General features: G+C 45.1%; 22 protein-coding genes, 5 long non-coding RNA genes and 6 other non-coding genes across 67 annotated transcripts in view; 11 read left to right on the top strand and 22 right to left on the bottom strand.

The window, feature by feature from the left end:
* Positions 1–40168, top strand: part of LOC147055142 (uncharacterized) — a 52192-nt gene extending 12024 nt beyond the window's left edge. The window contains exons 4-6 of the long non-coding RNA XR_015066360.1: positions 38594–38680; positions 39786–39893; positions 40051–40168. This is a non-coding gene — a long non-coding RNA (uncharacterized LOC147055142). The remainder of the gene's footprint in view (positions 1–38593; positions 38681–39785; positions 39894–40050) is intronic.
* LOC147055144 (uncharacterized) lies at positions 16813–23812 on the top strand. Its single transcript, XR_015066364.1, has 2 exons — positions 16813–20975; positions 21649–23812. It is a non-coding gene; the product is annotated as an uncharacterized LOC147055144 (long non-coding RNA).
* Positions 19908–40037, bottom strand: fbln1 (fibulin 1). 4 transcript variants are annotated; one of them, XM_085913725.1, is made up of 17 exons: positions 39836–40037; positions 36814–36922; positions 35545–35674; positions 34353–34512; positions 33928–33990; positions 33761–33847; positions 33430–33567; positions 33231–33368; positions 33000–33143; positions 32796–32921; positions 32610–32735; positions 32380–32499; positions 32189–32320; positions 31981–32104; positions 27702–27847; positions 26993–27133; positions 19908–20478 (listed from the first exon to the last, which is right to left on the bottom strand). In XM_085913725.1, exons 1-17 carry the CDS (start codon positions 39888–39890, stop codon positions 20339–20341), a joined length of 2079 nt encoding a protein of 692 aa, XP_085769851.1. In that variant the 5' UTR covers positions 39891–40037; the 3' UTR covers positions 19908–20338. The 4 variants fall into 4 exon arrangements, with proteins under 4 accessions (XP_085769851.1, XP_085769849.1, XP_085769850.1 ...); XM_085913723.1 differs by having other exon boundaries at positions 32610–32921; XM_085913726.1 differs by lacking the exons at positions 19908–20478; positions 26993–27133; positions 27702–27847 and adding an exon at positions 29191–31320.
* A 2725-nt stretch (positions 40169–42893) lies between the features above and the next one.
* Positions 42894–45055, top strand: LOC147055141 (aldo-keto reductase family 1 member D1-like). Its single transcript, XM_085913858.1, has 9 exons — positions 42894–43388; positions 43465–43632; positions 43714–43830; positions 43937–44014; positions 44102–44224; positions 44336–44445; positions 44555–44720; positions 44826–44908; positions 44978–45055. Exons 1-9 carry the CDS (start codon positions 43296–43298, stop codon positions 45018–45020), a joined length of 981 nt encoding a protein of 326 aa, XP_085769984.1. The 5' UTR covers positions 42894–43295; the 3' UTR covers positions 45021–45055.
* A 325-nt stretch (positions 45056–45380) lies between these two features.
* Positions 45381–62713, top strand: mon2 (MON2 homolog, regulator of endosome-to-Golgi trafficking). Of its 3 annotated transcripts, XM_085913857.1 has the most exons (36): positions 45381–45962; positions 48079–48142; positions 48730–48857; positions 49387–49518; positions 49612–49659; positions 49699–49741; positions 49872–49969; positions 50120–50245; positions 50384–50578; positions 50805–50929; positions 51192–51331; positions 51448–51601; positions 51665–51855; positions 51953–52034; positions 52108–52289; positions 52738–52850; positions 53031–53135; positions 53581–53661; positions 53741–53814; positions 53902–53992; positions 54350–54451; positions 55442–55552; positions 55732–55907; positions 55989–56151; positions 56238–56531; positions 56616–56814; positions 56909–57552; positions 57729–57872; positions 58356–58373; positions 59221–59349; positions 60065–60255; positions 61500–61560; positions 61656–61779; positions 61857–62064; positions 62124–62206; positions 62537–62713. In XM_085913857.1, exons 1-36 carry the CDS (start codon positions 45855–45857, stop codon positions 62698–62700), a joined length of 5091 nt encoding a protein of 1696 aa, XP_085769983.1. In that variant the 5' UTR covers positions 45381–45854; the 3' UTR covers positions 62701–62713. The 3 variants fall into 3 exon arrangements, with proteins under 3 accessions (XP_085769983.1, XP_085769981.1, XP_085769982.1); XM_085913855.1 differs by having other exon boundaries at positions 49612–49741; XM_085913856.1 differs by lacking the exon at positions 58356–58373 and having other exon boundaries at positions 49612–49741.
* A 4134-nt stretch (positions 62714–66847) lies between these two features.
* Positions 66848–73935, bottom strand: ppm1h (protein phosphatase, Mg2+/Mn2+ dependent, 1H). The gene is made up of 10 exons (XM_085914814.1): positions 73427–73935; positions 71309–71477; positions 70018–70377; positions 69088–69200; positions 68843–68927; positions 68548–68666; positions 68017–68080; positions 67576–67683; positions 67342–67493; positions 66848–67116 (listed from the first exon to the last, which is right to left on the bottom strand). Exons 1-10 carry the CDS (start codon positions 73654–73656, stop codon positions 66969–66971), a joined length of 1548 nt encoding a protein of 515 aa, XP_085770940.1. The 5' UTR covers positions 73657–73935; the 3' UTR covers positions 66848–66968.
* A 6143-nt stretch (positions 73936–80078) lies between these two features.
* Positions 80079–83533, bottom strand: avpr1aa (arginine vasopressin receptor 1Aa). Its single transcript, XM_085914716.1, has 2 exons — positions 82512–83533; positions 80079–81747 (listed from the first exon to the last, which is right to left on the bottom strand). The coding sequence occupies exons 1-2, from the start codon at positions 83374–83376 to the stop codon at positions 81464–81466; spliced, it is 1149 nt and encodes a 382-aa protein (XP_085770842.1). The 5' UTR covers positions 83377–83533; the 3' UTR covers positions 80079–81463.
* LOC147055137 (uncharacterized) lies at positions 82438–87301 on the top strand. Its single transcript, XR_015066453.1, has 3 exons — positions 82438–82801; positions 82885–84476; positions 85060–87301. It is a non-coding gene; the product is annotated as an uncharacterized LOC147055137 (long non-coding RNA).
* Positions 87302–91127: 3826 nt separating this feature from the next.
* LOC147055136 (uncharacterized) lies at positions 91128–92891 on the bottom strand. The gene has a single exon (XM_085914614.1). It carries the CDS (start codon positions 92614–92616, stop codon positions 91360–91362), a length of 1257 nt encoding a protein of 418 aa, XP_085770740.1. The 5' UTR covers positions 92617–92891; the 3' UTR covers positions 91128–91359.
* A 9588-nt stretch (positions 92892–102479) lies between these two features.
* On the bottom strand, positions 102480–106228 carry LOC147055135 (uncharacterized). 3 transcript variants are annotated; one of them, XM_085914712.1, is made up of 14 exons: positions 105972–106228; positions 105692–105829; positions 105432–105611; positions 105300–105330; positions 105159–105228; positions 104742–104841; positions 104592–104661; positions 104394–104516; positions 104191–104328; positions 103842–104124; positions 103490–103730; positions 103342–103426; positions 103209–103275; positions 102480–103140 (listed from the first exon to the last, which is right to left on the bottom strand). In XM_085914712.1, exons 1-14 carry the CDS (start codon positions 105995–105997, stop codon positions 102752–102754), a joined length of 1941 nt encoding a protein of 646 aa, XP_085770838.1. In that variant the 5' UTR covers positions 105998–106228; the 3' UTR covers positions 102480–102751. The 3 variants fall into 3 exon arrangements, with proteins under 3 accessions (XP_085770838.1, XP_085770835.1, XP_085770837.1); XM_085914709.1 differs by having other exon boundaries at positions 103209–103426; XM_085914711.1 differs by having other exon boundaries at positions 103209–103426; positions 106001–106228.
* Positions 106229–107155: 927 nt separating this feature from the next.
* Positions 107156–116968, top strand: LOC147055133 (uncharacterized). 10 transcript variants are annotated; one of them, XM_085914267.1, is made up of 32 exons: positions 107162–107719; positions 107916–108157; positions 108227–108341; positions 108412–108585; positions 108651–108757; positions 108828–108965; positions 109136–109287; positions 109418–109488; positions 109593–109650; positions 109732–109770; positions 109848–110084; positions 110170–110256; positions 110305–110375; positions 110743–111228; positions 111376–111491; positions 111573–111755; positions 111847–111865; positions 112076–112178; positions 112245–112401; positions 112496–112553; positions 112629–112769; positions 112857–113208; positions 113268–113773; positions 113858–114010; positions 114454–114629; positions 114701–114794; positions 114887–114964; positions 115066–115171; positions 115281–115531; positions 115594–115830; positions 116083–116128; positions 116239–116967. In XM_085914267.1, the coding sequence occupies exons 2-32, from the start codon at positions 107946–107948 to the stop codon at positions 116334–116336; spliced, it is 4821 nt and encodes a 1606-aa protein (XP_085770393.1). In that variant the 5' UTR covers positions 107162–107719; positions 107916–107945; the 3' UTR covers positions 116337–116967. The 10 variants fall into 10 exon arrangements, 9 of the variants coding, with proteins under 9 accessions (XP_085770393.1, XP_085770390.1, XP_085770394.1 ...); XM_085914268.1 differs by having other exon boundaries at positions 107163–107719; positions 110323–110375; XM_085914266.1 differs by having other exon boundaries at positions 107164–107719; positions 110170–110375; positions 115037–115171; ... (1 more) ...; positions 115459–115531; positions 116239–116966.
* On the bottom strand, positions 108195–112065 carry LOC147055134 (uncharacterized). Of its 3 annotated transcripts, XR_015066417.1 has the most exons (6): positions 111638–112065; positions 111092–111196; positions 110895–111012; positions 110736–110778; positions 110312–110380; positions 108195–108710 (listed from the first exon to the last, which is right to left on the bottom strand). It is a non-coding gene; the product is annotated as an uncharacterized LOC147055134 (long non-coding RNA). The 3 variants fall into 3 exon arrangements; XR_015066416.1 differs by lacking the exon at positions 110736–110778 and having other exon boundaries at positions 110312–110397; XR_015066415.1 differs by lacking the exon at positions 110736–110778.
* Positions 116969–117118: 150 nt separating the features above from the next.
* Positions 117119–127077, top strand: LOC147055132 (ankyrin repeat domain-containing protein 26-like). 8 transcript variants are annotated; one of them, XM_085914276.1, is made up of 31 exons: positions 117119–117198; positions 117970–118239; positions 118316–118430; positions 118516–118689; positions 118797–118903; positions 118986–119123; positions 119204–119316; positions 119383–119444; positions 119515–119578; positions 119661–119681; positions 119792–119940; positions 120510–120715; positions 121129–121251; positions 121430–121615; positions 121687–121720; positions 121803–121875; positions 121981–122197; positions 122266–122335; positions 122419–122559; positions 122664–123027; positions 123109–123614; positions 123694–123846; positions 123999–124174; positions 124290–124362; positions 124444–124662; positions 124736–124959; positions 125128–125323; positions 125394–125434; positions 125888–125934; positions 126023–126080; positions 126166–127077. In XM_085914276.1, exons 2-31 carry the CDS (start codon positions 118043–118045, stop codon positions 126176–126178), a joined length of 4260 nt encoding a protein of 1419 aa, XP_085770402.1. In that variant the 5' UTR covers positions 117119–117198; positions 117970–118042; the 3' UTR covers positions 126179–127077. The 8 variants fall into 8 exon arrangements, 7 of the variants coding, with proteins under 7 accessions (XP_085770402.1, XP_085770401.1, XP_085770403.1 ...); XM_085914275.1 differs by having other exon boundaries at positions 117119–117260; XM_085914277.1 differs by lacking the exon at positions 117119–117198 and adding an exon at positions 117288–117641 and having other exon boundaries at positions 121690–121720.
* A 266-nt stretch (positions 127078–127343) lies between these two features.
* On the top strand, positions 127344–134612 carry ptdss2 (phosphatidylserine synthase 2). The gene is made up of 13 exons (XM_085914414.1): positions 127344–127538; positions 128885–129179; positions 129887–129988; positions 130084–130166; positions 131249–131316; positions 131402–131536; positions 131622–131672; positions 131769–131882; positions 131958–132076; positions 132161–132275; positions 132344–132489; positions 132574–132759; positions 132852–134612. Exons 2-13 carry the CDS (start codon positions 128983–128985, stop codon positions 132994–132996), a joined length of 1461 nt encoding a protein of 486 aa, XP_085770540.1. The 5' UTR covers positions 127344–127538; positions 128885–128982; the 3' UTR covers positions 132997–134612.
* A 454-nt stretch (positions 134613–135066) lies between these two features.
* On the bottom strand, positions 135067–139115 carry tmem168b (transmembrane protein 168b). The gene is made up of 4 exons (XM_085914412.1): positions 137560–139115; positions 137324–137466; positions 136952–137226; positions 135067–136846 (listed from the first exon to the last, which is right to left on the bottom strand). Exons 1-4 carry the CDS (start codon positions 138691–138693, stop codon positions 136323–136325), a joined length of 2076 nt encoding a protein of 691 aa, XP_085770538.1. The 5' UTR covers positions 138694–139115; the 3' UTR covers positions 135067–136322.
* A 4242-nt stretch (positions 139116–143357) lies between these two features.
* samtor (S-adenosylmethionine sensor upstream of mTORC1) lies at positions 143358–147413 on the bottom strand. 2 transcript variants are annotated; one of them, XM_085915333.1, is made up of 6 exons: positions 147089–147413; positions 146214–146355; positions 145974–146099; positions 145752–145869; positions 145336–145664; positions 143358–145226 (listed from the first exon to the last, which is right to left on the bottom strand). In XM_085915333.1, exons 1-6 carry the CDS (start codon positions 147246–147248, stop codon positions 144977–144979), a joined length of 1125 nt encoding a protein of 374 aa, XP_085771459.1. In that variant the 5' UTR covers positions 147249–147413; the 3' UTR covers positions 143358–144976. The 2 variants fall into 2 exon arrangements, with proteins under 2 accessions (XP_085771459.1, XP_085771458.1); XM_085915332.1 differs by having other exon boundaries at positions 143358–145664.
* A 596-nt stretch (positions 147414–148009) lies between these two features.
* Positions 148010–151773, bottom strand: LOC147055128 (uncharacterized). Its single transcript, XM_085913423.1, has 5 exons — positions 151752–151773; positions 150717–151548; positions 150593–150642; positions 150447–150517; positions 148010–150125 (listed from the first exon to the last, which is right to left on the bottom strand). Exons 2-5 carry the CDS (start codon positions 151493–151495, stop codon positions 148524–148526), a joined length of 2502 nt encoding a protein of 833 aa, XP_085769549.1. The 5' UTR covers positions 151496–151548; positions 151752–151773; the 3' UTR covers positions 148010–148523.
* Positions 151774–152697: 924 nt separating this feature from the next.
* On the top strand, positions 152698–157138 carry LOC147055127 (forkhead box protein P4-like). Of its 3 annotated transcripts, none has more exons than XM_085913424.1 (13): positions 152698–152761; positions 153908–154006; positions 154080–154163; positions 154240–154312; positions 154614–154776; positions 154867–154971; positions 155055–155142; positions 155361–155462; positions 155879–156005; positions 156218–156288; positions 156399–156500; positions 156625–156738; positions 156845–157138. In XM_085913424.1, the coding sequence occupies exons 2-13, from the start codon at positions 153920–153922 to the stop codon at positions 156956–156958; spliced, it is 1230 nt and encodes a 409-aa protein (XP_085769550.1). In that variant the 5' UTR covers positions 152698–152761; positions 153908–153919; the 3' UTR covers positions 156959–157138. The 3 variants fall into 3 exon arrangements, with proteins under 3 accessions (XP_085769550.1, XP_085769552.1, XP_085769551.1); XM_085913426.1 differs by having other exon boundaries at positions 156625–156746; XM_085913425.1 differs by having other exon boundaries at positions 156625–156746; positions 156842–157138.
* On the bottom strand, positions 153873–175944 carry aard (alanine and arginine rich domain containing protein). 4 transcript variants are annotated; one of them, XM_085913418.1, is made up of 46 exons: positions 175438–175943; positions 175183–175297; positions 174935–175108; positions 174770–174876; positions 174544–174681; positions 174307–174467; positions 174152–174188; positions 174008–174080; positions 173843–173894; positions 173606–173766; positions 172026–172233; positions 171499–171560; positions 171366–171423; positions 170629–170714; positions 170492–170555; positions 170370–170414; positions 170075–170302; positions 169914–170015; positions 169765–169832; positions 168919–169524; positions 168530–168717; positions 168313–168462; positions 168189–168219; positions 167967–168108; positions 167656–167869; positions 167393–167576; positions 167175–167321; positions 166317–166779; positions 165582–166087; positions 165236–165388; positions 164971–165146; positions 164801–164894; positions 164663–164689; positions 164273–164350; positions 164065–164199; positions 163872–163984; positions 163563–163713; positions 163275–163472; positions 162967–163190; positions 162687–162891; positions 162511–162556; positions 159529–162430; positions 158689–158789; positions 155811–155999; positions 155403–155477; positions 153873–154020 (listed from the first exon to the last, which is right to left on the bottom strand). In XM_085913418.1, exons 1-42 carry the CDS (start codon positions 175635–175637, stop codon positions 162300–162302), a joined length of 6501 nt encoding a protein of 2166 aa, XP_085769544.1. In that variant the 5' UTR covers positions 175638–175943; the 3' UTR covers positions 153873–154020; positions 155403–155477; positions 155811–155999; positions 158689–158789; positions 159529–162299. The 4 variants fall into 4 exon arrangements, with proteins under 4 accessions (XP_085769544.1, XP_085769545.1, XP_085769546.1 ...); XM_085913421.1 differs by lacking the exon at positions 153873–154020 and adding an exon at positions 171167–171265 and having other exon boundaries at positions 154993–155477; positions 168530–168702; positions 175438–175944; XM_085913419.1 differs by lacking the exon at positions 164663–164689.
* Positions 175945–176080: 136 nt separating this feature from the next.
* On the bottom strand, positions 176081–218932 carry LOC147055123 (uncharacterized). The gene is made up of 3 exons (XR_015066335.1): positions 218784–218932; positions 202663–202792; positions 176081–177070 (listed from the first exon to the last, which is right to left on the bottom strand). It is a non-coding gene; the product is annotated as an uncharacterized LOC147055123 (long non-coding RNA).
* Positions 177144–180984, top strand: cdkn1cb (cyclin dependent kinase inhibitor 1Cb). 2 transcript variants are annotated; one of them, XM_085913428.1, is made up of 4 exons: positions 177144–177164; positions 178756–179221; positions 179305–179416; positions 180249–180983. In XM_085913428.1, the coding sequence occupies exons 2-3, from the start codon at positions 178771–178773 to the stop codon at positions 179412–179414; spliced, it is 561 nt and encodes a 186-aa protein (XP_085769554.1). In that variant the 5' UTR covers positions 177144–177164; positions 178756–178770; the 3' UTR covers positions 179415–179416; positions 180249–180983. The 2 variants fall into 2 exon arrangements, with proteins under 2 accessions (XP_085769554.1, XP_085769553.1); XM_085913427.1 differs by lacking the exon at positions 177144–177164 and having other exon boundaries at positions 178598–179221; positions 180249–180984.
* Positions 189303–189389, top strand: trnay-gua (transfer RNA tyrosine (anticodon GUA)). The gene is given in 2 exon segments: positions 189303–189339; positions 189354–189389. It is a non-coding gene; the product is annotated as a tRNA-Tyr (tRNA).
* A 253-nt stretch (positions 218933–219185) lies between the features above and the next one.
* LOC147055122 (uncharacterized) lies at positions 219186–225008 on the bottom strand. The gene is made up of 11 exons (XM_085915172.1): positions 224853–225008; positions 222030–222178; positions 221719–221907; positions 221561–221622; positions 221436–221489; positions 221262–221360; positions 221047–221182; positions 220676–220794; positions 220464–220559; positions 220191–220301; positions 219186–219751 (listed from the first exon to the last, which is right to left on the bottom strand). The coding sequence occupies exons 1-11, from the start codon at positions 224858–224860 to the stop codon at positions 219686–219688; spliced, it is 1089 nt and encodes a 362-aa protein (XP_085771298.1). The 5' UTR covers positions 224861–225008; the 3' UTR covers positions 219186–219685.
* A 2130-nt stretch (positions 225009–227138) lies between these two features.
* LOC147055121 (interferon-induced transmembrane protein 5-like) lies at positions 227139–229373 on the bottom strand. Its single transcript, XM_085914913.1, has 2 exons — positions 229155–229373; positions 227139–228316 (listed from the first exon to the last, which is right to left on the bottom strand). The coding sequence occupies exons 1-2, from the start codon at positions 229371–229373 to the stop codon at positions 228095–228097; spliced, it is 441 nt and encodes a 146-aa protein (XP_085771039.1). The 3' UTR covers positions 227139–228094.
* Positions 229374–229864: 491 nt separating this feature from the next.
* Positions 229865–231776, bottom strand: LOC147055120 (interferon-induced transmembrane protein 1-like). Its single transcript, XM_085914492.1, has 3 exons — positions 231625–231776; positions 230681–230948; positions 229865–230497 (listed from the first exon to the last, which is right to left on the bottom strand). Exons 2-3 carry the CDS (start codon positions 230888–230890, stop codon positions 230333–230335), a joined length of 375 nt encoding a protein of 124 aa, XP_085770618.1. The 5' UTR covers positions 230891–230948; positions 231625–231776; the 3' UTR covers positions 229865–230332.
* A 470-nt stretch (positions 231777–232246) lies between these two features.
* trnam-cau (transfer RNA methionine (anticodon CAU)) lies at positions 232247–232318 on the bottom strand. The gene has a single exon. It is a non-coding gene; the product is annotated as a tRNA-Met (tRNA).
* A 215-nt stretch (positions 232319–232533) lies between these two features.
* On the bottom strand, positions 232534–232605 carry trnam-cau (transfer RNA methionine (anticodon CAU)). Its single transcript has one exon. It is a non-coding gene; the product is annotated as a tRNA-Met (tRNA).
* A 215-nt stretch (positions 232606–232820) lies between these two features.
* Positions 232821–232892, bottom strand: trnam-cau (transfer RNA methionine (anticodon CAU)). Its single transcript has one exon. It is a non-coding gene; the product is annotated as a tRNA-Met (tRNA).
* A 218-nt stretch (positions 232893–233110) lies between these two features.
* trnam-cau (transfer RNA methionine (anticodon CAU)) lies at positions 233111–233182 on the bottom strand. Its single transcript has one exon. It is a non-coding gene; the product is annotated as a tRNA-Met (tRNA).
* A 218-nt stretch (positions 233183–233400) lies between these two features.
* Positions 233401–233472, bottom strand: trnam-cau (transfer RNA methionine (anticodon CAU)). The gene has a single exon. It is a non-coding gene; the product is annotated as a tRNA-Met (tRNA).
* Positions 233473–234053: 581 nt separating this feature from the next.
* Positions 234054–238318, bottom strand: cat (catalase). 2 transcript variants are annotated; one of them, XM_085913868.1, is made up of 13 exons: positions 238098–238318; positions 237487–237658; positions 237233–237343; positions 236871–237001; positions 236613–236717; positions 236367–236492; positions 236079–236270; positions 235864–236016; positions 235660–235798; positions 235461–235591; positions 235263–235370; positions 235104–235187; positions 234054–234995 (listed from the first exon to the last, which is right to left on the bottom strand). In XM_085913868.1, the coding sequence occupies exons 1-13, from the start codon at positions 238161–238163 to the stop codon at positions 234993–234995; spliced, it is 1521 nt and encodes a 506-aa protein (XP_085769994.1). In that variant the 5' UTR covers positions 238164–238318; the 3' UTR covers positions 234054–234992. The 2 variants fall into 2 exon arrangements, with proteins under 2 accessions (XP_085769994.1, XP_085769993.1); XM_085913867.1 differs by having other exon boundaries at positions 234054–234936; positions 238098–238316.
* Positions 238319–238377: 59 nt separating this feature from the next.
* syt12 (synaptotagmin XII) lies at positions 238378–244842 on the bottom strand. Of its 2 annotated transcripts, XM_085913866.1 has the most exons (7): positions 244782–244842; positions 244511–244704; positions 244050–244448; positions 240456–240671; positions 240089–240209; positions 239597–239730; positions 238378–239502 (listed from the first exon to the last, which is right to left on the bottom strand). In XM_085913866.1, exons 1-7 carry the CDS (start codon positions 244825–244827, stop codon positions 239329–239331), a joined length of 1284 nt encoding a protein of 427 aa, XP_085769992.1. In that variant the 5' UTR covers positions 244828–244842; the 3' UTR covers positions 238378–239328. The 2 variants fall into 2 exon arrangements, with proteins under 2 accessions (XP_085769992.1, XP_085769991.1); XM_085913865.1 differs by lacking the exons at positions 238378–239502; positions 239597–239730; positions 240089–240209; ... (1 more) ...; positions 244511–244704; positions 244782–244842 and adding an exon at positions 240800–243010 and having other exon boundaries at positions 240525–240671.
* A 3200-nt stretch (positions 244843–248042) lies between these two features.
* Positions 248043–273032, bottom strand: peak1 (pseudopodium-enriched atypical kinase 1). Its single transcript, XM_085914611.1, has 6 exons — positions 272756–273032; positions 260811–260887; positions 254871–258051; positions 253199–253428; positions 251195–251997; positions 248043–250953 (listed from the first exon to the last, which is right to left on the bottom strand). Exons 3-6 carry the CDS (start codon positions 257927–257929, stop codon positions 249691–249693), a joined length of 5355 nt encoding a protein of 1784 aa, XP_085770737.1. The 5' UTR covers positions 257930–258051; positions 260811–260887; positions 272756–273032; the 3' UTR covers positions 248043–249690.
* Positions 273033–273202: the final 170 nt, after the last annotated feature.

Raw genomic sequence — 273202 nt, 5'->3', positions numbered from 1 at the left:
TTACAGACTTTTGGAACCCGGGTTCACCTCTAAAACACAGGTATTTTTTCTCTCCGTCTCATAAAGGTGACAAAAATGAATGGAATCTTCTGCGTGAAGTAAGACAAAGGAGACAAATTCCAAAAGAGAACCACTTTCCCCCCCCCCCCTCCAACAAAACCTGTGGCGACATGAGCAGGAGAGTGTTTGTCCTGCTCCAAGTGATGAGAGAGGGATCTGGCGAGACTGGAGGTGGGCCTCCTCCACATCCAGCACACTGGATGCGCCCCCCCACATCCAAAAACACTCTCACTGACTGAGAGTAGCACACACACATACACACACGGACGCCGATGACGGACACGTCTTCGGGCGTACTCGCACTAGACAAACCGTCCCCCCCCAGCTTGAGAACTACTTGATGTCTCAAGTCCGGTACATTTGGTAAGTCTGAGTGTTAGCGGGCTAAAACCTCAAGACGCTTCCCTCTCCTGGGACGCTTGGAAGAAGCGCACCATTCTTCGTCACGATCCATCGTAGGCTTTACATGTTTTGTAAATCATAAATGGTATCGGTAGAAATCTGAGGTGGCCAGAGTGACACAACATCTCAGTACACGGGCGCGCACATATTATTTGCATTCTTGTACCACCTGCTAGAACTGACACGTTTATCTTACCATCCACTGTCAGGGTTTTATAAAATGCACACGTCTACAGAACCAACATACAAGCAGGAACCAGTCCAAGATACTAGATACTGAGAAAAAATAAAGCTAATAATACCGTACAGTACTTGAAGACCAGAAGACTATTGATGTCAGTATTTTGCAAGTACTACGTATTTTTCCGTGGCATTTTGTGTAGTGTTGCATCCCGGCAAACACGCCATTCCAAGTGACCACAGGCTCATTACACTGTGGCCCTCTAATCCACCTACCTCAACGGGCTGGGGTGGTCTAGGGTTTGCAGAAGCCAGCTGGCCTGGCAGGGAATTACGCATTGGAACTGGCCGGCCTTTAGCGGCCTGCTCATGTCAATGCTTCCATCTTGTCGGCTTAGCTGCGGACATTTAGTCGGAAGAGTGAGCCAACACTAAAGAGGCATCACAATGAAATCTTGGAGGCTAAACGTTGCCTCGCCGAGAAACCCAGGAGCTGCATTTGACTGACAGTGACTACTTTTTAATTCAGTTTGGGAACCTAATGTGCTTTGTCAACAGACTACTTTGCAGTCAACTATTTCTTTTATGTATGCCATTATTTGTATCAAAATAGAATGGTTACTGTTTTCAAGGCTTTCGATCTCAAGGGGCAAAACTTTAGTACGTGTGAGTAAATTTTTCGACCGCTGGCTTTGTGCAGATAGTTGAAAATACGACTTTCTTTTTCTAATCAGAGAGGTTAAGCTAAAACAACAGTGTAAGACTCCCCCCCCGCTGATGAAGAAAACGTCTTGTATGGTTAATCTCCATTAAACACAGGAATTTGCATTGTTAGTGAACCATAAACAGAGTACAGACTATTAAACAGATATCAAACACATTTGCACGCCTCATTTCATAAACCATATGTTTCTGTTCTAAAACGAATGTGCTTTATCTCACTCTCTTCAATAACATGCCTCTTTTATGCATCTCGGCAGCATTGAAAAAGCCACGGGAGCCTTAGCGCTCGTCTCCCAGCATGCAGCGAGCCAAAGGAGTGCGGGGCCAAACGGGGGTGAGTCATTCTGCGGGAGCACGCTACTGGATGCAAAACAGAACGGTTGCTTCCTGCTGAGTGGAAACCGCAACTCGCATTAAGTCATTAGGCGGTAATTAGCCCGTGTGTTAGCGGCGGATAGGTAGCATAGTGAGAACGCAATGGAATCGGTACAGCTGTGGTATGCGTACGTGCGTGTGAGGCTGATGTAAACACCATTTTTTTTTTTTTAATCAGTATGTAGCTGCAGAACTCGGCGTTTGGCTTGATGCTTTGAGTTGCTTGTAACAACAAACAATCGTTCTATGAATCAAACAATTGTTAATTGATTCGTTGTCAATTAATCGTTCCAACCCAAATTTCTCCCCAAATGCTCTGAACCGTATTTACAACCACAGCATCTCTTTACATGGTAAAGCTGACATAAATGCAGATGATAGGCCACTTGCTCCAAAATGAATACTTGCTTGACCTAAAGCATAATCTTTCAATTTCCTCAGTCAAGGCTCCAAAATATTCTTCTCGATACATAGGCGCACACCGACAACTCGGGGAGCGTATTTGCGATTTGTCAGATAAGACGTCGGCCCTCACCTGTAGGTGTTTATATGGGTCCGTTTTTTTAAAACCATGGCAACGACACCTCGATATTACTGCTTGTGGATGAACTGCGTGACCTCGCAGAGGCAAAAGGTACGCACGGCGGCAAGCTTCTTTTACGTGCTTTTACATGAATCGACAAGCCAAAAGCTACAAGCCATATTGAATGGAATCGTAATCATACTGAATCAAATCATTCCACTTGTAAAAACACAGTTTTTTTAATCGTACTCTACTCCATTTATTCAGATACCTATCGAACACTCGCAAGGTGCACGGAGCAGATTTGGAGAATGGCCGGGTCTTGTTCAAGACAAAGCGACACAAATGTTGTCGCAACAAAAGCTAAAGAAGAAGCAAAATACACCGTTACACCCTGGAGTCTCTGAGAATAAAGTGGGCGCAGTTGAGTTTAAAACCAAGTCGCGTCTCAGCTTTGATGAGGTCGGTGTGTAAATAAACGTCCGTCTTCCTTATTCCTGCTGGCGGGACCTCCTTATCACACACAGGCCTGTCATTAGACATCCCGACATGCCAGCTTCATCCATTCATTATGTAATGATTAACTTTTAACAGCACATTACCAAATGCACTGTCTCGTGGAGGTTGTCTTTTATGGAGCCTGAAAATGCAAAAGCACATTCTGGAAGGGACTTTCAACTGTGGGACCGCATTCTTTGGACATGTGGGCCTTTTTTATTGAGTGTTTCATTATCATTTCATTTTTTTCTTTTGTTGATTCAAAGCCAGATATTGGACAGACGGTGTTATGAATATTTGGGTTTTTATGTTATGAAGATTGTCTTTTTTTTTTCTTTTTGAAAAAGTACAAAAGTTCAATGGAAAGTAGACAGACCATCTGATGTTTATTTATCTTTTGAACCAGGTAGCCTGTAAAATCCTTTTGTGATTTTTACACCCTTTACGCAGAAGGACAGTCTTGGAGATACTGTCAGCAGTGTCTGCCTCCTAGTGGCAAATACTGTAATTACAACTCAAAGTTGCTCAGCCATAGTAAACGTGTTTATTTAATCGAGGACCACTCCGAGTTGCTCATCTCTGTGTTTAAATTCAAAATACATTTGTACTTTTTTTTACTTTTACCTTCTTTCAAGCGCATAGGCCATGTCAATTATGAATTTGATTTCAGACAGTAGCCAGTTCAAAACCGGCTCCCAGCCTGTAGTTTGGCGACAGAAGGGAATTACGCTCACTGACCTGGCCTGGGGGGGATAAAAGGCAGATGACAAAAATGGACAGCAGGGGTAGGACAACGGTCTTACATCATCCGCACGACAGACTTATCTGTCTGGACTCGGGACCGGGTGGCATTCGTCTGGGCGAGCCGTGAGTCACATTTTCTGTTTACCTCCATTCATGAGGGCCGGCAGCAGGGTGGCTTCCACCCGCGGGTTAGCGCACCATGCCAGGAATGTGCTGTGCCCACACCTTGCTAAACCGTGACCCCTTTCCTGTGGCGTAGGACCTGGTTCCTTTCTAAAACGCTCTCAGCTGGAACTGGTGCGGTATAAATAACCCTGCTGCTGTAGCCACTCTTCCTCTAGAGCAGACACTTAGGTCAAACAATGTTGAAAATATATCATATTTGTTTTTGCCCATGGAGGTGGCTGATTTGTGGCATCTGAGACAATAAATGAAAGCGTGGCTGTTTGGACAAGACGAGAAATGTTTATTACACTTTTCAATGACGACTTTGACGCACAGGATTGACAAAATGCTCGCCAACGGCTTGCTTAAATAAACACACGTCTTTGCCAATATTGAGCAGATTTACACAAAGCGGGAGCTGTAATGGACGAGGGAAGTTTAGTAATTTATTGTTTCTAGTGTAGGCTGCTGTAGAATATATATAATTTTTTTTGTCTCGTAGAATTCCAGACAAAGTGGATTGACATTGTCGCAGATTGCCAAACTGCTCAAGTCATTTGACTCACACAAAGAAGAATACCATCGTCTTCAAAAAATGAAATCAACGTCGTTACATCTGTTCCCGTTCACGCAAAAGATAAGCAGTCAGAATCTTGAAACCGAGCTACAAACCCAGTGATGATATTTAGCGTAACACACCAACTCGCATAGGAAGAAGAGACATGCTAATGACTCAAAGATATTGTAAGAAACCCAACAAAGACCCTGGACTGATTCCACGGGGACGAGGCCACACTTGAAGTGGACCGAGACTGATGCTGAATGCAAATAAGCCCAATGAAAGCAACAAGTGGGCTAGAGATGCTGCGAGGTCCTTTTGCTCAACTTCTGGGAACCGGCACTTGGCACATCTCTCGAGGTTTATTTATGTCAGAACGACAATGATGCGTTCCCACCCGGCAAGGATTTGCTCTCATTACAAGCACAGCGTCCTTCATGATGAGGAAAGATGGCACAAAGCGTCGCTAGGATGCATCATATTTAAGTTGTGCAGTGGTATCACTACCACCACTCCGGCAGCGTGATGACTTCATCAGGGTTGACGCTCTGGGCATGCCATTCATCATTTCCGTCGGTGTATCGTACTTACATAAACGTACAGTGCAATGATGGTAAAAACAGAGACACTAAATCGTCTCCAAAAGTAGAGAAGTTGCCTAAGATGGCTCTACTGTCTGTGACTTAAACTGTAAATCAATCAGAGATTCCGAGGGGTCCACAGTGATCTCTTGGCACGGTGGGGATCCACTCAGAGGAGGAACACGGGCGAGCGCGCCAGTTCACACCGAAATATAAGCAAATACTTGACGAGCGAGCTTGTTTCCAGGAAAAGCCAGAGCCCGGAGGAGATAGCTGCTAATCTGAGCGTGAAGCAGAAAGCCAAACACGGGGCGACCGCAGGGCAGGCCACCCGAGCACGACAGCCAAATGCATCAGACACCTTTGGGTGATACCAAAACCGCAAGACGTGTAAGAGGCCCGGGGCGCCAAGGCAAGAGTAACGCAGCTGTGGCCCGCCGTTGAAAGGACGGACCTCGCTGAAAATGTCAGTGATGCACAACAGAAGATTCACCCACTACAACTGTTGGAGCATTTTACAACCCCGTGGTTTCCTGAAGGATATTAAACTAGTAGTTTTGCAGTACGTAAAAGGTAGCTTTGCCAAATTTTTACTGTGTATTTGAAAGGGGAACAAAAATTTCAAAGATTCCACTTTCGGGAGAAACAAACCAGGGAGTTTTTCAGACAACACTGAGAAAAGCGGATCGAAAGGATCTAAAGGATGATCTTCAATATTCAAGCAAGGACTAATCTAGGTTAGAAAGAGTTCAAAGATGCGGTATGACTGATGTGTCCTAGGTTGAAGGTAAAACAGTTCTTCCTCAACCGTTTTCAGATGCCACAAAACAACAGTCACCCTTGTAGCATCCGTCCAACTGTGTCTGGGGATTCCATTGAGCTATGCGGAAGACCAAAGCGTCTTTGCTCAAGACTGTAATTCACTTTGACAGCAGACAATAACAGAGTGACTCTTTCACAAACATGTTAAGGACACGAATGTGGGATTTCCCCATATTGTTGTTTGTGGAAAAGCCTGTTAGCCCTCAATATGTCACATTCCTCGCCGTCACAAGGCACGGCACACCACATGGCCTTGACTTGTGTTGTGGCTTTCCTCAAGAGTCGCCAACCATATTTCACAAACACACACTCGCCAGCGTTCGCTTAAACCTCAGTCGCGTTGAAGTTGCTCTGAGCATATTCGCATGTGTGTGTGTGTGTGTGTGTGTGTGTGTGTGTGTGTGTGTGTGTGTGTGTGTGTGTGTGTGTGTGTGTGTGAATACACGGCTCCTGGTTGGTGTCGAGATCAATTTCAAGCGAGGGCACATATGCTGGAACGCTCATGCACGCAAAAATGTATCTAAAGATATGAGTGCCCACCCATAAGGAAGTAAGCAGAAAATAATATAGTAAACAGGAAACGTGGGCGTCAGGAGGCCAAATGCGTTCTGCAGTTTCAGCTCCGGTCAGTGCATCAGCGTCTAATCCCAGGCAAAACCGTCAAACGTCTGAAAGACAAATGGAATATATGTTGTGTGATGTATTCAACATAGTCACAAATCAAATATTTGACAGTATATGTATGTAAATGAGACGCGTGCAACCGCGTTATTGCCTACAGCTGGCAAGCGGGCAATGTTCTTGGCGGACCTGGCCCGCTGCCACCCTTCGCTTCCTGTCATTATCTGTTCTTTGTGTCTTAGTGACGGTAATGAATAGGCATCTCTTTTCCATTAAAATAATACCCTCATCAAGCGCACTCCTGTCAGCGGAGATGCGTTTGCGGCTGAGCGAGTTCCAGCCGTGGCAGCTCAGCCCCGGCCAAAGGCTGGAATTTTAATTGGCCCGCGGCAATCGGATGAGCCGGCCGGTTTTGAAAGACGACTGCGAGCAGAGCCTCGCAGTTATTTGCACGACTTTACGAGTACAGTTTTGTCTCGATTTACGAGTGCCCCGACTTGAGATTACCGGGGGCTGCCAATCATTTCTCTTGGCAACCCAGTCTTGAAATCATTCAAAAATGCAATCCACCGATTTAGGACGGGGCTTAATTCACGGGGTACATGCGTAAATTGATTGTCGACAAACAGCAGCTTGTCGATGGACTACAAAGAGGAAGCGCTTCAAAAGAGGATAATGAAAGTGTGTTTGGGGGGGATGGCCATGTCCTTTTGAGTCTCAGGGAGATTAGACATTTCTTCGAGTGACAAAACACCTTATTAACCTCCGCCTAACCTCTGAGGATTGACCTCTGACTCATGACCCTGACACCACCGCGCTTTCCTCAGGGGAGTCGTCAGCGTGGCCCCTTTCATTAGGACTAAGGCAGCGTCGCCGCGCCAAAGAAAAGGGAGAATGCGGCCATTGAAAATGGAGGGATGTAAGGGGGAGTAGAGTTTAATTACAGATACAGCACCTCTGGTAATCCACTCTCGCTCCATTCATCCCAGGGGACGAGGGAGGGGCAGGGGGTTTGGGGGTGTCCACGGCGAGATGAGAAGTTTAGAACAAGAGGTCAGAGAAACTTTGGCTAAGAACAGGGGTCTTTATCAAATCCACCGACAAATCCCGCAGATTAGCCCGCGCCATTGTTTTCAGGAAGTCCACTCCCACCGACCCAGAATGCAGAAAGGCAGCGGATTTAGGAACTTTTTGCCTGTGCTCCAAGCCACTGAGCTTGGACGGCGGGATGACACAGGGAGGAAGGGGTTGTCAGGAAGACTTGGGCTCAAACACACAAAAAGCTCTGACCAGAAGATTCCAACGATTGTTCCCGACTTTGCAGACGGATGACGGGACCGCTTCCCCTTCCCGACTGTGATCTCTCCGCAGATCATATGTTCTTTGGAAACTCTTATCACTCTGAATGCTTTTCATATTTGCACGGCCCACCACGCTGCTGAATCTTGGTCAAAATGTCACATTCTTCCCTTTGAATAAACACTTTGCTTTCCCTCCCCGCAGTGTCACTTCACCGCAGCCGAAATCACTGACATGTGATATAAGGAACACATGTGAAGTGACCAAATATTGCATTGCTCCATTCTGACCGAGGCCGTTTGCTTTGTCTTCCCGTCCTCGTGTCTCTGACTGCGAGCTTTCCGCACCATTCAGTTTGTGCAAATGGGGCATCGGAGTGATGACAAGAAGAAGAGATCACGTGCAAAAAAAAAAGTGAAACCTGCACCTTATTTAGCCTTAAAACACGGCCAGACGAGGTGGATCACACACAAGCGCAGACACAAAAGACAAATGATTTATTATGGCTTTCAGTAGAAATACCTGAGGACGGAAGGAAGGCGCTCAGGTGTGTTCCTGGCAGAGTAGAGCGTGTTGGGAAGAGTGTCGGTGCTGAGAGACGAGCTGGAATGAAGAAGTCATTGGAAGTGGGTTGCAGACGTCAACAACATTTTGAAACTTTTTGACTTTTGCGCTAGTTGCTAGCGTCTCCATTCTCCACTGTCGATTGTGTCGTTAACAAGACAGGACATTGAAATTGTCACTGGATCAGACTAAAAACTTGGTGGTATACCAGCGCTGATTGCCCACCTTAAGATTTTGCTCCTGCTCCCTTGCGAGGATAAGCAATTAGTTTGACTTGCATTTTGTATGGCAGTGATTCTTTCTATGATTGTGACGTGATCTAGTAAGAGGTGGATTAAGTTGAGCAAGACCGTTATGAAGGCCCAGATACAAAAATGCATAGCTTGCCAGTTCTTCCGATTTCCACAGGTAGCCCGCATTGAGTCTTCTCACCTGGTCCGTAGCTTCGGGAACAAAATATATGACTTGTCAGCATCGCGGTTGAGGTGTGGTCAACTTGAAACACTTGAGAAAACAATGTGGCTTCAAAAATGACAACTTGATGAAAAAACAACATTTGCAGAAACTTAAATCGAGCTGCCGCAACTGCGCACATGAAAACACGGCCACTGGCGTGGATGCGAAATGACACAGCCAGCCTATTAAGTGTCAGCCGGCGACTGGCAGATTTTCCCACTGTGCCGTGGGGACGTTGGACAAAGTGAATGACACAGCAGTTTGTGTGCTTCTCTAACATGGTGACATCTGTCACATCTGCAAGCCATCGAGCAGGGCTGCGAATAAAAGCTTAGGGTCCTTTGAAGTCGCGCAACATCCAGAAGAAATTATGTGTCCGATTGTTTCACTGCACACATTGTTCTATTGTAGCAATAAATCTGCTCTCTGGCGACAACCATGTTGCTCCGAACATGTGGACGAAGAATGCGAACGGAGCCGCGTTTCATCCGACATATTACAAAAATGCTAGTGATGTTTGGGAATAGACGCCGGTTTGGAAATACAGTGTTCCCTCTCCTATTTGTGGTTCGCTTCTTACAAAGTCACCATGGGGGGGGTGTTATATCCCAATATATTTTCTGCTATTTCTAAAATGCACTCAAATGCAACAAGGGGGGGGGGGGGACACACCATAGTCCCTGCGGCATCATGGTGCCAGTCAGGTATGTCTCCACATTGTAATTATATTATCTCTCAGAGGGTCGTCATAACAAGGAAACCGTACTTATCATATCATTTTGGTTCAAACGCTAACAACGTGCTGCTTAGCCTAGAGCAGACCCAAGTGTCAGTACCACTGATTAGCTTTACTAGCGCGTTATCTTGGTTGATTATGGGTAAGAACATTTCCAATTCCTTTGCAAAATGTGTCACATATGCCCAAAGATCATAATTCACACAAAATCCGCTGTTACAGAATACATCCAGAACTTTAATGTAAAAAACAAACAAACAATTTATTGAAGCCATCGATGTTCTAGTGTTCCACATAAAGTAGACGACTTGATCTGACATAGCATAAGTTCCCATGTAATTCCATGCAAATATGCCCCCTAGTGGCTGTGCGTATTATAAAAATGAGATTTGATAACGCCGTGTAGTTGCTTTTGAGTGAACATCCCGTATCCGCTCCCACCCTGTGAGCATCACATCAGCGTAAAATCCAGCCTGCCTTCTAAAAACAGTCACTGGCAAATGGAAGGAAAAGACAATATTTAAGGAGAAGTCCTAAATAACCGGACCACACACACACGCACACTCACACACACACAATAATTTACACACAGACACGAACGTGAGCATGCATGCATGCTAAGTGCTTACACCTACACAGCAGCTCTGCTTCCTTTCCAAGCCTCATCCTGACATCCTGACACCGCGGTTAACCTTCAGGTACACCTTCACTACTCTTAAAAACCCAACAGTGTTTAGTTTGAAACGGATAGACTGGAACACTGGTGGGAAAAGAGCCTCGGTATGCGAGGCTATGAACTCGTCGTAGCTTCTGTTACTAATTTCTGTCTGGGACGAAGCGCATAAAACAAAAACGACATGGGGACAAGTTGATGCCTTCTCTTCAGTGTGACGTCCACAAGGCCGCGAAACTGGAAGAAGAGCAATGTGGCTTGAGTCAGCTATGTGGATTGCATAGAAAAAAAAATCACGGTCTGCGGCTTTGCATTGTACCCGAGCTCGACTTGACAATATCTGAGACCTCCAGCTAACCTCTCTCTGCGAAGCACAATTATTGAAATATGTCGACAATTTATCATGTTCTGGATAGTTTTGCGAGAGGGTGACTGAAGTTATTGTAAATGTGGCACCGGAACCCGCCGCAGATTATAACTCAAGGCAATCCCACTCGCTGTTGTTTCAGGACGGCCTGTGATTTGTTAGCCACATCACTACGGTAGCACTAAAAGGTTTGTCAAGACACCAAAATAGCCTCAACCCGTCATGTGTTTGTGCAAGTTGTGTTTGCGACTACACCGTAGAAAATGTATCATCTTAAATTTCGCAGTTCATAACGTCATCGTCATCATCCAGACCACCTCACTGGATCTCGCACTTATAAATCCATCCTGGCCATTTTTTGTCAATTCTTTCTGACACTGATGCAGTTAGATTGAGTATTTTGTCATGATTGGCTTGCATAAACACCAGCCATCGATCACAGGGGCCTCCGGGCTTCCATATATTTGAGTTTAGTGTCGTCTTACATCATCATCAACATTCCTGAGTCCCGCTTGGGTCTATTTCCGCTGGTGTAATAACGCAATTGTTCAAATGGGTGGTGTGAAATGTAAGATTTGAAAAGGAATTCCGACGCGGACTAACGTCGATGTTGATGGTGATGCGTTTGTGCGGTTTCCTCCGAGAAATAAACAGGTAGCAACCTGCCTCAAGGTTGAATCCTTCAATCTGCGCTCAGTGTTTACGTTGCCATGTCGTAAATCTAGGCACATTATGTTACCATAATACGTCTGTTTCATTGACCTTGCATAAATCCGAGTGTGTTTTTCATGCGTAATGTTAAGAGACTGCAATCGCATTGCTTACTGTCAATTCAGTTTGGATTACAAAACCTTACGGTATGCGCTCCGTGCCGCCGACTCTCCGAGACGGATGCTAATCAAAAATGACAAGATCAAACTCGCCAGTGGTCACCGAGAGTAAATAGTCAGCATGAAAATCTTGTGAAAATAAAGGCTTCCACATGTCATCCTTCGAGGAACTCGATCCATCACAAAAAAAAAAAAAAAAAAAAGGCCCGGACAAGTGCTTTTAGTCTGTGGTACTCTGCTGAGTGAGGTCGGATTGGCGGATAGCCGCACAACTTTAGAGTCGTGATGGATGTAATGTGCAGAAGGATGGCGAGCGATAGCTAAGAGGATGGAAGACTTTGATGGCGTAGCTCAGTTTCCCAAACGGTGAGCCAATATACACAAAACCGCACGGCACATTACCAAACAAAAATGTCACAAAAAGTTCACAGTCAAGTATTGATGGTCTAAATTTTCTCACAAATATGTTTATATTAGTTGAAACCAAAAAAATATGAGTCTGTTATCTATATAGCAACAGGTGGAAACAAAAAAAAATGTGACAGAATATTAATTTATTGTCGATCCTGTTGCTATACGCCGTTGACAATAGCTTTAGCAAATAATCTGTGATCTCTTGCGATAACTTGACATCATCCTTGCGCTGATCATGAAAATGTTATTGAAATGTTCATTTGAAAATCTCAAAACTTGCAGTCATTTGATTGCTACCTGCTATTTGCCAAATTGCTGCTTCCTGAAAAGTGCGTTTGGATTTTACCGCCACCACAGTTGGCTCGTGTCGCAAAGTCTCCTGTCATGAGTCAAGCAAAAAAAAAAAAAAAAATCTGCTCTAAAAACCAATCAGTTGAGTCACTCTTATCTCAAGGCACCACAATAGTGTCACACCCCTAGTAAATGACATTTGTTCCCCTCGTGGAATGCATCACGTAACCACAATAGAACATCCAAAAGCCATTTTCTTTCCATCCAAGCATCCGGCTTCCTGTCAAACAAGGTGGTCAGGGCTGGTGGCCGCACTGCACTTTGGCCATCCGATGTGTCTCGATTCTCCTTATGGTGGAACAGCGTGTGCAAGTGGAGCGAAAGGCATAACTTCCTGAGGTCAAGGCAGAATAAAGCGCTAGCAGGCTTTCAAATAAAAACGCCTTTGTTTGGCTTAAAAGGAGGTTGAGGTTTTGGGGTTTCGCTCCAACACTCCCACGCCACCTCCACTCCGCTCTGTTACAATAGTAGCCTTAAGGATCCAGTGCATGCATATGTGTGTGTGCTTTTGTTTTTAACACAAGGTGGTGATTGGCAGAAAGTGTGTTTCGCCAAGGCCCACATATTGTAAATGTCAGCTGTGTGTACATTAGGAGAAGCCTTACTGGGAATTATGGCGTTGGGACGTAGTTTCCCTTGACGTTGCCTAATAAACAAATCAGGCGTCAACATTCAGGGAAAGGAGCGTAACGCAAACCAAAAGGTTCGCTGGGATAGTCCGCTCCTTCCTTCCTTCCCCTCTACCAACTGATTTCCCAGCCCGGGTCTCTATATTTCAGGCTTTGAGGCTTATGTCTGAAACAAAAGCAAAATTATGGCTCTGGTTTGGCAGGGGGAGAGCGCGGTGACCCCGCCATGCGGTTTTCCTGGGCCAGACCGGGGAAAGAGCGAGGTGGGGAGAAGAATTTGTGTGAATGTACTTTGTGTATTTGACACAAAGCCCTACTAGCCACAGCTAATCTCAATATGGGATGAGTGTGTTTGGGGGGGGACACAAAAGGTAAACCGAAATGACTTTGATTAACCTTATCACTTGTACTCATATTCTTGTGGTCCAAAAACTTTGTGAGGGCTAACACTTGCTTAGTTGGATCGCAGCAAAATTTAAGAGGTAGCTCGGAAGAAATCCCCAAAAAAAGGATTCACACTGTTATTAAAAAGTAATATCCCAATACAGCCATTATCATTGCATGTTTGTCTCAATGTTATGCCAAAATGTTGCTGGGTCACTGTGACCTGCTGCCTGTTTAACCGCAAAGACAAACAAATAAAAAAAACATCTTTTTATGAATGCTGGAAAATTAATCAGTTTTACATAACTCTTTCCACCTTCAATTGTTTGGATTTTGACTCGTCCTCTCCCCAAAGGGTGATAAATAAAATGACATCACAAATGAATTTTACGTCTTTGTATTAAGATGGGATGAAATCAAATGTCACTCAAATGGTTTGGTCCCAAAATATATATAATACTGTAACTGCAACTCAACTTTTGTTCAAAATCAATAAGTCTCTCACTTTGATGCTGGGCATGTAAAAATATATTGGGAATCCATTTTGGACAGTATTTGGGATGATGCCTTAGAAACACGGCCCCCGACTGTCACTTCTCATTAACCCAGCCGCGGCAGAGACATGAAAATAAATGGAAGTGAGTGTATTTTAAGACCCTCGAGCAGATGGATCACCCCAAAGTAAAACAATCAGTTAAGAGAGCTCACAATTGGCCTTTTCCTGCATCGCAATGTGTGGTCTCGCACCCTATTTAGACTCAGCGGGTGACCACTGTACAATTAGCTACGCCGTGTTTCACAGCGGTGTCTGAAAGAAAGAATGAACGTGGGATTCCTGTGACTGGAGTGTCTTCTCATGTTTACGGCTTTCCTCCTACTATGCTCGCCAGCTTTTGCTTGATTGTCACATCAGATCAAACCATTTTCAAAACCACCATTTATGTCTTTTTTTTTTTTTAAGTCAAGTGCAGAAGTCAAAGTCCTTACCTCACGCTTTGGATGGTAATTCCACATCATCGACAATAGTTGATTACGCGTTATCGTTTTGTTTGGAGATTGGTGATGGGACATTTGTCCTTTGTCGAATTGGAATCTGTTAAAGGTCAAATGGAAGACTCAAAATCTACCATCGGTCTGAATGGTAGACTCTTGTGTGTCCTGTGGATGACTCGTGACCCATCCAAAGTCAGTTAGGATAGGCTCCAGCTCACCCATGACCTAAGCACTTCAGAAGATGAAGAGACGGATGATCGGCCAATATGCATTTTTGGTTGATATAAAAAATTGCCCTCCGACAGAGTCCCAACAAAGTGACTACGCATCTCGGGCCTCTGTATGGGGGGAATACGCCAAGTTCTTTTACACATCTACGACTTGCCAAAAGACAGCGCAGTGTTAAAGTGGGCCAGCCTTCAACTTTTGAGTGGAAGGTGTCAGCACCATTAAATTGATGGATTCTTCTCTACACTGGAGCGTATCGCCAAGCATCCAGCAAGGTCGCGCTGCAGATGTCAGTCAGCAACTTCTGATTGCTGTCTCACATCCCGAATAAAACAGTGAGAAGAGTTTTTGAAGCCTGAGGCGTATCATTTGGAAGGCTTGTGCAACAATACAGATAAATCAAATGATGGTTTTAATCCGTGTGGCCAAATGGAGCTTTTTATCCGCACTGGTGGAGCAGAGCCGTAAGGATATCAATGTGCCGAGAGAGGCCCGTGATAGTCTCGAGTGATAATTGTGTTTGGAAAAATAAAAATAAAGCCGCAAGTGCGGTGTAGTATGCTAAAGTCATCACACAGACATCGGTTAACTCTGCAAGTGTGTCTTAATCAAAGGCAGCAATCGTACTCGAGCAGAAGCACAGATACTTGCGTAAGTACTGATTCAAGTACAGAAATGAAATATTTGGACTTGATTACTTCCCACCACTGGTGTTAATGTGGAATATGTGTGCTGATGCTTTTCCAAGTGGTGCTACAGGGAGTCTCTGGGACATGAACCACATTTAGCCTCATCAACCCTTTGGCCATTCGGTGAGCATGAAAAGAATAACCCGTCGGCTGTATTGCATCCAATGCCCAGGCAGAAGTGATCAATTAAACGCACAACTTTTGACAGTCTGATAGGATGAGATCACGAGCGCATGTGGATCTCCTTGTGCAAATGAAACCACCCATAGCAAGGCATGTCAACGTCTGATTGGTTTTACGAGCTAGAAATGACGGACGACTGTTCCTATCACAATATGGCTGCCTTGCTAGCATAAATATGATGGCTACGTAGCCCTCGATTGTACAAGATGTCATATTTGAGGCGTATCCGAGGGTGAAATGTCTCCAATCCATTCCAGCTATGAATAAAATCAATGTATCCTGGAATTCAAGCTACTTTACAGCTAAGTGGCGATTTTAGCATAGTTGGATGATGGTGAATCCCCCCCCCCAAAAAAAAAGAACCTTTGGCATGGTTGAGTTCAGTGCAGTATGAGTTGTGGACAAATGGGGAAAGGGGGAACAGAGGTCAACTGGGTATAATGGATCTACTTTAATAAAGAAGGAATGTGTGTGTGATGGATGAGACAGAACAATATAGGCCATTAAGATGACATTTTCTGGGCTGGAATCTTCCGCCCTCATTGTCACGTCTCATAGGCGATGGCAGAGGCTGCTTCTCTCCGTCGTGCGTCTTCTCCAGCACTCAGCGGGTCTGCTCCTAATTGTGGCAGGGCGAACATCATCGGCGAGACTCCTTCTATTATTCTTCATTTTATCCCGCAGACACCCGAACGAAAACAGCTACGGTAGTTTTTCGACGAGCTACATTTTCCACGGGCGAACGGCCGCAAGCTCTAAAAAGCAAAGCGCCGTCATCAGTCAGGAATCCCAGAGACACCAAAAGGCCTGAGTTTTATTACAGTGCAAACAATTGCGGGAGGTGCAAATTTTCTAATCGGCAAAGAATGACAGCAGTTTGCAAGAATGAGTCGCGTGAGCGAGGGGAAAATATCTTCCACCTGGGGCAACATGGCGGATTAATAGTTGGCATCTCCGGCTCAAAATTTTAAGGTTCAGGGTTCAAATCTTGGCTTAGGATTTCCTGTGTGGACTTTGCACATTGTCCCTGTGCCTGTGTGGGTTTTGGCGCAGTACCCCCGACATCCTCCTGCAGGCGATAAATAATAACAGAATACAGTAAATCAGGGTTTTGGGTTCAGGCGGTGGTGGTAAGTAGTGGCTTAAGTCTAAATAAGTCTTAAATGAAGACGGTCCCCGTTAGCAAATACTCAGCACGGCACTATCTGGAATTGATCTGAAGAGCAATCATCAAGTTACAGCTAATTTTTTTCATAGTCTCAGCAGTGTTGCATGTGATTGGGACAATGTGTCTAAAGTCAATTTCCCCTATAGATGCCTTTCCCTCCACTCTCTGTAACTGGATCCTGCGTTTTGTAGCAAGGGACGAGGCTGTAACCAATTGTCCCAGCGACCACAACAAAGAGGGTTAAGGGAAAGAGCAAAAGCCCTGGCACAATATGGAGTCCAAAGATCAATGGCTTCCAGAGCCTCCTCTGGCTTAACTTTCTTATCGGAAGCATCTGCTTGCAGCTTTACCGCAACAAGCTGGTAAGACATGTACATGACAGGGGGGCTCTATGAATGTCGCACTCATGGGGCGAAGATTCGAGATGTCATAGTTAAATGCATTGGTTCTCAAACTAGGGAGTGTAGCTTGGGGGGGGGGGGGTCATTATGTAGCATGGACTCACTTGCGACAATTACAATCTCTGCTGTGGTTGTTAGGATAGATGTTCTTTTTTTTTAAATGGACAATGCAAGCCATGTGGTCCTAAAGTGGATCTCACAAGGTTTACTCTCAAAGGAGGCTGGCAAAGTCAACAGATGGAAGTGGCATCACTACAGTAACCATTAAATGACCTCCACTTTGTCTTAACCCAGCTAATACCAGGGCAACACTTTGATAGAGCGTGCCGCCAAAGGCAAATCAAATCTTTTTAGCAAGTCTTATTTTGTTCACAACATATGACACTTGAAGACAGCTCAAGGTGTCCACGCAGGTTAGTGATGGTGACGTTATGTGTACTTAGTCGCAAACAAAACAACACTTTGCAGACACAGCAAATGCCCGAGCAGTGAAAGCACAAATAGTGTGTTGGGCGTTACTTATGTCAGGAAAACAGTCATTGTGGGCTGTAGCGTTGATCCACGAAGTACCTACTGAGTCAACTGTAAGGTCACGAGTCGTTTAAAGAATTTGAGCGCCTCCATTTGTATCAGTGGTTATCTAGTGCAATTGCACTGTGCGGTTAGCTAGCTAGCTATAGCTGCCCTTTGTATGATTCGCTCGCATGGTTTATAGAGTGTCTTATTGCGCACAGAAAAAGAGAATACAAAAAAACATTTACAAGGAGTATAAGTTATGAATGTTGTTTGCCTCAAGCGAGCAAAAAAAAATCTGCTGTTGACCTCAGGTGTCCTGGCTGGTCCGCCAATATCATAGCCCAGTTGAAAAGGTGATCTGAGGTCACCATCAGCAATGACACACAATGTTCCTTATTACAAGCCAGTGAAGTGTCACATCATTTCAAGGCTGTTATTTTAAGGTCAAATAACCACACGTTGTTGCTTTAATGCCGTACATTTGAAATGCATTAAATGAGGAACATGTGGCAATAAAAAAGTCCAAACAAAATCATGATAAACATTCCAAAAAACGGCGAGCCACTCTTTTCCAGAAAACATTGCTTTTTATTGAAGTTTTATGCGCCCATATTTTAATCTGACTGTGACTCATTGCATGTGTGTTCCCCCCCTGAATAAACAATATGCTTCTCATCTTCACGAGGACGCAAATTGTGACAAGTGAATGGCCATAGAGCCATTTAGGTGTCCATCATGTTGTGTGTCATGTGGTTAGATGTGTTTCACCCTGGTATGCATCCACATGAGCATTTCTCACTGAGCCACTGCACACTGAATTTTCATGAGTACACCTCAGCTCCATGTTACCGAGTGGGACGGATCCACTGTGTACTCTGGCAACAAGTTGAGCTCAGTAATGACTGTAAATGGTTACTTTTCAAATGTATAAGTTATGGGAGGACACACTTGTGTGCCTTGTGTATGTGTTCCCCCCCCCCTCCTTCCCTCTCGAGTGTCTGACATCTTAAACATCAACAAGGCTTCTGCATCATACAGTCCTATAAGCCTCTTGGATCACTGCAACATTTGTCAAACTGTCAAATTCTCGAATGACCATCGTGCTATTTTGGTAAGACATCTTGATAAGTTCAGATTTTACTCTCTGGCAATGGTTGGAACATTTAGGGGGTGAGTTTTAGCCTCAGAAATGGAGTTGTACCCGTTTGGATGCTCTGGCAACCTTTTGTGTTCAGGAGGCCGCTGCGCAGTAAAAGGGCATTGTTGAAGGTGCTGCATTGTGCTGGAGAGGTCTGCCATCTGTTGGACTTGTGCAAAATCTCACTTTGTAAACACTCCCTGATACAGAGGAGAATTATTCTCGTGCAGTCGTGATTCATATGGAAATAAAGTGAAATTTGTACATCGGAAGTTAGTATTTTTAAACTCATTCAACTGTGATAAAGATTAAAACGATGGGAAGAAACTCGTTAGGTATGACAAGGAGTCTTTGTATTCTGTACGCCATCGTTGTGAAACGAGGAGAAGGATGCCTGGATAGAGGAGTCAGTAGTCTTGAGGCTCTGGCTGGGGTAGGACGACCCTCAGCCTTCAAATTCTCAGTACCAGGAGAACTGACCCACCATAGCAAAGCTCGGTCCTTCCTCCATTCGTACAGCGACTCATCAGACCCGATCGGAGTTGAGTTGGAGCAGACCGGCTCACTCTTGGCTCGGGATGGAATATCTGTCTGAAGATGTTTGCTCACTCGATATTGAACTCTCCTTCGGTCGAATCCGTCCAGAATCCGAGCTCGCTCTGTTTTACCCCACACGGACTGGATGATGATCAACCGCAGCCGCTAACTGTTTTCAATCGGTTTTACTGTCTATCTTAGGTCATATTATTTCCTTGTCTTTGGATTATCCCAGCATATCAAGCTTTTTGGACCCTCTTTTATGCAGACGCCGGGGATGACCCGCCGCCCTCCTATCATCTGCGAGGAGGCTAATGGAGCCCTAAAATCCATCACAGTTGATCGGGATGTAGGCGCCTCCCCTCTATTGTCTTTGAAGCATCGGCAAGCTTTGGCCGCAGGAATGATTAGAGCCTCGTTTCTGATGTTTTACGGGAAGAAGAGTACTTCACTGATGAACCCAATTAGAAATGTGCTTTCCTGCCACATCTGACCACACTGCCATGTTTCTCAAAGAAACACTTTCCCGGAAATCCTATCTCACCGCAAACGTGCCCGCACGCACGCAGCGACTATCTGGTACGGATGCTTCTTGCGTCCCCGGCGAGGGCGCTCGGAGGCCAAGCTGTTGAGCCACCTCTTGGCCGGTGGGCAGATATCATTTGGCGCCAAGACAAATAGAATGTTCCAAATGTCACCATGGAAACTGACGTTCCACAGACCGCTGGGAATAAAAAGTCCACTGGGCCCCAAGATAGCACTGTTTGCATCTTTCTGTTTGTTGGCTAATATTGACCCGTCTGAACGATCGTAATCAAGTTTCCTGTTGTTGTAATTCCGACTATTGCACAAGCTGTAAAGTTTTCAAATGTGAAGTCACCCTTAGGGCACCACGCACATTTGTTCCTATCATCCGTTTAAAGCTGGAATGGAAGTAATATTGGAGAACTTGAGAAACTTGATAGGTCCTGAAAACCCATAACATTTGCGTATGGAGAGTTTTGAGTCTTCAATTCTTCCAAACATGCATGTTTGTTGCAATTTGGTTAAAAACAGGTTTACACCGAAAGGCCACGGTTGAGTGAATAGAGGCAAAACTGTATGTAAAATAGTGTTTATTCTTTTGACCAAAAAAAAAAAAATACAAAAACGAAAAACAAACTCAACAAAGCAGAAAGTGAATGATATAAAAACAAAGTGTGTAATGTAACATTAACAGCCTTTCAAAGACATGTACTTTCTGTAAGTTTCTGGATGTCTCACTCGTGTAGACTCCTGTTTCATTTTGATAGCATAAACTTTCGTCTTCTATAGCTCAGTTTTGCCAGATGCAACACAGAAGTGCGACTCAGGCTGAGCGTGTCATCGAACCAAAGCGTGGCAGCTGGTAGTGTTTCAACACGGAAACTGTCACAAGTAATTAAAAGCTTGAAACTCGTCTCCTCCCCAACACTGACTTAAGCATTGATACGTTTAGCATTAGCCATGTATTCAGTGTTGACAGCAAATCAACTCCAGGAGAGGAACTCTCAGAACCAGAACTCCGACACAAATACGTAAACGTTGATGATGTTCTGACCCGAGTCACCCTGGGCTGTCAGGTTGCGCATAGACAGTTTGAGTATCGTCGTCAACGGGCCGACCAGCGACTTGATCTGCCGAACGACTCCTAGAACAAACAAAACCAAATGAAATTAAAATAGCCACAATGTTTCAAGAACAAAGTTTATGTTGTGCAAATAAGTTTGTAATATGATCAAAAAAATGTAAAGTTACGGAATGAAGTTAGCATTGCAACGCTTGAGGTGTTTTTACTAAGTAGATGGTACCAATGATTTCCATGGGCCTTCAAAGAGGCTGTGTTGTTGTTTATGTAGGGAAGAAGTTGCTTTGGAAGACTTGTGTAACGCACATTTCACACATTTTCAAGTGTCGACGAGAAGTGTCGGCTGGGGAAGCCATCTTGATTTATTTTATTGTTCCCTGGAATGGAGTTTGGAGAGCGAGTAAGCGCGGTCGAGACTGACGTGGTTTGGACCATCCGTGCTGAAAATGGAGCTCCCAGGCGAGGAGGAAAAGAGGAGGAAAGGCAACGTGGGTGGTGTTGCGACGAGAGACTTGGAGGGTTACTCTATCAAGACCAATCTTTGCTGTATGGAGCTCAAGGTTAGGGACCGAGCATTGTTGTGAATTGTAAAAAAATAATAATAATAATTGGCGACAAGAATTAGTAAGTATTCTTGCTTTCTTGAATTAAAACACACACATTTTGTCCAAAGAATAACAAATATATGCCCATGAGTATTGTTAATTCTGTCTACATTGTTTGACCTATAAAAGTTTTCGCAATTTTCCCATGCATTGAAAATTACATCAGAAAAAAATTCCATTGCTGAGCCTGACGCAAATATTACAAAATATATCCCTATATTACATATTATTTTTATTATATTATGATGAAAACGGAATGTGCTAGAAACAATTCATCGGCAGAAAAAAAAATCATTTGAAAAACTTCTCTTGCATCTCTAATTAATAATAAATAAATGATAGTTGGCTGGTGTTTTTACTACTTTTCACTTGACAAGGGGCTTTGGCATCATCTTGTGGCATCTTAGGTAGAGCACAAAACACCAGTTTTTTTTTTTTTACCCATAGCTTAGCATAGGATAGGTACCACAAGGGGAAAAAGTACAATTATGCAGGGCTTACTGTGAACATTGTAATATTATGTGAGTGGCGCAGCTTGACAGCAGAAGCCATCACACACTAATTCTCCTCCCTCTCCTGTTCCCCTCTCTTCTTTTCCCGAGGGGGCACCATCACTGCGGCCCACCAGGGTAAATGAGTCCCATGTGTGTATGACTGAGGGGAGCGGTCGCAGTCACGCGATACAGCTGTGGAGGCACTCCTCCGGGGATTCATCTTGAACTGGAAGAGCGAGGCAAAGCTGGCGGAATTGCTGTCTCTACCACTCTGTCACTTTGGGGGTTCTGGGGGTACTCAAAAGAATGCAGAAGATTCCTACGATAAGCAGTGTGAGCGGTGTGGATTGGGGCCAATGCCTACCAGGGTCGCCCCCCGTGTTTTTCTGTTTTGGGATGACGTTGCCGTGGTAACGGCGGCATGAGTGAGATTTTGTTGTTTCCAAAGTGTCAGAAGCGTTTATAAATTCAAATGAAAAAAATCCCAACCATGGAGTAAGATATCAAATTTTGATCCAGAAAATCGTTGGCCATATAAGTAGGTCGAGGCGTCCAATGTTATGGTCGGAAAGATTCCGCGTAGAAATCATGCAATTGGGGTTTGGGTTGATACGATGCCCCAAGGGGGGGACTCGAACCCGTAAGGAATCGGTGTTCAGGTTAGGATTTAGGGCTTAGGGTTAGCAAAAGTGAAAGTTTAGGGTTTAGTATTAGGGTGAATGAATAAATGGCGCCTTAAGGAATTCCCAATTAACACATTAATCACCAAAGCCAAATGGAAATTGGTCTACAAGTTTCCAGAATGCAAATATAGCAACGGAGAACATTCTTTGGACCAGCTAAAACCGGGATATATCTTGTACTTCTGTGCAGTGGTCAAGTTGTCAAAGTAATGTAAAGATCAACATAGTGGGCCCTTAGAGATGGATGGATGGATGAGTAGTGCAGTCACTACTACATGCATGGACTGACGGGAAGGTCAGGTTGTCCAAACACGACCACTCCAAAGAAGAAGTGGGATTATTATTATTTTTTTTTTTTTTCATTTTCTGGAGGGGGTAAAGGCTGGTGTATGCGGTGTGATATTTTCAGCTCAATTGAACGTGAGTCAGAGTTACAGATCTCTCAAACGGCCCGTATGTCACTTTTGGACAGCATTGCTCACTAGGGAGTGACGTCACCTAAACGTAAGCCGAGTGGGGGAATCGCTCGCTTCTTTTCTTGGCACTTGCGGGCCGCAGCAGCTGAGATGATAAAATAACCGCCGTTATGTTTGACCGCAACTGTAAGTGACCTTTGGAAAAGCAAAGACCTTCAAGTGAAGAGCAAAAAAAAAAAAAAGGACTGACGAGGTGAAAGCTTGACTTCACTACACGGTTCAAGCCTTATATCATCATCGCCTCAGAAATATTCACCGATTGCCCCGGCACCATCTGATTAGATCTAGTCGAAACTTGGTGCTGCATGCACAAAGAACATTCTAACATACTTGTGAGTAAAATGTGTCCAAATAAAAATAGTTTTGTAGAATTATGAGTCAACATCGTAGAAAACGTCATCATTTTGAGGAATGGCTTAACAAAACGTGTAAATCAAACGAGATAAATGATAAATGACCCGTGCCGCGCGGTGAGCGATACGTCTCGTAACATTGAATGCGAGTATCTGCGTCGTTATCACTTTATCTCAAGGGACCACCCAAGGGGAGGCCTTGTCTTGTTGTTAAAGGCTGCCTTGTTGGGAGGATAGGGCCCAGTGCTAATCTCCGTTTAGGCAGACAGGTTATTCCTTAAGAGATTGGCGCTCTCTGGCGGGCCGGCCGTTTCCTTGTCATGATTCACGGCCGAAAACGACACGCAAGGTGGGTCGAGTTACCGCGCCTTATCTTCGCGGCTGTCCTCGACTCCTCATCAGAGCGACCGCGAGTCTTCGCCGCAATTTCCAGCCGCTCTGAAGTAGTTATGTCTCACACAGGAGGCTCACATTCCACCGGACGCTGCCGACTACCTGCACAGAGACAAACTGTCCGCTAACCCCTTTCATTCACCTCGCCGTCCGTTTCGCCGGTTGCCAGCGCCGCCGCCGCACGGCGAGCCCCGTTTCATCTCCGCCTAGCTTCCGAAACCGCACGTGTACATTCCCACTTGCATTGCAAAAATGAAGGGAATTTTACTGTGGCTTGATAAATGTGCAGTGCCATTTTTTGCCTCAAAAGAGTACAAACGTTGCATTGTCCCTTCCAAGACTTGAAATATCCTGCATTGAGGGAAAAAAAAAAAAAAAAAAAAAAAATTAAAACGCAGCGGTTGAGTAATGATACATACAAGCCCTTCCATTACAAATAATTACTCATGAAGAGGAGTCATTCCAGGAATGACTAACCTCCCCTGTTTGGCTTTGCCTGGGTTCACTCATGATGAAGAGGATGAAAATGGACTCGTCTGGTGCAAATGACCCTCCGCACACATCTTTGATTGATGGATAAAATCTTGCTGAAAGAATACTTGGCCGGAACTTGAGAAGCGACGCTGATCCCCAAAATGTATGAAAGACATTCTGTGTAAGACACTAAACCATCAGACATGACAGCCGGGTGCTTGGGCTTTTCACTTAAGGAACCAATTCTCAGAGGGAAAGAGGTTCAGCGACCGGATCCAGACATGAAAAACCAACACCCGAGGTCTGATTTAGTAAGGTCCCAAATCCCCAAAGTTTCTACACCCGAGCCTTGTATTTCCACCGTTGATTGTTAAATACTGTACTTCTGAATCAGCATCACTGCCCTGACCATTGTTATGCTCAAATATGTGCTTATACGGTACAATATGTCGAAATACCGCTACGGGGATTCTATTTTTACTCGGCAATTTGGAGCGACCGGCCCTGACGAGAGGAGGATTAGTGGGAGCTCAGGTGTGTCTGTGTGGTTTACTGCCCTCTCTGTGAGCTACTAAGGCCCCTCACAGAGTTATTGTAGGGGGCCTCCCGGGGAGGTCAAGGGTGGCCAACCACTTACTGTCAATCATCCCATCATCAACTCTGTGCAAACATGCTCCTAATCCACTGTTAGTATGAATAATGCCTTCCTCCACTGTTTGTCTTTCCAAGTATGACTTGGCAGTGGGAATGATCTTACAGACCGGAATAGATGAGCGTAGAAACGAGGCAGTAGCGGAGAGTACGAGCAAAAGCTAACAAGTCAGACCTCTGCCAAGGCCAAATGCTTCGCAGAAGCGAAAAGCAAATATGTTTCTTTATAGTGCCGAGTTTTGGAGGTTGACTGTACTGCAAAACAGCCAACAATAAATTGAGCTGTAAAGATCCATGAGCCAGCTTTGGGAAATCTACTTTGAGCTGGATCAGCATTGTGTTCACCTGAACGCTTTTTGTGTGGTTGAGTCCTATTCCGCGGTTGTCATGGGTGTTCTTAAGTGTTTCTAAAAGCTTGAAGGGCCTTTTGTGTTTGTACAGATGTCAGGGTCATCATCCCAAAGCGACAGCCAGTGATGGATGACGGAGAGCTCCGAAAGAGCGCCGACGTCCAACGCGTGCGCGCAGCTGACTTGTTTTAAGCAAGCGAGCAGAACAGAAAAGACAGGCAGCCGATGGAAGCTGCGTTTTATGTTCACGATGAATCCTGGGAATTCCAAATCAGCTCCTTTGTCCCTTTTTAGAAACTAAGAAGGATCCAAAAATAACAGATAAAGTAAGCTTGATTTCATACACTTGTTCATTAGCGGAGCCTCAATGTCTGCAACGCTCCACCTCCCGACGAGACACTGGAGATACTGGAAACTCAGCTTCCTTAAGCGACACGTCAATGGAAGTGCTTACGTACCCGACCGGGTCCCAGCTCGCTAAATCAAAGCTACATCCGTTCGATCCTTGGCGATGGGCAACTGGTGTCAACATGCTCGAGCTGCATCCAATAAGCATCCGACGGGGGGCCCCGCACAAACGGGCCTTTTATGTGGTCGTCACTTTAAGTGCTCTAATGTTCGGCGAGACACCGAGGCCTCGCTCGGGGGAAACGGAACAATACATCCAACCACATCAAGCAAAGTGCGCAGGATTACTTCGTTTGCACATCCATTTTTTTCCCCCTCCTCAATTTCCCTTGTCTATTGAATCAAAACCTTTCGCGCTGTAGAGATTATCGCGTCCCTTAAAGACGATGCTGTCAAGAGAGTTGCAGCTCGTAAAAAATCGAAATGTTATCCAAATTTTAGGAAAAAATACAACTCGGTAGTAATAAAAGCCTTCTTGACCTGATTATAGCCTTGACATTAAAGACCCTGATAAGTGAAATCAGAGATTTATTTTCAAATACTTGTATGTTATACATGTGTGTGAGTGAGTTGTGGAGATTTTCTTTTTTTTTTGTGGCCGAGTAATGCACTTGGATCGGTGTGTACGTGTTGAATCACTTCTAATTACTTGACTCATTTCTACCACTGTAACGTACAGTTAGCTAGTTAGCTAGCTAGCTATACTTACACTCTACCATGACAACATTTATTGAACACATTCAACTTCAAGTACGGTGGCCCCAAAGAGTCAGAAAAGAGCTAAACTTAACCATTGTAAAAATTAACCGTAACGCCTGTAGAGGGAGCCATAAAACTAAAAGTCCTACTTCACTGCTGGTAATACAGAACTCTGTCTTGAGCCAGTTAGCGCACATCTGTTTCTTCACAAGTGTACAAGACACATACATAGTTGTGTGCAGCCACAATAGAGCCTGAACCAGTCACATTCTCTCAAGACAGATGTGCATGCTGACAGGCCGTCCCTCCATCCATCCATCCATCCATCCATCCATCCATCCATCCATCCATCCATCCATCCATCCATCCATCAAGGGGAGGAAGACCTTCCGCTACCCGGGGCGTGCAACTGAGCACACAAAGCAAAACAAACAATGTTCCTAGCAATGTGTCATCCTTGGCTTCATAGCAGCGCCGTCCTTAAGAGGCCGCGGCTCGCTTTAACAGATGGCAAAATAAAAGATGAGCGTGGCCTCCAACAACACAACAACCCTAAAGTGCATCTAAAATCAATCTTAAATGTGCGATTCATTATTCCAGTACATTTTTAGATGGTGAAAGAGCTACTTTGCTCCGTTTTAACCGCGAGGCTGTGAACGCCGATGCCAAATATTTAGTATAACACAAAAACGGGCCTTTGTTCCCCAGTCGCTACGAGGACACGTCCTTCATGGCCACGCGACCGTGATGACAGATACACGATGCCGCCACACTGCAGTGACCGTAACAACCTGTGTCACATGCACTTAAAGTCACATTTACTTTTGTCCCTTCTCAATTGGCACCAGGGTTGGATTTCAACAAAATACAGTGGAAAACATTCCAAAAGTGGTCCGAATTTCAAGCAATCAACTACGGCAGCTAAAGGACTAAAGCGTGCGTACAACCCGCACAATCTGTTGTGAATCCATACAAAAAACATGACACTCACCCACATAAAGTCCATTCTCCACCCGCTTGATAACGTCAAATGCGTTGTCCACGTTGCCCTCCAGGATGGTGAACTTGACATCGTAGCTGCCCAGGCGGTAGGAACCGTAAGCCGGCACGGTGGTTCTTAAGAAAACGATCTCTGTGGCCAGGGAGGGGGGGGGGGAGAAAAAAACATTTGGGTCTATTACTAAAAGGTCGCAGCAAGGCTCTAAGGGCCTCCAGCTCATCCCCACTTGTAGTTTATGAGCAATGACAAGTTTCCCTCTCATGTTAACACACTCATAAACAGAGTCCACATGCAGGCAGGCCAATTGCTGGCTGACGTGGTATGCCAGTGATTGCACTGGTTCCTTATTTCAAGCCAAGATAACATGTAACGCAAACATGCATGCCTAAGCATTATGGAACGATGACTTTGTAGCAAAGTGCTTCAATGATTGGCGGTCAGGGGGAAAAAAAACATCAATAATATTAGTCATGACAACAGTGACTCAAGCTTTTTGTCGGGTTCAAATTTCAAAATCGCTATGCTAAGCTAACAAAAACATGATTTGTTTGTTTCTTATTAGGGGTTGGCGTTTATTTTTGTTTTGAATCTACTTGGGAAAAGGAGATGCATTCTGCGCTACAGTTCATTCACTTTCAGATGTGTCGTTCAATTTATGGCGAGCCTTAAACCAACGATTAAAAGTTGGAGCGGTGCCTACCCTCGGGCCTGGTAAACTCTCGGAAGGTGGGCAGAGAGATGAAGGTGTGGGAGACGGAGTGCGTGTCATCCAGGATGCAGGCCACGTCTTTAGGCTGGCAGGACTTGATGCATCGTATCGGGTCAGAGCGTTCGAGTCGTGATGATCTGGAGGACAAAACAAACGTATGAACTGAAATGCACAAATACAGCCGAAGTCAAACATTTTGACCAAAATTTGGCTGAAATCATCTAAATGTAATCATTTCAATTTTTTAACAGGGGTTGACTTCTTTCTTTAGTCTTGTGGCTGTCAAAAAATCTTGGAATTTTTGTTATCCAACCATGTCAGTTCATATTAGTTTGGAACAAATTCCAATTTTATTTGGGAAGTAATATACTTGAAATACAAATCCCTCCATAATTTGCCAGAATATATTTTTTCACAATTCTAATACGGTTACTTGATGCAGCATCACATACGAAATAAAGCGCATTTAAGAGACTCGTGCTGCCATCGATGCACTCGAGCAGGAGATGAATGATGACACTCGCAAAGAATCATCCGCGAGAATATTTGGAATCTTGGGGGCATCCCCGGCTTCACATCCCTCTAATCTCTCTGGGAAGATTTATGGGCCAAGGGAATGTTTCGAAAGACTCCCAAATTGTGATAGACAACTCCCCGGCCTCTCTCCAAATGCGGCTCTCATCCTATTATTTAACGGTTTGTTTATTTCACAGCCTAATCAGTGACAGGTCGGATTGGGATAGAGTGCCTCAAAGCTAATGCCACCTGAAGTCTTTGTGAGAAAAAAAAAACCCATCTTGAAAAATGTTAAAATGGTATTTAATGGTCACTTAAAAAGGTAAATGTTTTGAATCATGTATGTGTATACGCTTTTCATATAAGGTAAATTATTTGAAGAGTCTACTTCGCAAGTGTAAATATGGTGTACTGCTAATGCTAACGCTTAACGAAGGAAGAAAGCGAGGTCTCTAATACATGACCTTAGAATCCAAAACATTTCCACTGCGTATTGGCTTATGAAAGCAACCGAGTTGCCTGTGTGAGGTGCAACATCGTGAGTTATGATGTGCCTTTCTCTTTAGGGAACTTATGGCCCGTAGGTTTAGACCGGTTCAGGTTGGTCTGAACTGGGTTGGGCTGGTTTTTCATGGAGAACTTGATGCGAAAGCCCCCGGACAAGACAGCCAGCCACCAGCGGGTAGGGGCTTGTAATTAGCAATTAGCGGCCGGTTCCAAGTTTTTCTACAGCCCGGGCCAAAGCCACAAAATGTTCTGCCTTTTACACCAACACGGGCTGAGACCCGAGCGGGGCTCTCTGGAGAACGCTGTGGAAGCTCTTTTGAGGTGGCGAGATGAATTGATGAGAAGATAATGACCGAGGATGAACCGCCCTTTTACGCATGCACGGTCAAATCCAGGCGAGCGGGCTAATTTCAGCGTCTTTTTAACGACTTTACGTCTGTTTGTCCACATGCGGACCCTAACGTGCTTTTGTACGAGTGTTCCCGATCTTTACGTGGAAAACCCCCCGATACTTGCAGACCAGAAAGAAAAACAAGACTTTCTTGGACGGAACTCCTCTGGTCAAGCCTCAGGCCTTTTTTATTATTTTTGGTAATTATTATTTATAGCTGCTAACTTGATAACGTCCCAACACAAACACGGCAGGGCATCATTCATTTGGAGCGCAGCGACGTTGCTGGACCGCAAATTGTCCAGATCCCAGAGTCCTATAACTCAAAAGTCAAAACGGAAGACATTAAATAAAAAAATATTAAAAAAATGTCCCGTGCACCACTAGCTTTTTATTTTAGGGATATCCCGCGCGGAAACAAGGACTTGATGCGTGACGGTATCTGAATTTACACTTTTTGTAAGCCACATTCACTGTATATGATCAAGTCCAGCACTTTCAAACTTCTTTGACTAAATCGGTTTTCAGTAAAAATATGCCTTAAATGGACACATTTCAGCCGGTGAACAATTTTTCAAAAAAAGACGCTTCAAACTGTTGTATAGCACTCCTGCTTTAATTTTACCGTGAAGCTAAATGTAAAGATAATTACGTGTTGTGCAACATCATTTTGTCTCGCAAAAGTCCAATAGCTTTAATGCTAACACACAAAGCAAAATGAAACTAGCATCAATGTCTCGGTAGCCAAGCAACGATTGTTACGGTTGAATACGAACAATACTCTGTTTACATCAATTAATTTCATGTTGAACTTCGGTTTCTGTTAAAAATGCGTCGTGTTTATTACCCATCCTCAATTTTAATGAGTGTTAACTTTGCTTTTTTTATGGTTAAATGACAGATAAGAATGTTAAAATTTTGCCTGGTCAGTTGATTAGGATTTTAGGATAGCATCTGAAAAATCAAAATAAATGCAGTCCCGTGTGACTGTTAATGTACTATATGTATTTTTACAATGTATTTTTACTTGATGAATTGTGTCTGTGTGATTTGGCCTAGTTGCTTTACTGTGTTTAATTTAATTCGACGTCATCACAAAGGAGCGCGTTTTACTTGCCTTATGTCTCTTTTATTACAAAACTGCTCAGCCAACACATAAAAAAAAAATCAAGTACTATAAATCATCAGACTTTTAACATGGGACCAATGGTCAAAGCACTCCATGTTGTAGACTAAACAGGCCAACTTGCTTTTAGGATTTACCCTAACTTAGTGCGCCACCTAGCTGCTATCGCTGTGCCCTGCCTCTGACATGATACATTCAATTGGACCCACTATTTAAAAAGTTTGTAGGCAGCAAAATATACAATTGTGGGCTATTGTTGTGCACATAAATGTTTTAATACTTTTTGGGAAAATGATTGCTTTGTTGTGTTATTTTTTCCTTTTCACGATTATCATTCCCTCTAACTGAACACAAAACAGGAATAAAACTTATGGCAAAATCACTTTTGGGCCAAAAGGGGGGGGGGGGGGAGAATTCAACCATATTCTCTGTTTTACCATTTTTCTCCCCTCATATTACATAAACTATTATTATTATTTTTCTACCATAAAATTAAAACTATGATTTTATTCTTGTAAAATAAATGGTTTCTCTGTAAACTATGACCTTTTTTCTTTTTTTAAAAGTCTTTTTGGGGTGGTAATTTACAAATCTATTCTTGTAAAATCAAGACTACCTAAACTTAGACTTCATTCTCTGACGACAGTTTAGTAAAGATAAGACCTCCCGAGCGAGCGAGCTGCCCTCTTTATTCGAGGTCCGGATTGTAAACAACGCGGGGCTCGTTCTCCGTCACGAAAACCAGCACTTTGGCCAAGTACGTGCTTAGCGTGCCGTAGCGACGCAGGCGCAGCTCCACAGACAGCTCAAAGTCCCGCGGGCCGTCAAAAAGCCTCCCCACGGACAAGATGCCGCCGCCGGCGACTTGCTCGGCCTTGAAGAAGCCGCCCTCGTCGCCCGAGGTGACGGCGATGCGGATGTCGTCGCCCGGCACCGTGTGGGAGGGGCCCATGCGGAAGATGTTGGTGAAGACGGGAATGTTGGTGGGGAAGGTGAGATGGTAGTAGGTTATTCTCAGCGGCATGGCCAGGCACTCGACAGACTCATTGCAAAGCAAGCGTTCACATCGACTGCGAAGAGAGAGAGAGAGAGAGGTGGGGGGCACAAGGAAGGAGAGACAGAACAAGCAGAGAGAGAAAAAGAAACAATGTGAATCAAATGTGCCGTGCATGGCATGCAGTGGTGGGCAGCCTAGCACCTGAGAACGGGTTCAAGGTGGGCTCATGCAGGTTCGTGACTCGTGGTGATCAGATTGCATTGACATTATGGGGAAATATGTCCAACGCAAATCATGCTCTGTAGACCGAATAATAAATCATTGAAATTGCAAATAAACCATGATTACTTATCTGGTGTAATGCTGGCTAAATGCTAAAAATGCTAATCTAGTTATTTTAGAAAAAAGTTTAAATACCAATGATAATAAAAATTGCAAGCATTTTTTTTTTTTAAGTGAAGACAATTTGTTATTTAAGTAATGACAAAATTTGTCTTCGTGGGCCACATAAAATGATGTGGCGGGCCGTATCTGGCCCCGGGGCCTTGAGTTTGATACGTATGGTATAGCAAGGTAATGGTATTTTGTTCACCATAAATTAACTGACTTGTAGTCAGGACTCTCAAACATATGAATATATAGGAAGTACATTCTAATGTCAAAACCTAGCAAGTTAAACCCGAAAGGCACAAAATGCCCTTTCAGAATAAAAATTGAAACTTTGTGCACTTACGTATCCCCGACTCGGCGGTAGTTGTTGGGACATTCGAAAGACAGGCAACGGAATCCCCCCTGCACGTTGAAGCAACTTTGGTTCTCTGCGCATGTGTGTGTCCCTGCCACACATTCATCAATATCTAGGAGGAAATGATACAAATCATTAAAAGCTGGATGGATAGTTACCCTGACCTCTTTTAATATTGTACGTTTGCTGGAATGACCTTGGCAGCTGCGCCCGTTGGCCGCTAAGGTGTAGCCGCTAACGGGGCAAGAGCAGTGGAAGCTTCCGGGTGTGTTGTGGCAGCTGTACGAGCAGATGTGACCTCCGGTGGGCAGGGCGCATTCGTCGATGTCTATATTTCAAGCAAAAGGTTTGAAATGCTCTGAATAGGGCGAGCGTAGGCATTTTTACCTTCGCACGTCACCCCGTCGGTGTCACTGAGCTGGTAACCACGGCGACAGTAACACTGGTATGAGCCGTACACGTTGGCGCATTCTTGACTGCACAGGTTACTCTCACATTCGTTCAAATCTACCCAGAAAAAAATGCAGATGTTAGGGAAACAAAACAAAGATACTAAATGTGTTATTTTGCATATTTGCAATTTAGAAAGTGGAGAATAAATCAATCGATTTCGCTACCATCGCAGTTCCTGCCATCCCTGGACAGTTTGAAGCCAGTGGTGCAGCTGCATTTGTAGGAGCCCGGTGTGTTCTCACACTTGTGCGCGCAGAGGCGTCCGGGGTAGTGCCTGCATTCGTTAAGATCTACAACAGAACCGACGCGTGTCACAGTTTGACCGGCGCCCGTCTTCTCTTCTCGCTTACCCTCACAGAGACGACTTATGCTATTAAAGTTGAAACCGCTGTCGCACTGGCAGTGGTAGGAGCCCATTGTGTTGATGCAGCCGTGACCCGAGCACACCGTTTCGGGACCTTTGCACTCGTCGATGTCTTCAACGTAAAAAAAGCAAATTGAATCCGCTAAAAGATAGCTCAGCAAACAAAACACAATTCCGGCGACGGTCGTACCGATGCAACGTGTGCCGTCATCGTTGAGGTGGTAGCCCCTCCCGCAATTGACGGAGTTCCTCTGGCAGATATACGAACCCAATGTGTTGACGCAAAGCTGCCCCCTTTGGCATGGGGCTGCCTGGCTGACACATTCATTGATATCTGCCACATACACACACTGTCATAAACCACCATTCTGTCTTATTATTATTACGGCATTCGTCTCATTTGGTAAAACAGAACACTCACCGATGCAGTTTCCCAGTGCATCCTGAATAAAACCAGCACCACATTTGACCTTGGGAAGACAACGGAATGAACCCTGGGTGTTTTGGCATTCAAACTCCGGGCCGCAGTTATGGATGCCCGCCTCGCACTCGTTAATATCTGCGGGGATAGATATTTAGTCGAAGCGTCCGAGCGCACAGACTGTGCTCGCACGACGGACCTTTGCAGTTGTTGTTATCGGTCAATTCGTAGCCGGTTCCGCAGCTGACTTCTCTCTGGCAGCGGAAGGAACCCTCGGTGTTGATGCAACGCTCGCCCACTCGGCAGTTGCTGGCGCCCAGCAAACACTCGTTGATATCTGTGTGATTCAAAGAGAGAGGAACTTTGAAACGCTGATTAGAAAAAAACTCTAGCGGCATTTTGGCACCTATGTTGAGCTCAGTGGAGGAGTTTTACTCAACTAATTCCCAAAAGAAAAATTAAAGTGTAACCCAGACCTTATGTTCATTTTTTAAAATTAAGTTTCATATATTAAAAAAAAAACTTCTTACCCTCACATGTCTTTCCATCTGGCTTCAGTTTGTAGCCTTTCAAACAGCCACAGGTATCATTACTCACACAATTCTGAGTGCATTTACCTAAAAATAATTAAACAGTTGATGATATTCCATTAGTCCATCCAGTTGTTTAAAGATATTGAAATGATTGTATACTTCACCATTGCACGGATCATTTGAGACTGGCTTGTCTCCGGTGTCCGTGGTTTCGTCTTTGTTCGGCACTGCGAGAGTTCAAGCATTTTTATTTAGTACCTAGAAAGCCTAGTCAAACTAAATGTGCAAACGTGACAACACAGATCATGTAAAAAAAAAAAAAAAAAAACATTTCCCCAAGCATATCTTTTTTTTTAATTAACTATATCAATAAAAGCAGGTTCTTTAGCATATAATTGAGATAAACTATTCCCAGACAAGAGTGAAGCTTCACTTCAGTACTTCACGGCAACGACCCTCCACGTCCACTAGAGGGCATTACGGTGTAATATTTGATCCATAGCATTTGTAACCTGGAGCTGATTCTTTTTCATCCACTTAGGTTGAATTTGTACTTCTTTAGTTGACATTTGCATTTTCTTGTACCCACATTCAGTCTGCACCGTGGGCGCCGTCTGATTGTTCGGTACCGCGTCCACGCAGCAGGCACGGTACACCAGGCCGCACTGGTAGCCTAAAGACAGGCTGTGGTCACATGGGAGTCCCTGCTCCTGGCCCGTCTTGCCCAGGAGGCAGCAGTCGCAACACATCTGACAGTAGCACATAACACATACAAGTATGCTCAAGACCAATAGAGTTGAAGTTCCTTTCATGACGTGACTTGTAGCTGGAGGATGTGCTTGCCAATGCATCTTCATTCGGACATTGTGCTGAATGTCATTGTGACCCAGATTTATTTTGTGGTGCCAGACAGACAACCATCAGGAACACAGACACCAAACTGACTGTCAGACCGAAAACTGCTATTAAATCTAGATGAGTTGAGATCATTCTTTCGAGTTGAAGGCTTAATCCATGAGTCATGAGGGGTGTTTTGTGGATTGCAGAGCCTCAATACTCAACATCACCGTTTTAGAAAATAGTGTACAAAACCGCAATTTAACAATGTGTGGTATTACGGAAAGAGATTGGCATTTTGTGTGTTTGGCATCATTTCTAAACCGAGACTCATTATTAACCCTTAATGCCTCTCTAAACAGCCCCAAGCCTCTAAACTACAATTTCTTTTGGAGCACTTTACAATCACTTTTCTATCTAGTCACATGACAAAAATAGAAAAACTTTTCATAAGATACATGGTACTAACCAGCCAGCAATGTTTTTCATCAAAGTCCGCTTGACAATGAATTTTTTTGACTACAGAACAGGCAAATAGAAATGGTCGATTTTCCAGGCTGTAAGTACGGTACAGTTAACAGGAGATTAGCAGAAACATATTTTCAGTTTCACTTTTGACTGTGCAGTCAATGACCACCAGCCATCCCAAATACAGGCAGGAAAAAAAACATGATTGAATGAAATCTAAAAACAGAACCTTCCTCCAGGGGCTGTTATGATTAAATTCCAAAAAGAAAATGCGCCGATTGTATCCACCTCATACAAATGCCCGGATTCGAGTTTATACGACTGTCAAAAAATGTCGAGGTTTCTTTGAAGCTGACTGAACATGTCTCGGGCGATATACTGACATCATGCATGACGGCAGGTCAGGCATTTCCCCCGCCTTATGCCATTGTCTCTTTTCATGTTGGCGCTCACTTTGAAACGCCAAATGCACAAACCTTGGTGGTCTTGGTCTCACAGGTGTTGGAGAACAAGGAATCGCATGCTCCTTGGTCTTTGGCGACAGTAATGCCGGTGGTGCACATGTTGTCTTCGAGCACTGCGACGCAGCACTGCTCCTGCACGATCCTGTTAGGATAGAGAACCGTCGTCTCAAAAATAGATCAACAATCAAGACGTCAACAAAATCCTTTCCTGAATCCACCTCTGCATGTTCCTTACTCAATTGCTATAACAGCGAGCCCGAGCCAAGCACTTCCACATAAACATTGTTTCTTCCTGCAAGTCGTTGGACGGGATGACTAACAGTTTCCAAAAGATTGGAGTCAGTTACATCACTTGAGGCAAAGTGGTGCCATGATTCGGGAAACTTTCCATGGAAATTAATGAAAAGACAATGAGGAAGTTAATGGAAGTTTTTGCGATCCCTTCATGTCCCATACGATGGTTCAATTCCAGCAGTTTTGGAATACCAAACTTATCCATAAACCGAGTCGAGCTGATCAGGGATGGACACTTCAGGACCGTATTCATCCAACTCGTAGATAAAAGGATTCTGGAAATGAAGATGCCAGGTCAGAAGCAAAGAGGAAGACCAAAGATATTTTGGAATGCGGTGAGGGACGATAAGCTGGCATTGTAGCAGAAGATGCGAAAGACAGGATGAGATGAAAAGCTGAAGCGAGCCGAAAAGGAAAGCGAGAGAATGTTTTTTTTTTATTTGGTGGAAAGATTTTCTCTTCCAACAATATCCATACAAACATTCGTTTGGGGAGATGACCAAGTGTCTTGTCTTCCTCCCTCGCAAACAGATTGTCTTGTGGTGAACTTTGCTTGTGGATCTCTGTGGGCTTTTACAAGAAAAGGAGCTTAACCGCCCACACGAACGCACCTCCACGTGAACAGCCTTTTAAGGGCACAACAGTGTGTCCCTCACCCTTTCTTCACCTCCGAGTTCCTGTTACTCCATCCTCCATCCACGCTGGGTTTCACCTCTGAGGTATTTCCTGAGGTTATAATCAACCCATTCTAGTGCCTCCTCCCCCCCTCACAAACCTCTGCCCCCTTTTTTCCTCTATAATTAAGACAAATTTTCAGATCACTTAAGGTGGCGTGTTAGCCTCAGGTTACTAGCACACGTTATTAACTCATCATTGTTAGCTTGCAGAAAGGAAGTCATGTGGCTGCACATTTAAGAGAGCAAGCCTGCAGGTATGTCTTCCGGGATCATAAAAAATAGATCCGGGTATATCGTATCGATCAGATACCTGCACGTCGGGGACTCTGAGATGAGCGGCAGAGTGGAACAGGCTTGGTTATCGTTGGCACGGTTCTGGCCATCTTTGCAGCAGTCCTCTATAGAGATCTGCGGAACTCCTGAACATGGAAACAGACAGATATATTGGTCTGGACGATCTGCTATTCATCCAATTTTAAGGGCATCCAAGAGCTTACGCAGCACATATGGACAAGAACGACGGAGCTGGACGGTGGTCTCCAAGTGGCCACTTCACGGTTTTGTCTATTGCCATGTTAAGGATGAACAGTGTGCTTCTCATGCACCACATTGAAACAAAATGAGAGGAATCAAGTCGGGTTGTGTTCACGCCCACAACGGCGCACATCTAAAATGTGGTTTTTCAACCACTATGGCCATCCTGCAGTTCAGTCGACAATCATCCATTGCAATCATTCTCTTGCCGGTGCTTTGCGTAATTGCGTAAGTGTGTCGAACTGCTCTGCCAAAAACTATTCCACATTTTGGCAGACAGACTCGACATACTCCTCCTGTCTGCTGCCTTAAACACTGACCAGTGCACCAAATTGTGAAACAATAAGCCCCCCAAGAGAGTTACTCTAATTCTAAAAAAGACCTGTCGTGAGACTGCTTGCACGTTTTGAAATACCGGGAATAGTGCTTGCGAAAGAGTTCATCTGTCGGGAGACACGTTGATGAGTGCTTTATGATGTCTGGTCACAGATAATAAGTCAGGTCAGGTAGGGAGGACGTCGAGTGTCTGGAAGAGCAGCACTCTCGTTGTCGTGGATTTAAAGCTTTGTCCCCAGGAGAGTGGAGGGGGCCTGGATTTATGGGTGTGCATTCATCAAAATGACAGCTTGGAGGAATATTTACTACTAAAACCTGGAGGAACATTTAGAATGAACGAATTAACGAACAATTAAAGACGGACGACTGTTGGAAACAAATGCCCGTACACGACTGGCAGCTCTCTCAGCTCTGACCATTCTCGCACCCAAGCAAATACGATAACCTCGTTAAGTTTTTATCTGCACACAACAGAATTTTCCAATTGATTTTGAAATTGGGATTATAACCCCAAAAATGTTGCAATATCTCATTGTTATTAAAAGGAAAGACGATTTTGAGTTTTAGTAATTTCACAAGAAACATTGAGTTGACACTTTTAATTTTGCGGGCCACAGAAAATGATGTGGCGGACCAAATCTATCCCCCGGGCCTTGAGTTTGACACCGTGGCTTAGTGGCAAACGTTTCAAAAAGATCATGCAAGATGAATAATGGTAACAGCTAGCTTCTCAACGAGCTAGCCACTAGCTAGCTACCTCAAGTGCCCCTCAAAAGATCTCAAATTTTTCTTTCCCAAGGCCCCAAAACATTTGTAGCGGTAGTGGGGGCCATCGTAAGTGTCACCTCTGCGGCCCTTTTTTGACCTCTCACTTTGTCATTCGGTGCTTAACGCGCAGCTTTTACTCAGACAACAGTGACTTTAACGTCCTATAAACATCGCGCAAAGCAGTAAAAGTCAACATAAAGCCAAACATTACATTAGGAGCTGTAACAAGCCTATAAAAGATCTTGAAATGCGCACTTTGCCAGGTAGTGAATCTTTTTCAATTTCTACCAAAAAAAAAAGAAAATAATGAAATGTTTTGTATTCATCTAATATGTTTTTTTTTTTATTTCTGTGTGGAAAACCCTGCAGCAGACAAAAAAGGTAGTGTAGTAGTTTTGTCGTCTGCCAAGCGAAAGCTATCAAACGGTAATTAAAATGATTTCCATTCGCAGTTGACATCCAAGGAGGAGGGCTGTTCATTATGCCGACTTGAAGAAGAAGAAAATCTAATCCAATTATCTTTCCCACCAGGGGCCACTGTAAGTGTTTTCCAAATTATAGTCATAGTTGGCATTCCAAGACCACCGCTGTCTCGGACGCTTAAACCCCGAAATTGAAAGAACAGAAGTAGCCCCCTTTTTTTTTTTTCTTTTTTTTTTTTATCAGAACGAGGCAAAGCAGACGCGCTGCTGTCGTAACGTATTGTCGGCTGATTTCCATCTCGGATCAGACGAGCCATGCGGGGCTGTTCTTTTTTTTCTTTTGGCAGGGTTGGACTTTGTCTAGACGCCTCGTGTAAACAAGACTTAATGAGACCACTGGAGCACCGACATCCAACATGTTGGCAGACATTGTAAGCCGTCCATCTATTAGCGGAGGAACTGCCGATACAATGCCGTTTGAAAATTTTGGAGCCATCAAAACTCCAATGTTGTAGATGTTCTATCAAGTATCTAAGGCATCCATTGCTGCTGCCAGACTACAAATACAATTTTCTGAAAAAAAATCCTTCTCAAAGCTCTAAATGCTCAAAGACAAGTTTCCCGAAAGGAGGATTTGGTGCCCCCTAAAGCCACATCTCATCTCACGTTTTCCCGATTGTTTGCAAGACGCTTCATGCCTTGATTGAGATCATTCTCTCATCCCTGTCTAGACCGCTGATTAAATTAACTTTTTGCCATCATAACACTTTACCCAAGATGCAAATAAAATGATGTTGACTTAATAGATGAATAAATTAAGTCAGTGCTGTAAATCACGTTCAGCGGCTTATTCCAGATGTAAGAAAATGTATTGCCTCAACAATAAAATTTGCACCTGCGTCAGACTTTTAAAAAAAATGTTCTGGCATCTTCATTACATTTTGATGATGAAAGTTGTTTTCATTTTTGAAAGTTTTTATTCATCAAATAAAGCTGTCTATAGGATATTGATGCTTTATATATATGCTTTATATATGGAGGAAGCATATATGTCCTCATATTGTCGTTTGAAACATTCTCTCTGTCAGATTTGACAGACAAACAAAAATGTGAAACAAATATCATTTGAAAATATCTATCTATAAGCCTTTTAGAAAAAGAACTCATGCAAGTTGCTGCCCACCCTTGAAAAATATTGATCAAAACTCTCATTGCATTTTAGAACCCAAAACAAAAGTGAAGCATCAGTTGGAAACTTTGAATGAAACTTACCTTGACCGAGGAGGACTCCCAGCAACGAAGTGAGCACAGCAATCCACAGCCCCATGAGGTGAGAAGCAGAAATCCACACAAGAAATATTCAGGTGGTTTTAAAAAAAAAAAAAAGGCAAAGTTCAAATTGAAACAATAAATGCTTATGCTTCTTTTACAATGAAAAATTAAAAAAAAGATGCAGGATGATGCCGAGCAGTCGTGTCTGTCTGCAGGAGTGAGCTTCTACTGAATGACTACATGCAAGCGGGCTGGACCCAAACACCCACTCCGCCGCTCCACCACTCCTCTCCACCACTCCTCTCCTCTCCTCTCTTCTCTTCTTCAAAGCCGGGAAACTGCAGTGTAACATTGCATTGCTATGACTGCATGAATGTCGTAATTGAATACCTGCTGTGATATCTTTCAAAGCAACATAACTAAAAATGCGAAAGTAGCTCATGATGAATGACCAAAAAGTCATCCCAAAAGATAAATACATAAATTAAATTAAATCTACTCAAGTCTTCTGCGGTTGGGAGTTAGTTAGGATAAAAAAAGAAATGACAGGCACTTTTTCTTCATTCAGGGCGCCCCCTACTGTTTTCAGACTTTTTTTTTTTTGCAAATTAGAGACACACTATTTAGTAATGATAATCACAAATTTAAGTACATATTTATTCATTGCGCAATTCAGTTTGCATTTGCAAATGTGGCCATTATTCATTAAGTTAGTAACAAACATCTACAACTAACAAATATCTCAAAGCCAAAGAAAAAAAACCTGGTACCATTTCTTGTATCATGTCTGCTCACTCATTGGTTGAGTAAATTCATCATCATTGTGTCACCTTTATGTTTACACAGCTTTAGCAAATGACCAAAAAAAAAACACATATCCTAACTAGAGCCCTAACTTTAATTGGCTGACAGTTGATTTTTTATTTTTTTTGCATTAACCCAACATAAGACAAATATAATAACATCCAAACGCTGCCGCCACAACCCCCTCGAAAAAAACATCGGCAAAAATAGGATGAATATTCTTTGTTCTGTAAAGTAGTAGCAGTTCAAAATAATAATAAAATAGTCATTTTTAAAACAATGTTATTTTATTGCTGCTGTGCTAGCTCTAGACACCAAACATGCCAGTTTCCACTTTGTTGCAGTGTTGCGTCCCCCCACCTTCTTTTTTCCCTCAACCTTCTCCTAAAAAAATAGTAATCGTGACACAACAAAAATAGTAGCGAGCCTGACCCTGCGCGCCAAAACGTAAGCTGTGCTCACTTTTCCTTCTTATTTATTGAAATCTGCAGCTGTAGCAAAGTAAATATAAATCAGGCCCAAAGATGGTGAAACCATGCGCACGTGCACTCGCACATGCACACCAGGATCTGGCAGTAGGGGGAAAATAGAATTACTCAGCCACATTTTAAATATTTTGTACCAACTACTGGCCCTCTGCAAATTCAATCAGCCTGCTCCACTGGCTCTGGGAACTGTGACAGCGAGAGGGCGGACGATGGGCTAATCGCAGCCACATGTCTCTCGACATCTCACTCAGGTTTTGATATCGGGACGCCGCAAATAGCAGCAAGTTTGACCATCTTGTTTTGCCTATGGTTGCCTGAAACAAAACAAGAAAAAGCAGTCCCAATAGTTGTGATGGACCTTATGTGACCTCAACAGCAAAGCCCATCCCGATTCCTAATCTTATCTTTTCCTCGAGAGGCTTCAGAGATTCGCATCGCTATTGTAAATGAGATGTGGCCCATGAATGAATGCCAGGCTTCCATCATTTGGAGCAGCTTTGCGTGCCTGTTAGCTCGCAATCTAACCAGAAAATCAGCAGGGGTGAGCTGACCTCCGAGCTCCTGGCCGGAGGAAATCGGCCGAGGTCACATTCAAACACTGTCGATCTGGCCGGCGTGGCTTTGAAGCTCAACATAGCTTGTCTTGCCACGTTTGTGTCAGTCGGCCAATAGCAAAGACCCCCCCCCCCCCGGTGGTGTTGCGCAAACACTTGATGGGGAACTTGTTAGAAAGGGAACGAGGCGTTAAGTTGCTGTTTACAAAGCAGACGTTGACGTCAAATCAACTTTTGCCAGATTTGCGGTGTTTGGATAGCTGGTGTTTTTGTCCTCAAGGGTCTGACGTGAAACTATGTGGGAGTATTATTACATTGCTTTTGATGATACTGCCATGTAATAATTGCAAATGCCAATTGTAATCTTTTTCACACGGAGAAACTGCAACATCAGCGTTTGCGTTTCACACAAAACTCAGTAAACCGAGTCCGCATCCTGCCTGAACATAATTGGTGTCATAAAAAAAAATATAGAGAAAGACGGGCCCGGACGGTTTGCCGATGACGATTTTTGTCGAAAAATAAACCGATGATGGATTAATTTGCCGATTATCCTGAGAAATATAAAACAACTGCATTTTAATGTATGTCATTATAATATGCATAATTAGGGGGACTACAAATATGGCTGACAACTATGTCACTCGTAATAATTGATAGTTTCCTGGTGTTTTAATTCCACCTTTGGCGCATATTGAGAGTGATAAACAGAAAATGTTACCATATTCAAACAAATTCTATTGTTCCTCAAGTAATGAAAAGTAGCGTGACATCATATTGCGCGTTTACCAAATATGAACCTGATGTGCGCATCTGTGGCAGCATACTACCGGTCCAGCCAAGTTTTTTTTTTTGTTTTTGTTTTTTTCAAATGAGGATTAGTTCGCTTCTCTTTATAGAAAACAGCCTCTTATTGTCACTTAGCTCCAGTATTTCGAAAGGGGGAGATAATACAAGTATGAAAATTCGCAGGCAGATGGTACCACTTGGATTTGTTTTCCGTCGTAGAACTGCAAATTGTGTCAGACAACAGAGAGGCCTCGTAAACTTTCCACTGGTTAAACATGACACAATTGCCATCCGATATACGATCCGGACCAAATTTACAAGCATACGTGTCTCAGTGAAATCAGATTAATCACTTTGTTGCTTGGTACGCTGAGAACAGCTTGGTCCCATCTTTATTTTTGGGTTTTTGTTTCCACGTCAGTGTTATTCTTTGAGTCGGAACAAAAACATACTCTGGACTAGACTAAACAACCTGACTGGCGAGATACGATCACATGGTTTTAGCAAGTGTTGGCTGAGTCTCCGCCGCTTTTATTTTCAGCTCCTCAACCCAGTGAAATGATCACCCAAGTCTTGAAAGACAAATTGTACAAAAAGGCGAATTCATTAGTCTACTCCTCATAGCCACTAGGGGGCGCATTTTCCAGCTATTTCTGCTATAACATGCTATCAGTATTTCTACTGCGTAAGCACTAATAAAGTTCAAGCTTATCGTGTGTGCAAATAAGGACACGGGAGTTCAAGGTAGGGTTCAAAGTTCGTTCGCCAAGCACTCAATCCACTTTTAGGGGCTAAAACAGCGCACATCTTAATGCAAGCAAGACAATGAACCTAACAGCAGAGAACCACAGGATTGCTCTCAGAGATGGCAACCAAATCCCCTTACTGGGATTGGGCACATACGGAGACCCTCGGACAGTGAGTCGAGTGTTTGGATTTTTTGCTAACAAGCCAGAAGCTCTCAAATGTTTCTTCTTTCTCCCTCTCCACCTAGACACCAAAGGGAATAGCTTTGGATTGTGTCAAGCAGGCCATCGATGTGGGCTACAGGCACTTTGATGGAGCTTTGGTGTATTTTAATGAGCATGAGGTGGGTCAAGCCATCAGGGAAAAGATTGCTGATGGAACTGTGAGAAGAGAGGACATCTTTTATTGCGGCAAGGTAATTTTAGTACATGCTGTTAATTTTTTTTTTTTTTTTTCTTGAATCAAAACATGTTATATATGTCATGTCATTTTCCAGCTCTGGAATACCTTCCATCCCCCAAAGCTAGTGAGACCAACTTTGGAGAAGACCCTGAAGGCACTAAAACTGGACTATGTGGATCTCTACATTATCGAACTTCCAATGGCCTTTAAGGTTGCAAGCACACTTACCCTTTGAATGCCAAAGTCACTACATTAGGTACACCTGCACAATCAATAAGAGCCAATACAATAATAAAAGGCCTTTGATTGCTTTTCAGCCCGGGAATGAATTCTATCCCAAAGACAGGAATGGAAAGTACATCTACCACCACACAGATCTTTGTGCAACTTGGGAGGTATTGAATGGATTTCATTTCATTTTTTTATATGCATGAATTCACGTTGGAAGTTCTATCGGTTGGTATTGACCATTTCCTGTTTAGGCTTTAGAGGCGTGTGTAGACGCAGGCCTTGTCAAATCTCTGGGAGTGTCCAACTTTAACCGCAGACAACTCCAATTGATTCTCAACAAACCCGGCCTGAAGCACAAGCCCGTATCAAACCAGGTGCTACAAAAAAAAAAAAAAAAGAAGTTTTTTTTTTTTTTTCTGTTTCACGTTATTGAAGTTGGACTTCTCTGCTCATTCAGAAAAACAAACCTGTGTCTCCTTGGCCAGGTGGAATGTCATCCTTACTTCACACAGCCCAAACTTCTGGACTATTGTCGTCGAAATGACATTGTTATCGTCGGCTACTGTCCGCTCGGTTCCTCCAGAGATGCATCCTGGTATGTGCGGAGATGTTTTATTGCCAGCTTATATAGTATTGTGGAGAAAAGTCGGTTGTCATCTCTCGCCCGATCATGCATTGTTTGTGAGCTGCATTTTCCGAAACAGGGTCAATCTGAAATGTCCTCCCATGTTGGAGGACGAGTTGCTCGTGTCCATCGGGAAGAAGTACAACAAGAGTAGCGCTCAGGTGGCTCTGCGCTTCAACGTCCAACGAGGAGTGGTGGTCATTCCCAAGAGCTTCAACCCACAGCGGATCAAACACAACTTCCAGGTCTGTGCAGCGATACTTAGAGCTAAACATGCAGTACTACTACTTTGGAAGGACCCACGACATTGAGGTCAGCTTTGAACAGGCAGTTCGTCGGTTTCATTCCAGATATTTGATTTTTCACTCACTGAAGAAGAAATGAAAGCAATTGAAGGGCTCAACAAGAACATTCGTTTTGTGGAGCTGCTCATGTAAGAAACATTGACTTTGTACTCTTTCATTGTCTAGAGTTACATGTGTGCGTTGTTGTCATGACACAGGTGGAGCGACCATCCGGAGTACCCGTTTCATGATGAATACTAAATATTGCTCGATTGGAATAAAACAATGGGCTACAACTTGTTGGCATTGTGATATGTGACTTTGATCAATCTTTGATCAAAAAATGAGACAAATTTGACAATGTCAGTTCTAAAGTAGACCAAGTACGCACACTAAGCAGCACCATGTCAAAGGTCATTTAAGCATAAAATTATAAAACAGTGTTTCATTCATTTTATTTTATTGACTGATTTTTATTTATTCATCATATTTTATTCATGCATGCATTTATGCATTACTGTTATTTTTGATTAAAAGGTATATTTTGTAATGTGTTGCTGAAAGATGTATATCAGCTTTATTCAGCAGGGGTCGCTGTGGCTATTTTGATGAATGGCTCAGTGTTTACGGAAGTGTGAGTGACGTGTCACCCACAGAGCACTGATGCATTGTGGGTAAAGAAGAAGCCAAGCTAACGGCGGCCGATGCCACTTACGTCGCCCCCGAACGCTATTTGACAAGTACAGTCGATGAATGAAGATACATTTAAAAGGGCGACATGTCATCTTAGTTTAACCCCCGCCCTTGCTTTGTGAAAGTGGACTTATGTCGGCGTCGTCGCCGCCGCTCTCCTGCGCACCGGCGCTCCAAGCAAACCAGACGGGGGCTCCCGTGCGGATCCACCGCGGCGTTTCCGTGCTCTTTTCCAGGGGAGACAAATAAAAATAAAAAATAAAGTCGCGGCGGATTATTAAACCGGGAGAAAGTGGATGGGTGGCGGCGGTGGTGATCACGTCCGCGCTGCCGTGCCCCGCGTCGCCTGACTGCTATTTCATTTCTTTTTTTGCGTCCGTCGAACACTCCTTGGGCTCAAAGATGTCGACCAGCAGTCCCGAGGCGGTGAAGAAACTGCTGGAGAACATGCAGACCGACCTGCGCTCGCTCTCCATGGAGTGCAAGAAGAAATTCCCCCCAGTTAAAGAGGTCAGTCTTAACATAGCCTCTATTTTAACTTCTTTTTTTTTTTCTCCCCTCCACAAGTGTAATCTAATCACCACCAGCGGGCCCTCCTGCTGGACGGGTCTGTGAAAAAGTTCGGCCCTAGTGCTTCATGAATAAGCTGCTTGTTCAAACGAGTAGGCTTCGTGCCACGTCAAACTGTGGACATGACTTAAGGATAGGGCCCGACCCTATCCTTGTATCATGTCCCCAGTCTATGTACCTTTTCTAATTTAATTTCCATCCATAATATAATCCGTGACCTAAAATGTCCCTGTGGTGATTGTGTATACCAAATAATTGTCAACAGATCTTTGCAAAATCAATTAATAGCTTGTCTGACAATAACTGGATGATTTATTATTTTTCTGGCTGCCAAAGTTTGAACTGTTTATAATTTAGTCATCCGCAAGAGGTGTGGGTTGTTTTGGCAAGCCACATTGGTTTCTGTCCAAAAAGCAGAGACAACGCGCTTACAAGTTTTCAGATTTATTTATATTTTTTTTCCCAGAGAAGGTAGGGCTGTCTCTCAGCTGTCTCGGTGACAAAAAACAACCCAAATTGATGAGAGGGTCTAATGACTCCATCATTGGCGTATTAAATAAAAGTGTGGGTTGGGTAATCATTTCTCAAACGATTCGATAGTGACAGCCTTAATTAAACGCTGCGTTGATGTTGACTTTCATGAGAGTGATGGCGCAGCGGCTCGCTCGTCTCCACTCCTTTTCAGGCAATTTATATGAAGGCGAGCGTGAACAGTAAGCCTCCCTGTGCTTTGAGAATGTTGGTTACTGTTGTAGTGTCGCTCAAGCTGACATTTTATTTTGAGAAAAATTTCCACGTACTTGTAAAGTTGTTCCATATTCTTTCATTCCCCTTCAATTATCTGTTCTGTTGTGCCATTCCTCCACTTGGTGTGTGTGTTCGTGTGTGTGTGTGTGTGTGTGTGTGTGTGTGTGTGTGTGTGTGTGTGTGTGTGTGTGTGTGTGTGTGTGTGTGTGTGTTTGTGGCTATTGTTGTGAGTCACAGAGGAGACAAGGCAGCCTTTATGACACCGCAAAGCTCCTCAACAAACACAAATCCTCTTTATCGTTCATTTGCTTGGCTTGTATCACTCCACAAGGCTGCTTAGAAAATCATTTCTACTCCGCCCAGCCTTAGTTGAGTCTGTTTCCTACTCATTATATCAACGACTGTATAAAAAAAAAAAATTTTCCCCCCTTCATTTTCCAAAAAACATAAACAAGTCAATTGATGGAACAGAATATATTTGATCGCAAAAGTCTTCAAATGGAAGAGAAGGCTCAAATTTGAGCAACATGTGGAAGAATTTGAAACACTGTTGACGTTGGTTAACGTGTAAAAAAATAACAAGGTTTGTCTTGGTTCCAGGAATTTGCTGAAGTTGGACTCTTTCATCGGTGTCTGTGTGCAGCTTCCTTGTCAAATAGATGAGCAGACGGGAATCACTTCTGCTTTCAAATTCTTCCCCAAATGCGCTCGTATTGTTATAAATAACCTGAGGGCTCTTGTGTGACGTCGGTAAAAGCCGTTCACAGGCAACTGGAAAGCTTCAAACGCCACTTTCTTTCTGAGCAAGTGGTGAGAGTCGAATCCCTGAGTTTTCCTTTGGGCTTCTGTGGAAAACAAAAAAGAAAAAAAAATCACTTCTTTAGAATTAGAACACCCTCAAGCTTGACTTAAATTCAAGCATCAGTTCAAATTACTCACTATTGCCCTCGTGCAAATGCCAAAACACAACTTGGGTTACCGTGACGACCCACTTTGTGACTTTTCTGACCCTTGTTGTAACAATGTCTCACCACCTTACAATGACATTTATAATCATTGTTTTGATATGTTACATAGGAATGCTCTCTGCAGAAGAGTCAACAGTGTGAGGAAATAACTCAACAAAATGTTGCCTCATTTAAAAAAACAAAAAGTAGTTTGTGGTTTTTCCTCCGAGGTTCATGTCCATCTTCAAATTATACCACGAAAAAAGGTTTACTATGGCAGCGTCTCTGTATGAAATGCTGCTGTGCTTTTTTTTTTTTATTGCACTTGAACCCAATTTCTTTCTTTCTTTTCTCCCCCTTAGGCGGCCGAGTCTGGCATTGTGAAGATTAAGACAATTGCAGCGAGGAATACCGACATACTCGCTGGTGAGTGAATCTGCTCACTCTTGCTTGCCGGGCGGGCCTCGATATCCTTTTTCAGCCTTAAGTAGGGTGCACACTACATTTTTTTTTATTTTTTTTTTAGGGCAGCTTAACCAAACTCGACACACATTCACTGGCGTCTGTTGTTTCCTATACTGTCAGCCATTTTGGAGCATTTTCCTGATACTTCAAGATCCACAGAATATAGTCTTTACCAGAAAAAAAAAAAGTTTTGACAGAATTTGTTCATCTTTTAAAAATCAACTGTTGAACTTTGTTGGTTTGGCGAAAAAATACGTGCGGAAATTTGGCCAAATGTCGTATCGACTGCTTGGGTGACTGCAAAAGGATCAAAGAGGATCTCGCAGAGTGGAGCAGAACACGTAGAGGGATCTTCTTTGTTGTGACATTTCAAGGACAAGGCTCTCCCTCAGATTTAAGATTTGAGGCGCTTTAAACAACACAGCTAATTCCGATCTCACTTAAAAGGAGAACTTTGAATCGAACAACAGGTCGTGGGTCCCCCTCTGTGTCTTGGAATTCCCAAAATACTGAATGACGTTGACTTTTTTTTTTTTCTTCCTCCGCAGCTCTGAAGGAGAATAGCTCCGAAGTGGTGCAGCCTTTCTTGATGGGCTGCGGCACCAAAGAGCCTAAAATCACCCAGCTGTGTCTGGCTGCCATCCAGAGGCTCATGTCCCACGAGGTGGTTTCTGAGGTGAGGTTGGTTGGACAGGCGACCTCCTTCATGCAAATGCAGACAGCACACCAAGGCTGATGGCTGAGGTTGTTGATCTGGCCCAAGGGCATTCTGTCATGACTTATTTGTGTCATCCTGATATACCCAAGGACACACACACACACATAGCTTTTGTTTTGAATCAGGTGTTCCTAATTTTGTGGACACCGAGTATATGAGTGCCCTTCCTGATAATTACTTACACTTGAATAGTTCAATCAAATCAATTTTAATGTGTCACATAGACAATCCAAATAAATGCTAAATATAATTAATTTGATTTATGAAGGCAAAAAAAAAAAAAAAAAGAATCTCACAGACACCAAAGTTAAAACTCACACCGGCAGCCATTAAAAAAACAACAACTGGCCACTCTTGAGGGACTGCATGAACAGCTGCGGCACCCATGAAAGCACAGATATGTCAGCATCACGTCAAATGAAGCGCACAGCATCATCTGCTCCTTTTTGCACACATGACAAACCTTTGGTGGCATTATTTGTCCCAGGCGGCGGCAGGCAACATCATCAACATGCTCTGGCAGCTGATGGAGAACGGTCTGGAGGAGCTGAAGCTTCTGCAAACGGTGCTGGTACTGCTTACCACCAACACGGTGGTCCACGACGAAGTACTTTCCAAGGTCGAGTCACGCCCGCACGCACACGCAATGCTCACATTGAACTTGTGTCACATGAAATCAACATTTGCATGCTGCTGTCGTGTGTTCTTGCAGGCCATTGTGCTTTGTTTCCGTCTCCACTTCACCAAGGACAACATCACCAACAACACGGCGGCCGCCACCGTCCGGCAGGTGGTCACCGTGGTCTTCGAGAGGATGGTGGCTGAGGACGAGCGTTTCAAAGGTTCCGACTCGAAGGCCGGGGAATGGGGCTTATGACTGTGTTGTTTTTCTTTTTGTTTGTTTATTTTTTATTTTTTTGTTGCATTCCAGTTATTGTCACAACTTTTCTATCAATTCTGTGTTTGTCTCAGGTATCGTGGAGCAGCCGCCTCCCGTCCAGGGCAATACCAACAGGCGGTCTGTCACCGCCTTGAGGCCGAGTGCCAAAGACGCATACATGCTCTTCCAGGTACGTCCACAAGGGGGCGGCAGCTACTTTCACAGCTGTATGCACTTTTGACATCTCTCTTGACTGCTCTTCATCTGTGTAGTTATGTATACAACTTGCAAATAGCATCGCTCGTCATCTTGCTAAACACACCGCCCCACCCTTTTTCAGGACCTGTGTCAGCTGGTGAACGCAGACGCCCCCTACTGGCTGGTGGGGATGACGGAGATGACGCGGACCTTTGGCCTGGAGCTGCTGGAGTCGGTCCTCAACGATTTCCCCGGGGTGTTCCTACAGGTGCTTCCGTTGAAGTGTTTTTATTGATCTGTTGCTACATCTGTCACAGCAGTAGAGAACATGGATCGCATGTATAAATATTGTTTGCTAAGGAAAGGAAAAAAAACAATCTCTCATGATCAGTTTCTTCTCTTTCAGCACCAAGAGTTCAGCTTCTTGTTGAAGGAGCGCGTGTGTCCGCTGGTCATCAAGCTCTTCTCCCCCAACATCAAGTTCCGACAGGGCAGCAGCAGCGCCGCCTCGCCGGCTCCCGTGGAGAAACCCTACTTCCCCATCTGCATGCGGCTGCTGCGCGTGGTCTCCGTGCTCATCAAGCACTTCTACAGTCTGCTGGTACGAGCGTGCCAGAGCTGCTCACTATGGCTGCCGTTCTGGATCAGAGGTTTCCTCAAGAGGGGAAGCTCATGTTCTTAGTTGAAATGGTGAAACGATTACTTCTCATCGAGGTTTTTCAAGAGAATGATTGAATATAATAATAATATTGTAGCTTGGTGTTATTTGATGGTGTGGGTGCCCCCCCCCCCCTCCCATCTTCCTGACTTGCATTTTCTTTCTCCAGGTAACAGAGTGTGAGATCTTCCTGTCTCTGCTTGTAAAGTTTCTGGATGGGGAAAAGCCGCAGTGGCTCAGAGCTGTGGCCGTGGAGTCGGTACATAGGCTGTGTGTGCAGCCACATTTATTACGGTAAGCGCAGGGTTTTGCTTAAAAAAAAAAAAGAAAAAGCATGAAGGGGTTTACAGACTAGTCAACTTTCCTACCAATTCCCGCTATGTTTTTTTATCGTGACTGAAAAAGATGCCGCAAGCTTTGACTTGACTTTTAATCACATTTAGTATCGTCTTAAAATCAGAAGTCAAGCCAACCCCTTAATGGTAATAAAGTGCGAATGAGTCACGGATGGGTAGTCCGTCCAAAAGTCATTTTTAAATCCCTCCTGTTGTTCTAGTTCCTTCTGCCAATCGTATGACATGAAGCAGCACTCCACCAAGGTGTTCCGAGACATTGTCAATGCCCTGGGCTCCTTTATCCAGTCCCTCTTCATCGTTCCTAATGTGGGCAATGCGTCAGCTGTCGGCGCACCAGCTGGTATGATGTTGGGCTCTTTTGAGACCTCGCCATTTACAAATGACTCTTGCCATGCTTGCCATGGATATTCATTTGTTTTCATTTTAATATATTAAGTCTGCTACAAACCTTTTCAGGTGGCTCGGGATCAGGTCCCCAGAGCACAGTTCAGGGCGGTCCAGGCCCAGGGGGCGTCAGCGGGACCCTGACTACTCAGGCTGCATTTGAATACCGCGGCACCTGGATCCCACTGATGACCGTCAGCACCCAGGGCAGCGCCAAGGCCACCTAGTGAGACACCACCGCTCTGTTCGTGCCGCACGTAACATTCCTTAACGTTCACATTTCCGCTAGCCTGGAGATGCTGGACAAAGTGGAGCCGCCGTCCATCCCCGAGGGTTACGCCATGTCGGTGGCCTTCAGCGCCTTGCTGGACCTGGTCCGAGGCATCACCACCATGATTGAAAAGGAGCTGGCAGCGGAAGAGGAGGCGGCGGCTGAGTCCAGGGAGGCTCAGCCCGACCACGACTGGCAACCACCACCTGGTGAGACGTGAAATGTTGTTGGGGATCATCTTCTGATGTCAGGCTGGTTTTTGGTATGATGGGCATTCATGATGGTCTTCTGCCTTGTGTGTCTCAGGAGCTCATCTGGTGTGGGAGGAGATGGTCAGTGCCTGCTGGTGCGGTCTGCTCGCCGCCTTGTCTTTGTTGCTGGATGCCAGGTAAATAAAAGAGCGCTACCTTCAATGAAGTCCTTATGCGTCAAGTACACCGAGCATGTCCGCTTGTTTGCAGCACCGACGAGACGGCCACCGAGAACATCCTGAAGGCCGAGCTGACCATGGCCTCGCTCTGCGGTCGCTTGGGCCTGGTGACTCCGCGCGACGCCTTCATCACGGCCATCTGCAAGGCTTCTCTCCCGCCGCACTACGCGCTAACCGTTCTCAGCAGCAACGCCGCCAACTTGTCCAGCAAAGGTAACGAAAGCGGATACCGAAAAATGACTTCATGTTTGATGAAATTTGCGCCTGCAGTCATGCGTATTGATGTTAAATTAATGAGTTTTTCGTATCCTCGTGGTTTGAAGTGTGCGCCATTCAGCCGAGTTCCTCGCGTAAACTCTCGGCACGCGGCGCTCCCCCGGTGCCCGTCTCTTATTGCGGTAATCCATAACGTTCTGCCGTGACTTCTAATGAAGTCGGCGCCTGGGGAGTGTTCAAACGTGCACACGCAGCTTCTTTCAAAAAAGCCCCCCTCAGACGTTTACTATTTGCATATTAGCTTGTATAGATAAAGCCGGCTAATTGGTCTGCGCATGTTGAGTTGATTAAAAGAGCTTCTCCTGCAGGCTTTCAGTGTTTGTTATAACACAACCCATCTTGTGTGTGTGTTTGCGTGTGTGTGTTTTTTTTTTTCTTTCTACAGCCTACTCAATTCAGGGCCAGAATGTGCAAATTATCAGCCCCTCTAGCGAGTCTCATCAGCAGGTGGTAGCCGTCGGGCAACCACTCAGCGCACAGCCCCAAGGAACCGTTGTGGTAGGGAAATACCGTGTCATCATTTTTGATCGACAGACGTAACCGAGGATATTTTTTTTATGTTAGGGATGCGTCGATGGCAATCATAATAAGAACAACTTAGGACAGTGACTTTGTTTGGGTCTTTGTTCCTACGTAACGGACGACGTGAACGTTTCTCACTGTGCGTTTGTGTCAAAGCTGACGGCCAAGAACATTCAGTGCATGCGGACGCTGTTGAACCTGGCCCACTGCCACGGCGCCGTGCTGGGCACCTCCTGGCAACTGGTTCTGGCCACACTGCAGGTACAGCCACCCACCGTGCTTTAAAAAAAAAAAGAGAGAGAGAGACCGGTTTCACTTATTTTGATGTTAATTTGAAGGTGTTTTCACACATAGTCAGGTTTATTTATATCGTCTTTAATCATAGGAACATTCATTAAAATGCATCGAGTAAAAGAAAAAAAAACTGATAATCACTAGTTTTCCTCGAAAAAACTGAAAAATGGTGAACACACACGGTGCAGCAATACACGTAGGCAGACAATATATGAATAGGCATCTATTTTGTCTCTACAAAAATTCAAATATTACTGCATCTTACATTGTGAAAAGGTTTTGTGTGTTTATTATACTGACCCCTGGTGGCCAGGGGTTGAAAACACAATACAAAGTCTTAAGGCCTTTCTACAGAAACACTTTGAATTTTAATTCAATAAATAATAGTTCCTTATTGTGGTTCTGCTTCTAGCACTTAGTGTGGATCCTGGGACTAAAGCCAAGCGTGGGTGGTGCCCTCAAACCGGGCAGAGCCGTGGAGGGACCCACTACGGTACGCTTGGCCTGCAACATTCTCTAAACGCCTGTGACGGTGCATTTTCTCAGCTTGATTTCATCTGTACCCCGTTAAGGTTCTGACCACGGCTGTGATGACCGATTTACCTGTCATCTCCAACATTCTGTCCAGGCTTTTTGAGAGCTCCCAGTGAGGACCCGTATTGTAGTACCTAATCCCAATGGTATCAAATAAGGCTATCGTAACCCAGATGTCTGTATGCGTTGTGTGTTCTAGGTACTTGGATGATGTTTCCCTTCATCATTTGATCAACGCTTTATGTTCTCTTTCGCTGGAAGCGATGGAAATGGCCTACGGGACCAACAAGGTATTGAGCATGCGTGTTTTGTCAAGAGTCAGATACGGCTCGCCGCAACATTTTACGTGGCTCTCAAAGACATTGTGCATCATATGTCTTTTTTTTTTTTTTTGTAATTACCATTAAAAAATTTTTAAATAATTTTTATTTTTAAATATTTGATTTGATCTCAGTATTTCATTTTTAAATATTTTAACAGTTTTTATTAGTCTCTGTAGCCTATACTATATATACACAATATGAGATGTTCATACATTGATTTGGGTTGACAATTTGAATGGCCTTTTCAAACAAACTATGACTGATGCGTCATACCTAAAAAAAAAAAAATGAATCAAGGTACAGCCAGTCTTGTCTCGCACGCAGGAGCCGTCGCTGTTCGCCGTGGCCAAGCTGCTGGAGACTGGCTTGGTGAACATGGATCGCATCGAGATTCTCTGGAGGCCTCTGACTGGACATTTACTGGAGGTAACATAAAACGCAATATTTGACCCCATCGCTGTTTTTCTGTTTGTGTCTGCGTGCTCAGCTGAAATAAGACAAATGTTTTGACCTTTCATATCAGGGAGTTGAGTCTCCCCTAGTGAGGAAAATCTTTGAACGTTTTTTTTTTTTTTTTTTTTCTTTATCTCCCCTCCTCTCTTTTGCATTCCTGTCTGTTTTGCAGAAGGTAAGTGACAACACACTCATCTAAACTTCCTTGGCCTTTCATTCTTTGTGCATTTTTTTTTGCTCTCTCCCCCGGTCCTTATCTTCTCCTTGTCATCATGCCGGGAGTGACATCGCTGCTATACTATGTGTCCACTGTGCTTAGTCCTCATTTTGCAATTTTTTTTTTTTTGCCGGCAAAGCAGGATCTGGCTCTATTTTTTTTTTTTTTTGTCTGCAGGCTTCACATTCATGTGCTCAAAAAACAGACAACAATTTTAAGAAACATCTCACCTATTTTATCTCTTTGACAATATTGATGAAGCCGTATCGTTCACATAATAGCATAATTGCCCTGTGCCATTTTTTCCCATTGCTATCAGATAGATGGATTATTAAAGAAAAGAAAGAAAAAAAACCTATTTGTAATTTTTGTTGCTATTGTGAGAGTAAGAATATCTTTTGGGCAATTATGTTATTAGTCCAACGATAGTCATCTTTAACACCTTTTTGTCTGTGTGGACACGGCGCCATTCTAATGTGCCTTGTGTGTCTATACAAACGTGATTTGATTACATTTGTATTTGGCAAGCAGCTCTATTTTATCATCATCCGTTTTGCTTCACACACACACACCACACACGCCTACGCTGAAATCTGCTGGGAAACGGATCGCTCCTTTCAACCTCCCCTGCAATCGGAGCCCATGCAGCGGCAAAACGCATACAAATCCACCTACGCGTCCACAAACACACACACACACACACAGGCGTGTTTGCATTTGTGCGTATGATGTGACGTGTCCCGCAGGTCTGCCAGCACCCCAACTCCAGGATGAGAGAGTGGGGGGCCGAGGCCTTGACGGCCCTCATTAAAGCCGGCCTGGACTACAAGCACGAGCCGCCGCTCGGACAGAATCAGGTAACCCAACCAACCCTCAGGTCCAACGCACAAAGCAGAGTATGCTCAGCTCTCTGCCCGATAGCAAGTGCCTTTGTTTAAATATGTATTTTTTTATTTAAATATTTACTACGTGACCAGAAAAAAAAAAAAAGAGATAAAACTAAACTATGCTACGGCTGGGCTGTGTTTCCTCCAAGCGACTGCAGCTTCTGCTGCTAAACCCGCTGAAGGAGTTGTCCAACGTGCTCCACGCCGACATCCGGCAAAAGCAGCTGGAAAGCGTGCTGCAAATCCTCCAGAGCCAGGGGGACAGCCTGGGCCCCGGATGGCCCCTCGTCTTGGGTGTCATAGGAGCTATTCGTAATGATCAAGGGTAAGCGCGCGCAGTCAGAGCCATTTGAATTTGAGCAAAACATTTTTTTGATATTGACCAACGTGTGGGATGGGTCCTCAGTGAGTCGTTGATCCGAACAGCCTTCCAGTGCCTGCAGTTGGTGGTGACAGACTTCCTCCCCACCATGCCTTGCACGTGCCTCCAGATTGTTGTGGATGTGGCCGGAAGTTTCGGCCTACAGAACCAGGAGCTCAACATCAGTCTCACCTCAATTGGCCTATTGGTGAGGCTTCCTAGGAAATACCCGAAATTGATGTCGCAATTGACTCCTCCCAATCTTCTAACTGCCGCTTCCTTTCCTGCCATCAGTGGAACATTTCAGATCACTTCTTCCAAAGGGGTGAAGCCATCACAAAAGATTTGGACAGGGAAGAGGAGGCCCAGCAGAAGCAGGCCCGGGAGAAAGGCGAGACCCTCAACAGGCCCTTCCATCCCGCCCCTCCCTTCGACTGCCTTTGGCTCTGCCTCTATGCCAAGTTAGGCGAGCTTTGCGTGGATCCGAGGCCCGCCGTGCGGAAAAGCGCCGGCCAGACGTTGTTTTCCACCATCGCTGCGCACGGCACCTTGCTGCATCAGCCGACGTGGCACATTGTGGTTTGGAAGGTAGACAGAAGAAGCAGCTTATGTTTATTTTTTAACAAGATTCTTGCTCCAATGTCCCAAATCTTTTTATTTTTTTGCCGCCAGGTGTTGTTTCACTTGCTGAACTGCGTCAGGACGTCGTCCACCACGGCGGACAAGGAGAAGATCGAATCCGGCGGCGGGAACATCCTCATTCACCACTCGCGTGACACAGCAGAGAAACAGTGGGCCGAGACTTGGGTGCTGACCTTGGCCGGGGTCGCTCGGATTTTCAACACCCGACGCTACCTGCTCCAAAAATTAGGTGAGTCCCGACAAAAATATAGCCAAGTAGTAGTCGCTGCGTTGGTCCTAATGGCCTGAGGAGGTGACAGAGTTTTGTTTCCATGTTACTACAGGTGACTTCTTTGAGGCATGGGAGGTCCTCCTGACCCACATCCAGTCAGCCGCACTTAGCAAGAACAATGAAGTGTCCCTCGCCGCCCTCAAGAGCTTTCAGGAGATCCTTCAGATCGTTACCCCTGCAAAAGACTCGGACAAAGCGGGCGACGCGTTTGCCGCTATGGGCGTCCCGCCGGTCCTAATCGATCCCCTCTCGGCGTCCGGTCCCGGCAGACCGCTGGTGCGTTCGGATTCGCTGGTGGAGCGGCTGACCTGCTACAACGGCGCCGAGCTGCAGGCCCCTCCGCCCGGGGAGGAGTCGGCCTTGGAGGACTTAACGTTGTGGTGGTCGGCGTGGAACACGTGGTACCGCACGGGAACGGATAGCACCAGGCCGCCTAGCGGCCAGACGGAGAAGCTCTCCTTCATCCCCAGCCAGCCCTTCCTCACGGCACTTATCCAAATTTTCCCGGCCCTGTACCAGCACATCAAGGCCAACTTCAGCATGGAGGATTTGAAGAAGCTCGGGGTCATCCTCCACGGCGCCGTGTCGGTTCCCATCAGCAGCGACGCCTCCCCGTTCATTCTGCCCTCCTACACCGAGGCCGTCCTCACCAGCCTGCAGGAAGCCGTGCTCACTGCTCTGGATGTTTTGCAGAAGGTGAAATGAAAAAAAAAAAAAAAAGTTTTCGCAATATATACACATGACAATCTATTTCTCTTTCAAATCCGCGCCGCAACGAAACAGCGCGTGGGCCCCGCTTAATGATGCTCGGTGTCGTCGTCTCCTCAGTGGATGTCAGCGGTGTTTGTTTATGGCTTCCTTCCCCGCCGCAGGCCATCTGTGTGGGCCCAGAGAACCTGCAGGTCATGTACCCGGCCATCTTTGAACAGCTGCTACTCTTCGTGGAATTCTCCTGCAAGCCTCCGCAGTACGGCAGGATGGAAACCAAACACGTGGCCAATGCCAAATACAACCAGGTAACATTGGTTCGACAGTCAAAAACGGACTGATAATCGTGTGCGCCCCCTCCCCCGCCCCATCAGCATTGTGTGTTCAACTTTGGAAGTTCCACTTCAGTTTTCAAATCCAGCATGCGCTTCCACGTCGTTCTCATAACGCCGGGTAGACTGAGAGAATGACGCCATTCAGCTTTTCCCAGTACTAACCCCAGACCCCTCCCTCCGCCCCGATTTCGATCCGTCTCGAAATTGTTTAATCGAAAGGGTCAAACTACATTCCTGTCCCAACCAAACCGATGTCGCGGGTGGTCTATATCGCTCTTGTCCAACATTGTCCGGTCGCCGGTCAGACTGAATGTTCTCCCCCACCCCCCTCCCATAAATCTTGTCTGGATGACGTAACCTCACTGAGACGACAAACTAAATTGAACGTGAAACTTTAATTCCAATCTTTTCTCATTTTGTTTCTGGGACTACTCACTGACCGGATAACCGTTTTAGATCCAGCTCTTTGCGCCGGTGAGTTCCATCCTCCGCCCCCCCCCCCCCCCCTTGTATTTGTAATCTGCCGTGCTTGCACGACTGCTCGTGTTTTCATTCCAGCTTTTCCTGGGTGGGCGGGATGAGCGATGGCACAGCATGAGAGCTTCTCGCTCACTCCACATTCTAACCTCCTCCCAATGCTTGTGGTTTGCTCAGTGTTTGTGTGGTTCTTAAAGGCACCCTCCCCCCCTTGTTACAATCGCCACTGAGATCATTTAAACCCATTTGGAGCTTTAAATTTGGTTTTTCTTGATTGCACTGGTAGGGAAAAAAAAATCTTTTGAATTTTAATATTTTAATGATTTTATTATTTAATAAATATTTTGATTTTTATAACCATTTGAAACTTTACATTTTATTTTTTTCTTGATTGCACTGATAGGAAAAAAAATCTCCTTTAGATTTTTTATTTTATTTTAGTTATTTAATAATTATTATGATTGATACCTATTTGGAGCTTTAAATATTTTTTCTCTTGATTGCATTAGTAGGAAAAGAATTCTCCTTTCAGTCGCAGTCTACCTGCACAACCTAAAATATGCAGCTCGGTTTTGAGTGACACCGTCGTAGAGGTACTCGTTCCACATGTGTGCTTCTTGTTTGTCTGCGCCACAATAATGAAACGTGTTAAACTACCTCCCCGACGGTGTCATTATCTCGTCGCATTAAATTCGACACGAGCGTGGCGGCGATAATTGCTTTTACAAATGTGTGTGGAACTTTAAAACGTGCCTTATTAACTACTCACGCTTTTATTAATATAACACAATACGTGTTGAATAATTTTCATTTAATTTTTTTGGTGTGTGTGTGTGAAATGCAGGCAGAGTGGGTTGCCTTAAACTACGTGCCCTTTGCCGAGCGCTCCCTGGAAGTGCTGGTGGAGCTGTACCACAAAACGGCGTGCCACAAGGCGGTCATCAACGAGAAGGTCCTGCAGGGCATCATTAAGGTGGGGGCACTGAGGAGCAGAACTTGTTTTATGTTCACTGTGGTTTGGATCATCTCTTAAAGTGGCCAGCAATTTTGTAACAGGGTACCAATATATCACGAGTGTACTTGAAGAAGTTTTTGGTGGATCTTTACTTATCTATCTGGCGCCTTTCAATTTGACTTCACGATCAAAAGTAAATTTTCATTCCAGTGTAGTTTTGTCAGAATAACGCAGAGTCTGCAAGCGTTTGGCGAGCGCGCTCGCGGTCTGGTGAAATGATCTCCGTCAAAGCAGGCGTTTTCCATCTGCTGACATCAGCAAAATCTACGTTGGCCTCGCCGCGTCAGGTTTCTCTTAAAGATGTTATAAAGAAATTTCATGCGCAGATGTTTTTTAGCTTTCCATTTTCAGCGGCAAATCGAAGCTGTTCGATATATTTTCTTCTGAACGTTCCCAGGCCTGCATTTTTCTTCAAGTGCTGTTTCTAGGCAACGTCAAACCCAAGAGAGTTGATTTGCAGAAAAGCATCTCTGCAGATGCACGTAAATGTCAAGCCCGCTCCTATTTATCTCCATAACAACACGGCCAGCTGTTGCCTGAAAAGAGGACCGCCAAGAAATACAATTTTTCCTTGTAATGAATGAAATTGCAGCGACTCACCAAAATGCTTTCTGGCAGCATTTTCAAAATGGAGGCAGTTTCTCAGTCTCATAACTTCTTCTCGTCTCTTTAGACGCTGAGGATGCCTCTGGGTTTGAAGTACGCCTGCCCGTCCGAGAGCACTTGGAAGTTGGCCGTCTCCTCCCTGCTTAAGGTTTTGTCCATCGGGCTGCCGGTGGCCCGTCAGCACTCCGCCTCTGGGAAGTTTGACACCATGTGGCCCGAACTGGCCAACGCCTTTGAAGACTTTCTTTTCACCAAAAGGTACGGGCAAAAGGATATTTTATTTTCACTTGTGCTCTCAGGCTGGGTATGAAGATTTTTTATTTATTTATATAGGTTAGAGCGGCGAGTTCTCAAATGTAATATGTGGGCTCCCTGTAGTGGTAACAAAAAAAAAAAATCACAGCCTAAGTACTGTTCGCTTGTATTTAACTTTGATATCAAAAGGCTGAGAACAAGAGATTTACTGGAAATCCGCTATGGGATTCCTTCACTTATTTTTACCCGAAAGGCATCCGAGGGAGGGACACTTTGTGCCTTTCACTCTTTAAGTAGTATGTAGGTCAAATTGTCATTTAGATAAAACTGCAAAGCCGCTCCAAATCAATATTTTAGTGGCTTGCGGCAAAAGGCTTTTATGTAAAGCTTTTTCACTTCAGACATTTCTTTTTTTGTGTTTTCCTTTTGCCCATGAGATAGGGACTACTTTTTTCTATTAGCAACATTTCACACCTTTTACTGGTTTTGAGGCTTACATGTCTTAATATATATTTATATTTTGTTTTACTACCTGGCATCCCAAGTTACTGGCCTTCCCCAGCCCTGAACGTGACCGCTTTTCCACAAAAGCCATTGATGCCATTTCTTATTTTCCATCATTTAACCATCTAGCGTTTTGTGTCATGGCCGTGTGGCTTGGTTTCAAATTTCCATGTCTGCAAAAACAATCATGTACAACCGGCATAAAAGAGGAAGACCATCAAGTCAGGCTCTGCTGCAGCAGCAGCAAAGTGCATCTGTATTCCAAGAGGTTTTTATTTTTTATTTTTTTTACAGCAACGCTCTCAGCAGTGAAACACGAAACGACGCTCGTAAAGAAAGCCGAGGCTCCAAACCAAATAAATACACGTGCCAACTGTAACAAAGTAGTAAAGTGGTTCATTGCCGTGCAATCCGGCATGTGAAAGCACCTTTAAAGCCCCGTCGCCATCAACTGCTACATTCAGCAGGAATTCACTAATTAAATGAACCGAGAAGATTAAGACGAGACACTACACTTCCAACTAAACGAGCAATTCTTCGGTCTCTAAATTTCTTTTTATTTATTTATATATAAGATTGCATTAAAGCAGTACTTTGGTCTAATTGAAGCTCCTCAACTGACTTCAACAGTTTCTTGGCAGCACGGCGCCACTAGATGGCGATAAAATTCAGCTTTTGCCTTAATCGATCAATATTCCAGCTCATCCATGGCCAATCACACTCATTGTTAATGTGCTTTGCAGCTCGCCTCCTGATAACTTGTCCATTCAGGAATTCCAGAAGAACGAAGCCATCGATGTGGAGGTCGGTCCGTCAATACAAATCGAAATGCACAATATTCGACTTGTGAAAGACCCCGCCGTCTTTGTTTGTGACGCCATCCTTTGTTCTTCAATTAGGTGGTCCAGCTGATCAGCACGGAGATTTTACCTTTTGCCAATTTCATCCCCAAAGACTTTGTGGGTCAGATCATGGCGATGCTCAACAAAGGCTCCATCCACTCACAGTCGCCTTCGTTCACAGGTGAGATCTTTTTATTATCTCGGAAGAGGTGGATATTGGCGCACGTCTTCACCGTGTCCCTCTCTGTCTCCGGACAGAAGCTGAGATCGACGTGCGCATGCGTGAGGAGTTTTCCAAAGTGTGCTTTGAGACGCTGCTGCAGTTTTCCTTCAGCAACAAAGCTTCCACGCCGCAGGAGGGCTTCATCTCGCGCATGGCGCTCTCCGTTCTCCTCAAAAGGTCCCAGGACGTCCTGCAGCGCTACGTGGAGGACGAGCGCTTGAGTGGACGTTGCCCCCTGCCCAGGTATCCACCTGCCCCCTCTGGATTTTTATCTGAATAATTATACTGTCTATACTTGTCAGGCAACAAGTGACGGAGATCATCTTTGTCCTGAAGGCCATCAGTACTTTGATGGACTCGCTGAAGAAGACCCAACCCGAAAACGGTGTGTACCCCACGTTAAATATCAAAAGCTCCTCTTTTTAATTCCTCGGAAGAAAATGTGTCACAAGTACAATTGGGACCAACTCGACTTTCAATTCCAAGCTGGTTAGTTTGTTCCCAACAAGGTCACAAGTAGAAAATTCTTCCCCTTTTTTTATTTTTTTTTATTTCTCGGTAGATTAATTGGAGAGACTTTTCAAAATGGTGTTCTTGAGATGCCCTTCACAATGTTTGCGTGGCTGAGCTGAACTCATTTGCATTGTGCCTGCGGGGATGATTTTTTAGATTGCTTTATTGTGTGTCGTAATCCCCCCCCCCCCCCTCTCCTTAGTGGACGACAAGACGTGGGCCCAGGTGATCGCCTTGTACCCCACTCTGGTGGAGTGCATCACGTGCTCCTCATCGGAGGTGAGCTCAGCCCTGAAAGAAGCCCTGGGGCCCTTCAAGGACTTCATGCAGCCCCCCATCTCCAGAGTCCACAATGGAGACTCTTGACCTTTTTTTTTTTTTTAAACAAAGAAATCTTGAATGTGTCTTCTTGATCCAGGTGCTTTATAAGTGCACACACACGAACTCCACTCGAGCCACATCCACAGTGACATAAGGCGACCCAAAGTGACCTGAGAGGCCAAAGCAGATTGGTCATTGGCTGTCTGTCCCCGGTAACCTCCTCCCTCCCTCCATTTTCATAAACAGACTGACTACACTCAATGTACAGCGTGAGGTTGCCGAGGAATCCAGGGGGGGAGAAAGTTGGGCCTTGCTGGTCTGAAAATGAACACATTTTGACGATTTTATGCAAGGAAACAAATCCCAGCTGCAACATTCCATGTCATCTTGAGCCAGCCATCTGTGAAGGGATGTACGTACTGAAAATAAATGAGACAGTTCTAAAATCACTGTGCCTCACGCTCTCTCTGCCTTAGACATTAGCCTCTAAAACCATTAAATACTAGCCAATGTGTCATTTATGCCTGAGCCAGATGAAATCTGCCTGGCAACAAGTTGCCTGTGATGTGACCAGAAAAAAAAGCCCAAGCAATCTTTCTCCATCTTTTCAATCTCTGATCCGTCCATCTACAGAATTATCTGTCTGCAATTTCATGCCGTCTATCTACGTTATCATCCGACTGACTCTAATCTGTCCCTCCGAGTTAAGCGTTTCAATTCACAATCCAAATTATTCCACAGGTTGACTCCTTGTACTGAGCTGTGATCAGGTTTCTTGTTATCACTTTCACTCTGAACACAATAAGGGAGCATATTATGGAAACATCCACCAGATCATAGAATTGAAGGATCTAGAGGAAAGGGGCATTCTTTTTTTTTTTTTTTTTTTCAAAAGGGCTTTGCAAAAACAAAATATAAGACGATATGATTTCATATATGATTAATATTCTGCCATCTTTTCATGCTTTTATTGCTCCATCTGTCTTATCTGTCCAACTACCAACCCACTTAACGGTGATTGCGCGCGCACCCTGCTGGGGAGGGTCATACGAGGTGGATAGAGGGGGGCGGGGTGAGTAGGCTTCCGTGGGCGGGGCCTCCCTCTTTTATTTCAAGTCCACTCACGAGCGCGAAAGCTCCACAGGCTCACTACATCGTTCAAGCTTCATCACTGCAGTCGCGGAAGGACAAGATGGAGTCATCCTTTTGTCCACTTTGACGACATTTTCAAAGTCCTTTACTCCACGCATCCATCTATTTTTTATTTTTTTTTCCTCGCCTGTTGTTGGCTGCGTACTGGCTGAGGTAGTAGTTTGTGCTGTTGTTTGGGTTGTGACTGTGCCCGCTATGGAGATGACTGCGCAAGCTACTGCCTTGCTAGTGCTAGCCTCACGCTCCTCGCCGGGGAAAGAAGCCGCCGTTTCCCCTCCCGCCTTTTGACTCCATTTCCAGGTAAATACAACTTGCAAATGGACACTCGTCGCTAGTTATGTACTATCTCACTTGAATGTTATATCACCCTTCGCTATTTATTTTCCCCTGAAACTATTGTTTGACAAAATATAGTTCATGATCGTCGGGAAAATGACGACTTCCGTTTTTTTTTTTTTTTGCTTTTCAAAGAAATGTCAGACTCTGAAACGGTGGCTCGTCACGGTGTTGTAAAAATGTAAGTGATCGTAAGTTCTGCTCTCCACGCCAAAGTGTGTTGAGCGTGGCAAAGAAAGGCATGTAGGTCAACGGCGGGCGCTGTTGCTATGTGGAGACTTGTGACGTGGCTCCCTCCCGCTGCCCACAAAGGTGTCCCACGACACATGTGCTGCGTTCACAGACCTGTCTCGCCTTATGACATAAAATAGTCACTTTGACATGTAGTGCTTTGAATGTGGCAGTGCCGTTTAGGTCACGATTTTTTTTTTCTTCCGCTAACTCAAAAAAAGCTTTGGTGTGTCAGTGAATCACACGAATGTAGTAGGCCCACGTGTTTGTCAAAAATGAATGTCTCACGAGTACATGAGTTAGCGGACATTATGCATGAGCTGTACTCCACCAATGAGCAGATTCTGGCCTGGTATCTTGGAAGTGCACATTCATGTATTTTAGCTACTGTTTGTCGTCTTGTACCTGTGAAATGTTGTGATTTGTTGTGCTTCCAAACAAATAAATGATTGGAAAATGAAAGGCAAAATGTTAAGTACGTTATCAACTGTAAATGAAGAAGAAAAAAGGTTTTTCTTAGTTTATTTGCCTTTAATTTTTATGTAGATCTAACCTATCAAACCAAAACATTGATGTAATAAATCTGATGTCAGTTATTGCAATACAAATTAATTGACTGTGTATTTAAAAAAAAAAAAAAACAAACAAACAATACATAGGAATGGGAACCTTAAAAAAAAAATGGTTATAAAATTGCAATTGCAAGCTTGAGCTAGGTGGGGTAACTCGATTCATTTTCAAAAGCATTCAGCCCTAACCGCCACAGCAGTGATGTTGCATCACTCACACACACACACACACACACACACACACACACACACACACACACACACACACACACACACACACACTAATCCCTATGTAGTGAGAAGGCAACGAGTTCGAGATTCCTCACACAACCTCTTCTCCCTGCAGTCAAGCAAGGGCAGAGTACGAGACGGAGCGTGCATGCAGCTGTTGGCGTAATAATCAGATTATTATGCTAAATCTGGACAGCCTCTGTGTTAGCGCTCGGCCCAGCAAAGCACATGACGCCGGACTCTCCCGCGAGCCGCCGCGTCCTCACTAGAGGTCAAACCGCTGACGGAGGTCACGTGTTGGGACGCGTTCCTCTGCCGCGTCGCCGGCATCTGGCACTTCCGCGGGAAGGCGCATTAATATGGTCGCTAGGGGCCTCCGTTGAATGGAGGATGAGATCTTTCCACCCCCTCAGATGACAGCACGCCGCTCACTCCAGTCTGGATGGCGCGTTTGACCTTCCCACACAATTTGTGCGCAATGTTTCACACTCTGGCCGAGTGTGGCGTGAGGGCCGCCAGCGCCTGCCTGCTGATAGCGCAAAATTTGAGCTCGCATTTGTTAGCGTGAATGCAGAAATGGTGGATTTTTAACAAATGTCTCAGATTGTGACTTATACCTTTAAATACATGACTACTTTAGCACTTCCGCCAAGTTGCTCACGCTGATGTCAAAATTGCCCCAGTTTCCCTTGGAACTGATTCACTTGAAACAGCCCAACACTTCAAATGGTGAGGCCTGAAAGCATTTAGTCAGCATCCAATCGGATCGCTCGCTTTGTCGGCACCCCGAGGGGGTTCACGTTTGAAAGACGTCAAGGGGATAGCCGAAATGCAACATTTAAAAATCATGCCCCATTTTTATTTCGTACCACAAACTCTAAATGAAAATTTTAATTGACCCTCAAAACATTTTTTTTTTCCTAATCTTAAGTATTCAAATCACATAACCTGAAAAACATGTAAATGGATGTCGCACTCACTTCAACCAACCACTTGCTGTGACCTTGGAAGCGAATGGCCGCCCACGGGAGGGGGATGAGGCCGTGTCATCGTTATCCAATCTGGACCACACACACACACACGCAGAGGAGGCGTGTCGAGTCCGATCAGCACTGACGTGACCGGAGGTGGACGCGGCGGTGGCAGCGTGTGGTGACCAGATGGCCCTCCAGCTCCCACGGAGAAACATCTCATCTTGAACACTTTATTAGGTACACCTACACAACACTCTCTTTAACGTTATGTCACATCATAGTGAACGACAATAATTATATATCTTGTGATGACTGGAAATTTTATTTTTTTGGGCCCATACTGTTTGACAAGCTTTGTTATGAATTTACAAAAAGAGATTTGACAACTCTAACCATAAAAATATCAGCAAAGGCACAATTTTGGAAACTATATTAGTGCCAGTTGAATTTAGAATGGATCAGCACCTCCGCTTTGAAATTTGCTTTTGGGGATCCCTTCAACATTCCAAAAGCAGACACGGGAGGTTAACAAATGTATACTTGTCTATAGGTGAAACAGAAAACCCATACATGCAGGCGCCAGGCATATTCCAGCGGCTAGTTTATGTCCAAATGGACTATAGAAACTTTTTAACATCTTAATTAGGAATAAAGCATTACAAAGGGCAACATTCTTGCAAAATGGAGAGTTCCCCCCCCTTACAAATAACTTTAGGATGTATTTACAAAGAAAAAAAAATCTTGGCTTGATTCCATTGTACATGTTCCTGGTGAACAATTAACATGAATTGTTATTAGCAACAATTGTCCTTGGTGTTGACTAGTAGAGCTCGTTACAATGTGCGAGAGGGATGATAAAGACGGAAATGTCGTCTCCAGAGCCTAGCCGGTTCCCAGATATCCTCCAGCCTCCGTCCTTGAGTACGCCGCGCGCACGCATGACCAAGTCCTGGGCGGCCAAAGTGTACCTGATGTCACACAAAAACAAAATCAACACTTTGTCCCTTTTTAAAATACATCCGAATTAGCAGTATGGTTTTATTTTTGTTGAATTGTCTACATTACGTGTTTCAATTCGAGCTTTCACATTGTTAGCTTAATTACGCTAACGAGCTAAAGCCAGTGTGTCAAAACAAAAAATTGGGTGGAACTTTAGATAAGGCGATCCGGATGTGATAGAAAGTTCCACTGGCCTGCTCCGGTCGTCGGGGTCGCAATTGGCCAGGAAGCAGGTGACGGCCTCCGCCACTTCCTGATTGGAGAGGACGTCCCACAGGCCGTCGGTTCCCACCACCAGGACGTCGTCTGTGTCGTGTTGGTACTGGGCCAACGGGTAAACTTTGACCTGATGACCAAGATAGTTAAACGATCGAGACCTCACCATTCAGGGATTTTAGGTCAAGAATGACAAAAATTGGAGTGTGTACCTCTGGACAGCAGGAAAGGAAAGGCTTAATGTAGATGTTGGAATCGTGCACTTTGAGATTGTGGTCGCCCAGACCTCTGGTGACCCCTATAGTCGCTAGCACCCGAGCCTAAAAAGAAAAATGGAAACAATTGTTTCAAAAATCCTCATTATTTAAAACACATTTTCCACTCTTGTTAGGTCTTCATGTGGATGGATGAGCAGATTTAAGGCAAATAAGCAAGCAAGCTCGCCGCTAATCCACCACTGCCACCCCCGCGCCGGCTACACACGCTCCCAAACTCATTTTTAAACTGCTGAATCGGTCCACTTTGAAAAATGCCTGTTAGCACCAGAGCGGGGCAGCAAGGCTAATTGAATTTGCTCAAGTGTGACATGAGGAAGGATAACACACGGCGCTACTGATATTGGATCGCTACTATTTCTCATCGGACGCGCTTACCTTCTTCCCTTCGCCGTAGATGAGAGGAAACTTCAGGTCGTCGTCCTCGACGGTTTTATAAGCCCTGTAAATCGTAGACAGGAAACAACGGTGGAATTTACTTACATATTTTAAATTTCAATCATTTTAGAGTCAGGAGGCCCGGCCCGACTTTGAATTGTTGCCGAGGTGTGCGGTCGGAATGATAAAGATGCACAACAATTCCACGCTGCGCCCAAGTGATGAATAATTGAGCGTCTTCAAAGCAGCCAGGAATGTCAGAGATTGCAGATCTGGAATTTCCCCGTGTGGGCCGATTAAAAGAATCATCTCAACTAATTGAATCCGCTTCGGTTTGGTTCACCTTTTTCTGCCTAGCAACCGACACTCGCACTCTGCTTGATTTTCATTCAGAGCAGCAGCGAGGTGAGAAGACAAAGCAGTAGAAGAACAAGATTTTGAACCTTTAAATATAATTCAGCGTTTTTATGTATGAACGGATCATTTTCACAATCATCCGATCTAGTTGGCCAACGAAGAAAGAAAACCCACCATCCGGTCATGGTGAAGTCACGGTAGAGCATCCTCTTGCCAACCTCCTTCCTCTGAACTCTCCTGGGGAACTCCAAATGTGTAAACTCGTTTCCTAATAAGTGGGGCTGCATGTAGGCCTTTGGTGAGATGAAAATAAAACAACAACGTCATCGTCTAATAATAATAAGCGGCCGGCACGTCAACAGGAGACAGCCAGGTGAGCTCAGAGGTCAGCTCAGAGGTTAGCTCAGAGGTGAGCTCAGCGGTGCCAATACGTGCCAACTGTGCTAGACGGGCTGACTTCCTACCCTACCAGGAACTGCAGCCGCTGCCTCTCCGACTCTGGCGTGAACTCTCGTGACATGGGGATGACCTCGCCTCCCCGGACCATGACAGCTCTGAGGGGAAGAGCATTCTAGTGTTTTGTCTGTTATCAGAAACACAAGATTATGTCGCAACTTTGAGCTTGAAGTCAAATCGCCGGCCGAGCTAGTGTAAATTGGAGCGAGCGAAATAGGAAACGAAATCGGTAAATAAAATGTATTTCTCTGGTCTCACCTGCTGTCGCCTGCGTTGCCCACGTAGAGCTTCCCGAGCATGTAGAGCACCACCAGAGCAGTGCAGCCGCCGGACGTGTTGTAGACGGCCCGTTCCTTTTCTATTTGGACATCCTAAAAAAAAATATATAATAATTTAGGTTGCAGCTTTGGAATGATCCAATTTCACTTGATTGGTCTGAAAATGTACTTTGTGGCAAATTGTGCCTCTACAACGATACAAACGTGTTCTTTTCTTTTTCAAAAGAGTCAAGACCTCGGATGCAGGTCGGCCTCGTGTGCGCTCGCCATGCCCGGCCGGCCGGGGGAGGATGTGTAAATGTGTCCTTCGCCCCGAATGAATTATGAATCTCATAGCTCGCCATACATATTTATTCTTGGCTGCATGAGCCACATCCCGCAGGCAAAGTCTTTAATAATAGAAACATCTGCATAAACATCCACACCTTCTTCCTACTCTCAATCTGTACCAGAAAGACGCTAGTTGTAGAAATGACACTTCACAGATCATAAATCTTGCAATCGGAAATTGTGTTGTATCCATTAGCGTGATGACTGGGACAATGTTGTTGAGTGGAGCATTACAACCTATTCATATTTATTTCGGGTTTATTAAGTTACTTGTAATGAAAAGTGTCTAGAAAGGGCAATAATGCATTTTATTTTCACATAATTGTTTATCTTTGTTAGAATAAAACAGAGTTTTTATCCAGCTGCAGATGTTAGGCCATCATCAACAACAAAAATAATTCATTAAATCTTCAACAGTTATATACGTATTGTCATTTGGGGAATAATAGTTTCGCACTGCCACCTAGTGGTCAAAACGAGAGACTACAAGATGCCCACATATCTTAATACAAATGACTGTAAAAAAAAAAATGGAGAAATACTGCATTAAAAAAAGAAACTAGCTGGAAGAAAGAATTACCATGTCTTTGAATGCATTCTCGATGGCGCCGACGACCAGACTCTCATGCGTCACTTTCTTTTCTGCGAAGAAGCGCGTGGGCGGGGCGCCGGGTGAACCGGGGGCGCCGGCGGCCCCCCGTAGGGACACGGCCCGGGTTAGGGCACGAGAGTTCGAGGTGGGATTGAGGTGCCAGCGGAGGGGCTCCTCGCTCAGGCAGGTGGGCGGCTGGAGGTCAGGCGTGCACAGGATGTCCATCACCTCTTGAAGGTGCAGCGCGATATGGTGATGGAGCAAGCGTGATGCCACCACGGCCGCCCCGCAGCCGGCGTGACCGTCGAACAGGCCCCAGTAGTGAAACGGAAGGTCCTCGGAGTTGGCCTAGTACACACAATTATTTTTTCTTTTACATCCAGCCATTTGGTACAAGTGCAGTGACGTTTTTTGTCCAGTAGGTGGCAGCAATGTACCGCCTGTGACGACTTTGAAGTGTGCTTGGGAGAAAGAAAACGCTTGGCCGCTCTGTGATTTGTTTCTTAATCAAACGCGTTTGAGTGTGTATTTAACTTGTCGTCTCATTTTAATTTGTTCGACATTTAACATGTGTGCAATACATTTGAAGTGAATCATTACATAGTGACAGTTTTTTTTTACTTTTGTCTAGATTGAGATCAGCTCACATGCAAGCAACCCTGATAGTGTGGGTGGAACATCATAAGTCATAAAAAACATGGTGGGGGTCATAAATCAGTGTGTTCGCGTCTGGCGTGTTCAGAAACCGAAGAGGAACGAATGCAGCATGTTAGCACTTTTAAGAGCGGATTACATTTGTCACGACACAAACTGCAAACTGCCTTTGCTGCCAAGCGGAATCGTGCTAACTTCATATCAACATTTTCAAGATGTCGCTGAGAGCCATGTCTAATATTTGCAGAACGAGGCAAGCTACATGTTTCCAAAAGTAAGATGCTAAGTCCCCCCCCTGGTTAGCAGTTAAAAAGGCTGACTACAAATATAAAGTCCATTTCGACTTGTATTATTTGGTTATCTGTTCATACTTTGTTCTTTTCTGCTGCATAATGTTTGTTTTACAAACTGAGATTTTACGACTTTTCCAAAAATGACTCCAAATGTAAATAGGTCATTTGTTTGTTCTGCACTACAACGGGTTAGTTTGATACCCCGAGAGCACCTCAGATTCATTTCAGCTAGGCACCAGCGATGTTACTGTTACGGATGCTAATGCTAATCGGCTTAAAGTCAAGTTCAACCTTCAGCGCATGCATGAAGTAGGCTGACCATTGGCACGTACCAGGCTCTCCCTAAGGCCCAGTCCTTCTCCGTTGGGTAGGGAGGACCTCCTCCGGGCCACGTTCCCCCAGTTGGCCGTAGCCGAGCTTCCCGGCGTTCTTCTCTTCACCGCCATCACCTCACAGCAGGCCTGATCCTCATTTAAAGTGCTCTTTCCCGCATTGATCACCCTGGCAAGGTAACAGCGCACAAATCACAAACCACAGTATTTTTTGGGATTGTTAACAATGTTCTCTTTTCTTTTTTTTTTCATTCCAAGTTCTTGTGCAAGAGATTGCTCCTGCTGCAAGATCAAGTTTGTCACGGCCCAGCTTCCAGATGATCCGGTGATGCGATAGCAGCGGCGCGTGCCCGCCATTGTTCCGACAATGCGAGAGAAATGCCGGCCGGACAGAGAGCGTGACGTCCGTTCATGCGTCATGACCAGTAAGCACACACGCACACACCGGATCTTTGATAAATTGATTCATGTGCCAGCGTGATAAACTTACGATGAGCACATTTCGCTCACATTTCAAAGTTCCCGAGTTCGAATCTGGGCCTCGGCATTCTTACGTGGAGTTGAAATGTTCTCCGGTAATCCGAATGAGGCCGAGCGCTCCAGAAAATGGATGGATGGCTATTACGAAAGTTTGCGATAAATCTTCCAAAGTGAAGCCTGGTTAAGCGCCAGAGCGTGAACCATGTCACTTTGGATCAAAGCCATACTCGTTGATCCATTCCGAGCCATCTCGGTTAAGTGTAAGCGTGCGTAGAGAAAAAAAAAAAAAAGAATCCTCCTCGAGCACCGGAACCGCTCGTCCCGTTTCTGCTGGCCTACTTGCTTACTTGTTGAAGCAGACAGGCGAAAAGCCTCCTGCTGAGTCCAGCTGCAAGCTTAATCCGCTGCAATTATTTTTTTTTTTTGCATTCCCTCGCCGTCTTCGAAGACGACTCTGCACAAAGGTCAATCTGGAGCATTTGTATCTAATCTTCATCAAATATCCTACTAAAGCCTCCATTTGCCACCACCCAACAATTTCTCATTGCGCCAACCGATGCTGTACGTTGTTGGGTAGTTAAATGCTCGACTCAGCTCAACCCACATTTCTTCCTCATTCATGTTATTTACCATTCTGATTCATCAGGAAATAATCTTCCCATCTGAAAAATATGCACGTGAGTTGCAATTATTATTATGATTGTCCACTTGGGGTCGCCATCGTCGCATTCCGTATTGCAACGTTTGTGACTTTTAGTGGGTGTGGCTTTAAAAGGTTGTTCATTTGTGGCTCATATAAGGATAAGTTGTTAAAGTTGCTTGAATAAATCAATTTCAGCTGTATCTATCCTTGATCAACTTTTTGCACTTGAGTGTTCCTCAACCATGGAAAAATGTGGCACCCTACCACCAGCATGAAGATAAGACTCGCTGTCAAGGGCGACGAGCCTCCCAACTGATAATAATGTGCCGTGTCGTCGTTGCTCCAAGGACTCACGACTGTGACCTCGGTCTTCCCTTCAAACCAGAAGCAAGCTTTTGAGATAAGGAGGGAAAATAGGACAGTTCTTTCGAGCGCTTATCTGCACGAGAGATGATATCGACAACAGCGGCCACAATATTTGCGTAACGAGGGCCAGGAGTGCAGCAGATTAAAAAACAACAACAACAGCAAGAAGAGAGCGAGTGACAAAGTAAACATTCGATGAGCAAACATTCCAAACCCGCTCCTCTGGATTTGATCGCTAGCTTCATAAACTCAATGAGGTTACATAACTTTGGAGGCCACATTCATTGTTGACCATATGACGCAATATGTTGAGGGCAAAATCAGCGCTCACATTATTAGGGACAACCACACAATGGAAGTGGGAAATTTGGAGGATGTTGAAAAAAGATGTTTCAAGAAAAAGATGAACATTGAGGAACTTTGATGGTTGAACATTCAATTCACTTATTCGTGTAGAAATGCACATTTGTTAAGAAATGGGGAACTTGGACTTTAGTTCCCCAAATGTCCTGAATTTTGTGATGATTTGGATTTTGGAGTCATTTTGGAAATGTGGAAGGAGAAGAATGCTCACATAAAGGATGGAGCGGGGAGGGGGAAGGAGAAGATGGAGCAAACAGGTTACTCACTCGGCATAGCCGGTGGAGCAGGGCAGCAACCGCTTGCGCTCCTTCACTGTGACGATGGGCCTGGCCGAGTGATCCGCAAAGTACTCCAGCTCGTCCGGCGACAGAGCCAGGAACTCCGGTCTGCCGTAGGGGAATTTAGGAACCGCGGCGCCGGAAGAGTCGCGCTCGCCGCTGCCGGTTATGACGCCCCCCATCAAGCTGGCCACTGCCGATTTCACCCGAGTGAACATCGCGACTCGGCAGCGTGGGTCCGCCGCGCGCGCCGAGGGTTGTGTGTCCGAGTGTGGGCGTTGAAGGGGAGAGAGAGATGTTGCAACACGGACAAACCCGCGCACGCCGTGTCGTGCCGGTTCGCCTCACCGAACACGGAAATACATTGAACGCGCACGCGCATCGAATCGGCCTGTCAACATTTGCACCGAAACGATCTTGTCCCTGTTTAGTCGCAAATGTACATATTGTGAATAGATGGGCCCGTTTTAGTGACTCACAAAGCGGTTCTTCGATTCTAGTTTGTGGGATGAATGGCAACTGGTGGCTCCGTACGTTTATTGGATCTGCTGCCATCTAGGGGTGGGAAACATTGAGCTGTTCTGATTGACGCTGTCACAGTAAAAATAGATGAACAAAGGCTGCTATATGGGGAGTTGGTTAGTGAGTCAGTTAGTTGGTTAGTTAATTTTTTTCTTTGTTTGTGTGAATATGTGAATGAAGAAATTCCAAACTGGCAGACAATTGTACTGTGTTATGATATAATTTGACCAGCAGGCGGCATCCGTGTACATAGAAAGCACCGTGATATGATATAATTTGACCAGCAGGCGGCATCCGTGTACATAGAAAGCAACATGACTCGAGAGTTCCACTTGCGCACACAGCGCCCCAAACTAACACAATTAATTATGCAGTAAATTGAATACTTTTTATAGGTACCATTGGCAAACATGATGAAACCCAGGTGCTGGTGGGTCTTGAAAATCAAGTCCAGTCACAAGGTTTGCACTGGGGTGGTCCACGGTGGTCTGCAGCGTTTTTTTTCTTTCTTAATTATTACCTTTTTCCGGCTTTTGTAGCACACCACACCTTCACCCTCGTTAATTTTATCGACCACTCTCCTTGTGGAAAAGGCATAAAAAGTCAAGCATCTGGAGACTCAATCACAGGCCTATATGCCTGTCCATAAAAGCTGAGAGGTCAACATGCACACTTTCAAAATAAAGCCCTGGGGATTGATTGTCTGCGATTCATTTGATTTAACGTTCAAATGAAATGCAATAAAAATGATTTATCACTGCACTGTCCAAATAGAAGTTGGGGCTTTTTATTTACTTCAGATGGGAGATATCAATTGGCGAGGATATATTTATTTATTTATGTATTTATTTATTTATACTTAGACTGTTTGCCATCACATGACATCACACCTATGGACAATTTCGAGCAGGGGTGTCCAAAGGCAGTCTTCAAGGTTCCGTTGTCCTGCCCGTGTCCCTCGTCCAACACACATGATTCCAACGATCAGGATTGGAATCGTGTGTTGGAGGAGGCAGACACGTAACGTGCTGCAAAACAGGCCGGACAGAAGCCAGACGTCCACTCGTCCATGGCACAACATGCAAATAAAAACATTAGCCCGTGAGTACTATATTTCTTGTTGCCATTTGTATTTGAATGCTATTCGTTAGCCTGCGTAAGGCCTTTTGTACTGTCCATTAGCATTAAGCTAATTAGAAAAAGCTGTGGTTTGTAATTGGTACTTGACATATTCTTGAAATTGTCCAGCATCAAGGATTCTAAAAGATTCATTGGCCGCAGGGCCTCGTCGGTCTGGTGCTTTTCTGCTTGACAATGAAGTGTTTTGTTCTCCCCGTGCGCAGCACGATGTCATACAAAGCCGACAGCCCGGCACTTTGGTCTTGACGTTAAATTCAATCACAGCATAATAAGCCTCATATGTATTGGTTCATTTGCATATTTGAAACATCAACGGCTGCCAGATGCCTGAACAAAGCAGGCGGCGTGGATTAAACCTGTCGGCCTTTGATGGCGAGGGGCGGCGAGCCTCAAATTAGCGCGTCTTATTTTGAAAAGGTTCTTTTTGCTTGATCCGCGCACACATAACGGCAACTTGTGATTAATGATCACCTATATAAGGAAGCTAACCATGGGCTTGGTTACTAGGCAACAGGTGCATCTGTGACCTGTTTTTTTGGGTGACTGTGCTCGCTTACCGGGAAATATTACAATTATGCACTGCGAAGAAATCGCTCTGATACAAAGTACCCCAGAGACTTTTTATCAGTAAATACTTTATTGATACAGGAAATACTAAATCATGTTAGTTTAGATTGAGCATTTCATTATAATTTCATAAAATGTCAAGAATAAGCAGAACACGTCGACAAGCACTCCTACGCAACAAGTTTCAACAAAAAACAAAGACGTTTGCCAGACAAACACTAACTTTGATGAATACTGTGTACGTATTGCGTCACGGATGTTGGCAGAGTTTACAAATCAGTCCTAGAATATGTTATTTCAAAACAGGCTGCATGGTTTCTCTCACTTGGAGGCGCGTATAAACATGGTCTTAATGGCTAAAGATAATGGCCCTAAAATAGAGCCTGGGTGCACCCCTAATTGCTTTTGCTTCCCCCTTCCCGTGGAATGTGCAGCTGAATTAAAAGCAACGCGTCTTTTCGACATACTTCCTATATGAGGAACTTTGAAATAAACAAACTCCTCCGCTCGCCTTTTCCTCCGAGGCCCACCTGATTCGTAGACGAGGCTTTCCGAGAATTTCTCATCTGCGCGCAGCGTGACATCAAACAGCCAAGCCAAAGCAAATGTGTGATTGATTATGTTTTGATGTGACTTTTAATCTTTCATAAGGTACGCTACAAGCCTGTATATCAAGTATGGTGGTGGCTCAACTTCTAAGGAAATGTAGCTTCCCCGGCCGGGCTGGACTTTTTAATATATGCCCTTTTAGGTTTTCTTTGAAGCGGTTGCACTATCTTTGGCAACAGAGGTGAGTGACAATATTGACACGACGTTATCAGGACAAAGCACGATCAATCTAAATGCATGTAATGGCTATTGCTAACGTTAGCGTTCCAGAAGTAAATGCTAGGTAGCTTTGGTAATAGGTGAAGCAGATTTTATTGACAATTTTTGATTTATAACTTTGTTGATTCTTCATGCCCTGTTTAGTTGTCTTTGTATTCCTTTGAAAGAAAGCAAAGTCTGACTTTGAGTGCAATTCTTCCTTGTCGCTCTGCTTGCGGGTTCCGCAGCGTAACAATTTGACCCTTATTCTCACTGGATGAGTCACCGTGCAAGCAAAATCTTTTCTCTACTTTTATTCTGTTGACTGCTGTGTGTTTCGCTGCAGTTGTTTGTTTTGGTTTGCGTGTGCTGGTGGAGTAAAGGAACAAAAAAAAAAAGAACAAAAAAAGACTTATGTGAATGAGTTCATGAATAACAAAGAAACGTCTGCTATTTGGAACGTAGGACGAGAACAATCGCGGGGAAGGAAGGCGGGGGGGCGCATGTCACGGAACAGCGTATTCAACCCTCATCTGCTAAAAAATGACTTCCACATGTAGCGACTCCACAGAAGCAATTAGTCTTATTCAGACAAAAAAAAACAACACGTGTCTGAGGAAAAGAACAGAATGTATGAAGAGCGGGTGGCCGAGGCGTGCCAGCTGTGGCCCGGCCGCCCGCAATTGTCTGAACTTCCCGTGAGGGAAGCGGGGAAGTTCTTTAAGTGCTCTTGTTGTCCCGATTGTTGTTGCCACGCCCCGCTCGTCTGGACGGAGGTCAGCGACATTAACAATATCGTTTTTACATTGATGATGTTGTCGTTTTCTTACTTCCAAATGGTTTCGCAAGTTGAACTAAATGACAGTGAAAGTTTTGATCGGCAAAAGAAGAATTTGAATGACATCTCCAATAGAAAATCGATTCCTTAAATAAATTGTTGTCAGTTCTGGATTGTAGCGTAAGAATAAAAAGATAAAAATACCAAACTGAGTCTCACTGAGATGTCAAGCGTGTAACATGGTTTCCGTATTTATTATTTTTTTTATCTTCATGTCAAAGGCGTCTCTCTCGGTTGCTTCCAGCTCAATTCTTGAGTGAAGCTACTGAAGAAGACATCGTTATTTGCCCGAGACGCGACGTGCTCGTGTTCACACGCTGTTTGCTGACTTTGGATCGATTGTGCTTCTTTGTTCGAGCCTTCCATCCCTCCCCGGGGAATGGAGAGGAAAACACTCAGCGAGCAAATAGGGAGCTCTCCGCCGGCAAGGAATGAGACACGTTCACTCAGCTCGGCAGCGTCTCGCCCATTCGGGTGAGGACAAAGTGAGATGGATTTGCTGATTGATTGTGCTTCTCATTCAAGAAAAGCATTTTATAAAAGTTTTTTTTATAAAAGTTGGGAAAATGCCACGGCCATTAAGCTAGCCTAGCTTAACTGCAACACAATTATGGCTCCCTTGTCTATTTTTCTAAGCGTCTCGTCACTGTTATTTCCCCTGCGGGCGAGCTCCGCGGCCGACTTTTGAGCTATTTGCTGAGTCTAGACGTTGACTGATGACCTGAGCCCGTATCACGTTAGCCTGGCCTTCTTAATGACTAGCGTGCCTAACGAGATGCGAAGCGCCTGCTAGGCTGGGAATTCCAGACATGTCCATCAAGCTTACAGTACAGCACCCCCCCCCCTCATAATGCCTCAAGTCGTCACATGATCCCTGATAGCAGGCCTGTTGATTGTTTTACAGCTCTCACCGAGGACTCGTGCTTCCCGCTAATGCTAGCTTTCCATCCAAAGCCCCGATGCGCGTATCCCGCCGGGCTACCCCGCGGCGTTCGTGCGATGCCTTGTGTGTTGTGCCGCCAGATGATGAGGATCAGAAAAGCTGAGAAAACCGCACAACCTGCCAGAGTTAAATTACTTGCAGCAAAGCCATGTGCCACGATGCTATTTAGCAGACGCGTGATGTTTCCAATATGGAGCCCGTGGCTTTCTTGAAGCTCTGGAGAATTTTTTCCTGAGCCAGCAATGGTGGCTTTGTTTCAATATACACGCAAATGGGCAGGTGGCTCCATATTGTGGATGAACTCTGCCAAATAGTGGCTAAGAATGGTTGGGAAGATGTTTTTGCAGTAAATAAATGTTCATTTGGGGATTTGTAAATTCAATGTGACTGTCTGGAATGGCAAAATTGACAACAGATGTTTCAACGTTTCAATTGCAATTGCTCCATTGAAAACAATTGTCGTCTTCACGCTAGGATGCGTGCATTTGAATTTTCATGACGGCATCCTAAAAGGTTGGTTGATTGCAAGATAAGGCCTTCACTTGGTGCGCTTCCTTTTGCCGCTTTGTTTTTGCAGCGCCTATATCCGCTGCAAGGAAATAGCAGGAAAAATAATTTTGTCCGTGACCAGCGTATGATCATAACTACTTATGTATTCATACCTTGAGGTGGAATCGGAAACTAGCGTGCATAAGATAGTCAGACTTCCTGAAGGTATCTTTGAGCAAAGGCATCACTTTGAATATTTTGGAGCAATTTCCAACACGCCAGCTCCAGATCGATTTATATTTCTACGTGAATGTAAGCGCACAGACAATTAGGAGACAATGAGGTCTGATTGTCGATATGCGCACAGCCGCTGGAGCTTAGCGTCAAAGCTGGAAATCAACACCGGCTGCTTGTCCACAGGTCAAGTCATCAAGACGTGTAAAGCTTCTTGATGAAAGCTTTGGTGAAAACTGTTGGGGAGGGGAGGGGCTGTTGCTAGGCAACAAGTGTATACCAAACAAGCGTGTTGGAATATAGAAAAGCAACTGAGTGCTTTCCATTGCATTTCCCAAAAATGTTCAATCACAAAACATTGCGGAGGTGGAAGTTCCATTTTGTAAGGACCGATACAAAGGTGAAGTTTGCTTTACCGATGAAGTCGCCATGGCAACGATGGAACCGTCTGACCGTAGTCACGTGGTTACTGAGCCAAGACGGGGAAAGTTTAGCGTCGATGCTGCTCTTATTTTGGTCGATTTCCGCTTCTGTTTTTCATTTACAGAAGTAGAAAACCATCACCGCCGAGTCTTCTTGTCTGACATTGCTTTTTTGTGTCTAGTTGTTCGCCAAACAAAAAAAGGTTCATAAATGATAGTGTCTTGGATTCGATTCATCGAGCCATCCAATCGAGTAACCGATTCCTAAAATATTGTCAGCCTTGGTCACTTCTGATCTCAACTTTTATTTAAGGAACAACAACTCTATGATGATAGGTTCTCTTAGTATTCGATTCATTGGGTAATCCAATCGATTAGTCGATACCTAAAATATCGGCAGCCTTGGTCACTTATAATCTAAAGTTTGATTTAAGGAGCAATTTTTTTTTTTCAATTCCATGGACGTAAAGCAAAGCTTTTATTAAGCAACACAAATATGACAATATCACAAATGACTGAATACATCCACATTTTGAAGTATCCCAGCGCTAATCACATCTACAGTGTTACATTCCACATAAATGTGCAGGCAGGAAACTGTGTACATCTGAAGCCCAAACAAAGCCCCCTTCCACCCTGAACCCCCCCCCCCCCCCCCCCCCTCCTCCTTTCCCAGTACCCAAGCAGCCATCAGCGCAGGATGCCAGAAGAGAATAAAGCTGACGTGGTGTGCGAGGAATGCGCGAGGAGGCCGCGGGAGGGATGCGCGGGGGTCAAGAGGTGCTCCTCCGACTGGCAGCTCGTCTCGGCGCATCCCATCGCCAACCTTTTCGCTAGAAGCCAGATGAGAAACATCCTTGGCGGAAGCCTGCGCAAACGAGGACCCCCTACCTTGACGCAACATGAAACAGGACCTCGAGCTAACATGAAAAAAAACCCTGAAAATCAAAAGAGGATCAGTCAAAGGATTTCTTCCAGTCCAAGAGAAAAAAAATGAACTTCAAAGATGGCCGATCACGAAGAAGGATGACGTGGCGTCGTCTGTCTTCGCCGTATGGTCCAAAGGTTCTTTTTTTTTTTTCTTTGTAAACACTTTGACAGGAAGGAAGGGGTTCGAGTTGCCCTGCACTGCTCCGAGCTCTAATGAAGGAAAGCCAAGTTGGGATGATGAAGAAAGCAGAACACGCGATGGTTCCGTGAGAATGCGGTGAGATGCTAAATGGCCAAATAAAGCAATTTGTGAGCGCCCCGAGGCAGTGCCGTGACATCATCGCCACTGCCCAAACACCATCGCACTTTTTTTTTTTTTATCTCATTTAAAAACAAATCCTCAATCTTACGATAATGAACAATCATGCCAAAGCGAGACAAAAATCGCAACAGCAAAAATGCAGCATTCTTTTTTGAAAGAATTTTTGGGCGACATCTGAATTCAATCTTGATGTTGCTGTTCGGTTGAATTTGCTTATCCTTGTTTGAGATGTTCTGGTTTGGTGTCAAGTGAAACTGAAGTATGTTTTAGAGCCGCTAACCCACGTCGTAATCCCGTTTGTGTAAAGTGCGAGTGCCAGTTTGTTAATTGTGGGACTTTGCTTGTGTGGAATACATTTTACAGTTGGCGTGGATGCTTTATGAGCCTCCCCGCTCGCATCTTTTGGCTGGCCGTTTCAATTTTCCCGATTTTTGCCAGGGCTCGACAACTCTCGGCCTTCACACGACGCTACGACTCACGACGGTTTCTTTTGACGGCGTGATGGCAATTTGGGCCGAGACCATTCCGCCGCTTTCCAACACGCCCGTGCCAACTTTCGTATTAGACAACAAGATTCAACGGAACAATGTCAAAGGCGTCGCTATGGTACATTTGTCATCAGTCTGCCTTTTTTGCATCGTTTCCTCTCCATCGCCGGCCTTTGAAACAAATGTAAGCAGACACAACCCAGCCGGAACATCATTTTTAGAGTGTCCTGGTTTCCACTGGCGCCGGCCGGCCCGTCGGTGGGTTGGATGTTTGCGTACCTTCCATTTTCCATTCCACGGTAAACAGTTGCCGGGCAGCGCTGTTATTCAGCCTGAGCGGAGCTTTTGGGGTAGTTGTCCAGCTCGCGACAGTTGCCCGAGCTTCCGGTGGGGCTTCGGTTGGTAGCTTTGGAGAGCAACGTGGTCCTACGCAGGCTGCTGTCCGAATCCTCTTTACGGAAGTCGGCCTTGATCCGCTGGCAGCAGGGCAGGCAGTGCACAAAGTCTTGCAGGAGGTGGCCGCTGAAGATCATGTAGATCCAGGGGTTGCAGCAGCTGTTCAGGCTGGCCAGCAGCGCCGTCAGCGTCACCGCCGTGTTCTCGGAATCTGCGGAGAGAGAGAGAGAGAGACGACCCCGCTTGATTGGCTCGGCTGAGTTGAATTGATGTGCTGGTGAAATGCGAACGCAATCACGACCGCATATTTCGTTTCGGGCAAGATGAGTTGACATGGTGTTTACACTTGTAATGTGACCCGCACTGATGATCCACCATTGGCCTCATTTAGGTGTTCTCAAATAGTGAGGCGATATCCTCTCTCGGGGGAACGACTGAGCCCAGGGATCATGCTTATGACTTTTTTTTTTCTTCCTTAATAAAGTGTAACACGTCTACTCGTTGGTAGTGGCACTTTGGTGTCAGAATGTGCGCAGGGCACCGAGCATGCCGCTCACACGGCACATAAGCAAAACATTTTTAAAGAATGAAAAGGAAGGTGGGTGGGAGGAACTAAAAATAATGTTAATACGTTTTTTTTTTATGTTACGAAAAATATGAGGTTATCCAGAGGCATACTTGTGATTATTATATAGAGAATATTATTATTTACAGTATCGTCGTGGTGGATATTTTTTTTTTTCTTCCTGAGTTGGGTAAATAGAAAAGAATGGTCAAGCACTGGCCTAATTTGTGTGATTTGTTCATTGTCGTTTCAACTCGTGTGATTAAAAAAACGCTTCGTGGCGGTGGTTGCTATTGTCTTTGCTAAGCCCAAAACACGCGCGTAAAAGTCGTGCGTAAAACAACGCCAGCTCGGCTTGAGCGCTAAACTCGATTCGCACGCAAAGTAGCCATGAAAAGTTCCACGCTCACCGGTGAAATGGAGCTTGTCGTCCCACACAGACCACATCTGCACGGTGAAGAAGGGCGCCCAACACACGATGTAAGCCAGGACGATGACGAAGGTCATCTTGACGGTCCTCAGCTTGGCTCTGGAGATGGTGGTGATGCTGCTCACCGAGTTCTTGCCGATCAGCCCGTCCTTGTTGCCTCCGCTTTTCCTCTTCTTGTACTTGATGTTTCTCCAGATGCTGTGGCAGATGAAGCCGTAGCACACCACCAGGATGATCACGGGCACCAGGAAGATGCCCACGGTGATCCAGGTGATGTAGGCGCGCGCGCCCCACGGCTCGATAAAGTGCGCCCAGCAGTCTTTGACGTTGGTGCCGTTCTCGATCTCGCTCAGCGAGAAGATGAACATCTGCGGCACGCTCAGCACCAGGCTGCACGTCCACGTCGACACGATCATCACGCACGAGCGCCGCGTGGGCTGCTGGAGCGTCTTGAGCGGGTGGCAGATGGCGATGTAGCGGTCCACCGTCATCATCACCATCATGTACGTGGACGCGAACATGCCGGTCACCTGCAAGTGCTTGACGATCCGGCACAGAAAGTCCGGCCCGTAGAAGCGGAAGGTGATATCCCAGCAAAGCTGGGGCAGCACCTGGAAGAAAGCCACCACCAGGTCGGCCAAGCTCAGGTGGCGGATGAAGAGGTGCATGCGCGACATCTTCCTCTTGGTGTTGTGCATGGCCAGCAGGACGCTGACGTTGCCCACCACCGCCACCACGAAGGTGATGCTCAGCACCAGGATCTCCATTTGGGCGACCTCCTCGTTGCGCGCGAATGGGTCCGAGCTGTTCGGGGGGACGCTGTCGTTGCCGCCGGGGCTCCCCATGATGGAGTGGGACCAAGGCTGCTCGTCTTCTCAGCAGTGGGGCATAGTGGCTGATCTGAGCTTTGAGGGGCGACCCTGACTGTGCCTCGGGAGGAGGGCTGTCCCACCGAGCCGTATAAGGTGCCGCGCTGCGCCGCGCTGTGCAGCGTGGCGAAGTGAGGAGAGAGCGAGAGAGAGAGCGAGAGAGAGAGAGAGAGAAAATGCCCGCTGAGCTGCTCCGCTGCTTCTGCTGCCGTGGAGCCTCTCAACTCGAATCATATTTCACGCCGGGAGAGCGGAAAGGTTGGAAAAAAAAAAAAAAAATTCTCACGCACGCCCCCGAGATGCAGGAGCTGCATGTGTCGGAAATGATGCCAACTTGTAGTTTTTTTTGAACGTTCTAGAACTGGAGGACAATTTAAGGATCAGCCATTTGATTTGACTTTTTGGGGTTTCTTGTTGTGTTTTCACAGAAAACATCATAACATTTGATTCGTCATGATTATATCTCATATTTGGCGTCGCATTTTTTTACAGATACCTGAAAACAATGCAAGTTCAGTTTTGCCAATACTATTTTTTTTTCATGCTAATTTTATTAGATTATAAATTCTGACGGGATCGGAAAAATCAATGCGCATGCAATCTATTAAAAAGGCATGAAATTCACAACCCTTTTTTTTTATTTTAGATTTTTTTTTTAATCATAATTATGCATCCTGACTAAATCCCCACGTTTCCCTCGCCTATGGCAGCACTCTCAAATGGACTGTTGAGGTTGATTGGTTTCATACGTCACTAACCCCACCTTTTTCTCATTTCGACGTCACTAACATAGCGCGAACTTTGAACCCATCCTCGTTTTAATGCAAACACCTGCGCAGGTACTGCAGGAGATTGTGGAAGCAGGAAGTGCTCCCAACCAAAGTGTACAAAGGACAACACATTTCAGCCACACAAAGGCTTTTAGTTGGACTTTATTCATGCCACAACAACTCCCAAAGCGTTTGTTAGTTTGTGGCAAACATTTTACTGACTGTTTCAGCAAATTTGGGACAATACAAATGCGGGACATCTTTCACTTTACCAGGATGGATATCAACAGCAATTATCTTGTTCGAGTAAGTTTATTTTTGTATTTTTTATAGTGTTAGAAACCGTTATAAAAGATATGAAATCTTTTTTTTCAAAGGTATTTGTCATATTTTGCAAATATGAATATGATGTTTCATTGGTTTGAGTGACACCCTCCAAAATTAATATCAATATGAAAAGTTGACACCTCCCCCGTTCATATTTGATGATTTTGCGATTAAAAAAAAAATGACCAAGACCAATTATTTCAAAAGTCAATTAACCACCAATCATTTTGAGTTATTTAAGTAGGCTTTTTAATACTCACCCCCCCCCCCCCCCCCCCCCACCTCCACCTAGCAGAAGCTTGAACTCCTAATTTCGGAATTATTTACGTTATACCACAGTCTCAATTTGAAAAAGTGTATTTGTTCTCCTTTTGAATCCACATGAACGTTATAATTGCAATGTTTAATATGGAACAGGATGTTACATCTCCATTAAATGTCATCAGAGCACCTTGGAATCTGCTCTTATAATTCCGTCGCCCGCTCGACTGTGAACACCGTGTGACTTTCCAATTGACTGCCTCCAAAACAAGCGGCGACACTTTTTTTTTTTTTTTTACAGCGTGCGTGCCATAATCCCTCCTTGCTGGCTCCAATCATCACTTTTGCGTTAGAAGCACTTGTGAACATTCAGCACATGTCGCAAGTCTCCAGCATGGATACGAGAGGCAAAACAAACCCCCCCCCAAAAAAAAGGACAAAGAGCGAGTGGTTATTAAGAACCACGTGTTACTTCGAGTGTCACGCGAGTCTCGTGGCGGACTGACAAAATGGAATGTTGTTTGTGCTGCAAGGGAAGATTTCCACAGCTGGATGCTCGGCCTTATCTCTCACATAGGACTGATTTATGTCACTTATGTGTTTCTTATTTGGAGTCGGCTAACCAACGGAATGCCAACGGAAAAATTTGTTTGCACGTGAGGCTTCCCTTTGGAGTTTTTCGGCTTGGCAAATCATGAAGTTCTATTTTGACTCCTTTCAGCACATTTGGCACGTCCAAGATGAAGTTTAATTAATTGGTACCTATTTGCAGTTTCATCATCTTGAAATGCCACAAGATGGCGCCAAATCCCTCGATAATAGGAAAGTAGGAAATGTTATGGTGACTGTTTTACTGCTGAGCCCCAAAAAAATCGGAAATATTTGCCCCGCAAAACAGAGTTGGTCCTCTCTCGTACTCAGTGGGTCAATTTCTACGATCCACGCGCTGATAGTGGACCTTCATTTGTGCAGATATCCTCCTTCATTTCCGAAGGTTCCTTCAGCAAACAGTCCAAAGCGGAGACCCTGGGGAGGCCCCTCGCCCTTCCCTTGGCCCGCACTTCCTTTAAGACTTCCCGCAGGAGAGTTGAAATGACTCGGTAGCGTTTCCGCCGCACACCGGGAGCGCAGCAAAGAAACTATTTTTGAAGCCTTTGGCAACGATTGCACCGCCGATCCTAGCAGTGCGTGTTTGTGTGTCCCCCTTCCCGTCCGGGACTCAAGTGGAGAGGTCACCCCGAGCTCATCATCTCTTGTTTATGGAGGCCGTCACTCCAGGAGGTTCTCGGAGATCTAATTTAAACTGTTGCCTGGATTATTCTCATTGGCCGCATAACGTAAAGACTTGGCGCGACATCGTCAAGTTGACCCAGAAGCACGGCGACACTCGTGTCTACCAGAGGTAGAGAAGTCGGTCCCAATTATTTCCATTAGGGTTACCTTCTTATCATGCTCCAATGGTGGCTAATACTGCTTGCTTTTTGTCCATATGATGTCACAGAAAGCATAAAGGGCAAAAAAATGTTAGCATATTTTCTTGTTCTCCCCTCTCCATGTTTAATTAAATACATGGTCATTTTTGTTGATGCAGCGGAATCTGAAATATAGGTTATATTGTTTATACATATTGTTTATATTATTTATTTCTATATTTTATTTTATATGAATTTATTTTTATTTTTTATTTATAGGTACTATTTTTAAGGCATGAAAATGTAAATACCAAAAATTCCAGTGTTTTTAATATATTTATTTATAGATATATTTATTTGTTTTTTTTAAAGTAAGGCATGAAATTGTAAATACCCAAAAATTCCAGTGTTTCTATTTTATTTTTTTATGCCCCCCCAAGTGTTTATTTAGTCTATTTTCACTCCAGACCCCAAAACTACCAGGTACGCAGCGTTTAAATGCACTTGTTACGACTCTTACCAAACATGGCTCTGGCTCGGTTGCACTACTTGGACTTGAAATGATCCGTCTGTCTAAGAATGCCATGTACGCTTCATGTCAGATGCATATAAAATGTCACGCTTCAAAGGAATGTGGCCGTGTTTAATAAAGCGCGCCAGACGGAGGCCGCGATGTTCTTTCGACACCTCGTGCATTTTAATGGCCATCCAGTAGCACGAGTGCCATGTGTACATGTGCCGGTTAAAAAAAAAAAAAAAAAAGCCAGACAGAAAATGAAATCTGACCCCAAGTGAATTTTCACATTCTACAGGAGCAGTAATTTAATTTTGTCTCCTGCTCATGTGCGGTCCTGCAGAATTTTTTTTCCCGGCAATGGGCACCCTGGACAAGCGCAGTTGCTATTACGTTTGTTCGACAAATTGTGGTTCGAGGGTTGATGCCACAACCGGATTAAACATCATCATGCCATTATTACAGCCTGGTTGGAACTTTTGTCATGATGCACTTAAAGATCAGTGGCAACTCCTGAAGCAATGTTTGACCACAACAATTTTGGGACTCAATTCAAAATAAACGGGTTGCCAGCCAGCCAACTGCATTTATTTGATTTTTTTTGCCATAAGAATGGAAAGGGGAAAAAATAAAATAAAATCAGGCGCTACATTTAAATATGAACCATTTCTGAGCGTGCACAAATGTTATTTTAGCGTCATACAATTTACACACTGATATTTTATGACATCATTATTATCCTTATTTTCCTTTTCCACGGTGCTACTGCTTCACATTGAGGGTCCAATTACGAACAAGCATAAATGTGATCAAATACTTTCCAGCCCCATAAATGGAGGATGAGGGCCGACCGATATTTGCAACCACAGAATCGCCCAAGTCGGTTTTTTATTTATTTTTTCTAAGTGCCATCATTTGACTGCAGCTGTTGATCAGACGGCGCAAATGGAGATAAAAGGACACATATTTTGTTAGCATCTGCAAAAATAACAATTGGCCAACAAATTGAATGTGATTCGAAACGGCGGGGCAGGGAACGTTCTCGCCCATTGCTCGCCGGCCGGGCCATTCTACTCTGACACAAAACCCCATGACCTTTTTTTACTCGTAATGAGGCGTTTGAGTGCGTCGGTACAATTTAGCTTCACCGCTTTGATTGTCATCTGGATCATTCGTTTCTGACTTTTTTTCCTTATGGCTGCAAGCTCCAATGAATTTGGTCTTGAGCACTTTTCAAAGTTTGGAGAAGCTCAAATCAAGTTCACCTGTAAAAGTCTCGACCGGGTCTGAAAAGTTAAATCGGGCGAACTTTTTTGTTTGAATAATCTAATGGAAAGCCATTAGTTGAAGCCCAACGAAGGAAGGATACGTCTGAAAACTGGAAACATCTTTGCAATCGCGGCAGCTTAACGGAAACACGACGGGAATGTCAGTAGGCAAATTAAAACGACTCGTCACAAAGTCAGAAATGAATCGGCGAGAGGCCGCAGCTGGCGTCACTCGGGTGATAGATGAGTCAAATGATCAAACGTAAAAAAAATCTGACTCTCCTTCTCTCGGCTGCTCGTCGCTAATGAACGCTGACTCAGCCTGGACAAAAATAGTCATGTGCAAATATGGCCGCACAAGGTTTTCATTTTGACAAAGTCAATGGAGATCGCCGTCCGTCTCTCTTCCGTTTGTTTTGCAGGTGAGAGTCGGAGCCTTTCGAAAGGTGAAAGGTCACAATATGGCCGGCCCCCCCCTTCATTTTTTTTGTGGGAACAATGTGGGGAATTTCCCCTTGGCTGCTCCCAGGGCAAAAAAAAAAAAAATCCTTGGTTGAGGGAAGAACTTGACCCCTTTGAACACCTTTGGGATCAACCAGACTTCTCACATGAGTAATGATTATCCTCTGGATAAATTGGCAAGACCATTCCCACACCAAAAATCTTCCCAGAACCCGCAAAAGCAAACTCCCATCAAAAGCGGCTGCTCTCATACTCGCTGACGTTGCGTAATCGAATCATAGCAGTTATTGATACGCATCCATTTGGTCGTCTGGCCAGATGAACATGTAAGACGGGAGCAATAAGGCTCGCCCCCGGGCGGAAGGATGTTATTGGCTCGCACTTGACGATGAGGAAAAAACGATATTAAGAAGGTTGTGATGGATGAGTGATGTCACTTCCTGGTCCCCCCCCCATGGCTTAACACTATGGATTTCATTTTATGCATCCCAGGCTACCTCATAACATGAAAGCAGAACCTAATGATGAAAAGATGCTCTGATGTTGCTGAATTCATTGCTTTTAAGAATAATTTACCCCGAGTTTTTTTTTTTTTTTTTCTTGTCTCGATGGCTTTAAAATGGCCGCATCTTTTTGATTGATCTTTTTTTTTTTTTTTAATTTGGCTTCAAAGCTTCTCCCTCCAAAGGGACAATGAGACGTTCATTTGCGTAGCGGAAGCGCAAATATATTTTGATGCAAGGACGAGAATGTGCTTTCCTCAAGTGTTATGGCTCATTTCAGTAGGAAATGGCAATTAACAGACACAGTTTTTTGTTTTTGTTTTTTTTTTCCCCCAAAGAACTGCCAAACAGCTTGATACTTCATAAGATTTGTGCCAATATTCTGCAGGGTAACCTACTAAAACTCACATTTCTTTCATCCTTGAAGCTCAAATCATTCCGCTTCTTTATTTACTGTCAGGCATTTTCCAATCATGCAGAATTGATTTTTCCCAAAGAACAAGATTGCAAGTTTCTGCAAATGGAAGTGATTTTTTTTTTTTTTTTCCAGGTGAGGCCGGCGGCTTGTTAGCGATTGGCTCTTATCAACGCACGGCAAGCCGTGGCCGCTTTGCAGCTTCTCATCACGACCGGCGGCGGCGGCAATTTGAAAATAGTACTTTAAAAATACCCCGTTTTATTTGTAGACTTCGGAGTATACGACAGTAGACTCGAGGTACATTGAACTTGGTTATCTTGTAATGAATAACATAATGAAATACAAATCCAATTCTTTGTCTGTGGGCAAATCCTTCATCATGGTGTCACCATAAGGGCAAAATGTCACATGAATCATAATTATCACTGTTATTCCTAATTATCCCTCCCACGGGCTGTCATCAACTGGAAATGAAACCAGCGCCAGTCCAGTCAATGATGTCCAAACTGCATGTGAGCACGCCAAAGTCACTTATCAAACAATTCCACACGGGGGGCTTAATCTGTCCCCTCGGCTATCGCGCGGCCGCAGGCGGCGGCTCGCAACAAAGGTCCAATCGAGTCGTTCCTATTCCGGGCCCAGCCGGGTTTCCTCTCACGGCCACTTATCATGTTTGTTCTGACATTCCCGACGTGGAGCACCTGGCACGCGGCACGGAGAACGAGACTCGTGGTCCAAAAATTACACTCGTGCAGTACTTTTGCAATGAGGTTATCAGAATATTAGGGACGGCCTTGCATTCAACTTTCATTCTTACTCTTGTGTGACAATGATGTGAAAGACAACTCTGATTTTTGCAGACTAACGTCGCTCAAACTTTCCCGTGGCGCGCCAAAATAAACGGATAATGTTGTAATGTGCATTTCAGGCCACTAGTTGGCGACAGCTTTTATGTAGTTGTTTTAAATACACCAATGACTTTTTTATGGTGATGTGGGTGGCTTTAAAAATACAAACGTCTATTTTAAAAAAAATTTTTAAAGTATCATTAAGTATCTGCTTTTAACTGTCAGTGAGGCCAGACCAAATCTGCCTCACTTCAAAAGTAGAAGCCCAATAATAAAGATATTGTTGAGTTAATGGCTACTGTATATCTTTTGATGCAGCTCTCATTGATGTACCTCATGAGCGGGGCTTGAATAAAACGGGACAGTAAATAAAGACTTGACACAGATACACGACGACGACATAAGCATTGGACAAGATAAGACGGACTGTTCTCATTTTCCGCTTTACGGCAATATGCTTCACGGTCTTGATTGGATTTTAATTGAGGGCACATTTTTACTGCTCATCAAACACGACACTGCGACCGCTGACCCGCCGGTCAACCCTGTCGTCATCCAATCTTCTCATCAGTGTCATTGTTTGTTCGCACTTTTTTGATAAAGGTCGTCTCATATCCTGAGTCCCTGCTTAAAATGTTATAAAGAATGGCAAATATTGACCCTTTAATCTACAATATGGCATTGGGTTCACATCTTGACCAAATTTGTTTTCTTATTGCACATTAAATGTTACATAAGCAAGTTGCTGTGTCATAATTGGTTGTAAAAAAAAAAAAAAAGCAAACAAATGAGGTCAATTTATAGGTTTAGGAATCACTGCTAGCAATAGGTAGATTATAAAAATAATTTTTGTAGATATGGTTCTGACCGTATACGATAAATACTCGCATTTTATGTAGACATTTTGTTGACAAACTCATTTTGAAATCAAATGTCAACGCAAAGAGATTGTTTGGCATTTATTTGATTAATTTTCAAAAGGAATTACAAAAAAGTTCAAGTCATTCTTCAGACATAAACCCGAGAGAGCATACTGCAGTACAATGCATCCATTTAATCAGAAAGTTAAAAAATACAAAATAAAATCCGATATTTCAGTATACTGTGTCGTCAGTGTAATATCCATTTTTGGCTCCTCTTCCAACAAAATATTTGACTGTACCATTCGCAAGACTTTCACTTCCACTCCCCTCGGCTCAGTTGTTGGGAAACGTACTGACAAAAACACACCCCTCCCTCCAAATGAGCCGGGCCGGGGCAAGGCTGAGGAAAGGGGAAGTGCCGCTTAGCAAGGCAGCAGGCGTACCCTGAGGAGAACCGGGCTAGAGCTAATTTAAAGAGCTCCTCCACGCTGGCCGGATGCTGAAACGTGGCCGCAAATTCCCCTTTGCAAGCGTCCAGGGAAACGTAGGCCAGATAAATGACGGAATTGGACTGACAACCCATCAGGAGCTTCTCCTTGCTGAGGATTGCGTTGGCTTGACCCACAGCTTTTTGCATCTCCCTCACGACGTCTTTTTTGTCTTCGAGCTTCCAAACAGAAAGTTGAACGAGCAAGCCGATGGGAACGGAGCTGAAACATAGAAAGCATATGACCTGCTCTCCTGTGTAATTGTAGGCGGGGGTTTTGGGAAAAATATAAAACGAAGCGGAAAGTGACACGTACACAATCATTGCTATTAACCCGAAAATGACAGTCACCCCGGTATAAGTGAACATCACCCTCACCCAGAGTGGCCGCAGCCACACTTTCTTAGGAGACACGCTGTTGATGATGCCAATGGCCTCCCTGTACTTGGTTTGGTCTTCAATGATCAGGCGCAGTTGGTCCGGGACGTCCGTCTCACTAAACTGGCCCGCGTCCCACGACTGAAGACTTTCCACGTTCACGGCAGTTAAAGGCTGGAGGGCCTTCCCGTTGTAGATGGACGGCGGCTGGTAGGGAACCACCGTGGAGCCTTGGAGCTGCAGGTTGGGGGTGAAGAGCACCTTTAGTAGCTTGGCCAGGAATTCTGCATTGTGGGCCTCCAGGTAGGTGAGGTGACATAGGTGGAGCGGGACGCAGACGTCCGGCTCCAGGAGCACGGGGACGATGGGCTTCCTCTCCAGGCAGTCTCGGAATAGAGACATGTTGGCCTCCAGGAGACACCAGCGGCTCCTCACAAACTCTGAGCTGAGAACCAGCAGGACTTTCTGGCTCCCCTGGATGCACTCGGACATGTTCTCCAGCACGGTGCGTCCCGGCGTGAAGTCGCGCTCGTGGTAGCAGACGCGTAGGCTTCGGGCTTCGAGTTCCTCAATGAGTCCGTGCGTCCACTGGTAGTCGGTGCTGCTGTAGCTGATGAAGACGTGGAAGCTCTCGCCCTGCCTTAGTGGAGGAACTTCGGCGGAAGGGACCGGGGCGCTGCCTGCACTAGATGATATCTCATCCATCTTCTGGAGAGAGATCAAAGCGTATCAAGCACAATGACAACACGGGGTTCTCCGACATGTACTGGACATGCTGAAGAATATGCAAGTACAAGGCAGACGATGGAGATGACCGGGTCAACAGTGTTATTCGAAAGAACCGTGAATGTTATTACTAAAGAAGAATACTCAAATTTGACCCATCCAAGAGTGGACTTTGAGACCAGTTTAAATAGAACCCTTGTTTTGTTTTGAAAATGAACCTAGCAAAACAATCATGAATCGCACAAAACTGTCCCTTCTTACCTGACGAAGCGAAAGTCAACACAGGAAGCGGAAAACGGCTGCAGTTCGCTCCTTTTTTTTTTTTTCCCTTTTTTTTTTAAAACATGTTAAAGAGACAGTGCACAATTCTGCTTTCCGAGGCCAAAACTGCCATTGCACAAGGGTGTGTATACCTTTGACACCCAACGTTTGAATCCATTTCGTCAGGCGTTTTCATTTGTGTCTCTGTATCGTGTCGTGACCCGTTGAAGTCTGGTATGCGAAGCCTGGCAACGCTGTGGACCTCGCTGTGTTTTAATATCCCAGAGATAGTGAAAGCCAAAAGGGGAATTGATTTGATTCAAATCCCGTCTGCATTCCACATGACATTCAGTGACAGCTCAGACTAGCAAATAAACTCTACTTCCACTTCAAGAAATGGACCCCTGACTAAGCAATGGTGTGTTTTCACCGAGAGGCACATTTTGATGACTGTAATCCATTTATTGTTTGTGGTAAGTGAAGCTAATTGAGTAAGATGGACAATCAATTGTGCTCCGAAAAAAGGACTCGCGTGTGAATGGAGGGAAGGAGAAAGGAGTGATGAGAATTAGCCCTCAGCGTGTCGTTGCCTCAAATTCTGATCAACCTTTCTGCCTTTTTCCATTCACTTTCCATGAGTGCGTTCCCACACTTTTTCTCCACAAATCATCTGGTACGTGATGTTACTCGAGAGTTGTGTCTTTATAGGGGCGGGGGGGGGGCAAAAAGACAGTTTATTCCTTATTTAATCTGTGGGAGTGTCTGTGTCGTGGAAAAGTGACCCTATTCATCACACCAGCTCTGATCTTCTCCCACATTGGGACAAATACCATAAACACATCTTTTTTTGCTTGGTTATTGTCACATGCGCTCCAAAAAATATCAAAAGAAATCAATTCTGATTGCTAGTAAGTGTGTTTATACCCAGTCAGCGCTAGCAAGCCAGCGCTAGCTAGCTATATTGAATGACATGGCTGTTACACGGTCTGCTCTCTAGTGGCCACTCATTGCATTGTTCTGCCTGTCACCATCCATTGCTGGATTGGCGACATTCAAATTTAATCTGACAAAGGGACCCGGAGTCCGAGAACGTTGGGCCTGTCCTTTCGTAAAACATCATCAGTCTTCGATTCTACGCGTTCACTGTTTGAAAAGGAACGACTTGCAGATGGGGAAAGAGAGATGATGTTTAAATCACTGCAAGTTGTTTAAGAGTGTGCTGTCTTTTATTTTGGAGCGTACATTTATAACGTCATCTCCAAAAGATGTCAATGAATATATACAGCCGCTAATGTTATTTACCGCAGGCATTGCGTCGTGAGCATTGGCTGCTTTTCTTCGAAGCAACACCTGACTTTTTGCTTACATTGTCCCGATTGGCGGCCAAAAAGAAATAAAATGCACACAACGTGCAGCAGCTCCACTTGACAGTCAGGCTTCGACGTATTTCTTGAAGAGCTGTATGAGTTGACAGCCTCATTGAATCCTGCTTTCTCCGCACCGTTGCTTCTGGAAAGCCTCAAACCACTTAAAGCAACAAAATGGAGAAATGAGACACTTTTATAATAACAGCTTGAAGAAAATGTGCACTCTAGCTGGGTTGTAAAAAATAAACATAAAAATAGGAGAAAAGCTTCGCTTTCATTCCAATGATGATCCCCGGATTACCTGCGTACTTTTGGGGAGCCATTCTGTTGTCTTAGCATTAGCGTCATGCAATTGAAGTCCGTAGGGAACAGATGGCTGGCTGGACTTTTGAAACTTTTGAGCTTATACAAAAGAAAAGTCCATAGGGTCTAATTTCAATTTTATTTCATCATTTATGATGGCTTCAAGTCGGCTGTGAGCGCTCCCATATCGGCGCAGCCCTCCTGCGCAAAATTAGCAACATTGATTATTTATTCATCCCTCTTGTTTATTCATTGTATGTGCCTTCTTGTTTTTACTTTTTGTGTTGTTTTCTTGGATGTTTTGTAATATGTCTTGTCACCGTGGGATAGCGGGAAACGCAATTTCGATCTCTTTATGTGTCTTGGCATGTAAAGAAATTGACAATAAAGCAGATTTTGACTTTGACCTGCTTCTGCATAACCATTTCATGTCAAGACCAGAAAGGCCTCACATGAAATTGAATTCCTTTTATTTTCTTCATCTTTTATTGCTTCTCTCTGTACCTGCAAGCTAATGGTAGCTATAGTACTAATAACGCTCACAATAAGACATCATTGGATTACAAATGGAGCTTCTCTCGATACGCACGCTCGGGATTTGACCGTATCTCATTTGGGGTAAATAAAGTGGTCCGCAATTCTGTCTTTATTAAAGATTCTACTGGGGAGAGATGAGACGTGGACTGTTGCACATCCTCCTGCTGCACGTGCGATCACTTTTCATTCGGCTTTTCGTTTGTGCAACGCTGAAGACGATTGCAAAGTAGCAGCACGCAGAGCTGCCATTTGTTTTCCAGACCTCCTGCACGGCTTCTAAATACTAATTGGAACACAGATATCCACAAGTTTGCAAAAGCGACAAAATGAATGCACGCCACGCCACATAAATCAGCAGGTCAATTTGTTGGTGTCATTACAAGTGGTTCCTCGCGTCATTATTCGGACTGAGCAAAATAGGAACGTCAACAGATAATTCGGTTCAACTCTTCCAACATGACACAGCAGCCAATCAAATGATTTATTGTAAGTGAGGCAAATGTGTGTGCGTGTGCAAGCGGTGACGTCCGAGGAAGAAAGGAAGACCGCGTAGGAAAAAAAAAAAATACAGATTTAATATGCTGCTGTCACATAAGTGGACTATTGTTCTTATCCACTCAGATCAGTCCGGGATGACATTTTCCAAGTTGAACTCATGAAATAACATTTAGAGTACGGTGTACATATTTTCAATTTTTATTCGCAATTGGAGTGATTTTAGTTACTTGAAAAAAATGACTCAAAATATATATTTTTTTATTGAAATAATAATAATAATAATATTAATAACAATAATAATAATATTAATAAAAATAAGAGTTAATGATGTATATAAATTTATTAAATATTAAAAGAAATATAAACGTGGTGTTTGGCCGGATTCAGATGATACTTTTCCAATGTGCTGATTTTAGGGGGTCTCATAATGGCCATCACTTCCAAGTCCACTCAGAAAGAAACCAAAAGACATTTCTCCGTACATTTACCTCATTGCGGTGTCAACTTATTTCATAAAAACAAATGTAGCCGTTCAATATGGTTTCAATATCTTTCTTTCCCCTCATCTGAACTCCTTTGCCTGGCAGGCAAATACAAATGAACGATGCTGATCTTTTTTTTTTTTTGGGGGGGGGGGGTGATGAATTCGTCTTGGCGATAAATCTCATGAGCATAAGCGGGCTGACAAAGAAAGGGGGCAAACCGACCGACCGACGGACGGACGTCAAAGACGTTTGGCGTTGATCAAGTGTTGCCTCAGATGCAGCTTGACGCGTTACCTGACAACCTGCGAGCATCCATCACAGTCGCCCCCGAACTAAACGCATGCATATCGGAGCAGCTGCGGCGCCTTGTGCAACATATTTCCGTACAGATGACAGCGCTTATTTTATTTTTTTCCACTCTGTCATAGCCGCATGACCTAACAAGATAAATGACCTGGCCTTTTTTTTTTTTTTTTTTTTTTTTTTTTAACCAAAACAACCTTCTCACAGATCACTGTGACCGCCAATTCTTACTCAACCACAATGAAAAAAAAAAAAAAAAGAATTCAGACCACCTCCAACTATGTTGCTCACTTTTCCAAGACTCAAAGATCCAAATTGCAATGCCCGAGGGTCCCAAGTTGGCAAGGGATGTTTATGTGAAGCAGATAACAAGTAGCCACTGAATTCCACCGCACGTATACAAAACAAGCCCGGCTGAGGAAAATGTATTTTCTCAGTGCGTGAGCCAACCCTCCAAAATATGAGCTCGTCTGTTGCTAGTAGCTCTCAGTTGGAAGTCCCTTCACAAATGAATCAAAGTCTTGCTAAGAAGCGTACATAACTTTTCCCTCAGTGGAGTTTTATTTCTGTTGCATCCTGTTGCCTAGTTGACAGTCAAAACAAAGAAAGAAAAAAAATAAGAACACACAGAACATATTTAAATGCCTCGCAGCCCATATAATTAGCACTTGTAGCTGAGAAGATAAATAAAAAATCTAAATATTAGGTCATCCTAAACTTGCTTCTTTTTACCATTTTTTTTTTAAGTCAGACATTTAAAAAAAATCCTGCAAAGACATTTAACTCTCCAACTAAGGAGAATTTGCTGTTATTTCAAATGTCAGCAGACGCAGGTGATTAGTTAAAAAAAAAACCAGAACACAGCCACAATTAGCGCTGTCTGCTTGTTGACAACAGAATTTAATAGGAAAAAAAGTGAGAGGCTACAAAAAGTAAAGCCATTTGCAGTTCTTTTTATTCCTTGGCTAGCTTCCCACATACTAACGGCTCCTTCAAAACACGTCGTTTGTGGCCATTTTTATCCTGGAATGAAACAATCTCCAAGCTGTCAGGGACAAAAGTTGTAAGCGGACAATAGTCGACGGCGCAAAACTCCTCCACCTCCCCCGTTTGACTCTCAGCGCCTCGGAAACCGAACCCCGTGGTGTCAGAGGTTCCTCGGAATGTCGGCTTTCTACGAACGGCAATGAATCATTTTGATGCCAAAACTCTCGCGAGAACGCTCTCGCACCGCAAACAAAGGCGGACGTGCCGAGACAACGGCAAGCTCCATTAAGAAAACATTTGCTCACTTTCACATGGAAGAAGAAGGACGAGGAGGAGGGGGGGGGGGTGTTATGCCTGCTGCTCAGCCATCTTCTGCGGCCCTCCAACACATTTTGGATGAACTGCGAGGCTGAACGTAGGCCAAGAAAGACCTTTCACTCTGCGGTCGGCCTTACTATTGCTCTTGGGATGTTAGAGGAGCAGGCAAAAACTTCATTCGCATATAGGTGACGGGTCTCTGGCATATTTCGAGTCCATGTGGTATGTTAATTCATCAAAAGTTTCAACAGAGCACGGCTGCTGTCTGCTGGTAATAGTTGAATGTATCAAATCAGGCCACAAATTACAATCTTGCAAATGATTAAGCACCAGAGGAGTCAGGGGAAAAGAAATATAGTTGTATAGTTAACCCGAGTTTTCATCAAAAATCAGATAGGTTTTATCCTTGCAATGTATATTGAACAATATTATGGTGAGCTCCTGGAACATTCGAATATCAAAGACGTCCGCGTGGAAGACGAATGGCACCGACTTGTGTTTTATTATATGAAAATAAAACATGGAAGAAAGAGGATACGTCACAAAAGTTTGTAAAAAGCCTCCAAGATGGAGTTTGTGAGGGATTGCGCAATCCAAGGTGAGGCTGGCCGGCTGCCGCCTCACTTGACAAGTACCTTGTGTATTTGAACAGTGGCGCCTTCTCTGTTGACATGCACGCCACCACTATGGAACCAGGTCTACGTCCTACCGAGAACCCCCCCCACCCTGGCTTGTTTTGGACTGTTAAGATCTGTCCAATTCCCCCGATGGCGCGTGGGATCCCCGACGGGAGGCGTGGGAGGGCGTTGGCGGCTGGGAAATTGCCATTTGTGTCACTGATGCTTGAAGTTGTGATGCGTGTCAGGATGTAAACTGATGGCAGACATCCCGTTTCCCATGGAGGAAAGCGTCGTGTCGTAGAGTTAAAAAAAGAAATGATGAATGAAATGCATTGGGGAAAATAACAAATAAGAATTTCTGAAAAAAAATCTCAGTTTGAGAGTCAGCACGCAATTGTCCCCGGTTGTCATGGTAACAAGAGCCGGACTGTTTGGAGGATGTTTTCGAATGTTCTGATGACTTTTCCATCGGGTTTCACGTGATTGACATTGAAACGCGAACCGGAGTGCGACTTCAGTGTGTTCCCGCGGTTGCGGTTGTTCGGGTGATGACTGAAAGGAAAAGCAAGCCGGCAATCTTCCGTCGGTCCAAACCATGCCGAAGAATTGGCTTCCGTCGCTCATTTATTGGTGATGACTCTTTTTATTGTTATTTTTTTTCCGTTTTGTGAGCAATGAGCAAAATGTTTCATCCTGATCATCCCAGTAGTAAATGTTTAGTGGATATAAAAAGTCTACACACCCGTTTTACATGCCAAATTTTTGTGGTATAAATGGATTTTGATATTGATTATTTGTAAACACTGGAAGAGATTTTTTTCTTTGGAAAAACAAGTGTTGCATATCTAAATTCCTAAATGAATCCATTCACAGCAAACTTTGTTTGAATTCAAATGTAGTTTTCTTTTTGGTTGAGGTTCAAATTGCCGCACTATGTGGGCATATTTGAAGTATAATATCCAAATTCTACTGAGAGCTCAAATCCTTTCCAGAACTTTTTCTGTTTATCTCAAAGTCCAAATTATGAATAATGGTGTCGATTGATGACTTCACAGAAAGCAACGACACCCTTCTGTCTCATAAGTTACATCTGTGAACAACATGTTACGCAATATCCCCCGCTGTGCCAGTTCAGCAACTGTTTTGAATTATGAGCTGGCAACATGTGTCAATTTTTTTATTATTTTTGATGAATGGTAATTTGAAGATGCTTATAATTGAACCGTAAATGTATCCTTTAGCCAAACATTTTTTTTGACAGCAAATAAATAGTGACTTGGCGCCATCTATCAGTTCTGCTGGGTCAATTTCATAACATGTTGTTTTTCTGCCCCTCGGTGATCCCGTGAACATTTCCCCGACGCGACCATGCGTGGATGTCCTCACCGTGTCTCGCAACCTCTTTGATTCTCCACTGGTGTGACTCAAAGTTTACCAGTGCGAAGTTCGATGAGAAAACAAGCAAATCTTTTCCAGATGTTCCCGCCGACTGTTTGCATTTGTCAAGCGAGCAGCGGGTCCAAAACAGGAGAGAAAAAAAAGAGGTGAAAAAAAATGTTTTGTGACCTCGCTTGTTGACCCCACGGAGACAAAAACAGGACACGGTCAGTGGAGACTTTTTGAAATTTATGCCAGCAGACGTTGTGTGTTTTATTTTTTGTTAGAAGAGGGGAAGAAAAGATCATCACATTAAAATGACTTTTCCTGCTCTATATCAAATAGAAAAATAAATAAATTCACCCAAGTGTTCCCAGATTGGTGTTCCAATTTCCTGCCACTTGTGACCTCACGTGTGCTGGCTGTCACACGAGGCAAGCGAATGTTTTCTTATGTCACAGCGGGGGAATCCATTTAACACGGCCATGACCTTACGAGTGAAGTAGCGGTTAGCGCGTCTGCCTCACGCTTTGGTGGTTTTGGGTTTCAAAGCTTCCTCACAAATTCCATAACGGACATGGAAGACTCACATCTGACCTAAGGCGGCCATCTTGCTTTTTTCTTTGCAAATTCCAAAATGGACATGGGAGACTCGCATCTGACTTGCTTTTTTTCCCCAAAATGGACATGCTAGCTCATTGTCCATACATCTGACTTAAGGCGGCCATCTTGCTTTTTTTCCCAAAATGGACATGCTAGCTCATTGTCCATACATTTGACTTAAGGCGGCCATCTTGCTTTTTAAGTTCAGTGGCTAAAATTTTGCCGAAGAAAAAACTTGAATAACAAAAGTGAATTACAACAAGGGTACAATTTCTCCCAACTATTACAATCAATTACTTTTTATTCCACAGATAAAACAAAAGTGATTTACAGAAAGATACAACTCCCTTCAGAGATAATGGCTCCAACACAGTTTGATTTATCTCTGGTATGAAAGTTGCAGCCGATCATATGACTTAATAATAAATAATAACATGAATTGCGTATTTTATCTTTTCTTTTTTTTATGCCATTCTGGCAGCGAGAAGTTGTAATGTTGCTGGCAAAGCCTTAGAGAAGCCTTGGAGGTCTTTTTTTTATATTCTTTATTCATTTACTTATTTATTTAAATGTTGTAGTTCCCTGGCACCCCAGGCTTGAGACTCTTACTGTGTCTGTCCATGTTTTAAAGACATAAGATGATTGATTGTGCAGCACATTCTCCTTTTCTGGCTTGGTGATTGCAGTTGAGATGCTTTCCAGACAGGATTTAGCGGGATGAGCTCTCCAACTGGTTTGAACTGCTTTCTTCTAGTCCTCTAGTCTAGTTGATGACACCATTAATAATGATAGTGGCCATTAATTTGGAGCTCCTCAGGGATAGAGACGCTGTAGCTTAGCGACAGTTTACACATTGAGATGACAACAGATTGGACATAAAAAAAAATGTTGGGCTGATTTCCAGGCTTGTGTTTCTGCATGTAAACAAAGAAGTCACGTTAAACTGTCATCTGGGAAGTAAATTGGGGGCACAACATTCCCATGGAGGGGTCCTCCAGTTTGAGGAAAACGGAAGTCCGCCACGTCCCTTATCTGGCCCATCGCGTTGGTGGCAGCCGCATTGACAACAACTGGATTGGTCCGAGAGCTTGGGGCCTGTTCAGTTTTAGCTCAGGATGAAGTGAGTAAGGAAATGCTTGTAGAAATATCCCCTTCCTCAAATTGTCTCCGTTTTCCCTCTCCTTGACCTAGAAAATGGATTATACCATGATTGCGTGTATGTATATGCGCTGAAAAATCAGGTTCAACTGGCTGACCGATATTTGTGCTTCACAAAAGCGGATGCGGCAATAGGAATCTTTAGAAATTTTAATATCTTATTTTATTTATTATTTCATTATTGTGATTTTATTATAATAATTATTATGTTCATTATTTTTTAGATTTATTTTTATTTTATTTTACTTTTTTTAAATTATTCCTGAATGGGGGGGGGCACTTCTGATTTATGGATTGGAAGTGATAGAGCTTGTTTGAGAAAAACAATTATTGATTTAAAGGAGAGTTGAACCCAACATGTTCCGTTCTATTTCAAGTGTGCATATTTGATGTTTTATTTAACTCTGCAAAGTACTTACTGTAAAAAAAACAATCATTTACTGTAATATTTGAATGTGCTCACCCACGGGGGCCGTTATACGGTTTAAGTGGTTTTTAAAAAAAAAAAATACATGATCAAAAAACATTTCCAGATGGCTGGAAACATCCTATGACCAGCAAATGAATGACACAAATAAAACCGAGGCATTAATTCCAAATTCCTCTGTGAGGAGGCTGAAAGGTGAGCACAGTGGTGTCAACTCTCAGGTAATCCAAAATGAACAAGTCTGACTGATTACAGATGTCCACCGTTTGCGCGGAAACAAATTTGACTATTGATTTAGCTTGCTTACATCCTCTAACGACGTAATTGCGTGCTCGGGGTTTTCCCGTCAAAGCTGAGGCGCAGTTCTGAGCCTCGGAGCTGCCTCGCGGGTCTCGACGTGCTCTCTCTCAAGAAGCTAATCGGCACCTCATTAAAAATGATTGACAGCAAACAAATGGTCCCTCGACAGGAAGTGGAAAAAAAACGCCGCCGTTAATGACGTTTTTTTTTTCCCCCAAGGGTAAAAATACATATGAAATCAGCAACTGTTTTGCCGATGACGCCATTCAGGAAATGCAGACCTGCTGCTTTGGATGGAAGCTGTGCTTTTTATTTTTTTTACACCCCAAAGTTGTCTTCCAATCTTCTCACTCGGTAGAAAGACTGAGAAGTCCTTGACGTTCATGTCAGTCAGTAGCATCGAATCAAACGTGGGGAGTTCTCAGAAAGCCCGGGCCAATGTTTACGCTTATCAGGCGTGAAAGATATTTGGATCTCCTCAAAATAGTTTGGATGTTTTAATCGGTCAGCTGCTACTTGAGAACACAGCCCAGAGCGTCGTCAGCGCACACCTGACCGATGAACGAGACTTTATTCGTTCGAAATCAGATCGGCCATGTCGTCAGCCATTCTTCTCGCTTCGCCAGTTGGGCGGCCCCATCTTCGCAAGGCCCACTTGGAGCGGACCGTGCCGGGCGCTTGTTGCGAAAGCCGCTGGAGGTGGCAGTCAATGGAAGTGAGCAGCGGGAGAGCCCAAATCTGGAGGCTCTGAAGGCGGGTATTCAAAGTGCTCAGCTCTCGCTCCAGCATTTCAAAACCACATCGCTGGAGATCCAGGAACACATCAAAGTCCCGATGCCAGTCCCGTCCATCGCTGGCTGGCTGCTGGCTGTGGGATTTGGCGTCGTTCCCCGTCACCCCGCCGCTTCCATTGCCATCATTGTCATCATTGATCTCCATCTCCTCCGTCCCTGGAGGATCTGCAAGACACACGGAAGGTCATCGCGGGTCTCCTTTAAAAGATATTTCCCAGATCCGCCAGCCTCACCAAAGTTCTCCTGCTCCTTGACGGTGCCGAGGGAGGAGGACTCGGCACTGCTTTTGTCTGCCAGCATCTGCGCTTTGACAAAATCAGACAACACCGCAATCAGATTTGTAATGCTTGAAGTCAAAGCACTCACCCTGGAGGCCTCGTTAGACTCCTTCTCAAGTTCCTCCGCATCTTGCTTTACGGAGGAACCCTGAGTGAGATCGTCCGACTCTAGTCTAAGGCAAACATACAGCGGTGTTACTTTCACGGCGGTTGGCCCGGCGAGTGAAAAGTTTCACCTCTGCTCGACCTCCTTGCCGAAGGCGGCGGCGTGAGCTTCCTTCTGTCTCAGCGCCGCAATGCACAGTTTCTTTTTTCTTTCATCCAAAAAACTAGCTTGCTCCTTCATTTCTTTCATAACTTGGATGTATTGGGATTCTCTTTCCAGCAGCTCGTTCTCTATGGAGTTGCCGTACGCCTTGGCCTTGGACAGCTCCTGTGTCAGGCTGGTCAAGGTCTCTTCCCGATTGGCCTTCTCGACTGGAGACAATAAGGTTGATGTTAGAAACTTCTCGCTACGAGGCACCCGTGCTAACAACTAGCTTGCGGTAGAACCAGAAAGGATCATATAAAAGTCCAACCACTACTGACTTGCAAGTTTCTCCTTCAGCCGCTGCTGTTCCTCCTTTTCTTGGAGCAGAGCTTTCTCCATCTCCAACCGAAGTTGCTCAGCCTCGGCCAGTCGGGCGTTGGCGATGGTCACTTCGCACTTGAATCCCCTAATCATGTTGTTCCACTCCAAGAGACTTTGGGCATCGTTGTCGCTGGTGAGTCGGAGATCTTGGCGAACATCTCCCAGCTGCTCGTTGAGGGTTTCGGACTCCTCCTTTTGTTGGACGCTGCTGTGCGCTTCGAGCTCTGCGCTCACGTCCTCCTGAAAGATGGAGCTGATTTTCATGTATTTGAATCTTCAAAGTGCTCCAGATGAGCTCCATCATACCTCACGATGTTTGCTCTTTTCTTCCGTGCTCGTCCCTTGCTTGCAGTCGGGATTCTTTGGTTTTTGCCGCTGCTGCGATTTCGTTCCTTCACGTTCCTGGCGCAACTGATCGTGGGCTTGTTGGAGTTCCTCTTCAACCTGGAAGGCAAGAGCAAAGAGTTCACAAATGGCTAAGCGCAATTGGATTTTTACAATGTGTCTACTTTGGTATGTTTGCTTCTTTTGCCGTCGTCTTCCTTGGTCTGCTTGAGTTTTTGCTGCAGTTGGGCGTTTGTAGAGCGTTCCTGACACAGTTGATCATGGGTCTTCTGGAGTTCCTGTTCCAACTGAGGTAGAGCGTAAAAGTCACGTCGCTGCCAGATCCGCAACAACAACAACGTTTCAATTGGTTCCTTGCTCACCTTGAGAATGTTGAGTTGAGCCATCTTGATGGTATTGAGGCAGTCTTCCTCCTGTTGCTTTGACGAAGATCTGTTGATGTTGACAGAAGAAAAGAGAAAAAAACTCAGCAGAGATCATTCGAGATGATTGGCCCAAGACCGAGGTTCTACCTGAGGTTGGCAAGTTCATCTTCTATATGTATGTTTTTGTACTCCACGACAGAAAGATCTTTAGCCTTATGCTCTTTAGGCTTCACCCGAAATTGGTCATCTGCTCAAGATAAGCCAAGAAAAGCATATGAGAGCAAAGTAATTCAATTCAATTACCATATTGGCCCCAATATAAGACGACCCCGATTATAAGACGACCCCCCCTCTTTTACAAGACGCAAGTTTGAAAAAAGCCTTTGTCTAAACGCCGAATGTAAGACGACCCCCCCCCCCCCCTTTTTCAGTTTTATTTCAATGAAAAAAACCTAGTCTTAAATTCGGGCCAATATGATAAAAATCAAATAAATAAATCATTATTTTTGAATACACTTGGGCATTACAACCAACATGAATTGGAGGTGAAGACTCCAAGTTCACCTTCAGTGAAAAATGAGGTGGACGTGAAGTCATCAAGGTATTCCGAGACGCCGCCGACCTCTTCCGTGCGCTGAAATTCCAATGATTGCATTTCACTGTGATGACACATTCCGTGAAAAGCCGTTTTGCTTTATTGCTTACCTGTTTGTTCCCATTTTGCTTACATTGCGATCTGTTGACAACAAAGATATATTTTAGAAAATAATATTTGTCTCTCAGTCTAATTTACCTCCGCATCAGCAAGAATTTCATCCAACATCAAAAAAATCGTACTTTCCCTCATCGTCACTTAAAGCGATGTCATCGTACACCGCAGGATTTCGGTTGTAACGACCGGCTCGGTTCGAGTGGGCCTTGCTTAGTACTTCCAGCAGCGAGATCTTCTCGGCCGTCCGCTCTTCCGATTTGTCTGTAATGGAGAGCCGCTCGGACAATGGCGATACCGTCCATGTTCTGCTCGGGGAAACAAAGGCGAGGCAAAGCTGGAAGCTCCGTTATGGTGATTTGAAAAAGAATAATTTTGCTGTGCGTACCTGGCTTCCGGTTTCTCTGAGCACAAAGAGGTGTCATCTTGATTTAACACCTCTTTGCTTTTCAGCGAACTGCCTTTGCCGCCCACTTTGTCCTGTTGGTAGCTTTCTGATCCTCTTCCACTGTCACTTGCACTCCCACTGCACACAAGTTGCAGCCATTGGCTTCATTTATTCTTTTTTGCAAAATACGCCAACAATTTGCATTACCCAATCAGAATGAAAATATCAACGCTACTAATACCATTGCTACCGATATATACGTGTGTGAATATATACGTACACAGGCCCGGAAACAAAGTTGGTCATTACCAAAATGAGAACATGGTCCTCTTGTGGTCCACGCTTGAAAGATAATGCACACGATTTTTTTTTTCCTCCAATGGAAGAGCTGCTAATAATGTTAGACGAAACTCAAAATAATTGCTTGAACTATTTCCATAGGCATTTTATGCATTGTGCATAAATAGAGCAGATTTTTCAATACATTATAACTTGCTCATCATATCATGGAACACAGGTGGAGGTTCCATACAAGAAGAAATGAAATCTCATTTGCATGATTGATGGGGTTTCTCCCTTAATTGCATATCCAATACCCTTCGCCGCTTCTATTTAGAGGATCTGATGTGCTTTAAATGATAGATGACACAAACACATTAAAGTGCTAATACAAAGCAGTGACATCATCTTCATTATGTTGTTGGAAGCTCCCCCAAGGTCAACGCCCCCAAATTGGGGAAACATTCCTTTTTCTGAAGAGGATATTCACTCATTACAATGTATAACAGGGATTAGAAATACTTCAATCCCCCGTATGGATTTCTACTTGCTGGTTTGCCAGGTTGCAAATGACTTTTGATGTCATTATTGAGCCAGCAGGGGAGGAGCCTGGGAAGAGAACGTCCTTGCAAATACAACGAGGACTGGAGTACCAAAGTAGAGCTGTTCACAATAATCAATGATAATACATTAGATTACTCTAATTACTATTGCTTATTTGCATGTCTGCGCGATGCATTAATAATATTTTGCAATTATAGAAAATAATTGATAAGGTATCAGCTCTGTTTCCCTTTTTTGTCAATGTCTTTGTGCTCCTGCTACAAAATTAATTTCAGTTTCAGGGACAATAAAGAGATTCTGATTCTGGATGGAAAATAGTGATGTCATGGATTATTTTTGGGGTTTGTGATGACGGTGTCTCAAATGGTGCTCGAACAATTATTGGTCTTGCATGTCTTTTCTGACAGCGTCTCTTGCACTTCACTTGCATCGTAAATATTTTATAGACCAACACCTCCACCTAGCGGTCAATTATGAAAACTCAAACCCACTACAAGAACATGCACGACCACGCCACACCGTTATTTGTGTAGTTTTTTTTCTGTAGCTTTCAGTCGTCGAGCATGATAAATTGTCTTCGCACACTTTCCGCCATGTTTTCTGTTTTTTTTAAATGTGGCGTTTAAAAACGTCATTAGGTGGAGAACTGAAGAGAATTTCTCTGCTTTGAGGCGTGCAGTAAAGCAGCTTGACAGCCTCGAGCGTGTCATGCCGCGTTTAGCAGGTTTTTATTTAATTTATTTTATTGGCGTTTGGTAGTTTCATCCATCGCCATTTGCGGATAAAAAAAATATTCATTTTAGACAGTAAATAATCATTTTCATAATAGTTAGCTCGGTGACTTAACTGCGTTGTTCTTGGGGCCGTTTAATACCAATGGATTTGTAACATTATCCAGATGTAATGTGTTTGTTGTAAAGGGCGTTCTGTTGGTAAATTCATTTCAATACCGTTTTGGGGAATATATTGATTTAATGACCTACTTTTTTTTTTTCACGATGACGTCACCTGTACTTCCGGTTCTTGGCATCAAAAGTAAACAAACACTTTCATGTCATTTGACCCAGGCAGGACGATGACTAACCCTGGTCAGCTTGATTTTTAGACTTCTCTGTTTAAGTATGTGAAGTGTCAGTCAAAAGATGAGGTAGATTGCTTCAACCTGAGTCATATTTTACATTTCAGGTAAGTTTATGGAAGCTCATTGGTGCCATAATAGCGAGGAAAAAAAAAAAGTTCAACATCACATTTTAACGTGATATGTGTCTGGCTGCTGCATTCGCCGTTATAAAACAAAGCAATTATTTCATATGCGCAAAGTTACCAAAACTAATGAATGTGACTTTTCTGGAATAAGGAGTTTTTATCCTACATCAATTAGGTGACGTTGCTACGCTCTTGCTGTGTCAAGATGAAGAAATTATTTGCCAGTTTCTCCAGTAAGATGCGCTCATCAAGTAGTGCTTCTGAAAGTGGGAGCCCAGCCACCGCTGGTGCTGGCTACAAAGTGATTAGAAGGAAAATGGAAAAGTTGCACAAGGCTGCCTGGCTGGGTGACGTCACCAAGCTGCGGGGTTATGCCATGTGCGATGATGATATTAATAAGGTGGACGAGCAAAACAGGTAAGCGTCTGTCCAATGATGTCACAGACAGGTAAAAAAAAAAAAAGCCTGCTTATCATCTATTTCCAGGACAGCCCTTCATCTGGCCTGCGCCAATGGACATGCTGAGGTGGTGGAATTCCTTTTAGGGAAACAAGCCAACATCAATCTGCGCGACAGCCACAGGAGGACTCCCTTGATGAAGGTGAGCCAAAGCAATTTCATAGCGGATACATTTTGCTTGATAAGCTTCCGTTTTGTCGTCATGTGACCAGGCCGTGCAATGCCAGAATGACGTGTGTGTGAACCTTCTGCTGGACAACAAAGCTGATCCCAACTTGACAGATGTGGACGGAAACGCAGCTTTACATTTGGCGGCCAATATCCCCTCACTCTCTTGTGTCATCATGCTGGTGAAGAAGGAGGCTGAGCTCAATGTCAAAAATCTGGTGAGTCCATCTCTTGTCTATTCTAAATGCAACATCATTCCCATGTCTGTGATCTCATTTTGAAGAAAGGCCTTTCACCCCTGACCGTGGCAGTCCGAGGAGATCACGTGGCGGTGGCCGAGTATCTGTTGAGGAAAGGCGCTGATGTTAATATTTTAGACAAACACCAAAGGTTGGAGCAAAATGACGACACGCCCTACAAAATGGAAAGAAATGTTGTTGAAAGAAAACAAAACTTTCAGGTCACCGTTAATGATTGCCGCTGGCAATGGACACACGGATATGGTGCGGATGCTTTTATCCTTTCAAGCAGATTTGACGCTGAAGGATAACAAGCGACTGTCGGCGAAGGACTACGCTGTTGAGAACGGTCATCGAGCGTAAGTTCATTTTGTCTTTGCTACCGTTTTTTTTTCCAGACACTTCCGCTTATATGAGTGAGTTGAATTGAGTTTACTGCCACCGCACAGCGCTTGTGTCTGAGTTGCCTGGATATGGACTTCTGGCCCCAAAACGTAGTGATGATGTCATCGTCTTGAATCTCTTGTAGCTGCGCCCTCCTTATTAGTGAGCACACCAACAAAAGGAACCCGGCGGGCTCCCCGGCACCTCCGTTTGCACGTGACGAGATCGGCAAATTACAGCAAGGCAACCTTGCCGGAGCCCTGGAGACTTGTGGAGGACCATCCACTAGCAAAGATGGTGATGTCATCACGTCTTTAGAAGCGGAGTGTTAATGGACTTGTCGGCTCGTTGTATGACGCTTTCAGTTTAGTAGTCCCGTGAGGGGAAAATAAAAACGGCATCTTGAAGCTTTTGATTTGTTTAACAGGCTTCCATTCGCCTTTTAGCGAATGTGCCAGAACTGGACATGCTAGAAAAGAGAAATTTCAACCAAAAGAGGTCAGAATACAAGCTAACTATGGCCAAATTATTATTATTTTTTATTTTTTTGTTTCATTATTATTTTATTTATCATTTTTTAATAACAGTATTTGCTCCCTTAGACAGACAAAAACAAATGGCTTTTGAGCAAATGTGAAGAAGAGAGCCTGGAAAAGCTTGGTAAGTCTTTCTTTTTTTTTTTTTTTCCCCACCCATAACCGACGTGATTGTCTTTAACATCTTACTTGGTTCATTTGATAGAATTGACGGAAGAATTTGGAAAATTTGACTGCGACGAAGGTAACGCTTGGAAACGTAAAGCACCTAACGAAGCACATTGCACGTTTGGTCATTAAATGCCATCCGCCATCCATCAGCCTCAGACAACTCAAGCATTTCCAGTCCTGAAAGTCTGCCTGGATGCAAAAATGACCTTCAGCTTGAGGACATTCAAGAATGCTCCAGTTCATCTCTTGAAGATGTTTTTTACGTGCCTCCAAAGGCGCCCTTTGCGCTCTCAAAAACAATCAGCCCGGACGACAAAAAAGCCGTCGCATCTCCGAGATCACTCGTACGTCGCCATTCCCCAAACATGTTTCTTCAGGAGAGTGACGGTAAGACTCGACTGGCCTTTTTTTTTTTTTTTCTCAAATATGCACAGTATTAAAACGTGTCTTTGGAATGACGCCGCTTTTTCAGAATCCGATTGGGACGACGACAGTTTGATTTCATTTTGTGACCGGATCCAAAAGGACAAACAGCCGCTTGAGAAAGCAGTTGGGCGAGGTAAAAAATGCTCGCACGAGCGAGGGAGAGCGTGTTCTCTGTGTGAAGATCTCACCTCCCCTTCAGGCTCCCCCGAAGACGGCAAACCGAGTTTTCCTTCCGTCGAGCAGCGACAAAAGGTGACCTGTCACAAACGCACAGCTGTATTGGGAAGCGATATTAAAGTTAAAATATTCAAAGAATAAATAAATAAATAAATAATAAATAAATAATTAAATAAATAATAATATATTCAATATTCAAATAAAATAATATTAAATTAAAATTGTTTCTTTTTTTTTTTTTACAAAACACAGCTGTATTGGGAAGCGATATTAAAGTTAAAATATTCAATGAATAAAAATGAATATTAAATAATAATATTAAATTAAAATTGTTTCGTTTTTTATGCATATTGGAAATAAAATGTGCAGACATTTTATGTATTCATGTAAAAGCTTGCCTCTCGTCTTTTTTTTTTTTTTCCCTCCCCAACTCACATTTCAGACGGAGACAGCGCTACCCGAGACCTGTAAGGAGAGACTGAGCGACCGAGAGGAGGAGAAATCCGTTTCAAGTCATATTCAAAGTTTTCGGGAGATGTTCAACGCGCTCGCCAAATCAGGACGACCTAACAGAGAAAAGCAAAGCGTCTCTACCTCCACCTACGAAGAGTCAAACGATGAAAAGGACGCCAAGCCCCTTTGTTCCGTTCGCCAAGCCTGCCGCTCAGAGTCTGGATCAGACGACTCTGTGGCGGAGTCTCCACGCTGCTCCCTGAAAGATAACAAAATAGCAGAGTATCAGTCGCCTCCTTGTGAGAACATCATCGTGCTTGGGGAAGCAGAAGAGTCACCTCAGAATCAAGCGTCTCAGTTACTCGCCAAAAAGAAGGGAGTCTACTTTACGCCCGCACTTTGCATTGCTGGTCTAAACACAACTGCTGAGACTCAGGCTGGGCCTTTTCACAACAAGAAAATAGAAGAACCTGTGGTAAGTTTGCTCTCTCTCAAGTCAAAGCACAAAACTTCCCGGAGCTGTCCTCAATTCACCCCAGAGGTCGCGAGTCATAAATGTCACAGTCGGATGCTTACAAAATCAACTCAGGCACTGTCTTAAAAGTTTTTACTGCATTTTTAGGTGGCCCACGAGATTCATTTGACAGTGGAGACGCCTCCAAATGAGCCGAAAACCAACATAGCGAATCAAATTGAAGCTTCTTATCAAGAAGTCCAGACAGCTGTCACCTCTCGGAGGTTTGCACCATTTTCCATATTATGCTTCTTTTTTTTTTTTTGTTGTCTTCCACAACATTATACTTGAGTTTCTTACGACAGGGTGGAATCACCACGTCAGCGGATTTTCAACCCGAGCCCCGACGGGCGGACGAAGGACACCTCACCGTTTACCGTGGTTAGCGAAGCATATGACCTCAGTGTCACTCAGATCAAGGGTGCAATCGGCAGGCATCTCTTAGGCTTCGGCAGCAGTTTAAGCGACCTGTCGGAAGATGACGGAAGGTATACCTTCATGCTTGTTAGAGCGCCTGTATATATTCCAAAATCCAATTTTTCTTTTTTTTTTTTTATTTGCCACGGAATATGTGAAAAGAACACCAAGCACTATTGCGGTAAGTTTAAATTTCCTATTTTTTTTTTTAATTAATTTCATTTTTTTATTTATTTAATATTTTTATTTTTCATTGTGTTGAATTTCTAATTTTAATGTTTCACTATTGCGGTAAGTTTAAATGTTATATTATTTTTTTTATCTATGATACTTATTTTTTGTTTTTTCCTTTTTAAATTATTTATCATATTGCCAAATTTGTGAACGTCAGAACACCGAAGACTGCGAGCTATCCAAAGATCCCGACGATGGTGTCATTTCAGAGGACTCTGACATCATGCTCCACATTGAGAAACTGGACGCGGTCACTAAAGGTAACGTTGGTCGGAAAGCCAAATGATGTTTGATCCATGATCTCTGATCTGGTTTGTATTTCTCAGACTCCAGAAGTAAGAAGAAACTGTGGGACATCGACGAGCTCTGCTCGCTGAACGCAAACGGTCATCATGACACGCAGAGGCTTCAAGAACTGGAAATCACAAATCGTCTCTTGGAGCAAAGCAAAGTGGAGTCGAAAAGCGATGTGGAAAATCTCACGTAACGGCCGCTTTGTTTTCTCAGTTTATTTGATTTGATCTTTTCGTGTGAAATTAACAGCTGGCTTTGACTTGAAATATTTTTCCCCACACAGATTTCAGCTGAAAATGGCTATTAACGCCATCGTGTCGAATGAAAGTACCAACAAGAAGGTAAGGAAGAGCAACGTGGAGGTGGGCCATTTTGTTGAACTCATTTGTTGGATTTTCTCGGGATCATCTGGCCAGCTTGAGGAGGATCGCGCGCAGACGGAAACGCTTTTGGCGCTGAATCACAACACGCTCAATTCATTCATGCACACGTTAAACAGTCAACACGTCAAGCAGAAAGAGATGGAAGAGGAATACAAAAGAAGCAAAATCAATGAGGTCTTGGAATTGATCTCGATTTTTATACGTCTTGGTGTTAAAAAAAAAAAAAAAAAAATCAATCTGTCTTCCCCCGTTATCTTTCAGGAGCAACTGAGAGCAGAACTCGAGGAATTACAAGCCCACACCAGCATCAAACAGCGAGACCTCGCCGAGGAGAATGAGGCCCTCAAGGACCAGGTGGAAGATCTTCGCCAGGAACTCCGACTCGCCTACGACAACGACAACCAAAACGCCTTGGATTGGAACGATACCGTGACCTCGTTAAAGTACGAGCTCAAACTGGCCAACGAGCACCTGGAAACCGAGCAACAAGCCCACAGCAACTTAGCGGCTGAGTTCCAGTTGGCCCGCACCTGCCTGGCTGAGGTTGAGCGGGATCGGTCCGACTTGAAGAAAGCTTTGCGTCAAGAGAAGGACGATCACCAGCGACTCGAAAGTCAGTATTTGCGTCTCTGCTGTCGTGACGGCTCGTTTATAAAATTTGCTTCTCGCCAGGCGAAGTCGTGTGTCTTCGCGACAACGTCAACAAACTGTCCCAGAAGCTGTCCAAGACCAAAACGCAGGCAAACGCGCTGGAGAACGACGTTCGGCGATATGACGTGCAGATGGCGGAGAAGGACAAGCAGCTGAGCTACGCGCAGCGCGACAGCGACCAGACGGCTTTGCGTATCAAAGAATTGGAAGCCGCCCTGCAGGCCGAGAAGGAGCTGGCCGCTCGGGCCGCGTTACACCAAGAAAACGCTCAGGAGCACCTCAAGCAGGTTCACAACGAAGTCTCGTCGCTGCGCCAACAGCTGGAGGAGGCGCATAGCAAAGTTACGGCCAAGGAGAACGCTTTGACGGACGCCAAAAAAGCTTTTGAGGACACTTTGTTTAAGCTTCGCAGTGATTGCGAGGAAAAGCTCCAGCAAGGACGGACGGCGCAGAAGGAACTCGCCTCCAAGACGAATGAAGTTGAAACTCTCCTTCGGAGATTGGAGCAGGAGAAAACAGAGAGGCAGGTGAGATCAATACTTGATAGCACCTTTTTGGTGTAGATTACCTAACACAGTCGTTTTTGTCTGAATTTGTTTTGGGTGACATAGACTTGCCAGAGGCAGCTGCAGCAGGAGTTGGACGACTCCTTAAAGAAGCTTTCAAAGTGCGAAGCTTCTTTGGAGTTCAGCACGCGCTACCGCACCGACTTGGAAGGAGAGAAGACTCGGCTCCTCCAAGACGTTGACAAGCTAAAAGCAAAGGTGAAGTAAAAAAAAAAAAAAAAAATCTGTTACACTGTTGTCATCTGTAATAAAGCTCAAAATTATCAAGCAAATTAATCGACAATTATTTTCACTAGTCAATTAATAGGCGACCACCTCTAATCGATTAATTGTTTGAATTCATTTGTTCTCATCTGTATTAAAGCCCAAAATAATAATCAAGCAAATCAATCAACAACTATTTTCACAGTCGATGAATCGTTTTAATTGTTCCAATTAATTGGCGTCCCCCTCCAATCGATTAATCACTCTTATCGTTCGAATTGATTTGCGAATGTGTCATAATCGATTCGTCGTTTTACTCGTTTCAATTGATTGACATCTATTTTTATAATCGATTCACCGTTCTAATCCGAGCCCCTTGGGAATATTTCTTAGCACAGACAGTGTTTTGCCGACGATGCCTCTCCTCCATCATTTAGCTGCAGGAAAGCGAAGCCCAATGCATCCAAGCCGAGAAAGAAATAAAGGAGCGGGCGAGTCTTTTGGATGAACGAGAACGAGAACTGAGCATTGCGGCGCGCAAGCAGAAGGAAGCTCAGGCTGCCGTGGACGCCTCCAATGATGTCACCAAACAGCTGGAAGAAGCTGTGCAAAGGTAAAGTCACTCTCTCGATACACGCTAGCATGTCTTTTGACCCAATGTCATGTCGACGTGTGCCACACCAGGCTGGAGCTGAACAACATCAGGTTGGAGGCTTCGGCAAAGCAACAGTGCAACAAGTTTGATGCGCTTCAGAAGGTGGCTCAGGAGGACGCCAGGGTGAGCAGCGCGAAAACATATTTAAAAAAAAAAAAATAATAAAAAAAATCCCACAGCACCTCTAAAATTGGAAAAAATAAATATTTCTACAGATGAGAGGAGAATTGGAGGACTTGGTGACAAATCTTCAGAGTCGGAAGCTTACGTTGGAGGATCAACTCAACAAAGAGGCGAGCGCTGTGTTTTCGCACACTCATCGAACGTGAATCGATGCGGTACGACTTTTGCGGTCTTCTGTTCAGGTTCAAAAACATAACGTGTTGTCGAACAGTGCTCAAGACACTCAGGTCATGTGGGAGGAGGAGCTGAAGAACCGTTCCAAGTTAGGACTCCGTGTAGCAGAGCTGGAAAAGGAAAAACACGACATGAACACCCAGGTGGCCGTTAACTCATTCACTTAATATTTTTGACGTATTTAACCGTCAATGGCACTGAATGTTAAGTAGCGGTCAAAAACTCCAAATGTGCCAAATGTTTCTATTTCAGATGGAAATGGCCAAAAAGAAAGCCGAGGAATTAGCAGAACAAAAATGGTCCGTCGACTCTCGTCTGGACCAGGAGATAAAGAGAAACTCGGAGCTTCAAAAGGAAATCTACAGGTGCTTCCAAAACTTTGCCTCATATTTGTCATCACTATATTTCTGAATTTCACTCCCGAATTTAGGCTTCAATCTGTGCTTAAAATTGCCAAGAAGAAACTGCATGATCAGCAAACCAGCGTAGGGGACATACAAAAGGTTTGTCTCTGGCAAAATCCAATTTGGAAGCAATCGGCTTCATAGTTTTTCTTTTGTCTCAGTTAAATCTCCAGGTTGAGCAACTTCAGGCCGAGCTGGAGAAAGAGGTGTCCTCCCGCAGCCAGTTGGAGAGGACCAAGAAGCAGCTGGAGGAGGAGTTGCTCAATCTGAGACGAAGTCAAGGACCCCCTTCGGACGGAGCCGGCCCGGCGCCGCCAGCCAACGTCCAATACCGATGCCACTGCTTAAAAGTCCCGAGCGAAGTAGCGAGCTGCAGTGTGGAGGACTACCTGGCCAAGGTTGGTGTGATAAGCGTTGAATTGGTAATTGGCCATTTTGTATCAAATTTATTTTCACCTCTTTAGTCTAATTTAGTCCTTAGGCACCAATTGGTCATTTAAAAAAAAAAAAAAAAAAAAAAAAATACATTTTGGATCAAACCATGATGGTAGTTGTACTTCATTTTTCGTCCGTTATTTTCTCTGCCTTTTTCTGTAATTCCATGTACAATTCATTCTGTATCCGTTCTCATTGATTCCATTGCGTTGCAGATGCGGCAAGATCTGGACGAAGCCATGTCAAGAGAATTAAGCAATCGTAAGTACCCCAATTTGATTTGGTGCTTTTGTGTACATTCTCAAAGTGCCTCCTAAAGAAGAATGCGGAAATGATACGTTTTGTAACCAGTGTGCGTTCTCCTTCCTCAGCCTCTGTGAAACTGGACATGCCTTCGACGTGCGTTTCGCCTGTGAGTCGAGCAAGACAGCAGTACGTCAATATATTGAAGAAGAACCGGCAGGTATAAAAACCACTTTGGACAAAGATACCGAGCCAAGTGGACCATCCGAGAAATCCCAACCCAACTCGTGTTGGTGCTATTTTCAATTTGTAATGGTTTTATAAAGTCTCATTCAGGTGTTACATAAGCAAGTGAATGACATAAATGAGTTGTATATATTGTAGATATATTTTGCTATTTAGCCAACACTGTCTCTTTGTCCATGAATGTTTTGTATTGTGCTAAGCAAGAACTGACAGATGTGACACATCCAATTCCATTTAATAAACAGTCTTTTCTAGGAAAGTAGTACACATTTTGAATGGTAACAAAACTTATTACATTGACCGACCATCTGCGACTCATAACATTGGTTCAGTCGTGGTTCAAACAATTGCTGTGAATTTTTGTTGTACAAAAAAAGTGCTGTTGGACGTGCATTCAAATGTTAGTAGAAATGATAAATGCAATTCATATGTAAAGGTTGTAAATAATATTTAGGTTCATCTTTAAATTTCCCCATCAATGGGAATATGACATTCCTTTTTGTCAGTAGGGTATCCATCTTTTTTTTAATTTTTTTTATTGAAACTGGTTACAACCATGGTAAAAAAAAATGACCAGATGTCCCCAAACAATAACCAGTACAATTAAAACTGACAAAACCAAATTTTGGTCTAGTTTTTTTCCGGGACGACACGTGACAAAAATCTTTGTAAATTGGGCCATCCCCCCACACGCAAACATGGTATCTTCCATAAAAGTTCCAAAAATGAAGGTCCGGGAAAGCCCGCCATAATGAGTGATGACGTAATGACCCGACTTATGATGACAACTGTTCAAGCCGACGTAGTTGTCTCGTCGTCTTTCTACCTGTGTGACACAGCAGGTGAGCAAAATAACTAAGCGCGTTCTAGTACGCCACCGGTGATAATGAGGGCAAACTACAAGGTAAAAATCCAACCACCATCTTACCTTGGCAAAAGTATGTACAGAAGTGAACATTCGCCCCTTGAAAAAAAAAACCTTGACGTTTTCAATGACGTCACTCGGTAGAGTCATTTATATGTGTGTACTCGTGTGACAATAAAGCCATCGATACTAATGACCTCATGACGCGTCTGAGATTTTCGTGCTTGATTGTTTATTTGCAATCGTTGTAAAATTTGAAAAACCAAAAAAGAAAAAAGAAAAAGTTAAAACAAAAAACGGGTTACAGAAAGTAAGACGGGGTTTGTTTTTTTGGGGTTGATCATGAAAATGGTCACGAAAGCTAGCTCTAGTTTAGAGTTTCGGTACCGCGACGATCCAGCTCACTTTAGGAAAGTGTGGGTATGTACGCAATGCATCTCTGTTCTTATTCTTTGTTTTATTCATGAAAAATGCATATTTTAGCAAATTAGCTAGCTATCAATCCAAAATGACTCGCCAACTGTTTAGTGAATCGGGTATTTGAGAGCTTAGCTTCATTGTTGGGACGTATCACATAATGCAGGCTATATAATTTTTATATAATTTTTATTTTTTTTGTTGCCATATCACTCCGAACTCCCACATACAACCTGAGGAAGCTGGTGTGCAAATGACATCATCATGGTGTTTTGTTGTTGAAAATAACATTTGGCCTTAACTCAATCTGTCTATTGTATTGTCTATTCAGGGATGAGAGGCGCCACCGGTGATCCTTTAACAGCAGTTAAGTAGCAAATGCATCGCTTTGCTGCTGTGTAAGGATGAAGAAACTATTCAAGTTCCCCAGATGGAAGTCATCAGTTGATGCAAGTGACTCCGCTTCCGTAGCCACGACTGCCAGCGATATAAGAGAAAATGAGATGGGCAAGTTTCACAAGGCAGCCTGGCAAGGTGATATGGCCAAGCTGGAGCAGCTTGTCAAAAATGTTGATATCAATCAGCTTGACAAACACAACAGGTCAGTGTGGGTAGAATGCTTGGTTTAAAAAAAAAAAGAATAAATACACCATATTAATATTTCTCTCCTGTTATAGAACAGCACTTCACCTTGCTTGCACCCGTGGAAATGTCGAAGTGGTGAGATTCCTGATCAAGAAAAATGCCCAGGTCGATTTATGTGACAAACAAAATAAAACTCCTTTAATTAAGGTAAGCTTGGATCGACTTGTAACACATTCTGTTACTTTGTCATTGATGGTTTTCTTCCTCCTAATGTATGACTTCATTTTACCAGGCAGTGCAAGAACAACATGATCTGTGCGCCAACATTCTCCTGGAAAACAAAGCCGACCCCAACCTGGTGGACTCCGATGGAAACACAGCTTTACATATGGCCTCGGGCATCCCGTCACTCTCCATCATCATCCTGCTCGTGAAGCACGGCGCTGACATCAACGTCAAAAATCGGGTGAGCACGTTCTCGTAACTTGTTCAAACGGAGATTTGACGTCTATCGTCGTCCTTGGCAGTCATTCGCACATACCCGAGTCATTTCAATTCTGACGCTCTTTTCAGGAGGGCATTTCACCCCTGACTGTGGCAGTCCAAGAGGACCACATAGAAGTGGCAGAGTTTCTGCTGAAGAAAGGTGCCAATGTTAATATTTTGGACAGACAGCGGAGGTCGGAAAGCAAAAAGCAGTGACACGCCTCTTTTTTTCAATGAGCCCATCTTGTCAAGTGACGTCTCCAAACTAACCCACAGGTCGCCGTTAATGTTGGCCGCGGCTAACGGACACTTCGACATGGTGCGACTGCTCCTAAAGTATAAAGCCAACATTGAACTAAAAGATAGCCAAGGACAGTCAGCTGAGAACTACGCCGAGTTGGAATATCATGACACGTAGGTTGAGCTTGCTTTTTTTTTTTTTTTTTTAAATCTGTCATGACACAAGCACGGTGACGTTTCATTTTGTCCTCTAGCTGTAGCATCCTCATTACCGAGCACAGGAGAAGACCGGCCACCTCCCACCTGGGCTTGCCAAGCCCAAGTAAAAGGAGGTCCAAATCCCTGGAACGTGCCTCGATTAAAGATGGTAAGTATTTCGTGACGCTCACTTGTGTTGCAAAGACAACTTTATGTTTTGTGTTCACTCCTGTAGTTGGAAGTGTTGACCGACGGAGTTCTACAGGTGGACACAAAGAGGAACTGAAACGGAAAGATGTAGGCACAAATGAGAAGAATTGATATTTCTGTATTTGGGTGATTCTAATTTTTCGGTGTGTGTGACCAGAGTGAAATGAGCCACTTGGTGAAGTTTTTGACCCTATTGGATAAAGGAAAAACTGAAAAGTTTGGTGAGTGGAAAATCACGATAAGTCACAATAGGCAAAGCAGGCGCTATTGTCTTCAACATGTATGTCTTTGCTTCTCTCACAGACAACGAAGAAACGGGTTCAGGTGAGTTTCGCTCGTCTTGTATCGTTTTAATTTTTATTTTTCAGCAAAAAGTTCAGCCGAGCGTCATACTTGTCGTGTTCGTTCGATTACACCTCGCTTTTTTGCATCAGAATGGGATAAAGCCAGCAACGCCAGTAAAAGAACTGTACCCGAAGGATCGGTGGCTTCGCAGAACTCTGAAGAATTCGCGGAATATTCCAGTTCCTCTGTGGAGGCCAAGGCGTTTCCAAAGGCAGCCGGAAGGAATCTCTCGGACAGGGTACACTTGAGCCCACATCATTAAGATGATGTCACTGCTTTATATCAGATCTTTAAAGTTTTTGGTATCCCCTATCACTTAAAGCACATCAGATCCTCTATGTCGAAGTGGGCGCGCTTACGGCATTTGCGATTGGCCCAAAAAAAAAACGTGCACGTGTCTGGCTGACTGTCATAAGTCATGCAAATTGGATTTATTTATTTATTTATATGTATGTATATACCTCGGGTCGGAATATATTGGAGAAAAAAAAAGTCTTCTCCGTTGATAATGTCTATTTAAATCGCTCAAGCCAATATTTTGAGCATTCACTGATAATCAATGTTATTTAATTTCGGTAAAGTCAAGCGGTGATTTACCTTTCTATTTGAAAAAAAACCCAAAACATTCTTTTGAGCGGAGGAGCACAAGAAGACCATGTTCTCATTTTGGTAATGACCAACTTTGTTTCCAGGTTTGAATGTCACGAATGTTGAGTAGCTCGCTTAAATCTTTTTATGACGCTTAAGTAAAGCTAGTAGAAATGTGTGCATTGAAAGAGATCGCTGACCTCTGACCTTTTCTTGTAGTGGCTTTTTCAGGGTGCCAAAGAGCCTTCTCAGTTTCTTTCCGTGAAAAATCGAAATACTGCTTTTGACCTTGGCGCCAGAAGATTAGAAGGACATGCAAGTGAGAAAGCTGAGAGTTCCGTGAACCGCAAAGGCAGTTTATTGAGGAACAAGGAAATGTCAAGTCCACCTGAGGCCTCTTTAAATTCAAAGAAGCCGACAGTAAGGTATGCACGCTTCGCACGTTAAATTTGGCCGCACACTCCCAAAAGATGGCTAGAAAATGTATTTAGTTGTTTTTTATTTTTCATTTCATGATTTACTGTTTGATTTTTTTACTTTATTCATTTTTTATTTCATGATTCATTCTGTTTTGTTTTTTCTTTGATCTATTCTTTATTTTTCATGTATTTATTCATTCTGTGTTTCTTTTATTTTGATCTCAATCTCAACATTTCATCAATTGAGATTCCTAAAAACGGGGGCAGTAGGGTGGGTGCACGAGTGGTTGGCACTTGTGAGGTTCAGGCCTTGCATTTCTGCTCTGGCCTTAGCACGGCGTCTCTGTGGGGACTGCGGACTCCTCCCGCCCACCCAGAAGCACGCGTTAGGTTCATTGAAGCCTGTAATTTCTTTGTAGGTTTGGATGCTGTCATGTCGATTTTGGCCCTTCCAATGATGGGCGTCCAATCGAGGGTGAATCCTCACCCAATGACAACTTGGATAGTCCACAGCACACCCACGACCCAAATGACGACACTGGGTATAGAAAATGAATGGTTGAATTTAAATTGGGATTATTATTATTTTTTTTTTAATCCCAAATCCATCAAAAAATGCATTGACCAAATTTACTTTCGGGGTCGGGGGTCAACGAAGCGTAGAATGGCTCTTCCCAGCTTGACTTTGATGGTGAGCTTTGTGTTCTTGTGTTTTCGTAGCAGAAAACAGACCACGTCACTGTTGCAGCGATTCTCCCTAACAAGCAAACCGGACGAGCAAGCCGCAGAGAAGATTTCGCAACTGGAATTAGTTAGCAAGGCTCCTTCCAGCAAAGCCGGCACCCTCAACCGAGATCTTCCTGCAAACGACGACACTTTGAGTGATGGCTCGGAGGATGAAGGAAGGTAGATATGCAAAATGACTTTGGCTCAGATGAACTCGACATTCTAGAATAAATGTCTCTGTTTGTTGTCAGCAGGTCGCAATCCAAACAAAAGATGAAGAAACAGGTAAGCAATTAAATGTTTTTTTTTCAATACAGTTTGTGGTGCGGAAAGCTTCAATTCGTGTTACGTTCGTTCCTACAACCAGCGCGTTGACGAAATGGAGATCTCCGAAGAACTTGATGAGATCACGTCCTCGTCGGATGGGACTCTGGAGGAAGGTGAGTTCCTTACACGTCCTCTGAACTTGAAGTCATCGCCTCGAATAAATTCTGGTTCTAATACCAAACTCACGGGTACATGATGTCATTGACTTTTTTCCCCAGTGGATAACCAATTTAGGGTGAAGCTGGAAGACTTTGTGAGTCCACCGATCAAGCAACCCATCCTCAAATCCAAAGACCATCACGGCTGCACTGTCAAGGTGACCAAACTAAAAGAGGAGACGGCCCAGTTGAAGAACAAAATGGAGGAGGCCAAAGACGACCAATGTGTCATGGAGCATAAACGCATGCAAATGGAAGCCGAACTCGCCAACCTCAGGTAGAAGTTCAATCGTCTGGTGATCTTTGAGCTCTCCCGAGCTTGCTTTTTATTTCTCCCGTCAACAGATCGTCGTCAAAGCAACAGCAAGAAGACTGCCTCAATACCATCAGGATGGCCCAACTCAACAAAAGCAAGGTGAGGAAGAAGCGTATCCAACTGTTGAAACGCTCTTGAGGATCTGGCGGCGGCCATGTGACTTTTGTTTCATCCGCCCTCAGCTTGAAGAAGACCTCCGACAGGCCCATGTGCAGTTGTCTCAGGAACGCTGCACAAATGCCCAACTGCAGCAAAAACTAAAGAGTCAAGACTGCAAGCAACAGACCATTGAAGAGGACTACAAAAGAACCAAACATAACGTGGTAATTTTCAACCCCTCCTCCCAAAAAGAAAGAAATCAATCAATCAATTCTCACGAAAAGGATCCCAACAAATTTCCAGTCATCTGCAACCTGTCATCTTTTAGGAGCATCTGAGAACCGAGCTGGAAGTAACCCAGGCGCACAGCAGCACCAAACAAAAGGACCTTCTCGAAGAGAACGAAGCCCTCAAGGAGCAGCTGGAAGATCTTCGCCAAGATCTCCGGCTCACCAGCGACAACCACGCCCAAAGCGTCTTGGAGTGGAACAACCTGATTACGGGATTGAAATGCGAAGTGACCCTCGCCAACGCCCGACTGGAAGCTCAGTGTCAGGCTCACAGCGTTTTGGAAGCCGAGACTCAGGGCGTCCACGCCCGCCTGGCGGAAGCCGAGCAGCTTCGCACGGAGATGGAGAAAGTTCTGCTCCAAGAGAAGGACGAGCAGCAGCGCCTGAGAGACAAACTCGCGAGTCAGTAAATGCCGGAGCTCGCTCGTACTGGAAAAGTATTGACTTGATTTTTATTCATCCCGCCCAAATTGATCTCCCCAGGTGAGATGGCCGTTCAACGAGAAGCCTTCAACAAACTGTCCCAGAAGCTGGCCAAGGCCAAGGCGCAGGGCAACTCGTTGGAGAACGACGTACAGCGAGTGGAGGCGCAGCTGATGGAGAAGAATGCGCACATCGCCACCCTGCAGCGGAAGACGGACCAAGTCAACACGCGCGTGAAAGAGCTTGAAGGGCTTCTGCAGACCGAGAAGGAGCTGGTCAGCTGGGCCGGAGCGCGCCAGGAGGCCACGCAGGAGCTGCTGAGCAAATCCCAAAGCGAAGGCGCCATGCTACGGCAAAAGTTGGACGAGAGCCAAAAAATGTGCGTGGCAAAGGACATCGCCGTGTCGGACGCCCAAAAGTGTTTCAGTGAAATTTTGGCCAAGCTGCGTTCGGACTGCGAAGACAGAGTCCAACTGGTGCAGGACAGGAATCAGGATCTCGCCGCCAAGGCCGCCGAACTTCGAGAATTCATCCACCAATTACAGGAGGAGAAAAAAGATAAAGAGGTGTGAGGTCATCGCATCACGTTTGGAATGATTTCACGAGTGGCCCGTCCTTGTCTAAATGTCGTCTCTGCCGCTCCAGGCCAGTCTGAAGCAGTTGCAAGCCGAGTTTGCCGACTTACTGGTGAAGGTGTCAAAGTGTGAAGCTTCGTTAGAGCTCCACGAGCGATATCACGTCGAAGCGGAGGAAGAAAAAGCGCGACTGCACAAAGAAGTCGACAAGCTTAAACGAAAGGTATTCGACGTCAACACTCTTGTTTTTTTTTTTTCTTCCTGGCGCCGGTGGTGTCGCTAAAAATCACACATTGGAAATATGACAAATGATGTATTTAAAAAAACAAAACAAAAAAAAAACATTGCTGTTAAGGCTCGCAATTTGTCACGTAGTTGGAGGAACGGGAATGCCATTGCAACCACGCCGAGAAGCAGGTGGTCACTCTCAGGAGTCGTCTGGATGAACGAGAGCAACAACTCTGCATCTCTGCTCAGAAACATAAAGAGGCGCTCTCGGACGCAGCCTCCGCCAAAATATCCATCAAACAGCTGGAAGAAGTCGTGCACAGGTACTGGTCAGCGCCACCCCAGGCCAAGCCAGGCCAAGCCAGGCCAAGCCAGGCCACGCGACTCGATGTCAGTTTCCACATTCTTTGAACATTTCCCCCGTTTGAATGCATCCAGGCAACGAGCTCTACTTAAAGGCGCTAAGAGGAAATTGCGAGATCACCAAGCAAGTGAAATCATCAAGGATAAGGTTTGTTTCCTCCATCGATGCGCTGCGTCAAATCCGGACAGCTTCTCGTGCCTCACGTTTGCCGTTTTGTAACCACACCAGGTGAACGAGCTGCAAGCCGAGCTGAGGAGGCAAATGTCCTTCCGTGGCCTTCTGGAGAAAAATAAGAGCCAGTTGGAAGACGAGGTGCAGAGCCTGCGACGCCGAGTAGAGACGAACACGGTGGAGCACAGGAATACCGAACAGTACCGGCGGGAAATCGAGGAGAAGGCCCGACAGGAAATACAGAAAAAAATCCACGAGGTCAACCTCTTCTTACAGGTAAGATGACGCCGAGGCCCACGGCAAAAAAGGCCAGACCGAGTCAGCTTTCGGTCGGATCTTCTCCCCTCAGTCCCAGGCAGCCACGCAGGAGGCGCAGGACCAGATTAAAGCCTCCACCGAAGTCAGCCTGCGCTCCAAGATCCAAGAACTGGAAGGAGAACTGAAACGAGCTCGCAGCATCCAGCACGACACCATCGCCCAGCGAGACGCCTTGCACAAAGAGTTGAAGCGCTACCGGCAGATGCACAGAGAGGAGCAATGGCTGCGCAAGTCCCTCAGCAACGACCTCAAAAGGTACAAGTGTGAGTGAGTGAGTGAGTGAGTGAGTGAGTGAGTGAGTGAGTGAGTGAGTGAGTGAGTGAGTGAGTGAGTGAGTGAGGACGGACGGACGGCGGGCGGTCTCCAAAAGCACCATTTTGAGCGAGTCTTCTCAAATGCTCCTTTTCCTCACGAGGTCTGCAGGAGTAACAGTCGGCTGACGGAAGCCAATTCCAAATTGCTCAGCGAGCGCTGCAAGTCTCTGGTCGCCTCAGCGGCGCCGGCCCCCGTGGCTTCGACCTCCAGCGCCATGGCAGCGCCGTACCGGATGCGGACCTCCAGAATCCTCAACCCTATGGCCGAAGGAGCCGGCGGCAACATGGAGGATTATCTGTCCAAGGTTCGTAAAGTCTTTCTGATCATCTGTGTGAGAATGATTATTTTTACACGTTTTTTTTTTTTAATATCAGCTATACCAAGTTATGGAAGATGTTAAGGCTTCTTCACATGTGTATGTATTCTTTCTATTCTTCTGCCTAACACCAACCTCGACGTACTGTTTTTTTGGCTGTGGCTCATTCAAACTCTTCTAATATCACCTATCAAACCAAACATCAAATGAATAGACTCACACATGGTTGATTTCAAACAACTGTCTTGGAAACGTTTGCTTAGCTTAAAATAGACCTGAGCAACACATGTCAATGGAAAATCGAACACTTCAATTTGCCCACAAAAAAAAGAAACCGCATTTTACTTCAAGCTTACGTATATGTACGCTTGTCTTATACTGCCCTCACGTGGCCATTATTCCTCACTGCACTTTCTGACCCGTCAATACACCGTTAAAAAAAACAACTATTATGCTCATGCTTGCCTTTCAAAATAAAATGCGTGTGCTTTTGTGTTGAACAACAAATGATACGCATTTGTGTGTGTGCGTTTATTTTTTTTTGGACTTAAGAAATGAAAGGCGAGTCCAAACTGCAGTCCCCTTCACTTCGATCACCAGTACGTACCTCAGCTTGCGTCAGTTGAGCAGCCGAGTGGCGAGAAGAGTCGGAGCTCAACTCTTGTTTTTTTTTGCTTTTGATTTCAGCGCTGAGCAGTGAAAACGGAACAAACAGACTCGCGCAAGTCCAAGTGGACGAGCAAAGGTGTGAACACTTTGAATTGCTTCGGCAACTTGACTTTGGCAGCCCATCTCACGTGGCCGACATCTCTCTCTCTCTCTCTCCTCAGCCAAAGCGATTGATTTGGCCAGCATTCGTGGGTAGAGCCGGGCCCGGTTACCAGAGCGAAGCAGCTGAGCTTCAGGGGTTCCTGGAGAACAAGCACGAGCTGAGGTGGACGCGGCGGACGAGTTGAGAAGCAAGCGGGCGATTTGAGCCCTACCTAGCACACTCTTGTCATTTGGATTCATTCTTTTTGTATCCCGTGCTGATGATGATGATTTCAAATGGGGAGCGTGCACAGCGAGCTCATCTGTCGCGCTCCACCAAGATGTATTTCCCCATCATGGAGAAATGCAAGCGCCGCACACAATGCACATTGCACTTAAGCACTCACGCACGTATCGGACCGATCCCAAGCGTTGCCCGAAAAATCTTGAAATGGGCTCAGTCGGTTGTAGCCCAATCTTACACTGCCTCACAAGTCCAAGCGAGCACCCAACATTGATTGATTTGTATGACCTCCCTTGGCAGTGGCTAATTGTCAACTGTCTGTTGCATCACGAGAGTGCTGTTGATTTTTAGAAGCAACACACAGTACCGATTTTACATGTACTATAATCCTGCTTTGGGATTTTGACCTCTTTGAAATGGATGGATGGATGGATGGATGGATGGATGGATGGATGGATGGATGGATGGATGGATGGATGGATGGATGGATGGATGGATGGATGGATGGATGGATGGATGAATGATTCGGTATGTGCCATCACAAGGGGAAATGTTTGCCTTGCTTTCAGTGTTACTTTATTTTTGTAGGGGACAAGGGAATGCAACTGACTTTGATCTATCTTGCCATTGACCGCTGTGTTTGTCCTTTTTGCCATTTGTGTTTGTTTTGTTCCTTTTTTCTCTCGACAGATTTGTCAAGAGAGAGAAATCTTGTCAATGAGCAGAAAGTTGTCAATAAATGAATGCAACAGCCTCAATTGCTCTGACTTATTGATTGTTCTGCCCTGACGTCTTCTTTATTCATTGGATGTGCCTTGTTTTTCTTTTTTGTATTGTTGACTTGGATGTTTGGTTTAACAACAACAGGTGGCAAGCGCGAAAGAAACGGGCATGATTTCAATATAAAACCCCATGATGATGACTTCCGGTAATCGGGACGTTTATTTTGAAAGGTTGAACCGGGGCGGTTGCCTTCCTTTCTGTAAGTGCCCTACCTACCAATGCCCCATGTGACGACGACGACGACGAGGTTGTGTCGTCTGGGCTCAAGCGCTTATTGAGACTGGCTGGATTTGTCCACGCTAACGCGGCTTTTAACTTGTCTTGCCAAATCGATGTTTGACGGCATTTGCGTTTAAAACGCTTGCATAGATGGAGTCCGAGTGGCGTTCGAACCGCCTAGAACCACCGACGCTGCACATTGACTCGGTAGGTATCCCTATTACGGTAGTATGACTCATGGAACGTCAGCGTTTTTGTTTGGACAACAGCTCACTCGCTCGCTCGCTCCAACGCGGCCTTAATCAAATTGTTCGTTGGCCATTCAAAACCGCGGCTGAGAAGTCAACAATCCTGGCAGGCAAGGTCAAACAGCATGGTAGCATTAGCCAGCGAGGCTAATAAGACAAGAGACGAGGATTCTCAGTTGACTCGAGAAAATGCGGCCATTTAGTCACCTACATGAACATTCACTCGTGTGACATTCGTATCGTTAACAACCCCGAAAACGACACTAGCGTTGTCTGCGCTATAACCGCAAAGGCAGCTGGACTTTTCCTATTTGTTGACGTTTCACCTTTTAGGTGGCTTCAAGTCACTTTTTTTTTTTTATTAGGCGTGGCGTTTCTATTTATGGTTCTGTGACCCCTGGGAGTCATTAGGGTGTTGTTGTTGTTGTTGTTGTTGTTGTTTCTTCGTCCCGGTCGTTAGGGGTGAAAAGTGATGTCAGGAGGACGTTGTGAGTGGGGGGAAAAGGTCAAATTGGTTTTCATCCCATCACTCTAATGCTTGCCCTCGGGAGTCATAATCATGAATGGATGTTAGTAAAAGTGCAACACCACTTGTTTGTTATTTTGAAGAAGTAGAAGTTGAATGGAGTTATTGTGATATTCAAAACATAAATCATGACATTTAAAGTCCCAATGATCATCGTCATGAGGCTCCATGAGAACGAACAATTGGCGGAAATGTGTTGATGTTGTTCTTTAAACACGGGGGGCCATGACATTTGCGAGACAGAGCTGGGCTGTTCTAATTTTGTTTATTGGGTAGGCGAGTAGTTTGAGTGCCAGGTAGTCAGTTTCACTTGCGCCTTGCGTCATGTTTTCTAATTATTTGAATGACTAGATTTGAAGAGCCTTCACAACACTGGATCTGGACTCTTGGTGACCTACCTCTAAGTGTTGCCTCGAGATTGACCAAAAGAATCTTTCAAACCCTCAAAGACATTTGGATTAAAAAACGAAACATCTTCAACAAAGTCACGTAGACCCGAGTCAACCTTTGCGGCTGGCGTGTTTTCGTCAAGTCAGATGCGGTGGTCAGAGGCGTTTCCGGAACAGCCTCAAGATCAAGCAAATTTATCGGATGAAATCAGTGACACAGCCAAAAGCCTGTTTGAAATAAACAAGCTGAACATTGATCTCACGCCAATGTCAGCCATCTCTCGGGAAAAAAAAAAAGCAATCGCCTGGCGCGCTGCGGTAGGAGGCGGTTCCTTATCTCCTCCCTCCTCGTCTCCCAGTTGACTAACGCTCATTTCTTCCACATCGCAGTCGCTTGGGTGCCGCCAGTGACGCCTCACCTTAGAAGTCAAAGGGAAAGCGGTCTCACCCGCACGGCAGATCCTTTTGAGGTGCGGCGCGGCGTGGCCATGAAGCTGGAGGCCAGGAGGAGCTGCGTGGCCCCGCCGCTGCCGCCGCCGCTCAACAATGGCACGGGGGAGCCCGGCTGCCCCGATCAGAGCTCGGCGCTTAAAGCCAAATTCACCAAGCAGAGCTCCAGGGAGAGCCTGCAACGGAAAAACACAGAGTGCGAAGTGTATGACGACGGGACCAACACGTTTTTCTGGTGAGTGCTCTCTGCTCGTGACAACCTTTTATTGAGCCTATTTTTTTTCCTCAATTTCACACCACCCGATTTAGCAAAAAGACAGACCATCTGTAGCTCTGGACTTCCCCCCCCCCCCATTAACTTCTTTTATAGCTCGGCTCGGCACACAACGTCGCCGCGGCAACCGTCGATTTACTTGCAAACAGAATCCATCCACACTACTCTATTGGTCATCTCTTATCTAAATCCGTTAGCGTCGTTCTCCCCTACTGGTCAGACTGAGAAGTTGCAGGCCGGTTGTTGCTTTCTCTTGCAACGAGCCCGAAGTCGATATCTGTCCGTTTCATCTTAAGACGTTGCATACAGTGTCAAGTGGAATAGTAGCTTGTGCTTGCAGCTGTTGGCGCAGAAGTGGTCAGTCCGGAAAATTGACATTCTGTCGAGCTTGCGTTGGGAAATAGCAGCCTGCCTGCTTGCTTGCTTGCTTGGCACTCTTCTTCCAGCGAGGGAAAATAAACTTCACTTAGTACACAATATGGCATACCAGAAAGACAGCACAGTTGCGTCATAGTCAAACAAGCAACACGGCATTGATTTCGCCTGTCATCATTTGCTGTATTTTTCGTACTACTACTCATACTAATACTGTCCCCCCCCACGAATATCTCCGGTTCAAACGCCCTCTACAGACAAGAATTCTTAATTTGCGGCTTCTGTTTTGTCAGGCGGGCCCACACCGTCACCGTTCTGTTCATCTTGACCTGCGCTCTGGTATACGTCACGCTGCTGGAGGAGACGCCGCAGGACACGGCCTTCAATACCAAGAGGTTCTCGACTCGCACTCCAAGTCGGCCAGAAAGACAAGTCAAAAGATAAATCCCTCAATTTATGGAAATTGTCCTTCTCCCGTCGTCTCCTTTAGGGGGATCGTGGCCAGCATCCTCGTCTTCCTCTGTTTTGGGGTCACACAAGCAAAAGATGGACCCTTCACTCGCCCGCATCCAGGTAACAAAAGTTCACACCCCATATGGGAAAGGGGGGGGAAGCCATTTGGAATCATTCTTTCATTTCCTAACTTGTATAAAAAAAAAAAACAGACCCGCAATTTGGTCACATTTGGCTTGAGCCCAACACCTGCAGTTGTTTTCACTTTCCGCACTTCCATTTTATCAAAGGATCTCAATTTGTGTGGATGGTCGAGCTGGTTAGCTAGCATGAAATCAAACCGGTGCGGCTCGGCACGTTTAAAGCAGACCGCTGTCAATTATGATGATTGTTATGATGTTGTTTTGACAAAAGCTATACTAGATTTCATTGCCGCATAGTTAAGAGCAAGAGGAGAAGGCAGAGAAGGAAGTTTTTTTTGTTTTTTTAAGCCATTGTTGACATCCGTTCTGTGTCCACAGGGTTCAATTTCGAGGCCTCTGTTTTGTTTTGTTTTGGAATTGTCTTTGCATGTCAAATTTTCATTGCACGTAGAGCATTTTATATGCGGCGTCGGTTGTTATCTATAAAATCGAATTGGGTTTGGAACACCAGTGCGGTTTGTTTTCCAGACATCATCCAAACCACCCTCGTTAATCACTCCTTCTTTGCGGCAGAAAGGCGCGCCCGTCACTTTCGACACTCCAATGTAGCCAAACGCGTTTCCTTTCTAACGGCAACTTTCTTATCTCCGGGACTTCCTGAAGCTCCATCGAGAAATGCAGATGGCTGGGTGTGCCCACAAAACACCATGTTCATTTTCAAGGCTTTACATTTCCTGCCCGCTTCTTTTTATGAACCAGAAGACATCGTCGAGGAGTTTTTTTTTTTTTTGGCTCGTCGTTCACCTCGTTACATGTCGCGGGGAAAAAAAATACCCGGCGGGATTTCAGAAGGCGCAAACCTGTATCTCCCGCTGGGTCAGTGTGATGAATATACTTGTTTGCATTTCTCACAACGTCTCTCGAGCTCCTACACAAGAACTGGTTGGACAGAAGAAATGTATTCTCGCAATGTTTGTCCAAGAGTTGTAATTTGCTGCTTCCAAATCAGGTTTCTCCAAATATTGGAAACAAAGTGTTTTTGTGTGTGTCCGCACGCAGCCTATTGGCGCTTCTGGCTCTGCGTGACTGTCGTCTATGAGCTCTTCCTCATCTTCATCCTCTTTCAGGTGAAATGAAAACCATTTTCTTAGCTCTTGTAGAAGGAGCCGTGCTCTTGTTTCAGCTCAAATTCCAAATGTCATTTCCATCTAGACGGTGCACGACGGGCGACAGTTCATGAAGTACATCGACCCCAAACTGGGCGTTCCCCTTCCCGAACGAGATTACGGAGGAAATTGCCTCTTCTACGATCCGGGCAATACCAGCGACCCGTTCCACAATGTTTGGGTACAAATCTTTTGTTTGATTGCCCATTCCATCTTCTCCACACATCATTATATTGGAAGCATGTGTTTTTTTTTTTCCCCGGCAGGACAAGATGGACGGCTTTGTTCCGGCTCACTTCCTGGGGTGGTACATCAAGGTAAGCTAATAGCTAAGCCCTGCTCAGGCCGCCCTCCCGTAACCGTCCCACAGGTGGAATTAGTTTAGGGTTTTTTTTTTTTTTTCTTTCCCTGAGACGCTGATGATTCGGGATTGGTGGATGTGCATGATCATTAGTGTCATGTTTGAGTTCTTGGAGTACAGCCTGGAGCACCAGTTGCCCAATTTCTCTGAATGCTGGTGGGACCACGTAGGTGCACTTGTTTTTGCTTGCATGTTTTTTTTTATTTATTGCATGTAATCAACTTTTTTTTTTTCTTCCCAGTGGATCATGGACGTGCTCCTGTGTAACAGTCTCGGCATCTACTGTGGCATGAAGACGCTGGCCTGGCTATCCATGAAGCCTTACCAGTGGCAGGGCCTGTGGCACATTCCCACTTACAAGTAGAAATTTATTTTAGCAGTCCTCTTTTGTTTGAAAGAAGACTACTGGAGCACGGTGGTGTTTATTTTTATTTTTTTTTCCAGGGGCAAGATCAAGCGCATCGCCTTCCAATTCACGCCGTACAGCTGGGTGAAGTTCGAGTGGAAGCCGGCGTCCAACCTTCGTCGCTGGCTCGCCGTGTTAGGCATCATATTCATGGTAGGTTTGAAGAGCATCTTTTGTCCGGCCTTTGTGCTGTTTTCAAATTTATTGTCATCTGTTTTAAGTTCCTGCTGGCCGAGCTGAACACCTTCTACCTGAAGTTTGTGCTGTGGATGCCTCCGGAACATTACCTGGTGCTGCTGCGACTGGTGTTTTTTGTGAACGTGGGGGGCGTGGCCATGAGGGAGATCTACGACTTCATGGACGACCCGTGAGTGCCAGCGAGTCCGAATGGCGGCCAGCTTTCCTCGCACGCCCGTCCGACAAGCGCGCTTCTCTTGTTTACGGCCGACAGGAAGTTCTACAAGAAGCTGGGCCAGCAGGCGTGGCTGGTGGCGGCCATCACCGTCACCGAGTTCCTCATCGTGCTCAAGTACGACCCCAACACCATCATGCTGCCCATTCCCTTCTTCATCATGCAGTGCTGGTTGCTGGGCCTCCTCGTCATCCTCGTGTGGACGCTGTGGCGCTTCTTCATCCGGTGAGGAAAAGGCTGTTTGGATTGAAACGTAGATGAAGCCGATTTATTTTGTAAATTGCTGAATAGTCGAACCTTTTCGATCCCGACTGCAGTGACATCACCCTCCGCTACAAGGAGACGCGGCGGCGCAAGCAGGAGGAGCCCGCCGAGCGAGAGCGCCCCCTAGGCAACGGCGCCACCTCGGGCCGCAGCAAACTCAACGGCCTCTCTGACGCCCTGCGCCACAGGAAGTCCTGAGCGGGCGACAACGACGAAACAAAGCACCACGCAAAGACTGACGCGGCCGCCCCGGCCATTTTCTTTTTTTGGGGGGGGATTCATACATGGAACTTTTTCTTTATTTATATGCAACGTTTTGGGACGAAGACGATGGAGTTGGACGTGCGTCCAGCACTGGGCGTCTGAACGCTGTTTCCTGACAATTACCAAACATGTTCAGCTCCTCGTTGCAGAGCGCCAACTCGTGCAAAAAGTAGTAAAACACTGAACAGTTGACGAGCGCTTTCAAAAGGTCAATTAGGTGGGTTTTTTGTTTGTTTTTGCTTTACCTCAAATCCAAATCTCCCAAACTGTGTGAGTATTTAAGTAAACTTCACTTTGTTTTGTGTCAGGAATTGTCCCCAAATGTAAAATGAGAACTCGAGCTGGCTAAGTTACGAGCAGTAATGGAGAAAATGTATCTCTCTCTCTCTCTCTCTCTGGTATTACCCTCAACGCTTTTTTAGCTTGTGCATAATCTGCATTTTCATAAGTGCGATATGTAAGTGGCTTTATTGAAATATGAATCCATTTGGCAGGCATTGCACCATTACGTCAGCTGCCTCTAGTTCTCACTTAACTCGTTTTACCACCAAAGAAAAATCTCAAGGATAGATGAACAACAATGATGACATGAATCATGGTTTTCAAAACTGGAACTTTTTTTTCTGCTCCTCGCAAATGATTACTCACCTTACTTTAATGTTGGTTGAAAAAAAAAAAAAAATCACTCCAGCTTTTTCTCCAAAGTCCTTCAGATGCATTTCAGGTTCATCCTCCAAGTAACTGCTGAAACGTGTTAAGCTACTTAGTGTGGTAGGGTAGGGATCCTTTAGGGGCAATTTCCTGTCCTTGTCCAAGACTAGATTGTACAGTGTTAAATATCCAAACACCATCATGACAATCACACTCTGCTCAGCGGTTGTGGAAGCTTGCTTTAAACATAAAAACAAAGGGTTTTTTTTTTACATTTGAATATCTTGTGGTTGATTTTTTTTTTTGTGTTTTCCAAGCGCCATAACTGAGCTCATGATACTTTTGAGCACCTGGGAGGTTTTTGTAATGGTTGCGCGGAGGTTTTCTTTGTTGTGGGCTTAGCACGTTGGCAGGGTTACGAATGTGCTTCGCAAGTGCTCACCTTGCTCACAAAAAGGTGTCCTCTTACTTGAATCAACAATTCACAGACCAAACGCTTGGAGAGCTTTTGTTGCTCAAGCCATAAAACACATTTAGACTTTTTCAAGTACCAAATATTTGCACCTTATTTAGCTTCATTACATTCCGTAGCTGTGAGTCTTATTCTGTTCTATTCCGTTTTTTTTCACTTAGTCACCATTGAACTTGCAATAACAACCCTTTTTGCTATTTTGAATGCTTTGTTTATGGTTGTCATTTTGGATTTAAGTGAAGCCATGAACACTAAATGTAAACAAAATAGTAATATAGAATCCTGAATACTAATTTGATGTTGAAAGCCAAGTTCGGGTTTTCTTTTGTTGTTTTTTTGTCTCCATTTGTACACTGGTCAAAAAACGTAACTAACCTGAGAGATGCTGCTGTTGTGTTTACAATAAAATACACACAACAAGCTCAAAGCTGGAGGATTGTTTCATTTGATTCTGTGTCAATAAAAAGCTACTGTAATTTTCGTACTAAAGGTCGCGTTTTTTTTTTCATAGTTTGGGTGGGAGAGCGACTTATATGTGAATTTTTTCACAAACCTTCGAAAATGCGCGATGTTGTGAAACAGCGATAAACGAACCGCGATGTAGCAAGGGATTACTGTCATTTGAACCGCAAGTGACGTCAGCAGCGCGACGGTTGTTTACATAAGGACAAAGGATTCATCACGGGATGACGAAGGGCCCCGCGTTTGAAAGATTTAATGATTTGGAGTGACACAAGGTTTGAAAAACGTATTTATGTTATAGTTATTTGATGTATTTTATTTTTTGTTGCAACTTGTATATGTTTTTATCATTACAGTTCAGTAGTTGTTGGCTCGTTGAACTAAATACAGAGCTGTTTACCAAACCCACGTCTTTCCTGGTACTTTAACGCTACAATATAGTTATGTATATACTAGATCTGTGCGGCGTGCGCGCGTTGGACGAGGAATTTGATCGATGGATTTAATGATTAGGAGTGACACAGATGGTTTGATAATATTGTTGTTATATGATAGTTATTTGATATATACTTTATATATAGCTTTGTAGCGTAGGTTATAGCTGTGTTGTAGCTTGTAACTTTGCTTAGCTTCATAAATTGGAGTGACACAGATGGTTTGGTAAACATGTTATTTATGTAATAGTTATTTGAATAACTCTGAATGTTACGTCAGGCCCGTTCTCAGCTCCTCGTTTGTGTATATGTCACGTTAGCATACCGTATCGTTTAGCCTGTTGTTGCTGGTTCATGTCTGTTCTTGGTGTTGGATTTTGACAAATTTGCCCCCAAAGTGCAATTTATATTTTTTTCTTTTCCCTTTATTGTGCATTTTATGGCTGGTGCGACTTATACTCCGGAGCGACTTATAGTCCGAAAAATACGGTACTTTGAAACCCAACAAAAATGTGAAGCATCCACAGTTTAATTTTTACTTTTCCCATCCCAAAAACCTAACTGTGAGAGTCATTGAATCAAGTGTAAGGATACAATATTAGAAATATATTTTAAAAAATTTGTTAAAAAGGCTGGTTGAGGTCTTCTTAGCTCTTGATAAAGCACTTTGGTGTTTAAATGTGTGCAAAGATCAGCAACACTTTGGCGTCATCACAGTTCAAAAAAGGCACATTGGGAATTTGTATTTGACAAATGTGAGCAATTAATGCTTAAGAGATGTATTGGACCCGCCCATGCAAGCTTGAGGCCACACGGCATCTGTACGTTTTGTTGATATGCCAGTTTGCTTTTAAACACCAATCGTATTTTTAATGCTAAAATATAGTTATTCCTTTTCAAGAGAAGGAAAAATAAATAGCAAAACACATTATTATGTCATGATGATGGCAGCGAATTAAAGTTCAAGCGCTTCAAGATGCCGGATGGTGTTTTCTGGTCCAATACATTTGCTAAACATTGTAAACCCATACAAAAAAAAAAAAAACAAGTGCAAACTAGCATCAAGCCTCCAACTGGCACAATTTTCTACATTGCTTGACCTTGATGGTCACAAAATTGGAGCGAATCTTGGTTGACTGGGGAAGAACAAGTAAGCCCCAGTTATAGTTTGTGGTCAGTAACAAAATGGTAAGAAGAAAAGCTGCCGATGGAACCGAAAAGGCTGTAAGCGGTTTCCCCGTCTAAGATCGGACCAGTTTGAAGCCTTGTCCGGTGTCCAGAACGGCAGGAGGAAACCAGTTGAGCTTGACCCTCTTGAGGCACCTGAGGCAGGCGCTGCAGGGCCACAGCAGGCTGAGCCCACCGCACCACAAGGCCAGGCGGACCAGCGGGTAGGTGACCCGGGGGAAGTAGGCCCTCCAGTGGTCGGTGAGGTCGTCGCCGGTGGGCAGGTGCAGCGTGTAGTCGCCCCAGCGGCGGGACACGCCGTAGATGGCCGGCGGCGCCCCGCCCCGCCGCGACCACGGGACGCCGCCCTCGCAGTTGTACGCCACCCAGTGCGACAGGAAGTCCCCCCGCTGTAGCTCGGCGGGCCGAGTCGACGTGGCGCCTTGCACGGCCACGTGCACGCCGTCCACCCGCCGCGCTGCCTTCACCGTGGCCGACGAGTGGTCGCAGTCCAGCACCAGGATGAGGCGGGAGGGGAAGGTGCCGTTCTTCTCCCTCCACCAGTCCAACAGCTGATCCAGACCGAGCGTGTCCCCGCCTTCGAGAGACAAAGAAGTTAACTCGGATTGAAATCGATCAAAGAAAAAGGAGTCGAGAAGACTTGACGCCCGGACCCAAGTGTGACATCATGATAGCGACAGACCTGCCAGCGCCCACTCCCCGCTGCGATGCGTGTGCCCGCTGTAGAAGAGCAGGTAGGTGTCGTGGCGCGGCCCGTCGGCGGTGCGCAGATCCATGAAGGACTTGAGCTTGGCCTGCAGCGCCTCCAGAGTGACGCCGCCGGTGGAGTAGTCGCAGCCGAACGTCTCGATGAGGTGCTGGGCCAAGAAACGCTGGATGTTGCTCAGCATGGCCGTGGAGCGCAGGTTGAGCTGCTGCACCTGCTCGGGGGGCAGCAGCACAGGCTGCCCGTCGGGGCTGCGTGGAAAAGTCACATTTTAATGTGGATTCTTGGGGTGATTTGTTTTCAATCCAATCTTTTTGGGGCTGAAACCTTTGACAATGCAATACGTACCTGCAGTAGTTGGTGGGGACGACCACGGCGTAGCCCACGCACGTTCCTCCCAGGCTGCTGCCCAGCTCGTGGAACAGGCCGTGAAAGACGCACTCCAGAGGGAGAACCAGCAGGAAGGTGCTCAAGAAGATGCTGCTGGACGCCTGGGTGCAACAAAACACAAAGCTCAGCCACGTGAACTTCTCAAACAGGACAACCGGATCACATGCGGATCCATAAAAGCCGCTGCCCCTCACCTGCCAGGAGAGAGCGGCGAGGGCGACGGTGGACACCAGCGTAAAGCGCAGCAGGCGCTCGCAGATGAGGCAAAAGTGCCTCATGCCCTTGGAGGCCATGATCTTATCCAGCCCGCTGCCCCCGCAAGCCTGGCTCAGGCAAACCCTCTGGCAATCGCTCAGCTTGCTGTGAAAGCCCCACAGGCTGATGAAGAACACCAAGTGGCAGACGGCCCAGAAAAGCGTGCACGCCGCCAACGCCGGGATGGTCAGGTACCAACGGTCCAGGCGAGCCAGCACCTGCGCCGCCACGACGACGAAGGTGACCTCCAGAAGCAGCAAAAGCAGCAGGGTGAGGCGGCGCCACAAGCCCCTCCGGTGCAGGAAGGGCTCCCAGCGCTCGGTCACCGAGAGGCCGCTGAAGTAAACGTCCAGCAACGGCTCGCACACCAGCAGCCCGAAGAAGCATCCCAGGGCAAACGCGTTGGTCCGGACTCCGAGGCTGGCGAGGAAGAAGTCGCCGCCGATGGCCACGAAGCACGCCAGGTTGGTCAGCGCCAGAATGGCTTTCATTCTGAGGGCCACCACCACGGCGGAGAGGGCAACGGCCAGCACCGTGACGCTCAGCGCTTTGTGGAGAAGCAGCGCCGTGCTGGCGGCGGCGAAGCCCGTCAGCTGAAGCCGCTCGGCCGAGGTGAGGAAGGCGGGCCGGTGCCTGACGTAGCCCAGCATCCTCTCCAGCAGAGCCCACAGAGTCCTCAGGGACACGCTGGATAGCAGCAGACCGTTGGCCACCTCCTCCTTGATGTTGCCTTCCAGCTCGGGGCTGTTGACGAAGCACAGGAGACCCAGAAGGAAGCCGAACCAAAGATGCAGGAGGCTGAGGCTGAGCCGCTCCGTGCCCAAGTAGCAGTACAAGCCGCCGGCCAGCGGCAGGACGAGCAGAGCCAAGATGAAGATGACCAGCAGCGTGGCGTCGGCCGTCTCCTCCCAGCGGACGAACAGGCCCAGGCACAGCGCCACCAGCAGGTTGAGGCCGGACATGTAGCCCAGGCAGCGGACCGAAGACCACACGCTCCCCTCCCCTTGAACGTCAAGTCGGCTCATCGCCGCTTGCAGCCAGTGGCTGACGCAGTACCGCAGAAAACGCCACATTATGGATAGATAGATTAAAACAGGCGCGTTATTATTTGAAGAGGGCGTTTCGCTTTACTTAGGGACATGGACGTCGCGAAAGAGCCAAAGGTTAGCTACGTTGCTAACTTGGCAAAAGTGGCTAGCCTAGCTGAAGTTAGCATCTTTCGCCGGGGTAGCGTGCGTAACAACGATCGTTACGAGAGTGGAGTGGCATTTTCTGTCCCTGATTGGATATCCGCCGATGTATCGGCTTGGGAGGGATGTGAAAAGAGCCGGACCTGTAGCCTTGTGGTGAAGGACATTTCAGTTCAGGAACTTCCGACGCGTCGAAAGTTTTCAAAACGCCATGATTGACGAGTGAGCACTGGCTACGAGTGTTGGCTCGTGAGTGAACGATTCGTTTATAAGAACGAATCTTTTCAGTGAACGAATCACTTCCTAAAGTGATTTGGTTTTTTTCTTTTTTCAGTTCATATGACTTTAACCAGTAGGTGTCGGTAACGCGCATCGAAGCTGGTGCCACCTTGCCGTAAAACAAAACGAAGAAGAAAATGACGTAACTTCCCGTTCACGAACCAGTCGTGAATTGCGTTTCCCGTTCACCAACTGAACAGGTGAGTGAGTGAGTGAGTGAGTGAGTGAGTGAGTGAGTGAGTGAGTGAGTGAGTGAGTGAGTGAGTGAGTGAGTGTGTGAGTGTGTGAGTGAGTGAGTGAGTGTGAGTGAGTGTGAGTGAGTGTGAGAGAGTGAGAGAGTGAGAGAGTGAGTGAGTGAGTGAGTGAGTGAGTGAGTGAGTGAGTGAGTGAGTGAGTGAGTGAGTGAGTGATTTTGCATTTCCAGTTCATCGCGAGAACCAGTGAGGGAATGTATCCTGACTTTCCGGGCCGTTGGTGAACTGCCATCCTTCCTTCCCGTACGTGCATCAACGGATCAGTCAGTGGACGTGTTGCATCTTCCTCCTGGCCGGCGTGAACTATGTAAGCCAGAATGTCGATTTACGATCTGCCAAGGAAAGAAAGAACCACTCACTTCTTTTATGCACGTTTTCTCCAAGCTAACGGCTAACTTTATTGCATGAAGTTATGCTTCATCCTCCAGGCTGTTCGGATCCTGAACTTTCTCCACCCTCGGCTGCATAACGTCCTGGCTTGGCTTTTGGCGCACGTTGGCTGCCTTGCACTACTCCTCCTGTGCTTTATTATAGGCATTGAATTCTTCACATAGAATGCTTTACATAGGAACATTTTCAATCTCTTTGTGTGTCTTGACGTGAAGAAATTGACAATAAAGCAGACTTTGACTCTGACTTATTTTATCACACTTATCGTAGTTTTTAAATAACGTGTATGCATATAAACGCCTAAATATGGTTATCCAGTATATCTACTGCAATTTCACATTAGATTGCTGGTTTGACATTTACTTTTATTGTTATTATTATTATTTATGTTAAACCTTGTCTGGTGTTTTATTCCTTGTTTTTATTTTTTGGGGAATGAAAACATAAAAATCTGACATTTGGTTAACTGCTTTATATGAGAATATGTATGTATTTTACGTTGTTATATGAGTTGGTGTCCCCCAAAAGAACAAATGTCAGCACAATGGATTTTTTTTTTCTAACCTTTTATTCAAACACAAACACATTCGGTATAATAACACCATCAACTACAATCCAACAAATACAAAATTAAAACATCAATATCGGCATAACGTGTGTCAGTTGGCATAGCAGCAACGCTGTCTGTCACTCGAATCTTCTCGAACGAACCTGAAAAAGACGGTGTACCTAATAGAGTGTCTGAATGACGTCACAGATCAACCAGCCAATCAGAAAGTGGGGGGTTGTTTGGGTGTGGCACTTTTCACTTTCATTTAAACTTTGACCATGATTTTTCCCTAATGAAGTGGCCTGTGATTAGGTACACCTGAAAATGGCGGTGTCCCTAATCGAGTGTCCGAATGACGTCACAGATCAAACAGCCAATCAGAAAGTGGGGGTGAGGGCGGGTGTGGCACTTTTCACTTTCACTTAAACTTTTTCACTAATGAAGTGATTAGGTACACCTGTGTCGGTGTGACGTCACAGATCAACCAGCCAATCAGAAAGTGGGGGGTTGTTTGGGTGTGGCACTTTTCACTTTCATTTAAACTTTGACCATGATTTTTCCCTAATGAAGTGGCCTGTGATTAGGTACACCTGAAAATGGCGGTGTCCCTAATCGAGTGTCCGAATGACGTCACAGATCAAACAGCCAATCAGAAAGTGGGGGTGAGGGCGGGTGTGGCACTTTTCACTTTCACTTAAACTTTTTCACTAATGAAGTGATTAGGTACACCTGTGTCGGTGTGACGTCACAGATCAACCAGCCAATCAGAAAGTGGGGGGTTGTTTGGGTGTGGCACTTTTCACTTTCATTTAAACTTTGACCATGATTTTTCCCTAATGAAGTGGCCTGTGATTAGGTACACCTGAAAATGGCGGTGTCCCTAATCGAGTGTCCGAATGACGTCACAGATCAAACAGCCAATCAGAAAGTGGGGGTGAGGGCGGGTGTGGCACTTTTCACTTTCACTTAAACTTTTTCCCTAATGAAGTGATTAGGTACACCTGTGTCGGTGTGACGTCACAGATCAACCAGCCAATCAGAAAGTGGGGGGTTGTTTGGGTGTGGCACTTTTCACTTTCATTTAAACTTTGACCATGATTTTTCCCTAATGAAGTGGCCTGTGATTAGGTACACCTGAAAATGGCGGTGTCCCTAATCGAGTGTCCGAATGACGTCACAGATCAAACAGCCAATCAGAAAATGGGGGTGAGGGCGGGTGTGGCACTTTTCACTTTCACTTAAACTTTTTCACTAATGAAGTGATTAGGTACACCTGTGTCCATGTGACGTCACAGATCAACCAGCCAATCAGAAAGTGGGGGGTTGTTTGGGTGTGGCACTTTTCACTTTCATTTAAACTTTGACCATGATTTTTCCCTAATGAAGTGGCCTCTGATTAGGTACACCTGAAAATGGCGGTGTCCCTAATCGAGTGTCCGAATGACGTCACAGATCAAACAGCCAATCAGAAAGTGGGGGTGAGGGCGGGTGTGGCACTTTTCACTTTCACTTAAACTTTTTCACTAATGAAGTGATTAGGTACACCTGTGTCGGTGTGACGTCACAGATCAACCAGCCAATCAGAAAGTGGGGGGTTGTTTGGGTGTGGCACTTTTCACTTTCATTTAAACTTTGACCATGATTTTTCCCTAATGAAGTGGCCTGTGATTAGGTACACCTGAAAATGGCGGTGTCCCTAATCGAGTGTCCGAATGACGTCACAGATCAAACAGCCAATCAGAAAATGGGGGTGAGGGCGGGTGTGGCACTTTTCACTTTCACTTAAACTTTTTCACTAATGAAGTGATTAGGTACACCTGTGTCCATGTGACGTCACAGATCAACCAGCCAATCAGAAAGTGGGGGGTTGTTTGGGTGTGGCACTTTTCACTTTCATTTAAACTTTGACCATGATTTTTCCCTAATGAAGTGGCCTGTGATTAGGTACACCTGAAAATGGCGGTGTCCCTAATCGAGTGTCCGAATGACGTCACAGATCAAACAGCCAATCAGAAAGTGGGGGTGAGGGCGGGTGTGGCACTTTTCACTTTCACTTAAACTTTTTCACTAATGAAGTGATTAGGTACACCTGTGTCGGTGTGACGTCACAGATCAACCAGCCAATCAGAAAGTGGGGGTGAGGGTGGGTGTGGCACTTTTCACGTTCACTTAAGATTTGACCATGATTTTTCCCTAATGAAGTGGCCTGTGATTAGGAACACTTGAAAATGGCGGTGTCCCTAATGGCCTGTCCGTGTGACGTCACAGCTCAACCAGCCAATCAGAACGTGGGGGTGAGGGCGGGTGTGGCACTTGACCATGATTTTTTATTTGATTTATAAAAAAAAAAAAAAAAAAAAAAGGATCAGTGTGTGTGTGTGTGGCACTTTTCACTTTCCGTGAAGCTTTGACCATGATTTTTGATTATTTGATTTATTAAAAAAAAAAAAAAAAGGATCAGTGTGTGTGTGTGTGTGTGTGGGGGGGGGGACGATTCGTTGAACGATTCGTTTGAACGAATCTTTTGAGTGAACTGATTCTCTGGATTCAGTTCACTTAAAAGAACTGGAATGCACATCATTACTGGCTACGGAAACTGCGAAGCACCAAAATAAAGCGCTGCTATTTATTCGTCACTAACATTGTAAATGAAGACCCAGTTGGTCAACTTTAAACGGTTTATATATATATATATATATATATATATATATATATATATATATATATATATATATATATATATATATAAAAAAAGTTTCGCCAAACGGAAATATATTGGTTTAAGACATTTTACAGATACACAGTACATAAGATGGATTGGGCTGAACATAAAAGTGAAAGCAAACGTATCCAAATGAACATTTGCAACAGAATTGTGAATAAATGACCATTTCCGTTCTAAAAACAAGGCCACAATTGTGTTAAAATGTCCTATCTTCCTAAAATGGCTACTTTTGAGTCATTGTTCAGATTATATCTTCTACATTAAAAATTCAATGTACTATAGTTCATTTGTATGATTAGGTGATAAAGTGAAATTATGACAGCACACATTGGAAGAAAACACAGACACCTTCCACTTACATTCATTTATAAAAGACACAACCATACAAGAAGCACACATTGTTCTAAACCAGTGGTTCTTAACCTTGTTGACGGTACCGAAACCCCACCAGTTTCATATGCGCATTTAACGAACCCATCTTTAGGGAAAAAAAATAAAAAATAAATTCAAGACAGATGGTTTTTTTTTTTTTTTTTACTGGTGCACAAAAGGAGCCGTGTATGAACATCACCTTGTTCAAAGAGCAAAACCAACCCAATGCATCAAGTCGCATACCAGCAAATCAGTGCGACTTCTATGACATTCAGGTGTGTTCGGACCTCCGCACTGCCGAACCCCTGAGACCCACCCAGGTTAAGAACCACTGTTCTAAATTGTTGAAAATGTATGATGATTCTAAACCACGCAAATGAGTCTCAAGGAAAGACTGGAAGACTACGGCACCACGTCATAACACTACCACTGACTTTGAGTGATGCTCTATTCAGAAACAGAAGCCGTATGAACATGTATTATGTATATGACAAGAAGAACTTTTGTGTGCTGTCCAAGTGTGACATCTTTAAGAGGGGGGGGGTTTGTGTGTGATGGTCTCTAAAAGCACCTCCTGACGTGTCGCTTTCTCATCTTGTTGGTCATCGTAAGAAAATAGGTCCATTTGCGACGGCCTTTGGGATCAATGAGATAAAGTGCCAGTTCGCCGTCATTCACCCGCACAAACCTAACAAACACCATCGTTAGCTATTAGCTTAAAAGCCTCAGCAGCATCTATTGCTTTAATGGGAAAAGAAATAATAATAATCATCTCAAACCTGTTCCAGAGGTTTGAACTAGTGCAAACGTTTTCAGTTCAGGTGGATTTTCAGTCTGAGGGTGAGCGACCTTTTTGCGTACACTTTTTTTTGTTCCATGGTGAGCATTTGTGCTTCAAATGTGGTTTGAGTTGGGTTTTGAAATCAAACGCTCTCGGTCATTGCTTGCTCACGCTGGATTTACATCCGCAAAAGTTACCGCGACCACCGAGTCTATTTGGCAGCAACACATTTGTATCGTTTCTCTGCTTAAAAACCAAAACTTAAAATACAAGAGGTAAGCGATATAGGCGCTCCCCCCAAAAAAAAAAAAAGGACTACTTCAAAACATTAGTACCTCGTGACACAATGAATCAACACAGACTTAAGTCACGTTAGTAGAATACTCCAGTTACATGATCCTAAAATGCTACAAATACCACATTTTTGTTAAGGATGCATCAATGGTTTGTTTAAAAGACCGGAACAACACCAAAGTCTTTGAGAAGAGTGCGCTTAACATTTTCCAGCTAGCCCGCCAGAGTCTTCTTGTTCAGTCTCTTCACCAAGCGTCATACTGCTCAGGTTGTCTTTTTTTTTTCCTTGCTAAAATGCGTCCCCACGCGCCGGGAGATGATGCTGGACGTCGAGTGAGCGGGAAGCCTCGATATATTGGGGGCGGCGCTCGCTTTCCGACTCTTAGAAAAAGTCAATCTACTGTATTTATCAAAATATATGTCGAGCGAGGGTGCTCTGAGAAAAATATTGCGTAAACGTCTCTCTTTCACACTGTGCAAGTGGTTTGAGGGGAAGGGCGAGGAGAATGAATGCAGCAGGTTTACGTTTGGCAGCGCAGCAGTTGAAGTGAGACAAGAGCGGGGATTGGGGGGGCGGGGGGGGCTCTAGGTCTGGAGCAGGATGGGGTCCTCCAGCTCCTGGAATCCGGGCAGCGAGCCGCTCTGGCTCTCGCCGGAATCCGAGTCGCAGGCGTCGGGCAGCTCGGCGAAGGCCCAAGCCAGCTGCTCGTCGTCCATGTCGGAGCGGGCCTGCGCCTCGCCGCCCTCGTCCTCCTCGGCGGGGTGGAAGTCCTGAGGGATGTAGAGCATCTCGGGGTAGTTGCGCGACACCAGGTCGCTGCTGGTGGCCAGCGACACCTTGCGGAAGGCGATGAGGTGCATGTGGGAGTACTTGACGTACTTGTAGCGCTTGAAGCCCAGCGACTCCACCGCCACGCGCCAGCTGCGCATCATGAGGGCGTGGCGGTTCTGGTGGGAGGAGTCGGGCGTGATGATGAGCAGGAGGCCGTGCAGCTCCAGCAGCTCGTGGGCTTTCTTGCAGCAGATCCAGCGCTGGTAGGGAGACGGGAAGTAGGACAGGAGCAGGGAGAAGACCACCACGTGGAAGAGGCGGCCCGGCAGGGCGTCGATGGGGCTGTGCAGGTGGCGGAGGAAGGCCTCCACCGCCTCGCCCGTCAGCTGGAGCGGCCGCTGGAGCTGAAGGTTGAGGAAGTCGCACTTGTACACGCTCTGAAGACCAAAGGACAGCACGAGCAGAGGTCAGAGTCATCGGGACAAGCGTCGTCACGGCCGCGCGAAGTGAAAAGACGCCCTCACCTCCACCGCAGGCACAATGTCGATACCGACCGTGAGGAACTCGTCAAACTTCTTGAAAGGGTTGAAGCAGCTGCCCACATCCAGGAGGCGAATTTTCCCCACATGAGCGCCGCCTGGACTGCAACGCACAACAACAGCTTGTCTCTTCTCCGGCATACAAATATCACAAGTCAAACTTTCTTTCAAGCTGGGACATGGCCGCCATTTGGGCACACATCTTACCTTTGGATAGAAGACGGCCGTCCACTCGCAGCCGCTTCAGTCGAAGCGGCGGACAACGAGGCACTTTTCTCATCTTTGTCCAACATTCTTTTCATGCCACCGTCTCGGAAATACTCCTGGCAGACGCTGCCGACGCACAAACACAACAGCTTCTGAATAAAGCCTTCGACGATAACAACACATTCAAATGGCTTATTATTTGGAAACTTTTGCGGGCCAAGGAAAATGCCTAAGTCTCACCTATGACACCAGTCGATGCGTCCTTCCTTTTCGCAGTTGACAGCCCAATGATTGTCGGCGAGGTTCTTCATGGCGACGGCGTACTCGCTCAGCGTTTGCTCATCCTCGCAGTGCTCGCGCCAGATCTTGTCAAAGTCGCCAACTGTCAAGTAAAGCAAAAGGTAGATGACGAAGCCACGTCAGCTGCTCGAGGGGGGACAAAGGTTGCAAAATCCAGGGCAAGTCGAAAGGCGTCCACGGGAATTGATGGCCCAGAGGAATAAACAACTTTGAAGGTTCAAAGTAGGATTCAGCAAATGAAGAGCAGAAGGAAGGCAACTCTAAAGTGCTTTTATTTGTTCTTCAACAGGTATTGGTCCAGACTCATTTAGGAGCTAATATCTAGTTAAGTGCTGGTTTATGTTTGACATTAGTCTAGTTCAATGTCGGAAAAATTTGAAAGACGACGGATGATTCAGTCGCTAGTCACGCTGGCCTGTCTATGCTTGACCCCCCCCCCCCAAAAAAAAGTAAGGCTAGGGTTCAATCGAGGCCTACGAAGTAAGTTGTTCAAGTGCTTCCGATCATTGCAGCGTCAAGTCACGCTTAAGCACAAACGTTAGCCCAGCCTGCTTCGTGTTTCATTTTACTCGTCAGTGCTTTCACTGCTGGCTGGCTGGCCGGCTGGCCGGCCGGCTGGCCTCCCTCGGTGGAAAAAAAAAAAAAACCGCAGCCGACGACAACCGATGTGTACGTGCTTCAAATATCACACACACACGATAACATGTCACATCATTCCAATGTTGGAGTAAGAGAGACTTTGTGTGTCGTTTTGAGAAGCTAGCCGCCTTCGATAGTCCAAACGCAGACGAAGAGGGCCTCCCTCCCTCCCTCACCTTCTCTGTATTTCCTGCGGAGCTTTCTGTGGACGTTTTTCACCACCCCTGACAGCTTCTCTTGTTCATTCTTAGCCGGGGATGCGTCTGGAATAGGCACGTAGAAGGATGCCCGGTGTCTCTCCGTCTCCCCCGTCTCAACGTCGTCGCTGGGGTCCATAGCACCGGTCCGGCCCGGCTCGGCTGATGTCTGGCTGGCCTGGCCTGAGCTGAGCTGAGTTGAGCTTCGCTTCCTCTTTCTCCCCTCCGACACAGCTGCTTAGCACCGGCCGGCCGGTGCGCGTGCCAAGAACAAGCAAGGTGATTGGCTACTTGTGACTCACATGTGCTCCGAAGTGACAGGCTGATATCCAACCACAAACCAGGAAACTATCGCTTCTCCTGTGTGACGTTCAAGTACCTCGTAAATCTTGGCTTCGCCTGTAAATGCAACAGAATAGCTCGCTCTTTCTTCAACCGACAACCTTAATAACGTGGTTAATGAAAGGAGCGTGTTTGAATCTCTGGCTACTTTTGCGCCCTGGCCTGAGCGAAACTTTTTGCAAACACCACCAGTTTGGACTCGCCTTTCATTTCTATAATACACCTTTACACTACCACTGTTAGCGCTGTCAACACTAAGTGCAATAACTATTTATTATTTACTTCCTGTACATACCTCATTCATATTTATATAAATAGCCATATTGTATATACTGTAAATAAGATTCTTTCACTTTTATTCTTTATGGTCCCTTTGTACTTCTTAATTTTTGTAATGTTTATTTTTAGGGGGATTTTTTTTTCTTCCATTCTCACTGCAATGGAAAGGGGGGAGAAGCTCTCCAAATGTCGTTGTACAATTGCATTGTAAAATGACAATAATGGGCATTCTATTCTATTAAGTACAAAAAAAAAAAAAAACATGCGCGCACACACACACAAAGTCAACGTTTTATTTGGCTTCTACTTTCATGAAGAACTTCTGAAACTGCAGAATACATACTTAGTGTCAAGAAGATGAGATTTTTAATAAAAGAAGGTATCAATGATGATCAGAAATGATTTGATCATCAATTAGTTGATTCATCGTTCCACCTTGTATACACAAATACATGTAAGGGAAGGGAAAAACAAAACGTCATTGTAAAATGTGACACATCTGAACATCCAGGCACAGCACATTGGAGTTTTCATTGACATACATCCTGTGTGCAAGTGTGCAGAAGGTTATTTGATTTCCTCATACAGAGCATTTTTGATTGCACAATGCACCCAAGCCAGCGATTGAGGTACAAAGCTAACATTGTGTGTTTATCATTCAAAAGCCAATCATTTGCATTGCAAAAAAAAATAAAAAATCCTACCTCTATATCGCAAGGAGTGTTTTGGACATGAACGACACGGATGTGAACGTTACATTGGAATTTCCACAAAAACTTTGCTTCCCATCCATTTAGCCTTTCATGGATTGTTTTTCTTCCTGACACAAGAGCCACACCAGCGTAACCACGTAGAGACCAAAACATGCCAGAAAATCATAATAATAAGCCGTCAACGCAAACACTGCTAACAAGCCCACGTATAGCAGCAACGTTTTGGAGATGGAGCTGCAGGAGGAGCAGCTGTCGCGTCTCGCCGCCTTTTTGCCGGCGGGTTCCGTCGGCGCCGACCGGACGGCGTTATCCGCTGGGCTTTCCGGACGCCGGCCGACACGGTCCTCCTCCGCAACCTCGCTGATGGACGGCATGGGCGAGGAGAGCGCTTTGGGTTTGCTCAGAGAGGGCCTCTTGCTAAGGTTGAACGCCGCGTCGGCGCTCGGGTCTTCGGTGCGGACCGCTCGCAGGCAGCGCATGTAGAGCTCCACCTCGTCGTCCGAGTCCGATTCGGCCGATGCGCAGTCGCTCTCCATTTCTTCATCAAGGAGATGGGCGCTGTCCGGATTCTGTCGAGTGGGATCTTCTTTGGCGACATCAGCCTCGAGCGAGTGAGCCGATTGCGACCTCCTGATGTCCTCACCCGGACTTGGCTGCTTTTCATCTCCTGGCTTTTCCTGGTCTTGCTCCTTCTCAACCAATTCCACATCTGCTCCATCTTCATCCAAACATATCTCTATTTTACCATCCTGGATCTCCACACGGTGTTCTTCGGAAACGTCGAAATTCATCTTCACGTGATCTTTTTCGATATCTTCAGGTTCTTCCGCCTCTGGAGAAATAATTTCAAGGTCCTCTTCTCGCTCATCTGGTGGACAGCGCCGCCGCTGGATGTCCTCGGTTTCACCTTGGCTAGCATCGTCAACTGGATTCCATGTGTCTTCAGGAACATTTAAATCGGTGAACTCATCGGTGACGTTCTCCTGAAGCTGGCGATTCTCGAGCGGGACATCATTTTTGCTTTGGTGCATCGGCAGACGTGACGGTACAACTGGCTCTTGGTGAATCTCGGTTACGTTGAAGCTTCTTTGTTTACTAGAATCCTCTGCGTCACTCCACGTGCCGTTTTCCACAAGAGGAACATCCATGTTGGCATCAAAGCAACCTTCAATCGAGTTCTTTGTCTCATGTTGATGGTCTCTCGATGCCATCGCAGCTTCTGACGGCTTCTCGAGCATCAAACTTACTCGCTGATTTTTGTCTTTGACGTCACGGCCGGTCTCGTCTTCTCCCGCCATCGGATCCGGACACGTCCCGTCGTCGTCGAGCACGTGACTTCCAAAAGCGAAGCCGTTGCTTTGATTTGAGCAGCTCTCGTTTGTTTCTTCAGCCTCGGAGACAAAAGCGTTGCAATGTTGAACGGGGGGAGTCTCGTCGTCGGAGCGAGCGTCGCCTTGGATTAAAGATGTCAAGGCGGCATCGCCGGGCGTCTCGTCTGCTCGGGTCGGCCTTTCACTTTCCAGAACTTTGTCTTCAGACCAAGACTCTCTCGCTGGGATTTTGTTGTCGTCTTTCGGACTGGACGCATGGAGTAGGTCTCTGTCACAAAAGTAGTCCCTCACCAGAGCTATGCGGGCCGCCTTTCGACATTTTCTGCGGACGCAGTTCTGTCTGATCTCCTCCTGTCCAACGAGAGGGAAAATTACAGATTATGTTCTCAATTAATTACAGGATAAAAACAAAAGGCTGTTTGACGTCAGATTGTGCCGACTCCCTTTTGATTGATGAGATTATTTTCATTCGCAGTAATTACACAATTTTATGCAACTCAAGTTCCATTCATTTTTTTATTTTAAAGTTGAACAAATAGGAACGCGTGACGCTGAGTCGTGATTAATGCTCGGCACTTTGCAAAATAAAATAAAAATACAAAGAAATAAAATACATCAAATCTAGAATCATTTTGATGTTTGGCAAGATTTGAAATGTAGTCCTCAGCGTACCTGTGAATTGTTCCTGTCTGCTTCTGACTGATGGGGAATTAGGATGACACTTTCTTCACGAGTTGACCCATCTGTTGAGTAAAAAGTTTTTCTTTTCCATACATTCATTGATCCATTCATCCATATAAGAAAATAAAAGTTTGTACCTGCTGAGCAGTTTTCTTGGGTAGGTATATCATCCGCTTGACTGTCACATCTACAATTTGATCAACACAAAGTTGAGTGGAGATGCCGCTGCAAACATTGCACAGTCACTATCTGGACAAATACCTCAAAACAGTCTTCAGGCAGCTTTTCTTCTGCCCATTTTGCTTCTGGGGGTTCTCCCTCTGCTCTTTGCTGCTTTGCTGGCACAACAGCACGTAGTTCCTGTTGTCGTTGTTGGCCCAGAAGGTCCCCAGGGGCGTCTCGTATCGCAGGCAAAAATCAACTCGCGATCCCTGCTCTCCAAAGGGCGGCACTAAGGTCAGCTTGAAGGAAAAGCGGTCCGTGTGAGCGTGGCCCGACGTGGGGATGTACTCGGTCAGGAGATCAAAGTGGCTGGCCCAGCAGTCCAAAGTGGTGCGCACGTACACGGCCTTGTGGAAGGACATGTTGAGGACGCAGATCAGGCCTTTCAGCGTGGTGGTCCCCGGGATCAACTCCAGGGACTCCAGCTCCACTTTCTGCTCCTGGACCCTAACCAGCAGATCCTCGGGAGACAACGGCGATTGGAAAGTCAGAGGAGACATGCTGTACTCCTCCGTAGCTAGTCCTTCGCCATCCAGGAACTCCATTCCCGGCGGATTGGGCACGTCCCACAAACCAAACTCCTTCACTTGCACCAAACTTAGACCCAGCGCGTCCGCAAAGGACACCCTCCTGGAACCGCAAGGCGGCGGCGGCGGCTCAGAGTCCTCCTCGTCGGAAAGCGAGCTCCTTCTCCGCGGCAGCGGGGAAGACTTGGGCCTGATGCTGATCACCACGTCGCCGTCGTCCTCGTCCGCCTCCGGGCCCGGCAAGAGGAGGCGACACGCCGGGGCCGATCTGGCTGGTCCCTCAAAGTCCATGGCTGGGCTGGGGAGAGCCGAACGGAAGGTGATCGGGACGCCTCGCTCGGCCTCTGTCAAGTGACATTCAACAAGCTCTGACTTAACGCACGGCGTCGGGTTACGCGTGACATTGTCGCGAGGGCCAACGCTAAAAATAGGCGGCAAGGGACTTCAGCTATGTACAGTAGTTAAAGCTCGGGCGCAGAAAATATCATCCCGCCGCCGTGAGTCAGAGCTTTGGAGTTGTCGCACGTAGCGCCTTGATAGCTTTTACCTGTGCGTCTTCCTCGCCTCACAGCAAGAACAAGCGGCGCGTCAGTGATGTAGCCAACGTTGGCTCTTGGGCTACTAAAAAACATTTTTTTTGTACAAGGCCTTATGACATCATAAAGACATAAAAAGAATGTGTGGCTTTACTTTTGGTTCAAAAGTGGAAGAAAATTCCCCCAATATAAGTTTAACCTTGATGCTTCTTTGAAGCTTTACAATCCGCTGCTTGTTGACTTCGTTGCCACCCCACAGCAATCGTCATCTCCAATATTTGCTCGCGGGCCGAAAACCAAATGTTTGATTTTTTTGTATTAGACGTACACCAGGTTGTATCCAAATGCTAACAGGCTAACACTTGATACGCCACCGCTGGACTTTGTATCAAATGCTAACATGCTAACATTTGATATGCTAATATTTAGGCGTTCCATGTTGAGTGTATTAAAACACTTGGCCTTTGTATCAAATGCTAACACTTGATATGCTAATATTGAACCGTTCCACGTCAAGTCTATGAACTATTATCCCGCTCCCTTGGCCTCAAGCTCCACCTTGTCCGTAATCAAGTGCAATGTTTTACACAACACAAGCAAATCAAAAAAAATCAACAGCGTCACAGCTGAACTTCTGTCCAAGCGAATCTCCTCCGATTGCAATTGACAAAATCAGCCTTTGATAACGTGTGTGACAGATGTTCTAAATGAGGACGCACGCTCCCAAAAACGAGACCCGGCCCGTGCCAAAGACAAATAGAAACGAGGCTTGCTTGCTTGCTTGTTGTGTATTTATACTCGAGCGTGTCTCGTGTGACTCTCTGATATATTTATTTAGGAGAAATGTAACAATCAAGTCATAAATAGATCTAAAGCATCTGCCTGCTGATTTTCCCACACCCCCCCCTCGTTTAATTTGCGGCGCCTCCCACTCAGGTAGAGTCTTCGTGGCATCTTCATCCTCATCCTCACTTGGAGGCAACGCTGACTGCTGGCTTCACTTCGCTGCCACTCCATAACGGTAAGTACAGCTTATGCATTACATTCCGGAAATATTTATTTTATGCTTCAGATGAAAAAAAATATATATATGATGATACATTAAAAAAAATATATGATACATTAATAAGATTTTTTTTTTTTTTTAATTGCGTCACTTTGAGGTGTTTCTAATATTTTGGTTAGGCATTATTCAAATGATAAAAATCTCCGGGTATGACGACTATAAACGTCTACAATAAGGATTATCGAATACTGTTGCGTTAAAGTTATTTTTGAATGTCGTTCAGAAAACAAGAAACAAATTCCCCGGACATGATTCTAATTTTACGGATTGCGATGACTTGGTTGACACAAGGAACAAATGAATTTTTGACATGCAAATATATCTATTTTTGAAGCAATATTATGACAGTAATTTAAAAATGCCATGCAATTATACTATTAAGATCACAATAATATAATTACAATAAAATTAGAATTGTGGATAGTGCTCAAGGATATTGCAAAAAAAAAACTGAATTGTTGCTTCAGTATAGTCCAATAATTGTAATTTATGAGAATTTGTGACATAATAAAATATTTCTTCAGACTTTTAACAAAGAATTTTTGACATGCAAATATATCTATTTTTTAATCAATATTATGACAGTAATTTAAAAATGCAATGCAATTATATTATTAAGATAACAATAATATCATTACAATAAAATTAGAATTGTGGATAGTGCTCAAGGATATTGGAAAAAAAGAAAAAAAAAACCTGAATTGTTGCTTCAGTAGAGTACAATAATTGTAATTTATGAGAATTTGTGACATAATCAAATATTTCTTCAGACTTTTAACAAAGAAAAAAAAAAAGCATGTGTGGAATGTAAATGGAAAGTCAAAGTGTACTTCTTTAAGCTTATGTCATTGTTGACATTTCATAAAGATGTGTTAAAGAGCTAATCAATTGCAATCCATGCCAATATTGCGGTCATGTTATCATTCAGCGCGTGCTCGCCTTCATTAACAGCCGTCCACTTCCATTAGGGCTCACAACAAGCATGTCATTGTGCTGCTTAATGAACTTCTCAGCCCGGCCGGCTCCCACCTCGCTTCCATTCTGCTGTGTGTGTGTGTGTGTTTGCCTGACCTTTTTAACCCTTCGTCTCGCACCATCAAGTTCTTCCTGGCTATGATGAGCCCTCGCCAGGTGACTCTGAGCGCCGAGCAGCTGCAGGCTCTGATGCAGCACAAGCAGCAGGCCCTCCTCCTCCACCAGGTATCCCAATGCTCCTATTTCACAGCAAAAGAGGATCAACAGGTTTGCACCGCTGTTTTTTTTACTTCCCCAGCATCATCTCAAAGAATTTTACAAGAAACGCCAGCAGATCAACGTGCGCTTGCTTCAGCAGCAGCCGCTAAAGAAAAGCAAACAGGTAAAGAGTGAGAAGCAAACTTTTTTTTTGTTTGTTGCGACATGTCGATGAAGTGTTTTGTCTGCCTGCCTGCCAGCTTCTGGCGCTCCAGCAGCTCCTGCACATCCAGCATCAGCTTCATCGACAGCAGGCGGCACGCTCCTCCGCCGGTAATCACAATTTCAATTCATCTATATCGGCACCAAAGTTGTCCCAAAGCACTTGACGTAAAAGAGCAGGGCAAGGAACCGCAGTCCTGGATTTAGGCCTGCCTGCGTCCTTTGGTGCAGTACCAAGTTGAGCCACAACATGTGGGGCAACAGTGAGCACAAATAACAGGAAAAGAAGAGGCAGAGAAGATCCCCGACTAAGCTCAATAGAGGGAAATCACATTCTGATATTCCATTCATTAAGCACGACATTCATAATTAACTCATCATACAATAAAGGAAAATAAATGTTTGTTGCTAGCGGATATAAGCGCAGAGGAATCGAAGCAAGTTTGGAAGGAGATGACAAAAGGAGCAGCAGAAGAAGAGAACAGCATCAAGTGCGAACTCAAAGGCGCTGATCACACCACGACAGTCAGCAAAAGTCAAACGTGCGACCTCCTGTCACGTTCTCCTCACAAGTGGTATGACGCCACTTCTCCAGCCAAAACAGAAAAAGCAGATTTTTTTTTTTTAATGAATCTTTGCACCACCTGTTGTGGTTCTACATCTAGTTTGAGTGGAGATGATTTCACAGCTCCCAATATTCTCTACGGTCACGGCGTGTGCAACTGGCCCGGGTGCGAGTCCAGCTGCCAAAGCTACAGTCAGTTTGTCAAGTAAGTGGAAAAATCACCTTCAGCTCAAACTTATTCCGGCTTTTTCCCAAAAAATATTGAAAGTGTGTGTGTGTTTGTTTCAGGCACATGCGTTGCGAGCACACACTGGACGACAAAAGCGCAGCACAGTGTCGAGTCCAGACGCAAGTGGTTCATCAGCTGGAGATTCAGGTGGGTCTGGCCACAACATTAGGTACACCATCTATCCATCCATTCCATCCGGCAAACGGCACTTTTTTTTATTTGACGTTCATTTCAAAGTATTTACAATACTTATAATTTAGCAGTTGAATTGCTCATCTCAAAATCTGGATGCCTTTTCTGTAGGTGGCGCCAAAGAGTTTGCAACCCAAAAATCGAACCTTTTTTTTTTCTCTCCTTTCCTTCAGCTGCGCAAAGAACGAGATCGTCTACGAGCGATGACGGCTCACCTTCAGCTGATCCCCTCTGCGGACTCCCATTTTGCACCAGCCGACTTGCTTTGTCCGCAGGTAGCTTGCTGATGTCTGTGCGGACAACAAAACATTTTTCTTGGATCATGTTTTTATTTTATTGTCACTTTGCATCCATCCTCTGAACCACTTGATGTATATTTTTTTAAATATAATCCCGTATTGTTCTGTCTCTGTACATGTGTTGCTGCACCATTTGTGTTTTGCTTAAATCATTAGCATTCGGAAGCCAAGTTGCATTGTGACAGAAAACGTCAACTGGGACTTATTACTAACCAGTAATTGCTTTCTTGCTCGTTGTGATCGCTTAAGACTATAAACAAATAATAACCACCTCAAAGCGTTTCCCCCGGCGACTAATGCGTGCTTCATTAGCGTGATAATGACCTCCAAGGTGGCCGATCCAATCGCTCCGTCACGCCGTCCTCCTCACGCGTGCTTTTGTTCCCTTGCAGTCCAGCTCGGTCGCCAGCCAGCCCCTTTCGCCGAGTCCTCCTGGTTTTGCGCTCCCCGCCGACGACTCTCCTACTTCACGTGCTGGGGTCGTGACACGCCGACATCACCCCTTGGTCTACGCTACAGGTCATACATATCAAAGATGCATTGTGAAAAATGGATCGATATTTTGGTCAAACTGGAGAAAATTGGCTGCAAAAATGAATCCCCCTGCTTAAAAATTAAACAAAATAAAATTCACAAAAACTTTGCAATATATGCCCCAAATAACAATCCTGTAAAAATAAAGAATTTTCCACAATAACTTCTTTTTCTAACTATTTCCCCTCTGATCCTAGAAAAAGAACTCGATCTCTACCAGAACGCCGACGTCAGACCGCCTTTTACGTACGCAACCTTAATAAGACAGGTGCAGTCTCGCCCGTCATTTTTTTTTTTCTTTTGGGGGGGGGGGGGAGTTTTCCCTAGTCAAAAAAACTCACTAGGAACCATCTGGAATATTTCCTTCCTCCCTTACAGGCCATCATGGGATCAGCAGACAGGCAGCTAACGCTAAACGAGATCTACAGCTGGTTCACGAGGACCTTTGCCTTTTTCCGCCGCAACGCCGCAACCTGGAAGGTAAGCGTGCAAAATTTACTGCTGGTCCAATGATGTGATGTGCGTCTCAATTAAAAAAAAAAAATCATTACACTCATTAAAATCGGAGGTTTATTTGTTCTTTCTTTGTCTTTCCATGTCACAGAACGCTGTGCGCCACAACCTGAGCCTTCACAGATGCTTCGTCCGCGTGGAGAACTCCAAAGGCGCCGTGTGGACGGTGGACGAGGCGGAATACCAACGGCGGCGATCCCAGAAGGTGACGGGGTCAGTCGAGGATTGCTCCATCATTCAAAGTGGCCTCCAAAATCCTCAATCGTATAACGCTAACTATATTGACTTGAAGTATATTTTGTATCTAGCAGGAGTCCACTACTGATGAAGAGCGTTCACGTTGGCTCGGTTTTGAACGAGGAGGACCCGCGATAGAAAACAATGGCGGACTGAAGCTCAACCATGACATTACGCGTCCATTTTAAAAAACGACCGGATGAAAAATATTCGACTGCATCACGTTATTCAAAACCTGTCTATATTGCTTATCCACACTTGCACGGGGAGAACATGTCAACTCCACAAAACTGTCCGCTGTGAGGCAGACGTTCTAACCACTAGGCCACCGTGTTGCCCTAAATCACGGAAGTAAAAAAAAAAGTCTTTTGTTGTGCTATGAACTTGTTGTGTTTCCTCAATAAACTTTTTGATCAGTTGATAATCGACTGTGGATTTTTTTTTTTAATTATTCATATAGAATTTGAATGATTATTTTTCTCATGTTACATCTTCAAATATGAAACAGATTAGATTTTTTGTTATTGGTTCCATATTCCTTTTTAATTGTAAATAGTCGTAATTGCTCTGAAGTTGTGTCCTCCACTTTTAGAATGACCTAAATGTTTCCTTTTCAAGCCGTTTTGATCAACATTTTGGGAATATTGTTTTGCTCATGCGCATCATTCCGACTTGCAAAAAAAAACAAAACAAGAAAGCGTCAAATTAGGCGCTTCGGGCGTCGGCGTGCTGTCGTCTCATCCGAGCGTGGAAAGTGCAGCCTTCACAATCCAAGTGAGAACAAAGGCGCCATGTTGTGACTAATGTCAGTAATTGTCTGAGCTGATAACGAGTTAGCTTTAGCGTTGAGCCCCCCCCCCTCGAGGCCGCCTTTGATTTGATTGGCTGTCACTACCGTGACACCCTCCCGCCGTTTGTGTGTTTACCGAGAAGACAACCTGAACATTTTGTGTGTGTGTGCGCGGCTTTGATGTGACACACACGTTTACACATTGTCAATGTGTTTTGAACACTTTGGACAGCATCATCTTCTCATTGAGGTGTCATAAAATAATCATGCTAATAAAGCTGTCGCACGTGTCCGATCATCAAGTTCAATACTTCTCTTTAAATGATGAGAGATTTTTTTTTTTTTTATAATATATGCATAGCTGTGATTTGTAAGCAAACGTCAATCATATTTACTAATATATTAAAGCTCATTAAAGCTCGTCAATGTGAAATATAGTATGGCTGGATGAAGCCTGTGACGTTAAGACAGAAAAAGTTCACAGCCATGTGGGACATGTGTCTCTATTGTGAGAAGGCGTTCCGCCATCTTTGGAGCAGCGGGAATATTTGCGGCTTGAAGCGTGCGCTTTCCCGAGAGGTGAGCCAGGGCCACATGTTTTTTTTTTTTTTGGACTGAAATTGGAATTTAAAGAACCGTCCTGCTACCATGGCGACGGACCTTATTGACAGTAGGTGGAAATGCCTTACTTATTTGATTGGGTAGTTTGGATTTGGAACAGATTTGGTCGGGCTGAAGATCTGAAGCTGGTCTTGCTTGGGACTTGAAGGCTAAGACTCAGTACTTTGCCTAACTATGTGGTTTTCTCCCACCTCTGCTATTAGTTGACTAATCTGACGACTAAGGCAATTGTGTTTTACATTAGACTCTAAAAAATAAAATAATAATAATAAAAAAGAAATAAAAATTCACCGCCATAGGAAACATATTCATCAGGTTTCTCGTATATCCTTGCCCACCCTAGGCCCTCCACCCTAAGCAAAAAAAAAAAAAAAAAAAAAATCCTAGCTCCGTCAGCGCTTAAAAATAAAGATTTCTATTGCACCCGTGTCGTTCAGCGCAGCCCCAGAGCCGTGTGCCGTCGCCACAAGAGAAATCTGCAGTGCCCGGCACCCGTCCACATCTCACCTGCTCACCCACCTGCCCTCCATGCGGTCCCACGCTCCCTGGATCCGGAAGCTCCAGTCAAGGTCGTAGGGCGGTGGACTCCAAACCACATGCTGCTACACCTTCAGGTAAGCACAATCATTTGGTTTTTAATCACTTTGAAAATGTTTGCTATCAAGTTAGACACAAAAGCAAATCCATACTGCTGGTTATATGCAAATACTTTTCGGTTGGCTAAAGTAAGAAAAGGCCGAGAGCCTACCCCAGGGAGAATCTGCCACCTTCCTTTCATTTCCTGGCGGGAGTAAACAAGATAAAACAGCTGGATTCGCATGAACGCGCCGGCTCCCGGTGAGGATGAAAACCAGAGACGAGCGCGGAAACGACACGTAGCGTCACAGAAGACGTACCGCGGAGGTTAATGTAGGCAATTTTACACGCGCCTAATCGAGGTAGGGCGGCAATTACGCGGTGACAGTTTCTTTGCGGTGGAAACTCATCACCGCCGAGACTTTGTGGCCTTTTTACTTGATGACTCTCCCTGGAGGGCTGAACAAGGCTTTTGTGATTAATGAAACGCAATCGCGCATGATCGGTGCGCCTTTCAAGTTCTCCTTGGCACCACAAACAAACATGGGGAGATTCACTTGAGGGTTAATAGATCAATTACTTTGCTGGTTTGATGCTATCTGACAGGCTTTTTGAACATTTCATGACCTCTGGTTGGTTCACACAAACAGATTAGCGGTGCAGCTGCAGCTGAGATGTCGCTAATGTATTCAAGGAGGCAAAAGGAGTTTTTGCATTTAAGCAAAGTGAGTTTTTTTTTTTTTTTTGGGTCGCTCAGACTCGTGCGCTCACCTGCTGCTGGCCTGCCTCTCCTGCCAATGCTCTCCGCTGGAGGCCTGCGCGTCCGGCCTGCTCCGTCTCTGCGCCTGTTGCTGCGGTGCCTGCGCCTGCTGCTGCCAAGCGTTGCGCCGGACGCCCGCGGAGGAGTTCAACTGCTCTGTCCTCTTCCGGGAGCCGACAGAGTGCCTGGAGTTTTGTTTGGAGTGCTGCCTGATTTGCCACCGCAGTTGAGAACTGATGATTATTTCCTGTGAGCTTTTGGAGAGGGAAAATAGAAAGAAAAAACAGCAAGTAGCTTTTCAAGTATTAAAAGAAATTAAATCTGTCTCCTCGAACAGCCAACGTGGGACTCATCAAGTCATTTTGATTGATTTATATCAAAACAGCATTTATTTAGAATCCTTTTAGCGCATTAAGCGGCATTTAATGACTGATGGGGATTTGAGGGACGCATCTTGTTTGTTATGGGAGAGCAAAGTGTCTCGTTATCTTATCGCGGCGTTGACTTGCGCCTGAGGAGCAGGGCGACGCCGAGCTTGTCATCTTCTCCCTTGAATCTCTTCACGTATTTATCTCAGAAAAAAAAAAAAAAAAAAGCTTTAAGTCTGCCTAGATCTTTACGACGGATGGCGGATTTTTTTTAAAAGGACGTCAAGCGGGATGACAGCACTGAGTAAACAGCCAAAAATAAAACAGTGAGCATAAAAAAAAAAAAAAAGACAACATTGTCAATCTGTCTGGAGGGCTAGCCGGGAGGTGCGTTTAAATGGCGTTTAAGACATTCGTTATTCTGCTGCCGCCGACAAGAAACTGCGCTGACGTCTCATTTGGACTGTGGCGAGCAGACGTTAACAAATAAACACCTGCGTTTGTTCCACTTGTCCGCCTCAATTTGTTTTACTCTCGAGCCAAAACTGAAGTCAGCGACGTCCTCGAGTCGTAAGGAGCTTATTGACATTTTCACTTTTCATGTTCTCGGCAACCGTGGCAATCACGTTTCAGGCTAGACAAGAAGAAGAACAAATGTCAATTATTGATCAAATTGTGACATGAAGTTAAAAATGAATTTTGAGAAGACACTTTTTGAACAAGGCATCAAATTCAAATTAAGATTGGGGGGGGGACCTAAAAAAAATAATAAAGTGTCCTCCATATTAATTAATGGTTTGTTTGCCATTAAATTGGAGTAGGTAGTAATCTAAATTAATAAATTTCTTGCATTTGATTAAAAAAATAATAGAAAAAATAATTGCATATTAATTTGTAAAATAAAATCTCTTCAATTATTTTTTAAAAATCTTTCATCCCTACATTTAAATCCCATTCTGTTTGATTGTCCCCGTTTTTCTCAAACGCATGCACCTTCTTATATAAAAAAAAAGTCTCCACCCCTGAATTAAGACAACAGTAAAAAGTTTGATACATCAATGTATTTGCACATGACAAGACTTTGATTTTGTTTCTTCTTCTTTTTTTTTTTTTTTTTTTTTTTTGACTGAGCATCAATGACAAAAAGACGACCCGACAAGGAGAGCTTTGTTTTTAACTATCATAACTTTTCATTAAAAAAAAAACCCAATCCTTTCAACTCCTTGCCGCCTTTCATTCATCATGCGTCTATTTGTATTCTTGGCCGCATGTAAATCAGACGCGAGTAACCTCCTCAATCAAAGCAAGCTTTACGTGTAGCGTGTGAAGTGGCATCAATTTGAGGGAGAAAAGGAAATAATAACACTTTAATAGTCAGTCTGTCACATGTAGCCATCTGTTGTAGAGAACACCAAAATAAATCGGAATATATCTCACATTTGAAGGGTGGATCAAAGCCAGGAAAAGATGCAGCACAAGTGGGGGGGGGGGCAATCATAAGCGCATCGTGTCATCTGAATAAGTGAGGGGAATAGTTTCTTAAGCAACGTTCCACTCTCACGCCAGGAATATCAAGTAAACACATCAAAATCGAAATAATGAGGGGCGGGTAAGACGTAAATGTGTTCGTGAAATATTGACGGACGGCTCCCCCCCCCTCCCATTATGAGGACAACACTTTATAAACAAACAAAAAATTGTAATTAAGCCCGTGAAGCTGTAATTATCGACCTTGGTTAGCAGCTTTGAACGTTGTGACATTTCCAACAAGTCCACACACTTAAAACAATTTTATTAGCTGTCTCGTGTCCAGCAAGGTCGACGCTTTACACATTTATTTACAAGTCTGCTTAAAAGACATTCCGTGGATTCTTTCAACACTGAAAAATCACGAGTGGCGCAAAAAGAAAAAGAAATGAAATATGTGACATGAACCAATACTTTAGTTGGGTACCTCTGGAGAAATAACTGTTAAGTTCACTGAGAAAAATGCTGACCAGTAAAATGTAATTTTTTTCCCCCCCTACAATTAAATATCGCCTGAATAATATATAAATCACCACGTACTCATAACCAACAATTAACGACAACGAGCGACAATAATCAATACAACCGAAGAATGACAATTATTCCAACACTGTATGTTGGTTGATTTCAATCTAATCCAAAAATATTGTTCATGTTCATAACATGTTAGCTGTCTTAATCAGTAACATAAGAGGGCTAAAATATTAAAAAAACATTTGATATGGTTCTCGTACCGGAGGTGTGTTTGAACTTCCCCGAGTGCTTAAGTGCAACGTGCCTGCTCGGTGCCATCCCGAACTGATCGCGCGATCCGTCCCGGTCGAACCGAGCGTGATGATATAAACCTGAAGTCATTTCTACCTCATCTTCTTACTGCTGGCTGTTTCTCAAACCTCATGGTTCTTCTTCAGGACCTCCAAGTACTGCTGCTTTGCTCTGCTAACAGGGTCCAGGTCCACCCTGGAGGCAGAGCCCACCGGAGACATACGGGCCAAAGAGATGTCAAGTTCCGTCGAGGCTGAGGAGGGGAAAACATTAGTCGGTCACGCGGCGGAATACAAAATGGTCGTTTTTTGCATATGGCGTTTCTTCTCGTACCTTTGTTTAGTTCCCTTGATATGCTTCGATCCAACTGACGCTGCATCTGAGGGAGACCAACAGTTAAGCAATTGGATTTTGATAAAACCTTGAAGAATGGAGGAGGGGAAAAAAAATGTCTTCCTAAATAGGGACTAACTCTCCAAAGTCAAGGTAGCACTGAAATGATGACCTACCATGGTTAGGTAGTCCTCCACACTGCTGCTTTGCCCTTCAGCCACAGGGCCGAGGAGCCTGGAGGCAAGGCCCCTGTATGGGCCTCCCAGAGAGGCCACGCCCCCAGACAACGTTGCCGGCGACAACGGCCCAGGGGAGGCGATGAGAGACCTGCCTCGCTCGGTGACCAACATGGAACTGGCCTCCGTGAGTTGATGGTTAGTCCTGCTCACAGAAAACGGCAATAGTCAGAGGGTATTATTATTCCAGGCTGTATAAGCCGCTACTGCACTTCCGGACCGTTTTAAATCGTCGGACAACGACTTGCGGAGCTTCTGCTCCTCTCTGTAGAGTTCTTTGAAGCGCTCCAGTTCCGTTTGGGTGGACTCTCTCTGGCCGAAGGTGTCTTGTTGGTAGGCTCGCGCTCGCTTCAGTTCGCTTTCCAGTTCTTGGATCCTCAAGCGCAGGCTGGCCTCGTTGGCCGCTTTTATCTGCTCCTGCGCCTCCTGCGTCGCCGCTTGGGACTAACATTGAAAATACAACCATGATGATGCTCAACTCTATTTTTTAGCAATTGATTTGATTCTACTCGTGATCTTATAGTCTACCTGCAGAAAGATGTTGACTTCTTGTAGCTTATGGTGCATTTCCTGTCGGGCCTTCTCCTCCACCTCCCGCCGGTACTGCTCCATCTGCCTCTGCTCCACCGCCGAGGCCTCCACTCTGCGTTTGAGGTCGAGCACCTCCTCCTCCAACAGCCTCGTCTCCGACAGGCTGCCTTGGAGCGCTCCCCTCTCCAGATCTCCCTGGAGAGGAGCAGAAGGCAGAAGAGAACAGCTTCACTTGTGTTTTGGTGAAGTAGTTTGCAATGACAACGACGCGGCACGTGGACGAACCTTCTCTCTTCTTTCGTGAAAAAGTCTGTCGACCCGGCTGTGGTCCATCTTCAGACTGCTCAGTGGAGAGGCCAAGTCATGTCGACCGCCACCGCCGCCCGTGCTCTGATCCCGCAGCCTCTTCTTAGCAGTTTTAAGTAGAGTCCGTAGCCTTAATAAAAAAAAAGAAAAAAAAGAAACAGCAAACTTGTCAGTAAGCAAATAAAAACAAACTGCTCATTACAATGGATCATTGAAACTACAAAGGAAAACCATTTTAATGGAATCCAAATTGGAATATTTTAGGCCTTTGCTCTCCTTGGAAATCACCGGTATATTTCTTTTTGAAGCGCCGTGTTTCTCTCCATCTCTTGTTCCAGACGACAATCCGAAGCCTTTTTCTGCTCCGCTACTTTCTTGGCTTTCTTCTTCTCCATTTCCACCTTAACACGTGACATCCAAGTTTTTTTTTTTTTTAACTCATTGATAACTAAGATGAGTGGAAGTCAAACTTTGAGCACACCTGAGCTCCGAGTTCTCCTTTTTCCTTTTCGAGCTCTGCTAGACGGAGTCCTAACTTGGAGCGGCTCTTTAGCTCTTCCTCCCACATGGCCTGAGAGTCGTGGGCGCTGTTGGACAACACGCTTTGCTTCTGCACCTACAAATATATAGAAAAGAAATAAGTGGGCTTGACATTTGCTTGGGGAAAAAAAAAAGAAAGCTACGGTAACCTCTTTGTTGAGTTGGTCTTCTAATGTCATCTTATTACTTTGAAGGTTGGTCACCAAATCTTCCAACTGAGCTCGGATCTACAGAGACCCCCCAAAAAAAATATCCCATTTGTTTTGGTTGAAGTGTGTTATGTTTTGATTCTTAAAAATAGAGAATCTAAATAGTTAAATAGATCCTGAAGACTTTGGATAGAGTTTAACATGCAGCTTGAAAAAGGAAGGATGGAAGACCCAACGGCAAAATCGGGGAAAGGAATCAACGGGGTCACCGAGAAGAACCTCCAATGTTTTTCATTGTGTTAAAGGACGCCAGAAAAACACGGCTGAATTTTATTGATTATAATTCAAAGGTGCACACAGAGAAGCTAAATGGAAAAGCAAAGCACCGACCATTCCTCCGTTTGCGCTGTCAGGCAGCTGGGAACAAAACAAGTTTCCTTCAATATGTCACGAAGGGCCGTACAAGTCGTGTCGTGCTGTGCTGTCCAATATTATGAAATCGGAAATGCAATTATACGTTGCACTCACCCTCGCCTCCTCCTGAGCGCCTTTGTGAAGTGCTTCCAGTTTGTTCGACTGTTGCTTGGCCGCAGCCTCCAGCCTGACATTTTCAATCTCCAGCCTAAGGCGACATAAGGAGGACGACAGCGAGTCGGAAGATTTGATTGGAAACCGAAAAGCGCGCCGTCCGTTTTTACCTTTGCACGGCCTCTTCCAGTTGTTTGACGACAGCGTGGGAAACGGCGGCGGCAGACAGCGCCTCCTGCTGTTTTTGAGTGGCGGCGACGAGTTCGCTCTCTCTTTCATCCAGACGACATCTGAGATCGTTCAGGCGTTTCTCAAGTTGAAGGCATTGGCATTCGCGTTCCTCCATCTGCGTGACGGAAGAGATGTGGAATGCAAACAATTGGGGAAAAAAAAAAAAAAAACAACAACTCGGCATCGTTTCTTGCCGTTTATTACCTTTCCCTTAAGGCTGTCCACGTCTTTGAGGAGCCGCGTCTTTTCTTCCTCCAAATCATTTCGATAGCGAGTGTTGATCTCCAAAGAGGCTTCGCACATGGACAGCTTCTTTAATGAGTCTGCTAAGTCCTGCTGCAGCTGTCTTTCACTTGCCTATGCCAGAGAAAAAAAAAAAAAGACTTGTAATATTTTTTAATTAATGTGCAATACATTTTAATTACTTTTAATTAATTCCTTTAAGTAGTTACTTTCCTGTATTGAAGCACAGTCTTGATTTTCTAACTGTTCAAAACCTTACAGTGGCTTTTTTTTAATTTATTTTTTTAATATGTGCTGTCACAGTCACCTCTCTCTCATTTTTCTCCTCCTGCAATTGATGGATGTGATCTCGAAGCTCAGCGGCTTTCGTGGCCAGATCCTGATTGCGGCCAAGCACCAGCTGCACTCTTTCCTCGCAGTCGGAACGAAGCTTGGATAAAATGTCACTGAAAGACTTTTGGGCGTCTGTCACGGCGTTCTCCTTTGCGGCACCCTTGTTTTGCGCCTCCTCCAGCTGTTGCCGTAGCAACATGCCTTCACTCTGCGCTTGGGCTAAGCGCTCTTGCGTGGCCTCTTGGCGCGCCACGGCCCGAGTGAGCAATTCCTTTTCGGCCTGCAGCGCCGCCTCGAGCTCTTTGACGCGAGCGGCGACGTGGTCGCTCTCACGCTGCATGGTGTTCAGCAGGAGGTTCTTCTCGGTCAACTGCAGCATGACTCGATGGGCCTCGTTCTCCAGGTGGTTTGCCTGCGACTCCGCTTTGGACAACTTCTGAGAAAGGCTGCTGACTGCTTCGTGCTGACTGGATGCGTCACCTGAACAGGTAAGGAGTCCGTTCCATTTTTCTATAATATGGACTTCTATCATTTTTGATATAATATAAAAAAATAAATATAATAGATATAAATATATATATAATATATATTATATATACAAATATTTTATACAATAAAAAACTATGAAACATATTTACATATTGTCTGTCATCCAAAATGCCTTGCCAATAATTGTTATCATGAATGCTCCTTTTGTCATCAAACTCACTTGAGAGTCTGTCTCGAAGACGACGATGTTCCTCCTTCTCGTGGAGCAGAGCTTTCTCCGCGTCCGAACGAGCCGCCATGCAGCGCTCCGCCTCCTGCAGCGCCGCCGTCAGCCGGGCGCGGACCGACTCCAACTCTGCCGCCAGGGTCTCTCGGGTCTGCCGCTCATTCTCCAGACAGCCGGCGGTGACGGTCAACTCCGACTTAATGGTGGCCGTCTGGTTGTTGAAGTCCAGGACGCTTTGGTTGAGGGTGTCGGCGTTGGCTTTGAGAGCTCGTCGGGCCTCTTCCAGTTGCTCCTTGAGGGCTTTATTCTCCTCCTGGAGGTCTCTTTGCCTGATGCTGCTGTTGGCTTGGGAATTCTCAAGGTCTCTTCTGAGGGTGCTCAGCTGCTCGTGACAGATGGAAATTTGCTGGAGTAGCTCCCGCTCCCTGTCGCTGGCCTCCGTGAGTTGTGACAAAGCCTACAATGGTTCAAATGTACAAATCCAAAAGCTTACAACCTGATGCCCAAAGATTTACAGGAATTTCAAAATCTACTTTTTGACCACACGAGGAAAAAAAATTGTACAGCTGACATTTAGAAGCCTCAAAATAAATCTCCACATATAGTGTCACATTTTGGATTAATTTGCAAACAAAAAAATAAAAAAATAAATCAGGTTACATACAAAATAAATCAGTTTAAAATGAGAAATACGTATTATTTAAGCATATTTATCAATCAAATAGTAAGATAAAAATACTACCACTAATAATAATAATAATCCACATTCATCTGAGGGTGCGGGCATTTTGTCACCTGCTTTCGACTGCAAATGACATCACAGTCGCTCAGGGTTCAAGCGACGGGAATTACCTGGTGACTTTTGCTTATGTTTCTTTTGTTCTCCTCTTCTATCTCTTGCTGCTTGCGCACGTGACTGCCGAGCAGATTCTCCAGCACCGTGCGTGCGCTGCGCTCCTGAGCCAACAGCGTTTGGCTCTGACTGTTGTCCTCCTCCAGCTGGAGACCCAAAAATGTCACCAACAGCGACACGAGACGAGACGGCGTCTCATCAGGACACGCGTTTGTACCTGCTTCTTGTTGTTGACTAGTATTCGCATCTCCAGCTCCAAGTTCCTGAGCGCCAGTTCCACTTTCTGTCTCTCTTGAACCTCAGCCTGCCGCTGCTCCTCTGTCCTCCTCAGCTTATCGCCGGTGGTGTTGTACATCATGGTGGCGTTACGTCCCTTTTCTTGCTCCTGTTTCAGCTGGAATCTGCGCCGTGACAATGACACCACAAAATATGTGAAAAAAAACAGTTGATGAAAGAATAATGCAGTCCGGAAGTTCTTACTTGAGGTTGGTGACTTCCGTTTGCAAATCCAGCTGGTTGCGCTCCAAGGCCGATTTGACGTCTTTTACGTCATCCAGAGCGCTCCTCAGCTGCGCCTTCTCCGTTTCCAAGAGGCTGACTTTGTCGGCGAAGAAGCTGTGACGGCTTTTGGCCTTTTGAATGGAGCGCTCGTATTTGTGGAAAATGTTTTGCAGCTTTACCATGCTCCGGGAGTCTGTGTATACAAATACAGCCATCATATTTTGGTTTTATTCTTTCTGTATATGGAGAACTTTCTTTTTTCTTTTTTTTTTTGGATTGATCAAGTGTACCTGTCACAAACGAATCCAAGTTCTGAATGAAGAGGGAGCTACAGCGATGGCCGGAAGGGCGAAAGTCTGAATCATCTGTGGTCACGTCGGATGACGAATTGAACTCATCAATATCTTCAGACATCTCGACGTCTTCTGATTGCTGAATGGATGAAAAAATAAAGTCTATCGACGTACGGAATTGAAATGACATTAATAAAACAGGCAGAATAATGACGTTACCCGTTTTTGCCTTTGTTCTCCAGTTTTATGCCTGTAGCCAACAGAGAAAGAAAAAAAAAGCATGATTGTGGAAACACAAGGATGAATTAGAAATAAAATGAGTGGATTGTTAAAAAAAAAAGACCTTCTTTCATGGTCCGACACATCACTTAAAGTGCTGTCGTCAAACAATGAGAGCTCTCTGTTGTCCGTTTGACGGGTACTGGATTCGTGGGCCTTGCTGCCTCCCGCCGGCTGCGAGGTCTTCTCTACGAAATGTTCTTCGGGTTTGCGACTGAAATTGTGAGGTTGGCCTCGTAAATAAATTAGAAGTGAAGATGGGGGAGGGGGGAGTGCAATACCTGTCAGAGGTCAGAAGCTTCAGTGTTTGTTGGGAGGCTTCAGCTTGACCTGACGTCTCTTTGCGGCTCGCTGAGCCATTGTCGGGTTTCTCGACGACCAAGCCCGCGAATGTGCTTCCACCTGCGCTACTGAGAACGTTGAGAATCGCAGCCTTGGGAGTCTCCTCGATGACCTGAAAAGACCACAGCTATGAGAAAAAGACGTACAAGGTCATTCTTCATTTAGTCTCCTCGCAAACCCAGCACCGCTAACCGAGGAGTGAAAATGTTTCCTTCACTAAATGAATGACGGCAACACATGCAAAGTCCACACAGGAAGCAAAAGTCTACTGCTAGAAATGAGAGCAAACGTTGAAAGGACTAAAGGAGCCAGGCGGTCCATCTTCTACCTCTTTCTGCACTTCCAGGTTCAACTTCTCCACGTTCTCTTCAAAGTCCTCATGGGCAACCAAAGGAAAAGAAGTAGAATGTCTATTCTTCTCAGGTTCTTCTGGTAGATGTTTGTGACGAAGCTTAGGTTTATTGTGGGGGAGTGGTTCCTCTGCTTCTTCATCCATGACTCCCTCAGCAGCAGGTAAGCGGCGGTCTGGTATCTTTTCGTCCATCAGGGATGAGTCGGCAGAATCCGCCGTCGACTCTTCCGAAGCAGACTCTCGTTGTTCCGGGCCAGAAAGCGGGAGCAGCTTCCGTGCTGCAGCGGCGGGGCGCAAAATGGCTTCTCCTTCCTCTTCATGGCTTGATTGTTCGTCAGCAGACGAGAACTTCACCCGCTTTTCATCGGTGGAAATGTCTGCTTTCAATTGCTCTTCACACGCTGAGGTGGATTTAGCATCTTTTTTCTCGACTTCTTCCCACAGCTTCTCAGACGGGGCCAGTAGCAGACCACCACCACCTTTGTCAGGACTTTGTTGGGCTCTGGCCACATTCTCAACCAAGCCCATCAGGCCAAACTTGTGTGAGGTGAGGTTACCTGACTCTAATGCATCATCTTTTTCCTTGGATGGCAGCGGGGGACGAAGGGGGGAAAAAGAGGGGGGGATTCAAAATGATCTTTCCAAACAAGGAACTACATTTTCATAACATTATTCCTGGAACGGAGGCTCCAAAGGGGAAACCAATAAATCTCTATTTTTGATATATCATCACAATGACCCATTTACATGAATTGGAGTAGAAAGCCAATTTCAAATGTAATTGTCATGTGTTGCTGATGTCATCAACGTGTTATTTCTGACCTGTTGCTTCTTGTCATGTTGCTGATGACCTTTTGGGTCTTCTGCCATTGTTTGGACTTCGGGGGGGCCTACGGACGAGGAGAGCTGTTACACTGAGAACTCGTGCGCAGAAACAGCAGTATGAAGAAATGCTCGGTGGGATTTCACACCTTGGCTGACCGCCTCCTGACGCTGCCGATTGTCATCATCGGCCTCGACGCAGGACGGGGTTGACTCGTCTTGGTCGTGATCCGATTCTGAAGGAAAACGTGCTAAAGAAATAGAAATCATGATGTGAAGTTTATTTGAATAAAAAGTGCAAAGCGCTTACTGTCACTCTTTTGAGGCAGCGTTTTGGAACGAGGCTGAGGCTGAGGACGACCCGGGACCTGGTTCTCGTCCGCCTCGGTCCTCCTCAGGGGAGCGATGGGACTTTTTGGAGACTCTTGGGACTCCTTCTCCTTATCGGAGGCTTGTGGGGATTCCTCGGGTGCGGGAGAAGTGCCCTCGGGCAGGCTTTTCTTACTGACGTTGCTCGATGTATCCCAGTCGGATGCATCTGTTTAAAATTTTTTTTTAATGTTAAATCTTTTGAAAATAGAGTGTTCATAAAAATTCATTCTGACCTTCAGCATAGTCAAAATCTCCCAAACCAAGTTCCTCCATCAAGTCTGTGGAAAAAAGCAAAAAAAGAAAATGTACGTCGAGTCGTTCAAAAATATTGTCGGGGCTCTTTGGACTTACTGACCTGTTTTGTCTTTGCTTTTTCCTTCACACTTGCTCAAAAGCAGCCCCCATTTGGTTTGCTCATTCTAGCGGGGTGAAAAACATAGAATAGAAATAATAAATAATCATATATAAATCATATTCTGCCGATGAGCTTACATCTTTTTGAATGGGATCCTCTTTCTGAACATCTCTGGCTTGCACGCTGTCTTCATTCACGCCAACGGAAGTAACAGCACCGAGGCCTGGGCAAGTCAGAAAGACATTTCGGATTGTACCTTGCTGTATTTAGCCCAAACGGAACTTGCTCTCGTCCAGCTTGCCTTTAGCCAAAAATGATGTTAGTTATGAAAGCAGAAACAGTTCAGTGAGTGGTCAGCCATGAATTGCAGTAAAAAGACAAAAATATGTCAAATGGTGGATGACTTGATGACACGGATGTGTCCATGCAAATGAGCTCACAGTCGATGAAAATATTTAGAATGGTTGTAATTGCAGATTGGGGAAAAACACTCGACAACTCTGCGCTTTATTTTCTCATTTTGGCAAACTATGAAATGATGGATGATGTGAAAAACGAGAACGCCATTTCTGAACCGTGCATGCATGCGGCATGCATTCAGCGCATACGTGGTGGGTGCACAAATAAGATTGCAGCGGCCCAAAAGGAAGTCAGATGAGCATTCCCGTTTCCTACCCACTCCCAGGCTGCCTCTTTGCCTGCCTCTACTCCACCAAGGCTCGGGCATCCACCCGCCTCCTGCGCCTCTTAAAAATGAGGGACTAAATAACAAGTCTAAAAAAAATAAAAAATAAAAATTGCAACTCAACTGAACTCTATTTGGAAAATCTGCTTCTACAACATCAAATGATGAAACAACAAAAATACATCTTACCGTCTTCCGGCGTCTCTGGAGCCGTATTCTGCGTTTGCGCGCTTTGTTTATCTTCATTCTGGTCATTCACAAGTCACAAAATGAAAAAGCCCAAGTCACATTTATTCTAACGTGCGTATGCAACGGACTGTACCTCCGAATCCCAGGACTCCTGCTCTTCCTCTTCCTTCTCGAGTCCCGACTCTGAACGATCACCTGAGTTTTTCAAAATAAGTGCTTTCATTAAAGGGCAATTGCTCAAACAACAGTTATCAGAGGTGACTCTTTTCATTTCTTTACTTGTACCCTATTTGGGGAATGTTAATAAATCCAAGTTAGCATCATTGGCTTTCTTTCACGTTCATGTCTAACCTCGCTAGTATCTGCAGATCCTCCCTTATCCATACATCTTCATGTGTGCCCTTTCCCTTTCACTCCTACCTGGCAACTCCATTTCCAGTATCCTTCTCTGGACATTTCCTCTCGCATCTCAATTTGGCCTGTCTAGCTTTGCTTCTGAGCTTTCCAGTCTGGGCTGTCCCTCTGATGAGAGCATCTTCAACTCTCCCTTGCTGTAAACGTTTTTTTTTAATTATTTTTAACGTTAGGTTCATTGAAGACTCCAACTTGTCCATCTTGGTGTGAGACGCTGGAATAAAGAAGACCGTAACTTGTTCTTACCGCCGTTTGCATCTTTGGAAGCCTCAGCAACACTTTTGGTAGCATCCGGCAGGGCTCGGTCGCCTTCATCTTGATCATCTGACATGTCCTCCTCCTCCTCTTCTTCTTCTTCTCCTTCCTCCTCTTCCTCCCCATCATCATGATCATTATCATCATCTTCGTCGTCAGCTGGGTCTTCGTGACTCGCATCATTTTCATCTTTCTCGTTCTGTATAAAAATATTCGCTCATGAGATATTTGCATCGAAGGGAATGAACGATGAGGAAAAAGGCGGGGCCAGAGGCGCACCTTCAAAAACAATTGGAGGAAAATTCCAAAAGCTACGCTATCGACGAAGCTACATAATTACCTACTCCAACACGGTGACACCTTGACCGTGTCCTCAAACGCTCCCTACCTCATCGGCTGAATCCAAATCAACATCGTCAATGTCGGTTTGCGGCAATGGTTCCGAAAGCGCGCTGCCGTCCGAGTGACCGCCATTGCCTCTGCCAGATGGATGAGCAAACATCTTCTCTTTGGAATTGTCTTCTTCTAACATCTCATGTGGCAAACTAGATTGCGGATTGTGGAGAGCCACACGATCCTTGTTGTTTTCTGACGGATCAGGTTCATCATCAGCTGGTTGGTTGTCTGGTTGGACTGGGTTTCTCGCGGCGTGTTCGTTTTGCTTAGATGCCGGAGAAGGTTCTTCAACTAACTCCTCCTCTGCTGTCGCTTTTGGGTTTCTTCTCGCATGTGGTGCCCCGTCTTCTTCTGACGGAGAGTCCCAATCAGATTCGGCTGGAGACGCTCTGTTCTTGAACCGAGGAGATTTTGGTGGAGGTGTTTTGTCAACGGCTATTTGTTGATCCTGCCTCATTTTTGGACAGGATGTCTTGCTGGTGATGTCATCTTCGTCCCGGCAGCCATCGTTGTCCATTTCCTCTAAGGAGGAGCCCCAAGATGATCTACGTTTTTCACTGTGTCCAGTTGTGCCTTTGGCTAGCATATTTTTTGGGCTCGTTTGATCGTCAACATCAACCTGCTCCTTTTCCGGTTCTTCCGCCAACATCGATTCGTCACCCTCGTCGGAATATCTGGACTCCACTCTGACGGCCGACACCACCAAATCCTGATCGGCGTCCAACGACTGCAGCCTATGAGAAGGTGATGTTCCAGATGCTTGTGAGGAATTTTTCGCAGGCGCACCATCAGAGCTGTGTTTGTTTGGAGCTTTTCCATCATCGAGCTTAGCTTGGAGAGCGGAGGGTGGCTTTGGTGCTTCTTCTGAAGATGAAGTGTTAGACTGACCAGAGGCCAAACAAGAGTCATCCTCACTTTCCTCCTCCTCTTCTTCTATCTCTTCACTTTCCTCCTCTTCATCCTCCTCTTCATCATCATCCTCCTCTTCCTCAGAGCCATCACCCTCCGAGCTCTGATCTTCAGATTCTGAACTTGACTCATTTCCCGACAGCTGCTCTATCTCACCACGTTTGCCCTCGGCTTGTTTAAATGTTTAGAGGAGGGGAGGGGGGGAAAAAAAGGAGAGGAACGGCATCAAAGGAAAGTGACACAAGAATCAAGAGAAAACATGTTACCTGCGAGTAGTTTAGGAGAGGGGTAGAGCTCATCTGGGAGGCTTTGGGACGGAAAGGAACGGGTGAGGGTTCTACCGGGGGTTTATTGGGCACAACTCTCGCGGGGCTATTGTCACTGTCAGAGTCGGAAGCACTCATGGATTTGTCAAGGACTGCCAAGGCTACGAACGTTATGAATACAATTACCACCAGGACAAAAAACAAAACAAAAAAAAGAGAAGATGAGCTGCAAAGTACCTTTCCTGCTTTTTGATTCAAGCATTTTTCGAAGATTCATTTTTGGTGGCGTCTGAAAGGAGAAAAAAAAAAAAGGGGGTTTTCAAAAATTATACAACAAACACTGACAAAAACCGAATTTATCAGTGTTCATTCCAGAAGAGAATATATGCTGACTCGACAAACCTTTTCAACTATAAGTGACTCACAGTCGTCCTCAGATGAAGCCCATTCATCAGTGCCGCCTTTTTTCGACATGCTAAAATCATAAAAGCAGACTTGGAAGATGGACGGACACATTTCAGGCGGTGAAATGAAGGAGAAGCTTACCGGCTTAGTGACTCTGCTTGGGAATTATCCTCCAAATCTGAAACAATGCGGGGGAACGTACAAACTCTTGATTCAAGACGGAAGGAAACCCATGTTGCAAATACCCACACATGACCTTTGACCAGATTACGGCAAGCTGAACATTTGGGACTCACCATCTTTGTCAATGGCAGGTCCTCCCACGGAGAAGCCCGTTTCCAGGGCTGGGGATGCGTTACCCACCTCGGATTTGGACTTCTTTTTACTCGGACCCGAATGGGACAGCGAGGCCGCTCGGTTCCTTTGAGTACTGCGCTCAGTGATGAGAATGGCGCAGCTGCAAGAGAGCCACAACATTGACTCCAACCTATGAAGTTTACAAGGCTTCAGATTCAGCTCAGTTCTTGACTCACGGATGATGGCCTTCGATCGCGGCGTAATCCTCAGCTGAGTGTCCTTTGTTATCCTTCAGAGAAATATCGGCATGAAATTGCAAGAGCATTCGCAGCATGCTGATGTGTCCGCCGCCGGCAGCTATCATTAACGGCGACCTGCGGGTTTGTTTGATGAGAAAGAAAGACATTTAGAAAGCAGCATTAAACGCTCCGAGCGGGTCCTTTTTTTGACGGTGCCACTGACCTTCCATCTCTGTCCACAATATTCACATCAGCACCTTTTTTCAGCAGAATCTCAGCCACTTCTATGTGGTCCTTTTGGACTGCCACAGCCAAGGGTGAAATGCCTTCCTAAACATGGAGACGACGTCGTAAAATACAATTCTGTCGTCTTCCTCACCTTCCTCACCTTATTCTGGGTGTTGATGTCAGCTCGGTGATCCACGAGGGTGTCGACGGTGGCCGTCGATGGGATGTTTGAAGCGAAATGTAAAGCTGTGTTTCCCTCGATGTCCACCAGGTTGGGATCGGCGTGGTTTTCCAAAAGAATAGTAGCGCAAACATCATGCTGGCCTTGTACTGCCTGATAAAAATGAGGGAGAATAGTCATGATGATGAAAATTATTGATACGCATCAAAACGTGTATCCCGGCTTACCTTTATTAAGGCGGACTTATTTTGATTGTCACATAAATTGAGTTTGGCTTTTTTGGTCACCAGAAATCTCACCACCTCAGCATTTCCACAGGCACAAGCCAGGTGAAGCGCTGTTCTGTAAGTCAAAAGAGATTCATTCAAGGGATTGACTTGAAGTGTCTATTGTTGCTGATGGTTATGTTTAAAGAGTACCACGGAGAACTTTCTTCAAGAATTTGCTCAAATTCTGAAGAAGAATCTGTCGCCCTCACTGACCTGTTGTGTTTGTCCACCTGGTTGACGTCATTGCTCTTGACGAGATGCTCCAGTTTGGCCACATCTCCCCGCCAGGCAGCCTTGTGAAACTTGCCCAGGTCCTTTTCTTTCACCTCGTAGCCAACACACAGCGCGTTCCCCCTGTCAGCCGCGCGGGACGGCGACTGTTTCTTCTTGGAGAAGCTGAGTAATTTCTTCATGCTTAAGGCTTCACCGCGACTGTCCGTCAGCGTCTTAAATTAAACCGGAGTACTGACGCCTCTCATGACCGGACAAATAAGACGTCCAAAGCGGATTAACCTCGGACAATTTCGTTGGAGTACAACATAATTGTACGCGACTATCCGAAATATGGTCACGTCAAGTCATTTTCCGCAACTTCGCCGCTCACGGAGCGTCGTCATTGTTTTGATTTGAATGGAACGCTCCACTCCAATAGCGCCAAGGAGACCGCCACAAGCGGCGCCTCGGTGCTGGGAGACGTTTTTGCGCATGCGTACAAGCCCAATTTCTTATTCTGCGAGTTTTATTAAGAGCTGCTATCTAGAATTTTGGTCAACAGCGCCACCCTCAGTTCCGGCTCAGAAGTTTCAATTATTTATTCAGTCATTTCAAATGGCTACTCTGAACGTTCCACATCATACAGTAGATGTCTGTTTAGTTTTTACTACAGCAGTTTGTGTGTAATTTTGGTTGTATGCTCTATAAATAAAAGTGAGGATTTTTGCTCAGTAAAATGCTCAGGTCTGCTGTAATCCCGGTAAATGAAGTGTATGCAGCTCTCTGGCCCAAGGCCACATTATCTGAGTCCTAAGAGCCATAATGGTTATGGTCGATCATAAACTGCACTGAGGCTTTGTAATTAAGGAATAAATGAATGGCAAGGTAGCCCGAGGCCTTTGTCTGGGAACTGTCTGCTTGTCATGTTGTACTGCACGCATTATAAAACAATTAGTTACACCAAACATCAATTTTGTCGAATTAGTGAAAAGGAAACACATTTAACACTCATTGTCTAGAAACAATGAATACGCCCTTTGATTTATTGTCACCCTGCCTGGTCCACTGCACAGAGCCCAAATTCCATTAGACCAAAGAAACTAGAAAAGACAACAAAGAAACACTCTGCAAATAAATGTGTGTGGATGTGTATATTTAAAGATTTCATGAAATAAATGTTCATGTATTGCTTAATGGTATAGTAAAATATTAGGATATGAAAGAAAATACATGCTAAAAATATTTTTACTTTGTTATGGCAAGCACTTCAATTGATTTGCTATATCTAAAATAATCTTCAGAAGGTAAATCTCCTCTACTTCCTGGATTCAGAGCTCATTGTGCAATGATGTATACTTAAAGAGCCGCTCATCTATAATTTGGTAGAGTGGGTCATTAAGTGAGGAAACAGAAGCTAACTCATTGAGGAAACCGCTTTAGCTGGGTGTGACTCACTTGAAAGCCCGCATGCAGTTTTACAGGGATCAGATGACCATCCAACCTGCTGCCAAAAGGCTTTGTGGTGTTGCCCAAAGCATTTGGACACAAAAAGGTACACTTGCTGAATTCAGGTCACTTTTGCGTCTGGGAGGGGGATGGGGGGGTCCAGGACGTTGTGGAAGCAACCACACAACTGGAAGGAAAAAAAAGAGGTGCAAAAGTAACTTCATTGTGTTCCAACAACAGACGAGAAGAAAAAATATACAGCTGGTTGGAGGAATCTGGAGGTAAAACGTTTTATTTTATTTTTCTAATTATCATTTTGCCACTAGATGTCGCTATGGCACCACACAGGCGTTGCAGCATGACAGCGAAACGTTGAGTTGACATTGCTTTGATCTTGTCAACATATGAAACAAATTATTTTTAAAAAATCAATTCGAGGAGGGTTTTATTATTGTTGCTTTTAATATCAGTCATTTCATTGTGAAACAATGAAAATATTTATCTAGTTTTGATTGTTTTAGCACACCATATTTTTTGTAATCATTTTAAAATAACATCATTGAGTTCAATTTTGAGAGCTGTCAGTACACCAAATGCAAAACATAACATTTATACATTAAATCTATCAAAGTAGTTTCTATCATTCTGAAGACGCTCTTATTTTTAACCTCTAGGGGACGCTGTGCGTCCACCGTCTTTCCAAAAGGAAGGCGTTGGCCGTCACTTTTTATTTTTCCGAACACGTAAGCACCTGAAGTCAACACAATGGAGAATCCGAATCCATCAGGTTTATGAATTTCAGCTTTTGATTCAAATTAAGACGCATCAACTAGTGATTGAATTCATTCAATTTGTAATTAAATCCCACGCATCCACTCTCACTAACATTTGTCACATTTTGTGTTTTCAATGCAATTAAACGACTGTCTTACTGCTTTTTTTTTTTCAATTCATACAACAAAGCAGGTGGAAGGTGTGACGAGAAGCCGCAGTAAAAAACACAACTGCGCACTACTGTATGCATTGTGTAACGTCAGCCTGTTGTTTACGTTGCTTCGTGTGCGTAAAAAAGAAAAAAGAAAAAAAAGGGACTGTGTTGTGTAATAGTTCAGCAGTGGTGTAAAGTAATAAAGCACAAAAAAAAAATTAATACAATGCCGGTAGTTAAATAAATTTGATCTGTACTTATTTTTGAACGTATGTACAAGTAACTCTTTTTATAATTCAGTGTATAGTGAAAGCAGCTTTGTTAACTCATCAATCGTGCCTCGGAAAACGATCCAATTCCACTTACTAATTAATCCCAAATAGAATTATTGACTGTAAAAATGTCTCCCGGTTATATTTCTGCTTTATTCCAAGCTGCAAATTCCCGGAATTTACCAACCCTATCAAATATATTTGGTCATCTATATTTGTGCCAGTAACAAGTAAACATTTTAATGCGCTTCCACCTCCTTTTTTTGACTTATGCAAAATGTTTTTTTTTTTTTTTTTTTTATGTCAATGATGTGCCTTGGTTTGGTGAAGATTGTGAAACACTGCGTGGAAGGAAGCAGCGCGTAAAGACGCGGCCAACTCGGAGTGGGGGGTTGTGTGTGTGTGTGTACGTGTGTGTGTGTACGTGTGTGTGTTTTGGAGGGGGGTTGGACTTGTCGCAGCCAATCACGACGTCGTCCGAGGTGTCTGCTGACTGACGTGCGAAGGTTATATACTCTGACTTTTACTAGCACGGTACATTTAAACGGAACTGGGCAGCGTGGGATACGCACACGAGAAATACGCACTCATAACTTTGTTGTTGTTTTCCTCAAATCAGTTTTTTTCTCCCCCCCCCCCCCGTGTCCTATGGGGGACATGTCTCACGCCCAGTTATCGAGCATCGCCATGGAGAGGCTGGTGGCCCGGAGGACCTTCCCTTTCCACAAGCGCACCGGCGTGTGTCGGAACCTATTCGGACCGGTGGACCACGACGAGCTAAGCCGGGAGATGAGCGTCAAACTGCGGGAGATTTCCGAGCGCGACCGGCAGCGGTGGAACTTTAATTTTGAGGCCAACACCCCACTGGATGGAGACTACGAGTGGGTGGAGGTCTCTTCGGATAGCGCCCCGGCGTTCTACCAGAGCTCGTCAGACGTGCCCGCTCCGCCCGTCAAGCTTCACCCGGACGCACTGGAACGTCTGGCCGCGCCCGAGGGGAGCGACGGCGCGTCGGTGGAGCTCAACCAGGAGAACCGCGCGGACAAGCTCAATTCCAGGAGGCTGGCCCACAGAATGGCCCCTTGTGGCGGACGGAAGAGGCCGACAACCCCCGCGGATAACAACACGCACATCACAGGTAGGTTGGGCCGCCCAGCATCCGACGATGGAAGGAAGATTCCGTGCCAAAGAGCGTCAAGGGTAATTTTGTACCTCGTTTAGATTTCTTCGTGAAGCGAAGAAGGGCCGCGGAGAGAAAGTGTGTGGAGATGAGCCATCACGCCAAGTCTCCCATTCCCATGGAGCAAACCCCCAGGAAGAGGATCCGCTGAAGGTAGACTTTTTTCTTTTTTACAAATCATTGCAATGTCAATTGTTTGCCGGTTAAATACTTGAATTCGACTTTTCTTTCACATTATAATAGCCCATTTTTTTGGACGTGGTCTTTTTCTTCTTCAAGGTTCAGTTATAAAGATAGTTAAGTTAGCAGGCTGGATTGTGTTGTGATGATTTCTTTCGGCCATTTTATTTGTTAAAAAAAAAAAAAAGCAGATTTGGGCTATTTCATTGGAGCTATTTTGACGCTCTTTACATGATATAAATCCATATTTCATGATGTTGACTATTATTTGTCACAATTGGTCTTTTTAATTCGATTTTTGCCTGGTTAATCCGGGGAACCATTTCTATTTAAAAAAATGTCAACATTTGAAACAACACATTTTAAAGCGGCAATCAGTTTCTTGTATTTGATCCATTATTCTTATTTACACAAGTCGTTAAGGCTTTTTAATATTACTGTATTTGAGCATAATGGGGTTGATTCCATGCGGTTATTTAAACTGTTACGGGAAATGTTACGGTTATTTGTTGGAGCTATTCCGTTATATTTTATTTGTTTTGCTCACCTTATTTTGAAAGGATTTAACACGTCAAAAAAAACAACAACAGAGTGGGTGGGGGAGGGGTGAGCGTGAAAAGGAGGGAGGGGGAGCAATAGTAGGGCGGGGTGGGGGAGGGGAATGACGTCACACGCTGTGGCGGGAAAAAAAAGAGTACCGCCCCTTTGCTGATCTTGCATCCTGGCGAGGAAGACGCTCGTTGTTTTTCTCCATTTTGTTCTACGAGGAAAACTCCATTTTTGAAAAAAAATTCTCTCTCCTCAGGTGGATTTTTTTGCACTACTACTGCTTGTGTGGTCATGTTTGATGGAGGAAGGAAAGAAGAAGACAAAAAGAGGAGGGGAATGGACTATCGCTGGCTGCCCCCCCCGGGTCCCGTGGATCAGCGCTGGCCGGACAGCCACTGCCGGCCGGCCGGCCTTTCAGGACTGAACCGGTCGGGCTCTCTCTCGGGGTGGGGATGATGGAGCGTGATTTTTTTTTTTTTTTTTTGGGTTTCTATCCAGTACAAATGTAGCATTCATTGTTGCTGCCACTCGACAGTGTTAACAGTGTTTTAACATCTGTGCAATCCTTAAGAAAAAAAAAAAAAAGGACTTTAAATTGTCTACACTGGCCAAAAGTGTACAGCTTTATAGAAACAATTCATGGTTAATGTGTCGTTGGATTTTATTTTCTCCGGTAAATGTATATTTTTAAGTCTATTTTAATTTATAATTTATTTATGTTTCTTTTGTACGTGTTAAGTGAATTCCTAATTCAGCCGTATTGGCCTATGTTTATTTTAGTTCCTTATTTTTGTATTGGTGGTGTATTTGCAATCAAGTAGTTTGTAGCGTACACTAGTCGTCTTTGTCTGAGCCATTTAAAAAAAAAAAAAAAAAAAGGTTTGTTCTCCATGCAAGTTCCCTCATGAGCAAAAAAAAAAAAAGATGAGAATAAAATGTTTTTTTTTAAAGTCAACTTTTGTATTACTGTTCTTTCCTGGATTGCTAAACATCAACAAGGGGCTCAGGTGCAGCTGATCTACCTTGTGGGGGTGGGTACTTGTTTTTTTTTTTTTCTAAAGTGGGGGGGGGGGTGTATTGAAACTTGGGCAGCATGGCAGCTGTGGGATATAGGCTGGGATTTAAAGGCCCTTTGGCCCTCTATAGAAGCAGCAGCTGCCTTAGGATCCCCGCATTGTCCGTAAAGGAGACTCCCCCACATGCAGCCGCACTCAACAAGCCCCCCGAAAGACCCACTCACACACACACACACACACACACACACACACACACACACACACACACACACACACACACACACACACACACACACACACACACACACACACACACACACACACGCTGTTTACTTCGCTGTGGATACACCGGCCGGGCGTGGAGGCCACCTGCCAGAGCTGGAAAGAGGAAAAAAAAAACTCAAGTCTTTGTATTTGGCCTCTTCTATTGACATGTAGCATTCAGCAGGTCATACTTGTAAGTGTACACTAAAAGGAAAGAAGCCAAATGCGCAGCCAGTGCGTGACAGACGCATCAATCGGCACCCAGAGTGATCAAATTGATCGTTTTTTTGGGAGAACCGTGGACGCTTTTTAACCTACTGATTGGAATGTGGTGACTTTTCTATCATATAAATGGGATGTACGTAGCATTATGGCAAACTAAAGGGTTCGCTAAGTCTTACTAAGCAGAAGATGAACATCTTGTTGAAAAATGTTAATCTTCATTTTTTTATTTTATTTTGTATGACTGAAGAATGTTAAAATATTCCTGAAATATAGTTTACAATGTTGACAATTTGCTTTAAGGGATCGATTTTCGATTTTATTCGTTTCTTACGGGAATTTGATTTTTTTTTTTATCCCAATTCTGACGCATCCCAGAAAGGATGGCGTCGGGCCTCGGAGTCAACGCGGCATCTTCCTCCAAGTGGCGTTTATTGACATATTTGCGTGCACGCATGCCCAGTAGCATTATGATAATCATCCATAGCATTGCTCCAATGGCTTTGACTGTGTGACATAATCAAAACGGAGACTTTTGATAGCAAGAGTGACTTTGTGGGCTCTATACAGCCATAAGCCGCCGGGGCTTGTTCTGATTTCCAACACAAAGCGCTCTCGGCCTTCTTTCTTTGCTTTTTGTTGCCATATGGCAAATCCATGTAGACATAGCCAAGACCCATTCAGTCAGCCGCAGAATGTCCCGCATCAGAGAACAAAAGACACTTTGTCCGACCGCTCCATTGATACCAATGGGCGAAAAAAATATTATAATTAATCTATGGCTATATCCAGCTAATTAACGCCCATATGCCCGCGGGGAGCCGCGGGGGTCATTGAGTGGACTTTTAAAATCTCAATAGTTTACATGTTAAAGACAACAGCTGTTCATGTGTTACTTTAATGAAGTCCCCTCTGTGCTGAAGACGGGACACATTTGGGGGGCTGGGGTGGCTCCCCCTTGGGGTTAAAGGGGGTCACCTTACACTTTTTTCTCTCTTCAGCTGTGCAACCACATAAAGCACAACGGTAAAGATGCCGTCCATCCATCCATCCATCCTAATATGGGCTCTGTACAGGAAGTTATGACTCAATTTGGACCACGTTGATGGCCACAAAGGGAGGAGATGGCAGTTCTTGTCTCGGCCTCACTAACGAGCCTTCAATGGAATATAATGACACAAGCAGCTGCCGATGCGGCGCTGGGGGTGGATCGCGCTTACGAGACCCTCGCCCGCCGTGTCCCGTACGACCTTTGAACGCAATGCCGACATCTCGCGTTTGGATGTGTTACCGCGTTGCGACATTCTTTCGACGGGATCGTTTCGGGAGTCACAAGCACAAGAGCGTTTCCATCTGCGGCGTTGACTCCAAATAAAGTTCTGTTGTTCTTATGGGCCATTAAACATGAGGTTGACTGTGAACGGTTTTAAGAGGGTGTGCACACATTTGCAACTATATTATTTCTCCAATTTATTCTACTCTTCTCCCCAAATATTTATTTTCATCTAAGTTGCACAGGTTACATTACTCGTAGAAATTGTTTGGAATTGATTTATGTCGCAAATACAAAAAGCGAGGCATTTGAACAAGGGGTGTGTAGACTTTTTCTATTGACTGTACAAACACTTAAATACATTTCTAAATACATCCCACACACACGTGTGCATCTACACACTGAATGAGAACGCTCCATGCAGAACAAAACCAAAAATAAAGTCAAACGGTGATGTAATTTATATGATTATATGATTTATTTATATGATCAATTTATATGATTAAAAAAAACAATGAAGAGAGCAATGCACTAGTCACTGGTTTCCATTCTCGCAGGATTGTGAGGATAAAATCGGATCCATCCGTTGCGTTTATTCCCTTCGTGAAGGTTTGCAAGTCAGCAAGCAAAGGCGATCCAAACAAAAAACTGTCATTTTGGAGCAAAAAAAACTTTGAGTCACATCCTCCTCCGAGTGAGCGAGCGAGCGAGCGACGGCAGCACACAATTAGCGAGGCCCTGTGCAATTAAATGCAGAAAGGAGGCAAACGGGGCCAGCGAATTAGCATTTTCCATGACCATCTGGCATGGGCGCAGGCGAGCGGCAACAAAGGCGAGCTGCGCCGAGACGAGAGGCGAGTGTGCCATCGCATTGACCTGCAAATGAGGCTTTGTCACAGAGTTAAAGCTCCCTGACCCCCCCCCCCCCCCCCTTTTACACCCACACCTTCTTTTTTGGAAAGCCCCGGCCGGCGTGATGAATGGGATGCTAAATTTAGCCCGGTGTTTGTTTTCAATGTGCCGACCAGACACCATTGGACACTTTCAGTTGGGATAAGATTAATCTGTCTGTACTTTTGCATCCGTCTAGTTAGTTAGTGTCATCCTTTTTTTTTTTTTGGTCGTCGTCTTCTTTAAGCTTGAAATACAAGGGCTGAAATGATGTGTTTGCAAAAGTCATAAAGCTGAAATGTTACATTTAAGCCAGCCTTTAGCGGACTACAAACGTTGGCTTGATTGGGATTTGGGGCCTGAGGTGAGAAACGCAGTGGACCACGTGATGGAACGCTCGAACAAATGAGAGAAGTGTGTCTATCTTGGATAAATCAACACTCCTTTTGAGAAAGGCCCCGAGGAAAAAAAAAGCTTCAATAAAACTTGAGCGCTTGTATACAATTTATTATTATTTATTATTATCTTTTTAACAGTAGTAGTACAATTTATTTTGTCATTTTTTAATCATTCATTTTAACAGTAGTAGCAATTATATCATTAAGATAAACCATACACGATTGGATTTATTGGCGGTTTCTATTGTTCAAGTACTCGTATGATTTGATAACTATTGTTTGTTTTTCGTTGAAATATTCTAAAAATAAAAACAGCAGAATGTCGAAGAATAATGAAACATCTCTTTCCATTTTGCGACTGGCCACGATTTTCCTTTTTCTCCCCCACTTCAATCCACTTTGTATTCATGCCGGCGTCGGACAAAAGGGGCCTGCGGGCGGCTTGGTCCACGCAGGAGGCGGCATGACAGGCAACTTGTGGCTGCTTTACAAAAAAATCGCCCTTTATGTCTTCTTTATTTTTGCATCTCTACTTTGCCGTGGAGGGAGGGAGGGAGTTCCTCCCACTTTCTCCTTCTCATCTTATTCACTTTGCTCTTGAGAAGATAGCCGTCATACACAGAGATGGCCGTTTTTATTTATTCATTTCAATTCATGGATGTTTAAAAACTATTTGGGGTTGCAAAGTTGTTCGACATACAAGGAGCAGTTTCTAATTTTTGTTGCCAAATCACCCAAATATTAGGAACAGCTCTCAGAAAAAAACTTGGAGGTGCTTCAAATGAGTGAGTCCTTCAAGTAAGATGAACATTTGTGCCAATTAGAAGCGCGTGAAGCGTGCGGCGTCCTCTCAATGGAATGCTCTGTTTCTCCACTTGAGAAGGTTTAAAGGTCACGCGGGTGATTTGGCGGCCAAAGTTAAGGCACATGATCTTCGCTGAAGGAATCTCCGAGACAACAAAGAAAAAAAAAAAAGGTTTTCTTTTGGTTCGTAAGTTAAGGTACAACTACGTTATCTTGACTTGTGAGCTGAAAAAAAAAAATTTGGGGGTCATTTAAATTTTGAAAAATAACATCATACTGAATAAAACAATAAATGAGTGTTTTAATGAAGTTCTGTCGTGATGAGCCGGTTGGCCGGTTAGTCTCCATGTGCGCTCGTGAGTGTGAGTTGTGGCCTACAGCAGCTTCTTTCCAGTGTTGTCATTTTTGTTCACTAAAGTGTAACGGCACCTGCGGTGGGTGGTTTTCAATCAAAAGTGACACAGGATCTGTTTTAGAAATTTGACAAAGGCTTCTTTAACAACATCAATGGTGACACGTGAGCCGCCGCTTAAACAACATCCAACATGCCAGCTGTCTCTGATTCCTCTTTGTTTTCCTCCCTCATACACAAAATGGCCACCGATATGCCAGCGACAACATATGGCGTGCCGGAGACACAATGAGCTTTTGAATTCCCACAGATGAGAATGAAGCTGTGAGATCGATGCTCAAACGCCTTCACACAGGGAGGGGAAATGTTGTCCGGGAACTTTACAATCAATATATGAATCAATCTTGAGCTCTTATATCCAGAATCTTCATCCGGCCTCAATGTTGGTGAGCCCGGCGAACGAGTTCCTGGGGATTCTTTTGAGTCAGGCGCATACCGTACTCATCAAAAGCTCATAACCCGAGCAGGAAAGCAGACAGATAACGCCACGACACTTGAGGAATGAGATCTTACTCCGGCCCAGCGCCAGTCCTGACCGCCTCCATTCTTCCTTTTGTCCGGAGCCCTTTCAGCCTCTCGGAGGAAAACCTGTTCCCCTTCACTTCCTGCCTCGCACGGGGATGTCAGGCTTCTGTTAGGAGTCCGCCGCCTGGGTTTTTATCTTGTCCGTCCATCCAGCCATCCATCTTCTTCTCCAGCCGTCCTCCATCATCTCGCCTGATACAAGTTGGGGTGGAGGCCTCGCAGGTGGCGTTTCAGGCCCGGCCACACAGCTATGGGTGCAGTGACTCGCACTAACGCTATTCAGGCCTGACTTTTGCGGGCCAGCTCTTATGAAAAGGGGCGGGGCGGCGCGCCAGCCTTTAGGAGATACTCCACAAAGGCTCATCATTCATCAGACAGCACAAAACTGAACAGCTTCGTCCTTGCTGCCTGCGTCTTGTTTTTAACCTTGTTGACTTATCACCCGAACCTTCTGAAATATTTCATTCAAAAAGAAATCTGTCTGCCTGGACAAATCTACCACGTGCGCCACAATTTAGACCTGCTCTTAGCTGCTCTAAGATTTCTCGTCAGGTGCACTTGGGATGTGTCAGAACACCCAAAACGGCGCAGTGCCGTCTGATAAATTCCCAAACACGATAAACCGGACTGACCCCGGCTCGAGAAGGAAGCCGAGTGCAAACGTCTACGAAACCGGGGGGTACTTGGTGTCAAGTGTCTCTGGCTGATATGAATTTATCAGTGAGCTCACAGGTCACCGGGCTGCCATCAATCTCCTCCTCTCCCCCGGCTGCTTCTTCTCACGGGGGCCTTTTGCGAGCAGTTGGCAGCTCGCGACAATACCCAGAATGCTGCGGGCGTCTTGTCGCCCTGTCCTAATTTGTGGCCGCCGTCCCCGGAGTTGAATTGAAACGCCGCTGGCTGCTTGACCTGCGGCTTTATGCTGGGGTGGGGGGGGGGATTAGCAACATCTTGGAGTCGCCACGCAGCGCCCAGCCAATGGGCAGCCCGCAATTACACAGCGGGAAAGGGCCCATTTAGACACAAAATTCCACATAGATGGCCGAGGAGGCGGAAAGGGCAGCTTTGATGAGGACTTAAGCGTTTGTGTGTGTTTTGCTCATTCAGCCGTCAATGTCACAGAAACGCCACTGTACCCCGACGGGCGTGACAGTGTGTACACAATACTGGACGGACATGAAATGGCATCGTTGGGGAGGGAGGGGGGGGTTAAAGTGGACCCATGTCCCACAGTGTGTGGGCTTTGCAAGGACCAAAAACACTGAGCGGCGCATACGCTTCGGGATTGATGATGTTTTGGCCTTTTCGTATGTCGTAGAAAGGTTGAGAGGGGCCACTTTATTAGGTACACCGGCCCAGCGCAATCTACTGTGTTATTGAAATTGCAAGCGGCGACGACAAAGAAGGAAAAAGATTGTTTTTCGAGAAATAAGATGATTGCGCGGTCAAGTTTTTTTTATCACGACCACTAAATTTTGACAGCGAAACTCTAAGCACACAACTGATATACTTACAGACACTAAGGAGTTGAAAAAAATCAATTAAGTGAAATTTCCCGCACACCTGTCGCTCTTTCACGGCACACTTTGTTGGCAATCGATAATATTCGCGCACCGTGAGCGCACCAGCGCAACAATTCCACTCAGTGAAGGACAGATGCACGTGAATGGGATGCGGGCTTCTCTAAAAGTGTCCACACACGTGCGCACAATGGCTGAAAAGCTGCAATAACAACAGGCAGATCGCAGTCAAGCGCGCCTCGGAATTGCACAAAGCCCCCCAGCCATGGGAAAAGGGCAAATTGGCAACGGTGACATGCTAGCCTGCCATCATCCCTATTGTTTCACCACAGATGCTATGTCCCATTAAGACGCCGTCAGCTGCACAAGAATGCCCCCCGAATTTGACAAAAAAACGAGGATGAACTCAAAAAGTCATGCATTCCATGAAAAACAAACATTTTGGTAGGAAAACAAACTTGAGAAAAAAAATCGTGTTTTTTTGCTAATTCATATTATAGGCGAGCTTTCAAAGTTCATTTTAGACATATTTTGATATTGTTGTACCGTATTTCTTTTTTCTTGACAAATACTCGATATATTAAAAAAACTACAAATAAATACTCAATTAAAAAAAATACTAAACAAAGCCTTTTTGGAAAAAATAACGACTAATAAAAACGAACAAAATTCCTCTCAAAGAAAGTCAATACAAAACACATCTTTTATTGTCTTTATATTAGTGTGTAATGTTTCGTGCAAAGAGCATAGCGAAGCCTCGTTTAGTGACATTGGCGTTTACCCTCTGCCAAAGCGCTGCTTGTTATGCAAACACAAACTCTTCCCCACGACACAAACACGTCGAGCCGGCCGAGTCAAACGTACGACATCAATTACAAGCATTCAATTAACTCCGTTGAGATCCATTTTTTTGAACACGCTTGTCAGCTGCAGGCCCAGATGGCGGCCAACTGCAGAACTGGCTTCTCTTTCCGAGGCCTCTATAGGAATGCTCCGAGGCCTCTCCAATTCCCAGTGGATGTCACCAAAAAGAGATGAGAAAGAGAAAGAGAAAGAGAGAAGCTCGCCATCTGCTTCTAAACACTTCCTCATTTCCCACTCCGTATCCCCAAATAAGGGTTGCCGAGGTGAGAAAAAGATGAGCCTGAGAATGACGATGAATAAAAAAGGAATCTCATTTTTTGTATTTTGAAGCCAAAATAAGCCACAAGACACAAATTGACTTTACCTTTGATTGTTCTTTTGGTAGCATGGCAACTTTTCATCGCCACATTTAGTCAATACCAAAAGTCTACACACCCCTGTTCCAATGTCAGATGTTGGTTATGTAAACAAATGACACCCAAATTTCCATTTCATTTTTTTCAATCCATTTTAAGAAAAGAAGTAAAAAAAAAAAAAACCATGACATCTTAAAATGTTCTACTTTTCACCTCCTGAAGACCTGCTGTCCCCAAACTTCTGTCTGTAAATAATTTTGCAGCGTTTGGATTTTCAAAGGTGGCCTTCGGTGAGGAGAAGCGTGTGCATCTTTGTGTGTGTGTGTGTGTGTGTGTGTGTGTGTGTGTTTTGCATCAGGCCAAGAAGAGTTTTACTGTCGGTTCAAGTATGCCCCCATGTGACCGTTGTGAGAAGTCATGGCGTGGACCAGGGGATGACAGACTTACTTCACATAAACTACCCTTCATGAATTTCATCACCCGGTTAACCATTAGTTCATTGTTTTGGTATTGTGACTCAAATGTGGACAGTACTAAAGAAAATGGATCAATAGATTTGCTGGACAATTCATGATTGGAATAATGAAATCAGACTATCAGGTTCTGTAAAAAACTAAAATATGTGTAACGTGGCTCCTGCTGAGACGCTGTAGTGGGAAAGAGAAAGCTCATGCCGGGTTCCAAACTGGGTCATATTGAACTTTGAGCCCCCCAAAAAAAATCACAACAGCAAAAATGATAAACATTGCACTGGCGATCACAAAGCCTTCGATAGCTCAGTTGGTAGAGCGGAGGACTGTAGAGGCCCCTGCCGGAATCCTTAGGTCGCTGGTTCAAATCCGGCTCGAAGGACACGTTTTGTTTAACACAATGACGACGTCATTGTTCAAAAATTCCGCATACTGCATGCCACCATCGGGATAGCAAACTGCTGACACAAAGCTCCGCTAGTTTTTATCTAGCGTGAAAGAGGCGAGTCTTGCTGAGCACCAAAGCGGCTCACGTGGTGCCGTTTTGTTTGCGTTCAAATCAGAATTGAAAGAAAATCGCTAGTGCAGCTTGTAAAATACAATGAATCGAAAAACTTGGGTAAGAAATTGAGAGCATCAAAATTGACATGTTGACACAATCCTTATCCGCCGTTGTCATCTGGCGTCAGAAAGCGCTCAAAATGAGATGGAAATGCTTACTCAGCTAAAAATGTGGTAGATGTCACCTTGAAGGGATGCTGCAGCCAGAAATTTGATTTGCAAATCAGATGCTTTGTTTGGCCCTTTTTGTCAGAAGCAGCCGCTTACACAACGGAGAGGCCATCGTTATCGGCGAGAGCGAGACATCAAAACCCAGCGCAAATGTTTCCGACGTAGCGCCGGAAGTACATCGCGTATCTGCTTCCTTCCTGTCGCGTTAATCTCCCAAATGGCTTTCCTGTTGCCAACTTGCAAGGCGGCTCATGAGAATGACATGAAATGTGTCACCATCATTTTTTTCCCCAAAAGGTACATTTGGGGACAAAGAAATGAAAACCATCACATCTGCGAGGAATCAAATATGCGACTTTTAGTCGAAGCGTCCGGTGCCTGAAGATGCTTGTTGTGTCAACTTTTATCAAAGTGACTTTGATCCACATCTGGGCCCGTTGGCCTCGTCACATGCGGCTCCCCGCGAGCAACCCTCAACAAGGACCGAACATAAAAAGAACAGACGGAGACGGTAAAGTCAGTACACGGCCGCCGTCTCGGCAACATTTGTCGCCATCAAACTTTTTGGGGCTTTGCGTGTCGGTGAAAATGTGCGGCTTGGCTGCTCGTAAGTTTTTTGTGACTACAACCCGGGCTAGCTTGATGACGCACAAAGATTGTAGACTGTTGTCGAGAGGAGACAGTCCGCTCCAAAAGTATCGGAACAGCACGGGGATTTTTTTTTTTTCTTTTTGAGTTCTCCATGAATATGAGACGCGAGTTTAGAATCACTTAGCATCAATTCTTTGTTTTCATTCCCCTGTTGATTTTTCTTGGTTGCTTCCAATTTGACTGGCCTCCTCCTCGTCCTCATTGTGGCACTGGCTCAAGCAGTTATTTCAACACCACTTTTTGGCTAGCTAGCTAGCTCGCCCGTCCTCCCTCCCTCCCTCCCTCCCTCCCTCCCTCGTGCACACGACATCCTCCCCTGCTCTAGCATCTCTTTCGGGTCACTTTCTCCATTTCTTATTATAAACAGCTGAGAGAAGCCCAGGGGTCCTTTGGAAGTGGGCCAGAGCAAACATTGATATCCAAAAATCCTTCCCAAAAAAAAAAAACACACTCCTCCTCCTCCTCCATGCGTAACTCCCTCCTCTGGTACTTCTCCACGTCCAAACACATACACATTTCAGCCCATATCTAAATTTAAGGAAAAAAAACAAATCTGATGGAGCGATGGTGAAAATGTTTCTCGTCATGTATCAAAAGCATTTGTGGGTCGAATGTTATTTTCCTCTTGAAACATTCTTGGCAGGCTAGCAATAGTTTTGCGTCCAAGTAACGATCAAATCTTTTGTCATATTTATTCTCCACTAAGTGCTGCAACGTGTCGATTGCGCAATCGCTTCACACTTTTGTTTTTGACTGTGCGTTTACTGCTGCGAAGAAAATCCATCCATCATAAACGTTTGTGAAATGGTCAAGCACCCTCAATGACATCTTCAGCGACAACTCCGAGCGGCTCGCACAGGATTCGGGATTGTAACCTTCCGTTGTTTCCACGCGCACGCATGCTGACAGCTCGTCAATGAGCGGCAATAAAGGTGGCGTGTAAACACATCTGTTGGCGCTGAGTTAGCAGACAGTAAAAGGTCCGCTTGTAAAAAGCGCCGCCCGTCGGGCCTCGGCACAGAGCGGCATTTATCAGCACGCTCGTCCTGGCTCCTTCTGCACAGCTGCTCGCCGGCCGGCCGGCCGGCGGCGCCGTGTTTGCTCGTTTGCCGTCTTTTGTGCAAGTCTTGTTGGAGGGATACGGCGAGGAGGTCCGCTCACCACGCGGGTTTTATCACCCCGGCTTTATCTCAGCGCCTTCAAACACCGGCCAATAATTGGAATGCTACAAAGCAGGCCATTATTTGCCAGACCAGGGCAAAATGAAGCACCTCGTGCTACCGGCGGCTGGCTGCAGCGCCCCCCGGTGACCAATCAGGAACCGGGAGCGCTAATCAGCTAATCACGACATTTCCAAGTCAACATACTTTTTCAAGCAACTATTTGGAGCGCTCAAAGCTGCAAGAACCAAAATGGAAGCAGCGAGACAAGTCCAGACTTCTTCTTCTCATTCAACCTCGGTGAACTGCTTATGTCAAATCGGCACACCGCGGGCTACTGCTAGATGAGGTGTGTGTGTGTGCGTGTGTGTGTGTGTGTGTGTGTGTGTCAACCACACTGCACGCCAGTTTGGCAACCCACGCTATCCTTTTCAATGAAAGTAGTAAGGCTGACGTGATCTTCCGCTGAAGCGACAGCAAACCGTTTTTTTGTGAACTTTGCAGACGAATATCAAAAAGCCGGCCGGGATATTTTGACTCTTAATATTGGACCACAACGGAACCGGCCAGCTGCCCTCGGTTAAGTCCAGACCACTGGCTGCCCTGCCCGCTTTGGATGCTCACCCTCCTATAAACAGCTGCAAAGGCTAATTAGACCAAATACAACACTCATAAAGCCACGTGGAGCAAAATTGAAGTCCCTAATAAATGCATATACAAACGGGCGAGGACCACCCAAGCAAATTCCTCCCACGGCTGCTTGTGCGCAGCGGGTTGGAGGCTGGCTGCCTCGCATCACACCTGCTCGCAATATTTGCTCGCCATCATGTTCACAAAAAAAATATTTACGACTCAACAGTTTTGTCCCAGTCCCATCTTCAGCTCCCTGCTAGCATGTAAATATTGACCCACGGACAAAAGTAGTACCATGACGCTCTCGGCTATACATAAAGAATTTGTCCGAATTTTCGAAGCCATTACCATCATTTAAATGTATTTCCCGGACCCCTAAAGACATACTGGACTCCCCCCCCCCCCACACACCTTGAAATTCCCACACAATGAACACATATCTTGCACGAGTCCACGTCGGGCCTGCATATACAAATAACTCAATTTAGATGTGGCTAGCCTCAAGTCCCCCCCCCCCCCTCCCACCCCGAGAGAATTAATAGGTAGGGTGGGGGGGGGGGGGGGGGGGGCGGACACAGGCATGGCCTTGTCTCCGTCAAGCAGACTCTGACACACACACACACACACACACACACATTAAGAGCCAGTCAGGGCTCCACACAGGCTACGTTCTACTAAGAATAGACTAACCACACCTTGAGCTGGTGATTTGACCGGGAGGCAGCCCACCATCCACTTTTAGAAGCGGTCGGCACATATAAACACAGCCAGCTATTTCCAGAAGTCTCTGTTGACTGGAAAAGGCCGCCGGTGACAAATTGGTCTTAATAAAAAGGCTTGGGTCGATTTTGAAATGAAATGAACCTTTTTTCCAAAGATATGAGCTTAAGTTAGCAACAAGCAGGGTGGCGTGATGCGCTTGGGGGAAATGAAATGAAAAATCGACGGGCCGCATTTCATCAATCCCTGCTTTGAACCATAACTCTCGTCTTAAACCTACTAGCCCAAAGTCTCAATCAAAATAAATCAAGCGGAAGGGTCAGCACACGCCACAGATTCTCCAAGTCCAGGCTCCAATTTGTTTATTATTATTATTTTTTTGTTGATATGTATGCTCACGTCCGTCTCATCGATGCCTGAAACAAAAGAATTATTTTTGACACCTTGTATAGTGTGTATTGACGTAGGGTTTTCTTAAATCTATTAAAAATGAAAAAATAAAAATGAGAAATTAAAATAAAAATTTAAATCTATACATAAAGAAAATAAATGAATAAATAAACAAATAAATAAATAAATTCTGTGAATTCTTTTTATTCTTTGATATAACCATGTAATTCCAGCAAGTGGTTGTGAGCCTCTTGAGAAAAATGTCATCAGAATTTAATCAGTGACTAACACCTCCCACACACTGGCTTTTTTTCAGCCCATAACACAAGGTGGAGTCACTTAAAAGTTTTCAAGCATCGTTAACAATGTCACGACCCCAGACGACAATGAGAACAAGTGACGCAGTGTGTCGTGCGTGGGGCAGCCGGAGGAATCGGCGGCTGAATGGCCGCAACCCCGATTAACAAATAAACACCACTTCACCTGGGAACATCATGCTGCTATCTGCACACCCCAAAAAATCTACGAGCCAGGAATTCAATGATGTCATTTTGTTCCCAGCCACACTTAACAACCTCCTGAAATTTGGACAGCGGCGGGTGGGCTGCCGACGCCCTCCAGTCTGCGGATTCGCATGTCGCCGACCCCCCCCCACTCCCCGACCCCCCCCCCCAAAGTTGAGAGCCAAAACTCATTTAGGTTAGCCTCAATGAAACTCCCGTTTGGTCAAGTCTTTCATTGCCGCCGATCAGATTTGATTTAGTGCTCAGAACACGACTTTTATTGCGTTTGTATTTTTTGTTTCATTTGTGCTTATAAAGAGCAAAAGAAATTCATCACGGTGCCCACAAGGAGAGCAGCTAAACACAATTTTCCCTTTATTCCTTTTTCCCGGCGGGAATGAGCCGCTGAATGTGAAGTGAGTCAGGCCAATGATGTCATCGACTCACATCACCTTAGCGTGGGTCCTAAAAGTTGGGTCAAGCGACCCCTACTACAATGAATGGAGTGAATCACACCGGATCCTCCGTTCGCGTGGGCGGACGACTTTCAGTCAGCTTTCGTGGCCGCAGGCTCTCGGGGCAAAGGCCAGCCTGACGATGACTTTTGTGTGTATGTCTGGAGATGAAGGTGCAGCTCTCCGCAGGTGTGCGAGTGGGAGGAATTAGTCATTTCTCTTTCCTCTGGTGCAAAGACCAAATTAGAATCTCAAAAGCTGAAATATTTTTCAGCTCCTGATATAAAAATAGCACTTTAAGCCCTGCTCGGTGAAAGTAAAGCACATTTGGGGGTCACATGACCGCCTGCAGTGAGTGGGACAATTCTCCTAAGCAGGGGTGTTAACACTAAAATAAAAAAAAGTGACAGAGCTTGGCGTGTTGGAATCGCACTCTGCTGCAAGTTTTGGACGCAAAGTAAATACGAGCATCAGTCTTGGCTGTCACTACTGCACCACTTAGGCTGCAACTGCTTAGATAACATCTGTGTGTGTGTGTGTGTGTGTGTGTGTGTGTGTGTGTGTGTGTGTGTGTGTGTGTGTGTGTGTGTGTGTGTGTGTGTGTGTGTGTGTGTGTGTGTGGGAGAGGGGAGGGGGGAGTAGACTGTACGGCAGCGTTATCTCAAATACTGAAAGAGAGCCAAGGACAGATACGTGTGCGAGGGAGGAAGGAATTCTTATTTTGGCAAGTACCAAAAGACACACACACACACACACACACACACACACACACACACACACACACACACACACACACACACACACACACACACACACAACTCCCCTTCTGAAAAAAGCACACTTCTTTAACCTGCACATGTGGGAGGAAGTCACAAGTCTTAACCTCTCCGTTTTTGGCAAGTCACAGCATGCGAGTCTGCGAAGAGAAGATGGAGGTTTTGCACGCTTTTTGGTCTTTTTAATAGAACTCAACACCGCAATGTCATCGGGTCTAGAATCTTGCCAAACTTCAACGTGATACAATTATAGCAGGTTCAAATAACATAAGATGGGAACTAATGAGAGATACTAATTAAAAGGCGGAGTTAGTAGCCACCATCTGGATCAATGTCCAGAGAGCCTTGTCATTACACAACGTCGACTAAATGGCACCCGCACCTCCGGCACGAATCAGGAAGGGAGGGGGGGGGGTCGTATCGGGAAGTCCAAAGCGTCCTCTGATGCTCACCGAACGCTTGTAATCAAAGGAAGCGTCATGAAAGAGAAGCAATTCACGACGCTTCTCTTCGCTGTGAAGCTTTCAAGTCACAAGCCAGGGGGAAGGAAATCCATCACAAATCCACTGTCACTTCTAAGTGTACTTTTGTGCGGTTACGTTAATTAAGCACTTTATTTTGGATCGACTTTACGCCATCAGAAGGAAGAAGAGTGGGTGGAGAAGTCAGCCAGGCGGGACGCCGTCGCGCTTCCTTCAGCCAGCGTGGCATCCTTGGCCACCGAACGATGGATGACTCAAGGCAAATTATAGTGGCGCTAATGGCATGCAGATCGCCACACATGTCTAACGCTTAGACCACTGGAGCCGGATTGGAAGCCTCCCCAGACTGATTTGCCCGGAGGCTTGAATGTGCCCTTCATGTTCCTCCAGACTTCCCCCTCCCCAAAAAACAGCAATTTGCTTCCTTTGAGGTCGCTTTGGCTTTCATGAAGGATATTTGCCATGCACGAAGCGAGCTAGCGTCAAGTTTCTTTCCGTACAGTGTGCTGCTATTTCTTTCCATTGATATTGGAAGTTCAAACCGACTTAAGCTAAGGTGCTAATAAGCTAACGAAATGGATTCAGGTAGCATCTCAAATAGCCTCTGAGTACAAACATTTGTTTTAGATTAAGAGGCCAATAAAACAGTAGCTTTAAAAGTGCTGGTGCAGCGAGGCCTCTGTCCCCCTCTCATTAAAATAATGTGCTGAATTTGGGCTGTAAAAACAAATGCAGCAATTGCCGACATGAGGACTCAATTACAAGTACAACTTGAGCGGGGGGTGGGGGGGGAGCGTTTTCCAGTGTGCATGCCAGTGATTTTTTTTTTCTTTTCTTCTTTTTTTTTTTTTACAGCTATCGTTTGATAAATGGCTTGTCAACTGTGCGTATTGTAAGATTCTGTCTATTCAATTATGGTTGCTTCACGGGCTGTAAAGTGTATTTGCTTATTCCAGAAGCTGGCAAGCTTGGCTCAATTCAGCTCTGGACTCGGTTTTGGGGCCCATTTTTAAAATTGTCATTTTGGAACCTGACAAAACCGCAGCACATCCAACACATCCGTCAAAACAACTAAAAAGCTGTCGCTCTGACAGATGTGTGTGACCTAATGCATCGTTTTCCCAATGACTGATTTTGCCCAACATTTGCTGACAGCTCCAAAAATGCCATTGTTTCATTTGACACATCACAAAAGTTAAGTTCCAGACCACCCTGATATAGAAATACACTATTTAATTGTGCCTTCTGTTTTTAAAATTAAAAAATTACAAAATGAAACTACAGCCGTTTCCTGTTTCGTTCTTTTTAAACACCATCTCAAACTAAAGTGTGCTGCCATCTTGTGGTCATCGTCAAATTCCAGCCAACAGAATTTACAGTCGACTAAAACTTTTATGAATTGTACCCCCCCAAAAAACGACAAAACCCAGAGACCAGGATGGAGGCCGGGTTAGCGTATTTGTAAACAAGCCATTAAAAAGTCACTTTCTGATCATATATGCCAGTTGCCAGTTACGAGCCATTGCCACACTTGAAACGAGAAGAAGCAACATAGCCCAACATCTCCATCTTACATTTCTCATGTGATGCGCAGCACAAAATGTCCCAGGGTTAATATCAAGAGCAGCTGTATGGCCCGAGGCTCGACAAGAATAAACACATCCCGCTCTCCCGTGGGCCGCACGGAATTGAACACCGTCCAACGTGCATGAAGAAGAGTGTGTGTGTGTGGGGGGGGGCACATGCACGGAAAGAAAGTGGCAGCATGAACGAGTGATGAGAGGAACGAGAAGGATCAAGAGAACAATCTTTATTTTAAGTGTATTTGGATTATGAGCATATTTATTTAAAGATGAGGTTCATGATATAAACCGAGACAAAATATTCCTCCCGTAATGGACTTTTATTCATATATCAGACGTGGCAAATATTTATGGTGTCATATATTTAGAAGGGGGGAATCGTTTATATTTGAAGCTGTCCAAATTGTGAGTGGTTGTATGGGAAAGAATTCCACGCTGACAAATTGCTGTGCATTATTATCAAGATGGAGACATCATATATTTCCATTCATTCACAGGTTATAGTCATGTCCAAGCATGTTCGCTATACTTTACAAGTCTAACCACTAAAATATTTTTCCTTTCTCTTGGCATCTCAGATAAAAACCCCAATGTTCTAAGTATGAGTCATGGTCAAACGGATTCGATTTTTTTTTAAAGAAATACAAATTCATCGGCAGTATAGCTCATGGATTTCGACTTGATTAAAACACACAACATGGCTACGAACATTCAATGTGTGCTTTTCCAAACCAATGTGATTGTTAGATCAAATTGATGAGTCAGAAACTGAATGGTGCCTCGACAAAAACGTTTCAGTTAGTCATCCGTGTTCTCTATCTATGCAAGAATGTGGCTGACGCGCGGTGACTTTCACTACGGGGACAAAGGTGAATTTGTTTGCTTCGGTCGCTCAACACAAGAGGGCAGGGGGAGACGACTCAGGTGGACTCAAAACGCTGCCATTCGAATGCTAATTGATGTTTTAACGCTAGCGCTAATGTTGGTTCAAAAATGATGTCAGTGAATGCTAACAGCCTAAAGTATTTCTCTGAAAAGCAAAAAAAACATCCGATCAAGCTTGATTTTAGACAGACTAGCGTAAAATGTGTAAACATTAGCACAGATGCTAACACTAAAGCAACATGAGGCGTGTCTCTCTAAACAAATGTATCAATGTGAAATAATGTTATACACTTAAGCACAAACCAGTTACAACTATTGAGATGGAGGAGATCCAATCTTCGCTTTCAGATGTGGCTTGCTCCTTGCGTTGACAAAATAAACAAGGCCAAAATCAGTTGTAAGCAAAACAAAGGCACGAGGCGAAAGCAAGCCCAGAGGCATTTGTGTCATTGGGGCAAAGGTTTGTTTGCTTCACGTTGGCACAACTTCCACTGGCCAATGATGTCACCCGCAGAAGGAAAGTGACCCTGGTGTTTTTGGTTTCTTGTGCCACCATGACACAATCCCATTTGAAGAAAGAGCAGCAGATACTTAGCTGTCTATTCAGCGTACGTGATAGCGTGGTATCTGTTACCTGCGCTGAATGGAGCGCCTTCTATTGTACCTGCCGATATGGAGACGACGACCCGGCCGCTGATCCGGTATCCTACGCTCTTGGGTTTCCTTCAGGGGAGGCCCTGGTATCTTTCCATTTGCCAAACATTCTGTCTGACTTCCTGTCCAGGGCAAGGACATGACTGCTGGACATCTCCTGAGACATGCTGACTATTTAGCTTTTGTGATCCCACCCTTAAATCAAAGTATCTTCATGGAGATGTGCTGTTAAGAATAGCACGACATACTATTTTTTTTTGCATTAGGAGAAAGTCACATTATTTATGGATGACAAACATGAGACTAGCTGGAGGGGTGAGCACTATTTGACTTCAGTTGTATCTTCTTTGGTTGTAACCATGGCAACCTCATCACAATGTTACCCGAAGCTAACAAAGCGGTCGTTGTATGTAAAGATTCTTTTGGATAGAACCACAAACAACATGTCAGGAAGACATAATAGATTGCTATATTATTTTTAAAAAAGTGTGTGTGGCTAGCAGAGTGCAATCTGGCTACAGAGACTCTCCACACTTCACTTTTGAACCACTTGTTGCAGAACCACCACAGCAATTCATGGGCGCTAAAATGTTTTCCTTAAGCTGAGAAACGCGAGAGCATCCTCCAGGGAAGCTGGTAAAAGGTGAAACTCAAGACGTGGCGCTGGTTAAAGCGTCCTCCTTTCAGCAGCGCCGAGGCGGAGGGGTCAGGACTCCTGGGAAGTCGCTCCACTCTTTTCTCAGTCAGAGAAAGAGCCAAGGCTTCCACCCAGAAGCTCACAATCGGCCGGTGATGCATGACAACATTTGCCATTGACACACACACACTCATATGACACACACTGCATTAACCTGCAGCTACATTAACCCCCTCTGCCCTCTTCCATTTGTTTCCAGGCATGTATCAATTTCCTCAGTTCCCTCACACATAAATCAAATCCAATAAAGGACAATTTAAAAGTATTCCCAGGTGTCTCCATAAAATTCTATTCGGCAAAAACAGGTACAAAATATATATATATTTTTTTGATCATTTGTTTGTTTGTCTCGCACTAACAAAATAGTCAAAGATCCCCCGTCATCAATCTAGGGCACTCATTTTTATCACGGGCCGCATCGTAGTCATAGTTTTCTATTTTTTTTTGAAGTGAAGACAATTTGTAATTTTAGCTAAATCTGTCTTGGCGGGCCGCATGAAATGATACGACGGGCCGCATCTGGCCCCCGGGCCTCGTGTTGGACAAAGGTGATTGAGGTGAAATGTGTTAAATAAGCAAATAAAGCAGCGTTACGTGACGCTGGCTTCAGCGAACACGAACAGAGCGTCATTTTCATTTCTGCATCAAACAATCTATTCAGCCTCCCCTCATTGATCCCGGGCGCTCGCCGCGGCCTGACCTTTCGTCGCCGACCGATAATCCCGCTGTCCGCGCACACGTGCGATGTTTGCGAGAGTGACGAGCCGCCTTGATGAGGGATTTTGGGACACACGCGCTAGCTCGCGCCACCGACCTCACCTCCCGCTTCAAAGGAATTCACATTCAAGCGTCTTATTTGGAACCTTGTTTAGACTGTATGCATGGATTTGAACAGGGATCATTGTGCGTGCGTGCGTGATCATGTGCCGCCTCCAACGAAAAGCCAATAACAGAAGTCTTTATGGCAAAGGTCACGCATTTAACCCCTACATTTGCAAATGCATTTCGCTAGCTCTCTGTTTGGATTCTCCCGAGGAGGAGTGCGAACACTGCGCCGCTTGTTCACTGCGCAAATACGTCAAGTTGCCACGTAAATGCATAAAGGTCAACTCCGAGCCCACAAGGGGCCGTGTACATTAATCCGGCTGAACGAAAAAAAGAAAAAAATGTTGGTTTTGGTCATTTACGTGTTGACGTAAGCCTATTCAGGTGCGCCGAAACATCAAATATGGGTCGGAGGACATTTTGCGTCCCCTGCCGTGAGATTCCGTACAATCTGTGCGCAAAAAGCAGAAAGTTGTGGAGTAAATCATAGTTGTCATGTGACTAAATATCATCTGAGCTAAAGTGATTCGTCACGTCGGCTCCTCAGAATAAGCAACAGTTTGTCAACTAGTAGACAATTTATCAAAAAAAAAAATTCCTTCCAGCTGGTTTATCGCCAACCTTGGCTGTCAGAGTAAACATCAAACAAAGAGAACACACTGTGTATTTAAAACGAGCAAATAAATCATTGAAGAAAAGTCCCACTCGCTTCAAAGGCAAAGTCAAACCGTGAATGAATTGATGAATTTATTTTTTGCCACTTGCTGTCGACCAAAACGGCACTGATTATTGCTATTTCCATTCATTTCAATGGGGAATGAGGATTTGAGGTACGAATGTCACGAGCGTATGTCGTGATGTGTTTCATTGTAAACGCATATTTCTAAAAGGTATAATAAATTCATTACTTTTGGAAGGCAGACTTCTATCGCCTGCAAATCACACTGACTGACGGCGTACTGGAACGCCACATGTGGCCCGCCGCCGTGTCTCGTGCGAAAGGAAATTAAAAAGAAAAAGCAACGTACAAGATGTTCACAAGCACTTTGCTGCTTTTGCGGCCCCGCCATGAAATTACAGCTGTGTCGGTCACAACACATCAAAATCAAAGATGCCACGTTTGTCATTTACCATCTTTGAAGGCTTTTAAAAAAAAAAAAAAAAATTCTCCTTAAATCTTTCGACTCGGTTCTTCCGAAGCAATACTTCACAGAGCAGACGACAAACAATTACGCTTCGCAGACGAGACACCTGACAGCCTCCGGAGCCCCCATGCCACTTCCTGTCTCGACACGGCCCGTCTCACAGGAAATAGGCAAGAAGGTGATTTCTGTTTTTTTTTTTTTTTTTGTGCGTTGACAGGCTATACCTCAGAAGTGTGCCAATACGGCAACTGTCTGCGTGGGAACAATAGCACCTGTCGCTCCGGGCAACCAGACAATAAAGGCCAGATGGGAGCCAGGACGGAAGCAAACGCCAGCCCCGAGCAGGCGCCCCCCCCCCTCCGCCCCAAGGTATGGAGAGCTGCCATGTGATACACGCATAGCCATCTGACAAAGAACACGATGGTTTTTGATTGATACCTAATACAAAACGGCCAAGGGCGCTTGTGAAAATGTGACATTTTTTGTTGAGTCTCGGTCGACAGTCCACAAAATCCGCAAATTCTTCAACCAAAAGTTTTTTTTTTGACACACCACAGTCCAAAAACAAGTCTTACTTAAGTACAAAATGATGTAAGATTGAATCTGATGAAATGTGGGGTACCCCAAGGGTCAATGCTAGGACCCCATTTGTTGGCTATTGTGGCTATATTTATCAATGTCCCCAGCAGATGGATTTCCGCGCTGTGACTAAAAAGGTTCAGCCTTGATTTCACGAGATCACTCCGATCATCACGTCCATCTGAAGTCAACACCGAGGGCCTTCCCTCAGCTCAGTCTGTATTTGTTTGAAAACACACTCATCCAACATGAGAAGTACGGTGTGACTTCACGCCTCGCGAGCTGCGCAAACATGTTAGAGGAAATTGGCTACACAGTATTTACATTTTGAAATGACAGCAGCTTGAGGAAAAGCTACTTTGTGGTTGAGTGTTTGAATAGATCCAGTTCAAGGCTAGTTAACTGCTCAATTTTGCATTGCGTTTACTTGAAAGTTTTTTTTATTTATTTAATTTATTATTTTTGATATATATTGTTTTACCACATATTTAGTAAGAATTATTATTTATTTTTTTTACCACATATTTAGTAAGAATTTTTTTTTTATTTCCTTGATGTATTTTTTATTAAGAATGTTGGTTATTCATTTTGATTTTTGTCATCATCTGCTGCATTCAGTCGCCATAGATGCCAAACACAACTCACTAAGCTAATTAAATCCAGTTCTGGTGTAGGGCCATTCATTCAATAACAGAACATACCGGGCTGCCCACTCGAATATATTCAAAAGTGTTTGTTCCTTTCCCTCGCCTGGTGACAGCGATGCGTTCAAGAACCAAACCGACCTGTCGTCCCGCCGCCGCCGCCGCCGAGATGGAGGAGCTGAATAGAAGTGAATGGCTGGGCTGCCCGGTCCGGGTCGCCATCTGCTCTTTATCCGGCGTGGCAGCGAGCCCTCGGCCGGCTCCTTGGCACCTGAACACAAAACAAATATACAATCGGCGTGCCTAATGTAAAGTGTGTAGGATCATTGCGATGAAAAGCCCTGCGCCGTTCTTTGTTTGCAAGCAAACAAACGCTCATTTGAACATGAATGATGAGGCTTTGAGTCTCAGGGCCTTTTCCCTCATAATGAGTCAGTCAATTGAAGAACAAGAGTAAGTGTTTATTTGTGGCCGTCATGTGCGGAGAAAAGGAAGGAGGAGGGGCGGAGTAGTGTGCATTTGTACACTCCAAAAACAAAATAAAGAATGTGTTTGGCCTTTGAGTGGCAGGACAAGAGAGGGATTTTTTTTTTTTTTTTTTAATATGTCCGTGTGTGGACTTCAAAAGTAAAGGCAGACTTTTTGTTTTTCCAAAAATAGCGCGACTGGGGAAGGTGCGTGACGAGTGAGAAGGAAATTCAGCAGCTGTTTGGAAAAAAAAAAAATCTGTTTACACTCCAACACGAGCTGCACATTTTCGAGTGGCTTTTTATTGTGGGCGAGCGTAAAGCACTTCTGCGCAATCCTCATTGTGATAAACCACACTTACCAGACACTTTGGTGAAAAAATATTTCAGAGAAATACGCTTTTTCTATCCACACGAAAAGTTCATATGATTAAATGAGGCCATTAGTTCCAACATGTGACCACTTCTCCATTGATCCCATATTCCCGTTGTAAACTGATCACTGTGGAATTGATCGAACCGTGTCATCGGTGACCTATTCCATCATAACAAGACAGGCGGCGCCCTCGAAACCAGTGAAAGCAGTCAATCTCATCCGAGCCTTTATGTGGATGCGTGCGCTAGCGTGTTTCTGGTTTTAGCGGTCCATACGCCGTCATTAACCTCTTGTCACGTTGGAGAGACCACCCACGTTTGCCTTTCTGTGTGGCCTGCGCTGCGGCATTGTCCTGCGTGCGTGTTATCTCTCCACTTCAGGATAACCATCCCGTCTGGTTGAGCCACGCCACTGGAAAATAACAGGCTTGAGTTGGCATTTCATGTCGCCCTTCTCTGGAGACGCAACGGGTAAACGTGAGAAAATAATCGCCGTGCAGAAAGTGAGCGTACTACCGATTTCATTTTTTTGCTGACTCGGCTGTTCGTGCACGATGGCCGACATCCGCAGTGGCGCTTTACTATCGTTCGTCCTCTCAATTACGGCTCCTTGCATTGTATCTACACAGCTGGCCTTGCTGAAAGGGGTGGAAGGAGAGCAAAGTGTGTGTGTGTGTGTGTGTGTGTGTGTGTGTGTGTGTGTGTGTAGGGGTCAGTGTTGACACGGCGCAAAACAAACGTCTGAAGAACGACGCGGCCTTGAAAAACTAAAGTCAAGCCAACATGTCACTCAACATCAAAACAGCATCGGTCCACAAGGCACAGGTGTGCGCGCACACACACACACACACACACACACACACACACACACACACACACACACACACACACACACACACACACACACACGGGAGGTGGAGACGATTCAATCACGTGTAAAGGAGATGACATGAAAATTTGTTTTTAGGTATTTGTTTTTCCTGGAAGTGAACTATCGTCATCATCGTGACTCCTCCCAAAGAGATTCATAAAAAAGAAACAGCTGGCTTCTTCGAAACCACAACTGGGTTGCTTTCCTGATATGGGTGGGGTTCTGACACGGCCAACATCAACAAGACATTATTATTATTATCATTAAAGGTCATTCAAAAAAATCTCCATTATTGCGGGCTACGCTTCAGAATGGAGAAAAAATATTTCCATCCATCTCAGAGTATTTACTGGCCCGCTTCCTTCCTACCTAGCGAACGAGGGAGCGACAACGTCAGTGTGTTGGACCTGGCCTCTGAACTTTAGCCTCCATATCACCCACCATAAATGTCCGACGTTTGAACAGAGCATTCTTAGCCAGGGTGAGGCAACAGCGGAGCTCGGGGGGGGGGGGGATCTGGAGCCGGCCCCCTCTCTGCTTTATGGTGCTCATTTAAGAGGCTGCCGACAAACTGCGTTTGTGTGTGTGTGTGTGTGTGTGTGTGTGTGTGTGTGTGTGTCAGCCAGGGAGAGAGTGAGTTGATTTAAAGTTACAAATAATAACCATTGAGCAGTCCTGGAATCCAGCTGGCTCCACAGCGAGCTAACCATCAACTAATAATGAGTGTTGGAGACAGACGGACGGACAGACAGACAGAGAGAGAGACAGGAAGTGCTTTTACGAAAACCAAATAAAACCTTGAAGGAGCTGTAGTAAAAATTCCCCCCCAAAAAACATCAGATTTGGCAAATTTCCAACCAACTATATTGCACTTTACTTGCGACACAGTATTATAGAAAACGTAGTCAAATGTAACTTCTAATTAACCCGCAGAAAAAAAAAATGGTGACTTTTTTTTTTTTAACAATGGAACACTGCTACCACATTTTTAACATTATTAATTAATATATTTAATATGTTGTTTTTTTTAACAAAAGACAATATCACATTTTTAATATTGTGTTTTAATAATTTCGTGTGTTCACTTTAGGGACACGTCTTGTACTCATACTCTGAAAAAGTGCTCCGATACATCGACACCGATACTTAACAAGCCGATTCAAGTTGTTGCCATGTTTAAGACAGTTTTTTTTTTTCTTTAAACAAATATATGATTAAAATAAAACCTAAAACTGACATCATCACATATCGCTACTCGGTATCAGCAAGTACTGGAATGAAGTCGGCCTCGTACAAAATTGGTGCCTCTTTAGTTTCAACTGTGTGGGAGGGATTAAACTCATTTCGATACTCCTAAAAATTGTTCTGATGTTTGCCGCTCAGAGAGTCACTACACTAGCTTTGGCGTAAAGAGGCGTACCTAATGTTGCGGCCAGAGAGCGCAGCCCCTGGCGGAGCATTTGAATGAGCGTGCTTCATTCCATCACGACTAGAGAAGGCCAGCGACAGCATCAATACAAGCAGTAGTATCTTTTAACAAGGAGGAGGTGTTTATAATTAGTCCTGAAAGGGTCAGATGCCCCCCCCCCCCCCCCGCACACTCAAATACGCCACGCCCCTCAAGCTCCTGAAAGCAAAGGAGAAAAATGCTTGTCAATTTGTTACGCACTCAGCGGGGGACATCTGTTTGAATGTGGGGGTGCAACGCCGCGCAGGAAACAGGAAGCCTGCACCCGCCAGGGTGTGGAGAGTCGGGCGTATGTCGTCGCTGTCTAGTGAAAAGCAAGTATGTCCAAATGTTGGTGTGAAATGATTTGCATTTTATGAAACGACAACAAAAAGAAAAAGCGGGACATTTTTGTCATTGTCAATTACTTTCATACATGAGCTTTCGGATTGGATTTTAAATGTACAGTATCTATTATTTTATTCATTTGGGAATGAAACTGTACTTTATTTTTGATGTATTTATTTGTAATTTTTTTTTTAAAAATTATTTATGAATTATTTTTATTTATTTATATGATTACGCAATACTACACTCAACAAATATGTTAATAACCCTAACCCATATGTTAACTAAAAGTAACAAAAAGCTTAACTAAAACAAAGCCGTTTCTAAAAAAAAAATAAAAATAAAAAAACGCCAACAAGCTCTGAAAGACAAAATAGCAAAGTCAAAATGAAATCAGAGTCAACAATAAGGGAATTGTTTGACACTCGGACCATCAAAATGTGGTCGTCATGTAAACAAACGCAGGGCCTGAATGCAAAGCGTTGCCACGGAAACATCCAGCCTCATGAAAGCATCATTTGACACCTGCGGCCAAACAAGGGCGTCGGTCGGCAGTCTTTTGGTCTGACTTCCTGGAGATGCTGGAGACAAAACGTCCCTTTTGTGAGGCCCACAATCCCGCAAAACAAGCGTGGCACCCACCCAAGGCTAGGACATGACACGCCGAGCACAAGGAAGGATTAAAGACATAAAAACGCGCCACGTCTTCCTTTTCAGCGCTTATTGTACGGCCTGGTCTTTTTTGTATAAATAAAAGGAGGTTTAGCTTACACGGGGCGGCAGATGGTGCGCACCAAGTTGGGAAGGCGCCTTTCAACTTGTAACCGCATCCTGCAAATCCACGTGAAGGCATGGAGTCTGTTTCCAGAAATCGACACGGCGGCCAGGATGTAAATGCAACATCGGCGGAAAGTAGAAGGCAAATAATTATGGATTATGAGTCGAGTCTTGGATTTTTCGGATCTACTGCGCGGTTCATTTCCACTCCCCCAAAAAATCTCACACACCTTCTTATATGAATGGGATGAATTATGAACAGTTCAAAATAGCAACAAGTGTTAGCGTAATATCTTCAAGCTTCTGCTATAATATATATATCAAATATATATATCATATAATATAGATAAAATATAATGTAATATAATAAATAATAAAATATAAATAATATATCATGTAATATAATATGATAATAAAAGTAAGCAGTTTAAATGTTGCCAGGTGTGTGCTTTCTCCTGCACGTCACTGCTAGTTGATTTCAGGCCTGCCGCACATCTGCACAGATAGTAAAAGCCTGCACGGCATTATTTTCCTCCCCAACCCCCACTTGACTTCCTCCTGTTTGCTGCGTCCATGTGCATTCTCCCCCCCTCGAGCTGCCATTGGCTGGCCGCATATGTTGGAGGGAAAAAGCCTACGAGTAGCGGGGAAGGCGGGCCGGGCCGGCCGCAGAGTGCTGACTCAGGCCGGAGCCCCCATTGTTCTTCCAGCGGAGAAACCCGACACCCAACTCACGCCTGAAGCCAGACAGACCAGCGGCTCGGGTCGGCCGCTGGAGCCAGAAGGACTGCCGCGTTAAACAGTTGCCCGCTGCTCTTATCTCTTACTCCATTAAGTGTCACAATGAGACAAGTCAACAACTAAAATGGACGCCGGGACCCTTCGGGTTGCTGGAACTCTGTCCGGGTTTGGAATTTCCAAAGGAAAAAGAATGCAAATATACAATCAGCGGGTGGACACAACTCCACATTCCAACCAAATCCAACCAGAGAGAAAGAAAGACCATAGAAAAGCACGGAAAGATGGAGCATAGCAAAAAAAAACAAAAAAAAAAAACGGGAGTCAGACATGAAATGAAGATAAGTCGCTGAAAATTTAAAGGTTAAGACTGGAGGGCGTACTTATGACTTGCACATGTTTGGGACGTTTAGCGTACGGCATATCAGCATCAAATCTCCTGGGAAACATTTGGGATTTTTCTTGGCTCTTCTTCCATTTTGTGTCCTTGTTCTAAAACATCATCCCTCAAAGCTATTCACAACCTTCCATTCATCGGCTTCACGGTGAAAGAAATTCTCTGTTTCTGTGTTTCGATATATCATTAATAACAAGACGGTATGTTTGTCGCTTGGATAAACCCAGCACATGATTTATAATGAAAAATGGGTCAAGCGGTTCACAGCTGCCCGGGTACAAACAGAAACTCCAAAAAAAAAAGGAACATCACGATGTGTTTTGAACAAAACAAGTGAGCTGACAAACACGGAAAAACACAACCAAGAAGGAAACAAACGAGTTCATGAGTCATATAGATTAGGCGTGATACTTCCTGTAGTGGCCAGCCTGGAATTACCCACCAAGCTCTAACGATTGTTCTTCAACCCTCAACCAAACAAGGTTCTCTTCTTCCGTGGAACTTTCCAGAATCCACCAGTTGGAGAAATAATGATCTAAGGTCCCAACTGCCCACATGCATGTTCACATGGTTAAATCCACCCTCAAAATGAGGCTGTCAATAGTCGATTTCTTTGGGATAGCCCGCATAGCGGAAGCATTGTCGGCGTGTGACGCCGGATAACAATTGCTTCCCCTGAGCCCAAGGTTTGATTAGATTCCACCCAGCTTGGATGAATATGGAGGAGGGCACAATGGACCTGAAATTCTGCCCACGGTTGCCGGATGGGACAACAAGCTCCTTTCAAAGCCAGAGCTGCTGTGTCAGCAAAATTTCTCTGAATTTGTGTAGGGCAGTGGAAAAGCTAGATGTTGGACGAATCCAAAATCTGCCTCACACAGAAGGTAGACTAGACTTTAGACCAGGTGAAAGCAGGTCTAAGTTGTGGCGCAATTATGGGATTTAACATCAACGGAGCTTTACAATAATGATTTGTATCACTCCAAACAAATCAGAAATCAAATTCAAGTTGATATGATTGAACCAGCCTCCATCCTGAATCTCCGGGATTTGCTGACTGGGCCCGACCTTACAAATTGGATCTTTAAAAGAGGCTTTTAATTCAAAAAAGCTGTTTGATGAGTGTCATCCTCCTTGCCCCGCCTCTTTTGGGATTCCGTCTCTAAAATCAGCTGTCTGGCCTTCTTTCTTGAAGCTCATGTCCCTTCAAAGAGTCAAAGCGGGGCCCCTTTGTGGTATTAAATATCTTTATTAAACTGAAGCTCCAAGGGACATCCAGCTGACCCCCTTTGCTTTTTTTCCTCCTCTCTACATCCCAACTATCCCCATAAACTCGGACCCCGCTGGCCCGTCTTCAAAGACTCCCGCCGGGCGGCTTCTGCCGGCGACCCGCTGCGCCGCAAGACCTCGGCACAATGGCCTCCGCCGGGCCCCCGCCGGCCGCGTTAAAACCAGGCAGACTGCGCCACACTTGGCTAGGCCACATCTGACAACGGGGGCGGGCGTTGGTCCCCAGGTCGGGTCTACGGGAAACAGAGGAAGGCGACTCGCAATTGAGCTTTGTGGCCCGCGTCGCGGATTGGCGAGCGCCGGCAAAAGGATGCTCGGCACATCTGTTTGTTCGGCCAGGTAGCGGCGTTCTGAACAACAGATGGCGTGCTACAATTTGTCCCTTCAAAGATGCCATCAAGCTAGCTCCACTATAGCGGTACCTGGTCCAGACAATGTGGGTTCCGAAGTTCTGGAAGATCCTAATCAGAGTCACTTTTCCCGTTTGTCCACCCTGTGTGTGTGTGTACTTTTATAAGTCACCACTTTCCACACACACACACAGTGACTGGCGGCCGCAGCGCAGCCTTTGTCCGCCACAATACGAGAGCAGGAAACAAAGGCGGCGTTGCGGACCCGGAGGAGATTTGGGAGTCTCCTGTCACTCAAAGCCATTGTTGACGTGTGCAGGGCTCAACGCACAATGCCACTTTGTGCAAGGAGAGAGGACACACCCTCCTTGTTCCTCCTCCGCCTGTATCGCTACCTCTTATCTGCCTCGCCATCACATTTCTCTACAGCTCTCACACATTTTTGACTTCATTCCATCTGCATTAGTTGCATCTCATATTTGGGTGATAACTCCCAAAAAAGTGTATGATGAGCACCCGTCACCATGGTAACGCAGCGTGATGACATCAAGGTCATAAAATCTGGGTGCATTGACTGCTTGGTTTCCACATCATGTGAAAATGATCTATGGTTCACTTCTGACTGTTTCTCTTGTGCTCCGTAACACGAGCAGCGGGTCAAGCGGCTCCAATAGAGTCGGGTTTTGTTGCCAAGGCTTCTTGCGTTGGCTCGGCGGCTTCCCCTCCGACCCCCGATGACATCACATGACGGGCTACGCGGGCGGGTCAAGACCATTCGGCATAAACTGAGAGTTAACTGACGTGCCGGCACGCTAGGACAGTTGCGAGCATTTGCTGCACGTGCGGCCCGCTGGGTTCGGAGATTTTCTTTCGGTGAGAGATTTCACTCATTACTTTAGAAAACAATGAGGCGCTCTAAAGCAGCCAAGCCACACATTGGCTGTCACGCACAAAAAAAAAAACATAGATCAAATAATCTATAAAAATAATAATATAAATAAATATATATAATAAATGTAATCTGTGTGGAAAAAAAATAACACTACACAAAGATCGCAATCACACACACACAAACACACACGCACGCACGCAGCGATTACCGCCTCAGGCTTGAGGAGCTCTGAGTGGCCTGTGCCGGCCTCTTGAGTCAACAGGAGCAGGAGGTCAAAGGTCAGAGTTGATAGAAAAGAAGGCCAAGGAGAAAAGGGAGGGTGGTGTGCTTTTGGAGGGAACAAACATTTGCGAGCGGGGGGATTTTGGCGGGAAACCAGAGGAAGACTAGGAAAGGGCCACCTCTGGCAGACAGACGGTGAGTCAGAGTCTGAATCACGCTCGCACGCATGCACAAAAGACTATACGAAGGCAATGATGTCATTCTCTTTTCCTATAACGCAACGCTATAGAGGCATGACTCAGCGACGTGTGTGTGTGTGTGTGTGTGTGTGTGTGTGTGTGTGTGTGTGTGTGTGTGTGTGTGTGTGTGTGCGCGCACGCACATGGGGGTCAAGGTCCACATGTTCAGTCTGATGTCACTTATCACTGACTAATCCTCTAAAACATTCAGAGGGCGGGAAGTAGTCGGGAAACGGAGGGAAATTTGTGTTTGTGTGGATTTCTATTGTCCACCACCTTGGGCGCGCACACACACACACACACACACACACACACACACACACACACACACACACACACACACACACACACACACACACACACACACACACACACACACACACACACACACACACACACACACACACACACACACACACAGGTCATTAACGAGACAGAGTCGAGTCATTTAAGCTCCCAGTAAGTGCAAGAGTGGATGCATTTTAAATACGGCAAAAGGCCGTTAAACAGCCCGAGGCATTTCTTTCTATTGTGATTTTTATTGGCAGCAGCCATTTTGGCAAATGATTCACTTTGGATCTCAACACTCAACCAGTATCGGCACTTTTGGAAATTTCCAGGTGATGGACAGAAAAATGGCAGTGAGGGGTAAAAAAAAAAGCCAGGCCCAAAAAAGATTGACTAAAACTTGTGTGCACAAAGTGTGACACACAACTTGACGCTCTGAGCGGAGTGTAAACACATCATCAACTGTGCGGAGGTGAAATAATTTGACAGCAGGACTCCAAATCAAACATCCCCCGGAGCTCGTGTGGTAAATGAGTGAAAGCTCAATGGACACAAAATGTCTCAGAGGGAACCCATTAAACCAATTCAGTCGGGGTGTGTGATGCTCATTCAAGTTCTGGTCTGATTTTTGTCCGAAAAAGGTTGAAACACACAAGAGGAGCCACACCGAGCATATTATTCATCAACCAAATCAAACTTCCCCTATTGAAATGAACTGGAACGCCGTTAATTGGGGCTATATTTATCTCAAATGACAAAATTTACAAATGAGGTTTTGTGGCTGTCTGCGAAATTGAGTTTGCGAGTCTTCAACCAATCTTGGACGCCTATTTTTGGAACTCGCAAAAAAGCCACATTGACTGCCTGCACGATTCACACGTAATCCCGACCGCAAATCTCTTACAATTTCTTTTTTTGAAATCAGTTTTGTCTATTCATACCGAAGCGACTACAACCATCAGGAAGTGAAAGCGGCCTAGCATGTGGGCGGTGGGTGAGTCCACGCGTAAACTCAGCACATTACTTGGAAAAACTTTGCCTCTCTTCTCCTTTTCACTGAGAACTTCACTGAAGCGTTACGGGTTGAAGGTCAATAATAATTCGGGCTCAAGTTTAGCCCTGAAAATCCGAGTCTAAATATCCACGGGCCCGAGGGCTCGTTGGGAGTCACGTTAGTTTTCCCGCCGATGTTTTTCGAGTAAAGTGACATGTTTGAAATGCTTGTTGGAAGGTGAACTACACCCCGTGGCGCTCTTATCTCTTCTCATGGCGAGCCTCGGGCCTCATCAGTCACTAAAGGTATACGTTCTCTTACGTAATGGACGCCGCGGGTCCTTTTATGCTTTCTGGTTCTCATCCGACAGTGTCGGACGCACGCGGGGACAAGTCGGGCTTTAGTTTCTGTTGTCCATCTCCGTGGCAACAGCCCACTTGACTTGATTTGAAAGTTTGTTTGTTTGTTTGAACCCAGGTGAGAACAATGGGAGGAAGAGGCCAATGCCCCCCCCTCCTCCTCCTCTCCCCGTTTTGGTTACACAAAGTATGCCAACAGGATCTTTCTTTATTTCATCATCGGTGACACACGAGTCTTATCATGAGCGTTATTTTGTAATCATGCAATTAATTTTATTTGAAGGTGCAACTGCACAGGAGGAGAGGGTGGACCTCTACTGCCCCCTTGTGTCAGCTGTGAGAATTGACCCTGTGAATCACCAACTCTTGTCCTCAAACACATCAATGGTACAGTTACTTAAGAAGGATGAGACTCGGATAGAATGAAAATGAACGCAATGTACAGAAACTACGGACTACGTCCTTCAACATTTGTAACTTTCATCAAAGTGTAAATAAAAGAAAACAGATGGTCAACAAAACTGTCAGTCAAAGTTTACGTGGGCGCGCCTTTTACCTTAAACAAACGCGGCGTGTGTTTCCAAAGGTGTTATTTTAAAGCAGACACAAATAGCACATGTCTTGGCTAATCTGTCACTTAGACCCAACCCAGAAGGCCAAAGATGAAACCCACCCACGCTTCTCAAACCCTCCTTTGTACCAACAAGCATCTTCACGGTGGTCAAGGTCATCCCCAAAATAGACAATGGACTCATACTGTAGGTACATTGTGGAGAATTGTGAAATGCCCCCCAAGTGTGCCCCGCAACCGTCGAGTCTAATTGGGGGGGGACCTTCAGGAAATGTCCCCAATTACCTTTAAAGTTAAATCTATGAATAGTGTGGCAGCCACAGAGCGCTCTTTCACATCCAGCACAATCACCGTATGCACACAAAGACACGGTTCACCCCAATGAGGGTGTGGTCGACCAGAGGTGGGCCGCCCAAAGTGGGGGTGGGCACCAGTTTGTTTACGTTTTCCAGAAGCAACCGCATGATGATGAATGAAGCCTTGTTAAAAGCGACAACATTCAACAGCACATCTTTGTTTTTGTCGGGCTATGTATAGTGTGTACTTTCTGACCTAACACATTGTGACTGATGCCCCCCCCCCCCCACGCACCCACAAGGGTGGGGGGACATCGCACCCTGGTGGTGAGGATGATTAAACAGGTCGGAGGGGAAGAGTTTTTTTTATTTTATTTTAATTTATACATCCATATTTTTTGAGGGGGGAGACTTGCTCAACAAATAATATTGATTAAATATTCTATAATTATTTTTTATAGTATTTTAGTAATGTTAAATAAGTTGTAATTTCTTTTTTATATATATTTTTTAGAAATAAGCCAAGGCCTAATTTTGCTTTTAAAATTGAATTAAAAATTCATTAAACTGCTGACAAAACAAAATGCTACTATTTCCGATCTTCTATCCTTGTGTGTGTGGTCAGGATTTAATTTGGTCAAGCCAGTGTAACGAACGACAGCCAATTAGGAAGCGACTTTATGGATTGTCCAACACAAACAGAGCAGCAAATGGTTGCGTTGACCGCCACCCAAGTCTTTCTACACGAGAAGGAGAAAAATCCCAATTCCGAATATCCAGAAGTCAAACCCTCCGACAAAAAGCTGACCCCCTCCCCCCAAAAACCAACAAATGGTTGTACAATATGTTCTGGAACAAATGTTGGCAATCTGACGCATCCATCTTTTTGGACTTTATTAACACAATATGTTCATGAGAAAGAATTTGCAATCCAAGCATCGGCAGCGCTTTGCAAAGCCACTCGGGGATCTGTCGGTCATCTGTCATCCATTGTTGGCCTCTAAAACCCAGCGTGGATTCCCCCCCCCCAAAAAAAAAATAATCAGGGGAGGTCTTAAATTAGCCCAGCGCGATTAAAACACGCATCCCATGCTTAATGAGGTGACCTCTGTGGTCATTAAGCAATTGACGCAATCAATAAGGGATCAATGATCACCAGCGGCCTTTGCGGCCTTTGCGGCTTGGAGCAGATGGACGCTGGCCACTTAAGGCTGGAGCGCACTAACGAGGAGCTCTTCTTCTCGCTTTATGACGCAGACAGATGGATTATATGATTGCATGGCTGCTGCCCCCCCCCCCCCCCCCCTTGACTCTCCCCTAAAGCAAAGCTTTTATTTTGCCACCCTGCGGACAAGCAACCGAGGCTAAGCCCAAAAGCCTCAGATTAATGGTTTTCTCTGGATTTATTTGCAAGTAAAAGGAAAATAGAAGGTTGGAAGTTGTTTTGATTGACTTTGAGTACACGTAAATCTTTTTTTTTTTTTTTTCTTCCTCTGGCTGACCCTGGTGTGCCCAGACTTTTTGGGGACAAAAGAGCTAGGCTTTCTGTTCCATCACGCTCCCACCCCCTCCTCCTCTTAAATTTGACTCATTTTAAACTCCCCCCCCCTGCTCAAACCAAACAATCACAACAGCCCCCCCCCCCTCCCCATGTGCCTACTAGCATGCAGTTAAAAAGATGCCATCGGTTCACAGACCAAAAAAAAAAAAACACTCAAGTAAAGGCACCTGCCAAATGACAACTACCAAATTGAATTTGCTGGATGGAATCAAATTGAATTGAGGTTAAAAGATGATTTGTATGTATTTTCGGGAAAGAGCAGTTTTTTGGTTGTCTTGGTGATACAAAAACATATTTTAAACATGCAAACGTAAGGTGCAGTAAAGTTAGCCTGCTAAGCTATTGGCTAATGTTACGTAAACAAACAGTCAAGCATTTCTGTTCACTTAAGGAGGTTTAGAAAAGAAAATATTTCTTTAAATTTGTTATATTTATTTGATAAGTGGTGATAAAAGCGCACAGTAATGTCAGCTGGACTCAAAGCGATACAATACAGTACACTTGATCAGTTTTGTATTAGACAACTGTTGTAGACACTTGATTCATAATTCATTGAAAAAATAGGTTTGACTGAACACTGTGAAGGACAAGTTTTGCATTTTGTTTTTCTCTCTACTTTCAGTGTGGCCTGTTGGAAAGGAAAAAGTCATTTTATGAAACTTGCCCAAATGAATAACGGTGTTATTTTTCTTGGCTAAATCACCTGTAATTAGTCATCAACACTAAATGGCTTTATTCACTGAAAGAACATTTTCCAATCCGTTCGACCCATCATGGGCTTGAACATTTCCCCCCCCAAAAAAAGAAAAAGCCTGTATAGCTGAGCATGTGTTTAAATGGATCACTTTTGGCGGTGATGTCACTGCCCCCCTCCCTCCCCGAAACACACTGGCTGTGTTTCCCCGGTAGCACTGACCAGCTGTCTCTCCTGCTGCTCTCAGCTGATGGAGCACCGAGATGCGGGGGGGGGGGGGTCTGGGGGTCCGACAGCTGAGCAGATGCAGAAAGCTTCGGTGGGTTCGCAGGGGAGGAGCTCTTTCCCAGCCACCCCACCAGCCGTGCAGCAGACCCCCCCCCCCCCACACACACACACACCACACCAGCTGTTATTATGACCACAGCAAAGTTCCATTCGCATCACTCCGGACTAAAATTATCTCAGCGTTAACATGCCTTGAAATGCCCCCCCCCCCCTTGAACTATGACCCCGGACGTGACAAAGAACTGAATTGTTTCGAAAGAGATATTGATCAGCACATTGACATGGAAATACGGAACACACTATGATAGGATCGGGAAAAAAAAGGGGTCAGGACACCTGTCGGTTCGATGGGGATGTCAAGAGACGGAGAGCAAAGGAAACAAATCAATTGAAAAGGTCTCTGAGCAAAATCGATTTACGGAGGGCCTCGCTTGGTTACAACAAATGTAATCAGAATTTAAATGACGTCAGACATAGATGCAAATATCGATGCACTTTTGTGATGTCACTGGAGGATTGGTGTGGGTGAGGGGAGACGAAGAGTGAGCAAGCAAGAGAAGAGTTTTTGTGTTGGGTGGGTGAGTGGTGGTGGGGGGAGGGGGGTCCCAGATGGATAATGGATGGGAAGTGTAGATCCAGCAACGAGCTTGCCTGATGACACAAACGTCCACCTGACACCCAATTGTGATTGAAGTTGATTGGAAAACTAAATAAGAAAATATTAAAAAGAAAAAAAGAAATATAACATATAATAGTATAAAAATATGTATCATATAATATAATATAACAAATATATAATATAAATATATAATATAAAATACTATAGAAAAAAAAATAATCACATTGTTTTAACTGTTACGTATTATTCTGCCCCCTGGTGGCTCAATTCAGAATCAGCAACGCAAACTTTGAACAAAATATTCCATTCAAAAACAAAAACAAATGCTCTGTTTATATGTAGTCAATTTATAGTGGATCATGTTGGCAATCAAATCAAACACCACAACTTTTGTCCTTTGTGTCTCGAGCTGCATGGATTGAATGCAAAGGTTAAGTATCGAAGTCATTGATTTGAGCTCAGGCCTGAGCGAGCGCATAAAAAGCCATTTGTGCAGCGACTGGTGGATTGATTCTCGTTTTCATCACCCGCCGTCGGACCGGTGGCGTAAAAAATGCTCATGTATTATTCTCAAATTTTAATGTCAAAGCTTTTGACTACAGTACGTGTATCCTGCAGGATTTCCCCGGCCGGTGGCCTCTCGCAGGTGGCCGAGCAGCTGTCAAAGCGCTTTTGGGACCTCACAGGCAGACAAAGGCCGAGCAACACCTCGACAGTCTGCTCACGCTTTGGTGTGAGAGCGCAGGAACATGCCCGCTGAGGAAATTCATTTGGACTCTCGCACCAAGCACCTGGCTGAGACCAGGACAGAGGTGAGGGCACACATCAGAGTCAAGACCAAAAATGTTGCCTTTGTGAGGGAAGGGGACAACAGCTGCGGAGAACTAACCAGGAAGTCACTCCACTTCATTAACCACCCAGCAGGAGAGAAGCTCACCTCCCTCCTCCAACGCTTTCCATCAGTCTTCCCTCAGAGCTCTCGTTTGACTGGCAAACTTTAGATTTAGCACGAGCTGACCCAGACGTTAGAAGCCCCGCCCCTTTGCGCATCGATCACTTCATGATGGTCTCGTTCGGCGAGTGATGTCCGGGTCGCCCCTCAGCTCCACAAAAGAAAACACCTGTTAGAATCTTCTTAATCCTCAACAGCAGCCCTGTTCTCGAGAGTATTTGGAGTGGGCCCCAAATCTAATCCACAAGGGTGGGGGGGGCACGGGGCCAAGGCCAGCGCAGATTAGACCCCCACCACCAACCCGTATTTCGACAAGGATTTCAGTCGGCCCCTTAATCCTCTGACTCGGGCGGGGGGGGGGGACGACGACACATCCACCTTCCCCCAAACCTAATGAACATGTCTCCTTGTTGACCAATCACAGAGCACGTCCAGGCTGACTTCCTGTTATTACCCCCCCCCCACAAACGCACTCTTTCTCCCCCTTCCCAGGACTGAAAGCCTGCCTATTGATTTGTTGATTTCTCTCCTTTTGTCTGAGGTCGGCCAAGTGCTAACGAGACAACCGGGGTCCGAGGCCCGGTGCCAGGACTTTTGGCATGGGAGATTATAGGCCTGATCTGGGCATCTAGCTCCCCCCCCCTCTCATGTCGCCAGAGAGGTCTCTTCCTGGCCCAGAGTGGAAATATAAAGACATGCTGGTTCCTTCAAGTGGTCCATAAAATAATTATATTATTCTACTGTTGTTTAATTAGATGAAATATACAGTACAGTAAGGTGTGATGAGCAAAAGCTAACCAGGGACCTCAATGAGAAAATAAAGTTCATAACATATGATTGATTGAATTTTGATCAAACTGCAAAAATACAACTTGACTGAAAAGAAAATTCTAAAGCATTTTATTTTTTATTGTGTTGCAACTAACTGCACTACTGTCACGATATTCATAAAGCGTACTTTGTCTCCATCTAGCGGCCGATATTCACTTCACAATACAAGCTTCATTGCATTACAAAAAAAGACTTGAACATGATGTTAAAATTGTGTACAGCCATAAATACAGTCAAGGGGCGGTGTAAACATTTTTACTCAAGTAAGAATATTGCTACTTTACAAAAATGGGACTTGAGTAGATGTAAAAATGACCATGGAACTGCTATTTTGATATTCTTGTGCTCCGCCAAAACAAATCAACAAGAACAACAATCATGAGAACGTCTACTCACCGTAACGTGTCTTCTCGACTTACGCGTCGAGCTTTAGCGGATCTTTCAGACGACAAGCTTATTTTTGGGGTCAATAAAAAGTGACCACGAGTTTCGTCCAACTTTTGACAAGGCCGCAATCAGACGGCTTGTGGTCGCGTGACTTCCTGTCTGACGTCAAACGGCGCTCGAGCAGGTACGACTCAAAAATTCAAAACCATCGCGCAAGCATATATTCATCAATACGTAGCCAATGAAATATCGGTCAAACTCAAGGGCTAAAAGTATAAATGCATGAAATATCTAGCAAGAAGTTCAAAATTGTTTTTTTTAATATTTCCTTTGTAGTACACAAGTTAAAGCAATGCTAAAAATCCTTCATAGGAAGTCAAATACAAACAAAAAAAACGAGGACAAATACGCTTCGACTGATTTGGCTTTTTATTGGGAAGAATAAGGCACTTGAAATATTGCTGGCAGGAGGAGAATTTTATAGTTTGCTGTCTCCATCCATCCATCCATCCATCCATCCATCCATCCATCCATCCATCCATCCACGCATCCTTTAGCTAAACCGCTTGTCTCGCTGTATATATAAAAATATCAATTCCTTTCTCAATTCAATTAAAAACATGTGGCCACTTTCACAGTACATTTCTAACTGAGTTGTCATCTGATTGACAGCATCGGCTGGACTTGTGTCAAGGCAACGTTTCAATTAATGAAGAAAAACATGCAAAGAGAAGTAAGCTGAACAATTTGAGCTCAAAGTAACAGCCGAATTGTTCCTATGTCAGACATACAAAACATCATTTGACACAGAACTGCTTTCATTTGGTCGCGCTATTGACAAACACCAACCAGGCAGGCTATTGGCGCACGCTGAGAAGAAGACGAGATGATTGATCTCCAACTTGTCACTTCTACTCTGGAACGATTTTGTCACAAGGCAGCAGAGGAGTGACGCCTTCTCTCTTGGCACATTCATTCTGAAAGTCAAGCAAATCATGCATCATTCCAGAACCAGAGCACCAAACATTGATTTATGGGAGTAAAACTGATTCTGAAATTTGATACTTTAATAGTAATCATATTTTGAAGTTGTCTCTCAACAAAAATGCATTTCTTTTGTATTTCTTGTGTGATTGAGAAAAAAACGCCAGTCATTTTGCAGTTACCCCTAAAGTCCACAAGGTGGCAATGTTATAAACGGAACTGTTCGGTTACTGTAAAGAAAATTCAATAACTATAAATAGGAATGTATTGTATGACATTAATTGTCGTGCATATGAATTTTAATTTACTACTAAGAAAATATTTCATTTTTCAATGAAATATTGAGGACTACAATAACTGAAATATTCTTTTCTAAATCAAATATAACAAGCTGTTTCAGTGCTTGCCACTGTATCAGAACTTTGCGTGTACCATGTATTTGACGACGTTGATATGATACGGGATGCCGCCCATCTTCTCACACTTGGCAATGTTGGCCCTCTCGGGATCTCCGGCGGCCAAAACAGGAGCGTCGGCATCGGCCTGCGGCGCAAAAAACAATACAAATCGATTTTCAGTTTATTTTTTTACATGTGCCTCACTTCCATATTGTATAGATTTACATATTTATTCCTCACAACCTTTTTTAAGTATTTCTATAAACAGACAACTTTACGCCCGGCGCCCCTGAACCCAAACACTCACAGGGTCCAGTTCTCTATGGATGGCCAGAAGGTCCACCATGCGGTCAGTGAACCCGGAGGCAAAGTTCTCTGGGTTGATTGCCACGAAACACTGACCCTGCCAAAACACACACACACGCACGCACACCACTTGATTTTGACATCACCAGTTCAAGGCCCCCACTGCAAATAGTCCAAATTGGTTCAAAGGTCAGGTGAATTTGCTTAACCTACCAAATCTGCAACCTTGTCGGTCACTTTCCATGTGCGGACGTGTTTGCTGTACTTGGCTCCGGCCAGGATACCGCAGAACACTTCTACCATCATACCAAGGCCGTAACCTTTGTAGCCTCCTAACAACACACATAATAAAGTTCAGTTCCTCGTTGGACACTTAATTAGGTACACACCAATGAGATCCAATGCAAGAAGTGCCTTGAAAGCTTTTAGTAGTGGATCAAATAAATAAACATAAATAAATAAACATGACCCCTCCCCATGCATACATAGGGGGGGGGGGGGGGTCATGTTTATTTTGATCATAATTCCTAACATAAGGGTCAATGTTTTGTCAATAAAAAACTCGATGGAACATCCGGGCAGACCTGTGGCCTCGCTGCCACCGATGGGAACCAATCCTCCTCCGTTCAGAACTTTCTTAGGGTCGGTGGTGAGCTTGCCCTTGGGGTCGCAGCCCCACCCCTCTGGGATAGTGTCGCCGCGACGGTCGTGCAACTCCACCTGTGTCCACAAGGAGGGGTGGGGGGGGGGGGGAGTGTCACGCCATGGAAGTTCCTTGTTTTGGTTTGAGTGTCCTCACTTTTCCAAGGGCGACCGCCGATGTGGCCATGTCCAAAACGAAGCTGTCGCCATTTTTGGACGGAGCTGCCACGCTGATTGGGTTGGTGCCTAAGGTGCACTACAAAAAAAAAAACACCTCAGCTTCGGAAAGAAATCTTATCAAATGATTTCTCATTCAGAAGAATGTGCTCACCTCTTTTCCACGTGTGGGGACCACCAGAGGGGACGTGTTGGTGAAGGACATTCCCTGTCATGAGAAGTTTGTTTAGAAAAAAACAAACGAGACGGCGGTTGGACTCGGAGACGTTTTGGACTCACGATCATGTTCTCCTTCAGAGCTAGCATGGCGTAGTGGCCGGCAATGCCGTAATGGTTGGAGCCTACAAGATACATATGATGTATTATCAGGGGGAAAAGAAGATTGAATTGACAAAAAAAAAAAAAAAAAGAATTGTTTTTTATCAAGGCTAACCCACCGTGCGCCACCACCCAGCCGATCCCGACTTCTTTGGCCTTCTTGATGGCCAAATTCATGCAGAAGTTCCCCACCACGGGTCCCAGGAGGTTCTTCCCGTCCACGAGGGCCGTGGCCGGACTCTCCTTTTCCACCACAGGCTCCCCATCCTTGGCGCAGATTCCCGTCTTAACGTCTTTCACGTACATATCTGTCGGGGGAAAAAATAGTCCAAAGTGATATTTCAATGGGCGCGGCCTAGTGAGTGACATCACGAGTCAACCTGCGCGTGAGCTCCTGCGCGTGAGCCGCGGCCCACGACAGCCCACTGACCCATCCTGTTGAGTCCGTGGCTGTAGTGACCCCTGTGGTCGCCCTCCACCAGAACCTGGGCCAGGCTGCGGGCGTGATGCTGCTTGGTGCCCACCGCCATCATGCACCTCTCGATGAAACCCTGCACCTCCGTCTGGCTGATCAAACACCTACGCACAAGCCGAGAGAGACACAAGTCAAACGCTGAGGAGTGCATGGGGTTCATTCAAAAAGGAATACAAGACTCTGGCGAGAACGCAATGTACATCTGCGGTCCTGCAATGCACATCTGCGGTGCTGAAATGCATCCAAACAAATGATCACGACGTTACATAACAGTCTGACTGTAAATCGTCTAAAGTTGGCGTGATGCTCATCAAAGCATATCACATGACTTGCATGGGACAGAAAGTCCTTTCTTTGACTTTCTTCACCATCCGGCAGTCACATGGAAGCCCTCAAAAGTGCTTCTGATTTTTATCGGTCATCAGCTGCAGAACCGCCAACTCAGCAAAATGGAGTAAAGAAAACAACAACTTTATTCTCAGATCATCCCTTTTACCCAACAAAATACGTACATGATGTCTTTCATTCTCCAAAAAGTAGGAATTTATTCTCATAATATTGCTCATCTTTTTCCCTATTGGAAAAATAAAATATATAAATATCTTAAAATATAGCATATATATAAATATGTATTAAATATAGAATAAAATACAATTAATATTATCGGCCCCGTTTCTCTTTCTTTTGTCATTTCCGTAAACAAGCGCTGGTAGAAAGGAAAGTTTGCGCCGTTATAGGAGTGAATTAATTAATTAATTCAAGCGGCCTCGACGTTCAAATTCAGCGCACACAGTCTTAGATGGATAGAAGGAACTGCAAGGTCTCCACGTATGGATGGATGGTGTCATGTTGGTGACTAGCTCCAAGCTCCAGCGCCTTTTTTTTTTTTTCCCTTCTGCTCTCCACGTTCCACAAAAACATTCCTAATCTGGGCTCCTCCTCAAAAGGCCATCAAACAGTTGTGCTCTTTCCCTGCTTGTCACATGTTTGACGAACGCCAGACGCAGCCTGTTATGTCACCGAGAAGAAGAAGAAGCGCTAAAACAGAACAATAACAAACAGACAAACACAAAGGTGCTAATAACCACCTGAAACCTTTCAAGGCCTTTCTGCCTGCGTCCTTCTATTGTTTTCTTTTTTTTAGGGGAGGGGGGGGGCTTGGGAAAGTCATAACTTTAAGGAATGCGTACGATTGGATCCAGATGTGAACTGTGGAGAAAGTTGGCAAAGACAAAACCAGATCGTCTTCAAATAAAAATATTTGTTCTCCAGTGTTTCCTTTCACTGGTAATCATGTGACTTTGCTCACTGATACAAACTAAAAAAAAAATGGTGAGAAGCTTGCAACGACTTCAGAAAAAAAAAAAAAACACCCCTTCCTTCGATTCTAAGTTGCTTTATTTTCAGTGGACGCTCCCCAAACAATACAGAATCGAATGCTTTGTATTGTATTGATCAAAGTTGACTTATCACAACAGGGTTTTGTTTTTTTGGGTGAGGGAGTTCAAGTTGACACATTTGGTTTTTGTTACAACATCACACCAACACAGGGAACGCACACACGTGTGTAACATGAGCCCCAGCAGCAACAGGATAGGGAGGGGAGGGGGGCGGGGTCGGGGGGTTCACTCTAATGTATAGCAGCCCTTTTGGCACCATCAGGGTCCCCGTGGAAATTTACGCAATAACTTACAGAAGTCAAGAGGTAAAGATAGATACACTCATACATTTTTGCCTATAGGAAGGAACCTGTGAACAAAAGAACTTTTCTTTTTTTTTTTTTTTTTAAAGGGCTGTACGTTTAAGTTTGCCCTGAGGATCGGGCGTGACATCCCCCACCCGCCTGACACTGCTGCTATTTAGCAAAGCTCTGCTAAAAAACTTGGAAAGAAAGAAAACAGGACTCATGTGATAAACTCAAAAGCGGAATGGAAAAACGCTTCACATTATATAGAACAATATGTCCGTCAAAAGGTCGCCAAAGTCGACAAACTCAAAATGTTGGTACACCGGCTCCCTCTTGTGGTAGGACAAACCATCACTGAATTAAATATAACTAAGCATAATGATACACCAGCTCAATTTTTTTTTAATCCAACAGAGTTCTGTTGTCAATCTTCTTTTTTTTTTTTACAGTATATTTCGATTGAACCTTTTCGACATATTTGTCATCAAATGTTTACTTGTGTGCATTTTTTAAAATTTTATTTGCATCTTTTATTTTTAGTTAATCATTATGTAAGTGCAATACTTTTCTAATTTTAAACTCCGTGTTAATGTTCAAACCGTGCAAAAGCGTGTTCCTCCAGTGTGGCGGACGTAAGGACTTTTTTTTATGACAAGCAACCAAGAATTAAAAACATACAACAACCCCGTTGCGCACTAAACACCCACACGACGCAGCAGCAACACGTGAGAACGAGTCGAGAGCGCATAATGTTGTCCGAACACTTAGGCCTACTACGCTACTGTAACATTCGAATGTCTTCTACTTGGTGTCAAAGGTTTGACTGAGCTCCATGTGTCGTTCCACGAGCGAACTGAATTTTGTCAGTCATGCCATTGGTGTGTGACAGAAGAAAGCCAACACCCCAGGAAGTTATCAGGGTCGTAAAATTACAACAATATGACCAGAGGAAGCAAAAATACAGAAGTTGGCAAAACCAAACACACTTGAATGTTTGCACCAAAGTATGATTGCGATGCAAAGTGAGATCTTACAAAAGTCACCTTGGAGTTGACCTTAAAATGATCCAAAAAGGTCGCTCGCTCGCTCACCTGCTCATGTTGCCTGCCGTGTGTTGTTGTGAGTCCCTCCGATGCAAAAAGACAAAAGGAAGACTGGAGGCCTGGCTTCTGCTCTTGTGTTGTCTTCACTTGGCTCCAACTTGCACTTCCAGCTTTGGAGACCTTGGCCACGCCCACCCGGGGGTCATGTTTTATCAGGTATGTGTGTGTGTGTGTTGAATGTGGGTGTGTCCCGTGTAGGAGTGTCGTTACACTGGCGGGCCTTATGGTGTGAAGGTATTACGTAAACTGGAGCTGCTGTTGATCGATAAGATGACGCTTCCTTTCGACTCAAAAGCATGCCAAGAACAAAGTTGTTGGGTTTTTTTTTTTACAGCCTCAAATAATTAGCAAAGTTGACTAACTTGAGAACACAAAGTATTTTTTGGGACTTGCGGTGTACTTGTTATTGCTAACACAGTTCAGAAAATATTTGATGAGGGGTTTTTTTTTTTTCTTGCCAGCTTTTGACACTGACGACCTTTGGCAGTCGTTTGAAAATACACGTTGTGGCGCCCACTGGTGGATTTATTTCTCATTACAGCCTGTTAAAGTTTGAGTTGAAAGAACTGCTGACAACTTTGCGATGATATTTACTGAAGACTTTTGCATCAATGGCGGACGGGGGGGGGGGCATGTTGGTTTCGGGTTTATTGATAAAAAATGAGGAAATGAGCATGTGACTTGTTTAAACAGCCCCATTTGGATTAGATCAAAACGACTCTGCAAGATGTTAAAATACTGAAAAGGGGAAGAAGAAAATGTCTCATGAACAACAGGAATGATTGTGCAGCAGCAAGACTTTTTTTTTTTTTAAAGAATCAATTGAATGGGCCCTTTCATTGGGAACTGTTGAGAAGTCTCCCAGTTAAACGTGAAGGAACGAGGCGGGGAAAGAGAGCGGAAATACGCTATCAAGTGACATTTTGGAGTTTGCCTTCATTTAAAACACATAAGACACTTCATTAGGGACACCTGCTAAAAAGTAATCCTATCTAAATTCCAAATCGATCAAGTTTACTCTCCTTGCAAAGATCAAAATGTTTAAACCTTGATAGATGCTGTGAAAGTGGTTTTCTGAAAAAGTTTTGTGAATGTTATTGTGATTTGGTGGCAATTCTAACATTTAAGATACCAATTTCTTGAACACAAAAGGTGAAGCAACACATGTTGAAAGATAACATGCATTCTTGGTCCTCTGTGGAGAAGCCTAATGATAAAAAAAATGACTAATCATAAACATTTACTGAGGAGCTGAGGTAAGTTCATGTTCATGCAAAAAATGTTCACTTTGTGAGCGACATGAAAGATAGCAAAAGTTGTTTTCAATCAATCTTTCCCTTTTTTCTCCTCACCATCCACTTATTATATTTTGATTCATGTTAGAGAATGTTCAAAAAAAAAAAAACCGCAAGTGGTGTATATTTTTGCCCCAAATGTTAGCGGACAACACCCAGAATCAACATTTGAACACGCTGCCTTCTTCCAGCGGCAAGCCTGTAATTGTCCTCACGCCAGACATCTGCAACAATTTTCCCGCCGCCGCAAAAAGGGCAAAATAGAAAGTTGCAGGCCCGAAGCTGTCATTTGCTCGTGTATAAATAAAGAGGGCAGCTCAAGAGAGGTGGTCTAATAGGAGTTGAACGCTGGGAGGTCAGACTAGAAGGATGCCCAGCTCGTAACACGGTCCACCTTTGCAGAAACATCTGGACAGAGACATTTAAGTACCTTGACGTACTTTTTTTTTTTTTCAGTTTGACAAATGACCAAATTGCCGCGACACATCACTTTTCGAACAAACGGGGCACCGTGGCTGTCGGGAATATCGCGTGACGTCATTTTTGAGCAGCTGACACCTTCTATGTATAAAGTATAGCTCCACATTTGGACTGGCCCGGGAATGAAAACGTTCCCGGATTCGTGTAAGTGGCAGTTGGAAAGCAAAGCAGGGTGTAGGTACATGAGCAGAACCGCAAGAACTCAGACTTTACATCCAGCCCAGTCCAGTTGGAAAGGAAGGAAAGGCATCAACAGTAAATAAAAAAATAAAAAAAAGTGTTGACATTTATATATAATAAAAAATGTGTTGAAAATTATATTTATGTTAAAATGATGTAAAAAATATGTCATGTATAAATTTGGTAAAAATTATGAAAATAATAATGATAAAAATACAGCATATAAAAAAATTATGTTCAGCATTGCACTGAATTGACTGGATTTATTAAAAGTCAACAAGAAAATGGACAAAAAAAAGATAATATAATGCGTCCAGGGTATCCTCAATAAAATCGACACAAATTAGTCATCGAATAGCTGAGCCAATTCTCACTTAACCCATCGAAATTTTTAACAGCAATCCAAGTTGAATGTATTCACTTTTTCTTTTAAAGACCGCTAATTGAATTAAATCAGCTGTTAAATGAAAGTTTTGAGAAATCTTTTGCATGTGTCAGATGTCATTTGTTGGTGATGGCGTCTCAATGAATACATGACTTCTGGATTTCCTTTTTCGACCTAAAATGATTCCTTACTTAAATCGGTTTCGTCTCTTTAAAATACAAACTCATGCTAGCAAAAGTGTAATATATCTTTAAGGCTTAAAGAGATTGTTGCCCCGTCCTTCATTTATCACAATAATAAATCTTTGGCGTCCATCTTGACTAAAAATGTTTCAAAAGCGATAATCGGGTTCAGTCGTGGGAAGGAAATTCATAGACGACGGACGGACGGGGCTGTATAAATACAATAAATATATATATATAACATATTTGAAGAACGGCAGCTTCCAAATTTATGCCACTAAGGAATGCCACAATAGCTCAAACTCTGGGTTTCGGTCACGGATCCAAATTTGCTTGGAATTTTTTTTAAAACGTTGCTATTCATGTTTCTCTCTCTGAGGGGTGAACTTCATTCCGTTTAAAAGAAAAATCTACTTTGTCGCCATGTTGAGGTATCGTTTACATCTTTTTTGGGTGTGTGTGGACAATTATCGGTGGATTTTCGTCATTTGTGGCAGGGCTTCGTCCCAATTTCCCATCAATCGGGGAGGTTGGCTGCAAAATTGTAGTACCGCTGCATGGCTAGCCAAATAGAATCATGAAAAAACTGCTGAGCTCAGCACAAAACTAGACCTGCAGCACGCTAGACTACCTTCCCATCACGTCACTTCCCCTTCAAATCAAAATCGCCGAAAACAAAAATGGCCTTGCTCGTTTTGTCCGGTCCGTCTACCAGCTGAAGAGTTTCAGGAAATTCTGTAGGCCGTCCTCTCCGAGGAAGTCGAAGGAGCCCTGAGAGGAGCCCAGGTGGACCAGCAGGAGCACCAGGAGGGCCACGGCCAGGAGAGGAATGAGAAGGTTCCAGCCGGCTGCCAGGATGTTGTACCACTTGGCTTTATCCGAGCACTCCTGGGCCAGCTGCAAGTTACCCTGTGTCTTCTGATCACGGGCCTAATTGGGGCAGAAAAAAAACAAAAACATGATTAATCTGCAGTTTGGGCAGAAGTGGAAAGTAATCCAACCCAAATCCAATTTTGTAGTATAAATAGCTAACTGGCTATGTTAGCTATAGCCTAGCATAATGCTATAACACAGTTCTTGTTTTAAAACTATTGTTTTGGTTGAGATTAAAGTTGGGGCTCATGAGATGCTTCTACAGATAAGCAGTCAGGTCTGGCTTCTGGTTTAGGATCAGAGCTAGGATTAAGTTTGATACTAACAGTAGGACTTGGCTTGGGGCTAGCGCCAGCGACATGAATTTTGGTTTTTGGTTTTAGGACAAGCGTCCTGCTCCTACAGACTGAGTTCTGGGTTTAGGCTTTCTCGGAGCAAATCCCTTCCAATCTTTTCAAAGCTCTCAGGTTCAAGGCCGTTACAGCTGTTTCATTTCGGAGTAACCCAAGCTTGGTCGTCTTCTTCCTCCCTCTCTAATTTCTCTTGAGCACTCGCCCACCAAGAACATGGCAATTACGCCATTTTTAACCACCCGGATGAAGCCGCTCAACATCTTTAATTAGGCACTCCTGGCCTAAAAAAAAAAAACTTCTTCTTTTTGGCTCTTGTGTTTCGAGGACCTGATTTCTCCGATCAAAGTGAGCCTTAGTGTCAAGATCTGGACGACCTGTATACGGAACTGGAATCTTCTTGTTTGTTGAATTAAAAAAATATATATAATAATGGTACATTTAATCCAAATGACAAAACATGAGGATGGGGATCATGCTCTCCACCAGTCCTCCTTCAAATGAACTTTTCTTCACAAGCCAGCATATTTACTATCGGGGATTACCTTGATGGAATACAGGAGCGCCATGAATCCCAGGCAGCAGAAGTTGACATACATGGTGTTGCACAGAGACCAAAAGATGTAGTCCCGAGGCGGGTTCTCGTCCACGTTGCCCATGTTGATGGCGGTGGAGCCGGCCGCTTTCCGGGCAGACTTGCAGTTGGTGAGTGGGGTGCAATCGGAGGGGTAATTGTACGAATGGTGGTACGAAAGGTTGTCCATGGTCGGGGCAATTGGGTCCTGGTAGATGTTTGGCTTTTGGGGAAGCGAACGAGGAGATTCAGTGGAAAGGAACCCCCCCCGAGCAAGAGCTTTTATACGGGCCAGTGAAAAGGGAGGCGACTGGGCACGGTTCTTTCATATACGCCAACTCTGTCATTATGTGGTCACCCTGACAGAGCCTAAAAACAGCACAAGCAGAAATCTTCCAGGGAGAAGATGGAATTTTTTTTTCTTTTCTTTTTGCAGGTTTAATGAGCAGGTGGGGGTCAGATGGGAGCAATGATTCAAAACATGATCAGAAAATGTCTTGACTGTGTCTGATACCTCAACAGAACTCAATTCAGGTGACATATGACCAACTGCCTACTCACTTTTCAATTGATCTGAAAATATTGTCGAATAGATGTCAAACTTACAAACAGATGAAAGTAGAGTTTAGCAACACCACCCCCTGCTGGTCAGTCACTGGCAGTTTCATATAACGTGGCATTGGGCACACCGTGGTCACTTTGGCGACTTAGTATTTTTAAAATAGCAAGTAAATATTAATGATTGGAACAATGTGCTTTTTTATGACTGCTACTTTGTTTTGTTATATTTACTGAAGTGTGAAGTGAACACAAACTCGTCGAAGAGCAGACAAAGCTAGGTTAAGGTTAAATGTCTATATAAAAAAAAAATTTGAACTGGCATTGGCAAGGTACATCTTCTTCAACATTTACCAAACACATTTACCATCTTTGTTTCCTCACCAAAAACGGTATGGCCCAACCCCTGTCGCAACAGAACTGTGGCAGGAACCAAGGGACAAGATGTTTTAACAGGAGGTTCATAAATAAATAACATTTAGTCAGAATACAACATGAAATAAAAAATGAGCAAGTTTTTGTGCCTTTTGCACGTTTCAAACATACAAACATGTTTATTGGTCATATAAGGGAAGGTGACACCCTTCGAATTTACACCCGGCGGCGTTTTGCATTAGAAACCAAGAAGGCATATACAAGGACCGTAACGAAGATAGAAAGGCCGAAAAAGCACAAGGCAAGGAGGTTGAATCTTTTGGCAGTATAGGCGTGCTTTTGGGCTCCCTCCATGTCTCCCAACAATTTCCGGTCTCTGGCCTGAAATCGCAAACAAAATATATTCAATTTCGCATTTAAAAAAAATAATTGTAATTTAAATTTTAATCGACTAGCAATTAAAAGTAAGGATTTTATTAAGAACCCAGACATATGAATTTCTGAAGAAAATGACTCCAAACAAACACAAGAAAAAGAGAAATATAAAACCAGTGCCAATCTCACCTTGATGGAGAAGATGAGTGCCACAAGTCCCAAGCAGAAAGGATTCCCCATGTAGACAAAAGAGAAGAGGGACAAGATGATGTAGTCACGCGGCGGGGGCTCCGTGTTCTCATCCGACGTATCCACCTGGACCACGGCAGAACCGGCGAGCTGGTCGGGGGCCCCGGCGGAAGTGGAGACGGCTGCGGCTGGGCTAGCTTTCGTCTCCATGGCGTCTCAAAGTTCAACTCAAAAGTGCGTTTCCTACTTTTCCTTTTTAAGTGAGCTTCTTTGTAGGCGAGAGGAAATAAAGTAGCGGGTAAGGAACATTGTGAACACAATGCATTGTAAAACTGGTTCTGCTTTCGAAACCGATTTCCCAATAGGAAACATTGATGAACTGTCAAGGCTACGTTTGAAGTAACATTTTGCGTAAAATACACATTTCACTTTTTGATGCAATCTCACTTTCAAAACCCAAATATTGGCAGTACAGTGTTCGGGTTCTGAAAGGCCATGTAAGCACACACATTTTGTTTTATGATAAGAAGGCCAGTGCATTGATATCTAATGAAGTGACTTGGTAATTCAAATCCCTAGATACTGTTCTCTGATTGGAGGCCAATGCAGATTTAAGATTGCATTTGATTGGTCAATATTAGCACACGATTCCATATGCAATTATTGCACGAATTTGTGCACACAATTATGATATTTGGTCATTCTATAGATCTTGAGCGGCCTTAGTTCAAAGTATCCCTCCCTCCTTGGCTAGTTCGACTGGTAATGCACTTCTAGGTCCATTGACTTCAACATAGCGGTGTTATTTCTGTAGCACTTGGAGATTCTTTTATGAAAAGCGCTTTACAAATCAAATGTATTGTTATTGTTAAACATATACGAATACGTGCCATTCCATTCCAGCATTCAAATTTCCGCAGCAAACACTTTTCTATGGCACTTACGTTTGGAGTTGAGGCTTGAGCGCACCTGCTCCCCAAATTGTTCTGGCTTTCTCTTCCGGGGCGTCCACCCACACCGACGCTGGTCTGTTTTTGGCGCTCCTTTTTATTGTTATTGTCGTGGAGATTAGTGATGTGCTTTCCAGTTCTTTGAAAAGAACTGAATCTTTAGAATCGGTTCACTCAAAAGATTCGCTCAAACGAATAAATCAAATAATCAAAAATCACCGTCAAAGCTTTCACGGAAAGTGAAAAGTGCCACACACACACTGATCCTTTTTTTTTTATATATATAAATCAAATCATCAAAAATCATGGTCAAAGCTTCACGGAAAGTGAAAAGTGCCACACCCGCCATCACCCCCACTTTCTGATTCGCTGTTTGATCTGTGACGTCACTCGGACACCCCATTGGGTACGTTACGAAGTGATTTGTTCACTCTCGTTCACTGAAAAGATTCGTTCTTTTGAATGAATCGTTCACTCACGAGCCAACAGTAGTAGAGATACGTTCGACATCAGCAACAAATACAAACTGATTGAAACTAATTGAATTGTGTTTTGATTTGCAACGTTAACATTTAATAAGGGGGATGTTCAAAATATAGTATCACCAAAATCATACTAGCAGAGGATGGTTTCGATCCATCGACCTCTGGGTTATGGGCCCAGCACGCTTCCGCTGCGCCACTCTGCTCGCACAGTGAATGTCAACAAGTGATTTCTTCGCTCTCGTTCACTGAAAAGATTCGCTCTGAATGAATCGTTCACTCACGAGCCAACACTAGTGGAGATACGTTCGACATCAGGAACAAATACAAACTGATTGAAATGAATTGAATTGTGTTTTGATTTGCAACGTTAACATTTAATAAGGGGGATGTTCAAAATATAGTGACATCATAATCATACTAGCAGAGGATGGTTTCGATCCATCGACCTCTGGGTTATGGGCCCAGCACGCTTCCGCTGCGCCACTCTGCTCGCAAAGTGAATGTCAACAAGTGAGTTCTTCGCTCTCGTTCACTGAAAAGATTCGCTCTGAATGAATTGTTCACTCACGAGCCAACACTAGTGGAGATACGTTCGACATCAGGAACAAATACAAACTGATTGAAATTAATTGAATTGTGTTTTGATTTGCAAAGTTAACATTTAATAAGGGGGATGTTCAAAATATAGTGACATCATAATCATACTAGCAGAGGATGGTTTCGATCCATCGACCTCTGGGTTATGGGCCCAGCACGCTTCCGCTGCGCCACTCTGCTCGCACAGTAACTCCCAACAAGTGATTTGTTCGCTCTGGTTCACTGAAAAGATGCGTTCTTTTGAATGAATCGTTCACTCACGAGCCAACACTAGTGGAGATACGTTCGACATCAGGAACAAATACAAACTGATTGAAATTAATTGAATTGTGTTTTGATTTGCAACGTTAACATTTAATAAGGGGGCTGTTCAAAATATAGTGACATCATAATCATACTAGCAGAGGATGGTTTCGATCCATCGACCTCTGGGTTATGGGCCCAGCACGCTTCCGCTGCGCCACTCTGCTCACACAATAAATTCCAACAAGTGATTCATTGGCTCTCGTTGACTGAAAAGATTCTTTCTTTTGAATGAATCGTTCACTCACGAGCCAACATTAGTGGAGATACGTTCGACATCAGCAACAAATACAAACTGATCGAAACTAATTGAATTGTGTTTTGATTTGCAACGTTAACATTTAATAAGGGGGATGTTCAAAATATAGTATCACCAAAATCATGCTAGCAGAGGATGGTTTCGATCCATCGACCTCTGGGTTATGGGCCCAGCACGCTTCCGCTGCGCCACTCTGCTCACACCGTGTATTTAATCAACGAATAGATATATTTATATATTTTTATGGACCAGATCAAACCGTCCAAAACGGGTGGCTCTGTAATGCGTCTGTTTGGGACGGGACTCGACCGACAGAATTTGCATTTATGACCTGGTGGCCTCTAATTATCACTGATACTGCGTCGGGTTATTGCTTTTGGGTTACGTCGCCGACTCATCCAGGGGCGGAGCTACGTGGCGGTGGCTATTACGGCCACCCATCAGTGAGTATATGATATTCGATATTTAGTGAGGGGCATTCTGTTATATCTGTGATAGATATCTAGTGAAACAACTGGTGAGATAACTCGTGAGCATTTTGGGGCATTCTGTGATAGCTGATCTCACACAGATCGCCGTGTGAAATATCTGTGATATCAGATATCTAGTGAGACAACTAGTGAGATAACTATGTCTTGTCAAGCGTTGACAAATAGGAACATGCGGAGGTGGCAACGAATGGTCCTATCCGGATCAAGTGTCGAATAAACCAACGTATAAGTCTGACAAATATTACGGTTTTATTTGGTGTGGGGGGGGGGGATGAATAAAAAAATAAGTTGCTGCTAAACGTTTTATTAACCAAAGCAATGTTATATCACAACCAAGGAGTTTTAATGAGGCAACTTTACAAATGTACACAAAATGACCCAATTTTTTAAAGATGAAGTCAACTCTATATTATGTTCTCTGGAAAAAATCAGTGTTCCGATAAACACTTTGTTTGTGGAATATGAACGAAACAATCCAAGCGGCCATTTCATCACTTGCCGTCGACTGGAAATGACATTCGCAATTGCCAGGGCTAAAGTCACGGCTCAGCTTCAGAAATTTGCTGTCTTAATCATAATGCTGTGCTTAGAACTAATGGGGGGAATGCAAAGATTTAGGGTTGACTTCCTCTTTAACTTGAAAATGTGATTGTGACATGTGAACGTACACACGCACAAGGCACTGAGCTGTATTGATCGATGAAGCATTTTCCGGCCAAGGAGTGATTAACGGCAGCGGTTGTGAAATCAAAAGAAAACAAGAAAAATTGCTACTTTTCCTACAAGAATGAGATTTCTTCACAGCATTTTCTCACACAGGTAAAACGCTGGCGCTTATTGCAGATATGGCGTTATGCGTTTGTTAGCGTTAGCTCTGTTGGCACAAATCAACAACAATCATTCCTGCTCATTGAGGCACAGATCCGACAAAATGAAAAAGGGAAGATTTTCTTCCAAAGCTGAAAAACGGCAGATTACTGTCATTATTTTGAGATGACGTCTTGGAAGTCTCGCTAGCATACGGTTGGTTTGCAATTTGTTGCTTCTTGCGGCGTTTACTATGACTGCAGGACGGAAAGGAGCTTCCGGTGGACGTGCTCGCGTACGTTCACATCTTGGATGCAGCGGCGACGGCCGACACTTCTGGACGGCTGTACACATGAGTAGCGTTCTAGCAGAAAAACAGCCAGAAAAGCCACATCAAGTCCTTGATTAAGTCATGGCAGATCACTGAGAAACAAAGAATATTGTAAAATCAAATGATATTCCAGATTGACAAAAGTATAAAAGCAGAATCCGAGTGTTGATTCTTCTTCTTTTTTTTTTTTTTTTTTATACCTTCTGGCCTTCCGCGTTGTACTTGTTAAGAAAGTTCTGAACCCCGTTTGCATAATCTGGATGGACGGCTCTCAAGTTCTCCACCTGATGAACACGGCGCACAATTTCAGAGGGGTCCACAAAATGCACCCAAAAAACATGATGTGGAATTTTGCTTACCATACGCTTTTGGATGAAGAGTTGCGCCCCCTTCAGGGAGCCCGCCATGTTCTGACAAAGCCTCTGCCGCTCCTCTTCGTTCAGCACATGAGTGAAGAAGGCGCGAACCTGCAAGAAAAAGCACTTTTCTTATTTTTTTTTTGTCCTACAGAGTATTTTTTTATTTTTTTAACCAGCCAGTTCCGACAAAACGGTTACCTGGGTGACGTTGTCTTCATCGTGGCTGTTGTAGCGCGCCACGTCGGGGGACACCTTGAAGGTCGTCTCCACAAAATGAGGCTGAGTGTCCGGTGCGCTGAAGCTGTTGGGGTAGTAATTTGGAGCGCCACCTGGATGGAAGACAGGCAGAACACGTAGCGTGAGCCGAAGCTCTCGCGGGCTTGTCCGTCGTCCCCACCGTGGTTGTCGGTGAAGCACATGGGGCCGTCGCGCTGGTAGTGGGCCACTCGGGCCCTGTAGGGGCAGTTCACTGGGATGTGCAGGTAGTTGGCGCCCAGCCGGTGCCGATGAGTATCCGGGTAGGAGAAGAGGCGGCCCTGAGGCGGAGAGAGGTGCTTGAAGACTTCTTCTTCTATTCATTGTCCTAAAACCTTTTTGGTACCTGCAGCATCTTGTCGGGGCTGGCTTCGATGCCCGGCGGCATGTTGCTGGGGTCGAAAGCTATCTGCTCCACCTCGGCAAAGTAGTTGACCGGGTTCCTGTTCAGGACCATTTTGCCCACCGGGATCAGGGGGTATTCCCGATGCGGCCACACCTGAAGACCAGACGGGAGTGTTTGCAAATTTGCCCTTTCAAAGCCCACGGATGACTTTGTACCTTGGTGAGGTCGAAGGGGTTGAAGCGGAAGTTCTCGGCCTGCTCGAAGGTCATGACCTGGATGTAGAAAGTCCAAGAGGGGAAGTTGCCCTCGGCGATGTTGTTGAACAGGTCTCCGATGGCGTAGTCCGGGTTGGAGGCGACCAGGCGGTCGGCCTCCTCTATGGGCATGTTCTTGATGCCCTGGTCCGTCTGGAAAGACATCACATGAGCATCATCAACGCTTCGAGCGACAATGGACTTTTGAACACAAAGACTCGGATCTCTTCGATGAAGACCAGGCGTGACCTTGAAGTGGAACTTGCAGTACACGGGTTCTCCGGCGGCGTTGACCAGCTTGAAGGTGTGCGAGCCGTAGCCGTTCATGTGGCGAAAGCCGTCCGGCAAACCCCGATCGCTGAACAGGAAGGACACCTGCACGGTAACAAAGAAAAATAGATTACAAATAGGAGCCGTGATTTTAAAGACGAAAGGGAGGAACAATTGCATTTTTTGTGAAGCACTCATTTTTTGCATCTCGCACACACGGCTGACCTGGTGCAGACACTCGGGCCTCAGGCTGAAAAAGTCCCACACCATATCTGGGTCCTTCATGTGCGTCTGAGGGTTGCGCTTCTGCGTGTGGATGAAGGACGGGAACTGCAAAACATCAGCGGTCAACACCTGTCTTCCATTGCTGAAGAAAAAGACAGCGCTTAGCCCTGTGGAGGAAAGCTTTCCCTTCTCTGGTGTCCAAAATGCTACTGTGGTGCCTGACAACCAAGCACTGTTACCTTGGTGTGGAAGACTCACCAGCATGGCGTCCCTGATGAAAAAAACGGGCGTGTTGTTGCCCGTCAGGTCCCAGTTGCCCTCATCGGTGTAAAACTTGACGGCAAAGCCTCGAGGATCTCGCACGGTGTCTGCTGAACCCGATTCTCCCGCTGGAACACAGCAGAATTCAATATTCAAAGTTTGGCTGGAAAAGGAATGAGCGTTCCACTCCCATCCTTTAAGTGGCAGTAATGCGCTGCCTCCAAAATCCTTTAACATGAGATTTAACAAATAAACATGAAATGACAACTTTAAAGTCTTGTATTGCAAATATTTTGGGCAGTCCCGCTAATTCTAAGCAACAAACTGGAAAAACACAAGCTCCAGCGTTCACAACTCACCCACGGTGGAGAAGCGGACAGCGACGGGTGTCACTTTGCCGACATGCTCAAAGACTTTGGCCTTGCAGTAGCGGCTAATGTCGTGCGTCACCTCAAAGTAGCCAAAGGCTCCTGTGTGCACAAAAATCGTCCTTTCTTCACGTTCAAGAAGTGAAAACGATAATGAGCATACAGCTACGGTTCCTCCACACACGAGAGGAGCAACGGTGGTTTTTAAATGAACATGATGATGATTTTGCTGACAAATACCTCACCTGCCCCTTTGGCGTGGACCACACGCTCGGGGATCCGTTCGCGGTCGAAGTGGGCCATCTCGTCGTGGAAGACCACATCCTGGACCAGGAGGGGGCCCCTCGGTCCGGCCGTCTGCAGGTTCAGCTTGTCTCCGATGGGAATGCCGCTGCCTGTGGTCAGCGGCTCTGGTTTCTGAAGCACACGGCATCGATACAAAGAATGTCAAATGATTGTAGCCCGTCTTGAGTTTGATTCCATTTTGGTATTAGTTTTAGATTTTTGATGTATTGAGATTTTATTGAGTGCAAGATAACAATCGGCTGTTTGTATAATGACCAAGGTTGAAGTCCAGTCTTAAAGAATTCCTCTAATCTGTAAATCAGCTACTCTGCGTTACTTTTCAACTGCTAGCATGAGAGCAAAGCTATTTTTTTTGTGTTTGGTTTTCATTTCCGAATAGTAGTAAATCGCTAGCGTGCGTGCATACGTGTAAATTAAGACGAACGCTAACCAACACGGAATGCAACGATAACGTAGAAGCGCTGCATTTCGTTTGTTGATAAGAATGTTGTGATAAGGTTCAGCTAGTTAGCCCGACATGACCTCTCCCCCACTTCGCCCTCGTCCAAACCTGGGAGCTCCGAGCCTGATGCCATAGCTTCATTTGATCACTTGCTTTGTCCCTGCAGTCAGCCATATCGACAGGTGATCACCGAGCTTGATCGCCGAGCTTCTTTTCTTGATTCCAACAACTAAGTCGCTTTGGAACTTTTGGGTTTCCTCCCAGTCTGCCAATATATTTCAAGGATGTTTCCGGACTTTGCTCGATTTAACCCCGCCTCCTCCGGGTTTCTCTCTTCTGATTGGCTGCCGTGCAAGACGTTGACCTACTTTTGGGACCATAAGAAAAACAAGTATGATTGTATGATTTATTGACGTTACGTCACATAATCCTGAGTGAATTTAATAATTTATCTAGCCTCGATTAAACTCTCAACAGATCACTCGCTAGCTCAGACGTTCTTGTGTAGATGTTTAACTCGATGGATAAACTAAATGGCTAACCAGCTGGCTTACCAGATCGTGAGGTTTCTAAAAAAAAATGTTTGGATTTTATTTTCCTGTGGACATTTTTTTTTTTTTTTAGTTAACCAAATAAAAACAATCGTCCTGTCAGAGGAGTGAATTATTTGAAACTGCTTCCGTTGAATTGCTTTTATTTCAAAGAGCATTTACACAAGCTGGCGCTCGGGGCATTAGAGAGCTTCATGCATGGTCATGGAGGAGGCCAACAGAATTGCTGGATGGAAATGGAAAATATTGCTATTATTTGGCACAAACAGAAATACAATTCAATGTCATGTGGTCGCGGTGCTAAATATTCCTGGAGTTATTTCAAATGTGAGAATGCTGTCAAAAGTAGACTATGAATGTGACCGGTTGAGAAAATGGATCCAATTCTCTAAAAATGTCAACAAGGAAACCAAATGTCAATTTACGTTTGTCACAATTGACAGGGAGAAACACTATTTACACTCTTTAATCAAGTCAGCGGCTCTACTACTGCGAGAATAACAAAACAGCGCAACATGACAACAACGCGCTACCGGACGTTGGATTCGGCTATATCTGCAAAGAGATCATCTGGGAAGATAAAAGACCACCTGGATTGTGTTTCTTCAAAAGCAACATCGAACGACAGCACCGATCGGCTAGACTGGAAAGGAGACTTTAGGTGACATGGATTCACGGCTGTGTGTATATGTTGGATGCGTGGCAGATTTTTCTCAAGTATGAAGAAAGACCCATGGCCTGCCACTGGCATACTGAGATCCCTTTCTCATATTTTGCAGCGTTTGACTTCAGACCCTGCGCAGCGGGTGCCACATGGACACGGGCTTCCTCAGCGTGGCCAGCATTTGGTTCCAGTGAGTGATCCCCATGCCGCCGGCCTCTGGGCCGATGATCACGTGACCCAGGTTCTCGCCCCGCCCGTCGTCGGATGCCTCGGCGACGGTGACCCGCAGCGAGAGCTCCTGTGGGGAAGTAAAAAAAAAAAAAAAAGAAGGGAGGGGGTGTTATGTAAGCATGACTCAGCACTTGCTATCAGTTGGCAAGCGTGGGTCGGACCTGCAGGACGAGGGAGGGCACGGAGAAGATCATGGCCTCGTTGAAAATGGGGTTGGTGTCGTCCCTCTTGGTGGAAGTCTTCTTCTTGCTTATCTTGCGTCCGTCTTGCAGGAGGTAAACTTTGACAAACGGGTCTGCGACCAGGGACGGTCGGCGTTACAATTCCAAAATGAGCCAGCCGCACGCAATCCGCACACAATACGCACATGCAATCGAATTAGCTTCAAATGCTAATGACATTGCTCTAATCCTTCATCTTCAAACACATTTCATTTGATGAAGACTTTTCAATGACACGTCTAATTACAGTTAAGAACACGGAAAGGCTAATTAACAGAGGCAGAAGCTTGTATGGAATTCATTAAACGGCAAGGAGAAAAGTCTTGAACGCCAAGAGACGAACATTAGCACTAATGCTACTGCTAGCATGAAGACTGAAACTGTCACACACTTGTTTATCTTGAAAAAGAAGAAATTGCAAGTGCGTACGACCTGCAGTGTTCTTGCCGTTGGTCCACAACAAGTTCTTACACTTGGCCACCACCACCGTGAGGCGCTCCGCCGTGGGCAAGTAGCTGAGAGAAAGCAGAATTTCCCCCACCGCATCTGCCGCCTGAAACGAGTCCAAAACCACAAGCGAGTTTGGACGCAATTCCTGACAAAACCGAAACACTCCGAACATGTTGAAACGCATTTATCCAATCTTATTGTTGGTATTTCATCAAAAGGTTGTCATTTATTAGCCGTGATACATAAACCCGGCGGGTCAACGCTAGTCTGATTCCGATGACTATGATATCATTTGATTGATTTGATTTATAAACACAAGGAGAGTGATGATCATCCTAGTAAGACTCACTTTATTGACATCTTGGAGGTAGAGCCAAGCGTTGAAGGGTCTGACGGTGAGGTCCAAATCTGACAGTTTGAGTTCGGCCACGCCGGCGCTGATGTTCCTCTCGTCGCTGTCGATGCCGAAGGCGGCGAATCGGAGGCTGCACTCGTCCAGGGCGCACACGTCGACGGCCACAGAGAACCTCTCGTCGAAGATGACGGTGAACGCGTTTGTCTGCACCTGTCGGGGGATAAGACGGAATGTACTCCATTGACCGTGGCGCCGGGAAGACACGTGGTTAAGTTTATGGCTGAGGCACTAGCAGAGGGGTTAGGATCAGGATTGTCACATTAGATTACCGGCCTTACCTTCACTTGTAGATAAAGTCCACGCGCCGGTCCTTTTGAACAAACATCTCCGTAATTCGATTATAAAAGTCTCCTTTTTGTTTCAGCTCGGAAAGTCTTTCGGTTTCCATCGCGATGGTCGCCAGCGAGCAATGTCTTCTCGGATCCGTGCCGTTGCGTGGAAACGTTAGGAGTGGTTTTAAACTACAGACTGAATCTTCATCGGACGCCGGCAAAGTGAGGACGAGCTGGAGTAGCTTTGTCGCCTCCGGTACGGTCTGGATCAAATCATTTTTGGCCAAAAAACCCAGAAGCTGTTCTGGAGTTTGACATTCGTCCCTCACTGTTTGCGATGTAGACAATCCGATCAGATCGGCTTTTAGTCTGGCAATGTCAAGGAAGCGTTCGTATTTTGACAGGCTTCGCAGTTTGGCTTCAAAAGAGCACATCTGTGTCACATCACCAAATTTTGAGCAATCGACTAATCCGAGAAAGGCAAGGTCATCAAAACGATCCAACGTGTTTCTAATTTGGACGCTGACGTTATCTAGAATATGATCATACATCAATTTCCTTTCATCTCTGACAGATTGCTTGCCTGCTTTCCTTTGGACGTCCGTCAGACCTAGCTTGGTGCATTTCTGCTCAAATTGCTCATAGAAAATGTCAAACTTTGGTTTCCTGCGTACGACTCGTTCCATCGCGTCTCGGATTCGTTCGCAACGACGGTCAACGTCCATCGTGTCGTTTTCAAGCCCTTGAAAAAGTTCATCCGTTTCCTTGGCAATGTACTCGTAAGTATTGATTAAAAAACACGTGGAGGCTTTGGACAACCACTCGTCGTATCCGGTCGCCAGCAATTGAGTCTCATTGTCCCAGCTGTCAGGATCTTCACTCATGATGCGGAACACAGTGCGAAGATCCTCTTGATGCCTGCTTATCGTCTTAAACAAGGCGGAATCGGAACTCCATCGGATGGGCGCCGCTCCCGGCAAACGTCGCCTCACCACATCATCCAGCAAGCCGCTACGCTTTGTGGACTTAGTAAAAAAAATCCCAAGTCCTTCCACTGTTTTGAAAAATCTTTGACACACGGGCAAGCCTTTTGCAGAATGCCCTAAAAGGAGTTTAGACTTGTGTGCATCCAATTGCATAGCTTCAGGTACTTTTTCTTGCAATTTCTCCTGTACCCTGTGCAACATCCATGACGCCAGAGCAGGTACTTGATAGGTCTGAGCTACAATCTTCCCAACGCAATCGTAGTTCTCCAAAACTCCCAAGACGTAGTCCGCAACATCAGAAGCTCGTCTGTCATCGCATCCCAAAAACGCCTTCTTCACTTCACAGCCATCTTCTTGACTTGTAACCACATAGCGCAAAAAGAGCGATATTTGCGCTTGATCTGCGTCGTATGTTGTCTCGTTGACCTCCAGGGCAACGAAGATTGCTGCGTTAATCTCCTTTTTAATATCACTTCGAATGACATCGGCGATTGCTTCGATTAAATTGTTCTGCATTGTGGCTGACAAGCCAGAAAACACAGTGGGCGTCTCCAAATGTCTTGCTAAATTCTCATCTTTCTCAGCAAATGCATGTAAAAGTTGCACATAGTTTGAGCCAAACGGTAGTCCTTGTTTAGCAAGGAAGCAGGTTGCTTTAATCAGGTGTTTTAAAATCTCTCGATTTTCTTTCACTTTGCCATTGTGGACGCTAACATCGAGTTTGCGCTGCTCTTCCGCAGCGACATCTATCGTCGATGTCCCGAAATTTTTTAAAGCGATCTGGCTATGGATATGGGAAGCGGATCTTTCGTGTTTGTTGAGACTTCTGGGCAAATTTTTCATGTCAAAATATCCATTTTCTGTCCACACGTTGTCACGAGCGGAGAAGAGCAAGCAGGGGAAACAGAAGAGGCGACATCGTGCGGGGCAGCCGCAAAGCCAGTCCTTGCGCGTGTACCACTCGCTTCGAAACGAGCGACATGTTTTCGGAGGCACATCTCGAATCTCCGGCATTGGTCTTCCTCGCTCAATTAAATCCAATTGGGACTGGTAGTCCAGTTGGGAAAAGTTTTGAAGCGTGTAGATAATATCTTCTTGCATGTTTAGTTTTGAAGCTTTGCCGCCCGCGGCTAGCTTTCATCTTCGTTTTTTTATTGAAGCATTTTAGATGTAGCGTAGGCGTAATACTGCCACCTACAGGTCATCGATAATATAGCATTGTACTAGGTCATTCCAGTTTGTTTACCGTCGTCCTCAAATATACTAACAAATGTGGTCATTTGGGTCAATTTGACCCCAGACACATTTGCCTTCAGAAAATAATTGACAGAATTGTTTTGCCCAAGTTTTTGTCAAAGGCCCTTTTTTTTTTATTTGTTGAATACACCCCATAAATATCAGTGAGCCACTATCAGGTCAAATCTTTAAATTAAACTGAATCGATCTTGAAGTTTTGATACAAATCTTCTCAAATTGACTTCTCAACATTAATGAAGTCTTTCCAACTGTTGCCATACACTCGCTTCCCCTCGAAATAAAATAGAATACAAGAAATAAAATGTCGCAACTCTGCAGCTGTGGGAATGTTAGCTCACACACAGTGGCAGAGAGATTCTAACAGCTAAAACAGCTTGACCCCAGAGGTCAACCAATGCGATATTTGAGCTTGAAACACAAACTAAAAAAAACCATCACCACTGTGGTTATTTGGCTAGCGACTGTTTAAAAGCATGGTAAGAAATAAAAACGAGCCATGCAAGAAGTAACATCCGTGGGATGTCATTATAGCATTTGATGGAGACTAAAAAGCCGACGTGGACCGAGAAGAGGGCCTCGAACGGAAGACCGCCTGAGGGCTCTTATGGATTTTATTGATGAGGGGCAGCACGGAGGCAAATGTGCTCGGCCTTGGACTTTTGCCTCCTATTTATTTCTCCCTAAGTGTGCACAACAGGGCTTTGCCGACCAAAATGACAGCTAACCGACGAGCGGCAAATTGAGCAGAGCGGAGGACGGACACCTCGGCGGCGCACCGGAAAAGGCACTATGATTACAATTAGAAATAAAATGAGGGTGGTGCTGAGAAATGAGCTGATGTCAGCATTTTCTGTCATGTGTCCGTCCACTCAAGTGACGATTTTTTCTTTAGAAAGAACCCCACATCAGACTAGTGGTGCTGGAGAGTATTACACACCCGAGTCGCTATTAATTCATTGAGCTCCTCAGAGCGACCGGATTTCTGCTAAAGTGGAAGTCGGGAAGCATCTTACCCTGGTGACTCCCACGTTGAGCTCTTCCGGACCCAGGGAGATCCTGATGAAGCACCCTGGGAAGTCTCCCTCCTCTCTCTCCAGGAGGTCCTTCCCCTGATGCGCGGTGATGTGCAGCGTCCCCTGGCCGCTGTGGCGCGACGCTTCGAACTCCAGGGTCACCTCCAGCTGACCCACCGTGAAGTCGTGACCAAAGTTGTTGGCGATGGACGAGATGGAGCTGAGCGAGTCGGTGGAGACGGAGCGGTTGAGCTGGGCCGCGCCGCTCAGGTCCAGCTCGCGGCCCATCAGCTCCAGCTGGCCCAGATCCCTCAGGCCGTCCGGGGTGTCGCCCGGGCCCAGGCTAGGTTTGCGGCTAGACACCGTTGACGTCCGCCGGTGGTTGTTAGCCACCACCCGCTTCACAGACAACACACTTTGGAATCGGACCCCGAGCGACCGTGACCGACCATCGGCCTTACCTTTTGTCGGACCTCGGCGAAGGAGGTTCCGTATTTTTCCTGCAGGTATCTGTAGTCAAAATTAGGAAAGGGCGACGGGGCAGGGAAGGTACCGGACTTCCACAGCTTCCAGATGTTCAGCCCGGCCACTGCCAGCAGCACCACGAAGCCCACCAGGTAGATGCCCACCTCCCAGCCCGGCGGGTTACGCACCACTGTTGGAGACGCCAGTTGGAGACGCTTAGAAAGATGCGTGAAGATAGAAATTCACTTCATTCGATGATCCACTCACCACTCAGATGGTAGCCTGAGACGTCTCCGCTCGGAGGAGAGGACATGGCGCAGCAGCCGGCCTGGAAAGTGCAAAAGGAGGAAACCACCCAGTCAAGTGGATGGAGAAGAGAGAAAATATCAGCGTGTGCAGCAGACGCAAGACAACAAATAAATGAGGTCGTTATCCCAAATGTCAATTGAGGTTTTTTTTCCTTCTATAAATAATCATCATGAGTTTTGCAGGGCGACTAGCTCCACTCGCTTTTCAGATGTATGCGGGAATGTTTACACGAGTGAGGGGGGGGGGGGACTTTTAGCATTCACCCAGCGTAAGATTGCAATCGCACAATAACGACGAGAAAATACACAATCCCGACATCCCGCCACGAGACGTGGTTGGACAAAACATGAGCTGGTTTCGCAATTGATGGAGAGGAGATGAATGCACTCGCAGGCTACTTTTAAAGAGACAGAGAAGAACAAGGCAACACAACACCAAGTCAATAGCGGGCATCCATTGTCCATCGACTGACTCATTCCTCCCCCAAGAAGCTTCTCATCCTTCTCCCTGCTCGCTGGAATCTGGAGCATTACACTAATGATCCCATTGGATGGGGGGGGGGTAACCCTTGGGGGGGGGGGGGGGGGGCACCAGTCAAGTCAGCTGAAGCCGTGCAGCCAAATTAAAGTGGCTGACGCAGTGCAGAGCACTGACGGCTGCTGATGTGCCGTTTGGACCTGAGCTTTGTTAGATCTTAGCTTGGCTGTGGTTGTGATGGATCAGTGTGTGTGTGTGTGTGTGTGTTAGGAAGGAAGGAAGGAAGGAAGGAAGGAAGGATGATTCATGGAGATTTGGCAAAAAACAAAGGCGGCAGCGTGGGCGCTGTGTCTCAGGCGAGCTGAAATAGAACACAAGCAGACAGGCTCGTTGCGCTCGCTCCTGTGCGGCTTCTTGTCTCTTTTAGGATTTCATTTGACACATTGTCCACTTTCTTGCCAGGTTTGACAATCCATTGCAGGATGACAAAGGTCATTCCTTATCTTGTACTTTATCATGCTGAGAAAGCTGTTCCTAATATTTTGGTAACTTGCCCTTAAGGCCCGAGAGGGGGAAAAAAAAAACGTCTCGTCACAGTATCGGCTTACGCTAAGTGGCACGAGCACAAAGGCCCTTTGGGAATTTGTGAAATTTCAATTTTCCGGCGAGTGGATAATGAAAGACTGAGCGTGTGCGTGCACGTGTGTTTGTGTGGAGGTGAATATTCCAACAAAAAGCTGATCAATCAAATCCTTCTCCAGTTTGGCTCAGACGACTCATAATCTAATTAACGGCCTTGCCACAGAACCGAAAGCCATAAAACGGAGCCATACGTCTTCTGGTGCGATCGCCGACGTTGAAACAGTCTGCGAATAACTTCTGACAAGATTGCATCAACATTTTCATGAGAATCGTTTGAAATTCTACTCCTGATTAAGAGAACGTGAAGGTACCTAAAATACTTCCCTGAGGAACTACGCTCACAATTTTTTTGGAAAGACTTTTGAAGACAACATTTTTCCTTGTAAACGTGACTCATCCCAATCATATTTGATGTCCGAGGCAATCTATGATGAGATTATTTTCTGCATCACATGATACTTGCGTGAAGACCGGACGCCGCTCCCTTAATTAAATAACCCCTTGGCCAATTCTGCATACATGGTGGGAATCCCCTGACAGGGTTGGAGATGGTAGATAAAGCAAAAAGAGCTTCAGCTAAGTGAAGAGGCGGGGCATACACAAACCTCATGACACACAGGTTTACACCTTTAGCATCATTAGCATCACGAGCATGGACAATAGGCAGATGTGAAAAATGAAGTGCTTTGTGTTTTGAGATACAAGCTAACAGGTGGACACATTTGTTTCCACTTGCGGCAACGCAACTCAAGTTGAGTTGACATCCAGCGGCATTTTATGTAGGACCAAAACTGCTCAAATTAAAAAGAAATACATGTTAAAATAAAAACCAATATCAAAAATGTAATTGAAAAATAAAATGCAAAAAGGCTCAATTTAAAAAAAAAAAAAAACAGAAGTAAAAATGAAAAAATACAATTGAAAAATAAATAGCAAAATAAATACAAACAAGTTACATAAAAAGAATGAGTTTATATTTTTTAAATGAATTCTCCACTTATATAAGATATTGTTTTTGATTTGGGCAGTTTTGGCCTTCCATAGCAGTTTGGCAGATAGTAAACACTTCTTTACAAAGGATCTATTTATTGGGCAGTAGGTAGAAAGCGTGTGTAATCATCAATGAGTTCAAAAATGTTTTCTGAAGGTGACATTTCCTTTAAGAAGAAAACTGCAAGTCTCCCTCCCGGCAGGTTTTATCCTCTAACTTGCGTGATTCCAAAGTGCCGTCCCATCACTAAACTAGTTAGCAAGGACATCTTGTGGCCCCAAATCCCAGACTTTGCCACGCCATGGAGATGCGGAGCTAGAAATGTGCTTTGGAAGCGGCATCATAAGTGCAACCTGCTGGAGTCCACCCGATGGATCAATATGTGGACGGACACAGAAAAAAAAAATCCCGCCAGCCCTCCTCCTCCTCCCCCGCAAAGAATAGAAGGCTGCTTTCTTACCGGGACTTTCCTGTTTGCTGCAGCGGCAGGCAGGCAGGCAGGCAGGAGGAAGAGGAGGAGGATGGACCAAGCAACTCCACCGCTCTTCCTTCTCTTCAGGCGCCGCTCTCCATCCAGTGGCGCCCGATGCTGGAGGGCGAAGCAGACGACGACAAAGAGGGAGGAGGAGGAAGAAACGGGCTACTTTGCTTGCTCGGAAGGAGGAGAGCGATGAAGAGGAGCAGCTCGCTTGTGCCGCAGCTCGCTGGAGTCTGGAAAGAAAGAAAGATGCTGCTGGAGGCATTTCTGTGTGCGCCTCACACACACACACACACACACACACACACACACACACACACACACACGCTCCCTGCAGAACAACTTCTCACCTCCGCCTCCTCCTCTTCACAAGCAGCAGGCGGGCATGCACATGCAAAGGAGAATTTAAAGCAACATTCACCCAATTGGCAATTACATTCATTATTCTGTAAGATTGAATCATTACCAAATAATAATGACAAAAAAATCATAATAATCGTTTAGCTGGTGTACTTGCTGCTCCTAAAATTGACACACGCAAAAGTATTTCACAAAATGTCTCGGGTTTTTTTTTTTTTTTTGCCCCAGTCATCCCGTCAAGCGAGTGTTAAAAAAGTCAACAACTCGTACCTACATATCAAAAACATATTTTATTTTTTCCCGCTCACTGTACATTTGTTGTCAAAAGAAATCACAACGGATGCTTCGCTGTTCAGTGGTGATCATTCGTGGCACCGTGCCAAACTGAACACAGCACGGACGGTGGGATGCTCAAAATGTTAGTTCGGTGCTCCAAAAAAAAAAAAAAAGACTAAAATAGATGATGTATATATTCAGGTTTGAATTTGTAAATACAAGGACAGCCACCAGTGCTCTCCAGACATTGCTATAGAAGTCAGTCCGTTCACACACTTACTTTGTCTCTTTCCTTCCTTCCCTTTTTGACCACCATTCCATTTTGCAAAAGTAACATTTTCCCCCTTATAGAAATGGTTTTTCCCAAAAGTAAAACCAAGCAAAATGATACAAAAGTCAATGCCGAGTGTCTTGTCCATGTCAGTTTTTTTTTCGTTATGTGCAAAACAACAAAGAGTCAAGTTGAACCAAAGGCATGCCAACCACAAATGAACCCATGTGCATTCGCGGCCGAGCCAGTCTGAGGATCACGAAAAAACAAAACAAAAAAAACACATCTTGGGTGGGATTAGTGTTGTGGGGATTTTTGTTCCTCTGAGCTTTTCCTTCCGTTCCATTTGCAAGACGATAATGGTCCTCAAAAGCAGAAAGACGGACGGGAAAGGAGGCAGTGTGGAATGGAAGCCCGTCTCCAAGTGGTTCATGGGTTGAAAGCTCTAAAAGTTTTACATTCTACATTCCAACGGATTAGCTGATGCCACCTAACCTTTATATGCAGTCCAGTCCAGAACCAAAAAAAAAAAAAAATCCCTTTTGTTTGTCCACAGTGAGAATTCTCATATGTGCCAGATAACTATTGCGAGAATCAGATGGCATTAAGTCAGGGGAAATATTTTTGGACTTTGAGGGCTCTAAATCTCCTGCACAGGTGTCAAAACCTAACACAGCAACTTGGAAGGATTTACTAGCGTTGAGGAAAAAAAAAAAAAAAAAAAAAAAAAGCTTCACAAGTCGCTAGTAAATCACTGGCTCATTTTGGACAGGGTCGTAAACGCGAGTGGTAATGTTTTGTGTCACCATGTTTAAATGGACAACTTGTGGCAGGTCTTTGGCTTCATTAGCGATGATGGATTTGTAAATTGATTTCATACTTGTCATTGGTTTCTCTTGCAATAGGAACATTTGTCACACATTTATATTATTCCGTTATTTTCAACTAATTTGGATCGATTTGAAAAAATACAATTCTATTCAAATGAACCGTTTCCAAAAAAAACACGAGTTAAAATTCAATATATTAAGTCATCCAAATTGGGTTAATTTATATACAAAATGGGTCGAGCATGTGAAACCTCAAAAATGTATGAAAATGTGTAAAGGCATCTTCTAATACTTTTGGAGCAAAGCGCAGCTGCTGCTTCGCTTCACCGCCGATGGTCCAAATGGTTTTTCATTAGCTTGAATGTCATTGGCGTAATGTTCTCCCGCTCGCTCGCTGGCTGGCGTGTCCATTTCATCCGCCTCTGTCCTGCTGTTGTCGAACGTGGCGCAATTTTACCCATCGACAAACGCTGCTGATGCCAAACATTAGCATCGGCGCGGGGAGCACAAAAGTTGTTGCCTTGGCAACCACACGGTGGAGCTCAGAGTGGCTGAGACTGGTTCAGGTTGTGGTTCTGGGACGGGGGCTGCGGCTGCTGCAGGACGTGCACCACCCGGCTCAGGCTCTCCGTGCTGGCGAAGGCCAAATACTGGCAGCAGAGCCAGTCCTCCAGGCTCACGCCGCAAGCCGAGTCCATGGAGCGCTCGGCGAACTTGATCATCATCAGCGTGCGCTTCAGGTCCAGCCAATTCTGGAGGATGGCCTGGCGCTGGGCGGAGGCGGCCGACGAGCCCGAGGCTCCGACGCAGCCCAGGGCTTGGAACAAGTCCTCGCGGGGTCCCCAGAGCAGACACTGCAGGCAGGCCCGGGCCTCCGACATGCGGATCCTTTCCGAGGGGTTGACGGTGAGCAGCAAGCGGGCCAGCTGCTGCAGGCCCTGCGAGTAGACCGAGCGCACGGGCAGGGCCGGCAGGTCGGCCCAGGTGTACTCTTGCTCCTTCAGCTCCGGCGTCTCCTCAAAGGGGTTGGGCCGGTGCAGCATCTCGTAGATGAGAATCCCGGTCTGGAACTCGTCGCACTTGCGGAACTGAGTGGCCGTGATGATTTCCGGCGCCAGTCGGGCGTGCTCTCGCAGGGCGCCCGGGTCGGCCGTGGCCAGGGCGCTCTTCTGCTTGGCCTGGGAAAAGTTGCTGATGATGAGGCGGGCCGGGCAGGAGGAGTCGGCGGCGGCGGCGCTGGCGGATTTGCAGCCGCCGTTGTTGTTGGGCTCGGCGCTTCCGGCGTCGCCGGCTCGGCAGTGAACCAGCAGCAGGTTCTCCAGGCGCAGGTCGCAGTGCGTGACGTGGTAAGGCTTCATGTGCTCCAGGCCCGAGCACAGCTGGAGAAGCAGGAGGCACACCTGCCGCTCGTACAGCTGCGGTTTCTGCGCGTGCCGAGACGCGCCTTGGCGGACGAAATCGGCCAGCGTCTGGAAAGGCACCTCCCGTGTGATGACCACCACTCGGCTACGCGGGCGGCCGGCCGAGCTCTCGTCCGACTCTGCGTTTGGACGTTTGGCTTCCGATTTCACTTGTCTTTCTTTCAAGCCGTCTCCGCCCTCTTTCTTCTCGTCTTCCCCTTGCTCTTCTTCCTCTTCTTCTGCATCGTCCTCCTCCTCCTCCTCCCAGGGGAGCATGCTGCCGGGGACGTCGGCCAGGAAGTGTCCGCAGTCCTGCTGGATGTTGAAGTGCAAGGCCAGGCTCTGCCTCACGGCCAGGCTGTGGAAAAATTGCTGCTGGGTCTCCTTCACTTTGCTTCGGCAGATCTACAAAAAAAAAAAAAAAAAATAGAGCGTTGACATTTGCTCTCAAATTGGGGTGATTGACAGTTGGGGTCTGGTTTCTATCGTGCACATAGTAACAAAAAAGGAGCTCTTGCACTTTTGCTCGCTCAAGGCTAATGCTAACGCAGGCAAAAATGTGCATCTACTGTATGTGGCCCTTGTTTTTGAAAACAAACAGTGCAGCAGCTCATGTAGACAGACAAATTTGCCCGCAGAGTCTGACCTTGATGGCGTAGTTGACCAGCGGGTCCTTGGCGTACGAAGCGGTGTAGTAGACGGCATCTCCGGCCTCGCAGCAAGGCTTCCCGGTGGTCAGCCTGAAGTCGGACCAGCTGTCGGTTTCGAATCTCAAGTGATCCTTTTGGCCGGCCATGAAACGATCCTCGCACTTGGAGGTCAGCTTCCGCAGAGTGTCGGCGTGGAGGCCCCTGATCCTGCCCACCACCTCGTCCCAGCTGTCCAGTCCGCGGTAAAGTGCCGGCCTTGGATGCTTGGAAGGGGCGGCAACGGCGGCGGCGACGGCGGCGCCTTGTCCCGATTTACGATTCTTGCCGGCGAGCGATTCTGTGCTCGGGTAGACTTTTCTCTCTCTGGAGGCGCCGGTTGCGCTGCTGGCTTGCGACATCAGCGAAGACGTACTGTTAGCCGGGCGGGATCTGCCGAAGGTGCCCGACGGCCGCTCCAGGGAGTCCCCGCTCTCCTGATCGTGAGTACCGACGGACGAGCTCTGACTGGCCGTCTCCCAGGTGGTGTCCAAATCATAAAGCGGGTTGGCCACGCTCAGGTTGGTGCCGCCGGGTCTGGCCTCCGCCCTGGGTCGAAAGCCGCCCTGGTGGTGCTCCTTGGCGACCGGGCCGGGCTCCGTGACCGAGCGAGGCGCCGCCTTTTTGGGTAAGGGCGGCGGAGTGGTCTTGTGCGCTGGCGGCTGCTCGGCCAGGCCTTCGAGATCGATGGACGCCAGGGTGTCGTTGGACGCCTTCATGCTGCGCGGGTGTTTCAGAGGGATCATGGTGGCCCGGGATTGACCTGAAAGAATCACGTAGCGGTTCAGGACACGGTCGCAAAAGCCGCCGCAGCTAATAACTCGTTTGTTTAAGCCTTCACCGATGGCGATAATGCCCAGATGGCGTCTAGCTTGACGTGCGGCGGCACGTGAGGGAGGGAGCTGGGCACGAGTCCTAGCCCCCCCCACCCCCCCGCCCGACTCAAGCTGCACTCCTCTTGGGTCAGGCTTAAAGAGTGGCTGGAAGAAGTGACCTTATTTGCGCGGGAGGGTGCTGCCAGCGAATTGGGAGTGCCAGGCAGGCAGACGGCCCAAAACCAGATGGAAGGTGGAGCAAAAAAGATCAAGAATGTACACAAAGCAAAATCCATGGTTCATTTCTGGGAAAAAAATGAAAAGGGGGGCGTGTGTCGGCCGTCGTTTTGGTCGAGGCGCTGAGACACAGCGGTCGGGGATCAAGTAAATGCGTGGTGTTAATCCTCCCTCGGAAGCGAGATCTTTAATGGCTGTGCGGTAATCCCAACACGTCTTGCACTATTGACATCTCCGCTTTGCTTCTCACATATTCATCGAGCTGTTTTTTTTAACGATATACTTTAGGATGGTAAGTAATAAACAAATAATAAAATCTTCATTAAATATTAACAAACATATGTCCGGGTAATCTCTTGGGCCGTAAAAGCCATTTTGGGAGAATAGCTAAAGCTTGCCTCGTGATACATGAATGAAATCTAATCAAACGACAAAAACACATTTCTGCCTTGACAAAGAAAATTCATTCGGGTTAAGCAACAAAAATCTTACTTGGGTTGGCATCAAGCTGCATACAAAGTGGCTGAAGCCAGAACACGACAACAAGCAATAATAATTGTTTTTGTTTTTTTAAGCGCAGAATTGACAAGCCTACCTCAACTCCGCCGCTGCCTAAAAGTTCCAAGGGGGGGGGGAAATAAATAAATGCAGGCACGCCGAAATTGCGTTGCCTGCTTCCATGCCAGAGATGCCTCTGATGCGGCTCCCGCTAAGCTTGGAGATTTCTCCCCGTGTGAGGCGGCGAGCACTCTGCCTCCCGCCGTTATTAACCAGTGAGAGAGGGACGTATTAAAACGCCACCAGAGGTGAACGTCGCCCTCCAATTAAAAAGACGCCATCAAAATTCCCAAACCAACTCGCTAAGCAGAATACTAATTGAGGATGAGGTGGAATAGTGAGTTGTAGTCTTACCGAGGTTACTGTAGGTGGCGCTGCACTGGCTGGAGGCGGGCGAGTGCGAGCGATTGGCGTCATCCTCCGGCTCGCCGAGGCTGGCGCTGCGCTCGCTGCCGGCCGACGTGACCCGGTTGGCGCGGGGCTCCCCGAGCACCAGGCCCAGATTCACTCTGGCGGGGAGCGGCGTGACGGCGGGCAGCTCGCCAGCCGCCGCGTTGTTGGCGCCGTCGGCTGCTGCTAGCTGGCTGCAGATGAGAAGAGAAGGGACCACGTGGTTAGCTAAGCGCGTTACGTTTCTTTCTTGTTTGAGCGCCATTAGCGGAGCGGCTTCGTAGCTCGAGCGATACGGCCACGATGATTCAGGGGGGCTAATTGGAGTACACGAGCGATATGATGTTTGATATGATTTGTTTACGATGTCACCGGCTGCAACTAAAAGCGCACAAGAGATCCTCGTCGTGAGGTCATCCTTTGAATTGAGGTTTTTCCAACGATGTCAATGACAACTGATCATCACGATGTCACTTTTACGCTTAAGAGCAAGCGAGTAGTCACTGTCCAGACACTCATGACAAGTTTCAGATGACTCATTTTTCCCCCGGAGACGTTTTGATCTTTCGGTTATCATATGACTAATTCAAAATCCCCCGCCTGCGCTCGCAACGACAGATGATTGAATCATTGTTTGAGTCAATCAATAACAAAAGTTATGACGCTGCAAATCTTTCGAACGCTGGACAATATCATGAACAGGTGAAAGACTGCAAAAAAGATGAGATTTATAACTTCTTTGCTATATACCGCACTAACTCCAACAATTCACCCAATTTGGCCTTCCCAAAAAGTGAGCCAATCCACAGCCGGCGGGACCTCGACACGAGAAATACCTTTACGGCTGCTACACGTTTCAGGGTCAGGACGTGACTTGTTGAGACGGCACCGAAAGTCTTTCCGTTCTCCGCTTTGCTTACTTTTCGCCGCTAAGCTAGGCCTTTTAAAAAAAACAAAACCTTGCGTCTCAAATCAGACTGTCTTCCTTAACTACTTGTTGAAGCCTAAACAGAGTTTGTTTTGTTTTGTTTCTCACCCGCTGTACTGGCTTACGCAGCTTCCCATTTTGTGAATCTCGACGTGGACGCAGAGACGGATTTCATATAGCTGGGGACATTTTCCCCGCTGGTCGTCGTCCTCCTCGCCTTAAGTCTTCCCACCTGTCTAAGGTGATGTGTGCTTGCTAGCGCTGAAGGGCACGCCCACCCAAAGCTAATAAAATGGCCTCAGTCAGGAAAAGGGGGGGGGGGCGACTCAAGTAAAAGATAGCAAACGTTAACCCTTCGCGGGGATAATATATCCCTATCAGAGCATTCCAACGTAATGACCGAGGCATTCAGAGTCGAGTCAAGCCGCCGACCGATATTTGGACACGTTTGAGTCTAACGGCGCTTTTATGATTCTTCGCAGTTATTAATTTAAACGTATCAAGTGCTACTCTTAACTCAGTGACGTCAATTCCCGTCAATGGCAACCCGGTACAAAGTGATGTTTGACGTCTATTCTCGTCAATGGGAGCGAAGGAGTTAATTTTGTGATTTTTTCCCCCCCTCAAAACAAAGCTGACGTTGTGTCTAAAGGCAATTTCATATCTATTTGGGTGGGAGAAAAATGTTAACAGTTCTGGGAGAAATACCTCACGTCGTTGCCAGGGGCAACTTGGGTGACCTCCGGTGCGGGTGCTTGTCGCCCCGGGCTCAAAGCTCCGGACTCCTCGCTGTGGCCGGGTGTCAGCAGTACAGTCTCCTTACATTCTTCTCCCTCCGCTCTCTCCGTTTTGTAGGTAAAAACAATGGTGGGTTTCTGGGAGGGACCTTCGGCTTTGGTCTCCGAGAACCAGTGGCGCTGCTGAACCGGCGGCGGCGGGAGCATGTGGATGACTGTTCCGTCCAGCCCGACCAGCTTGCCCTTTTCCTTTTCTTTCTCCGTCTTCTCGTCGTCATCTTTCCGCCGCCGGAAAAAACTCTTAAAGGAGATCCAACGTTTGGGTTTGGCGCTCTCCGCTTGATTCCGCTTGGCGTCTCCGTTGGGACGAGTTTCGCCGTCGCCGGAGCGCAGGGGGGAACTGCAAGCGGCGCTCTTTGTCCAGTTGCCAAAATGTCTCTGGAGGATGTTGGAAGCGTGATAAGGGGACGACGTGGACCTGGGAGGCGGGAAGGGGGCGTTGGGCTCGGACCGGCAAGCCGAGAGGGGAACGGCGGCCGAGGCGCTCTGAGATTTGGCCAGAACTTTGGAGATGGTGTTTCTCGCCACGGCGTTGGCGTCGTTCGACGGAGACGTCGGGGTCTCTTTCACGGCGTCGGGCGGGAGGGCGTAAAGTTCCTCGGCGCCGAAGCTTTTGTCGTGGGCGGAGGGAGAATCTGGAGGAGATTGGGGGGGCTGGATGGAGGCCACGATCTGCGAGAGCACGACGCTGGCGTCCACTTGTTGGCTCAATCCCGCACCTGAAGACTGTTCCGGAAGATCATCCCGACTGAGAACGCGTCTCACCGCGATTGGAGTAGGGCTACTTTTTTCAGCGTTGGAATTTGGGCTCGGCTGTAAATTCGGCGATTTGGCTTCAGATGGAGCTTTGGTCTCCTCCAAAGACGTTCTTTCAGACGTACCGCGGCCGGAAAGGGTTTTCTCCGTGGAGGTGGATCGGACGCTCTCGGAGGAACCGATCTCTTCGTAGGTATGGCTGGTGGCCCGGCTGCCGACGGCTTTGACCTGCGCTAACTCCCCGTGGAGTCCCAAGAAGCTTTTATACACGGCCAAGTTGTCGTAAGCGTTGGGATTGATCACGATGGGGACCTTGACGGCGTTCTTGGAGCTGCGGGCGTACGCCGGCTCGTCTCGGATGATGATGGGGAAAGGAGGCATGCCGGCGTTGTTGAAGCTGTTGAATTTAATCTCCGATAAATTGGGAGATTTCACCGGGACCGTTCGGGAAGACGACAGCCCGGCGACCGGAGACGTCGGAGCTGATTTGTGGCTCAAATGTTGAGGAGCTACGGATCGGCCGGAGGCGTTCCCGTTCCCCGGATCCACTTTGGGGACCTTTTCACGTGGACTCGTGCTCGACGTCCAGACTTCTTGGTAGCGCGTGCTCCCTAATTTCTTTCGGGGGGCATTTGAAGGCGACGTCGGTGACACGGGCGACGTCGGCTGTCCGGCGGTGCAACAAAACGTTTCGACTTTTTTGTGCTTGGGATCCGCTTCGCTTTTGCCCGTCATGGCCGCCGATACGTCGACGACGGTGTAAGGTTTACAAATCAGCGATTTTTCCAAGTTGACCACTCGGTACGGCTTGGCCTGCTCCTCCGTGGCACTAAAACTGATGGTAACCGGCTGGCCCGGAAGAGCCTGAGGCATGGGCGCCGACTGATCCAGATGGTCCAAGTGAATGGCCAGAACGGCCTTGTGCGTTTCCAGAACCTTGACCGGACTCAGCGCTTTTCGAGCGGATTCTTGTTTCACAGGAGATGTCGTGGCGGTCGGGGATTTGGGGGATTGCGATCCGTTTGGGGCGGCGCACGACACGCCGCTTTCGCTGCTAGAAGCCGTCTGGGAATCTTCCGGTAGGGACGAAGACGATCCCGGAGAAACGGTGGAGCCCGAATTTGTAAGGAAGCCGCTACCTTGACAATCCGGAGGTCCGTAAATAATCACGCCGGCCGACTCCACCGAGGGGTACCCGTTGAGAATCTCGTCGTAACTATCGTCGTAGTCCACGGCGCAGATCCGTTGCAAAGACCGATTGCGCAGCGGGACGGTGTTCCACTTTTTGCTGGCGGCGAACGGCACCGGGGACAAGGTGGCGGCGCGGAAGTTGGCGAAGCGCGGCTGGCCTCTCATGCGGATCTCCATGGCGAGTAACTCTTCGTCGCTTTCGTCCCAGCTTTCGTGCTCGTCGTCTTTTTCCGACTCTTCGTCCTCATCGTCCTCGTCCTCGCTGGAGAATTCGGGGTAGCAAAAGCGACCGCCTTCTGTGCTGATTATCTCTGCGCTGTCGCTTAGCGAAACCCGTTTCTGACTCGCGCCGCCGGAGATGCAACTTCCCATGGCCAAACAGCTCGAAGCCGGGAGGCCTCTTTCCAACGACCTCTGGTACGAGCTACTGATCCGTCCCCAAAATAAGTCTTTGGAGCCGACCGGCGTTAGGCTTGGACCGGGGCCTAAGCCGGCAATCTCTTTTAAGACGTCCGTCAGTCCGCTGTTATTGTTTCCGCTCGGGGTTCTGGGACTAAGCTGCTCGTAGCCCTGGATTTCATCATCGCCGTCCTCGCCCTCGTTATTGTTCCTCGTATCGCTGGCCCTCTTACAGTTCAATCCGTTGCGATTCCAGACCACAAAGGCTGAACTTTTGCCCGGCTCAGGGACATTTGTCGGACTCTGGATGACGCCGTTAGAACCCGAGCCCAAAGAAGAACATGGCAGCATCATGGTGGGCTTCACGGCGATGGTGGGTTTCTTTGCCACGGGGGGACGGAAGTGTCCCGAGCGCGCCGTCCCGCCGCTCCTCTGGGAGTTGTCGGCCAGGTTGGAGTTGGCTCTGGTCCCGGCGTGGGGCGGATTCTGAGACGCCGCCAACCTGCGCTCGGCCCGAGGCTTGTCGCCGCCGCTCGGAACGCAGTGCAGACTCTTTGGCTTGAAGCAGTTCTTGCACTCGCCCGGTTTCCACACATGCTCGGTGAAGGTGCTGCAAGCGGACATGGCTGCGGACGCGCGCGCTTGGCCCTTCCGTCAGTGGACTGCGAACGCCTCCATGAAGGCGTCGATCTCGGGAACCAAGCGCACTGGAGGCCGTTTAGATCTCAAGCGTGGGGATCTCCTGCCTGAGGAGAAAAAAAAATGAGTTTTTAAGCAATTGACACAAATTTAGCTTGGACAACCGTGTGAGGAAAGAAAATGATGAGGTGGTAGTGTGGCCTTATCCCCAATAGATGGCAAACTTTCTCTACTTCTATCCAGAGGGGACGGACGGCGAGTTGACTCATCCGACTGCACGCGCAGGAGATCAAAATCCAAACAAAACAGGATTAGCTTCCATGTTTCAGTTTGAGCAGTCAGTGATAACCAAGACGCCGTCCATCAAAAAGCAGAATGGGCTTCCTTGATTTACACTTACAGGTATTTTTTTTTAATGTGATTATTGTACTGAAAGAAAAAAAATGGCAAAAGAGGAAAGATAATTTTTGAGTGACGCCATCGATATTCATTCATCATTGGCAAGGGAGGATGTCGTGAAGCAGAGAAGCTTCCAGCCAGTGTTATTCCCATAAAAATAAGGTGGGAGCAGAGAGAGCCATTAGTGAGACAATCATGCCCCGTTCATCCATAACAACACGGCTGTTACAGTTTAGCGGAGCGGCTCGTGGCCAAAAAAGAACCCATTGCTATTCTTGAGCTGCTTTCATTATGTAACGAGCTATTATGCAACCTAATTGACTTGTGATGATTTATGGCAGAAGAAGTCACTTCAACACAAAATTCGATTACGCCGAAGATGTGTTGCGTAATACACATAAAAAAAAAAGCAATTTAGAAAACAATGAACAAAATGTGAATGTCGTGATTATGATGCTTTAGCAAAAGGGAGGTTGTCTATTTGGCTAGGATGATTTACATAAAACACTATTGGAGTCAGTATGAATTTTCTTCTTTGCTCAAAATAATCCCGATTTAATTAACATCATCAAATAGTGTTGATTAGCTTTCAAACGTGAGTTTTTTTTTTTTTTTACTACCCTCGACGTGAGATGCAGGATGTGAGATGTCGATCCATGATGCGATAATGACAGATCGGGCAAAGTCGAGCAATGCCGAGCTGCATTCAAATGAGATTTTTTTTTTTTTGTCACATGCAAATCAGAGCGTCTCAGCCTTGTCTTAAACATTTGAGCTGAATCAGCGAGATTAACTGTGTCGAGTCTCACTGGGAAAAGAAGCTTCTGCTGTCTGAATTTCAGGATGGGGAGGGTCAGCAAACACGCTACAGTATAATACGAGAATCAATTTAAAAAGGAGTCTGGCTGGGAAAACCGAGGCCACGTCCGCACTATCTCTGTCCCATAATTTTTTTTTTTTTTAAAAACAGGTCCATCCATGCGCGGGGCTGTTGTGAAGTTTTATTGGACTTGAATGAGACAAGCGCCAGAAGCATCCAAACCGCCAGCAAAACAAGTCGTCCTGGGATTTTAGCACAAAATCGATGTGTGCCACTAACAATAGATGCACCGCTTCATGTTTGACTTCCCGACAGTGCAAAGTAAATTTGGGGCTTGAAAGGAACAAACATTCTTTTTATAGTCTTCGGCGTGAGACGCCACTTTCGACACTACATTTGCAAACCACACGGGAGGGAAAGTATCACAGTTAAAGATTCAAAAAAAAAAAAAAAACTTGTCTTGTCACTGCCAAGTGAGACGAACGGCCGCATTTTAGAGTGAGACACGACACGTTTTCAAAAATAGCTCAGGAACACAACATCATTCTTATTAATGAAAATAATACCATAAATGTTATGATCAGCGTACATCCATCAAATGGTAGGACGAGGGTGGACTTCAAAATGAGTGAAAATAAATACAATAAAATGCTGCTGCATTGAACTGGCACCATGGGGAGGGGGAGTAAAGCAATAACATTGCAGTACTTGCTATTGCGTAAGATGTGGGAGAGTTTGGCCTGGGAAAAGAAGAGAGACAAGGCAACCCGCCCGCCCGCCGGCTGAGCACACAAGGCCAGAGCCCAATGATTAACACCAAGAAATATTTCATGGCCATGGAGTACATACGAAAAAAAAAAAGGTGCAAAAAGAGTGCTCGGATGCCTAAGATTGTTTTTTTATTGGGCATTTTTTGCCGTTGCGGTCGGGAGGACTGTGAGGGTGCAAGAGATAAGAGAATCATGGCTAATGAGCCGCCGCTAATAGAAAAAATGAATTCCGCGCCTTGCCCGTCAACAACCTCAATGAATAATTCAACATTGTAAAAAATATGTCAGTGCTGGGCGGTTCGACAATTTTCTGACTCATTCTTGGAACTTCACTTTTTTTGGAACAGGCGTCAAAAGCCAAGACAGAATCTTGAACTCTTGTTTGTTATCAAGGACATTCACGCGGCTTTTATATTTGCTATCTTAGCCAATGAGCTGTCAGCCTTGGGCCAGCCAAAGAGAAAAAAAAAAAAAAGACTAAACACTTTCCAGCCCCCCTCAACTGTGTCCAAGCTAACGGCTAGCGATGAAGGTGGAAGCAGAACGACAGCAACCTCTGTCAGCTCCAGTTAAGCAGCGGGTCAAAAAGCTCAGAGTCCGAGAGTGCTTTTTACATTATGAATCTCTCTCCGCCTCAAAGCATTTGAGTTGATGCCCGAGTGTGAAATGGAGCCTGATGCGTCTTGTCGGGAAAGAAAAAAAAAAGATCATTTCGCTGCCAAAGGATATTTTCTGCTCACAAGTTGAAAGCGTATTTATAAATGTAAACATGCCTCCTACAAAGAGAAATAACTTTTCTTATTACAATCTTTTTTTTTTTTTTTACAACCAAAAGGACTAATAAAAAAAAAAAATATTCAGACACACACAAACTCACATTGTGGTGTGCCAATTGGCAAGCGTGGCGGCCATTGAGTCCCAGTTTTTGAAACGAACAGCGCCCACTAGTGGAACCTGTGAATGATTAAAAAAAAATACGTTAAAGACTGACCAATTATTTAAAAAATTATTACTAAACCCATGTGGCAATAGCTTGAATTTTTATCCACATTTATCATTTCAAGGGATTTTTTTTTAAAATAATCATCAAAACAAAATAAGCAGTAGCCATCTTTTGAATGAACTTCTATTTCTCGCGCCTGTGCAAAATGGCTGCTCCCAGGTTAAATTGCCTTTAAGACTTCAATTAAAAGGTGGGTCGTGTGCTTCCCGGCAATGTGGTCAAGCCATTTTGCCAGCAGGCAGATTTTTCCCGTTTGGAGGCCGGAACCGATTAGAGCGAGACGTGTCGAGAAGATTGGTGGGATTATCCAATAAACGCTGGCCCGAAATAGACATTGACAAATCACCGCGTCTTCTTGTATTAGCTTGTACGCTCTCTCGCGAAAAGGCTTTGCAAATTTCTATTTCCCATCCTCATTTCCAATCCAATCGGCCGGCCGGAGGGAGGGAAAAGGCTTCAAGCGTTGACGGGCTTGGGCTTGGCCTTTCTTTCCCCTCACGTTTGCCCGTTCAAGTTCAAAGACAGATGTGCAATCAAGTGGGTCGAAACACGAGTGCTTGGCGAAAGACCAAGTCAGACGAATTCCCAGCGAGGCCTATCGATGTCATAATGCCGCCTAATGATACATTCGGCAGCCGTGCCGGCGGCGCTCGGCAGCTGTCGCCCGCCTGCCCTCTTGCAGATGCAGACGAGAGCCGAGTCAATTTCGGAGAAACAAATCCGCTAACGCCGGTCCCCGTGGATTTTAAAGTGCGGCCGGAAAGTCTGTAAAATAACGACACTATCAGACAAGCGTCCATTTCGCGGCCACATCGTTTACAAATATCAGATACCGTGCGAGTTCCTCGTCATTTATTTCACGATGCCCGACAGAAATAAAGACTTTTATTCATAAAAGTCACATGACTGCCAGTGGAAACAAGATGGCGTCTGCGGCAAAGCCGGCCTTCATTAAATGGCTGAAAGAAAAAAAAAAAAGTCAAAGCACAGTTTCATGTGCACAACACAAACAATCGTAAATTTAATGGGAAAAAGGGAGATTCGCAATTGAGGGAAGATGTTACGAGCACAGTTCAAGACAAAATGTCAAGGCGCGAGAGAAGTGATCGGCCGTATTGCAATCAAAGCATCACCGACTGCAACGGCATCTGCGTGGGAGAAAAAAAAAAAAAAGAAAGACGTTTGCATAGCGAGCCAAGCCATAAGCGTTTCCACTCTTTGATGCTCGCTTTCACACAGTTAGTCAGTCACACATGCTTCTTGACATGACAAAACAAAACAAACAAAAAATAATTGTCACCCGGCACCAACGAGCCTGCGATGCCATTTCGTGCGAGCCGGTTTCCGAGGAAAAAAAAGCGCTCGGTGGTTAAGATGTGATTATGCCCAGCTAACCTGCCATTACAAGCCCGGTGGGGAGCGGACGTAAATATTGGAACACCCACAAAGCTGATTCATCATCTGACAGCTGTTCATCACGTGCAAATTCACAAGTCACCCTCTCCCGCTTTGTCATCCGAGTTTGTCAGAGAAACCTTTGGAACCCAAACAAGGCTCTCTCACTCTCTCATCCACATATTGTTTCAATCCATTCCGCTATCAGTGCACAGCATTCTCGGCCTTTTGTAAATCCGCATGGCAAATACTGACGCCGTGAAGGATCAAAGCCGATGAATGGACTCGCTGGCTCGCTCGCTCTTCAACGTGGTCGAAGCCAGCCGGGTGACACAACGTGATAACCAGCTGCGGCGTTTCTGCAAGCAATACTGATAAAAAGACTCGCCACATTTTACGTCGCGTCGATGCAGATGGACACTTTCGAGTTATCGGAAGCAAAGATAGGAAGCCCGCCGGTAATGTGATGGATTTCATGTATGCTGTGTTGGCTTTCTTCAAAAGACAAAAAAAAAAAAAAAGAATTCCAAGTTCTGTGACATATAAAAAAAAATGACATTCACTCAGCAGATGACTCGAAACCAACGTTGGACTTCACTGTACAAAGTCCAATCGAAAGACTTTCAATGAAGGCGCGGCAGATTTATTTTGTACATTACCATTCTTTATTTACAAGGCAATTTTTTTTTGGTAATGATTTCACTCCACAGGAGCTCGGTGATGAATTCAACTGAATATTTAAGAAAGCCATTTTGTCCGATTAAATATTAACAATGCCGCTATGTTGCGTTAAGGCCTTGCATTTGAAAAAAAAAGCGCAGGCCATCAGTCAAGACGGCGTTCCTTAAAATAGCACGTTTGAGCGACTAGAGCACATCTATTGTTTTCTTTCTTACCAGTTACGACTGTCTGCAAGCAAATTTCATTAGACTGATTGTTAAAATGGTGCCGGTAATAAAACCTTATCAAAAGCACAACAGGGACATCAATTCAGGGTAATGAGGGCGGAGAGGGACCAGAGCGTGTCGCTCGTCTGGGCTTTTGTAGCCCGCAAAAGGTCACAAAAACACATCGACGTCCATCCATTCAAACCGTACGCAAAGACTTCAGCGTTCATCGCCGAGGTGTAATGAGCGTGACGGACGGAATACATCAAAGCCAAATTGTCCCGTCCATAAAAGCGGACCCTCATTAACGGCCCCCCTGGATGATGCATAAAAATGAACTCATTCACTGCCATCGACGCATAGAGACGTCAAAGTAAATAAATACGACTCTGACGACTATATGCGTCAATGGCAGCGAATGGTTTCAATCATCAATAGTTGCCGTATGATGTCAAGTCAAATGAATAGCGGGTTCCTCCGTGTGCCGTCAACTGCGACTTTGCGGGAAGAGTCAAGAGCGCCTTTAAGCTGAAAAAGCAAAACGCTGCGGTTATTTTTAGACACGTTTGTTAACTCGTTCAGCTCATTAAAATTCTTCTGATCCCCTGGATGACTTTGCTGAAGCGGCACAGGAGACACTGGAAGCAGAAGCAAAGCCACTGCGTGGATCCAAATGGATCTAGGCGTTCTTTTAATTGCCTGACCAAAAAAATAAATAAAAAAATGTCCAATGTAAAAAATAATAATAATAAAAAAATGGAACCAAAGATGACTTGAGGGCCCAATGAGTCGACGTTTATGGATCGGCAATCCTGGGATGTGCCGTGCCACACGGTTTGAGGGATCAGCGGCTCCAATTTCAGATTCATCAATAATGCAAAATCGACAAACTGACAGGCTGGTTTGTTATTTTTTTTTTGCCTTTATTACATGAACTATGTCAACCAAATTATGGAACCAAAAAAGGACAAATGTCTGGATGGGAGGAAGGTATTCACCCCACCCTCGCCGGAGCTGCCATGTAAACACAGCTGAAAAAACACACAACAGGGGCTGGGATGAACCAAGTCCGGCACAAGCCGAGTCACAACAAGTCCTCCGTCTCCCAACAAGACAATCGCACGCTTCGGTCGTTTTGGGCTCAACCAATTTCGATGGATATCCATTGCAATCATCAAAGTGTGAGATGCAATTTTATTTGGACAGAAGAAACCACAGGTGGTTCAAAAAGTGAACAGCTGAAACGTTCGGCCTGTTTAAAGACTCGGACGGCGCAAAGTTGGCCAGACAGTCGAGCAACAGGAGGCCGGATGGAAGGACTCGGCTCCAGTCGAGTTGAAACGCGGCGGCGGGCGATAAATCCGAATCGCCGAGAATATGACAGGTCGAGTAACTGGAGAGGAAATCAAATGGGGGTCCCCTTGCAATAATATTTCACACAAAGTAGATCACCAAGATGGATTTGAAGGAAATGGAATCATTCATCAGAAAATAATCACTGGATCTGAACTCGCCGTGAGCCGGAATGGTTTGGAAAAAAAAAAAAAAAACTAAGCTCTGTGGAATTAATCAAATTAAATCAGATTTGAACAAAGCTTTTCATGGATTTTGAGCTGAGCTGAGCCGTGGTGCTTTTGAATTGCGTTGGGTTATGCCACTACGCTAGCTCGGCGATGTGTCCAAAAACCCCCCCCCCCACCCCTAGTGGACAGACAGCACTGCATTTCCACATTCTTCACCGATCAATAAAAGTTGGCTAGTAGCATGGGAAAAGCCATCGCTAGCTCAGCAGCCTTGGACACACATGAGAAGCCATGACCTCACATTCTCTTCATACTACAGAGAAGCAATTCTGGACAGGATCCGACTGGGATCGGTGCTTGGCCACGTGCAGGAAATAGCAAAAAAAATTTGCTGAATTTTCAAATAGATCTTAGATATATGGACAATGAATAAATAAAAAACCCGTTGAGTTTTATCTTTGAATCCAGAGTGAAACTTGAATAGCGCCTGTTCAGCATTTTGTTGAAACGGAAGCATTTGTGGCTAAATGAGATGAATGGGGGGAGCTTTTTATCTGCGCGCTCTTCCGGAAACATCTCACAGCTGCCCCTTCTCGGAGTCTTGTGGGGATAGTCATGCTCCGAGAAGGGGGAATGGGATAAGAACACATGCTCCAGACATCCACTCAGCCATTGATCTCCTTTGACCTCGTCTTCCTTGGGGGCTACGAGGGCAGACTTAAAAAAAAAAAAAAAAATTCCATTCCTGAGAGTAACACTCTTTTTCTGGCTTAATTGATTCGGAGCTTTTTTTTTTTTTTTTTAATGGGGAGAGATAGCACGACCACTCGGAGGACTGGAGGTAAAACGCAGCGGACACTTCCTAATGCATTTATCAAGGACAAATCACGACGGGGAAATGCATCAATCAATACGCAAAGTAACTTAAAGAGCTACCGTGAGTCAACAGAGTGTAATCTTAATGGATCCGCACCGTCGCTCGATACGGCCTTGACTTTGGCAGTCACCTAAATGCATCATTAAAAAAGTCTGCTCAATTCCTTTTGTTTTTCTCATCTTTCCAGGAAAAAAATGGATGCTCGGGTGGCAAGGTCCAGAGCGCTCGAAAAAAACAAAAACGTGGAAACCAAATCTATAGAAACTAAAGCCCTTGTCTGTTTTTTGTGGATTCTCCCATTTGATCTGGCCACATCTGCTGAAGATTTTAGTCCGGAATTAGGAATAGTTTTCCCAGACAACCTTCCCGAAACTCACTAATGACATTCCTCGGGGTGATAGGAAAGAAAGAAAGAAAAAGCCGATGCTCCGTTTAAAGGGGAGGTTGTTGAGCCCATTCCGGCTAATGGCTGCGCTATCTGTGAATCAGCATTCAGGAGATAATGAGGTCAAAAACAAACCCTTGAAACATTCCTGACCGACCCGACCCGACCCACCGCTTGGTCGGCAACCGTGGCCAGGCGGGGACAAGGAGGGGATTTTCCCACGCCGTTAATTAGCCTTTCAAACCATACAAAAAGTCTCCAAACTGAGATTTAAAGGTGACATACGAGTTCAAAATACATTCGCCGTACATTTCAACAACGTCCGGTCAAAACTCTGACCATCGCGACACACGCCTTTTGCTAACGACCTTGGTATTAGTCTCCGTAGTAGCCATTTTCCCTTGGCCTCTGAATCCAAAACAATTTACGAGCGTTTATACATACTTTGGGTTTTGCAAACATTTGTGAGCGAGACAATGGATGTTCAGAACTTCCTTGCGACAACGAAACCCAAAATTTACTCAAGTCGACAACGTGATTTCAAACGACCCCCATTTTTATCTGTGAGTTTCCGTACGGTAAATAAATAAGGAGAGCTACTCCCGCGTCTTCACCTTCTCCCTTTTGGCAATCTGGTTTTGCTCACTTAGTGAGCTCAGGCAAGAAAGCAAGCTATATAAGGCAGTGTTGCTGTTTGGCTCCGAACCGTTGAGAGCCCGCGCTTAAGAGGTGGTGGACACTTTGTTTAGAGTGAATACTTTTTTCCTTGTTTGTTTGGGTTTGTTTTAAGAAGGTACAGCATGTCTCTTGCTTGACCATTATTCCAACAACAACATTAGCGATCAGCAGAGCACAAATGGCCATTTTTGTCAAGCTAGCAGGCTAACAGATAATCTGGACAAAATAGCCTAGGAAGGAAATATGACTTGAAAAGTCTTTACGTGATGATATTCTGTCAAAAGAGTGCTCAAAAAAATGAAACATCTATTCAAAGAACAACATTGGCGGTTGGCAGAGCACAGATGGACATTTTTGTTAGGCTAGCAAGCTAACAGATAGTCTGGACAAACTAGCCTAGGAAGTAAATATGACTTTAAAAGTCTCTACATGGTACCATACTGTTAAAATAGTCCCCCAAAAGATAAAACCTCTACTTTAATAGATTTCAACAAAGTCTTTTGGTCGGTGTATCGCATTGTAGGGGAATTAGCATGCTCGCTAAGTTGGGAGAGCTCAATAAGTTTTTTGCTCTTAGCAAATTGCTCACGTGCACAGCACACTAAATGGGCTGAGAGGCCGCAGGAGGAGTATCAGACCGTTTGCCTGCAACGCTCTGCCGAGCGTGACCGTAAACCAAGACCCAGTTGGGCGAGACAACGATACAAGTTCCACAACGAGAAGCTGCGAAGTATGCTAACCGACAAGAAAGCTCAAGAAACACATTCAAGTTGAAATCAAGTGTGTCATTCAAAAAAATGAACAAAATGGAAGAAAAACTTTTTTTAGATGGTTATATTTGGATGAAACGGCATATTTTTAGACATCACAACTAAAAAGCCGGGAACATTTCAGAAGAGAGGCAGAGGCTGGAGATGAAGTCAGACTTTTGTTTGCGTGAAACTCAGCTGCGATTCTTTAAACTGTGGCCTTTCTTGACTTTAGAACTAACTATAGAAATAAATGTGACTTGACTTAATCACGCATGTGAAACAATCCGAGTACAAAGCCGAGTCCATTTAACATGACGTCACGATTGTGTGTCTCCGAGCCAGGGCAGGGCGGAAAAAAGCATCCGGGGCCGCTCCGAGAGCCCATGACTAGGATTACACGGACATGGCATCAGATGCTAAATTTAAATATGCCTCTGGACCAAGTCCTGCAAACAAGCAGAGGTGGCAAATCCAGATTCAAAGCCTAAAAACCATACCAGAGTTTGGTTTTGCCGTCTGTGGAGACAAGTGACTGGCAAAATGAGATCCTGCAAAAATGGCAGAAGATAAACAAAAGTGAAAATCCCAGAGTCAACTTTGCAGCCACTTAATCCAGTTTGCTGTAGCTCACCCCATCCCATCCCATCCCATCCCCACTCGGCTATTAACGATCGATTACAATGTTGACGAATTTTCAGAGCATGTGGGTTTGTTGTTGTGTTGCCACTGTTCCTGTCACTCAGTCCTACGGACCCCCCTCTTGGAGCTCAGTGGCTGGATGCCAATCTCTGGGCAGGACACCCGACCTCCCACCACCACAACAACAAGAAGAAGAAGAAGGCTGGAGCCACGGCGGGCAAATCACTAAATCCGCAAAGCGCCATTCTAAATAAAGTCCCACATTTATTCATGTGCAAATTCCAACATGACATTCAACACCATTCTCAGACAGACACGTCATACGCGTTGTCTCATCTACGATGGACAAATGTCCTTTTTGGCCTGAGATAGCTGCAGACCATTTTTTTTTCTTTTCGTGATCCCAACCGTGCCATCCATCCATCAACATGCGTTTACGCAAGTGAGAGGGGTTTCAACTAAACTGTTAATGAGCTCAGCCCGTGGATGGATTGTGTGCCGTGAGGCTAAAAGCAGGTTGGATGAGCTCAACGGAATTCCGGGAGAGCCCCCCCCCCCCCAGTCACTCAGCTGAAGACCTGAAAATCGGTCTGCAGTGTCAAGATGCCGTTTGTTTATTTACAAGTTGTAAAGTAAGCAAACGCTAAATATGTTTCATTAATTGCCATTTTTTAAAATTAATTAAATAATCAATTAAATCAAGTATTTAATTAATTATTTTTTAAAATAAAAAAAAAAAAACAGATTTATTAATTAATAAAAGAATTATTCATGATGAGAGAGAACAAACATTGCGGTGCCTTGAGAATTTCTTTGGCGGCCTTTCAGTTAGTTTCAGTGGCATCACTGATGACGCTCGTATCCCTTTGGATTCAATTTTCATTGTATGGACTAAAGAGATGCAAAAACATTCTCCGCAGTCGTAAAACGTACGCATAAAGTATTTAAATTTTGCTTTTAGCGTGACCGCTAAACTTGGGCTTAAGAGGAATTTAGATATGGATGTACGATAAAAAGGTCACATCGAATTAATAGTGCCCGGCTCGACTCAGATTTTTATTTTTTTTTTTGCTTACGTGAGCCAGCGATGATGACCAAATACTACATAATCTCACGATTATTAATCGCTTCGCCCTGGTTGATCCGTAAAATCCGACCTGAGAAGAATAATGCCATTCAAGAGAAGTCATCTATTTAGTTAGCGTCAGCAGTTCCTGCATTGATTGGCAGGCACACCTGCTCGTGACAGAATGAGATGAAAAATAATAAATAGAAAAGACAAAAGCTCTTAACTGAGCAATGAGTTCTCCTTCTCCGTTTTTAGCGCCAACCGCTGAGTCATCACGACCTAGTTAGGCGCTAAGAACACCAGAAGAAGACTTTGTGCATTTTGCAGCGTCGGGAAGAACATTTCACCCGTCTTTACCTATGGCGTCGTCAATCTTTGAAAAAATTCAAAATTCAAATGAAGACGCGCAGCCCTTTTCAACAAAACCAAACAGGAGAACGTACAAAGGCCGGTTTAGCACGTAGCTTTGCCCCTGACTCCCATTCAAGCCGTTTTTTTAAGAGTACAAGTACACAAATTGTTTTGCTCTTTTGTGGCTTCTTATTGTTACCGCCCAGCTAACTGTATGCTGTGTTTGTCACATCAACATTTTTGGAATTTTATTTTTGATTTAGTGGCTCAAGGATCACCGCAGTCTCCGAAACAAAATAACAAAACGAGCTTGAGTTTAATGTGAGCATATTTCTTATTTGAACACTGAACAGAACTTTAACGCCATTAATCCATTCCAGCCCTTGTGCTTCTTCTGCTGTGCACACTTTGGACACCGGGGGCAGTATACTACAGTCTTAGTGACGCAAACAAAGACGAATCTCACAATTAAGTGACTCGGGTTTTTTTGCATGGTAATCAACCGAACCAGCTCATCGGCACAAACCGACCCCGGACAGAAACACAAAAGCGTCCGGGCGTCATTTAACTGGCCATAACTTGCCAGTGGCTCATTAAAAATGATGTGGCAATCTGCTTCCTGCCATTGGAGCAGCATTTTGACTTTATCCCGACTGCCAAAAGAGCCAACGTAATGTCTACCGAGAGCCTCATCAATCACCTCCCAAGAGGCAATAACAAAACAGTACATTCCGTTTCTACAAGCATTTGAAAAGTCACCCGCAATCCGCAAAAGGCCTTGACGTCACTTCTGGCAGAAGATCCTCTTTTGTTTTATAGATGGCAAAGGACAGTGATGACGTCAGGCGCACTTGATCTGACCAAAAGTGAAAGAAGCTTGTCACGCTGAATGGCTGAACTTTGCCCGCCCTGTGAGCGGGATACACACTTTTTTTTCAACAAAACATCTCGTTTGAGGAGCGGCACGGTGGCTTGGAGGTAATTGCCCTCACAGCACGGCACAGTGAAATGATGCACTGGGGCTGAAATAAAAAATAAAAAAAACATCCAAAAAAAACACCAACGGCGAGAAGATTTTTTTGGCAAATAATTTTCAATGAAAATAATTTAAGAGCAATTTCCTGCAGATGATAAATGTGTTTTTCCTCTGCTCTAATCTTTTATTCATGTCGAGAGGGACAAGGGCCACATTAGGATAAACATGAACTGTTTACCGCCGCACATCTAAACAAGAATATCCCAGACGAAAATACGCATCTGGGCTGCAATAGACGGTTTGATTCCCCCCCGGGATGGGATTGTATCTCCGCTAAGACAAAATAATGAACCGATAGTGCTCAAATATGCACTTCAAGGTTACACCTGTTACTGGACTCAGGGCACTAGCAGAGAGGTCAGGGGTTGCGGTGTCACATGACACTTGCTTCAAAGAATCGTTCCAGAGGCAACTGGCACAAAAACGTTCTGTTCACGGATAAATCATTGACTGTTTAAGCCAGCAAATTCTTGTTGCTGTTATTTGATACAAAAAGCCTGTGTTTATTTTTTTTCTACTTGAGGTCCTCGGTAGCCTTAGCCTTCAATCAGCTAGCTTAACGCTAATGCTAACACATACTAATGGGAATTCTCCTTAATCATAAAAAACCTGTTCAGTCGTTTCCCGCGAGTGTTTCTTTTTTGTACTTGAGCTCGTCGGTATCATATCTTAGCCTTCGGTCACCTATCTTAATGCTAACGCTAACACACTTTAACGATGTATGTTGCCAGGCCTGGTGTCCATTAAGCCTAAACGGTAATCAAATAGATAATAAAAGTCACCTTTGATGGCTCCTTATCTAATCGTTGCAACACAATGCGTGAGTAATGTTGCTGAGGGTAGACGGCGAGCAAACGTGGTCGAGCCGAGCGAGCCGCGTATCATGGCGCGAAACGCCAAAAGCGTTTCAGCGTCAAATACGCCGCTGTCACTCAAAGACACCGCAAATCAAAGACGACCGCAGAGCACCATCTGGCCACAATCCTGCAAAACAATCCAACAAGTGAGCGGTTTCAAATGTCGACGACATGTCCGCCCGCCCGGTGCTCCTCTTTCAGTAGGTCGGGGAGCAGAACAATGGCTTGTGGCGGCTTGGAGCGAGATCTTGGAGCAAGTGCAGAAAGTGGAAACACATCGTGTGTCGTCCGCTTCCAATTCTCCGCGCTGAAAAGATGTGCTGCAAACCTGACCAGATGACAAAACCTTTGGCTTTGTTGCACTGAGGTCACATCTACGCAAACATCTTTCGAAAGCGTGTTTCATCCAGGTCTCATCCAGAGTTGCTTGGGTACATTTCCAGTTCCTGTTTAGCCGCTTATGTTGTTGGATTGAAATGAAATTGGACGTGCGTAGAGAAGCTGTCAAAGTCATAAAGACGATCATACTCAGTTCGACGTGAGGAATCGCATTTGTTGAAAAACAGAGGCGTGGATTAGGGTCCGTGAGGAACTGAAATGCATCAAGATTGATTGGCAGGATTTAACTTTGGACTTCAAAGTGATCATTTTCACTTGAAAGTTCAAATTGTGACTTTAATCTGTGTCGTGTGTAATGTGCTGCGTAATACTGGCAATAGCTCAAAATTCAAACTGATCCTCCAGATATAATTTAGATGTTGATTCCTGCCAAGTCCAAAACATGAAATGTTATTTAAATCTGAAATTAATGTCTTTTTAAATAAAACTCCATTGTGATCATGATGTAGCTGCATTATACTGCATCTCATTCAATCCGATTTTTATTGTTCTTATGTGGCAAACAATAAAATTGTCCTCACCATTCCTACTTCTAATTCTCATCAGCTTTGAGGAAACACATTTCTAGAAATAACATAACAAATGCTGACAGCCGAAGACCCCCCTCGATGCCTTCTCAAAGACCGCCCGGTGGCACGAGAACCTCTGCTTTGCCACCCATCAGCGTCTTCACAGGATGAGCCATTGACTTAAGTTTAGCATTTGTACAATTAGAAGGTCCAAACAAAATAAATGCTACGAGCAGCCCCTCCGGCGCTGTATATTGCGCGGCGTGACACTGGCGTGGAAACGTCACGTCGCCCGCTGGCCCGCTTCTTCCACAACAACCGCTTGCAAAACTTGGAATGTGGACGGACATTTAATCGCACTGCCCCCTCTTGAAAAGTGGAAGTTCGAAGCCGGGGAAGAGGCGGGCGAGGCGACTTGTAGCTTTCTTTTTTCTTTCCTTTTCAAAGGCAACTTTTTCTTACCTCTCTCTCTCTCTCCTCGACGTTTGTCCAGCCGCTGTCGTCAAGGCGCGAGAAGGCGTCTCTTGTCGCCGCAATCCGAGTGGGAAGAGCTCGACCGGTGATACTCATGCGAGTGGGCTTTTTCGTCCACGAATCCTCCGCTCCGCTTGTGTCTCTCGCGCCTCTCTCTCGCTCGCTCGCTTTTCGGCGTGGCTCCGACAACTGCCGCTGCATGCCCCCCCCCCCCTCTCTCCACAAGCCTGACGCGGGAGCGCGCGCGCCGGGATCTTGGGCAGGCGAAACGCGTGAACGCGCATTGACGGATCACTATTTCAAGCTGGCATCTCTCTCGCTCTTTTATTTACCCTGCAAAACGCGATAATATTTCTAATTATTAATTCAAATAATACCCACAATGCATTTCAACGACTTCCAAAATCAAAACGGCTTATTTCTGGTTGCCATCAC

This window comes from Syngnathus leptorhynchus, chromosome 6, assembly GCF_054491065.1.
Source record: "Syngnathus leptorhynchus isolate UIUO chromosome 6, UIUO_Slep, whole genome shotgun sequence".
Taxonomy (NCBI): domain Eukaryota; kingdom Metazoa; phylum Chordata; class Actinopteri; order Syngnathiformes; family Syngnathidae; genus Syngnathus; species Syngnathus leptorhynchus.
The sequence above is the reverse complement of the archived record's forward strand: the minus strand, read 5'-3'. Positions and strand labels throughout refer to the sequence as shown.

Excerpts from the sequence above, each read along its gene's own strand:
- fbln1 (XM_085913723.1), bottom strand. The coding sequence starts at position 39,890 with ATGGGGCTGTGGATTGCTGTGCTCACTTCGTTGCTGGGAGTCCTCCTC. Across the intron at positions 35,675-36,813 it reads TCAGAGTCCCCGACGTGCAG|GATCGTGCAGGAGCAGTGCT; the intron begins GTATCTGATCGA and ends CTATCCTAACAG. Across the intron at positions 33,144-33,230 it reads TGCACTGGGAAACTGCATCG|ATATCAATGAATGTGTCAGC; the intron begins GTGAGTGTTCTG and ends TGTATGTGGCAG.
- LOC147055141 (XM_085913858.1), top strand. The coding sequence starts at position 43,296 with ATGAACCTAACAGCAGAGAACCACAGGATTGCTCTCAGAGATGGCAAC. Across the intron at positions 43,633-43,713 it reads ACATCTTTTATTGCGGCAAG|CTCTGGAATACCTTCCATCC; the intron begins GTAATTTTAGTA and ends GTCATTTTCCAG. Across the intron at positions 44,225-44,335 it reads ACAAGCCCGTATCAAACCAG|GTGGAATGTCATCCTTACTT; the intron begins GTGCTACAAAAA and ends CTCCTTGGCCAG.
- mon2 (XM_085913855.1), top strand. The coding sequence starts at position 45,855 with ATGTCGACCAGCAGTCCCGAGGCGGTGAAGAAACTGCTGGAGAACATG. Across the intron at positions 49,742-49,871 it reads TGAGGACGAGCGTTTCAAAG|GTATCGTGGAGCAGCCGCCT; the intron begins GTTCCGACTCGA and ends TGTTTGTCTCAG. Across the intron at positions 62,207-62,536 it reads GAAGACCCAACCCGAAAACG|TGGACGACAAGACGTGGGCC; the intron begins GTGTGTACCCCA and ends CCCTCTCCTTAG.
- ppm1h (XM_085914814.1), bottom strand. The coding sequence starts at position 73,656 with ATGTTCACTCGGGTGAAATCGGCAGTGGCCAGCTTGATGGGGGGCGTC. Across the intron at positions 71,478-73,426 it reads TGCTCCACCGGCTATGCCGA|GGTGATCAATGCGGGAAAGA; the intron begins GTGAGTAACCTG and ends TTACCTTGCCAG. Across the intron at positions 69,201-70,017 it reads AGAATGCATTCAAAGACATG|GATGTCCAAATAGAAAAGGA; the intron begins GTAATTCTTTCT and ends ATTTTTTTTTAG.
- avpr1aa (XM_085914716.1), bottom strand. The coding sequence starts at position 83,376 with ATGGGGAGCCCCGGCGGCAACGACAGCGTCCCCCCGAACAGCTCGGAC. Across the intron at positions 81,748-82,511 it reads CGACAAGCTCCATTTCACCG|ATTCCGAGAACACGGCGGTG; the intron begins GTGAGCGTGGAA and ends CTCTCTCCGCAG.
- LOC147055136 (XM_085914614.1), bottom strand. The coding sequence starts at position 92,616 with ATGGATGAGATATCATCTAGTGCAGGCAGCGCCCCGGTCCCTTCCGCC.
- LOC147055135 (XM_085914709.1), bottom strand. The coding sequence starts at position 105,997 with ATGACCAACTTTGTTTCCGGGCCTGT. Across the intron at positions 105,331-105,431 it reads TTAAGTGACGATGAGGGAAA|ATCGCAATGTAAGCAAAATG; the intron begins GTACGATTTTTT and ends TGTTGTCAACAG. Across the intron at positions 104,329-104,393 it reads AAAGAAGCAAACATACCAAA|GTTGAAGAGGAACTCCAACA; the intron begins GTAGACACATTG and ends CTTGCCTTCCAG.
- LOC147055133 (XM_085914264.1), top strand. The coding sequence starts at position 107,946 with ATGAAGAAATTATTTGCCAGTTTCTCCAGTAAGATGCGCTCATCAAGT. Across the intron at positions 109,771-109,847 it reads AAAATTTGACTGCGACGAAG|CCTCAGACAACTCAAGCATT; the intron begins GTAACGCTTGGA and ends GCCATCCATCAG. Across the intron at positions 114,630-114,700 it reads CTGGAAGAAGCTGTGCAAAG|GCTGGAGCTGAACAACATCA; the intron begins GTAAAGTCACTC and ends GTGCCACACCAG.
- LOC147055132 (XM_085914276.1), top strand. The coding sequence starts at position 118,043 with ATGAAGAAACTATTCAAGTTCCCCAGATGGAAGTCATCAGTTGATGCA. Across the intron at positions 122,336-122,418 it reads CCCAACTCAACAAAAGCAAG|CTTGAAGAAGACCTCCGACA; the intron begins GTGAGGAAGAAG and ends ATCCGCCCTCAG. Across the intron at positions 125,435-125,887 it reads GTTAAGGCTTCTTCACATGT|AAATGAAAGGCGAGTCCAAA; the intron begins GTATGTATTCTT and ends TTTGGACTTAAG.
- ptdss2 (XM_085914414.1), top strand. The coding sequence starts at position 128,983 with ATGAAGCTGGAGGCCAGGAGGAGCTGCGTGGCCCCGCCGCTGCCGCCG. Across the intron at positions 129,180-129,886 it reads GGGACCAACACGTTTTTCTG|GCGGGCCCACACCGTCACCG; the intron begins GTGAGTGCTCTC and ends CTGTTTTGTCAG. Across the intron at positions 131,317-131,401 it reads TCATCTTCATCCTCTTTCAG|ACGGTGCACGACGGGCGACA; the intron begins GTGAAATGAAAA and ends ATTTCCATCTAG.
- tmem168b (XM_085914412.1), bottom strand. The coding sequence starts at position 138,693 with ATGTGGCGTTTTCTGCGGTACTGCGTCAGCCACTGGCTGCAAGCGGCG. Across the intron at positions 137,467-137,559 it reads TCGCCGCTCTCTCCTGGCAG|GCGTCCAGCAGCATCTTCTT; the intron begins GTGAGGGGCAGC and ends TGTTGCACCCAG. Across the intron at positions 137,227-137,323 it reads GTCCCCACCAACTACTGCAG|CCCCGACGGGCAGCCTGTGC; the intron begins GTACGTATTGCA and ends TTTTCCACGCAG.
- samtor (XM_085915332.1), bottom strand. The coding sequence starts at position 147,248 with ATGGACCCCAGCGACGACGTTGAGACGGGGGAGACGGAGAGACACCGG. Across the intron at positions 146,100-146,213 it reads CGCATCGACTGGTGTCATAG|CGTCTGCCAGGAGTATTTCC; the intron begins GTGAGACTTAGG and ends GTGCGTCGGCAG. Across the intron at positions 145,870-145,973 it reads CGGCCGTCTTCTATCCAAAG|TCCAGGCGGCGCTCATGTGG; the intron begins GTAAGATGTGTG and ends TGTGCGTTGCAG.
- LOC147055128 (XM_085913423.1), bottom strand. The coding sequence starts at position 151,495 with ATGGACTTTGAGGGACCAGCCAGATCGGCCCCGGCGTGTCGCCTCCTC. Across the intron at positions 150,643-150,716 it reads TGCCTGAAGACTGTTTTGAG|ATGTGACAGTCAAGCGGATG; the intron begins GTATTTGTCCAG and ends ATCAAATTGTAG. Across the intron at positions 150,126-150,446 it reads CAGACAGGAACAATTCACAG|GAGGAGATCAGACAGAACTG; the intron begins GTACGCTGAGGA and ends CTCGTTGGACAG.
- LOC147055127 (XM_085913424.1), top strand. The coding sequence starts at position 153,920 with ATGATGAGCCCTCGCCAGGTGACTCTGAGCGCCGAGCAGCTGCAGGCT. Across the intron at positions 154,007-154,079 it reads AGGCCCTCCTCCTCCACCAG|CATCATCTCAAAGAATTTTA; the intron begins GTATCCCAATGC and ends TTACTTCCCCAG. Across the intron at positions 156,006-156,217 it reads CCCCTTGGTCTACGCTACAG|AAAAAGAACTCGATCTCTAC; the intron begins GTCATACATATC and ends CTCTGATCCTAG.
- aard (XM_085913421.1), bottom strand. The coding sequence starts at position 175,637 with ATGAAGAAATTACTCAGCTTCTCCAAGAAGAAACAGTCGCCGTCCCGC. Across the intron at positions 169,525-169,764 it reads AACATGACAAGAAGCAACAG|GAAAAAGATGATGCATTAGA; the intron begins GTCAGAAATAAC and ends CTGCCATCCAAG. Across the intron at positions 167,870-167,966 it reads CTTGGATTCGTTTGTGACAG|ACTCCCGGAGCATGGTAAAG; the intron begins GTACACTTGATC and ends TTGTATACACAG.
- cdkn1cb (XM_085913427.1), top strand. The coding sequence starts at position 178,732 with ATGGGGGACATGTCTCACGCCCAGTTATCGAGCATCGCCATGGAGAGG. Across the intron at positions 179,222-179,304 it reads TAACAACACGCACATCACAG|ATTTCTTCGTGAAGCGAAGA; the intron begins GTAGGTTGGGCC and ends TACCTCGTTTAG.
- LOC147055122 (XM_085915172.1), bottom strand. Across the intron at positions 221,490-221,560 it reads CTCTGAAGGAGAACATGATC|GGAATGTCCTTCACCAACAC; the intron begins GTGAGTCCAAAA and ends TTCTCATGACAG. Across the intron at positions 221,361-221,435 it reads TCCCCACACGTGGAAAAGAG|TGCACCTTAGGCACCAACCC; the intron begins GTGAGCACATTC and ends TTTTTTTTGTAG.
- LOC147055121 (XM_085914913.1), bottom strand. The coding sequence starts at position 229,373 with ATGGACAACCTTTCGTACCACCATTCGTACAATTACCCCTCCGATTGC. Across the intron at positions 228,317-229,154 it reads CGCTCCTGTATTCCATCAAG|GCCCGTGATCAGAAGACACA; the intron begins GTAATCCCCGAT and ends TGCCCCAATTAG.
- LOC147055120 (XM_085914492.1), bottom strand. The coding sequence starts at position 230,890 with ATGGAGACGAAAGCTAGCCCAGCCGCAGCCGTCTCCACTTCCGCCGGG. Across the intron at positions 230,498-230,680 it reads CACTCATCTTCTCCATCAAG|GCCAGAGACCGGAAATTGTT; the intron begins GTGAGATTGGCA and ends TTGCGATTTCAG.
- cat (XM_085913867.1), bottom strand. The coding sequence starts at position 238,163 with ATGGCTGACTGCAGGGACAAAGCAAGTGATCAAATGAAGCTATGGCAT. Across the intron at positions 237,659-238,097 it reads ATCAGGCTCGGAGCTCCCAG|AAACCAGAGCCGCTGACCAC; the intron begins GTTTGGACGAGG and ends CGTGTGCTTCAG. Across the intron at positions 236,271-236,366 it reads ACTGCAAGTTCCACTTCAAG|ACGGACCAGGGCATCAAGAA; the intron begins GTCACGCCTGGT and ends ATGTCTTTCCAG.
- syt12 (XM_085913865.1), bottom strand. The coding sequence starts at position 242,880 with ATGCAAGAAGATATTATCTACACGCTTCAAAACTTTTCCCAACTGGAC.
- peak1 (XM_085914611.1), bottom strand. The coding sequence starts at position 257,929 with ATGTCCGCTTGCAGCACCTTCACCGAGCATGTGTGGAAACCGGGCGAG. Across the intron at positions 251,998-253,198 it reads CGCCACCTACAGTAACCTCG|GTCAATCCCGGGCCACCATG; the intron begins GTAAGACTACAA and ends TGATTCTTTCAG. Across the intron at positions 250,954-251,194 it reads TGGTCAACTACGCCATCAAG|ATCTGCCGAAGCAAAGTGAA; the intron begins GTCAGACTCTGC and ends TTTTTTTTGTAG.